Source organism: Mustela lutreola, chromosome 3 (genome assembly GCF_030435805.1).
Source record: "Mustela lutreola isolate mMusLut2 chromosome 3, mMusLut2.pri, whole genome shotgun sequence".
NCBI lineage: Eukaryota > Metazoa > Chordata > Mammalia > Carnivora > Mustelidae > Mustela > Mustela lutreola.
In genome coordinates, this window is record NC_081292.1 from 44565330 (window position 1) to 44853687 (window position 288358).

The 288358-nt window shown below is 37.6% G+C and overlaps 2 protein-coding genes and 1 pseudogene across 2 annotated transcripts in view; 1 reads left to right on the forward strand and 2 right to left on the reverse strand.

Annotated features, from left to right (window-relative positions):
* The first annotated feature begins 25438 nt into the window (after positions 1-25438).
* On the forward strand, positions 25439-25778 carry LOC131828031 (elongin-C-like; annotated as a pseudogene).
* A 19230-nt stretch (positions 25779-45008) lies between these two features.
* SLC26A7 (solute carrier family 26 member 7) lies at positions 45009-166086 on the reverse strand. The gene is made up of 19 exons (XM_059166053.1): positions 165956-166086; positions 165513-165819; positions 138427-138537; positions 136395-136567; positions 118446-118610; positions 106199-106351; positions 102236-102318; positions 99907-100054; positions 97788-97901; positions 77735-77812; positions 76631-76726; positions 72177-72283; positions 71030-71096; positions 67127-67264; positions 62866-62914; positions 53665-53765; positions 49162-49216; positions 48976-49079; positions 45009-48062 (listed from the first exon to the last, which is right to left on the reverse strand). The coding sequence occupies exons 2-19, from the start codon at positions 165703-165705 to the stop codon at positions 48027-48029; spliced, it is 1971 nt and encodes a 656-aa protein (XP_059022036.1). The 5' UTR covers positions 165706-165819; positions 165956-166086; the 3' UTR covers positions 45009-48026.
* A 26556-nt stretch (positions 166087-192642) lies between these two features.
* The window catches only part of LRRC69 (leucine rich repeat containing 69), a 111619-nt gene continuing 15903 nt past the window's right edge, over positions 192643-288358 (reverse strand). Inside the window, exons 2-8 of the mRNA XM_059166054.1 lie at positions 264887-265013; positions 261313-261385; positions 254491-254686; positions 251490-251561; positions 217253-217354; positions 208524-208703; positions 192643-192780 (exon numbers count right to left, since the gene is read on the reverse strand). Of these exons, the coding sequence (XP_059022037.1) occupies positions 192670-192780; positions 208524-208703; positions 217253-217354; positions 251490-251561; positions 254491-254686; positions 261313-261385; positions 264887-265013 (861 nt within the window). The 3' untranslated portion in view covers positions 192643-192669. The remainder of the gene's footprint in view (positions 192781-208523; positions 208704-217252; positions 217355-251489; positions 251562-254490; positions 254687-261312; positions 261386-264886; positions 265014-288358) is intronic.

A 288358-nucleotide genomic window follows, 5' to 3' on the forward strand; every position in this document is an offset into this window, starting at 1 on the left:
TACTTAGCACTACTAATCAAAACATTAGCCCTCCTTTCAGATAATTCAAAGTCCTGAGAATATTTTAGCTCCCCTTCAGTCTTCTTGACTGCTATTTTATAGTCTTCCACATATTTAATCACAATAAATTTTAACTCAGACATTATTCCAATTATTCTATACAATAAATATTCATTTTCGTTTAAACACATATTTGACTTGTTCTCCCTTTTTTCACTTATGCATCCTACCCCCTCAATCTGGGATCACTTTTATTCTTCCTTAAGCATCTTTCGGCTATCCTATTGAGATACTGCTATTAGTAAGTTCTTTCAGATTTATTTTTTTAAGATATTTTATTTTTATCATTAAAAATATTTTTTAATGGGGGTCACTGGGTTGCTTAGGTTTGGTTGAGTGTCTGCCTTTGGCTCAGGTCATGATCCCAGGGTCCTGGAATCAAGTGTGACATCGGCTTCCTGCTCCATGAGAAGCCTGCGTCTATCTGCTGCTCCCCGTGCTTGTGCACACTCTCCCTCTCTCTATTTCTATGTCAAATAAAAAAATAATATTTTTTAAAAAATATTTTCTATGGGTGTGAAATTTTAAGTGGGGACAGGTTTTCCCTAACAAATTAAAAATATGATTTTACTATGTAGGTTGGGTCATTTTTCTGATCAATTTTTCAGTTCACACATCCTATTTTCTTTGTACTGTCTGCTGCTAAATACTTCCATTGAGTTATCTTTGTTAATTTTAACTATTTATATAGAAATAGATACAGTAATACCATAAATTTAATGTTCACACAGCTTCAATATTACCAGCTCACTGCCAGTCTTCCTTCATTTATATCTTCCCTTGTTTATCTCATACCTGTAACATTTTGAAGCAATTCTTAGAGAATATTTCACTTCATTTGTGAGTACTTTAGTGTGTTTTTTCCTAAAAGAAAGAATGTTTCAAAAATAATTGCAATAATATTATCACAGATTAAACTTTGAAAGTCTTTACTATGATCATATACCCAGAGTTAAATTTCCAATTATCTTGTAAGTACCCTTTATTTTGGTACTTTTTTGTTGTTTTCTTTTAAATCATTGCAGTTACTGAGCTTATTTATAGGAAGTCTTTTAAATCCTTGTCTGCTAATTTCATCATCTCTGTCATTTCTAGGTATATTTCTATTGACTGTTTTTGCTCCTAGTTATGGGCCTTTTATTTTCTTCCTGCTTCCTCACATGTCTAGTAACTTTTATTAGATCCAAGTCATCCTAAATCTTATTCTCCAATACTGGATTTTGTTGTATTCCTTTCAAATTATCTTTGTTTTGGTAAGGAGTTATGGTACTTGTGAACTAGCTTGATCTTTGTAGAATCAAGTTAGAGTAGCTTTACTCTAGCCTTTCTTTAGTCCAACTGTTAATGTTTGACCTTTTTCCATCTCTAATTAGAGGCTAATATATTCTACAAGTTCTCTTCACTATAACTAGTGGAAACTCAAATGACTCAGAGTCTTTGTGGACTTCTAACACTATTCAGTTTACTATCCCCTCGTAATCGTTCCTTTTTTTTTTTTTTAAGATTTTATTTATTTGAGAGAGTTCACAAGTAGGCAGAGAGGCAGGCAGAGAGGGAGGAGAGAGAGACCCAGCAGAGAGCCTGATGCGGGGTCTCGATCCCACTACTCTGGGACCATGACCTGAGCTGAAGGCAGAGGCTTTAACCCACTGAGCCACCCAGGCACCCCGTAATTGTTCCTTTTATACCTTTTGTTTTTTGTATAATCTTTGGAGTTTCACCCTACATATGCACAGATGGGTATTAAGACAAAGTCTGTAAGAAATCTTTATGCAGATTTCTACAGCTCTTTCTCTGCATGGCTCCCTCCTTCATGATCCTTTCTACTTGCGAGTTCTCCATCTCAACTAAGTAAATTTGTTGAACTTCCATTTGGGTTTGCTACCTTTGTATCAATTTGGAAATTGCTATCAGACATAGCTCTTGTGATTCTGGGGCTCACTACCTTTGTTTCCCTCTTGCAGAGCACATTCTGAATTATTGTTCTGAATTATTGTTCAATGTCTGAAAACAATTGTTTCATGTATTTTTCCAGTTCTCTAGTAGTTTACAATGGTGAAGTTAGTCTTACAGAAGTTAAACTGTCATAATTAGAAATTCTTTTCTTTGTTTTTTTTAACATAGAAAATATAGATGTTTTATAATTTTTGGATAAGTTTAATATGTGAAATCTCTTTCTCTGCTGGTTCTCACTAGGGTGCTTTGTTTCCTTTTAATTGTCTTTAGCAGGATGATAGTAAATGCTTTTGTTTGTTTATTTTCCTTACCTGGAGATCTCCTAAGTCCTAGGATGCATGTTTCATCTACTAGAAATATCTGGCAGTATCATCCATTAGGAATCACCTAAAACCTGGGGCTAATAAAATAATAATAGTGGGGAAGTTTCACTTAAGTTCTTAAATATTTTTCCCCTTCTTTTCATTTTCTCCTACTTCACTGCTCCCTAAAGCAGATTTTCCTGTGTTTGGAAAGAAAGACAAAGATAGTTTCAATTTATGGATTGCCTTTATTTGCTCAGAGTGAGACCTTTTTAGGTCTTAGCCTAATGTTAGAAAGAAAGTAAAAAATCATAGAAGAGGATCTTTTATAAAAAGCAAAAACAAAAACTTGATTTTAATTTCTGTTTTCTTTGCCCCAAAAAGAACAAAAATGTGTCACTCTCACAAATCTTCACAACACAAAACAAATAAGCAAACAGCTTTAGTGCTCTAATATTCTGTTTATCTGTTTGCTTTTCTAGGTTTAGACTTTCCCAAAATATTTCATGTGTGATGTGCAGTTTCCCACTAGTACATATTACATATAAGTTAATAATTATAAAAATATATAAACAATGTGATCTATAGAATACATATTATATGTATAATATATATGGAATGAGCCTATCATTCAACTATATCTTGCTGTTTTCAGCAAGAGGAGGTAATCCAAATAATCAAATTCACTATTCCCAGAAATAGAATTCTGTCAACTAATTTCTTTAAAAAACTGAAATCAGGGGCACCTGGGTGGCTCAGTGGGTTAAACATCTGTCTTCAGGTCAGGTCATAATCTAAGGATCTGGTAACTGAGTCCTGCATCTGCCTTCCTGCTCAACAGGGAGTCTGCTTCTCTCTTTCCCTCTGCCTCTGCCCCCAACTCGTGCCCACTCTCTCTCTCTTTCTCAAATAAGTAAATAAAATACTTAAAATAAACAAACAAACAAAAACAACAACAAAAAACCTGAAATCGTAAAGGGTGAGAGGATTGTTCTCATCTTCCTTCTCAGTCCTAGTCCAATAAGAAACTGATTTAGGTATGCATGGTTGCTCTAAAGACCAGACTCTCCCTCATATGAGCAGCTCTAAGTCCAGGCTTAGGGGAAGAAATAGTATTAGCAGGTTGATTTAATTGCAAATCTATAGCAATACTCTTCACTCTGGCTTCTCAGTAATGAAGTTTATATTTGACCTCTAATTCTCTGTTTCATAGGTCTTATTTCTCAATTGCTCCCCAAACTTGGAAAACAAGACTAGTCACCCATCCTACCCACCCTGACCCCCACCCTGGCCCCAAAGAAAAAAGAAAAATACAACAGTATGTATGAAAAAGTAGTTTTCCATTTAGTTCTTGGTGAACTTTATATGAGGAGTTATGAAAAGATAGATAAGAAAGAAGCAACTGAGGAAATGTAAAACAAATGCTGCTTGCTACTTACGGTAATTAAGATGGGAAAGAGGACAAGGTAGTTCTTCCTATTCCTCTGCTGCCCAGAGAATAACTTGACAGTCCCTACTACCATGTCAGTTGGCACCCAAAAGTGCCCATGCAGTTTGTGGTCTTACAGCTTGTGGGTCCACCAGATAAATGCATTACATTGTTTTATTTCCAAGGACAACTAGGTCATTATACACAGCATGTCTCCTAGGACTTTTATTCTTTCAATGATTGCTCCAAACCTCACCAATGAAGTACTCATTTGAGATACCTTTGCATTTCTTTAACTTCTCCAGCCAGATTATTAAAAACACTTAAGAAATAACTAAAGACATCTCAATGAGGTAAGAATTCAAGAAAATTGTGTAGCCCTTCAATACATCTAAAATTATTTAGCTGCAAAATCTCTGCTCTCTGTGCCCACTTTTTAATCATTGTGGTTTCTAGTCCCTGGGACAGGCTGAGAGCAGCTCATTCTGTGGATAGGTTATCAGCCCGCTAGCATCAGTTACGCACTAGGAGACAACATCGTATTGGGTGACTAAAGAGTCTGTGTTGGAGTGTAAGAGTTAAAAGGTCAGAATGGTAAACAGAATCAGGGCTATTGAGAGCTTTATAGGTCATTAAAAGGATTTTAAAAACCATATGCTGTCTAGGAGGCAGCCAAGATAGAGACTGTAAGATGGAAGAAATATGATCTGTAGATCAAGTCCTCGTAACAACGCTGGCAGCAGCAGCATTCAAAACCATCTGCAGCCAGTTTAGCAAACAATCTGGAATGCCACCAGGAACAAATTAAAATAGTCAATCCTGGAAGAAATGAAAGCTTAGCATGGATGAGTGAAACGTTGCTTGCTGGAGAATGCAGGGCCTGTAATCTTACAATATTCTAGAAACCATAAAAAGAATTTTTCCCTACCAAAGTAATATGGAGATTGAAAGTTAAATTGAGGACCATAAAAAGAAATATGCATGGCAGAACTGCCACTCCAAGGCATTGAACATGAATCCCAATCCCAATGGTCCTGCTAGCATAAGGACAGACCAGGAAGGGATGAGTTTAGTTTTGTTGCAATCTGTAAGGGATATTGCTCACCTGGCCAGCTCTAGAAGTGCAATCATATTGAGGATGGTCATTGCTTTAGAGCCAGCAATTAGAATAATAACCCTTGATGATACCTGAAGTGGACTCTTGGATCAGAACTACATAATGATCACAACATGATTTGTTAACATTTATTGAGAATGAACTCATGTCATTCAATAAAATAAATATAATAAATGAAACAAGATGGGATTGGGAGGGAGACAAACCATAAGTGACTCTTAATCTCATAAAACAAACTGAGGGTTGCTGGGGGGAGGGGGTTTGGGAGAAGGGGGTGGGATTATGGACATTGGGGAGGGTATGTGCTTTGGTGAGTGCTGTGAAGTGTGTAAACCTGGTGATTCACAGACCTGTACCCCTGGGGATAAAAATATATGTTTATAAAAAATAAAAAATTAATTAAAAAATAATAAATAAATAAATAAATAAATAAATAAATATAATCACTAACATTTATTAAATGTTATTAATGCCAACACAATGGTGTGTGCTTTGTATGAAGTCTAAGGCAATTCTTTTTTTTTTAATTTTTTAGTTTTTTAAAAATTATCTATTTATTTATGAATTACTATGTTCAATTAGCCGGCATATAGTACTTCATTAGTTTTTGAGGTAATCTTCAATAATTCATTAGTTGTTTATTAACACTCAGTGTTCATCACCATGTATTACCTCCTTAATTCCCATCACGTGGTTACCCAGTCCCCTTACCCCTCTTCCTTCTATAACCCTCAGTTTCATTCCCAGAGTCCAGAGGTAATTCTAACACCATGAATTACTGTCATGTTTTATATTGTTCCATTTAAGCTGAGTGCCAAGATGTCCTATAACTCTTCTTCCTAACTCCTTAATGATGTTACCGAGAAAGAAATTTCATGCCCTGCTTATTGCAATCATTGGAGCAGGCAATTTTTAAGATTGAAAATGAGAATTCAAGCATTGCAGGTATATGTGTGAAAACTGGTGGGAGCAAATATTCCAAATGACCTAACAATTGGTCAAGCAGTGTTATCATCCCCATTTTACAGATAAGAAATCCATGGCACCATAAAATGTAGTTGCTTGCACTTTAGTATGTACAAGAGTCAGAATTTGAACTCTGCGCTCTGAAATGTTATCAAACAAATCTAACCACACAGTGGTTCCAGATTTAATCTCAAAATCTAGTCTCACATCACTCCAACAATGATGAAACCATGAGAAGAAACAGCTGAAAGATGTCATCCATCCTGGGCCTTGCCTAGATCTCCTCCCGAGTTCATCAAATTCTGTAGTCACTGAATACCTCTTGACCCAACTCTATTCTCAGCCTCTCTTTCTCTTTTTCTGTCCTTCACTACTTACTGTTACCAGGATAAATGTAGAAACTGAGGTACAATCCAGAACTTTTAAAGACAAGGTTTTCCACAGGAAGATTAAAACATCTCCACTTCTTTGTCCCATCGTTTTCTGCAATGTCAGAACCCCCCATATTCAAGTGGAAAAGTTGTCTGCTCCAGTTGCCTGCAAAGGGCCAAGTATAGCCTCTTTTCTCTCTAGGTAGTGTGACTGGGGCATTAAGCAGAGAAGTTACAGAATAAACTTGGCAGTAATAACTTTCGATTTGAGCTCGGCCTCCAAAAGTTATAGAAGTTATATGAAAGAAATTTCATGCTCTGCTTATTGCAGTCATTGGAGCAGGCAATTTTTAAGAATGAACATGGGAATCCTAGCATTGCAGGTATATGTGTGAAAACTGGTAGTAGCAAATATCCCAAATGACATAACAATTGGTCAAGTAATGTTATCATCCCCATTTTACAGATAAGAAAGCCTTATCATTGTGTGATTTTTCAAAGCTTATTCCCCTTTATTGCAGGAAAGAGTTACAAGTGTTGACCTGCAGTACCATCCTGCTATTTAAGATTTCATACTCACTCTGTTGGTTTTACTTGCAGGCCCCAAAAGAATATCAACTGCAAATGATTTGAGATTTGGAAGTGGGCTTAAACATCTTCAGAAATAACACCCACCCAAGCATGAAGGGGCAGAAATACATATTACGAAATGGTAATATTTGGTTAAACCACACAACAACCATGAAAATTTAGTTGAATGTTTTAAGGTTTTTATTTGTTTTGTCATGATTCTCAAAAGGGGAACAATAACAGAAATAACCCATTTGCAAGGAAGCCAAATCTAATATGTAAATTTTGAGAATGATTCAAAAGTCAGTTCAGTATTACATATGATTTTGATATTTTAAGTAGGTGCTTTATAATTTTGCTCTAAAATATAATATAAAAGATTATTTTAATTTTGAAGAGTACTATTAGAACTGCATTTGGAGCCAAATTTATGAACATGGAAAGACATTTTGATTTCTCAAAAATGTAGAGTACCAAATTTACATATAGAGACATCCTTAGTGACATTGATAGCAATTGATTTGGGGAATAAAATTTATAAGAGTTATGAAGTTATTTTTGTCTTTATTGTCTCTGTACATATGAGACATATTAAGGATTAGAATTAAGTGTTTTAATAGCTGATTCAATAGAATGCCTTTGATGATTATTCCATTAAAACTAAATACCAACTGTTGGTTCCATAATTTATCAGAATTTCATAGCAAAGAAAGAAACTCAGACATGAAACTGAAAGATACTGAAGAAAAAAAGTAGATGTCATTTAGTCAAGGCTTAAAACTTGTTAAGCACAGGGACGCCTGGGTGGCTCAGTTGGTTAAGCAGCTGCCTTTGGCTCAGGTCATGATCCCAGCATCCTGGGATCGAGTCCCACATCGGGCTCCTTGCTCGGCAGGGAGCCTGCTTCTCCCTCTGCCTCTGCCTGCCATTCTGTCTTCCTGTGCTCGCTCTCTCCCTCTCTCTCTCTGATAAATAAATAAAATCTTAAAAAAAACAAAAAAAAACTTGGGACGCCTGGGTGGCTCAGTTGGTTGGACAACTGCCTTCGGCTTAGGTCATGATCTCGGAGTCCTGGGATCGAGTCCCGCATCGGGCTCCCAGCTCCACGGGGAGTCTGCTTCTCTCTCTGCCCTTCTCCTTACTCATGCTCTCTCTCCCTGTCTCTCTCTCAAATAAATAAATAAATAAATAAATAACTTGTTAAGCACATACTAAATTCTTTATATTCAGTGTCCATTCAATCAATCCTGTTCTATAAAAAAATGTTTTAGAGAAAAGAACTCCAACTGTAGAAGCCAATGGGCAACAAAAAGTTATCATTTAAAAGTATAAAAATAGGGGCTCCTACGTGGCTCAGTGGGTTAAAGCCTCTGCCTTCAGCTCAAGTCATAATCCTAGGATCCCAGAATCGAGCCCCACATTGGGCTCTCTGCTCAACAGCCAACCTGCTTCCCCCCTCTCTCTCTGCCTGCCTCTCTGCCTACTTGTGATCTCTCTCTGTCAAATAAATAAATAAAATTAAAAAAAAAAATAGATGCTCCTGGGTAGCACAGTCATTAAGCATCTGCCTTCAGCTCAGGTCATGATCCCAGGGTCCAGGGATCAAGCCCCACATTGGACTCCCTGCTTGGTGCGGAGCCTGCCTCTCCCTCTCCCACTCCCCCTGCTTGTGCTCACTCTCTCGCTGTGTCTCTGTCAAATAAATAAAATCTTTAAAAAATAAAAATACAAAAGTATAAAATAGATGAGCACTATAAATGTCTCAGTCAATGTTTCATGATCAAGGATTTTGGCATATTCTGTAGATGGCATTGTTATCCTGATACAATATCTAAATATTTATTTTAGTATTTTTTTGAAGAACTGTCTTCACACTCTTCAAAGCTGGAGATTCCATTATAAAAGCACGTTTGTGTATATACACATACACACACATACAAATAAACATATACTACACTCTGATAATAACTGACATTAATCATGCAGAAATTTGGGCAAATTTGGAAAAAAAATGTCCTTTTCCATGATCCAATGAATCCACTCCTGGCTACAGACTCAAAAGAAACAAAAACACAGATCCAATGAAACTTGTGCATACATGTTCATATCAGTATTAATCATAGTAGGAAAAAATGGAAATAACCCAAGTGTCTATCAACTGATGAATAGATAAACAAAATTTAGCATGCTTGTGCAACAGAATGTTATTCAACAATAAAAAATGATGAAGTATTGATATATGCTACAGATAAATGATCCTTGAAAACATCAAGATAAGTGAAAGAAGCCAGTCACAAAGGACATGCTGTGTATTTTCATTTATATGAAATGTAGAAATCCATGGAGACACAAGTAGCTTAGTGAGTCTAGAAACTAGGAAATAGGGAGTGACCACTAAGGAGTAATGAGGTGATCAAATGTTCTAATCTTAGATAGTGGTCATTGTTGCATATCTCTGTAAATATACTAAAAACCTCTGAAGTGAATATTATTTTTAAAAATTTATGGTAAAAGAATTCTATCTCAGTAAAGTTATAAAAATATATAACAGTGAACCACATTTAGAATAATATAAATTTGTAAATTTATGAAAACAGCATACATCAAGAGGAAAATATTGGGTAGAGGTGTGTGACAAATAAAATTAGACAAATCTGATGCAATTCCAGTCTAGAGGTTATTAACTTTTAAGAGTAGCTAACTAATTACCAAAGAAGAGAATATGTGATGATATTAGTTTTCATAGGCAAATGATTACAAATCTAGCTTGATATTTGAAGGTCACTTCAGCAAGCAATTTTTAAATATTATGCATTATCATTAGTAAACATGACCAGTATGAAGTGGTAAATAAAAGGAAATCAACTCAAACCAAAAATTAAGCTAATATATATTCTACCTTTTATGAGAAGATGTCATTATTTTGACTCTCACATTTAAGACTATTTAAAATAGGGTGCCTGGGTGGCTCAGTGGGTTAAGCCGCTGCCTTCGGCTCAGGTCATGATCTCAGGGTCCTGGGATCGAGTCCCGCATCGGGCTCTCTGCTCAGCGGGGAGCCTGCTTCCTCCTCTCTCTCTCTGCCTGCCTCTCTGCCTACTTGTGATCTCCCTCTGTCAAATAAATAAATAAAATCTTTAAAAAAAAAAAAAAAAAAAAAAAAAAAAAAAGACTATTTAAAATAGGTCCATGTAGTGCTTGCTTCGGCAGCACATATACTAAAATAGGTCCATGTAGTATTATGTGTGACCCTTTAGGATATGTTACATAAGAAGAAGACTGATATTCATCTGGACCACTGGTATGACAATACCAGTTGTTAAAATGAAATAGTCCATACTGGCTGGTAAACAGCCTCTGCCTCTAATTTATTAGTGCCTCCCTGCCTTCTAGTTGACCTAAACTCTACCCTAGGCCCCGCCCTCAGACCTTTATATAAAAAGCAGCTATAGGGTTGAAAAAGTGGCATGGTTCATGCCAAGTTCCCAAGCAATCTTCCTCCTAAGACCATTGGATACAGAAACCACGTGATGTTGTAAAACTCAAGGATTTAAATTTATTGAAAAGTAGATAAATGAAAGTGTGAGGGAAAATCTTGGAAGGAAATTACCTCAACATTTTAAAGGCCATATATGAAAAACCCACAGCTAACATCATACTCAACAATGAGACTAAAAGCTTTTCCTTTAAAAACAGGATGCCCACATTTGCCACTTCTACTTAACATAGTCTTAGAAGTCCTAGCCAGAGCAAATAGGTTAGAAAAGTAAAAGGAACCCAAATTGAAAGAAAAAGGTAAAATCATCTCCATTTATAGATGGTATTACCTTATATACAGAAACTCCACAGATTTCACCAAAAAAGTATTAGAAATAATAAAGGAATTCAGCATTTATTTATAAACATACAAAAATCAAAATCAGTACACAAAAATCAGTTGTGTTTCTATATGGTAACATTAAACAATCTGAAAAGAAAATTAAGGGGCGCCTGGGTGGCTCAACGGGTTAAAGCCTCTGCCTTCGGCCCAGGTCATGATCCCAGGACCCTGGGATCGAGCCCCGCATCGGGCTCTCTGCTCAGTGCAGAGCCTGCTTCTCTCTCTCTCTCTCTCTGCCTGCCTCTCTGCCTACTTGTGTTCTCTGTCAAATAAATAAATAAAATCTTTAAAAAAAAAAAAAAGAAAGAAAATTAAGAAAACAATTGCATTTACAGCAACATCAAAAAGAATAAAATGTTTGGAAATTAACAAAGAGACAGAATACTTTTACACTAAAAACAGTAAAGCATTTCTGAAGGAAATTAAGGAATACAGAAAAAGAAAAGATATCTTGTGTTTATGGATTGGAAAACTTAATATTGTTAAGATGTCAATACTACCCAATGTTATCTACAAAATTCAATGTAACCCTTATCAAAATCCCAATTACTTTTTTTTTTGCAGAACTTGAAAAATTCATTCTAAAATTTATATTGAATATTATAGGACACTTACTAGCCAAAACAACCTTGAAAAAAAGCAAAGCTGGAGGCTTCACACTCCTGATTTTAAAAATTACTACAAATCTAAAGTAATCAAAAGACTGGTACTGGCATAGAAACAGACATATGGACCAATGGAATAGAATAGAGATCCCAGAAATAAACCCTCACTCATGGTTAAAAGATTTTCAATGAGAGTGCCAAACCCCTCAAATGAGGAAAGGACCAGTCTGAAACAAATGGTATTGAGAAAGCTGGATATCCACATGCAAAAGAATAAAATTGGACCATACACAAATATTAACTCAAAATGGGTCAAAAACCAAAAAGTAAGGCCTGCAATTATAAAACTCTTCAAAGAAAACATAAGGGAAAACCTTTATGACTTTGGATTTGGTGATGATTTATCAGTCATGAAACCAAAAGCATAAGCAACAATGAAAAATAAATTAGACTACATCAAAGTTAAATTTTTTTGTACAACGAAAGACATTATAAACAGAGTAAAAGTACAACCCACATAATAGAAGCAAGTTTTGCAAACCATGTATCTGATAAAGCATTGATATCCATAATGTATAGACAACTCCTATAACTCAACAATAAGAAAGCAACCCAATTGAAAAAAACTGGGCAAAGGACTTGAATAAACGTTTCTCCAAAGAAGATATACAAATCCTCACCCAGTGTATGAAAAGATGCTCAATATAACTAATAATTAAGAAAATGCAAATAAAAACCACAGTGAGATACTACTTTATACACACTGGGATAGATATTATGAAAAAAAAATAAGAAAACAACAAAGTGGTGAGGATATGGAGAAATTTGATTCCTTGTGCATTATTGGTGGGAATGTAAAATTGTACAGCCACTGTAGAAAGCAGTATGATGGCTTCTCAAAAAAATTAAAATATAATTACTGTATGATCCAGCAATTCTACCTCTGAATATGTATGCAAAAGAACTGAAAGCAGGAAGTTGAACAGATATGTGTTCATTATTCATAGCAGTATTCATAGCAGTATTATTCACAATTGCCAAAAGATGGAAGCAACCTAGTATCTGTGGAAGAATGAATGGTTAAACATAATGTGATAATATAATTATATCATATATATAGACATATATTGATATATTGATGTATAGATATATATTGATATATATAGATATATATTGATATTGATATAGATTGATATATTGATATAGATTGATATATATATGCACACACACACACACACACACACACACACACAATGTATTTTATTATCCAGTCCTAAAACGGAGGAATCTGATACATGCTACAACATAGATGGGCCTTAAAGATATCATGTTAAGTGAAATAAGCCAGTAATAAAAAGATAAATATTTTATGATTCCACTTATATGAGTTACCTGGAATAGTCAAATCCATAAAGACAGAAAGAAGAATGATGTTTTCTAGGAGGTGAGGGGACAGAGAACATGCAGTTAGTGTCTTATAGTACAGAATTTCAGTTGGAGAAGATGAAAAAGTTCTGGAGATGGATGGTAGTATGGTGGGGATGGTTCTTTAAGTGATGGTTATACAACAATGTGGATATATTCAAAGCCATAAAACTGTACACTTAGAAATAGCTGAAATAGTCATATTTACATTATGTAATAAAAGTTTATTTTTATGTTTATTGTGGTAGTAAGCATGGAATTCACTAAGTCAAAGATGGTGCCACTAGAAAACGAGAGCTCAAGAAGCTCAAGAAGCTTCTCCTTGTAAGTCCAGAACTCGGTACTTAGGGAAACCAAGAAGAGTTGAAGCTGTAGGCCACACTCTGAAGTTGATATCCCATAAGACCCCATGTGGTAGTTTGCAAAGGCTACCATAACAGAATACAATAGACTTGGTGACTTAAACAAGAGAAATTTATTTTCTCACAGTTTGGAGGCTGAAAGTCCAAGATCAAGTTGTCAGCAGGGTTGGTTTCTGGTGAGACCTCTCTTCCATGTTTGCAGATGGTTGCCTTCTCACTCCTGGTTGCACTCCTGGTGTCTTTTTTCCTTCTTTTATGAATGCAGTTCTATTGGATTAATTACTTTTTAATTGCTCCTTAAAGGACCTATCTCCAAACACAGTCATATTGGGGGTTAGGGCTTCAAAATATAAATTTAGGAGGACACAGTTCAGTAGATAACATTCCCTACGTACTCTCACATGGCATCATCATCATAGACAAACTGCTGACCAAGTTCTATCTAACAATTATTATGCTAGTGAGCATACAAAATTATTTGCTATTTGATAATAAAGTAACCATGATTATGTTGCCAACTGCATAGAAATTTTCAAGATAGTAAATTAGTTGAAAATGCAGTGTCTAGTTATTCTCCAGGGGAAAATTCAAGTTCAATTATTCAATAAAAAAGCTCAGAGCATTGCACCTTTGCATAGTACCACATCCATCAGACCAGATAACTGCATCTTCATCCATCATTTGATACAGTCAAAATAAAATTGTTATAACAGAACATCAATGTAGACGGCTTTGAAACTAAATACTTCATTTCAATAAACGTCTTGGCTGCTCCTATGATTCCATCTTACAGCGCGTTCACGTTATCTGTGGCCCACAACCCACTCCTCTCAAATTCTCTGTTAATTAAAGTTTAAGAAAATTTGATTAGATAGATAAAACAGAAGCTTCTACAAACCCAGAGGCTGTATACTAAAAGCATATTTTCTGTCTTGGCCAGTTTTTTAGTGTCCAGCTTTCAAAAAGTGGTAGGTCATGAATCCACACTACATACTCTGCCCCATCTTACCCACATTAACCTGAGGTCCAAAAACACTAATTCACTCTTGTCACTTATGACCTATCCAGTTTTTTGTTTGTTTGTTTGTTTGTTTATTTTTAATATTTTATTTATTTATTTGACAAACAGATCACAAGCAGGCAGAGAGAGAGGAAGGGAAGCAGGCTCCCCGCCAAGCAGAGAGCCTGATGCGGGGCTCGATCCCAGGACCCTGAGATCATGACCCGAGTCAAAGGCAGAAGCTTAACCCACTGAGCCACCTAGGTGCCCCCCTATCCAGTTTTTCAGTGTACCGAAATGTTTAAAGATCCTAAAGCTATTCTCCATCACATCCATCATTATATTATTTTTAAAATCAGGATTTGCCAGTTGAGGGTAAACAATTATTTATATTAATAAAGCAATTTTTAAAAATTTACTTACAGGAAGAAATGAAATATAGGAAATACTCCATTTCACAACTGACTTCTCACTACTGCAGCAAACTTAAACTATGTCTTTCTGGATAGTCTGGTTTTTTAGGGAAAACTTTCAAATGCTTTTTCTGTTGTTATCTTATTTAAAATCAGTTTATTTTGTAAACAAAACTAACATTACCACTAATAGGACATCATTATGTTATTAAATTTTAGAGTATTGATAACAGATGCTTGTTGATCACTCACTTCGTTCCTAAGAAATTAACTGAGATTTTTGGAAAGCCCTATTATCATGGAGAAATACCCCATAATACATGCACATTACAATGTACATTACAATCACAAATTAAAGGTACTTGATAGATAATAATTATAATAAAGTAATAATTATTATAGTTATCTTTCTGTTCTGCAACTAAGATTCAAGTAAAACATTATTTTAACATAAAAATAGATACAGTTTCTGCCTTCAATAAGAAATCATTCAACATATAGTTATTGAGCAGACACTATGAACAAGTCTTAGCAATGACCTCTGAAAAAAAATAGGTACATATACCAACAGCTTTGGAAATGGCTAACAAAACAAAACAAAACAAAAAAACAAGATTCATTTTTCTAATTACAGATCCTTTGGAACCCCCTCTGCCCTCATAGAACTTAAAGCCAATTTGCATGACTCACAGCATAATATTTTGAGTGAGATTTACCTTCAGTATTCCATCACCATCACTAGTATAAAATTACTACCAGTACCTATTTCTTTATCATGTGGTTCTATCATTGCTGGAAAATATTAAAGACATGAAGAGATCTGGTCTCGGTTTCTTCCTGAGGGCTCTTAAATTTGACTCACTCTTCATCAACTCCTCCAGCACTTCCTGAAAGAGAAAAATAGAAGTGGTTGGCCAAAGGCAAGAATATCAAATGAAGAAGAAGTTGTGCTCACTCAACTCTTTTTAGCTCACTGACATTTCACATACATTAAAAAATAAATAAATAAAGAGGAGAAAAGAAAAGGATAAGCGAGAAAGAGAAAAACCACCTCTTCTGAGCTACAGTAGCCCAGTAAAAAATATAAGAACAGTCAGCTCTGTTATAGTTCTCTTTTGAGAATTTGTAGTTGGAGAAAAGGAAGATCAAAAAGGAAAAAGTCCTCCTTCAATATTATGTTTTGTAAACAATTTCGCAAAGACTTCCAGATTTCCTATAGAAAAAAATCAGGGTTCATTGATTCAAGTGGCCATTTCTGCCTTTGGGATTAAAATCCGAGGAACCTAGATCTTTATTTTAGCTATAGACCTTAAAAGGTGGTGGTTGACTACAGATGAGAGAAGATATTGGTTTGATTCAGGGTTTTTCTGCAGTTCAATGGAAAAAGTTCTCTATTATAATTCCATTGAACTCAGCATTGTATTATATTACCGGGCCAAAAATATCTTCAGACATGCTTTAAAGTGTAAGAATGTTGTTATTAGAGTTAAAATATACAGTTTACAAGTATTTAATCTCAATCTAGTTGACTAAAATTATACACATTTATCAATTTAGATATTAATCTCAAGTACAATAAAATAGCATTAAATCACCAAAATTATTTTTTTTGATCTATTGCAGTGAACAGTACAACAGAATTTGAAAATAAAATACAGAGGCTGTCTGATGCAATTTCACTTAGACTAACTCGAGTTTTATTTTGAATATCAAGAAACTGACCGAAATTGGGATGCTACAGAGCTTTCTTCAGACAATTACACATTGGTACGCTTATATATCATGGTTAATATTTTAAAAAATGAAGAGGAAGCTTAACTCTAAGGCATTTATACATACCAAATTTGAAGCTGATAGTCACAAAGGTATTTATTCTGAAAATTTTGCCTCAGGGCTTGGCTGAGTCTCCACTGGATTGCGGCATGTTAATATCAACCTTCCTTCACAGTGCCCAGAAATCCAAGTCCTAAAGGAGATCTCCTTTCAGTTTTACTCTCATTCCTTTTGTTAAATTATATTTTTGAAAATACTATGAACTAACTTATTTATACACTTTATAAAATAGAAACAATAGCATTTGGTCCTTTCCTTGTTTGGATAGAGCATAAATACATGAAATGGTAAAATAGAGAGTTTCAGCAAATACTATCCCAAAATCAGTAAGAATTTTCTCTGAGCACAAAAGTGATCTTCAAAGCAGCATAGATCACAAAATCATCCACCATTTAACAAATATGAATTGAACACTTTCTCTATTTCAGACATTTTGATTGATGACATACAAAATGAAGCATTGGTGGTATAGTGGTGAGCATGGCTGCCTTCCAAAATGAATAAAGCAGGATCCCTTCCCTAAAAATGTCACCATCTAATAAGGGAAGTACATAAATAAATACAGGAAGATAAATTCTATAGGATATTTAGGTCCTCAGAGCTTAATGGTAAGCTTAATCTGAAGGTACCAAGAGAGAAATTGATAAGAAGTGATGTTCAGAGTCTTGAAGGATAATCCTCCAGCTCATACACAAAATAGGAGAAGGAATGTTGTGTTCAAAGACCCAGAGACATGGGGGTTATGAATGTAGGGTGGTATGACTAAACATTAAGTGTATGTGTGGGGATTGTATAAATCGGTGCTCCTTTTTTGCAAGAGATAGAAATATAGCTCAAATGACCTTAAACATAAAAAAGGAAACCTGTTGATTTAAAACAAAGATAGCCTTTGGAACAATGGGATCCATGAACAGAACTTCTATTAGGACTCTGTTTCTCCATCTTTCTTTCTTTGGGTCTCAAATCTCGGCTTTGTTTTGCATTTTTTTTAGTCTTTTTCACTATACATGGAGTTTTCCAAAGGGTAGAGAATGCAACCACAGGGAGTTAAGGACTCACATTCTACCCATTCTACCAACAGAAAAGAAAGCCAGATCCAGAATAAGAATTTCCGTAGAAGGACTAACAAAATAGTCCTAGTTTGAGTCTTATAAAAGGGAACAAATATGAGAGCTACAACAGGATAATAGAAAACATAATTACAAAGGTAAGCCATGATCAGATCTTTAAGAATCTTTTATGTTGCACAAATTTGGGTTCCATCCAATAGGTTAAAAGGAACAAGTGAAGGATTTTAAACAGGGGAGTAATAGGATCAGATTTCCATACTTAGAACATGGAAGTTAATTGGGTAAGGAGAGAGAGGGTTGGGTTGATGGGAGATGGTTGCAACGATTTATTTGTGAGATGATAATGGTTTGAACTGAGAAATAGCAGTGGTAATGTAGAATAAATAGAACACATAGAAATTAGTATTTACTAATCATAGCTATCTAAGAGGGAAAGCTATATAGAATGACTAAAAGATTTTTTCTTTGGATCCTAGGTAAATAATGGTACCCATAGTCAGAATGAGAACTATACAAAGAGGAGAGATATGAATTCATTTTGAACAACTTGAGGGTCAGGGGAAATATCAAGTTGATGTCCATGGGGCATCTTGGATGTCTAAGTGTATAGCTCAGAAGACAAGTCAGCTAAGTTGGGGAATATTCACTTAGAAGCCATGGAGAGGGATGAGGTAGCATCCTCCTCATCCCTCATCCCCCAGAATGTAAGTTGAGAAAAGAAGAGAACAAGCTACATACCTTTTTATCTTAAAAGATGAGTGTAATGAGCCCAGTTGACTATACTGAAATTTATTTTCCAAAATTCCTTTCTCTTGTATATTTTCAATTGTGGTGGACTGGAGATTCTTCTGCTGGAGCTGGGTGGCAGAAAGGAGATGGTAGTTATTTTGTTTTTGTGGCCAAATGTGTGATCTATCATGAACATATTCTATGTGTTCTTGAGAAGAATGTTCTGCTCTTGTTAGGTGGAATGCATTGTGTATGTCAATTAGGACCAATTTGTCTATAGTGTTTTTCAAGTCCTCTGTTTCCTTATTGATCTGTCTGACAGAGCTACCCATTATTAAAAGTAGAGTATTGAAGTCTCCTACTGTTATTTGTTTCTGTCTATATATCCCCTCTTCAATTCTGTCAATATTTGCTTCATTCATTTGAGTGCTCTGTTGCAAGGTACAAATATATTTATATGTGTTATTTCTTCCTTGTGAGTTGATTATATACAATTATATAAGGTCCTTCTTTATCTCTTATAACAACCTTTGATTGATTTTGTCCAATATAAGTATATCTACCCCTACTCTGTTTCAGTTACTATTTACATGAAATATCTTTTTCTGTTCTTTCACTCTTGGCCTGTAAATGTCAGTATATCTAAAGTGGGTCTCTTAGACTGCATGTGGTGGCAAATTTTTTTCATTCATTCACCTATTCTGTGTCTTTTGTCTGCAGAGTTTAAACCATTTATATCTGAAGTAGTTCGTATCAGGAAAGGACCTTATATTGCTATTCTGTTCTTTGGCTTCTGTATCTCCTATAATTATTTTTTTCCTTTTCCTCTCTCTTGTTGCTTCCCTTTGTGTTTTATTGGGTTTTTTTGTAATGACATATTTTGATTTCTTTTTCATTTTCTTTTGCACAACTTCTATAGGTGTTTCCTTGGTGGCTACCATGAAAATTATGCAAAATGTCTTCTAGCTATAACAATCTATTTTAAAATGATAACAACTTAACTTTAAACTAATAACTTAAACCTCTACTCCTTTACATCCCCCTTAACCATTGTATATTATCGATGTTACAAATTATAGCCATTTGGGGCCCCTGGGGTGGCTCAGTGGGTTAAAGCCTCTGCTTTCAGCTCAGGTCATGATCCCAGGGTCCTGGGATCGAGCCCCACGTCGGGCTCTCTCCTCAGCAGGGAGCCTGCTTCCTCCTCTCTCTCTGCTTCTCTGCCTATTTGTGATCTCTGTCTGTCAAGTAAATAAATAAAACCTTTAAAAAAAATTATAGCCATTTAATGTTTTGTATCTATTAACATAGTTTTATAGTTACATATTTGTGTATCTATCCTTTAAATTCTAAATCTAAATTGAAAATGATTATGCAGCACCATTCCAGTGTCATAGGATTCTGTATTTATCTATATATTTACCTTTACTAGAGAGCTTTATATTTTTATGTACTTTCATGTTGCTGCCTAATATTCTTCCATTTCAATCTCAAGGAATTCCTTTAGCAATTCTTGTAAGGGATGTCTAGTGGGATGATGAACTCACTCAGCTGTTTGTTTGTTTGTTTAATCTGAGAAGTTCTTTAATTCTCCTTCATTTTTTGAAGGCGAGTTTTGCTCAATGGAGCATTCTTGGTTGGCTGGTTTGTTGTTATTGTTGGTTTTGGTTTTTTTTTTCTTTTATCACTTTGAATATATCATCCCACTCCCTTCTGGCTTGAAATGTTTCTGCTGAGAAGTGTTCTGAGAATCTTATGGGAGCTCCCTTTTATGTGAGGAATCACTTTTCTTTTGCAGCTCTCAAGATTCTTTGTTTGTTTGTTTTTTATTATAATATGCCTCATGCATTTGTCCTCCTGACTCAAATTACCCATGAATACACTGAAAAATAGAATTCCTGGACTTACAAACCCAAGAGCCATACCTCCATTCCTCATCAGTTTACTTTCCTGTGAGGCCCTTTTCAAACAGCAACCTGTGAGCTGCTTGAGTGTCTTCTGTCCTTTTAGCTGAATTCTTTACTTCTCAGTCAATGTTTGTTAAATAAGTGAATGAAGGAATGGCCAGAGAGCATCTTTAAATGACTGTTCTGTAGTCCAGTTCAACAATATGGACTAAATTTGTAGGATCTTGAGCTTCTTTGAAAAAAGAGTCATTTGAAACCAAGGGAGTGTAATGAAGCAGGGCATAAATAATATTGTCCCAGAAACATTTTTCTAACATCTTGCTTTCTTTATGAAGACTTCTCACAAAAATTTTTCAAGCATTAACAATACTGTTGCTCTGCTACACTGTTCTCAGAAAGGCACTGAACCAGAAGATGGTTTTAGTGCTTATATGGCATGATGGTACCCTCTCTAAGTTCTATGGACTCATCTACTGAAGCATCATGGACTTAACAGATTGGCCCCATCTAGGTATAGATGTCCTCCTAAGCTTTCTTTTTTAAGGAGGTTGATCGATTTCTAAAAAATAAAATGAAATAAAATAAAATAAAATATTCTATTCATTTTCATCATATACAAATAATACGGTTTGCCAAGTACTTGTTCAAAATATGTCTTCCAAAATATCCTAGCTCTACAGTTCATTTCAGAGTAGTATCAGATTATATCTTTGAGAAGATAAAGTGATCCACCTAGTAATTTTCCTTAAGTATCATGACCATAGAGAAGAAAATCTATTATTTAATTTTAAAAATAGCAACAGAAAACAGTGGTTTCTTGGTGATACAATCTACTTAATATCCTCGATCTTCAATACAAAACCAGTATTGACCAGGATTATGTATAAATTTTCTATTTAGAAGTAAGTCTAGTGCACATATTTCAAAAATCTCAATTTGTGTTAAATGAAATAAATATACATATCAGGCTATGTAAACTTCTCTGGTTTAGTTAGTGTATGCAAAGTAAGTTTATGCAGCTGAATTAATCACAACTCAAGCTAATTCTTTCTGCATCCCTATTAATCAAGTTAGGGTTTCTGTTCTATGAATGTAAACACAGAAAGGTCAATAATTTTTCAAGGGCATGTTCCAGGGCATGGGAATTAAGTGAAAAGTCATCTTTCATTCCCTTGCTGGACTAAAAACAGCCTCCAACCTCAAAACTGAATTTTAGATAATATGGAATGTGCTGTATTCACAGAACATATAAGTTTCTGAGCAACAGTGAAGATAATTTATTAGAGGATTGTCAGCCAAGTCTGCAATGATTCTTTGATTAGTGAAAAGTGGTTTTGCATGTTATGCCCTGGGATATTTCTTTAAATTTTTTTTTTCCTCCAAGAGGATTTTGTGGATTGTACTAATGCTCCACAGGCTGATATTTTAGTATAAGATTTGTTACATGATGTGCCAAAGGTTATGAACAATAAACCAGATAGCTTAAATTAATTTAGAAAGTTTGTGTTTTTCTCCAAGGAAGAAAATATTATTTTAGAAGCCTTCATAAAGAACGGCAATAGGGAAATTGTCTAAAGCAGAGCTCTTTTTAACTCTTAAAGTTTTAGAATGTGACCATTTTGAAAAAAATATAGTTTTAGAATGTGACCATTCATTCTAAAAAAAATATAAGATGGGGTGATTTTTGCATCTTAAACCTGCTACATAAAACTTTATATACCACAAACCCATCTTGTTCTCTTAGATACATCAAATAATAGCTATTGATTCTTCATTGTGGGAAATACAAGGCTTCATCAGATCAGCCAAAAGAATTTCAAGTGAAAACACTCCTCAGCTCCAAATGTGTGCATTAGACAACCTATTTCTTTGAATCAAATAAATATGGCAACTAAGAAATATTGTCTGCCTTTTGAGTCAGGTTACAATTCCCCTCTAATTTCTACAAAATTATGGTTTTGTCCAATTTTCTGATACTCTAGTTATTTAATAGATCCCTGAATGGATAACCTGCAGTTAAAGTTACCCAGGGCATTTGAAAACCAATGTAATAGGAGTGCATGAGTGGCTCAGTTCGTTAAGCATCCAACTGTAGGTTAAGGCTCAGGTCATGATCCCAGGGTCATGAGATAGAACCCCACATCGGGCTCCATGCTCAGCATGGAGTCTGCTTAAGATTCCCTCTGTCTCTCTCCCTTTGCCCCGCCCTTTGCTCACATGCACACTCTAAATAAATAAATAAAATCTTTAAAAAATAGTAATGCTTGAAAATTAATATATTCCTTTGTTCATTAATTTATTTATTCAACCATTGGACAAATGTATGTTGGACCCTTCATCAAGCTAATCATCATACTAGATATTTGAGTTATGGCTGTGGATGTAGAGAACAAATGAGGCATTATCCCTATTTTCTATAAGTCTATAAATTAGCAGGTTTACTAGTGAACTTATTTTTTTTCCAAAGACCTTTGGAATGCTCTTCTGTGGGAGATCTCAGTTCTATCTGACCCAAGTGGTTCCCTCAGTTTTGCCAAACATGTGCTTCTCTGGAATTCTCAACACTGGTAAACACAGTCCAATAAGGATAATTGCTGCTGTGCACTAAAAATAAGCTGCCTTATCACTATTGATCTATTTCTCACCCCATCTCCCTTCCTGATCCAAAATAGTTCCCACAACAGAACCAAAGGACAGTACCCTTATCTAAACAAATCTGTGGAGCCCTGTGTCTTTATTGTGCTCAATTATCCCATGAAGCCAACCGTCTGTCCAGTGAAACTTAGATCCCTTTCCTTCCCCAGCTCCTAAAAGACACTTGCTAGCTGAGCCTCTACCAGCAGCAGTACCAGCAAGGAACTATTGTCATCTTGGGATAGAACTGCTACTGTTGAGATAGATATCACAACTTCTGTCTTAGAGGGACTTATAGCTTAATTCCAGACTTCAACGTCACTATGACTGCCCCTGTTTTAGGACTTTCTCACATATCTATGTCTAGAGCTTCCTGATACCCTGATTGGCACTCCCACTTGGGTCTCACAGCCCAACTGGTCACTGGAATATGGGCACTTCATCCCAAGGTTCTGCTTTGGGACCCGATCTAATCTCAGACACTTTGACATCCAGATTGGCAATACGAAATAGATAGACCTATGTGCCAAAAAGTTCCTTGCAGGCCTTGCGGTAAGGCATTGAGTAACTGGCTCACTTGTCACTTGTCACATGACCCATCAGCTTTTCTAGGCTGATGGCAGTTCATCTGTATCATCCTTTAACCTAAAGCAAGTGTAGAGAGCTCACTTATTCAATGCCTAGCAGGAGACAGGCTCTGTGCTAGGAATTCTGCGTTCATTAGTAGTAATCTTCATTTTAAAATTTTTCAACAGGATACATACAGATTAGGGTTTTTCACCCAAGGACACAAAGTCAAACTTCAAACTGGCTCAGCTTTCTGGTTGTGGTTCTAATGCCTTGGTGGAACCAAGGTGCTACCATGAAACCAGCCTATTTGCTCAGACATGTTTAACTTTCCTGGTTCTTGCCAGTTCCTTTCCCTAAGACTAAAACCTGTTCTCTAGTACCCCCAAGACATTCTCAAAGATCGTGCATTTATCTGGAAAGACTTAATTGAGTCCTGATTCTGCAATTTACCTGGCTGAAAATATCACCATCAGCTGATGAGTGAGTTCAAACTGCTTCTGAGTCCACCCCCACAACAGATCTAAGTCTTTGGATGATGATAATGTGAGTGATATTGATGAAAGTGGCTGGTTTTGAAACTATCAGACTCTATGCTAGGATCTTTACATTTATTAGGTCATTTATTCCTCATAAAAGTTCTAAATTATATCACTGTTATCTCTGGTTTATGAATGAGGCCCAGAAATGTTAATCCATTTGCCCAAGACCTATGACTAGAAACTGGATTCAAACTCAGTTTAGCTTTTGCCACAATCCATGTTCTGACCCTTAGGGATTATTGTGATACAGACTCCATGTAGGATTTAGGGTGGCAAACATCCTTATTCTCCTGACACTCTACTGATTCTAACTGAGACCTACATCTCGGGACACACCTCAATCTCAGAAAAGCCAGGCCTGTTGACAACCCTGGCCTGTGTTAGAAGACTTAACTCTGGCCCATTCTCTTTTCACAGTGGTACAACAGGGCCAGGCCTGCGGTAAGCCCAATGCAGCAGTGGACATTTGAGGGTAGAAGTTACTCCTACTGGGGGTAACTGAAGGAAGCTTAGAGATGTCTACACCTCTGGCTTTGAGAGTTACCAAATTTTCAGTAGTAATTTTCAGATTGCTGTCGCAAGGAACTCAGGGAGCACTGAGAAGAAATGTCCCTTCACTCATATATTTGTTCTTTGTACTATTGGTTTATATCTTCAGTAGTGAACAGAAGGTACAACAGTCTTCAGTTGAGTCCAAGTTGTCGCTCGTGACAGTCTTCAGATCTGAACCAGTCCTTAGTGAAATGACCTAACTTAACTTTCTCTTACTCCTTTCTCTGTCCCATCCAAGGCATAGGTTCTGGAATATATTATCATGGAAGCCATCTACAACTTCAGAACCTATAAGCTCTTTGGATTGCTCATGGCTAGATCCATGATCAGGTGGGCAACAGAGGACCATTTACCATGAAGCTATTAAAGCTTAACCCTCAGAGCCCTGCACCTGGAAGGGTCCTTTCTAAGTCCCCAAGAAAAGACTTCAGCAATGTGTTGACATGATGGAAGTTTTGGGTTCAACACTTACAAAACTAGGACATATTAACTTCAGCTGATGAAGAGTGGTTTCTCTTTCCATCTATGCCTTCATCACACTTCACCTGTAGCAGCTCACTTCCACATGGCTGTGACTATCTTTGGGGATCTGGCTACAGAGAAATTAAGCTGGAAATATTCCATATTAAATAAAATATGGAAGGATTTTTTGGAGGTTTCAAGAAAACAAATGGAAATTTCAGATAATTTGGCTTTATTTTATTTTCTGTTTTAAAATTTACTTATAAAATAAATTTAAAAACTCGGATAAAAATCAGTGGTGCAGAACAGAGAATCAAAAATATGTGCAAGGAAATTAAGAACAAGATCCTACAATGAAAACTGAGTTGCAGCACAACAAAAATTCACATAATATCAAAAGCAGTAATTTTTTTGTAAGAGAAGATAATTTCCAAATAAAAATAATAAGTAGGCACTTGGTTTGTTTGAGAATCCATCCAATTAATGAAAAGAAGTAAATCATAAGAAAACATTTTTTAAAAGTGTAAGTTACCTGCTGATATAACCAATATGAACACAGTGACAAAGATAATAAAGTACTCAGACATTCTGTAGATGGAAGTGGGTGATAGACTCATTGTGTCCCTACCTCACTCAGAAACTACTAAAGTTCCTGTGGAAGGGAAGTGGAATTTCTTAAGAACATAATGGGTGGAGAAGAGAAAACCTATCATGGCTATGAAGACTATGAGGCCATGTATGTCATATCAATACCTTCGGATGGTCGTGAATTTACTGTAAAAAGACAACATGCACTAACATCCGGAACAACAAAAGCCATGTTGAATGGCCCATGTCAGTTTGCTGAGAATGAAGTTACTGAATTCAGTTTTAGAGACATCCCTTCACATGCACTATGGAAAGTTTGCATGTATTTTACCCATGAGGGTCACTAAACTAACAGCTCCATGGAGATTCCTGAATTCCCAACAGCACCTGAAGTTTCCCAGGAACTACGTGATGGCTGCCAACTTCCGAAACTGTTAAATAAGGTCAATTATAATAAGCTGTTATCTTTTTTCAGTATTTAATACCTATAATTCAGTTAGTAATTTTTTCATATATAGCATGCTGCCTGTGTACAGTTGAACTTTAAAGTTCATGGTAAAGCAGATTATCTTCTGTACTTCTGTGTAGCAATCAAGTTGAAATTTATCTGTTACATCAAATTAAGTCCATTTTTGTAAATTGAGAAATAAACAAATATTCCAATTTGTTTAAAAAAAGTAATAAAACACTGAGAATATGATACTACAATAAGAACACCAATCACATAATAGTTAATCCCAATTATCAATTTGAAGACCACTTAAAAGTCATCATTGCACAAGAAAACTGGAAATGCCCTGAAATAGTACAGCTGACACATCAAAGAAATTTTGATTAGACATCTTCACAACTTTGACAACCATCCTAAATGTCCACATGACATTTCTAATATCAAATCGAAGTACTTTAAATACTATCAACACAAATATATGAACTTTAGTCAACCATGCTGAAGGAAATCATGAATTTTCCTTTCTCTTTAAAACATGTTACATGACTGGACTTCTGTTGTATGAAAAGACAAAGAGTTCACAACAAGAAAAACAAAAAACAAGGGTTTTTAAAAATATTATGGAAGTAAATCCAGAAGTGAATTAATTAAAAATAATATTATTTTTCTGACTTTGAGGGTATCTATGGTATTTGTCAGTTTTGTCATATTTTCAAAATGTGATTTAATTTTTTTCCTCATTCTAAATATCTCTTTTCACACCAATTTTGTGATCTTTCTCTGATTTAAAGAGAACAGTTCCAATAGTGTAGGCTTCGGATCCGTTGGAGCCTAGACCTCCCTTCTCCCCGTTTGCAATGCCTGAGGGCAGAAGATTCAAGCAACCAGGCAGGCTGGGGCTATTTCTGTATGTGGAGTCAGAATCCATCTTATGTAACTGGAACTCCCACGTCTCTTTTTTTCAGGCACTAGCTTGAGAATTGCAAGTGCTCAAAACTTTCCAATTTTAAGACAGTGATTCTCCAAAGCCACAGTTTGGAAGTATCCTTATTTGTTCGCAGGAGTCCACTGCCACTGCTGTGCCCCGCAGTCCATTTGAGAGTCTGTTTTTATTTCATAAAGTTTTGGCCTAAAATGCTACAGAACCACAATAGATATTCAATCATGTATTAATTACTTGCATGCACTTAGAAAATTTGACAGCAAGTAACGTTTTTTAAATGTAATCAGATTGACTTAGTGGAATCAGCTGGTTTTGCTTTATTTATTGTAACTATGTTATTGTAGCAGTTTCAGCCAGGGGCATTAGAAATGGAAAAAAAAAAAAAAGGTACAAAACTCTAAACATAAGATATCAAATATGCCCAACAGGACTATTCCTTCCCATCCACCTCAGGCCATCTGGTCCTTTGCTTGGCCTAGGTTCTACACATTTATCTATAGTGCCAAGGAGTCTGGCCAAACGAGGTACTATCGTATGAAAAAATGAAGCCAATTATATATACCATGATTCAGTTTATTTAAAATAATTTGAACATTTTGGGCCTATCTAGTTATTTACCAGTATGAACAATCAAGTTTATCTGAAACATCTTATTTATTAGAAACAGCCCAGGTCTCATGATACTCAAACAAGACTCAAATTATGACATAAAAATCCTGATTTTAGGGGCGCCTGGGTGGCTCAGTGGGTTAATCCGCTGCCTTCGGCTCAGGTCATGATCTCAAGGTCAGGGTCCTGGGATCGAGTCCTGCATCAGGCTCTCTGCTCAGCAGGGAGCCTGCTTCCCTCTCTCTCTCTCTCTGCCTGCCTCTCTGTCTACTGTGACCTCTCTCTGTCAAATAAATAAATAAAATCTTTAAAAAAAAAAAAAAAAGAAAAGCCCATGTTTAAAAAAAAAAAAATCCTGATTTTATTCTAAGTGTATGACTTAAGATTTCAGAACAACAGTGCAATGAGTGAAAAGTGTAGAAGAGCCACACCTGGAGCTTGAAGGCTATACTTCTAAGAACAATGTTTTAGTACATACAATTCATATCAGGAAATAAAACTAATCCTAAAATACCTAGAGCAGTCATTGGTCTTCAGGTAGCTGAATTTAGATGCTGAATTTAGAGCCAAGCACACCTGGGTTCAAAAGCCATCCAGCAGAGGCAGGCTATTTCACGAGTTACGCCTAATTTCCCTGGTGTGCAAAAACAGCATAATAATCCAGACCTTATAAGGCTGTTGAGACAATAAATGAGACAAATGTGCATAATAGATGCCAGTAAATGGGAGTTATTTTTAACTCTGCTCTAACAAGTTGATAATAATTTCTCATAATAAGGGCAGTATCTGTACTACTTATTTAAAATACGTTCCATTGTTTATTATACTTTGCCGATAAACAATTTTTAAATGATTAGAATCAAAACCATTTTTTGGAGGATCTTCCAAAACAGATTTGTCAGGGAAGAATCCCAACCTTATGGGAGAAGGGAGGCAATCAATCCGAGACGTTTCCTTAGATGCCAAATGTAGACAAGACAGTGTCTTACTCACAGCACAGCACACAGCAGGAGCAGCAGCACTGAGATGCCAGACCCTGGGTCCCCAAGTCCCATGGGTGACACCATGGGACAAGACGGATGTCACACATGAAGTGGGTTGTACCATGGCTGAGGAACCCAGAGCCAAGGGACCAGCAATTCCTGAGCAAGCAGCCTCAACCTGTCCCCCGCAGGAGTGTTCACTTACTTGTGGGGCATAAGGACTAACACGGAGGACACTGGGAGATGGAGGGGAAAAGTGAGTTGAGGGAAATCAGAGGGGGAGACAAACCATGAGAGACTGCGGACTCTGAGAAACAAACTGAGGGTTTTGGAGGGGAGGGGTTGGGGGTTGGGGGAGCCTGGTGGTGGGTATTAAGGAGGGCATGTATTGCATGGAGTACTGGGTGTGGTGCATAAACAACGAATTTTGGAACACTGAAAAGAAATAAAATAATTTTAGTATATGTGCTGCCGAAGCGAGCACGAAAAGAAATAAAATAAAATAACAAAAAAAAAAAAGAGGGACGGGATAGCATTTACATGAAGGCCAGGCTGCGGTCATCTGTGCCTGCTTCGTGGCCCTAGTGGCTAACTATGAGGACTGCTTGGTCTCGGGGGACCATTACAACTTGCAGTTTATATGATGAACTACTTCCCCTTACAAGGCTATTTTCAAGAAACCACAATATTCCTTTGAAATTAAACAGTAAGTGGACATGCTATTGTTTATATAATCTGATTCCGATTCCATGATCTTAACTGTCTTGAAACCCTTTCGCCTTTGTACAAATTAAAGTTGGTGAAATAATGAAAAGCCTCCTTCCATCCCCACCTACCCAGAATTATCTGGCTGTTTAGCCCTTACAATGAGGTGTCTTGTCTCTTTTTTTAAAAAGATTATTTATTTATTTATTTATTTGCCACAGAGAGAAAGAGATCACAAGTAGGCAGAGAGGCAGACAGAGAGAGAGGGGGAAGCAGGCTCCCCGCCAAGCAGAGAACCCGATGTGGGGCTTGATCCCAGGACTCTGGGATGATGACCTGAGCCGAAGGCAGAGGCTTTAACCCACTGAGCCACCCAGGCACCCAATGGTATCTTATTTCAAACCAGTACGGAATCATATAAAATGCTATTTGTAATACAAACTAACCATTTCACTTTGGCTATTGTGTTACTCTGTAACATGGACGCGGGTTTTTTCCAGATCCCATTTCTGCCTCCATCCTCTACTCAGCCAGAAGGGCATCATACCAGATGATACCAAAACACAAAAATCCAGTAACAGTCTACAAAACATCAACAGCCCCAAAACAAGCAGGTTGATTTTAGGTTTTCTCATTGTTCCTATCCATACGTTAATAACCTGTTGACAACCAGAAAACACATTTTTTTTCCCTGCAAAGTTACTGTAAGACTCAGCACTACTTGTAACTTTTACCAAGCAAAAGATGGAAAGACGATGTAAGATTATGCTAAATATCATTTAACACCATAGATTTTCAAAAGATCAACCGCCTGATATGATGTTAAATATAGTTGAATGTGGTCCCACATCTCTGTGCCACTTTGCCAAGTTTCCGTCGGATGCAATTTGCAACAAGCAACATATTAAACCCCCATAAATAGTCATTATAATGTAAACACTGAACACTCCTTATTGTAGCAGTGAAAGCAGCCTCTCCAAAATATAAAAAAACAGAAAACAAATCCTTGAATTTCATCTCAGGGCAGAAGGTGGATTTGAATTTGAAGACATGCCAAATGGTAATTTTGGGCACAAATATTTCAGACAAAGCTGATCTATTATGAGTAATAACAGCATATGTTAGTTTCTAAGTCAGTTTGCATATGTCACAGGAAGCACACCCAATTAGCATGTGAGGCCATTTACACTTCAGCAAAGTTATTAACAGTAAATCATAACAAAGTAGGTATGATCAAATTATACATTCTATTTCAAATATGCATAAGAATCTGACACAAAAAACAGCAAAATAGAGAAAGGTAGAATCTTTAATGTATTAAATCAGCGTACTAGCTTTTTTCATATTATTAGCAGTAGCAATAATAATCATTATTATTATTCTTTTCTTTTCACATAGCTAGTTGCTATGGCTCTTGACAGTTTCCTTTTAGCTGGCTAAGCCTTGGAGGATTAAAGAAGACATTTGGCCTTTATGGTTTTCTGTGTCTGAATGTGTATGTCCTGAGGAGAAAAAGAGCTGTGCAAAAAGCCATTAAGCACCAATGAGCGAGCACGGATGTGGAATGCCTGAGTTATGTTCACTGAAACAGATGTCGCGTCCCACAATTCCCCGAGCTGCCTCGGGCTTTTGCTGGTGTCAACCCTGTGGTAAATGGGTTTTCATAATGAATTTACTGTGAATTCTCACACACACACAAACCATTAGAATCACATTAAAGGGCTGACTAAATGCCACCAAGACTCAGAGCAGGACTGTCTTTTGTTCATTTGAAAGAAGCTCTGAAGAATCCAGAATCTCAAATCAATCATTCGTGATACTTTGGAGAGAGTAATAGGCCTCTCTGTGGCTGGAGAGGGACGAACACATGTTTTGGGAGGAGGAGGTTCTTGAGTCCCACGCGGAGCGGGACTCCCATTTTTTTCTTCCCAGATTGTCACAGGAATGGCTACTACTCTCAATCCCAAAGGAGAGGCACTTGATCAAACCAGCCTGAGTTTTGAATTATTTTCTTTGGTCCCTTCTCTTTAAAAAAAAAAAAAAAGTTTTAATTAATAGGCAAGACAAAAAACTTCGCAGTACATGATGCAAATATATTGAAATCTTCCAAAGGGGCTACCAACAATGTGTGGAGTATCTAGAGGGTATGACAGCTGAACCGTGGTGCTCAGAAGGTATGGATAAAAAGCCCCAGGAAGAGTCAGAGATTTACTCTTCCATCAGAGATTGACAGAAACAAAGACACGTGAGAGCATAATCAAAAGGAGACACTTGAAGTGCATCTATCTTTCAGAAAATAACAACACTACGTGTACTGCTAAAGATAACAACCCAAGCAACAATGTACTCTATTGGTTGAGCAGAAGGCAAGTACTTGAAGTTTTTAATACATTGTCTCATTTTCTCCTCATAAAAAAAGTCAAGAATAAAAAAAGCATTTGAAGATGCTTCCTTCCTGCCAGACTTTGTTCTGGGCGCCCCCCCCATCACCCCAGTGGGTCCACTGTTGCTCTCTCCTCCTGCTGATATTTAGTGCCTGAGTTTTCTTTTAGAATCCTCTCGGGTATGCTTCCCTCACCCTAACCTTGCTTTAAGTTTGGGTGTCATCCTTTCCTCCATAATGTCCCACTTAAAAATTGTCTCCTCCAAGAAGCCTTCCAGGAATGCCTTAGCAGGAGTAGGTTCCCAGCTGACTCACTTAATCCCTCCTTAACCTTCTTCCTTCCTGGCTGTGTTATTTTCTACCTTGGCGGTGGCTGTGCCTTGTTTAGCTCTTCAGGGCATTCTTTCAATTTACAAGTATTTATTTGCCTGCTGATTAACCTTATTTTTGTCTCTTCCTTCCTGGGGTAAAGCACCACAAAGTCAAGTTCCAGGTCCTTTTTATTCACTGATCTGTCTACACCTAGCACATAAACAAGAATTTGGCATATGACGTGTACTCAATAAACATTCATTAGATGAAAAAAAAAATGTGCTAAATGCCTTGAATTAATTCTTTCACTTAATGACTGATCCCCCTGGGAGCTTACTGAGGACAATGCACCTCTCATTTACAGACAGTGAGGCCCAAAACCAGTTTTGTAGGACTTCAGGCCATGATTTTAACCATTGTATGCCCATCTGACAGGTCTCACAGACTTGTAGCATCAGTGTGATATAGACCTTTAGAATTGGGGTGTGTGTGTGTCTGTGTGTATGTGTGTGTTTTAAGTCTCTTTCACCATCACAATCTTGGGCCAATACACAATCCTTTCCATGTAGCTTGAGTGCCACTGCTCCTAACATCCTTCGGCTACACTCACCTCTTCAGCAACTGGTCATCAAGCAGATCAAGCAAGGAAAAGGTAAAACCTTTCCACAATAACCATAGCTCTAGCTGAACACAAGCCTAGGGAACAAAAACTAACACCTTGGGTTGGGTTAGAGCCACAGGAGTGGTAAGGGGGACTTTATTTGGTGGGGTCTTGGTTGGAACCTAAAAGGAATCATCCTTCTATTTTGCTGGGGCTTCTAACTAACTTTCAGCTACTATGATATATGGAGAAAGAAAGGAAAGAAGGAAAGCAGGAACACGAGGAAGGAAGGGAGAGAAAAAAGGAAAGAGAGAGAGAGAGACAAAGAAAGAAAGCAGGAAGGAAGTTAGTTAGTTAGTTTCTGCTATGGATTGCGTTGTCTTGCCTGAACTCCTGTGTTGAAGGCCCTAAACTCCAATGTGGTGATATCTGAAAGAAGAGCCTTCAGAGGTAATTAGGTTTAGATGAGGTCATTAGGGTGTGGCCTCAAGATGGGATTAGTGCCACAAGAAGACCCAGCAGAGAGCTCTCTCTCACCACCTTCATGCACTAAGGAAAGGCCATGTGGGGGCATAAGAAAGCAGTCAAGGAGAGAGCTCTCAGTAGCTCAAGGAGAGAGCTCTTACAAGATACAGACCCTGCTGGCACACTGATCTAGGACTTTAGTCTCCAGAACTCTAAGAAATAAATTCCTGTTGTTTAAGCCACACAAACAGTGGTTTGTGTTATGGTACCACAAGTTGACTAAGACAGGTTCCTCTACCAAAGTAAAACCCATTAAGTGTGATTACCGGCTTTTGTTTCCAATTGCATCATTTCATTATGACTTTGGGTCAGGTCCTCATGGTACATTTTCCTTCTAGTCATTGACGTTTGGGATATTGGATATCGCCCTCGCCCCGCAAGGACGACAAGACACCCTGGTTCGGATGCATCTTCTCTCTCTTTATTTCCGCAAGTCTACACACTTATATACGTTTACATGACCAATCAGCGAGCAGGGTACAGGAGGGAGCGAATCAGGCTGTGCACCTAAACGAACAACTGCGCTAGCAACCAATACTGTTTACTTCCTCTTTGGGTGATCCGCTTAGTCTCACAAGGCAATCCTAACCTGGCAACTAGCCAGGCGCCATCTTTTAATGGCGGAGGCATGCCCTGGCCAGGGGCCTGCCTCCGATAAATTTAAAGAAACCCACAGTCTACTCGTACACTGGCTTCTAAATATTTGTTTGGTGACATAGCATTATCCATGTCAATGGACCCAAGCATATTTCTATGCTAGGAAATACCACATACAACGTTTCCACAGAAAAGTTGATATACCACAATATTACAATGTTCCTTTTTCTTTTTCCTTATACCACCTTTATTTCACCACTATGGGAGAAATAAGCAGAAGGAAAGATTCTAAATACATTCTTATCTCCCCTAATAGTCCCAAGATTTTTATCTCTGAATTTGTACATTATGCTTTGAAAACTAATGGTTTCAAGCTTTGTAAATCCATAACTTTTAGAAACTGGCCTCAGGTATAAACCAATTATATAGAAAGAGAAAAAGCACAAACTAAAGCAAAATCATGTACAAAGCCCAACTAATTTTGCCCTGGGAGTAAATAGATACACACAGACATAAATACAGAGAAGAAAATGTGGATCTTTTTGAAATGTTTAAAAATGAATGTTCAGATTTTTGGACATCTTAACCAATGTTTAAAAAGATAAACTCCAAATAAGATTTCTACCTCATAGAGGGATTTACACATTCAATTATATAATACTCGTGAAGTATTTAAAACAATGCTGCCACAGCAAGTCATCAATAAGTGATCATTTATATTTCACTTTTAACCATTTTAGACACTTTCCTATAAAATGAACTACTTAGGTTTACCTTATAACCTAGGAATATATCCAACTCTCTGTATCTTCAATCAGTTTGGGCATTTTCAACGTCTATTTTGCCTCTTCTTGGAGATTGAGGTGAAGGAGAGAATAATCTCTGCACAAGTTTTATTCCCTTTAACAGTGGCTTAAGTTAGGATTATTGTTATTATTATTATTATTATTAATTTTCCTTTGATGTGCCTTCCTTTGTCAAGGAAGGAAGTGGGATATAATGTGGATATTCTGGCCAAAGAATATTGCTAAGAAATTCACAAGATGGGGCAGGGGCAAATAAATGTTTAGGTCACAGATTAGGGAGTGGGAGTTAGCAGGTGGAGAGGACGAAGGGGAAAAGGGGAACCAGAAGGTGGCTTATTAGTGGAAACTGGAAGAGCAGTGAGGAACATGGCTACAGACTGGTAAAAAGGCAACTCCGTTTTTGGGAGGCAGAACAACTGAGACAATATTGCCTATAGGAACTTGGAATATAGAAAATGAAATTATGAGTCTGTCTAAGGAGGGGTGGCAGGCATTACTAAAAGTGCCCTTTGGTTTTTTGTTTTTGTCTTTGTTTTAGCTGCATCGAATAAGGTGAGGCAAGAGAGATGAACTAAGAGAAAATTTCTCAGAAAGAAATTCACGAAAATTTCTCAGAAAGCAAAACTTAAAGGAAATATGGAAGAGTTAGGAATTGCTGGGTTGTAAGAGAACACTGACATTTCCATCCCATAGAAGATTCTTAGTAAGAAATGCTCTGTGCATTAAGACCTATTTAAGTCTAGGGTTATAAAACCCCTTGTTAAGATTTCAGAAAGACTTCAGCTGGTGGCTAGTAGACTTCTAATCAGTCAAAAAGATTTCTAAAATTTGAAAATAGGTTGTCCCACAGCACTTTTATATGCCCAAAGTTGATAGATTTCTGTCCCCAAAAGAACCATGGATGTCACCTTTGGGGCATGGCATCAACTCTAGTAAGATTGATGAAAATTTTAAGAAAATGGTACTTATACAAACTCTGCCTCCTTGGACCAAAAGGAACAAAAATGGCCAAGAAAATTTAAATAATAATAATAAAAAAAAATTCCTGGATCTTCTAAAAAAAAAAAAAAAAAAAGCAGGCTGAGACAGCTACCTAGCTGCAAACACCAATGACTTCTGATCAAAAAGAGAAGGCATCTTAGAGAACAGAACCAAAAGGCCAGAGTGTGGAGCCAAGATCTGAGAAAAGGAGATTGATTCATGAGTCACTCGCACGCTGCAGCACTGGACCCTGATCAAGGAAGCAGCCTTGCCCACACAGGAGGGAAAACTGCTGATGTGTACCCAATGGCTTTTCAGAATTACTGCAAAATCCTGACTACTAGATGTTTCCCATTCTTCACTTTCATTTATTTATTTGCTTTAGGATTTTATTTATTTATTTGAGAGAGAGAGAGAGAGACAGTGACCATGGTTGGGGGGGGGGGTGTTGGTTTGAGGGCCAGAGGGAGAGGGAGAAGCAGGTTCCCCACTGAACAAAGGAGTCCAATGCCAGGCTTGATTCCAGTACTCCGGGATCATGACCTGAGCTGAAAGCAGAGGATGCCCCTCCCATTCTTTACTTTTTACCTACTTTTTAAAAATTTTAGAGGTATTTTTGTATTTCCTGGGAAACAGTGTTCCCATGTACTCTCATCCATTTTCCCAAACTGTTAACATTTTACAAAACCATAAAACATTTGTCTCAACAAAGGAACCACTGTTGGTACATTACCATTAATTAAACTCTACAGTATACTCAAGTTCCACTACTTTTTCCCTCGTGTCCTAATTTCCCTACTGTCTTAAGGCTCTGTTTCAAGATACTCTGCAGGGTCCCACAATGCATTTCAATGACGTGTCTCCTTAGCTTTCTCCACTGTGACAGTATCTTTTTTATTTTTTTAAAGATTTTATTTGTTTATTTGATAGAGAGAGAGATCACAAGTAGGCAGAGAGGCAGGCAGAGAGAGAGGAGGAAGCAGGCTCCCTGCTGAGCAGAGAGCCCCATGTGGGGCTACATCCCAGGACCCTGAGATCATGACCTGAGCCGAAGGCAGAGACTTAACCAACCAACGGAGCCACCCAAGTGTCCCATGGGACAGTATCTTAATCTTTCTTTGCATTGGATAATCTTGATGGTTTTGACATTTGTTTTGAAGGTCTTTTGAAGACAAATTATAGGACTTTGACCCTCAACTTGGGTTTTATGGTTTTGGTTTTTTTTTTTTTTTTTTTCTTTTTTTATGGTTCAACTGCTCTAGTTCTAACCAGATTCTCTAATGGAAAATCAGCCATTTCTCCAAGGAGCACTTGTTCCCTCTCCTGGATGGTGGTATTTAAAACCAAAACCTGGGTACTGAGTGTTCTCCATGCACCATGCTTACTACTGCTTTTGAGCACATGTGTCTATCGAGGTTACTCTGGCCCTGTCTTACCATTTTATGTTGAGTGTGTAGCTGGAAGATCACTTGTGTTTCTAGCTTGCCCCTCTCAGCATCAAAAGCAGCTGCCTCTGAGGAGCTTCCCCTGTACTGAACTAGACATGGGTCATGAGTTCCTGGACTTCAAGCCTGGCGTAATCATTGGTGTGAACCTTTGGAGTCCCTGGATGAGAGTGAGTGTATTTTTCATGTTGAAGGAATGTGAATAATTTGCATCAACAGAAGTGGATTCTGAAATTAGTTTAGTTATAGGAAATAAATTAAAAAGAAAATAAACACTAAAAGTAGCCGTATTGTTTCATGGCTACAACATTATCCCATCCCTCTCTGCAAAGTGGTTTTGCTGCTCCTCCCACCCAGAGATGGTCTATTTCTCCTTTTGGTTGGAACTGGGCTAGATTTGTGGTGGAAGTGACATTTTTTGGCTCTTGAGCCAAAGCCTCAAGAGGGCTTGCAGCTGCTGCCTTCCTTCTCATAGAATCATGAGACCAGCAGGCTGATGAGGAAGCCCACGTGCAGACTACATGGGTCTACTACTCCTCAGGTGTCCCAGGTCCACCTACTCCTCAGGTACCAGGTGAGCCCAGCTGAGTGCAGCAACCTGGGTGAGCTCAGAGGAGACCAGCTGAGTCCAGCCACTTGCACAGTCCATGAGAAATGATAACTCACCGTGTTTTGGAGTAATTTGTTAAAAAGAAATGGATAATTAATACAATAAAATTGACTGCTAAAAAGTTTATCTTTCTATGGATCCCGGATCTACCGCCCTATTAGTTCCACTGACCCAGGTCAGGATTTTCAGTAGGTAATGAAATATATCAATTGTAAGGTTGAGTTAATATCTTGATTTTCTCTTTTTATATGACTGTAGTCTCCCTTTATTGGTAGTTTTGCTTTCCCTAGTTTCAGTTGCCACTGGTCGAAGTCAAACGCTATCCAGAAGCAGATGTTCCTTCTTCAGAAAGTCAATAGTAGCCAAACACTATGTCCCAATGTCTGGCTCATTCACTTCTCTTCATCTTATCATGGAAGCATTTTACTATCTCGTGTCATCTCAAGAAGGATGTGACTAGAGGACAATGAGGTATTTTGAGAGAGTAACCATATTCCTATAACTTTTATATAGTACATTGTTAAAATTATTCTATTTTATTATTAGTGGTGTTAATCTCTTACTGTGCCTACTTCTTAAACTTTATTATATTTTTTAAATTATTAAACTTTATTATAAATGTATTAAATTTTATTATAAACTTATTAAACTTTATTATAGGTATTATGTACAGAAACAAACAAACAACCAAGGTATAGGATGTGGTGTTATCTGTGGTTCTAACAGAACCACTGGGGGTGTTAGAACAGATCCCTGGTGGATTGGGGGGTTTGGCTACTGTATAGCATTTGTACAGAAGACCTACGGAATTAGCACTTTACTAGAAAAGAGAGATTTATCAGTAGACATGTTGAGAACTGTCACAAATTGGCAAGGTATCTGGAGAATTGAAGTTTCTGATTCCCCTTAGATGGTACCTTACCTACTGACTGAACTTGAAAGTAGAGATTAGTTCTCTAGGAGTTGAGGTTAGAAAACCACAATGTAATTATGATTAAAAACTGGCCAGTGTAAATTGCTCAACAGAGACAGCAACTTTCTCATGAGGAAAGTTCTATTTAAATCTCCAGATTTACCTCAAGCCACTGACCTTGTTCAGCCTGTCCTACACACACTGACCTTGAGTCTTCTAAAGATAGTTGCCAACCTCTTTCCTTTAGTTGGTTCCTAGGTTTTTAGTATCTTCATATAGTTTCAGTTTTGATAGATTACCATTTTATTCATCCCTTCAACAAACACATATTATCCATAACATTTACTGGGCCAGGAATACAATAATAATTCCTACATAGCTGATGCCTTTGAAAGTATATAAATGAACAATTCAGTAAAATATTGTCTGTGTAACATTAGAGGAAAGAACAGATGGGCATCTAATGTAAATTGGGTGAATTGTGATAAAGAAACTAAATCCATTTTTGATGTCTGACTAGACTACTGCGGACGGCTTTTAAGCCTCTACCTCACTCTTTCCCTTCTGCCCCACATCTGGGCAAGCTGATAAGAAAGCCTGGTGCTTCCTCCTTTGTTGTGGGAAGTTCAGCCTTTTCCTCAGCCACACCCCTCTAACCACCATAAAAATCTCAGGCTAGTCTTCTTCCCTTGATCTCTGAAATCATTTTTGACCAGCTTGGGTGGCCCGCCCTGCTCTCTTCAGGAAGCTGATTATGCAGGTAATAAACCTTTTCAAACCCTACTGGTGCCTGTGTGGCATCATCAGTTTTGAATCAAATTTTGGATAAGGGTAGCCATCTTGTCTCCAGAGAATGACAACAAATGCTCATAAAGGGTAGGCTTATAATTAGGATTTTCAGAAGGTGACAGTGGTTGAGTAGGAGGAGCAGAGAAAGGCAGTAAGAGGAGGATTGAAAAGTAGCCCCTGAGTTTGGAAATTTGGAATGAATGATCATTTTTTCCAGAATCCTTTAAAAGTGTGATGGGGAACACAATCAGATTGCAAAGGCCAGGGATGAGCGAGTCGAGGCAGCAAATGTTGATTACTGTTTCAACAAATTGGAGTGGAAATTATTCAACAGAGGCTGAAGATAAGTGGAGAGAAAAGGCAGAAAAGGAGGCAGGGCCAGATGAGGACTTCTTTTTCTTTAAAAGGGAATAAGACAACAAAGATTTCTTTATAGACCAAGGTTACAGTCAACCAAGTAAAAGAGATTGAAGACACTGGGAAGAGCGATTGATCGATAGAACAAGATGGAAAAGCAAGGGGAAAGTTTCGATTTAACAAAACAACAAAATAAACTAACAAAGCAGGGTGAGGAGGAGAAAAACCCTATGTGGCAGATTTAATCTTGATTAGAGAAAGAAAGCTCATCCAGTGATGCTCAAGCAATACAAGTGTCTAAGGGCTTGGATGTACATACCTTTGGGTGGCCCGGATCAGTAGGAAACTGATGGAAAAAAAGCAGAACAGCTTCCTAAAGGTAGAGGTATGGTTACCTCTGGAAGTACCTAAGGAATGGAATTTAGAAGGGGTTAAGGACGTAGTGAGTGTTGGAAATACTGGCAAATAGGGGTGGCATTATCTCTGAGGACACAGAAGGGAAAGCATTGACAGACAGCTCTAAGACCCACCTCAGGCTAGAGACTTGGAATTGTCAGACATCAATCTGCAGAAATGGGATCATTTAACTATAGGGAACAAACTGAGGTTGCTGGCAGGGAGGTGGGCAGGGGATGGGGGGGTAAATGGGTTGCTGGCTATTAAGGAGGACACTTGCTAGGATGAGCACTGGGTGTTATATGCAACCGATGAGTTACTAAATTCTACCTCTGAAACTAATAGTACATCATGTGTTAATTAACTGGAATTTACATTTTTTAAAAAAAGATAAAAACAGAATTAAAAAAAAAAAAAAGAAATGTGACCATCTTCCATCTACCTCATTTGGATTCCAAACTATCTGGTGGTCTGTGATTACCCCAGGGTTGGGATCCAGAATGTCAGGACCACACAGATTAAATACCCCTTCAGGTCTAATCCAACTGCAAGCCATTTTTCTAACAATTACTATGTCCTGTTTTATTTTATCCTTTCTCTCCCTCACTCTGACATCCACCTGGATGGTTGGCCTGGGGCAAGAGAGGCATCGGAAATTGTGCTGTGGCGTCCTCCTCACGGCTCCTTGGGGATATGGATTGCAGAACATTATTACGTAACATTTACTTTAGAACAATTTCTGACTTCCTTTTTTTTTATTGTGAGATGGAGTCCAAATACATATCTTATTAATTTTTGATCTTCGGCATATGTAGGGCAATTAAATCTATTACCCACAGAAAGAGAATCACTTAAAAAGTAGATAAGGAATATCCTACAGTAAGCGGATTCCAGAAAAACGAAACCCGAAGACATACATTCACACATCTGGCAGTGATTCATAATTGAATATTATTTTCTCTCTAGTTATGATGGTTTGCATCAGCCTCAATCCCCAAACTGAAAGTAGCTGAGTAATATTGCTGGCACCGTCTCTCTATCCCTGTTCCATATGTGCAGAATGAAAGGTTTAACTATAATTCACTCTGGTAGCATTATACAGGGAATTTCAATGAAGGTGTTGAAAGAAAATAATTACCCATGGAGCCTGAGGCTAGAAGGGAAATCTCTCTCACTCTCTTTTACAATATGTTTCTAATGGCTAATGTGAGAGCGGCAACCTGGAGGAAGGGACCATTTTCTTACGTGACTGAATCAGTACCTGTCAGAAACAGTATAAATTTGTGAAATGAGAAGGACACTAAAGTTTTCCATGATGAAAGGTATTAAATGCAAACTTCCAGTCCTAGGAAACTCACCCAGGAATATATGAATAGGGAGAGTACGCCTCAGATACTTTCTGACTCTCACAAACTCATAATGACCCAAGGCTACGGTGAATTTGACGTGGTCCTCTGCCATGTGACACAACTATAGACCCCATTCTGCTTCCTTAAGAATAGCACTACAGACCCGCCATATATCTAGAATACATAGTGACCAGGGCACAATCCCAAATAGAGCCTAATAGAGTACGCGGTTGTTTTCAAATACTAGACCAAATAGCTTTTGTGACTAGGATTCCAAACTGTAGGATGTGAAACTAAAGCAGATGATTGTTAAAAATCCTTACTCCCAGGGCACCTGGGTGGCTCAGTGGGTTAAAGCCTCTGCCTTCAGCTCAGGTCATGATCCCAGGGTCCTGGGATCAAACCCCGCATTGGGCTCTCTGCTCAGCAGCGAGCCTGCTTCCCACCTCTCTCTCTGCCTGCCTCTCTGTCTGTTCATGATCTCTGTCAAATAAATAAATAAATAAATCTTAAAAAAAAAAAAAATCCTTACTCTCAAGTCCAGCTGAAAGAAATTCTGATTCACTAGATCTAGGGTAGTGGGCTTGACTCTGCATAGTTAAAATACCCATGGTGATTCTGGTGCAGATATCATCAGGATTACATTTCAAGTAATTTTAGGAGATATCTGGCACCGTTATTGGACTGTTTTTAATTGATTAAAACCTCTTCTCTGTTGAGTGAGACCCTTACTACTTCAATATTTTCATTGGCAGTATGAAGAGAGGCAACTGAAAAAAAAAAAAAAAAGAAAGAAAGAAAGAAAAGGTTTACATGAGACAAGAATGGTATGTCAATCCTGTTTTTGGCAGTCACACTGCTATTCTCAAATTTTAATTCCAGAGCCAGAGCCAAAGCAAAAGGCATAGGTCCAAGCCCCAGGAAAAGCTGCTATGTGGGAAGAATTGTTTGGCTTCATGAACTCTGCTTCCACTGTGTCTGTGTCTTTGGGGTAAGGGACAAGGAGGGCCCTGATCATCCAAGAATGCCAGGGGCATAAGGCTCAGCGTGCCTCCCCAACATCACCGTCTGGCCCCCCCTTGCCACTCCAGCCTCCACCACTCCTAATCCCACTCTCAGCAGCACCCTAAGCTCCAAGGAGTCTCAAACCAGCCTTTCTCATCAAAATTATGACAAAATCTTATAAACTGATTTGATAAAATAGTCCTTCCTAAGGTTCACACAATGCATGGCAATGGCTTACATGTGTTTTTCCTTTCTTATAATATTTCCTTCAGTTTAAATAAATGACTCATGATGAGAACTTCAGACCCCTGGTCTGAAGACTGGTAAAGCAAATCTCTGGACTCAAGAGACATCGAGATACTGCTGAAATCATACCGCCATAGAGTCAGTCATATCAGGCAACTTCCTCCTCATACACGCACTACCTTCTGCAAACCTGCCTTACCCTCTATCTTTCTCTCTCCTCCAAACCCGTCCCATGCCCAGGCACTGTGTTCCCTGCCCTCCCTGCCCTGCATGCTCTCAGGCACTGTTAGCCCAAGTTAAGGCACCTTTTTAGAACAGTAATACCCTTACGACAAATTTAAGAAAAGCGGGAAGCTCGGGAACCTTATTAGGATATAAAGCAAAGTGTAAAGAAGTATAGGAACAGGAGACTTAACCATGCAAGTTGACCTGGAAAACACATTATAGTCTAAAAGAGGCTTTCTCTCTTTCCTCACTTTTCTATCCTTACAACAGCAGAACTTACTTCAAAACCAAGAAGCGTTTTGGAAAAAGTCAAGCAAAGGAAAGGAAATAAAGATAGAACCCCTTTTTGTTTTCACTTATTTTATTATTGAAACATTTTTTTACTGTAGCAATTAATAAGTATATATTCTTAATGGGTTTGTTAATTAGCCAATTTCTAAATGTGACCATAAGAACCAGAGGTTTCAATTAAGAAAAAAGAATACTACAAACCTTCCTATACTTAATAGAGAGAGTGCTTCTTTATATTTTAGGACAAAAAGGAGATATAGTTGAACAAAATGACCTTCCAGTTGCTAAATCAATAGAAAATGAGTAAGGACTGGTACATAATGCCCACTCTGAAGGAGAGCATTTCATAGCACTTAGCTAGTTCATAATAACCTAGCATCCTTTCCTTCTTAAAAAAAAAAAAAGAAAGAAAGAAAAAGAAAAACCTCAAAGCAAAGAAACAACAACAACAACAAAAAAGTGGAGCCTCTCACTGCAGTTAGCATCCAGAATGTTCTGTGCCAGTCTCTGTGTCAATAGGCAGCATTAAGCATGTCTCTGTTGGTATTTTCTTCAAAATAATATGATAGCTAAAAGAAAATTAACTAATTCAATTCTCTATTCTTTGTTAATTGTTAATCATTAGAGACCATCACTAAAGCATACAGCTCAATTTCTGAATAGTCGTTGGTATATTGCCAACCCACTTCTGACCACTTCAACTCAGAACCTTCTCTTAAGCAGCAGATATAGCCTGCAATGTCTATGCTAACCTGCTGTTTCTAGTATGAGAATGCTTTAACCGCATCATTTGTAATTATCATGTTTTGGTGCAAAAACCTTACATTTTATTAAACATAAAATTCTAGTAAGCCTGTTTTTCAGACACAAAAAGAAAAAAATTTTTTAAAGATTTATTTATTTATTTGACAGAGAGAGATATCACAAGTAGTCAGAAAGGCAGGCAGAGAGGCAGACAGAGAGAGGGGGAAGCAGGCTCCCTGCCGAGCAGAGAGCCTGATGTGGGGCTTGATCCCAGGACCCTGAGACCATGACCTGAGTCAAAGGCAGAGGCTTAACCCACTGAGCCACCCAGGCACCCCCAAAAGAAAAATTTTTCCTTTTTTTTCTTTTTTCTTTAAGAAATTTATAACTCCTTGCTGTGGACTGAATCGTTCCCCCCACCTCCAAATTTCCTATGTTGAAGCCCTAACCCCCAATGTGGGCTATGGGTATTTGGAGACAAGGCCTATAATGAGGTAATAATGGTTAAATGAGGTCATGAAGGTGAAGTCCTAAGCTGATAGGATTCGTGTCCTTATAAAAAGATGTAAGGAGCAATCTCTCTCCCTCTTCACGATGCGAGGACACAGCAAGAAGGTGGTCATTTGCAAACCAGTAAAAGATCTCTCATGAAAAAACTGGCACCTTCATCTTTATCTTCTCTATACAACTCGAAGAAGACATGTCTCTAGTGGAAGTCCTGCAGTCTGTGCTGTTTTGTTATAGCAGCCTAAACAGACTAAGACCTCCCCCGAGCCACTGTTCCTGCCACCTTGTCTAGGAAATCCAGTTTCCGCCATACTTCCCATCCTCTTTTCTTGCATTATTCTTATTATTAGCACATACTATCATCTAACTTACAATAAGTATATTTTACATTTATCCATTGATGTCCAGTTTTCCCTTGTTAGAATGTAAGCTCCACGAGGAGAGGGATTTTTGTTGTTCTTTATTCATTGCTATATCTCTAAAACCTAGAAGCATGTGTTAGCTTCTGATCTTTGGAGTGTCAACTTTTAAAATGCTGAAGAATACGGACCCTGGCCTAGACACTAAGAAAAGATTAACAACAACACATAAATGAAGAACCCAAACAAATAGAAAATGAGCATGGACCCATTAATGCAATCAGAACGTAACAGATGCAAGCCTGTAGAAAGGCTTGTATAGATGTTGTCTCGCAGCAGAAAGTGCCCTTATTAGTGGTCCATAAATGAAGGGATAATACCTTACCACTGATATTTTGTAAGAACAAATTACCAAGTGTAATGGATGCTTCCAAGAATTTTCAACACACCCTGGTCAGTGTAAGAAAGCAATATGTATTATTTGCTTTGCAGGAGAGTAAATACTTGGAAATAATGGATACAAATCTATTCAAGCATAATAGTTATTATATTTCAATTTATTTCCATGTAAATTGCTTATTACATGCTGAGTTAGTACAAAGAATTACAAAAGAGATAATTGAATGCATTGAAAAATATAAAAAAATAAATGTGACATATTAGACTACATGATTTTTAACTAAAAATCTTTGGATTGTGAAGGCATCACTTAACTCCCTATTTGAAATCTGGCAACAAACTCACTGCCAAAAAGCATATGCTATATCAAATTAGATCATCATCCCACAGAATACAGAACATGCATTTTTAAGGCATATGTATGTCCAACAACATACCAATATATTTTGGTAACCACTAAATGTCAAACGTTATCCATACAAGGTATTAACACATTAATGTTTTCATTAAAAAAGAAAGATCTCTTTCCTCATTACATTACGCATTTATAGAATAGAGAACTGTCAAATAAATTACCACAAAGTAGTTCAAGCTAGACCTTATAACACTTGAATCATATAATCGGGGGCAAATAACCTTTAAAATGAAAGACAAATGGTAAAATTTAAGGGCATTTAATTTGCATAAACGTAATGTTAACGGTCTTTTCCTGGTTTCATATTTTATGCTTAATTTATATATGTCACTCTATTAGGTCCTTAACACTCTTATAGGTCAGTTTTAATTTTTTCTAATTTTATTTTACCATAATAAGTACTATGGAAGTAGTTTATCATATATAAAAATAAGGTGAACTCATAAAAATAATTTAGCATGACTAGAAACATTCTAGCATCAAGACCATATTATAGTTCCTTTGTTAATGCTTGCTTTGAAATAAATATGTGTATTTTAGATTCTTGGGTGTTGAAAACTTATATTCAACTTTGGATTCTCAGAACTGAGTTCCAAGGAATTCTTCCAGATTAACAGCCATTATGATTTTGTATGCAGAAAAAGACAGAACAAAGAGCTTTACATGGTGCGTGGTTTGGTCTTCCTTTACTTTGAAAATATTAACATTTGACACTCAAGGTCGTGACCTCAAAGTTTTATCCATTAAACTTCTACATAAACACTGGAATGCATTCAAATACACCTGCTCAGACAATACTGTGTCACCTTTAACAATAAAATAGAACAAAGCATCCACTGATTAACTGTTGTGATTTCAAGGTCATCCATGGCCTATAATCCCTAACAAATTATAAAATGCCAGCAGCGCATGATTTTAGCTAGGTCCAAGTTGGACAGCAAAATATCAGTTTATAAACAACAAAATATATTTTCTTTTCTTAACTTTCTTTGACATATCTTTATGTGCCAACATCAATGGATTCTGGATGGTAAATTTTGCAATCATCCACCGCTGGGATAATTTAAATGGATAAAACAGAGTGAAATTCCTTTCTCTAAAGAAATTTTACCTCCAACTATTACTTTCACTTATTCTTGGAACAATAAGCGATGAGAATGAAAGTTGTCCTCACTCATTTCAATCCAAATCAGTGATGAGAGGATTGAGGCTTCCTTTAGGACAAAGACATTTCTTTTTCTTTTTCTTTATGTCAACCAAAATTGAAATGGAAGGGGTAAGTTATGAGATTCAAAACATCTATTATTCCCCATCGTTTTATTACATTGTCCTCCTATGACTTCACGTGAAAATTAAGGGTCATGTGAATGTTCACCACACATTTGCTTGAGACCTTTATATCACTTGGCAGGCATATTCTCATACAGATGACCATAAAAATACCCAAATGACCAGTCTTTAAGTTTTGTTTTCAACCTACATTTCAAATTCAAGTATTTTAAAAGTACTTGGTTTTTTGTTACACTGGTAATTTCAAGAATAGTTCTAATACCTTCAAACTGAAGCAGACCTACCTTTGAAAATGAGATTTCTTCATAAATGTATCCAATTGCCTGATAAAAATATGAAACTGTGTAATTGTACATGATTGAAAATATATGTACAAGCATGAAAACAATAACTTATACAGGTCATCCTGGCCTATGGTGCTTTTCAGTTATCCTATTGATTTGGTATTTTTACAGATAATCGCATATCTAAGTTCTACTCTGGCAAAAGAAAAAGAAAAACATACAATGGAGACCTAAGTGGATAGAGAGATAAATGTATTATATTATATTGGCTGTTTCTCTGAAATAGGAAAGTCCCAAACTACTACAATTAATTGTATACTAGAATAGCACAAAGCTATTTTCATTCTACTGCTGGTATTTATTTTCTCATCTAAAAATCACATTTGTGACAAAATATAAAATGTGCAACTTCCATATGCTCTGGCTCTAGTGAAACCTAAGGTAAAAACAGAGACTTTTGGGGTTTGGAATGCAGAATTTAGAACTAAGCATTTCCAATATTCAGAGTAACACAGATTACTATAAAGAACTTGGTTTCACTGGGACACTGGTTATCTTGAAAATAGTCTTGAAAACTTCCTTGCATGGAAAGACATGAAGAACAATGGTTTCTAGTTTGTCATTTGTTTTTGTTGGAGTTAATTTCTGTGAATTTTGTATCATATTGTAAAGAAACATTTAATCTTATTGATGTTTACTGGCTTGTTTTTTGGAGAGGAACATGGCACATTTGCTAAGTTGTTTTTATGTATTAGTTACAGATGATCCTGGATTTTTACAAATGTCTTGCAAATGTTCTAAATCTCTTATGCAAAGTGTTTCTCAGTTTTGCAAGTTTACTTACAACGAAACAGAAATAAAACACAAAATACTGTGGCAAAGGAAGTAAATTCATGTTTACCTTTTAGTACACTAAAACTAAATGCATACCAATTTTTATAAAATAACTCTACAATAACCTACTAAGTAAATATGCTTACTAGCAAAGATTAGGAAAAATTGCTGGTGAATCTCGACCAGTGGCTACGTGGTCATTAAGTCACATCCTTCTTACAGTTGAGGTCATCTGCAGGATCTCAACAACAGAAAAGGTTGTGCAAAACGCCAGAGTACGGCCTCTTCAGGGCAGTTGCTAAAGGCAAGAGCTGAACTGCAGCAAAAGGGTCTCAGACTTCACTGTGATCACTGAGTTTGCTCAAATTCTAAAATAGAAGAGGAAGAAATAAGCACATGTTCGACTCTTAAATTGGTACCATAATCAAAGAACAGTAGCAACAGATGCAAGCTGTCCAGCCAAGTTAAGCAGACAGACATTCTGTGAGGCATGAGAGTTTGGTGAGTATCTACCTCATAAGGTTGTAGCAAGTCTAATGAATTAATATAGGTAAAGCTCTTAGGATATCTCTGCAATATAAGGAATACTCAATAAATGTCAAGTATATCATAATAATAATAATTGTTCTGTCATTGTTATCATTTTGTAAATATGTACTATTCTGACTGAATGTGATAGGGATGACTCTGGGAAGTGCCAAATGCTGTTCTAGGGATGGGAAAAGCAAAACGATTCAAAGTCAAAGAAAAATTGCAGGAAATCAAAGCCCTAGGAACTGCTTTTTAACTATAAAGCCCAGTATTTGGAGGATAAGTGTGATGCTTCACATCATGGGAATGCTGAGCTCTGCAAATAATATTCCCAAGGATGCCAATATGAACTTAGAGGTAAGAGTACTGGAGCAGAAAAAGGCTATATAAGACTAAATCTAAAGTTTTAGCATTTGACAGAGGTGGATTCAAATTTCCAGGATAGTAGATCCTAGAAGAAGCATTTATTTTTACAAGCAAGCACTTTGCACTTAATGGGTGATCTCCAAATCCTCTAAGCCATGATATGTTGGAGACCCAAATTATTAAATAATGTTCATAACTGATCCAAGTTGGGAATGGAAACATTCCTTTACTGCAGCAGAGGACTCTGAGAGGGGAAAAATTGTCATAAATTTTAAATATCAGAGAGGTAACAGGCTAATACAAAAAAAAAAAAAAAAAGCAAAGCCCTGGATTCTACATTCTAATTTTTCTTATAACTCCTGCATGCCAACTTGCATGGCTCACCTTATTTGAGTAGATGTTACTTAGTGCAGCAGATACTGAATCAAAATAAATTGGTTTCTCTGAGTCTGGGTTTCCACAGTACTTCATTGCTTTTACCAAGGAAGCTACAAGAAAACACAAGTAATTTAAGGCCAGCTGGAGCAGCAGAAGGATCCTGTTCAATGTTAGTAAAGAATCCTCCCTTACCTGTGCAATGGGCTAACGAGACATCCACACTTCTGCTCTTACAGTCATTATAAACCTGGGGGAATGAAGATAGTATCCCATAATTAATACAGGAGAACAGGCAGGGAAGATGGGTTTAAGAAGAAAGAATTCCTGGTTAAAAACAAAAAAGCCAATGTGTCTGGTGTCACACCACCAGAGGGAGACATTGCTACACAGTTGGGCACACCGGGGCAAACCTCTAAAAGACAGCCTTCGCCAACACCATTAAGGCGGCAGGATATTCACCTTTCCAGCAACTAAATACAGCTACTTAATAAATGAAAATTCATGTCATAAAAACTAAAACACCACATTCCCTTCCCTGTAAGAATGCTAGAAAGTTGTTCTCAACCTTCTTTTCCTGGAAGTCAAGGACCCACTTAAAAAAGTGATGAAAACTGCTGACCTCTTGCTCAGTTTAGTATTTTACAACAATTTGTGCATATTCGTGGACTCTCAAATCCCATCCATGGACGGTAAGCTGAGAACTAACAGAATCAAAGCCGAGTTTGATTGTCCAACCTCCCATTTTTTAAAGGTCCATCAAGATGAGAGATGCTAACTAATGTGCTTGGTGTATTTTGGAGGCTTGCCTCATTCAGGTCCTAGAAAACACCATGAAGGAACAACTTATTGAATGCCCAGATTTTAAATTCACCCAGACAGAAGTCAATCCATGAAACTCGATGAAAATAAAATGAGAAGTTTTAGCAACAATAGGATGGATTTGGTTGTGTAATAAAGATGTATCTTACATACAAAATAGAGAAAGCATTTACAACACATTCTAAGAGTTTGCATGATACATTAAAAAATTTTCCCTTTTATTTTTCCGGCAGTAAATAGTTATATGGTAGAAGAATTGCAGAATAATAAGAGATGTGTCACTCTGAGCATGAATAAATAAGCAAACAAACAAACAATACATGGACTGAAACTTGGACAGAATAAATGACACCTATTTTTATAAAGTTAAAAGGACTAATTCAAGGTGACCGGTCAGTGTTTGACTTTTTCCTCAAGCTCAGAAAGCTCAAACACATTGCTACAGGTGGTTTATTGATGTTGATAAATATAATCTCCAGTTCACTGACCTTCCCAGTGTCCTAAGTAGAAGAATAAACAGAAGTCATTCCATTTCCTCCAACCTAGAACTCACAGGGGCATGTTCCTAGTACTACAGTGACTAAGGAAATATATGAGGAACTTTAGGAAGCAGGAAGACAGGCATAGCTCAAGAAACCCTGGGGTTCTTTACTCTAGACCCTCTTTCAGTGGCTGAAACTAAAACAATAGTATTATTTGCATTTTAAGAAATGACTTTTGCAAAATGAAAACAAATAATAAAAGCTAAAATTACTGAGCACTTATTAACTTCTAAAAACTTTGCTGTGTGCTTTCTTTGCAATGTATCACTGTAAAGCTGTAAAGCTTCACAATTTGATGAAGCAGGTATGTCTACTTTCACTTACAGAAAAGTAAATACGTTAGCCCAGATCATAAAACTCATTATATGGCTAATACTCGGAGCCAGGGTTTATCTATCTTTAAAGCCAATGTTCTTAATACACATCATAATTTACTGTAATCATAATAAAATAAACCAAACAGAAATAAAGAAATTAAAAAGGGCAAACTGACACAAAGCCGCTGGTGTACTATATACAGACAGGAAACACTAGGCCAAGAGCAAATGTTATTTTTTGCTAATCTAAAAATAAAATGCATTGGCTGATTTATCTCATAATTCCATTGTGCAGTATTTTAAAACCATGAAGATGAATGGAAAAAACAAAAACCAAAGGATCCTGGGTGGCTCAGTGGGTTAAGCCACCGCCTTCAACTCAGGTCATAATCTCAGGGTCCTGGGATGGAGCCCTGCATCAGACTCTTTGCTCAGCGGGGAGCCTGTTTCCTTCTCTCTCTCTCTCTCTGCCTACCTCTCTGCCTGCTTGTGATCTTTCTCTGTCAAATAAATAAATAAAATCTTAAAAAAAAAAAAAAAAAACTCTTTCTCAACATGCCTAGTACCTGAGTTGTTTGGATTCCTCTGAATTTTCAACTTTAGATCTTAACCTTAGTGGGCATAGGTAACCGTTTCCTTCTGTTTACTAACTCTAATACTGATTTGTAATCTCTAGAGAGGGGTGCTGATAAACATTTGAGCATATTCAAAATAAATTTAAAATACAATTAAACCAAAACTGTACATCCTGGTCTTTCCCAGTAGAGGGACAATCCTAATCTAGTGTTTCCCAGAATATGATCTTAGACCACTTGCCTCAGAATCACCTGTGGTTGTTTAAATAAAGTTTCCTGGACCAAAACTAGCACCCAACCATGTGGCTGAAAAGCAACCCAGGTGAGCCCTTCTGCACACCCACTGGAGAGCACTCTTCTAGACCCTGGTGACGCAAAGGAAACAGAAAGACCCACCAGCCAAGAACCATCTGTCTCCAGTCCAGATTTGGATGCAAGAAAACATGACGTATTCAGGTTGAACTATGCCAAATTGTGCAGTTTTTATAGTGAAAGAAACAAGAAAATGAAAGCATATTATATGGGGGGAAAAGGGGTGACATACCAAAAACTGCCACTAGATTTAAGTCTAGAATATTTAAAACGCAACCATTTTTACATGATTTTCTTTCTAAATATCTGCTCATACTGAGACAAAATCCTCCCCTCATTTTTACAAGGGGCATAAACAGCGACCCAGGGGGCCTAGTGCTATCCCTCATGCCTCACAGCTAGTGGGATAGTATATTCTCACCCTTTGTTCATAGGAAAGAGATATAGAAGTTGACCTTTGCACTGTGTTTCTTGTCTTTGTTTTTGGTGTGTGTGTTTTGTTTTTGTTTTTTTTTTTTGACTTTACACTTTCTTAAATCTGGAGGTTTGTGGACATTTCGATTTTATATTTATAAATGGATAGAGGCACAGTTACGCAACACCACAGAAAACAACCAACACCCATAATGTGAAACTGTCCAAAAACTACTGATCTTAACTCTTTAAAGCTCTATTTCCAATTTCTACATCTTGCCCTGATGAGTAACTAACAAGACTATCCCAAACTCCATAAAAGTAGACAACCAAACAAAAACATACGAACAACTGTTTTCAGACAGTGGGAACAGGGAGCACAGGACTGAGTGCCCTGAGGGAAAGAAGACAGTTGAGAGAAGCTCCCTAGGAGCTCAGCTTTGTGCACAAAGCAGCTTCTGGGCCAGAGAATGATGGATGCCTGAGTAAAATACAAGAGCTTCACTGAGCTGAGCAGACGGAAGTGGAGTTCAGGAAGGATTAGGTGGGCGGAATCAGTGGGAGAGAGTAATGGAAATGAGGGAGATAAGCAGAGAAAGAGCTCCAGAAATGTTCATATGATTTTGATTAAGTTTTTGGCAGAATACAAAATTACCCATGACTATGAGGCAGGGTAGAGAGCCCGTGGGGAGCAGATACCCAGAGACAGGTTAGTCGAGCTCCACGCAGCAGAAGCTGGTAGAGGACTGAGGACAGTTGAGGAACAGATGTTGCTCCATCCTCAAGACACCCCCCCCAACGAATTCAAGACACTGAGGGAGAGAACAATGGAGAAAGGAGGTAATTTCCCCTGTTGACATACTATTTAGTTTAAAAAAAAAGGTGGGGGGGTGCTGTCTAGGAGGCTTAGTAGGTTAAGCATCTGCCTTCAGCTGAGGTCATGTTCTAGGGTCCTAGGATCGAGTCCTGCATGGGGCTCCTTGCTCAGCTGGAAGCCTGCTTCTCCCTCTGCCTGCCACTCCCCGTGCTTGTGGGTGCTCTCTCCCTGACGCATAATCAAATAAAATCTTTTTTTAAAAAAGCAGAGGAAAAAATTCCAGAAGTGTCTGAGTTTTCCTTGAATTGGAAAAATTAGGTGTTGTTCTTCCTGTGGAAATGTCCTGTGACCCATGTTCATTTTAAGGAAATAAGCAGTTTTATATTTTGCACACCAGGGCCATGGAGACACCATGAAGATCACCGGGTAGAGAAGTAAACACTAGCATCTGACAGAATGGAGAAAAGCTCCTGCACTGGGGACTGTGTGAGAGATCAGATAAGGTATCTGGTGAAACTCCACCCATCCATGAGGGTGAGAGAAAAGATCCTGCCATGACCAGGGCCACTTTCTCATGGAGGGGACTTTTCTTTTCAGAAGCTTGTAAGCTGACTGCCCAGCAGGCACTATGCCCACTACATCTCAAGCCTATGTTCTGTTCTCTCTGATCACCCCATGTGATTACCCCCACCACTGCCCCCCACACATACACACACTGGAAGCTTGATGGGATCTCCTGAAGACAAGCTATGGCAGTGCTAGGCGTCAAGTTCTGCCTTTGGGGACAATGGGTAAGATGAGCCCTGAAACAAGTGGAGTCAAAACCCTGGGGCTGCGAGAGTAGCCCTGTTACTACAGAAAAGGGAAAGAATCAGTCCAAACACAAGCTATGTAAATACCTCCACAAGCATGGAGACTCCAGAATAGTCGAAAAAAGTCACTCCACTGCAATCCAGGATTAAAAAGCACTTCTCACTTGGACTGGGCTGGGACGCTTCCTCTGCAGGAGAAACAGAGACTCGAGTTAGGGAGAATTCTCAGAGATGTCTGCTGCAGGCTGTGCTGAATGTGGATGTGTAACAGCCACCACATGTTTAACAAGACTGATTCCAAACACTCTTCAGATTTTATGTTTTTCACTTAATTACGGATTACTTCTGAACTCTTTAACATTTAATTACTCAAATGTGACTTCAGGTACTTAATACGTAACTCAGAGAGGAAGATGGGATGGGTTAATTACCTCTCATTTCACAGAGAGACAAGCTGAAACTCAGCCATCATTTTAAACGGTTTGAAAGAACACTGGCAAGTCCTCTCCAAAGACAGACTGGAATCGAGGCCTCAAGGCACCCTGAATAGTAGTACTCCTTCCACACTCTCATACCATTTCCTTCATGGGCATGCCCAGAGGTAAAGCCCTGCTTTGTGGTGTCCAAAGCTAATATAGTTTGGGGGTCACATCTTAAGGAAAAGATTCATTGTTGGGGCTTATCTCTTGGCATGGAAGGGATTTGTAAGAGAGACCCGAAAAAACAAAGCTTTCTTTGTTCACAGTAAATCGGCCTCTGAATGTACCTGAGGGAGAAAAATTTACTCAGGACATCATGGATCCTGACCTCTCATTTGCTGATATCTTCACCACCATGGTTTCCTCGCATGACATGGTTTCAGACAGGCCATGTCTAAAGTCCCTCTAAGGAGTGTATGGCTCTCAGAACAGACCATGTAAAGTAAGATAACTCTGCTGTTGATAGGCAAAATCTATCAAATAAATTCCAGGTCATTAATGATTATGAAATTCTCTGAAGAAATAAATTCTTAATTGGACTAGTTTTGCTATTTAAAATACCCATGATTTTCATCTATAGTGGCTACAAAACCATGGGAATATTATTGTTTCTCAGTTAGCATTGGAGGGAAGTATAAGGGAAATTATCTATTTTTTTAATACTGCTGCTTAAAGGTAAAAAGAGGTGGGTGGAAAATATAGAACAAACACTGAACATTTACTTTTCGCAGTAACTGCTAGCAAAAAGAGAACTGCCACAAAGTGATTTTAATGTATTTGAAAAATAGTATTCAGGTATAGGATTTGTTTCCAAGTTTCACCTTTAGATCTATACTTATATTTATTACTTGAAATAATAAGTATCGAGCAGGTACTCCATTCAGGGAAACTTTTTGAATATAGTTGTTCAAATGTAGTTCAAACTACAAGGTTTCAACATGGTAGAGGGTAATATAAGTCAAATACTATCCCTTTCTTCTAGAAGCTCATCCTTGAGTGCCAAGGATAAGATTGGTATATAAATGACATGATAAATGAAGACGAATGGAGATTTACAAGAAGGATAAGTCTGGGGAGTGATCACTCAGGACTTTGGGCAAAGTAGACTTCTAGGATGTGTATGATTCTAAAAAGGAGAAATGATGCATTGTGAGTATTCCATATGGACAGCTGTAACTGAACACTAATGATATTTTGAGATTTCAAATTCCTCTTCACTCAACCATTTCTATGCAGATACTTTCAAATATATCAGTCTTAGAAATAAAATTTATGTGATTTCTTTAAAGGCAGTACTGAGTTGGAGCCAGCTCATACCAGCTCTCCTGACATCTCTTCAGTATGTCAATTGTGTTCATATCTTCTCAACTCCAAGATTAAGGACAGCATGTTGGTAGTTTGGAATCAGTCATGGTAGAAATATTTACACCATGGAAATGGGCAAATACTACACATCAGTTCTACTCCACCAACTTACTTCGTGCCCCCTGTTCCAAGAGTTTCTTGTTATTTACCAGCACTTCACTCTTTAAAGGTGGAGATGCTTATTAAATATAAGGAATGCAATCAGTAATTTTTAAAAATCCAGTGGCTTTAACTAAATACCTTTTAAAAAATATTTTATTTATTTGATAGAGAGAGAGATCACGAGTAGGCAGAGAGGCAGGCAGAGAGAGAGGGGGAAGCAGGCTCCCCACTGAGCAGAGGGCCTGATGTGGGGCTCGATCCCATCCCAGAACCCTGAGATCATGTCCTGAGCCAAAGGCAGAAGAGTTTTAACCCACTGAGCCACCCAGGTGCCCCGCTAATACATTTCTTAAACCACTTCCATCTTTAGCAAGAAATCTTAAAATGACAATGATGACAAAATTTGATATCAGAATCTCTATAGCCCATTTTCCATCCATTTATGGCACCATTGTTAACAAATGACATATGTCTTTTACAAAACAGTTTATATTTCAAAATAAGCTACAATTTAAATTCTTAGTTCAAAAAATTCTATGAAAAAAATTATCATTAGTATTTAATCCCAAAAATTAAAAATTAAAAATATGAATTTTTCTGAGAACTTTTTCATTATTATTTACTTACTAAAAACACAACTGTCATTGGTACTATCTACAAGAGAAGCTTGGAAAAAAAGTAACTATAATCTAAAAAAATACCAGAATTGTTTTATTGAGAAATGTCAAAAGAATGTCAAAGCATTGCTTCTTCTGAAAGAATCCACATAAATTATTATCTATAACTATTACACTATGGCATGAGTTCTGTCATACCCATTCCTCAGCCAGACAGAAATGGCTGATTAATCACAGTGCTTTTTCCACCAACGTCAAAGACCTTAGAATTTTTATCAACTCCCTGCTTCAGGAAGCCACTAGTAATTCACAAGAAATGTACCTGTCAATCTGAACTCAATACTACCGTGAAAAAAAAAACAATCTATTTAGATATTATTTAGAGGGATTGATCACTGGATCTAAATGACCAGAAAATGGTGGTAAAACAAACAGAAAATTCTTTAAGAAACAATTTTTTCTTCTTCCCTAACCCATCACACTTACTTCACTTATAAACTGCACTTGTCATTATCTATATTTTCTCATGGTTATTTCATAATTTAAGTGGTGATAGGCTGTTAAGTATAAAAATGTTTGGGTCTTATCACTAACAGTACAAAAATTTCCCTTCTATCGTCCCAGTGGGCTTGCTTTGTCTTTCATCCAGTTTCATCTTTCTTGTTCCCCTCATCAAAATAGGGCATTTTTTCAGGCCATTCACAATTAAGGAAAATAAAGTAAAACAAAAGAATTGTGCCATGTAGTTGTAGGTTATTATTTAAGTAAGCTATTTAAAGAGAAGCAATTCATGATGCCTTTTCCAAATAAAAAAGACATCCTTAGTGATAAAGTTACCAATTCACTCAAATGAAAATTTAAAGACAATGGACACTTCTGAAATCTTTCCACAAATAAGTGAAGTTTTCTTTTACACACGACCCTCTCAGTTCTGCCATTGTACTAATTTTATGGCTATAACCTTGTGTTTTAAGCTTCTAAGTAAATCAACCAGTGCAATAAAAATCACATCATCATAGAAAAAAGGAAAGTGAATTCACAGCTAATATCCTGCCTTAAGCAAAATGAAGTAAGCTTGGAGCATGTGGAAAGGAGACAACTAATCTATACCCATGTGGAATGTGGTAAATGATGGGCTTTATCTACAAAAACCAACATTTCAGAAAGAAATTAACCATCAGGTGTGGGTGGGCAATTAACTCCAGACTGTGGAAGCTAGCTCTTTCCTGTAGAATATTCATTAACTCCTTTAATTAAAAAGTATTCATAGCTGCATAATTTAGGAGTGCTTTTCATATACTTCAAAAGGTTCTTGACAGTCTGTGAGTCACTCATAATTTTTTAAGAGAAGGAATTTTCTGTTAATATCAATTAACTATTGAGAAGCAGATTTACATCTCTAATTTCTCAAGAAAACAGGGAACTATGAAATATTTAGGACAAACCACAACATTCTCTTTGGAAAACATGTGCACATATTATCAAGCATCTCATTTGTTCATTCATTCATTCAAGCAGTCAGTCAATATGGGCATATTCAGGGCTCTGAATGCTGTCCTAAGTAAGGCAAGTAGAATGGTGAACAAGAGAGATGATGTTCTCTGCCCTCAATAGGCTCACAACAAAGCCAGCAAACCAGTTGACTGAACTAGTAATCTGAAATATTCTGAAGGCTGGAAAAAAATATGCACAAAGAGCTAAGAGGAGTGACCTATATCTATATCATTCTTGCATCCATTGTTTCCTGTCCTGTTTCCTCAGCAAACTGAATTTGAGTTTGTATTCACTGAACATCTACTAGGTTCTGGGCACCATGGTAGGTGCTGTAGGTTCAGCTGTAGGTGCTGATGAAAGTAGGCATGATTTATGCTATCACAGATCCTACAATTTGTCTAAAATTGTAGACATTATTCTATCCCCCCCCATTATTCTATCTTGGGGATAGAATAATGACCCCAAAGATGTCCACATCTTAAGGTGCTGATGAAAGTAGGCATGATTTCTGCTATCACGGATCCTACAATTTGTCTAAAATTGTAGACATTATTCTATCCCCCCCATTATTCTATCTTGGGGATAGAATAATGACCCCAAAGATGTAATTCCAAGACCTGTAAATAGGTTGTTATATGGCAAAAAGAATTCTGTGGATTTGATTAAGTTAAGCACCTTAAGATAGAGACATTATCTTAGATTATCCAGGAGGGGGTCCAATGTAATCACGGGGGTCCTTATAAGAGGAAGATGGGAGGGTGGGAATCAGAGAAGATGTGGAGGCAGAAGAGGTCAAAGAGAAATCTGATGATGTCACCATACTGCTGGTTTGAAGGAGGAGGAAGGGACCAGGAGTCACAGAATGCACATGACTTCTAGAATTTGGGAAAAGCGAGGAAATAAATGGATTTTCTTCTAGAGCCTCCAGGAAGAATAGAATCCTGCCAAAACTTTGATTTTTCTCCTGTGTGATTCATTTGAGCCTCTGCCCTCTAAAACCATAAGATAATATATGTGTGTTGTTTTAAGCCATTATGTCTGTAGTGATTTTTACAGAAGCAAGAGGAAACCAATACACCTGGGTTGCTGGTTGGGGGAGTAAGGAGTGGTGGTGAGGGCATGGAACGTGTTTTAGACAAATTGTAGGATCCATGATAGCAGAAATCATGCCTACTTTCATCAGCACCTACAGCTGAACCTACAGCACCTACCATGGTGCCCAGAACCTAGTAGATGTTCAGTGAATACAAACTCAAATTCAGTTTGCTGAGGAAACAGGACAGGAAACAATGGATGCAAGAATGAAGAGAACAGAACACGTGAGTGGAGATGTGAGGCATGAATAGAAGTTGAGTGGGTGAGAAGGGGGTGGAGGTACAGCTGGCCAACCAGAAGCCTAAGAGAGACGTGTGCAAGAGTGCCTCTTGGGAATGGCATAACGTGACTATAATGTATTGGGGACATAACCTCCCCAAATGGAATGATAATGGACTATTTCTTCACATTTGAACAATTTTTGCTTTTATTCAGACAAATATGATGACTGCCATCTTATCATTTATATAGCTTGTTTCAATATGTTTTGATTATTCAATCATGTGCTCAACTACAAATCTTCCCCTTCTATGAAAATTATTGTGGGGGGTGTGGACTTTTTTTTAATTCTCTTCTCTGTTTCCCACTCCCTTGCTCAGCTATGTCTCCCTTTAATTTAGCTACTTCCAGATCTATTTGGTGTTCCCCCAAAACCCGCTGCATTGGATGACTTCCCAGCATCTTTAATTCACCACCCTCTGAAGTAAATTAATCTTCCCTTTTTCTTCCTCAGGTTCCACATCATCCTAGTGTGAGAGGTTCAAAGCTTCAGAATCAAATCATTGTTTTGCCCTCTCCACCCCCCAACACCCAGACAGCGCCAGCTGTGTTCACAACATGCTGAAATCTCTTTCGAGGTCATCCTGTCCCTCCATTTTCATAGCCTTGTAACCAAAGCAGAGGTATTAACGGTGCTGGTTAATACCTGCACCCTGCAGGCTGCTTTCAGACCAGCTCTCCTGTCCCAGCTTTGAGCATCTCTTTCTGTATGCCTGTCCGACTGCAACAGGGACCTGTGTTCTGCCTCTATTCCTATCTAACTGCACGATTCAGAGCAAGTGAATCAGCCCCTGCGGCCCCAACTTCTTCATCAGTAAAAGAAGAGTATCCTATCACCTATTTGAAAATGGAAGTACAGTATTTACTTATTACCTATTTCAGAGTTATCAAGAATGTCTTCTGAAAACTTTCCAGTGCTGTACAAATATCATCTATCATTATAATTTTCATTCATTGACTAAGTAAGTGTTCATTGGACAATGAAAGATAATGCAGTGAGAATTCAAAATGCATTTCTTGCCTTAAAAATCTAGTTAGAAGGAAAATATGCAGAAAAAGAACAACCTATAACCATATAAGACATTATATAACTGTGTAAAGCATGTGGTATCTCTGTTTTTCTATTACTATGATCTCCATCTCACAGCTGAAGATACTGAACTCCACGCACGCTGGCAGTATGCTCCCCTGTATGGGTCTGGTTGACTTCTTTTTCTGCCTAATGGGACTGCCAAGTAGTGTGTCCTTCAATTTACTTTACTTCTCTATTAAATCTTGAAGACAGTATAAGGTTTCAATTAGCAGATGGAGGAGATGGTTCTATTCAGGAGAATCCAAACACAGGCTCAGAGCCAGGGATGACTGAATTAGATACAGGGACCATGAACTGATTTATCTGACATGAATGGAGGACTTGTGTACTATGGAATAAAAGGGAAAGCAGTTCAAGAAGAGAAGGAAGAGCTTTAGGTGCCGTGCTGAGGAGGAGAGGGCACTTGATCCTCAAAAGGGAAACTTTATGATGAATCATAAGACAAATTTTTTAAAAGATTTTTAAAAAATTTATTCATTTGAGAGAGATACAGAGACAGAGACAGAGAGAGCACAAGCAGGGGGAGAGGCAGAGGGAGAGGGAGAAGCAGACTCCCTGCTGACCTGGGAGCCCAACATGGGGCTGGATCCCAGGACCCCGGGATCATGATCTGAGTGGAAGGCAGACACTTCACAATCTGAGCCACCAAGGCGCCCCCTTAAGACAGATTTTAAAGTAGCGGTGATTTAAGATTAATCAGTCATTACATCAGAGAACAGAGTACGGGTAGGAAGGCAACTGCATCTCACCTTGCATGTCAACACCAACCATCTGCAGTAGCTTCCTACAGCCCTGGGTTGAGAAGACTCTTGGGCTCACCCACCAACCTCTACCCCCACCCCCTCCACCCACCCACCTCACCCCCCCACCCCCACTCATGGGAGAAAGTGTCTTGATCTACTAGTAATTCTAGTAGTTCTCTCTGGGGTGAGCATAGGACACTGGATATTTTCTATCCATGGATTAAAGCCAAGGATATCTCATAGCAGAAAAAAACAAAACAAAACAAAACAAAAAAACCTACTCATTCACTTTACACATGATTAAGGACAGAATCAGAGTCACAGAAGTGAATATGCAAAGTTAATAAAACCAAGAGTTATAGGTTTTAGTAATTAAATGGAAGAAAAAAATCAAGAACGTGTACAGTAGACGAATCATTAGCATTTAAGCACAGGGAGGGGAGAGTAGGTTGGTGTTTCTGAACAAGAAGGAGAGATGATAGGACCGGGGGAGGGAGAGGAGGTAGATACTGGAAGAAACATTCTTTCTATTAGTTCTAGTATCAACTAGTTCTGACTTCCACAGAAGGGACCCAGAAAAGGTAATGGCACCCATCAGCTAGTGCTCTGTGAAAAGTGGGCCTAGGCTAGTGAGACAGAGGGGAGGACACCCTTAAAAAGTTTCCAGATAAGCAGGAGACTAAGACATTCAAGAAGTGATCATTGAGTCAGTATTATACCAGTATTATGCAAACATTCTTTGAGAGCATAAAGCAGAAGAAAATCAATTTGCCACAAAAAGTCAGAAAAAAATAGAGAAGATGGCATCTGAGCTACACCCATGTTGACATGGGTCAATGCTGTTGATTCATTCATGTATTTATATAACATTTATTTTATTCTATTCTATATGCTATATATTCATTCAGAATATCTTTTATACAGTAATGTAAGTATTATAATATGTTATCCTCTTATATAAACATTCCATGTGTTCTTTATCTATTATACTATTAATTTATAAAGATTATTATAAAATCATACAAAATTATAAAGATATTTCAGTTGTCTCCAGATTTGGGGGAATCTAAATTTTTATTTTGTTTACCACTCTTAGGATTTTGATTCACCTGGTAGAGATCTGGTGGTATGGTGTGTGAATTACAATGAATAATTTCATTCATTGTAGACACATGTCTCATCATTATATATTAGCAAGACTGTCCTTTACTCACTTGGTGTCAGTTTGTCCCAAATTGAACACTAGTATGTGGGGGATCTTTCTCCCCTTCTGAGGCCCCTACTTTGTCCTACTGATCTGCTTATTTATCTTGGAACCAGTATCATAGTGCATTGATTATGAGAGCATTATAATATATCTTGACAGTTAAGAAAACATTCTCTCCCCGTTGTTCACATATTTCAAGAGCGTCTTGGTCTATTCTTGGTCTTTGGAATTTTTATACAAAATTTAGAATAAGCTTGTCAATTGCCATTAAAATGTCCCATTGGAATTTTAATAAGGATTAAATTTATATTTATAAATAAATTCAACATAAATAAAACTAACACCTTTTCAATATTGAGTATTCTAACCAATGGACATTGCAATTCCCTTCCATTTATTTCTAAATACCATTTACTTACGTGTTGCAAGTATTTTGTTGTTGTTGCAAGTATTTTTAACACCTTGTAATAAAGTTTTACAATTCATCCTGTGTAGGTCTACCCATCTTTACTTAAATTTAATTGTAAAAATGAGTAGGGGGTAAGATGGAGGAGAGGAAGGGAAGGAGAATGAGGGAAGGGAGAGAAGACAGAGAAGAAAGGAGGAAGAGAGAAGTAGAAGTAGGAGGAGGACTGGGGAGAAGAGCAGAACAAGGAAAGGAGAAGCAGATGGAGGGAGGGAGCGGAGGTGGAGCAGAGAGAGAAGGAAGAGGAGGGCAGTAGAGGGAGGCAGAATGGCAGGAGGAGGAAAGAGGACAGTGGTTTATACTCAAGACAGGACACTCACTTGGATTTTTTTTTTGAAGCTAACTCACCATTGCAGTTGCCGTTGGATAGAGAATTGAGCAATGTGTTTTGTTCACACTGAAATGAAAATGAATATAAATAACGTTATAAAAATTTACTTCTGTCCCTGAGAACAGCACATTTTTCTTTTCACCATAAATAATAAAAAATTGGGCTCTAAATATTATTTTTCACCAGTCCTTTTTTTTAGAGTGATAAATACAACACCTTGAAATAATGAAGTGACCATTGGCTGTAAGTATTTATTAGCTGAGGAATTAACATATATTACCAAGTTAGACTATCTTGTTTAGAATATTTTCTGCAAGATTGTTTGTTTTGACTTTTGATCAGGAATTAAAAATCTGCATCTCTTTTCACATAATGTATCCAATAAGAAATTAACCTCATTAACACAACATTCTCTACAGAGAACCACTGACCATATATTTCATATTACATGAAAGTGAACAGTTCACCTGCAGCTCCAAGAAAATGTCTGAGAAACAGTCCCAATTTATGGAAATGCTGAAAAATGAAAATAACTCTGCATCCTACAATTAAAGTTCTTTGAAAGTGACACTGATTGATGCCTCTAATGAAATCACATGCTATCTACTTCTCAAATGTTGTTGATGATGATGATAGTAATTGAAATTTTTGACTACTTGCTATATACCAAGGACTCTATATTAATTATTTAATCCTCAGAAAAATCCTATGAAGTTACTAATCTCATTTTCCATAAGAGGGAGCTAAAGATTGGAAAGGTTAAATAACTTGACCAAAGTCACAAAGCTGGTAAGAACCTTGGCTAAAACCAAAGCTCATGCTTTTCCATTCAGAACCTCACACTCTCCAGCACTACGTTATACCACTTCTCTGAGACATCCCATCAGTTTCATCTTAAAGGCTGAGTAGAGAACATCTATTTTCTCTTCCTGATACGCAATGCTACAGCTGATATACTTTAATTCTGGCTCTGACGGTTGTCGGCTGTATTTCTACCAGGTAATTTTACATTTCTAAGTCTCAATCTTTGTTTTTTTGTAGCATTCCAGTAATACTGCTTACATCGCGGGGCTGGTGGTGATTGTTAGCCTAGTTAAAAGTACCAGTTCTTGAGAGACTTTCAGTGAATGTGAGTTTCTTTTCCTTCCTCTTATTTTTAATCTTGTCTGAAATCTGTGCAAAAAAATTTCCAATAAGTTATGTAGATATTCCACCTTCCAGAAGGTGAAGCCCATCTCCACAATCTTCACGTTTGGGCTGCTACACCCTGATCTTATCATGATCAATTCTAATAGAAGGATATTCTACAAAATGCCTGACCAGTACTACTTAAAACTGTCAAGGTCAACAAAAAAGAAAAGTCTGGGACACTGTCACCGTGAAGCAGCATCTAAGGAGACAAGACAACTAAATAAAATGTAATATCCTAGATGGAATCCTGGAACAGAAAAAGGACAGTCTGTAAAACTAAAGAAATCTGAGTAAAACATGAACTTTAGTTAATGATAATGCATCATTGATTATGACAAGTATGTCATACTAACCCAAGATATTAATAACACCAAAAACTATATGGTGCAGGGTGTATAGGGACTCTCTATAATACGTTTCAATTTTTTTTTGTATCTCTAAAACTGTTACAAAAAATAAAGTCTATTTAAAAAAATACCTGGTCTGAGTAAAAGAAAATTTTGGATAAACAACAAATTGAAACTTCCTTTGCCAAGTGAGCTCACAAACTGGTGACTATTACATGAGTTTCTATATATAACCTATATAATAATGACCATGAATCCAATAAACACTAGGACCCTGAGATCCTCCTAAGCTTCTACATTCAGGAAGATATTTAATGATGACATATAGGAAATATATTGTCATAAAGTTTGACAAAACAGGAAATCCTTTATCAGTTTGTGTTTTGAATACAATATGATTCTTCTTGTCCTAGGGTGTTTTAAATGCCCTCCCATCACTGCCATCTGTTGAAAATGAGGCTGGGAGAGAAGACCAAGACCCCAGCAGAGCACCCCAGTTTAAGACAGAACTGTGGACCCCTGTATAGGGTGCAGCAAAAGGAGGCAAATCTGTAGTAGAAATTAACTGATACTGTCTTGTTACATTAAAACTGAAACTGGAACAAGCACAGGCCTTAAAACAAGAAGTAGATACTCCAGACAGTGTATGATAAGAATAATATGAGGTGTCCCAAAGAACATCTGTGCTACTCAAGACCATCCATTTAACCATTCTGAATAAAGGTTCATCCCTGATTCCTCAGACAGAAGAGATTCCAGATTACCATGTGCATCCTTAGCGTATCCTTTAAAACTCGCAGTCTGTTAATACAGAATATTTGCATTATTCTCACTACAGTGAAACATACTCTCAAGAAATCCTTTCTTACCACCACAGAGTTCTGAGTTAAAGAATCCCTTTGGATGTCATTATGTACCAATAACTTAGATTCCCTGAACTCTACTTGATTATTAGACTCAAATTTCGTAAGTCCCAAGTAGGTAAAATCATGTATGTGGAACCTCTTCCCAGAAAGCTGCATTAATGAGGTTTATTTCTGACTTCATATGCTACGAGATAAACCATATGCCAACTTTCAATTTCTGAAAACACATTGGAACAACCTTTGTCTTTCAGGAAAATATTCAAAGGAAAATACTATCAACTACCAATAAATAACTGGTTATAAAAATATTCATGTCTCTACTAGTCATGATAAATCCTACAAAGAAGCATATCATTTCAAGAAGTAAATTTACATTTTGGTAAAATAAGACTACATGTTTCATATGGGTTAATTAGGTTATTTGGAACTGTGGACAAATTTTCCCACAATATTATTGTGTATGGTGGTTGTGAACTTACATCAGCCACAAGAACCTGCCTATCTCATAATAGAGCTAAACATTGCTATGAAGTAAGCATGGCTTTATAAAAGAAAGAGGCCTTGTATCCAACTTGAACAACTAGGAATGATGTCCATCTTAGGCATGAGTGCAAGTTCTTCTCAACCCAAAATCACAGGTAGGGTTCCTAGTAATCTGATGAAAGTGACATACTGAAGAGTAGAGAGGAAAAGACAAAGCTGGAGATATGCAGGCTGAGCCAGTCTCACAGGCTTGCAACCTGTGTGGTCATACAGGGTCCCATTCTTAGAAGGGTCTCCTACTTGGTTTAATGCTCTGTGAATGTCATCTTGAAACTCAATAATTGTTGAACAAGGGACCTCACATTTTCACTTTGCACCATGCCCAGCATATAATATATTTGATCCTGTGTTTAGGACCTCTGTGGGGTAGATCAGAATGAGGCCCAGAAGCAGAAAGCTGCAAGGATCAGGAATATGTTACTAGACAGCTTCTGCAATTCTAGAAATGGGAGAGTCAATACTTCTAGGTACTGGAGTGACGGGATAATATACACTCAAGGACACAGGAGAAAGAGACTTGTGTAATCTGAAGTAGTCAAGGAAAAGCTTCATGGAGAGGGTACTACTTGCACTCAAACTAATAATATTAGTTAAGATTTTATAGCATTGAGTAGGCCAGACTTTATTCTGAGTGCCTTGTATATATTAACTCATTTAATCATCCTGATTATAGATCAGGAAACTGTATCACAGAACGTTTAATAACTTAGTTAATTTCCCACAGCTCATCAATGTTAAACCCAAACAGCTTCGCTCGAAAGTCCATGCTTAAGGGCTTAAGGATTCAAATAATCACAGATAGCTTATTTACATACAATCAACCTGATGCACATTTGATATCTCTGTTAATGAAGATAACTTGTGCAGATAAGGAATGCTAGTTTTTTATAATAATACAAAATTTAATAATATAATATTTAGTAATATAATATTTAGTAATATAATAATTACAAAATGATGGCAACAGTTAACACATCGCTGAAGTCATTTATCATATTCTATCTCTTGGATTTGGATATGGCTCTTCTTTCTCTTGGTAAAAAGGTCCTTTAGGGTAAGTGATTTGCTTATTTATTCTTCTCAGGGCTATAATACCTAGTACACATGTCCACTAGATATATGCTGAGGGAAGGAATGAGTGGATGAATGAGAGTAATTCCTAAAAACTAACTACAAGAACCAAATGAAAAGTTTAACATGACAGAAGGCTTTGCTGAGGGAGAGGTCTCCAAGCACTCTTTAATGTGTTATATTTCATGATTCATGTCTTAGTATCATGATATACGGTTATTTGTAGTACATTATTGTAATCATGAACTAGCTGACCCTACCTTGCTGACATCATCCAGTAGCTGGTTGCTCACATTTTCTTTTTGGATTATGGTCATTATATCAGTATGAAACTTCTTTGCATTCAGGAAAACAAGAGGGTTGTTTATTGAGACAATTTTCACCTGCTGCAGGGTTTCCTTTTGGAGGAAAATAGGAATAAATTCAGAATTCTGAATGAAATAAGAGGATAACTCTATCTAAAGAATCTAAATCTTATCAATCCAAATATCACTCAATGATGGAAGCAGTTTCTTAGCCAAGGTTGTCATTATTATAACTTATTTGGAGAACTTAGTATATTATCATGCTTCTTAGGAAAAACATGCACTTCCTCTTTACTAAAAAGCATTAATAACTATGAGGTGATCCTGCATCTTTTCAGAAAATGGCCCTTATTCCTATGGATTTGAGGAAAGCAGCACCCTAGGATATCCAAAGAGTACCAGAAAGCCCTGTTTTCCCAAAAGTACCTCTTCCGTACAATCTAGAAATCAAAATTTCATTCACCTGATCATCAGGGTTTTGTTTTGTTTTGTTTTTAATGAAAATCTGTCCTAAAGGATCAACTCTCAGTCATTTACCTCATAAAGACATAGCTTTCTTTTGGCTGGAATTATAACCTTACAAGCAATTATAGTCCTAACTAGGAGAAAGAAACCAAGAGGAGGTATGGGGAATTTGGCTTCACTTGGAGCAGGCCTGGGTTACACCAGACTGCCAGGACACAGTAGGAGATGCAGGAAGGGAGAAGAAAAAGCTTCCAAACAAAATGTGCCTGCTTTGGCCACTGCCCAGGTCTTCCTGGCACCAACTGGTTGTATGCACCTGAAATCCTGCTCTCCATGATCTTTGGGGCAGGGGTCTGACCTAGAAATCAAGAAGCTGGTTAAGTTCTGTGAAATAACTCCTTGCCAATTAAATAAAGAGATACTCCTTCAGGCTTTGGTACTTGCATAGAAGAGGAAACCCAGGGAATACAGAAGCATACAATCAGAGAAAGAAAGAAAATATTAGGTGTTACTCTTCAGCTTCCTCATCTTCTAAGTAGGTACATTTTTAAACTACATAGTCTTAAAACATATCTATGGCTACACAACTGATTAAACTCTAGAAAGTGAGATTTGCTACAAATAAACTATTCCAGAAAGCAAAAACCTTACGTTATCAGATTAACTTTCAATCAAGAGTAAATCTCTTACAGAGAAAGACAAATCAAGAAGCAGACTATTAATTATAGAGAAGAAACTGATAGCTACCAGAGGAGAGGAGGATAAGGAGTTGGGTGAAATAGGTGACTGGGATTAAGGAGGGCACTTGTGATGAGCACCAGATGATGTTGGAAGGGGTGAATCACTATATTGTAGACCTGAAACTAATATAACATTGTGCATTAACTCACTGGAATTTAAAAAAAAAAAAAAAAAAAAAAACTTTTTTAAAAAGAGTAACTCTCTTACAAACCAAAAATAAAAAAATTCCTGGGCCTGTAATACTTAGTGATCATGAAGTCCCCGTATCAGGAATACCTGGGTGGCTCAGTTGGCTAAGTGTCTGCCTTTGGCTCAGGTCATGATCCCAGGGGCCTAGGATCAAGACCAGCATTGGGCTCCCCATTCAACAGAGAGCCTGCTTTCCCCCTACCTCTGGTGCTCCCCCTGCTTATTCATTCCATCTCTTTCTCTCTGTCAAATAAATAAAATCTTTGGGGGTGGGGAAGAAAAAGTCCCACATTGAAGATCAACCCACCAATCATACCACATGATTGGGCCAATATGTTGCTTTAAGTTAACTTTTTTAAAAACAGGTATTTGTTTAGGAATAAAGATTCAAATTGTGTTATAAAAGAAATTCTCATCAGGGTTGAGTTCACTCCAAAAGAGGTCTCCCCCAAGTCAAGGACATTTGTTTCAAATGAAGAGGTGGGAGAGCATGAACAGAGGAAGGGAGTGGTGGACCATTGCCATGCTTGAAGTTGGCTAAAAACTCCACCTAAACAGCTCATGTTCAAAATCTCACTCTGAGAAAGTCGATTATCATATAGTTTCACTTACTTGTGCAACATAAAGAATAACATGGAGGACATTAGGAGAAGGAAAGGAAAAGTGAATTGGGGGAAATAGGAGGGGGAGATGAACCATGAAAGACTGTGGACTCTGAGAAACAAACTGAGTGTTTTGGGGGGGATCGGTGAGCCTGGTAGTGGGTATTAAGGAGGGCATGTATTACATGGAGCATTGGGTGTTGTACATAAACAATGAATCTTGGAACACTGCATCAAAAACTAATGATGTATTTTATGGTGACTAACATAACATAATTTTAAAAAAATTCGCTCTGAGCTTTCTTTCCCTCTTATTTTTAATACAAAATACTAAATAATTAGTGAAGATAATATTCCAAGAAAATTAACATTTCCATGTGACACAGTTATTATTCAGGTATGTGACTACACTGGAATCAATGTTTAAAGATGTGTGAATTTTGACATTTTTATCTTCCTAAAAATCCTCTCATTCACTTGCCCATATGTTTAACCTGGAAAGAAGGAACAGATGAGACAGAATTTATTCTTCTGCATAATCTTTAAGCTGAAAAATGGTCAAACTGGAATTCTATTTCCAAGCTACAAATGTCAAGGGTAATGTGCATAGTTGTATGTGTAGAGTGGATACACAGAGGCTTCTAGGGGCCCAAGAGCCAGTCTAGGACTTTGTGTGAGGACTAAATTCTCATGGAAAATTTAAAGAAAGAAAAGAAAGGCATCACTGGTGGAAAGCTTGAGCCTGGGACACTCTTAGGGCTCTGTACTCTAATATCTCTCTATGAAGCAAACTTTTTCACACTTATTAAAAACACAAGCCATAATGTATGTAAATACTGAATCACTATGTTATATACCTGAATCTAATACAATAATACTATATGCTAATTATTCAATTTACACACATACACACATGCATGTTCATGTGTAAACATGTGCGCCATTTCCCTACATGTCACAGGACTCCTGGCGCTACTTCCTACTTCCTGTCTACTCAGAAATACCCTGACAATAGGTCCTTCTGGTGGAATGCCAGTTCTCTTTGTTCTGAAGGCAATCATGAGGTACCGAAACAAATAAATAAGATAAATAGAAGGGAAAAAAAAAAAAACAACAACAACGGTTAGTCAAACATTTACAAAGTAGGTTCCAAGTGCAGACAATTTTTTTAAATTGGCAAAATATTTAAGTCAACATCTTTCCCCTCACCTTAAACTTGTTTTGGTCATCCTTCAGAATATATAAGTTATGTAAGAATAGAACTCAAACACAACTGGCCTGTTCAAACATGCACAGGCAAGACTATTTCCATAAGCTGTTTCCTTAAAAAAGATGTCCGCTGCTCAAGAAACCAATTCTATTAGCATTCCATAACCATTGGACTTAATTACTCTCTGCTAATAATGCAATCTAATTGTGTTTAAAAAAAAATAAAGCAATACCATGATCCAACCTTGCTTTATTCTCTTCTTTATTCCCTATCTTCTTCCATAATTTAATTCAGAATAGACTATTTGTCTAGTTTGACTATTTTATGCAACTTAGCGAATGGAAGAGGTTTCCAAATGTCTGAACTAATCTGGACAAAGATCCCATCGTGAACTGTAGTTCTATGACTATCATCTCAGTGGAATGTTAACACAAGATTTTTGCTGTTGTTCTGTTGATTTTTTGCATGTCAACTGCCACGTGTATGGTGGTCACAGATACCATGGAAAGTTCATGCCAATTAAAAATAAAATTATCACGAATTTAAAATCACCATCTACTTAAAATCCATTATCTACTTATGATACCTTAAAACTATCTGAACTACAGAAATTTTTAATAATTACACAAAGGAAAAGAAAAAGAAACTTACACCATCCATTTCAGTCTTCACTTTCAATTCCATTTCTTTCATGTTTTTTATACTCAGCGTCTTTGCCCTAGAATTCAGTCAGATAAAAATAAAATGGCATTTCTGAATCACTACATTAGCAATGAAAATGTAAAAAGGATGTCATTTTAACAAATAGAACTTATCTGTAATGGTTAAAATCCTACATCCCATTTGTTCATAAAACATTGTTAATTCTATATTTCTCTGGGATCCTCAGGAATAGAGAGTAACACTGGAGACATCTAGGTAGAGATTAACCATTATAATTTACCTCATCTGGGTTCCCATAACCCCATATGTCCAAGCCACAAGAGGTAGATTGACCAAAAGGGTAATAAGAGAGTGGACAGTGTTTGGGAAAATCTTGTTTTAAGGGAAAAAGAAGTAAAGAGGGAATCAGTGGCAAAATAGGACCAGATACTAATAAATTTACACAGATTTCTATAAAAATCTCTCTATAGAATCTATAGAGGTAAAACTTAAAATGTTTTTGAAGTATATTATTTCACAAAGAATTTCAAGGGAAGGAAGAGAAATGAGTAGAAGCATTATCAGGTGATGAACACTTGAAGTAGAAAAATAACTGGCCAAAATAGGGGAATGGTTTACAGATGTTCAGTAGAAATCTTCAATAAATTATCTAGAGCTCTTCAATAAATTATCTAACTTATCTTTAATAAATTATCTAGTTCTTCAATAAATGATTATGTATATTATATATATATATTTATGTATATTATATATATAAATTTGGCTTCTGAAAAATTTACTGAAGTTATTTAACTTTCTAAATGATTAACTTTTATATAGTCATTGCATAATATATCACCTTCACTTGATTAAAAAAAAAACAGCTCTGCAGCATAGTGTATGGGTATGAGTTCATTTATTTACTTTGATAGATTTTATATGTTTTACTTTATAGTGTGGACAAGATAAGTCTCTTCATTAAGACCAAAATTGTTATATATTGTATGTAGAGAAAATTTTTCCTTTCATCTCTAATTCTCTGATACCAACTAAAACATGAGCATAGCACTCAATATTCCACAGATATAAAAGTAACTGGCAATATCATTGACTTTGCTGCTGTGTCAAAATAGACAGCATTTAAGTAAGATCTTACCTTGGGAAGCGACCGATAACGATAGCTATGGTACAGACCACACCGAACAGCAGCCCCACATTGGCAGCAAAGCATATTGTAAATACATATGTACTGACCCAGATGCCCTGAAAGAGAAGGAGGAAATAAGAGATACGAGTCCTTTGGTAATTTCTCATCTTTCTCACGATTGCTAAATTCTTCACAATCTTATTCTACAACATTCCTGTGACCAAATCTCTCAGCAAGAATATATTATTTAAAAAGGGGTAAACAGAAGCCCGGGACAGAGAGACGAATCCTGGTCCCATCAGACTCCCAGCAGCAAAAGTGGGGAAAAGACACATTCTTTCATTTCTAGAAACTGCCAGCCCCTACTAGTGCAATCCCCAACAACACTTCCTTTCAGATCTGTAAATATTTGGTGGACGTGTATGGTTCAAAAGCATAATTTCCCACTGTTTTCTCATTTAATGTAATATTACAAGCAATTGTTAGCAGATTTTTGGTCATTCCCCACAATGCCTGTGTTCTAAGATTGTTATACAAAGAACTAATGTAGTTTATTACTACATAAGACCCTCAAAGCCTAACAGTTAAAATGACTAAATCTACATTTCCAATGACTCTTTTAGATCAGCCACTATAGAGATTGGTATAATTTTATTTGCAAGGGGCGACTTCTTATGACATTGTGAAAGCTGAACATTCTGGGCCAATTTAGGCCTCGGGAATATTTCAAAAGATAGCAAGAAAATTATTTTTCTCCAGTTGGGATTCCAACATTATTCAACATTATTACAGTTTTGTCCAACTACTGAAATGAAAATCTATCACAAAATATTGTATTATAGTTGACATTTCTAAGTTTATTGTTGGCAAAAAAAAAAAAATCTTTAAAAGCAAAATAATTTGTGAAATCCAGGAGGTTTTATTTCTTAAACACAATATCCTGCATTCATCAAATAGTAGACCAACAAAATGTTCAAGCTTTCTCTTTTCCCTAAATTATTTGCATCACTTTTACCTATGCATACAATTCTAAAATTAATTTCTTTCTGTCCAGATGGCTATATTAGAACTTTAAAACATCTTCAACAACCTAATTCAATTTCATATGCAAATGAAAAAGTTAGAAACTTCTCTATAATCTGAAGATAGCACAGATTTTTGTGGGGTGGGGTGAGACAAGTTTGAAGCAAATGTTTCTAAATAGCATTTTTTACATGCTTCTCCTTTGTATTATTTAACTAAATGGAGCTTGAGTGGTTCTTTGTGATGGGCTATTTAGAAAAGCCAAGCCCTTGAAAGTAAATGGAGAAATTTTTATCTATAAAATTCTTTTTGATATAGAAGAAACAAAAATCTGAAGTAAAAAGAGAAAATATATTTTGAGTTTTCTCATGTTCAGATCCATCACCAAGAAATGTAATGCTAAGTTAGGACTTACTATGACATCATCCTCAGCCTGTCATCTCATAGGTTAGACACTGGGATGTTTTTCCTCTATTCAGGCAAAAAGACAATCATTTGAGTCTTTTATATGTATACAGTGTAATTTTCCCCCCGAATGAGTTACATTATGCTTCATCACATACAAAATAAGGCTGTAAGTTTTTGATCATTACTTCAACTTGCCATGATTGCTTTGTTTCTTACTCATCCCTTAATGCTGACTGAACCCGCCTGGGTGTGGCAGAATAAGATTTTACCCAAAAGCTTTATAAGTCCAATTCCTCATGGCCAACCTCCATGATTCAATATAGCATAGGGAACTGAGGATCCTGGTTCCTGCCATTTAAAAAAACCACAGAGCCCAGAGGCCATGATTCATCAGAGCAACCAAAAATTTTGGTACCATCTGGTTCTATTTTTTAAAGCATATTTACTCTCCCACAATATCATCTATTGTAAGTTGAGTTCACAATGCTTAGTTATTTCCTGGGGCTACATTTATAGCTTTGAAAAAAATACCAAATGTAAATTAACAACATAGCCAGTATACAGTTCCTTGGTTAACGTAAGTCCCATAACTATTCTGTAATATCTATTAAAGATCCAAATGTTGTTGTCACAGCTATAAGGGATTAGTTAACTCCCAGCCTCCTATTTTTTTCATTATATGTTCCCACTTGATCCCTCCTCTATTAGCACTCACAACCCCTAAACACAAGCTAACTCCAAAGCTGACCTCAAGTAGGAAATACATAAACACATAAACACATACATTTGAGCAGCTACTCAATCACTTCACCTCTTCTTGATCTGTTCTGGTGATTGATATACATTATTATATTTCTGTAGATGTGAATTCTATTCCCACTGTTCAGTTACTCAAACTCAGCTCTGAGCCCATGGTCTCCATTTTGGATTCCTATTTCCTCATTACCTCAGAGAATGTTTTGATCTACAGCTCAAAGTGGAATCATTACTCTACTATAAACAATTTAAAGTAATAAAAATTTCTGACTTTTCATGTGAGGACTGCTTACATGATTTTCTTAAACTTTCAACCTTCAAATTATTTTACATATATAAACATCTTTGGTAACTTCACTTCCATGATATTTTAGGTATCTATTGAGTAATCTGGACATATTCTGTCTACTGGGTAATATAATCTATATACAAAAAAGTCTGTGCAAGATTCTCACTATAAATGCTATGCCCAGATTGTATCCCAATCATCAATGGCTTCTCACTGTTAAATTCCTTAGCAACTAAAAAATATCTGTCCACTTCAACCTTGTATATAATCCTTAATTCTGAGATAAAAAGGACACATCACTCTCATAGAAACTTGATGCTGGGTGTTCAACCACAAGAAATATTCTGATAATATTACCAAACATCATGTTAAGAAAGAACTTCACTGAACATCCATTCAGTAAAACTAATTCACATAAAATAACCAAAAAAAAAAAAAAAATCATGTTAACTTGTGATTTCTCTGTCTTATCCCTCAATACCTGCAGATAGCACCAGGTCTAAAAAGTCCTATGGGAAAGGATTTTAGACTCATCACCTTTTGATGATGTCTCACTGCCCTCAGAATAAAGTCTAGTCTTCTTCGCACAACATTAGCAGCCTTTCCAAGTCCAACTCATTCTTAAGTTTTGCAACCCCATCTGTCACTACTCCCACCCTCACACTAGATGTTCTACCCATCATTTCCTGGAAAAAAACCTTCCCTGACATCACTCCCCTTCCAATATGGTCGTGTGCTCCCTCTTATGTAATTAATGCATTCCTTAGAAATACCTTTATCATAGGGTTATCAAATAGCTTATTCAGTAAGTCTACATCCTCTAATTTCTCTATATCCATGTGCTACCTCACACATATCACCTTTAAAAAGCCATGATCTTCCATGAGTCTGGCTAATTTTAATCTTTTGGCCTGCCTATCAAATACTGTTCCTTCAAGTCTCAGTTCACATTTCAGCTGTCAGACTCTTTCATTTGGACCAGTCCAAATTAAATGCTCCAGCCTCCATTTTTTTCCCCCCAGAACTAAACTTGTACTTTTGCTTGAGGTCACATTGTATCATGCTTTGCATAATAAGTTGATGTTTCTATGTCTGCTTCTACACAAATATTCTGGAATATATATATAAGTGAATATAAGTGTCTGGAGGAGACAAATAGTTCTTTATTTATCTCTAAATTCCCCATGGCACCCAGCCTTGTACTTTGGTAGAGTAACACTTAGCCTTGGGAGATATATTATGAAAATAGGCACCAGCACAAATAACCCCCCCAAAGTCTCTCTGAGCAAAGAATCTAAAGGAGGGGAAATATATAGACAACTGCATTTCAATATGGTGAATGCCATGATAGAGCTAAATAAAGGGTACTTATGAAATACTTCACCTATATTGGAAATGTAAAGTATTTTGGATGCTCCTGCATAGATACATTTCTCTAGAATATGTATGTTAAACATCCTATTAACATAACGCTCCTCCCAATGTAACCCCTTTAAAACTAAGTTCGTGAGACTATATTTAGAATGAATATGGTCATTGTTAAGATGTTCAACCTATATTAATGCAACACATTTCTTAGCAATTAGTGATAGTTTTTCATATGTGTTCTATTAGTGTGTGCTTCCTTGATGAGCTTCATTTTCAGAATCAATTCAAAATGGAAACTGAGAATCCCTAATTCAAGTTAGTTAGCATTTCATTAAAAGTTCTCAAACAACACATCAATCAAAATTTGACAAAATTCCATTTCTGTTCTTATATACCTCAAATAAATGAGTTTTCTATTTTACAGTCTATATATTTACAAAAATAGTTTACTTTCTATATTTTAATGCCTTTATTAAGAACTTAGAAAATAAATGGTAGCTTATGAAGTATACAAGTTTCAAATGGCCAAAAGTATTTTCTGCAAATAAAAATATTACAGTTGATTTTGCAATGCATGTTAAAGCCAAAGAAGGAAATTTTAGGTCAAATTTCTACTTACCCAATCAATTTTATCCACATTCCAATATTTTTTTAAGTCTCGAAACTGTATTAGCATTCCCTTCAGTCCCACAACAATAATACTTGCAAGAACACACTACAAATAGAAAAAAGTTGATGAAGAAATAAGATAAAGATTTTAATCTGAATTTAAAAAGATTAAGGAATTTTTATGCCTTTGTTTTTAAAGTACTTACTAGAGAAAAGCAATCACCATTTAGAAGACTAAAGCAATATTCATTTTGTTTAGAACTAGCCTATTATTATACTTTAGGAATATAATATCAATTCTAGAAAATCACAGTATAAAATTTATGTCATTGTAAAACATAAGAAAGAAAGAAAAGAAAAGTAATGAATTATAAGGGTGCATGTTATAAAGCCAAATGTCCTCTTAACTTTAATTAGCCACTGCCATTTGAAGTTTGTTGCAAAAAAATTAAATATTTATATTATATATTTCTTTATAATTGCCTTCAGCACCAATGATCTGGTATCACATGTGGATATTTATAACTCTCTTGAAAAGTGAATTTGATTATTAGATCTGCTGTGGAAATGATTGATACTCACTATATTAATGAAGAATTAGAACAAGACAGGAATGAATGATCTCTGGCTCTCTGAAGACCGGGATCTTATTTGGGTCACTTCAGTGCCCCAGACTTATAAAAAGCACAGTGGTGTTCTGGGTCACTTTGTATAAAGATATCAAGGGTGGCAAGATGTATTTTGTTCCTTACTCCCTTGCTCTACACATATTTTTCTAACAGTCGATGAGTTCTGATAAAATTCTCCCAAAGTCTGTGCCTTATACACCAGAGATTGCCCAGTTCTGCCCTCCAAACAAGCACAGAATAAATCTAATTCCACAATGCCATTTTTACACATAAGTCTAAGAAACAGAAAACAGCCACGGACTCTTCCCTTTCTTCACCCATCAAATGTGGTCTCTGTCCAACCCCCTCCTCCATTCAATCATTACTTCTGTCACATGGTTTTCAGATGTAGGGCCATTGAGACTACTCTTCTAAGACATTTTAATATACAATGATTTCATTAAAAGTAAAGTTAAAAAGTAAATAATAAAAAAGTACTACCATACCATGGGCAGCCAGTAAAGCAAGGGTCCTACCGCGTAGATAACTATCAGGACAAGAATGCAAGATATTAAACAAGCCACCTGTAAAAAACAGGACAGATGAAAAAGAAAGCTTTGAACTTTATTATTCCAAAGTCATAGGGGAAAATAAAATTCTTAGTTCATCTTGGTTATAAGAGACCAAATGTTGGAACATGATTGCTAAATTGCATAGACTCCCATTATCTATAGTTTGCAGCTGAGGGAACCAAAACATGACAGCTGACAAACTGTTGCAATCAAATTAAGTCAGTGATGAGAGAAAAGCAATTCCACACAAAGAAATAGGACACCATCAACTTTTATCACACATCATAGCAATGGCTTTTTTTGTTTAATAGTGAAAGTGACATTTCAATTAAAAGTCCGTTAGCCTGTTGTTGTTCAGCTTGACTCTCCCCATTTCCTAGCGAGTTGTTTGAATCATAACTGAATATGCAGCTTAGGGTTTTTCTCCGCTGATGACAAATTTCCACTGAAGCATTTACTGTCTTTGGAGTTCTTTGTTAAGAAGGGTTCTAGTATGAAGCAGTTATATGGGATTATAGGAGCAGTCTCTGCAGTCAAGTAGACTTAACTTTATTAATCCTGAAGAGTCATTAGTATCAGGTTCCAACCAACTCAACCTGCTGACAAAAGGCAATTCAGAACCCCTGACTCCTAGCTATGCTCCACTTGATGGAGAACCTGATTCCACATAAACAAATGTGCATGACTTAGTAAAAACATTTAGCTAAATTGTCAGCCTAATGAGAGAAAAGAAGTTCACAGGGCCACAAAGATGCCCAGAATATCATTAAGGACATAGCAAGAGAATCAGGATCTAGTAGGATGGCTAAAGTAAAAAATAAAATTATAAACCAGCAATCAATATTAAAGATTGACATGGACTCAAAGCACCTAGAGCTGCCAGACTCTTTGCTGGTGGGGATGTAGTATAGTACAACCACTTTGAAAGGAGTTTGACAGTTTCTTATATAGTAATACATACAGAACTACCTAAGAGAAATGAAAACACATGCCCATGCAAATACCTATATGTAAATATTTATATCAGCTTTATTCATAAACTGAGAACTATAATGTAAATGTTGATCCCTTGGTGAACAGATAAGCAAATTGTGGTACATCCACACAACAGAATATTACTTAGTAATAAAATAAAAGAACAGACTACTAATATATGCAACAGTATGGATGAAACTCAAAACCATTAAGCTGAGTGAAAGTAGACACAGTTTCATTTCATATTTACTGGAACTCTTCTCCAGCACTCCCCAGCATATAAAGAGAAAAAATAATTCTTCTGTGGGAAACAAATCATTACGGAACCAAAATCACTCATAAAACAAGTCATAGTACACCTAACCATTACAGTGATCTTTTAGGAATAACTGGTTATTTTACAGAAGAATTTTTAAACAACAAAATGTGTCTGACATTCCAGTAGGCTAGAGAAAGGCCGGTGTCAGAGAGCAGCAGATCATAGGATTTATGTAGATGGCTCAGTAAGTGAAGTACGTTTATGGAAAGAAAAGGGTACCGAATGCAAAGGTTTATTTATTTCATGAAAAAAGATAATGGCAGTCCTGAGAGGAAAATATATAGCGGTACAAGCCTTTCTCAAGAAACAAGAAAGGTCTCAGGTACACAACCTAACCCTACACCTAAAGGAGCTGGAGAAAGAACAAGAAAGAAACCCTAAGCCCAGCAGGAGAAGAGAAATCATAAAGATCAGAGCAGAAATCAATGAAATAGAAACCAAAAAAACAATAGAACAAATCAACGAAACTAGGAGCTGGTTCTTTGAAAGAATTAATAAAATTGATAAACCCCTGGCCCGACTTATCAAAAAGAAAAGAGAAAGGACCCAAATAAATAAAATCATGAATGAAAGAGGAGAGATCACAACTAACACCAAAGAAATACAAACTATTATAAGAACATACTATGAGCAACTCTACGGCAATAAATTTGACAATCTGGAAGAAATGGATGCATTCCTAGAAACATATAAACTACCACAACTGAGCCAGGAAGAAATAGAAAGCCTGAACAGACCCATAACCAGTAAAGAGATTGAAACAGTCATTAAAAATCTCCAAACAAACAAAAGCCCAGGGCCAGACGGCTTCCCGGGGGAATTCTACCAAACATTTAAAGAAGAACTAATTCCTATTCTCCTGAAACTGTTCCAAAAAATAGAAATGGAAGGAAAACTTCCAAACTCATTTTATGAGGCCAGCATCACCTTGATCCCAAAACCAGACAAGGATCCCACCAAAAAAGAGAGCTATAGACCGATATCCTTGATGAACACAGATGCGAAAATACTCAACAAAATACTAGCCAATAGGATTCAACAGTACATTAAAAGGATTATTCACCACGACCAAGTGGGATTTATTCCAGGGCTGCAAGGTTGGTTCAACATCCGCAAATCAGTCAATGTGATACAACACATCAATAAAAGAAAGAACAAGAACCATATGATACTCTCAATAGATGCTGAAAAAGCATTTGACAAAGTACAACATCCCTTCCTGATCAGATAGAGGGCGCATACCTCAATATCATCAAAGCCATCTATGAAAAACCCACCGCAAATATCATTCTCAATGGAGAAAAATTGAAAGCTTTTCCACTAAGGTCAGGAACACGGCAGGGATGTCCATTATCACCACTGCTATTCAACATCGTACTAGAGGTCCTAGCCTCAGCAATCAGACAACAAAAGGAAATTAAAGGCATCCAAATCGGCAAAGAAGAAGTCAAATTATCACTCTTCGCAGATGATATGATACTATATGTGGAAAACCCAAAAGACTCCACTCCAAAACTGCTAGAACTTATACAGGAATTCAGTAAAGTGTCAGGATATAAAATCAATGCACAGAAATCAGTTGCATTTCTCTACACCAACAGCAAGACAGAAGAAAGAGATATTAAGGAGTCAATCCCATTTACAATTGCATCCAAAACCATAAGATACCTAGGAATAAACCTAACCAAAGAGACACAGAATCTATACTCAGAAAACTATAAAGTACTCATGAAAGAAATTGAGGAAGACACAAAGAAATGGAAAAATGTGCCATGCTCCTGGATTGGAAGAATAAATATTGTGAAAATGTCTATGCTACCTAAAGCAATTTACACATTTAATGCAATTCCTATCAAAGTACCATCCATCTTTTTCAAAGAAATGGAACAAATAATGCTAAAATTTATATGGAACCAGAAAAGACCTCGAATAGCCAAAGGGATATTGAAAAAGAAAGCCAACGTTGGTGGCATCACAATTCCGGACTTCAGGCTCTATTACAAAGCTGTCATCATCAAGACAGCATGGTACTGGCACAAAAACAGACACATAGATCAATGGAACAGAATAGAGAGCCCAGAAATAGACCCTCAAATCTATGGTCAACTAATCTTCGACAAAGCAGGAAAGAATGTCCAATGGAAAAAAGACAGCCTTTTCAATAAATGGTGCTGGGAAAATTGGACAGCCACATGCAGAAAAATGAAATTGGACCATTTCCTTACACCACACACAAAAATAGACTCAAAATGGATGAAGGACCTCAATGTACGAAAGGAATCCATCAAAATCCTTGAGGAGAACACGGGCAGCAACCTCTTCGACCTCTGCCGCAGCAACATCTTCCTAGGAACAACGCAAAAGGCAAGGGAAGCAAGGGAAAAAATGAACTACTGGGATTTCATCAAGATCAAAAGCTTTTGCACAGCAAAGGAAACAGTTAACAAAATCAAAAGACAACTGACAGAATGGGAGAAGATATTTGCAAACGACATATCAGATAAAGGACTAGTGTCCAGAATCTATAAAGAACTTAGCAAACTCAACACCCAAAGAACAAATAATCCAATCAAGAAATGGGCAGAGGACATGAACAGACATTTCTGCAAAGAAGACATCCAGATGGCCAACAGACACATGAAAAAGTGCTCCATATCACTCGGCATCAGGGAAATACAAATCAAAACCACAATGAGATATCACCTCACACCAGTCAGAATGGCTAAAATCAACAAGTCAGGAAATGACAGATGCTGGCGAGGATGCGGAGAAAGGGGAACCCTCCTACACTGTTGGTGGGAATGCAAGCTGGTGCAGCCACTCTGGAAAACAGCAAGGAGGTTCCTCAAAATGTTGAAAATAGAACTGCCCTATGACCCAGCAATTGCACTATTGGGTATTTACCCTAAAGATACAAATGTAGTGATCCAAAGGAGCACATGCACCCGAATGTTTATAGCAGCAATGTCCACAATAGCCAAACTATGGAAAGAACCTAGATGTCCATCAACAGATGAATGGATCAAGAAGATGTGGTATATATACACAATGGAATACTATGCAGCCATCAAAAGAAATGAAATCTTGCCATTTGCAACAACATGGATGGAACTAGAGCGTATCATGCTTAGCGAAATAAGTCAAGCAGAGAAAGACAACTATCATATGATCTCCCTGATATGAGGAAGTGGTGATGCAACATGGAGGCTTAAGTGGGTAGAAGAAGAATAAATGAAACAAGATGGGATTGGGAGGGAGACAAACCATAAGTGACTCTTAATCTCACAAAACAAACTGAGGGTTGCCGAGGGGAGGGGGTTTGGGGGAAGGGGTTGGGATTATGGACATTGGGGAGGGCATGTGATTTGGTGAGTGCTGTGAAGTGTGTAAACCTGGTGATTCACAGACCTGTACCCCTGGGGATAAAAATATATGTTTATAAAAAATAAAAAAAAGTATAAAAAAAAAAAATTATAACTATTTGGTTAAGAGCTTCACAAGAGTGGGGAAATTTGTTTTGTACAGGGATATATTCCCATCTCCTAGCATAAGGCCTGAGACATGGTACTCAGTAAACAAGTTAATAATGGAGTAAATAAATTGGCATATATTTTTCTCTATATATCCAAGGTCCTTATCAGAATTCAGTTACTCTGTTCCTTTGACGATTTGTCTAATTTTCCCAGCTAGACTGTCAGTTCCTCACCAGCACAAAACTCTTGGAAGGCCTTCTCTAGACACCTGACAATTGAATAATTGATCCAAGCTTGAAGTGCTAATTGAAACCTTTGTGGAAGGTCTGACCTGGCAGTGCCCATATCTAGGGATCACGAACTTGATGTACCTCTCTTGTTTGAGGGGCAGCAGAAATCAGGTGGGTTAATTCTGAGAATTACCCTGGGAAGTACAATAGTGAAGCCAACACAGCATCTGTAAGAAATGCAACTGGGGGGCGCCTGGGTGACTCAGTGGGTTAAGCCGCTGCCTTCGGCTCAGGTCATGATCTCAGGGTCCTGGGATCGAGTCCCGCATCGGGCTTTCTGCTTGGCAGGGAGCCTGCTTCCTCCTCTCTCTCTCTGCCTGCCTCTCTGCCTACTTGTAATCTCTCTCTTTCAAATAAATAAATAAATCTTTAAAAAAAAAAAAAAAAAAAAAAAAAAAAAGATTATTCACCACGACCAAGTGGGATTTATTCCAGGGCTGCAAGGTTGGTTCAACATCCGCAAATCAGTCAATGTGATACAACACATCAATAAAAGAAAGAACAAGAACCATATGATACTCTCAATAGATGCTGAAAAAGCATTTGACAAAGTACAACATCCCTTCCTGATCAAAACTCTTCAAAGTGTAGGGATAGAGGGCACATACCTCAATATCATCAAAGCCATCTATGAAAAACCCACCGCAAATATCATTCTCAATGGAGAAAAACTGAAAGCTTTTCCGCTAAGGTCAGGAACACGGCAGGGATGTCCATTATCACCACTGCTATTCAACATCGTACTAGAGGTCCTAGCCTCAGCAATCAGACAACAAAAGGAAATTAAAGGCATCCAAATCGGCAAAGAAGAAGTCAAATTATCACTCTTCGCAGATGATATGATACTATATGTGGAAAACCCAAAAGACTCCACTCCAAAACTGCTAGAACTTATACAGGAATTCAGTAAAGTGTCAGGATATAAAATCAATGCACAGAAATCAGTTGCATTTCTCTACACCAACAGCAAGACAGAAGAAAGAGATATTAAGGAGTCAATCCCATTTACAATTGCATCCAAAACCATAAGATACCTAGGAATAAACCTAACCAAAGAGACACAGAATCTATACTCAGAAAACTATAAAGTACTCATGAAAGAAATTGAGGAAGACACAAAGAAATGGAAAAATGTTCCATGCTCCTGGATTGGAAGAATAAATATTGTGAAAATGTCTATGCTACCTAAAGCAATCTACACATTTAATGCAATTCCTATCAAAGTACCATCCATCTTTTTCAAAGAAATGGAACAAATAATGCTAAAATTTATATGGAACCAGAAAAGACCTCGAATAGCCAAAGGGATATTGAAAAAGAAAGCCAACGTTGGTGGCATCACAATTCCGGACTTCAAGCTCTATTACAAAGCTGTCATCATCAAGACAGCATGGTACTGGCACAAAAACAGACACATAGATCAATGGAACAGAATAGAGAGCCCAGAAATAGACCCTCAAATCTATGGTCAACTAATCTTCGACAAAGCAGGAAAGAATGTCCAATGGAAAAAAGACAGCCTTTTCAATAAATGGTGCTGGGAAAATTGGACAGCCACATGCAGAAAAATGAAATTGGACCATTTCCTTACACCACACACAAAAATAGACTCAAAATGGATGAAGGATCTCAATGTACGAAAGGAATCCATCAAAATCCTTGAGGAGAACACGGGCAGCAACCTCTTCGACCTCTGCCGCAGCAACATCTTCCTAGGAACAACGCAAAAGGCAAGGGAAGCAAGGGAAAAAATGAACTACTGGGATTTCATCAAGATCAAAAGCTTTTGCACAGCAAAGGAAACAGTTAACAAAATCAAAAGACAACTGACAGAATGGGAGAAGATATTTGCAAACGACATATCAGATAAAGGACTAGTGTCCAGAATCTATAAAGAACTTAGCAAACTCAACACCCAAAGAACAAATAATCCAATCAAGAAATGGGCAGAAGACATGAACAGACATTTCTGCAAAGAAGACATCCAGATGGCGAACAGACACATGAAAAAGTGCTCCATATCACTTGGCATCAGGGAAATACAAATCAAAACCACAATGAGATATCACCTCACACCAGTCAGAATGGCTAAAATCAACAAATCAGGAAATGACAGATGCTGGCGAGGATGCGGAGAAAGGGGAACCCTCCTACACTGTTGGTGGGAATGCAAGCTGGTGCAGCCACTCTGGAAAACAGCATGGAGGTTCCTCAAAATGTTGAAAATAGAACTGCCCTATGACCCAGCAATTGCACTATTGGGTATTTACCCTAAAGATACAAATGTAGTGATCCAAAGGGGCACATGCACCCGAATGTTTATAGCAGCAATGTCCACAATAGCCAAACTATGGAAAGAACCTAGATGTCCATCAACAGATGAATGGATCAAGAAGATGTGGTATATATACACAATGGAATACTATGCAGCCATCAAAAGAAATGAAATCTTGCCATTTGCAACAACATGGATGGAACTAGAGCGTATCATGCTTAGCGAAATAAGTCAAGCAGAGAAAGACAACTATCATATGATCTCCCTGATATGAGGAAGTGGTGATACAACATGGAGGCTTAAGTGGGTAGAAGAAGAATAAATGAAACAAGATGGGATTGGGAGGGAGACAAACCATAAGTGACTCTTAATCTCACGAAACAAACTGAGGGTTGCCGGGGGGAGGGGGTTTGGGAGAAGGGGGTGGGATTATGGACATTGGGGAGGGTATGTGATTTGGTGAGTGCTGTGAAGTGTGTAAACCTGGTGATTCACAGACCTGTACCCCTGGGGATAAAAATATATGTTTATAAAAAAAAAAAAAAAAAAAAGAAAAAAGATAATGAATGGCTTGTGCCCCTGTTATGAGACTCTTCACTCAATACACTTACAGTGTACTTGAAAATAAAACTCTTAATCTTAGTCGTAGATATGAACTTTGGACAGCTATTGTGTAAACTCCTTTGGAAGGGTTTGAGGCATAAGGAGGCAAAGTGACTAGTCCAAGGTCTTAGAACCTGGGAGCCAGAATGCATATGGATTATAAGCCAAATTGGGATCCATAAAACTAAATGTATTTTAAGGTTCTTAAATATCTTATAATTCACTGAAGCTGTTATAGAAATTACTACCAAAGTAAATAATTTTATTTTAAAACACTAAATTACAGCTACCTTTGGCCTTTTCTCTAATATTTAACTGACCTTTTGTTTACCTGATGCTTTGTAGGTACGTCAACATTATGCACTTACTGAATTAAAATTTCAATCATTGTTGAATTAAGTCAAGAGCTAAATGGATGTTATTTCCAAAGGTGAAAAATATTATTTATGGTACCTTTGATGGTAAGTCATTTAATGAAATAGATCATATAAACAAATTGCTTAACTCCTTCAATGCACTTGCCTCATCCCTGTTGATGCCCTAGCTCAAAATATAAGTGTATGTAATTGCACAAGAAATTTTTATCAGTTCTGCCCAGTGTATCTACTCCTCAGGCATAGAAATCAATAATATAACAGTTTCTGCCCTCAAAGTTCTCAAAATACTGACATTCATTGTGTCTCCAATCAAGACCCCCAGATGCTGAAGTATAGAGTCATAAAAAATCTTTGAGGTCACGCAGTCCAAGTCATCATTCATAGATGGCTGACTCAGCAACTGTACAAGAGGTTGAACAGAGATCAATATTTGCAGTAGTATCACAGACTTCTCTAACTTAAGGTTTCTGGAATAACACAGTTGAGCTATATTTTCAAGTATTACCCAGTTTCTGAATATCTGTTACTCTGCATATGAAATGCTGCTTTTTAAATATCTCTGATCTACCAAGAGAAACATTTTAAAGGTAGGTTGCTACCAAAACCAAAGAGAATCTTGTTCCCTTTTTTTTTAAAGAGTTATTTATTTTATTTGAAAAGAGTGAGAGAGAAAGAGTGGTGGGGGATGAGGGGTGGTGCACAGGGAGAGAGAGAGAAAGAAAGAGAATCTCAAGCAGACTCTCTGCTAAGTGCAGACCATGATGCAGGGCTCCATCTCATGAACCTGAGATCAGGACCCAAGCCAAAACCAAGTTGGGCACTTAACCAACTGTACCACCCAGGCACACTCCACCCCCAACCCTGTTACTTTTTTTCAAAACTCAGAAAACAAATGCCACTGAAGTGCCTTCTCCTTAATAAGTTTCAGGCTGACCTCTGTTGTTAACCAGTAACGAAAAGTGTTCTCACCCCTAGTGATGCACAGAGCAAACAGTCTAGGTATTTTACTCTTCTTCAACTCTTTCCATGTCATACTTACTAAATGGCTAGAGACAAATTATTTTTTTTGCTCTAAAATCTAACTACTCACATTGAGTTAATTCTGCATAAAGGATAATGAAATCTATATTTTCTTCTTGTTACATTATTGTATGTATTGTATATGTTTTAGGTTGCTTAAAAAGATGACTACAGGGGGCACCTGGGTGGCTCAGTGGGTTAAAGCCTCTGCCTTCGGCTCGGGTCATGATCCCAGGGTTCTGGGATCGAGCTCCACATCGGGCTCTCTGCTCGGCAGGGAGCCTGCTTCCTCCTCTCTCTCTGCCTGCTTGTGATCGCTGTCAAATAAATAAATAAATAAATAATCTTAAAAAAAAAAAAAAAGATGACTACAGGCATTCATGTTACCCATACCTTTATAGATGGCTGAAGGAAGGGTAATATGCCAGCCATTTCCTTCCTAAATAGTTGTTAAAGAATGCAAAGTCAGTCAAGAGCTCACTGTATGCACAACAAAGTGGCAGAATGGCAAAAGTGATGGGAAAGGGCAGCAGGAGAGAGAAGATACTGGGTAACTAAGGCTAGATTTTAAAATCTTTAAAGAAGTTGGAAGCAATAAGCCAAATTTGAAAGAATAAAAGAATATAGCTTGGCAAATTGGAACCTAGAGGCAACATCAGTGTTGCAGAAAAACATGCCAGCTGTCGTTTCCGGCTGTGACCAAGCTTCGCCTACAGCAGATGCTGCCTCCCATCCTTCATGGTTCAGTTATGCCTCCTGAACTGCCTGCAGAGCACCAGTGTATCTAATCTGCTGGAAGCAAGGGGAAACACAGGGGAGAGAGCCAGGGCATATTGTGCTCCCTCCCATGATGACCAGTCCTCAGAGGGAAGGCTGGAAGGAGGATCTGTAACACTGCTTTGTGCTGTATGTCTAGGCAGCACCAAGACCTTCTTATTCCTACATATCCATGCTCAGCATGTCACAACTTAAGGGAATCAGTTTTAAAAGGGTTTCTATGTGTGGAGGACAGAAATGTATTAGCCTTTTGGGTGCCTGGTTGGTCAGTCGGTTAAGCTTCTGGACTCTTGATTTCCGCTCAGGTCATGGCCTCAGGGTCCTGGGATCAAGCCCCACTAGTGGGAATCCATGCTCAGCAGGGAGTCTGCTGGAGATTTTCTCTCCCTCTGTCCCTCTCAACCCCACTCTCTCTTGCTTGTTGGCTTGCTCTCTCTCTCAAATAAATAAATAAAATCTTAAAAAAAAAAAAAGTAGGAAGGGCAAGATGGCAGAGAAGTAGGAGACCCTGTTTCAACCAGTCCCCTGAAGTAAGCTAAATATCTACAAGAACACTCCGAACACCCATGAAATAAGCCTGAGATGTAAGATTAAACACTTCTGGATCTCTGTGGCGACAAGAGATCATCCGTGGAGACCTATACCTCCCTCAACCACCTCTCACCAAAATAACTAGGAGGAGAGCACCCAACAGAGGAAAAATTCAGAGACTGCAACCTCTGCCACAGAACTACTGGATATGGACATAAACAGTATGTTAGAAACGGAATTCAGGGTAAAAATTGTCCAGGCAATGGCTAGGTTGGAGAAGACCATTAGTGGCAGCATAGAATCTCTAAGGGAGGAAGTGAGGGCTGATCTGACATAAGTAAAAAATGCTATCAATGAAATCCAATCTAATATAAATACTCTAACATCTAGGGTAACTGAGGCAGAAGACCGAATTAGACAAGGAAGACAAACTGACAGAAAAGCAGGATCAGGAGGAGGCCTGTAACAACTTAGAAGCCATGAAAAGAGAATTAGGGAAATAAATGATGCCATGAAACATTACAATGTCAGAATTATTGGGATCCCTGAGGGGGGTGGAAAAAGAGAGAAGACTAGAAGATATAGTTGAACAAATACTGGAGGAAAATTTCCCTAATCTGGGGAATGGAATAAGCGTTTGTTACCTGGAGACAGAAAGGCACCCCCTCCCCAAGATCAATGAGTCTAGAAAGACATACAGACACTTCATTGTGAAATTCATGAATCATAATTTCAGACAAGATGTCTTAAGGGCAGGTAGGGGGAAGAGATTCCTTACATACAGAGGAAGGACCATCAGAATAATGTCAGATCTGTCCACAGAAACCTGGCAAGACAGAAGGGCTGGCAAGGCATACTCAGGGCACTGAATGAGAAGAACATGCAGCCAAGAATACTTTATCCAGCAAGGCTGACATTCAGGATGGATGGAGCAATAAGGAATTTCCAAGACTGGCAAGGTATAAAAGATTATGTGACCACAAAGCCAGCACTACAAGAAACACTAAGGGGGGTTCTATAAAAGAAGAAAGAACCCAAGAGTGACATAGAACAGAAATGTACAGAGACAATGTATAAAAACAAGAACTTCACAGGCAACATGATGTCAATAAAAACTTATCTTTCAATAATCACTCTCAACATGAATGGCCTAGATGCTTCCATAAAAAGGCACAGGGTTTCAGACTGGATAAAATGACAGGACCTGTCCATATGCTGTCTACAAGAGACATATTTTGAACCTAAAGATACATCCATACTGAAAGTAAAGGGATGGAGAATCATCTTTCAAGCAAATGGGCCTCAAAAGAAAGCTAGGGTAGTAATTCTTATCAGATAAATTAGATTTTAAGCTAAAGACTGTAGTCAGAAACACAGAAGGACACTACATCATCCTTAAAGGGTCTATCCACCAGGAAGATCTAATAATTGTAAATATTTATTCCCCCAACATGGGAATAGCCAACTACATAGGCCACTGTTAAACAAAATAGTCATATTGATATGAATACATTAATTGTAGGGGATCTGAACATGCCACTGTCAGCAACAGACAGATCATCTAAGCAGAAAATTAACAAAGAAACAAGAGCCTTGAAAGACACATTGGACCAGATGGACCTAATAAATACATACAGAACATTCCACCCTAAAACAACAGAATACTCATTCTTCTCGAAAGTACATGAACCTTTCTCCAAAACAGACCATATACTGGGTCACAAATCGGGGCTCAACCGATACCAAAAGCTTGAGATTATTCCCTGCATATTCTCAGACCACAGTGCTTTGAAACTGGAACTCAACCACAAGAAAAAGTTTGGAAGGAATTCAAATACTTGGAAGCTAAAGACCATCCTGCTCAAGAATATTTGGATCGGCCAGGAAATCAAAGAACTTAAAAAATTCATGGAAACCAATGAGAATGAAGACACATCAGTCCAAATCCTATGGGATATGACAAAGGTGGTCCTAAGGGGGAAATACAGAGCCATCCAAGCCTCACAAAAAAAAAAACAAAACAAAAAAAAAAAAAAAACAAAACTGAAAAATCCAGAATACACCAACTCTCTTTACACCTTAAATAACTGGAAAAATCAACAACAAATTAAGCCAACCCCACACACAAGAAGGGAAATAATTGATTAGAGCAGAAATCAATGAGTTAGAAACTAGAGATACAGTAGAACACATCAATAAAACTAGAAGATGGGTCTTTGAAAGAATCAATAAGATCAATAAACCACTGGCCAAACTAATTCAAAAGAAAAGAGGACCCGAGTTAATAAAATTATGAATGAAAGGGGGGAGATCATGATTAACACCAAGGAAATAGAAACAATCATCAGAAACTATTATCAACAGTTATATGCCAATAAGTAAAGCAACACAGAAGAAATAGATACATTCCTGGAAACCTATAAACTTCTAAAACTGAAATAGGAAGAAATTGACAACATGAATAGACCAATATCTAGTAACAAGATCGAAGCAGTGATCAAAAACTCCCCAAAAATAAAAGTCCAGGACCTAAAGGATTCCCTGGGGAATTCTACCAAACTTTCAAAGAAGAAATAATACCTGTTCTCCTGAAGTTATTTCAAAAAATAGAAACAGAGGGAAAACTTCCAGATTCTTTCTATGAAGCCAGCATTACCTTGATTGCCAAACCAGGCAAACACCCCATCAAAAAGGAGAATTCCAGACCAATATCCCTGATGAATATGGCTGCCAAGATTCTCAACAAGATCCTAGCTAATAGGATCCAATGATACATTAAAAAGATTATCCACATGACCAGGTGGGATTTATCCCTGGGATGCGAGGGTGGTTCCACATTCACAAATCAATCAATGTGGTAGAGCAAATCAATAAGAGAAGAAAGAAGAACCACATGGTCCTCTCAATTGATGCAAAAAAAGCATTTGACAAAATACAGCATCTGTTTCTGATTAAAACTCTTCAAAATATAGGGATAGAGAGAACAATCCTCAAACTCATAAAATCTATCTATGAAAAAACCCACAGTGAATATCATTCTCAGTGGAGAAAAACTCGGCAGCCTTCCCACTGAGATGAGGAACACGACTAAGATGCCCACTCTCGCCACTGTTGTTCAACATAGTACTAGAAGTCCTAACAACAGCAATAAGACAACAAAAAGAAATAAAATGTATTCAAATTGGCTAAGAAGAAGTCAGACTCTCTCTTTTTGCAGATGATATGATACTTTATATGGAAAACCCAAAAGACTCCACCCCCAAACTACTGGAACTCATACAGTAATTCAGTAATGTGGCAGGATACAAAATCAATGCACAGAAATCAGTTGCTTTCTTATACACTAGCAATGAAAATATAGAAAGGGAAATTAGAGAATCAGTTTCATTTATTATAGCACCAAGAACCATTAGATACCTTGGAATAAACCTAACCAAAGAGGTAAAGGAACTATCCTCAAGGAACTACAGAACACTCATAAAAGAAATTGAAGAAGACAAAAAGATGGAAAAACATGCCATGCTCATGGATGGGAAGAATAAAAATTGTTAAAAGAATAAACATTGTGGAGGTTCCTGGGTGGCTCAGTGGGCTAAAGCCTCTGCCTTTGGCTCAGGACATGATCCCAGGGTCCTGGGATTGAGCCCCACATCAGGCTCTCTGCTCCACAGGGAGCCTGCTTCCTCCTCTCTCTCTGCTTGCTTCTCTGCCTACTTGTGATCTCTGTCTGTCAAATAAATAAATAAAATCTTAAAAAAAAAAAGAATAAACATTGTAAGAAAATATAACATTGTTAAAAGAAACATTGTTAAAACAATGTGAAATATCTATACTGCCCAGAGCAATCTATACTTTCAATGCCATCCTGATCAAAATTCCAGTGCTGGAAGAAACAATACTAAGATTTGTACGGAACCAGAAAAGACCCCAAATCATTAAGGAAATGCTGAAAAAGAAAAACAAAGCTGGGGGCATCACGTTGCCTTATTTTAAGCTTTACTACAAAACTGTGATCACCAAGACAGCATGGTACTGGCACAAAAACAGACATATAGACCAAAAGAAAAGAATATGTCCAGAAATGGACCCTCAACTCTATGGTCAAATAATCTTCGACAAAGTAGGAAAAAATATCCAGTGGGAAAAAGAAGGCTGACAAAGTGCTGATATAAAGAACTCTTCAAACTCAACACTCAAAAAACAGATAATCATGTCAAAAAGAGGGCAGAAGAAATGAACAGACACTTCTCCAAAGAAGACATACACAAATGGCTTACAGACACATGAAAAAATGTTCATCATCACTATCTATCAGGGAAACTCAATTCAAAACCACATTGAGATACCACCTTACACCAGTTAGAATGGCCAAAATTAACAAAATAGTAAACAACAAGTGTTGGAGAGGATGTGGAGAAAGGGAAACCCTCTTACACTGTTGGTGGGAATAAAAGTTGGTGCAGCCACTTTGGAAAGCAGTGTGAAGATTCCTCAAAAAATTAAAAATAGAGCTACACTATGACCTTGCAATTGCACTACTGGTTATTTACCCCAAAGATACATAGTGAAAAGAAGGGCCATATGTACCCCAGTGTTCACAGCAGCAATGGCCACAGTCGCCAAACTGTGGAAAGAACCAAGATGCTCTTCAATGATGAATGGATGAAGAAGAAATGGTCCATATATACAATGGAGTATTATGCCTCCATCAGAAAGGATGAATACCCAACTTTCGTATCAACATGGACAGGACCGGAGGAGATTATGCTGAGTGAAATAAGTCAAGAAGGGAAAGTCAATTATCACATGGTTTCACTTATTGTGGAACATAAGGAATAATATGGAGGACATTAGGAGAAGGAAAGGAAAAGTGAACTGGGGGAAATCAGAGGGGGAGATGAAGCATGAGAGGCTGTGGACTCTGAGAAACAAAGTGAGGGTTTTAGATGGAGGGGGTAGGGGGATGGGTGAGCCTGGTGGTGGGTATCAAGGAGGGCATGTATTGCATGGAACACTGGGTGTGGTGCATAAACAATGAATCTTGGAACACTGAAAGAAATACAATTAAGATGTTAAAAAAGAAGAAATGTGTTGGGCTCTGACTATGGCACTTGGTATTAAATGATTAGTATCTTTTCTTATTTGAATTCAAACATTTTAATTCAATTTTTGAAAGCACTGAAACAATTTACTACCAACTCTCTCTCTCTTTTTTTTTAAAGATTTATTTATTTATTTATTTGAGAGAGAGACAGTGAGAGAGCATGAGCAAGGAGAAGGTCAGAGAGAGAAGCAGACTCCCCGTGGAGCTGGGAGCCCTATGTGGGACTCGATCCCGGGACTCCAGGATCATGACCTGAGCCGAAGGCAGTGGTCCAACCAACTGAGCCACCCAGGCTTCCCACTACCAACTCTCTTGTATGTAAAATGTTCCTAAATGCACTAATATGACCACATGTAGGTCTTGGGCATTTGAGACATGGATAGCCCATATTAAAATAGGCTGGAAATGTAAAATACACATCAGATTTTAAAGACTTAATACAATTAGAAAATAATGTAAAATATATCATTGACAATTCTTAGATTCTTTGTTGAAATAATATTCTATTAGATAAATCAAATGTGTTATTAAATTAATTTTAACAGGTTCTTCTGCTTTTTAAAAATGTGACAACTAAAAAAAATTAAACTACCTATGTGGCTCCTATTATGTTTCTACTGAATAGCAGTTTCTTTTTTTTTTTTTTTTTTTTTTAAAGATTGTATTTATTTATTTGACAGAGAGAGATCACAAGTAGGCAGAGAGGCAGGCAGAGAGAGAGAGAGAGAGAGGAGGAAGCAGGCTCCCCACTGAGCAGAGAGCCCGATGCGGGACTCGATCCCAGGACCCTGAGACCATGACCTGAGCCGAAGGCAGCGGCTTAACCCACTGAGCCACCCAGGCGCCCCTGAATAGCAGTTTCTTAAAGTCTGTGATTCTAAGACTGATTTCAAGTGGGATTTTCCCAACTTCAAATATTCTGTATTAAATCTCAATAAAAGCTACATGGCTTCACCTGTCCCTTTTCATGTCAGCAAAACCCACTAGTTTTATCATAATCAGATGCTTTCATTTTATTCATTCTTATCACACATAGTTACTGAACACCTACTATGTGCTGAGTCCTAGACTAGACACCGAGGATGTGGTGGACCAAAGCAGAAGGGATCCTGTTCTCTAAGAGCCTCAGTCAAGGGTAGAAGGCAGGCATCAATCATAAAATCACATTGATGAATGTTTAATGTGCAGTAGAGAACAGCTGTGCCAAAAGGAACAGTGATATCTGAGGGATGGGAGGAGTTATCTTAGAGGGGAAAGGGAGACAGCCACAGCAGAGGACACAGTCACTTGTGGCCCACCCGAAGGAAGAAGGATCCTGGGCCTAAGAGCTGGGAAAGAGGAAGAAAGGAGTCCAAGATGAGACTCTAGAAGGAAGCACTCAGAACCTGGTAGATACCATAAAGGTGTGAATTCCAAGACCCATGCAAAGCCTTTTAAGTGCTTTAGGAGGAAATAACAAGAACATATTTACATTTGAAAATGATAACTTTCTACAGAAATACCAATAATATTTCCAAATAAGAGTTTGTTGGTGAAATAATTAACAATGGAAAATGGTTCCCGCTGCTCCTTTAATTAGTTGTCATTAGCCTGAAAGTTAGAGTTCTTAGGTCTTCTAGACTAATTTACTGAGGATAACTCTAGTTCCTAAAAAAGGACAGAACCATTTAAGGGGTTGTTTTGTAAAGTCTTATCACACAGAAAACTGGTTTCACGGATAGCCTATTTAAAACAAAACTTTTCAGACTAGGCTTTCCCAAGTGCCTTCTTCAAGTCATGTCAGTTATCTGTTATACTCACGTGCTGAAGATCTAAAACAACTTCAGTGGGAAAGCATTCTCAATCTGGGTATGCCCATTAAATCAGATTCCCTCCCTGTGCAATTTAATGGGTATTGTTGAACAGATTAGTGCCCATCCCAACAAGCGAAGCATGAAAATACTCTCCTGCTGAGCTTTGTTTCTCTGAACTTGTGTTTTGTTAGATTTCTTTCATTTCTTCTGAAGTCTAGAATAAAATGCCATGCAGAAGATAACTCTGAAAAGTCGTTAGAGAAGTTCTGCTGCTGTTATTATCCAAACATATGGCCCACAGAACAGAGAAAGGTGCCCCTCCATCCCCACCCTCTTAGTCGAACAAATACACGTCCAACTAAAAGGAGAAAAAGCCCTCCAAGATTTAAAAATAACTGAGTTTTCTCAATATATTGTCCCCTTAGACATTCAATATTTAAAGTTACAAGGATTAATGAGACAGTTTTATTACTAAAAGAGTAATTGGAAAAGTAGTAAATGCCTAAGAAACTCCAAGCGTGATATACCCTGAGGTGGAAGACATCTCACAGATTCTATTCCAACCTCCTCTTGTCCATGTGATGGATGAGGAGGCTAACCTGTTCAACATCCCCAGCAAGTTGGAGGGGCAACTTGGAATTGAAACTGCCTTATTGCATTGCAGTCAAACCAGGATTGTCAAACAAAAGGTTCTGGAAAGATTTTATTATAATAAAAATATTGAACAATAATAATAATGCAATCAAAGATCATCATTAACATTGAAGGAGTATTTATTTAGTGTTCAGGCTTTGGGCAAACTAAGCACATATTAACTCGTATAATCCCCATAACAAATACATTACCAGCCAAGTCCAGTTAGGCTAGAAAGGTCAAGTTAGTTGTGTTAAGTCACTCAGTAACTAATGGTGGAGCTAGAACACAGCCCAGGCTCTGGAATCCATGCCCTCAGCCATTTACTTTATTTATCTAGTCTGAATACAAGGAGAGGAAATGGAATATATTTCTCCCTCGTGAGAAACCAGGCGGAAACTTCTATAAAATCCTAGAATTTTATAGATAGATGGGTCCTCAGAGTTGGGGATGATACTGAGTACACTACATATTAAACATTCGAATTTAACCCCCAAACACCTGAGAGTCCAGTTTGCAAGTGTTCATGCCGGAGCACATGATAAACCTAGGCTTGACATCACTAGCTGCGTAAAAGCCAATCAAACTGTCATGTAAAACAAGGTTGAATGATGACATCACCTCTCAGCTCATGAGTTGTGGCAATTATCTCTGAAATTATTATACATTCTGAATTTGTTGCTGCTTCCTTTCTGCTCCATGGTATATTCATCAGTAATTTTATTAGTTACTTTTGTGCTATGTTTTAATTTCCATTTACCCATCTTTCTCTTGCCACTTGCCCCCAAGGTCAAGAGCCATATCTTTTTCAAATTCATTCTTCTAACCCCCCCCCAAATGACTTAATATAAAGTAGAACCCTAATAAACGTTTGAGTCATCACATAAAATGTTTTCTAAATTCTCAGTTGCTTTAATGATGGTTAGTTGTTAATATTAATTTCTTATAGTAACATCTGCATAAATTTTTATATGTGAAACAGTACTTATAAATGCAAGGTTTGAGGTTGATCTATCTGGGTTCAAATCCCAGCTCTGCCATTCACGAGCTCTGTGACCCAGATAAGTTATTTTAACCCTCTTTTCCTCAACTCTCTCATATGGAAACTGAGGATAATAATTATACCTCCTTCACAGAATTGCCCAAAGTTTAAAAGAGTCCATTTATATAAAAAGCATGACATATACATATGACATACACATTTATATAAAAATTATGACATAGTATATGCTTTCACCAACACTCCCACCATCATCATCAATGAAGACAACATCTTCATTATCATCACTGTCTGCCTACCAGCATCCAGCATAATACCTGGTATAGACGAGGCTCTCAACAAATGTTGAATTAAGTTCCTAAAACATATGTAATTGTTTTTTAACCTAAAATATGCACACGTGACTTACCACTTGTCTATATACTTATACATCTCTATAGACATAAATTTCAGCATCAAGGACAGATTTTTCATATAATCAATTTCATTTTATTTAAAGGAAATGAACAAGAAGGAAAAATTTTCAAATTGAATGGCTAGATTAGCAAAACACAAAACCAGCAGCACCACTAGGGGGAGCTTTATTCAAAGGTTGCCAACAATAATGCTGCCACTAGTAGGATTTCTGTATGCTCCCTGAGTCACTGGGCTTCTGGAAGGATCATTCATAAGAGACAGACTTTCTCAAAACTAGTTAGAAAAAAAGTTGAAGGAGTGAAAATATTTTCAGGACTTTAGAGAGGAGCTCAATTTTCACCCTTTCCAAAAACGAGAGTAACCAGCAGTTTTTTGGGTCCGTTCTGAATGATGAACTTACCTGTGTCTTCGCGCCCGTGCTGTACAGGCCGGCAGTCCTTCCCATGGCGGCAGCACTTGGTATGCAGAAGAAAAATGAAGGAATCACATTGCTGAGGCCATGGGCCAAAAATTCCTACAGGATTGATAGGAAGAGAATATATTACTTAATCACTATTAACTTTTGGAGACCACAGGGACATCTTGTCAAAGGATGAAGCTTGTTTGTATTCAATTTCAGTTCTCCCTATTTGTTGTGACCTATTATTTAAAATATATACATATATATATATATGTATATATATATAAAAGTTATATATATATATCTTTTATTTATACATATAAATATATATATATATATATAACTTTTGTTGAGTGCTTACAATAAGCCAGAAACTGTTCTAAGCATTTAATGCTCATAACCACCTTCTAGGGAAGTAGGCCATCTACCAATGGCCCCCATAATGCTAACTCCAGTGGTTATTTCCTATCTACCTTGCCTAAAATTGGCTTTTGAGATAGTTTCTCGCTTCTCCCTCCTTAAAGGTTCCTTCTAGGTCCTGCTAGGACCTCACACCCTCCTGTTTTCCTCCCACCTCCCTGGCCACTACTTCTCCATTTCCTTTATGGTTCCTTCTCATCTAACCAATCACAAATTTGGACCACTTGTCTCCCTGATCTTAGCTACCCAAATACACATTGACAACTCTCAAATTTACATCTCTAGCCAGGGCCACTCCTCTGTAGTTCAGACTCATATGGCCAACCTGCTACCTAGCATCTCCATTTGGATTGGCAGGTATCCCAAACTTCACCAAATCAGGCTCTTGCTCTCCACCGTCCCCAACCGGGTCCTCCCACATTCTTCCCCACCTCAAGTTCCAATTACTTAAACCAAAAGCATTAGAGTTGTTTTTGGCTTCTTTCCCTTTTCCCAGATAGTATCCACATCCAATCCAGAATCTGTCTTCCTCTCATCTCCGGCACTGTTATATCCCAGTCCAAGTCATCAAATGTTACCTGGATGTTTTCTTGCTTCTGCTGTTGCCAGTAAACAAAACAAACATCCCTGCCCTCAGACAGCTACACTCTAGTGAGTGGATGCTGACAGTAAACAAGATTAATAATGAAAACCAAAGCAGAGTAGGGCGTGGAAAAATCTGGAGTTTAGGATTTTAGTTTACCAAGGAAGGCCTCCCTGAGAAGGGAAACTTTGAATAAAAGAGGCATGCAGATATCTGAAGGAACAGAGCTCCTGGCAAAGGGAGCAGCAAGTACAAATGTCCTAAGCCAGAAACATGGAAGTAAGTGTGGCAAAAACAGAGTGTAAAAGGGATACAAGATCAGAGAGGACAGAGATGGTGGCAGGTGGTGTAGGGCTCTATAAGGCATGGAAAAGAGGCATTTCATTTGCATACGATGGGAAGCCACTGTGAGGGTTTGAGATCAGGAACGACATGGTCTGTGTTGTATACCATTGCATCCCTTGTTCCTAGACCAGTGTCCAGCACATGGCACAGCTCAATACACATCTGTTAAATGAATAAATGTGGGGTTTTTTCATAGATAACAAAACGGGGCACACAGCCAACTAAGGATACATAGCATCAGAGTGAAATTTAGACACAGGTAATAGAACATTCATAACCACTGTCCCACAGCTGCCTCTGCAGACCTATGCAGGCATGTAGGGAGGGCCACAAGGATTGAAATAAGAAACTAGCAGAAGTCGTTTCAGAAGTAAATCAGTAAAATTTTCATTCTTTGATAGTCTTAAAATAAACCCTTGCGCTCTCTAGTTGTTTACTAACACAAATAATATTAGTGTTTTTTTTATTTTGAAATCTATGATTTTTTTAAAAGTCAGCATGCAATGATAAATATTTGTGGATTCTATCCTAACACCAGAAAGGACATCAAGATGTCCTTCTCCCTAGGGAGAAAAATGTTTATAGTTTAAACCAACCCGTGGAGGCCAGATTTTCAGCTTTCTATGAATGATTTAGAGATTTCTGTTTTGTTCTATCATTCTTGCTATACACTCAGGAAAGTTATATTTCTCGTAAGTTCAACATTGTCAGGGTCTGGAACCGGAGTACCATGACGCGACTACCATAGAGGGGGGCTGAGGCGTACTCCACCTGGTTGTCATCAACTGAATATTTGTATTTTTTAGCAGATCCTTGAGCCAGAGCCAGGGAGGCCACATAGCCGACAAGTGCCACTCCAAAAGCTTCAGTGATTACTGCAGAAAGGACATTCATGGGGGGAGCTCTAGGTGGAGGGATTCTGTGGAAAGAAAGATCATCAATTTTCATGTAATTTCTGAAGTCATCAATTTTCATGTAATTTCTGTAACAACTTACACTGAATTCAACTGTGGTAATGACTATGACGTTTACATGGAGAAAGTGAAACACCCATGTGAACAAGGAGCCTTGTGGTTGGAAGCCCTTTGTTTTCAATATTATTTAGCAGAAAAGCAAAATCACAAGGATCACCATGGAGATGGGCTCCATGCTTCCACCGGCATTTATGCCCAGGTTACACTACAGAAACTCTGACTCAACAAAAATGTCCTGTATCAGAACAAAAGCAGATCTGGAGTGTTCTTTCATTCGAACCTTTCCAAATATGTGATTGGCAGGGATTAAAGACTATACTTTCTGCCCTGAGTACTACAGTGTTTTATGCGAACAATGGTTTACTGTGAGCTACAATTCTTAAACTAGTCCCTTAATTTGCCATAATCTTAATTATAATCTTAATTCATAATCTTAATTATGTTTTTAACTCAATCCTTTTACAGTACAATTTATGCATCACATATGTTAAGAAAAATGTGTGTAAAGTTTCCATGTACCCTCCGTTGCAAAATATAGTTCCCCAGTTTTTTTTTCCCAGTTCCTCAGCTTTAAGGAAGTGTTTAAAATATTTCTTTCACCTAATACCCAGCCAATGTCTCCTTGTCTTTTGAAAACCACTTGAGCCAAGGGATCATTGTTTATTTATCCCTGATGATGCTTTGGAGGACTTACTTCTCCTCCAAAAACAAACAAAAAATCTCTCTGGGGAAAAAGTAGAAGAAAAAGGGAAGATAAATCATGTTGACTTAATATCTAGCAAGAAAGTGGAATGTTCAGCTCTCTCAATTAGCTGTTTCATTTAATCGTCCACACAACCCCACGTGAGTGCCACTCATGCACTCTATGGCAGAGAAAACATTTTAAGAAAGTTTAGGTAATGCACCTAAATCACAAAGCGAATGGTAATGTTGGGGTTCACTGTCTCTGCAATGCCACATTCCTTCCATAATTCCTTCAGAGAATGGGTGTGGAAAGGTCACTCAAAATAAAGGAGAATTAAAGCAGGTGGGGGAGAGGCATGATTTCTTTTATCCACTTCCTTAAGTTTACACCCAAGAGAAACTGATGTGTAACGTTATAGGCCCTAAGATATTTTAATATGATATATAAGAGATCTGCCATTTCAAACCATAAGAACTTCTGTTTCATAAAAATTGAGCTTCGCTATTTATTATTAATAATAAGCTGACCTAGAAACAATAAATTGACTTTTGAAGGTGGAAAAGTAGAGACCCCTTCCAGAAAACCCAAGTTGATTTAAATAACAACCATTAGCCTGCATCTAACATAAAGGTTAAAGACAGGATTTTTTTTTTAATTATCTTTTTAGCCCTTGACAATTTTTCTACTGTTCCTCCATTTTAATGTAATGAGAAGCCCAAATTTGGGACTGGAAGATAAAAATACAGAGGAAACAACTGTAACTCTGCCCCACATTTATAAGTACCAGTGTTTATACAGCCCATCAAGAGAGAATAACCCTATGACACCCCACTCTTCCCCAAGATGTCTTTGTGTTCCTCCAGGCTATATTTGGCTCAATGTTTTTGCCCTTTTAGGGTGAGCACTTCTTGTTAACCTTCCTCTTAGGGTCAAGAGGAAGGCTCTGGGAAACCATACCCTCTTCTCTATTTCTACCCTCTTTTACCATTATACACCACCTAGGCCTGTGGGATTGCTATTTCAATTGATGTTTATGTGCTTTTACTACATTTTAAGTGAAATAAAAATAGTCATAAGAATACATGTGTGGAATAGGGAACAATAAAATCCCAGAGCATGACTATAATTTAGAAATTCAATGCCCTCCTTTTGCCCCCAAATAATATCTTTGTAAATAATTTCCAAATCTTTAACCTGAAGCAATGCTGTATAAAATAGTTGTCAACTTCCTTAGTAATAGGTAAACAGTTTAAAAGGTTACTCTTTCTCCATATGTGTATTGTTTGTTTCTATCATTTTCAAATAGAAATTAATTAGAATTTGTCCTCTAGAGGGCCTTTGAAAGAAATGAAATCCATAGCCATCTACCTCAAGACTTTTCCTCCATCATAAACAAACAAACAAAAAAGAAAGAAAGAAAGAAAGAAAAAGACTACATTACCCTTTCGGAATATGACCAACTACTTCTAATCCATATGTGATTTCCATATTGGTACAATAACAAGCAAATGATGCAGCAATAATCTGTGTGGTTCCATTTGAAAAAAGAAAAAGAAAATTATTACTGGCCTCCCAAACACCTTGAAGCTATTTCTGAAAGTAAATATTACTTATCTGTCCCATGATTATCCAGAGTAATGTAGTAGTTGCACAGATTTTTAAAAACTAAGAAAATTTTAAAAAATCAAAAAAATGCCTTTGAAACTTGAAAGCACTTAATTTGCAGTCTCAAAAACCAAATGGCATCCCCACAATATGGCTTTTCTAACATCCTTTCCAACACGTCAATCCAAACATGACTGATTTTGAAGAGGCGCAGAATAGAATATGGGAGCGTATGTGTGTGTGTACAGATACCATAACCAACCTAAATACTTAGCTCCTGGAACATGAAGAAATACTTTATATCAGAGCACAATTCCCTATAGGACACCAACTTTCAAGAGTCTGAGATATTGCATAAACGACTACATAGGTCAGTAATCGATAATGATTTATAGTCTCCTTGAATAATTTTGAATTTTGAGTTTTTACTATTTCTTTTTTTTTTTTTAGATTTTATTTATTTATTTATTTATTTGACAGATAGAGATCACAAGTAGGCAGAGAGGCAGGCAGAAAGAGAGGAGGGGGGAAGCAGGCTCCCCGCTGAGCAGAGAGCCCGATGCGGGGCTCGATCTCAGGACCCCAAGATCATGACCTGAGCTGAAGGCAGAGGCTTTAACCCACTGAGCCACCCAGGCACCCCCAAGTTTTTACTATTTCTTGAAGTAAAATGTACTAGTTAATAACAAGCTGGAATCACTGTTCTTAAAATTACCTCTGTTGGAGTCTCAGGTTCCCTATGCTCTATTATCTGACCTTCAATAGGCAAGATCAGGTTCTCTGCCTGCATACCTTTAAATACCTTTAAATTACCTTTAAAAGGATGCTCAGAACCCAGTTCAGTCTCTGTTATTCTAGCCATGCCACCCCCATGTTTTCCACCCATTTTCACATTCTCTTTTCACTCTTCTCATAAATTTAGTAGGGACTGGGAATTTCACATGGTTATGGTATCAGTTTGGTATTAGCTTGGATCTACTTATGTACTATACTTTTTTGTTAAAAAGAGACATACCAATTATCTATTTAAAGTACAAATTTACCACACATATGGCCAGAAATAAGGTATAACAAAATCACACTAGCAAATTAAGACATATTTAACAATTAATGCCCCAAAATTTTATTTTGTAGGGATTTTTCCTATCTGTGTATTTCTCTTCTCTATAATAATATTTAACTTAATTTACAGAGGATTTTAAAACATCAAATAGACTTAAGAAGCAACACAGACTTGAGGATTTTTTAAAAAGGCAACAAAACTGTATAGGTTATACTGTTGAACAATAAATATTGTGATATTATAGTGTTTCCTGATGAAGATAGTAGTTAAAAGTTCATCTTATTAGCTTAGAATCAGAAGCATTAATATATTTAAAAGTTCCTAAGAAGATTAATAAATTTTAATTGTTAATAATTTCCATGAAATATTTATATCAGGTCAGAAAATACTATAAGCTGTAAAAGAAAATATACCATAGCCACAAAGTACTGGTTCCTTATTGAAAATGGAAGAACACATGACAGTCAATACCTATAGGCAATACTAAAATTAAGTAATTTAAGCCACTGAATTAGCTTTCAGACAATATCTTATTTCCTTACTCTTATCTCTTTGACAAAATTAAATTCCTCTATCAGATGAATCATTGGTTCCCTCTTCAATATTATTTTAATATTATATGTGTGTATAAGGCCATCATTGCCCTTAGACTTGGGGCAACAGAGGATCCTGGTCCAGTCAGGCCCAGTGAGTCAGGGCTTTCTAATCTGGTCCTTTCTAATCTGGCCCTCCCCATAAAATGAGAGCTTTGTAGGGGTGCCCAGCTCACCTGTACTTGTCTTTCTGGACCTCACTTTGGATACTCAGGAATCTACAGTTTCCTGCTCCAATGGCCCAAGGCTGCTCCCCTAGGTTCATCCTCCCAGTGTGACCCCCGAAGAGGTCAAGGGACAGTTTGGGTGATGAAAGAGTGAGTATGTGTTTGGGGCTTGGAGCAGGAAGAGCCACACATACACATACGAATCCCCTTGTGGGTCCCACAGAGCTGGAGTAGGAAGAGAAGGGGCAGGCCAAGGAGCTGGCTCACCCCATGCTGCCTCATTCTGACAGAACTCGAAGGATGGAGAATTCTCTATTCCGACCTTTCAAGGAAATCACTAAGGTGTTTTAGTCAAAATAGGAAAACAGAACTTGCTTTTTTTTTGGTTTTTGTTTTTTGGGGTATTTTTTAGAGAGAGAGAGCACATACAAGCAGGGTGGGAAAGAAGGGGGAGGGGAAGAGGGAGAAAGGGGATCTTAGGTAGGCTCCATGCCCAACATGGAGGCCTACATGGGGCTCGATCTCAGATCTCTGGGATTGTGACTTGAGCTGAAATCACGAGTCAGATGGTTCATCAGTTCAACCACCCAGGCACCGCAGAACATGTTTTATTTAACACTTTGATCTATAACTTTTAAGTATTGGGGCCTGCGTTAGTACTTTTACCATGGATCTTGCAATATTAGGGGCAAACTGTGTAAGAATTACCTCTCCTTTTCTTTTTTATAAGGATAAAGTATATCTTACTACTTTTGCATTGAATAAGTAATTTTTTTATTACTAGCTCAAGGGACATGTTACCTAAGGTTATTTTCAATTTTTGGTTCATGCAACATACATAATAAAGATTCCCAAGATATAATAAGATTTCTTAATACCTATAGGATTTTGGAATAAAATGGTATGTTTCACAGTTGTTGTGAGAACTATTAATAATCACAGTACCCTCCACTTTTATGGCTTATTTGAAATACAAACACACACACATTAAATAGATCACATATGTTACATGGATCTCCATAAATTAACAGGAGTATAGAATCATACAAGTTCTAGCTATGGAGGGAGGCCATCCACTTTAGCTCTACTGAAGTAATTCACGGTCCTCAGAGATAGTTTCCAATGTGCTAAGTTTATCTATTTATGTAAACCTACCATTTCAGCAATATAAATGACTATTTCAAGAGGTGAAATTATTTAGACACCACTTGTTCTGTACATGTGTAACCCAAAGACCATTAAAAAACTAAAGCCAATTAATGATTAAATTAGTAGACTATGGTTGTGTTAACATTACATTTTCAACTTAATGCTTTGTTTAATTAAGAGTTCCCATTAGAGGCTCTTAAAATTTCAAAATGTGTTTTTTAATGCATAACCCATAAACCTTAAACCATAAACCTTAATGCAAAGTATAATTCATTGTTTGGCCAGCTATAGCAACAAAAAACATCTTAGAGAACCAGCCCCGGCCAGTGAAAATCATGAGTGTCCTTTCAATAAAGCAAAATTAGGTTGGTAAAAAAAAAGTGTTAATAACTTTACCAATCATTGATGGACATTTGTCAACTAATAATACTTCTATACATATCATATAGATGCCACATCAATAGGATATGATATCCCTTTTTACTGCTTTAGAGAGAATCATTCCAGAAATCTTTTGAGTCTCACCCTCAGAAATGTCTCCTTATTTAAAACCTTAAGTTATATGTTCTATTATTTCTATTAAAAAATTACAAGCATATGAGAAATGCTGTGTAAATTGAAAACATGTGTGCCTCCTTTTTAAAATTATTGACTCAAAATGTTTCCTGTTCTTACATTAATGTATAGCCATGCAAAATTAGCCCTCCTTTAATGAGAGACAGGAATAGCTGTGGGTTACTGCAAACGATATAGGGAGCCTCTGCAGGTTACCCCAACAACAAGCAAGCACTGTAAGACAGAATGCTAAATGTTGATTTCATACTTACCAAAACTAAATCGACAGGAAGGACAACTTTAATTTTCCTTTTAAACTGTTCATTCAGCTCCTTAACCAGAACGAGAACCACGATACTCAGCAAGGATAACAGCAGTGCTTCCAGTCGGACAGACTTGATGTTCTCAAAGACATATGCGTAGATCTGCAGTGATGAGGGAACATGCAAACAAAACTCGGGGTCATCCACAACAGACCAACCCTGAAATCTGGCTCCAAATGAACTCATTGATGTTTTGCAAAAAATCATGTTAAGGGATGGGGTGTGGAAAGGTAGGCATAAAGTGTGGTCAGCACTAATGCAGAGCAACCTATAATTCATTTGCATGTATAAAACCGCTTTGTCCCTGACTCTTCCAATAAACTCAGTGGTCGCTCCTTCCTACATAAGGACACTGCTAGAGAGGATGACTCTTCTGGGGCCTTCATCAGGCAGAGATGCTAAAACTCACTGCCCACATGCAGATTCATCAGACTCTTCCTCAAACTGCAGGATAGAACAAGCACATGCACTTTAAATATCTATGGATGCATCTGGAAAGTTAAGAGCTCTGCATAAGGAAGTATTTGCATTTATCTGTATCTTCCAAATTCTCTCTTGCAAAGATATATCACTTGTATAATTTTAAAGGTTTTTAAATAAGCTTTAAATGCTTATCTTCAACATGTCCCTTAACTCCTCCTTCTGTTGGATCATGCTGACTCTGATTTTTATAAGCTCATTTTTATTTGTCCACAACAGATTCTTCAAGTCATTTCAGGTGATAAAAACTAGCTTTTGCTCTAGGACACAGGCTATTCTTACAGCAGTCCAACTTGTTGGCATTCTTTGGCCTCTCTTTTCAGTATCTCAAGTATGAGCTGACCATAACTAAAAATACTGGATCAAAATATTACGTACACAGTGGATCAAAAGAGCTCACATAGACCATGTTCTTCAGGATCTCCTAAAATTCTGCTCTACTAATTTGGTTTCCTAATCAAAGGACTTAACCCATCTGGTCTAGAGATCTGGTCCAGAGATGGTTTAAGGAGGTACATCAGGTTCAGGTTATCCGAACCTGAATTCTAGAGGTTAAACGTTATCATTCACACTGTAACTCTTGCAAACAAACAAATTAAATAAACTCAGTTAAACTGAAGCTTCACTGAGTGAAAGGGACCACAGAGGTAATCCAGAATCCTTTTTGCCCACAGTTGAAAAACAAAACAACAAAAACCAACAGAAACAAAACAAAAACAACCCAAAAAACCTCACTACTTGTGTATCAGATATATTAAGGAATAATGAGGGATCAGAATAGCTTTACCTGTTATCTTTTGCCCAGTATTCTATTTTATCCCACACTATCTGAAAAGAAAATTTGGTACTACAATATCATAGCTCTCTGAGACACAGACAACATTTTTTTCTGTCTCTCCATGCTGTGGACGATAATTGTTCACTGAATTCGTACAGCAAGTGAAGGAGCAAGTTCTATTTCTCATAGTCACCCCTTACTCAAAGCAGAGGACTAAAATTCAAAAGGCCTCTCAGTGAAATATATTCTATAGGGGATAGGGTTAGAGGAATGTCAAGAAAATTTTGTCCAGATACATTGCTTTCTGATGATTTAAGGACAAAAATGAGGATATCATTCAGATGATTTGGCAAGAAAAAACACAAGCATCCAAATGTTTTAAAGAGTTTAGAGGATTACTCCTTCTGTTTTATGGTATTAAAAGTATGCCACAAAAGTGCCTGTCTAAGAAAGGGGGGAAGGGCTATGTTCAACTGCCAAGCCATACCAAATCTGCTGTAATGTGCATTTTGAGAACATGTGTTTGCAATAATAAAAATGACCACCCCAGAATGAAAGGAATGAGAAAAGCCCCCCCCACCAGGGTTTTATTGTCTGTCTGGGTTAAACAACAACTTGTAGGGCAAAGCACTTCTCACAAGATGCTCCAGAAGAACGGTGGGGGAGGGCAAAGGCTTGTTACAACCAGCGCGAAGAACACAATAGAAAAGCAGGCTGAGGAGGAGTGTCATCCTAATGACTGTCACGTGGTCCCACAGGAAGAAGTCACAGCTAAAGTCAGCTTGAGGGCCACGAGTGACATATGGAGACAGAGGCAGGAACAGGGAGAGGGATACAAGCAGATATACAAACACATATGTAATTACATATGCTCGTTTAATGCAGGTCTAGGCATCCTAAGCACACATTAAAATTTCTCATTGCTGGGGCACCTGGGTGGCTCAGTGGGTTGGGCCGCTGCCTTCGGCTCGGGTCATGATCTCGGAGTGCTGGGATCGAGTCCCGCGTCGGGCTCTTTGCTCGGCAGGGAGCCTGCTTCCCTATCTCTCTCTCTCAGCCTGCCTCTCCATCTACTTGTAATTTCTCTCTGTCAAATTAATAAATAAAATCTTTAAAAAAAAAAATAAATAAAATAAAATAAAATAAAATAAAATTTCTCATTGCTTATCAATCCAGTCATCAGGGAATGCTGTCACACACTAAGCTCCAGTGGATAAAAACTCCCACTGAAGAGCATCTTTCCCTCAGAAGAGCAGAGGCAGTTTAATACGTGTATGGATAACTAAATACACGGTGTCACCAGAACAGACCACTTTAACAAAACAAGGAGTTCAGTTAATTTTGAAACTATAATGCTAATTCTTTAAATTGACCATTTACTACAACTTGACATTAAATGAAAACTGTTGGTATGTCCAAACAAATCCATTTTGAGATACTTCAAAAAATAAAAGTAGTCTACTCATGATACATATGTTGTTTCTTACTGTTTTCTTGACAGATGAGATTTTTCTGAAGTAGTTAATAGATGTTTGCACGCCCACGCACAAATTTTTTAAAGATTTTATTTACTTATTTATTTGAGAGAGAGAACATGAGCAAAAGAGCGCAAGCAGTGGGAAACAGTAGAGAGAGAGGAAGAAGCAGACTTTCCGCTGAGCAGGGAGTCCAATGTAGGGCCCGATCTCAGGACCCCAAGGTCATGACCTGAGCTGAAGGCAATCACTTAATTGACTGAACCACCCAGGTGCCCCAACAAATTTATTTATAGAATAGCCAATCTTGGCTTTTTTCTTTAACTGATGGATTTTCAATTTCTGGAATAGTGTCTGGCAGATGGACACTCAATAAATATTGCCGAATGAATAAATACTTTGGTCTAATGTAGTAAAAATAATAATAAATAGGAGACTTTAACTTGAATAAGCAGAATGATGAAGAGAGACAGGACCCAGAGTTTTCTTTTCTCATTATCAATACTTGAGCTATATCACATTATGGGGCTTTGTAGCTATCATTTATTAATCACTCATGTTTATTAAAGTTTTATTATAGGCAGGTCTTGAGCTAAATATTAAAGCTACCATTGCAGTAAATTTCAAGTAATCGATTTTTATATCTTCTATCTGATCTAAATAATCAGATTTTTAGTAACTCCATCTTTATAAGAATGAGGCAAAATCCAAAGCTGAAAAAACTCATATTTGGGATTTAGTTAAGGGGAAAAAAACCAAACGAACAGGCAAAGGAGGTTGTACCCATTCAATAGTTTCTCATTATGTAATTGAAAAAGCTAAATTATGTCCATTTTGTTAAACTTCATAAGGCAAAGGGAAAGATCTTAAATGTTTAGAAATGTTAGTAAGTATAAGCAAACTAATGGATTTTCTGTCCAATACTCAATTAACCAGAAATTTCTCTCAATCAAATATCCTTTCCACCAGCATTCTCCATGCTCTAGGTATTGCTATAATGAAATGTCCACAACAGAAAATAAATGTTTTTAATATTTTAAGTATATAATGTTATCATTGACAATTCTTCAGTAGCAGTGATAAGTATATTTCTGAACTATCTATAAAGGGACCACATGAAATATGCTAACATATATTTTATGCCAAAAAGAACACATAATCCCTTTAGTATAATTATTTATCATTCCTATGCTATTTTTGTATTAGGAATCTGTCATAAATCACTTTATGTTTCACTGGAAAAACAACAGAGTGATGGTACAATCAGCAAACCTTAATAAAGCTGTCAGCATTTTACTTTATAGTAGGTATAAAGTACTAATCTGTGATCCACAAGACTTGATTCCCAATATATGACTTTGAGTCTGTCATCAACCACAAAACCAGGAATATCTCTAGGAAAAAAAAAAAAAAAACTGTAACATTCATAAATGCTTCTACCATGTGTTCAGACTGTGGTCTGAAAACACTTGTGGCATCATCTGTGCACAGATATTTGTCTCAAATCCAACAAGTGCACTTACAAGAGACAGAAGAGGAGAAGACATGAACACAAAGCAGAAGGAGCTTTGGGGTAACCAAGGCACAGTTTGGTTGATGTAGCCACAAGCCAAGGTTGCCTGGAGCCACCAGAAGCTGGAAGACAAGGAAGGATTCCCCTAGAACCTTCAGATAGATCATGGCCCTGCTAATACCTTGATTTTTTGACTTCTGGATTCCAGAAATGTGAGAATAAAGTTCTCTGTGTTTAGTCCCCAGGTTTCTGGTAATTTGTAATAGTAGTCACAGGACACTAACATATACCAAGTCAAATGCTTCTCACTGTGTTCCCCTAAAGTTCATATGCTGAGGCCCTAACCCCCAGTACTTCATTAGATGACTATATTTGGAGAGAGGGCCTTTAAAGAGGTAATTAAATTAAAATGAGGCCATTAGAGTGGGCTCTAATCCAATCTGACTCCTGCAGTTATAAAAAGAGGAGATGCTGACCTACATAGAGACACCAGGGAAGTGCGTGGCCAGGGGGAAGACCATGTAAAGAGGCAGGAGGGGGGCCATCCGCAAGCCAAGGAGAGCAACCCCAGAGGAAACTACCATGCTGGCACCCGGATGATATCCAGCCTCCAGAACTGTGAGAAGAGCCATTTCTGCTGTTGGATCCACGTAGCCTGAGGCCATTTGTTACAACAGCCTTACCAAAATGAACACAGAGGATATTATGCCTTCGGGATTTCATGTATACCTAGGAAATTCCCCCCTCTTCAAGCTGACTGAGATAGAAGTCTTTCTAAAACACAAAGTGAAACTTAACAGGAAGGTTTTAGTAACTGTCACTCCTTGAATCCCTACAGTGCATTCACCTTAACCCTTTATTTCCACCTGAACAGAAGAATTTTTATATTTTCACCACCACACGCAGATGTGGAGAGGGCAGCTTGTGGTAGAAAGAACAGGAGAGCCTATTTCAATATCATGATTCTCTAGAAGAGCAGGAGAAGGAACATTTGTAGGCACTAGGCTATCTTACGTGCAGTGACTCATTTAATTTCCCAATTAATACAAGGTGAGTATTATCATTTCTTCTTTGCTCTATCCCATTACCCACCTTCAATTACAAGAGCTGGCCTCCTTCATTAACATTATCTGGGATGATCTTGTTCACCAATCTGTCTCCTCCTGCCCTATTTCATGCCCACCTCAGTATTTCAATAAAACTCTATGGGAACAGGGATATTAATTCTCAACTGCATCTTCAGTGCCTAAGAGGCAGTCAGCTAGTATTTGCAGAGGAAATCTATTCTAGTGGTTCTTAAATCAAGGATGCATACATACTAATCTCTTCCCATCCATGTGTAGTTCCTAAAATCTCCCCCACATTAATCTGTTGAAGATTTCTGGTTTTGAAGCCTCACACTTAGTCCAACTCTCTCACCTAGGAGGTGGAGAGACAAGTCCACTCTCAGCCCTGGGTTTTGTTCTTAAAGGCAGCTTTCACATCCTTGGGGCCTTTAAACATGAGCTACGGTTGCTCAGACATGTCCTCTCCCTGCCTCAACTCACTTTCAAATTCATTATATCCCATCTCTAAGCAGATATAGATTCTTCTTGGAGATCCTTAAAGCCATATCCAATCCCTCCAAAATTGATGTGAGTACTAGTTCTCTCTGTTCTTAAGAATTTGATGTCTCCTATAAACTCTGCCTACATATCATTGTATCATTAAACATTTTAGGGTCAGTATTGTTAAATCAAACTCCTCAAATCCCTCTACTTCTTAAAGTCACTCAAACAGAAAAACAAGAGAAATATATTAAGCTGAAAGCTTAACCCCAGGCTGTGTTTTCATGAATACAAACAAAACCTCCAAAGATAGGGGGGGAAAAAAAAACACATTCCATTTAATTTTTTACATAATTATATGCAAACTTCTGATCAACAAGTGCTTCTCACACTGGGAATAAATCCATTCACTATTGGGGTGCCTGGGTGGCTCAGTGGGTTAAGCCTCTGCCTCCTGCTCAGGTCATGATCTCAGGGTCCTGGGATTGAGCCCCACATCGGGCTCTCTGCTCAGCAGGGAGCCTGCTTCCCCCTTTCTCTCTGCCTGTTGCTCTGCCTAGTTGTGATCTCTCTCTCTCTGCATCAAATAAATAAAATCTTTTTAAAAAATTCATTCACTATTTCTTTAAGGGATAAATTAAGTCTGCAACCAAAATGTGAACTAGGGGAAGAATGGTGTGCTCAACACTAAAAACAACAGGGCACACAAAACTTACAACACATACAACCAAGCTCGCCACAGCCTTGGTGGCATCCGGCCATCCCTTGTTTAGAAGATGAAGTTTAACTTGAATTACTTGAGCGTGGATTTTGTAGTGCTTTGATTTTCAGTGAGTTGTGGGGCATAGCGAGAGCTCAACCCAAAATGGTTGAGTTGCAAAATTTAACTGCCCTCTGATTTAGAATTTTAAAGTAATCTTTGTTATAAATTCCCACATAATTGCTCCGTATCCAAATTAAACCTGCCACATTCTCTCTTCCCAACGTCACTGATTGAATCAAGCTGCAGATGAACATTCCTTTCCTCTCCCCTTCGATTTCTTCTGTCCATTTTTCAGGGTATATTGTACATCCCAGCAATTCACAATAGACATGTCATAGTAACTGAAGAGAAAACATAGGCTTTCCTAAACCACCAAAGCGTGTTCTTCATTCAGAATTCCCAGAGGGCCTAGGTCTTCAAAGTAGATTAATTCTCCACATATAAACCTCATTTGTACATATTTAATTGTGAGCTCATTCTCTATTAAAAAAAATGTTTTATTGGCTCTGATTTCCTTCTGATGTTTCTACCCCATTTTATTAACATTCTTGGTTCCTGCCTTGCAGCCTTCGGGGATGTCCAAACTAGAAAATGCTTGCTTGTACTTCAGGGATTGGGGTAGGAATGAAACTGTTTTTCAGTCCTGAAACTCCTCAGATTTAAGGAAGGAAATAAAAACTTCCAAGAAGGGTAATTGAATATGCTGCCAAGCTTGCCTTGTGCTCTTGGGTTTAATGTACAGAACTGTACATAATTATTTAGAACAGTACTCACATGAAGCCATGCCAATGAGACTAACTCAGCCAAATTTATCATATGTTGCTCCAGGCTGAGATACTGGCGCCATCTCAAAGAAACCCACATGTGCTAATAGGAACTAGGAATTTTTGTAATTTTTATTGTGCCTTTTGGGGAAACATCCTTTCTAACAAAAGATACATCATCATTTCTCAATAAAAAAAAAAAAAAACAATGAATTTTGGAACACTGAAAAAATAAGATTAAATTAAATTTAAAAAAATATTCTAGAGAAGAATTAAACTTTTCCCTCTTATGTATGTGGGGAACCAACTATCAGTCAAATATTCAAATTGTAAAAAAGACAGGAATAAAATAGTGTCACTGGTTTGCCAAAGTCCCAAGACAGAATGTTATTGCTTCTGCTTAGTGTAACATGTATTCCAGCACTGTTATAATTTATTAAGTGAATTTTTAACTATTGGGGTGGTGAGCTGAATAGATGGAAATATTTTTAAATAAAAATAAACTAAAAACATAGCATTTCTTGAATTCTGATGACTACCTCTTTTTATAAACAGCAGATACAGGGGTTTTTTTATAAATTTTGAAGTCATCTTTCTAAGTTGCAAGAAGAGATAGAACTTTGTTTTACTCTTTTGCTTTGGTTATCTGATCGAGTCCTCTACAGTTTACAGGAAAACCATTTATTACTATTCTATTATTATTAATAGACAGAAGTATCTCTTACATAAGAAGCTCTTTCAAAAATCTTAAATTTGTTACATCCAACGATGCATTACTAGTACAAAGATAATGACTTCTGTTTAATGAATATGTTCTAGGCGTTTCACTTAAAGAATGAATCCCAATAGGTATAATTATCATCAGTTTATGGAACAGGCAACCAGAAGTCAAAGATATTTGGTGATTTTGTCAAGACCAGAGTTATGATCTGAATATGGGCTTATAAAATTCTCAAGTTCTTTCTCCTGTTGCCTCTTTCTAAGGAAAAGAAAAGATGAATTATGGCCTACCTGAGTGTTTGGGCCCTAAATAAAATCAGCAGAGCTAAAAGTCAACTCAGAGAAAAAACCCGATTTTTACCCCATAAGTAACTAAAAAGGAATGTGCGATATTTCAAAGACCATTAAGAAATGGCCATAATTTAAAATTTATTATAGGTATATGAATTTAGAGATAAAACTCACATAACAAAGGGGAAAGTAAAACATGATACATGAAGGAATTTGGGGAGTTAAATAAGAAAGATGAATTTTGCCTAATTCTACCCACTTTTCTTGGGAATCAAGGAGATCATAAGGGTGTACATGGGGATCTATCTGAATATAAAGATCTTAGAAATTCTGAGAGAGGCACTCGAAGGATCAGGAGCTGAACGCTTTAGAAGGCTTTAACACTGATAGGAGAGCCCCTCCTCTGGTGAAGCTCCTTACCAGTTTTCAGATAGAAGAGAAGAAGTGGCCTCTCTGATCTTAGCTGGCATTGGTGGCATGTGATCTACATGGCAAATGTAGAAAGGGGAGAAGCATTAGGGCACATCTACTTCTTACGACCTATCAGACATCTGTTCTGCAATCTGACAGGGCAGAACCTGCCACCAGGTGTTTCTGACTCAAACTGCTCTTTAAAAAAATGTTTTGCTGAGGCAAGAACACCCACCAGTCCAGAGCAACCAAAGGGATGGAGATTTTAGATATTCAAACTAGAAAATCAGATTCTCTTAGTAGCACAGCCTCAGGCATCTCCCAGGTAGAAGACACTTAAGAAATCATCCCCATGGCAGAAAGGAGAGACCCCAACTCCAGTGACCTCAGAACAGGATGAAAGCAGAAGGTGACGTTGATAGCAAAGATCACAACTATCAAAATTAACCAACAGACATTTTCATTGGCCAAACTTGAATTCTTTTAAGAAAAATGAGTGTTCCGGCTGAGAAAATTAGGCGTGACCACTGACTTTTGTACAAGAGTCTCAAATACTCTAGATATTAATTTATGTTCCAAAGATAATCAGCTACATATTCTTTATCTCCCATCATTTGAAAGCCTGAGTAGCTTTCAAAAAGGATAGAAGTTGTGAAACCTCACAGGTAGGAAACATAGTCAAAAAGTGAACAATCCCCCAATGTGTTAATTCACCCTCCTCTGGGTTCTCTGGCCCTGATGATAAAGGCCTCCATTTTGTTTTCTGTTCTATACCTCAGACCTGAGTTCAGCTTTGGTCCTGCACACCCCACTCAAACGAGCTAGGGGCAAGTTCACACTTACATTATCATCATCAGTTTCCTCAGCCTAACTACACCAAAGCTCACTTTGCAAATGTCCCAGTAGAACCTATGCATGACACAAAATTTATTTCTTAATCTAAAGCTCAGATCACCACAATTTTTGAGGTTAAAATAACCACATTCATTTTTGAAACCCTGGCAAAGACTCAAAGCACCATTCCAACTCAGCAACTAAACAGTGTAGGACTCTGGGACACGGAAAAGCAATAGCAACTTTCTTCATTTTCTCTCAGCACACAGCTTAGCAATTCCCACCAACTGAATACAGTGACTGTAAAGCCAGCCATCTATAAATATTTTAAAATCTGATCCTGTTTCATTGTGAGAACTTAACCCCTTGCCTCCAAAAAGCCACACAGGATTTGACAGACAAGGCAAAGATTAAGTAGCTTACAGTTTTCCTCACAAGAAAATAAAATGGAAAAAAGAAAACATACACAAAACACTTTAACATGGCATTTTATATACTTGCCAGGAGAGAAACAAGCTGAAAGACTGAATGTCATTCCCCTATCAGGCTCTCCTGCCTCTTTTAACAGAATTAGAGAAAGGAGGGATGATTATTTGTGTGTGTGAATATGACTGAAGAGGCTAATTTGTAATTTGTTTACATTTCCTTACACTTCCCAGGCACAGATGAGCACACCATTCAGGAAGGTCAAGACAGAATCCAATGCTGATTTGGTTCTCTGGTGTAGACCTGGTGTCACCAGAAGTTGTAAGGGACCCGTCACCTGATGGCTTACAGCTACTTTGGTCTGCATTCCTTTGATCTGGGGCCTCCAGGCTCAGTTCCAGCGCTCTTGTTCTGGTTTTAAGCTCTCTTATAATGAATGAGTCATTGAGCAGGATATTACCTAAATAGCAAAAATTCAGAACCAGCTTCCAGCTCCATGTTGCCAACTATTATCTTTATGGACTGCTTTACCAGTCACTCAGAAAAACGCACACTTAAGCAGATAGATAATACTACTTTTCAGGTACCAGAGTGACCAATTTTAAAAATAGTAATAATTAGAGTTGACAATGATAAGGTGAGTGTGCAATATTAATGAGCACAACTTTCAGACTGAAATTTGGCAAACATCTTACATCCTTCTGACCCGGTAATTCCACTATTAGGAATTTATCCCAATGAAATAATCAGTGATGCAGATAATAACATACAAATAACAAAGATCCTCGTGAAGCCGTGTATAATAGTGAAACACCGCAAACTACCTTAACATCAGGCATTAGATGAAGAAATTATTGTACTTCTATGTTAAGCTACTATTTAGCCTTTAAGATCAAGAAAATTGAGGGTCAGAATTCTCTCACTATAAAACATTAATATTACTTAGTATGCAGCATTACATTGTGAGAGCTCAGGATGTGCTACCCCAAAATATGCCTGTTTGACGTAAGGATTATCTTCAGGTTGTTATTTTGAGAAACAGCAGACACAAGGAAGCTCTGGAAACAGAATATAAGTGACCCTTTTGTAAGAGAAATTTACATTCACAAAGGAACTCTCCACCTATAAGGTGTCTCCTTCTCCATAGAAGGAAAGGGTGACTCTAAATCACAAAGCACTCCCATCAAGAAGAAGGAACAAAATATATGTTTATAAAAAATAAAATATTAAAAAAAAAGAAGAAGAAGAAGAAGAAGAACAACTTAAATCTGCACAGCAAACCTTATCCTTGTTTACAGTACTTTCCCTGGTCACCTTCCCATAACTTGGCTCTGCACACTTTTTCCTCATTTGTTTTGGGTGAAGAAAGTATTTACACCCAAATTCTAGACTTTCTCAAGTTACTCATCTCTTGAGTTTCTCCCTTGCCTGTATGATACACATGTTAATAAACTTGTTGGTTTTCTCTGGTTAATCTGTTTTTTTGTTAAAGGATCCACAGCTCAGAACCTAGAAAGAAGGGAAATTTTTTTTTTTTCCTTCTCTACTACATAAAATTAAGAAATTAAGTAAAATGAAGTTTGGTTGCCCTCCAGTTTATTGATGAAACATTCATTTTCTTATAAAGCTCCATAGGACATGACTGTGCAGTCAGAGATTTTAGGTCAGCTTCAAAAGGGGACAAAAACAATGAAGTATTATTAGGGTAATATTTTGAAATTGGCCATAGGTTCCTCCCTCAGGTTTAAGTGACTTTTAGTAGCTCATAGTCGGCCACCGGGGCTCCGGCCACCAATTTTGCCCAGGCCTGTGATTTGAGCCAAACTGGAATTAACAATACTAAATGAAAGTGGTAGAGTGTCCTGTAGTCTAACTGGGCCCCAATCCCAGTAGATGACTTCCATGAGAAGTTGCAACAGAGCTGGCTCTTGAAAAAAATTCCAGTTATTTTTTTCTAATCATGACCCCAAATTATATCATACTCAATTTTTATGAAGAATTGCTTCCAAAATTAGTAGATAGAACATATTAAGTTAGCTTCATATCCTAAATTACATTAAAAGTATCCCAAAAATGATTGTATTTAAACCCACGTTCCATTCCTACCGAAAAATCTCAGTATTAGAATTCACCGAATTCTACTTTGTGAAACGCACTCCCAAAATACATGAACAAAGACATATGGAAAGCTCACGTAAAAGAATCCAAGTGGTCCAGATATATATGGCATTTTCATTCCCAGGAGATACTTGACTTGTGAAGTCACAACGTGCGTGGCAGCCCCGGTCGTCATCGCACTGATCACGGGCTCCGTAAGCAGGAAGGTGGCACTGCCCAGCTGCAGTGCAAACATGGCCACCTAAGAGGACAAAGGAGAGTGACATTTCCCAGACTTCCTAGAGGAATTAATGTCCAACACATTTTCATGTTCGTTCCACCCAGACCTGAAGAATTCACACGAAATGGGATTCTGAAATCTTATATATTCAATATCTGGAGTTTTTCTTGAAAATATAACTAGGTTCCAACACTTTCCAAATATTCTTAGGTATAGTGTAAGTGCTCCAATTAAAAGGAACACATCTTTCACCCCTGAAAATTCACTTCTTTTTTTCTCTTTTCGTCATCATAAAAAGGGGAAATATGCTCAGATCAGTTCATAGATGGGACTCTATGGAGAAAAATTAAATTTGCATTATCATTTAATTTAAGAAAAATTCAGAAGGACAGGATGCACTACTCCACACCCAAGAGGCTTAAAACCTCAAAAGCACTGAAGAAAAAAAGCCATTTCTTGAGTTTCTCCCTGGTTCTGAGAAATAGGAACACTTTCATGATTAGAATCTCTGTCAAGTGGTTCTAAATGGCCAATTCTAACAAGAAGATATGAGGACTTATTTGTATGTGGAAAAGAGCAAAAGACAGAGGTAGATTAAAGGGATAGGAATTCAGAAACCCAGGAATCAGTAGAAAAGTCATTTTCCTTAAACAGTCCTTATCTACTCATAGCATCGTGCTCCATGGAAAAACCACGTCATGACCAGGCATAATGATCAGGAGTGAGTAGAAGCTGTGCATTGAGTTCTGCTGGGCAAAAGATGACGGAAGAATCAAAACTCTCCTCTCTCACTATTAATACAGCAGCACTTAGTGTCCTTCCTTTGCCAGAGAGAGAGAGCTTTCAGAAGATGGCCCATCCTCTCTCACTGAATACAACTGTGTAAACTCCGTCAGGGAAACTGCAAAACACAAAATTCAGTCTTTTGAAAGTAACATTAAATTACATTCATGAATTTCCATACCGCAAAAGGGATCCTGAGTGGGTCATATTGATAGAACCTTTCAATGTGTTAATTATAATATTTAGGTCAGGTTTTAAAATTCCTGCTGGAAAATAAGATTAATTATTAAAAATCAGAGGAAAGAATAACAATGAGATCTCATTCTATGAAGAGCTCACAATGATGGGAAAGAGAAGTATAAAGTGCTATCGGATAACTCCAGAGCATAAGTTGCAAAATATGTCCTTGCTATCACCTTGCAAGGCCCTTTGACCAAAAGCAATCATGCTCTGAACTTGCACCAGAGTTTCCTCAAATCTGAAAACCTAGGTCCTAATCCTTCTCCTAGCCTGACGAATATAGAAAACCTACTGAAATTTTCTGAGCCTCCTCATCTAGAAATTATTACAGTGATGTCCGTGCTGTTTTGTAGAATCATTATAAAATGAAGATGAAATAATATAAAAAAGGGCTTTGAAACTTGTAAAATGTGCAACATACATGATGCACCAGGAACATGGGTGCCATGCATGCTTCCCCAGTACAAAACACAAGGCTCAGTTTTAAAAACGTACAAGAGGCCACCCCACCTTTTCCAACACTGGAAAATTTGAGAGAATTTATCAGTGCAGAAAGAAATGTATTCAGATTGTTTGCAGTTTAGCAGTCCCCTTTTATTCAATATGCAATAAAAAAAAATAATATGGATCGCCAACATAGAAATCAGGCAATCTCTTTCTGCCAACATAGGAGGCCAGAGCAGCAGCTTCTGCTACTAACATTTCTTTCTTTATTTTTTTTTTTTCCAGAAACTATGTGTGTGTTTGTTAAAGTAGAATTATCTGGAGGGAAGTATGCAATCAATGGTATAGGTACAAATGGAACGCACTGATCTTCTTGGCAACTCTTGATTCATAGTCTGTTGATTTTCATCTTGAAAACACAATCAGTTAAGAAAAACATTGAACCAATTTTCCCCAACCATCTATCTACTAGTAAGTAAATTCCGACTTATGACATTAACTCTTACAGGCCCTAAGGATAAAATTCACATATTATTGGGGTAAGATGAATACCAGAGAGACGGATTTTCAATTCAGCTAAATGTAGCCTACAAGCAATCCAGATCTTTGAAATTGTGAAACCTGTTTGCATATATGGAATTTTATGCACACATGGAATGTTGGAAAGTTCTCATCTGGATGCCAAGAAATATTATCTTCATTTATTGTGGAAGAAAACAGTTTTGGAAGCCCTTGTATAAACCATCATTTTACCTTCTGTTTATTATTTGTTTCAATTCTAGCACCTTTTTAGAAGAATTAATGATTTTTCATGGCTGAGAAACAAAGGTCACTTCACCTGAAGTCATTCACCAACCACTTCCTGCTAACCACTGCCTGTTATTAGCAGCTTCTTAGTCATTTCCACAGCTTGAATGTTACAAATGGAAGGGCTCAGGAAAGTTCAAGATAGACAGAATTCTGCCTTTTCACATATTGAAAATACAAACACCTGCCTTACAATAGAAACCAGAAAAGATGGAGTACCCTCCTTTAAAGCTTAGCCAAAAACTCAAAGTGCTTCTGTAATATTCTACTTCTACACATTTTTATGCTTAAAAAAAAAATCTTCCCAGCAAGAGATAAATCCCTAAAACGGAGAATTCTTGACTCTGAAAGGTCAACAAGCCCCTTAATTGCTCATTTCTGACACAAACCACTGGGTATTTGAAGGATGACTGCAAACATGTGAGATTTAACTGAAGAAAAATTACTCTTGTGGGTAACAAGAGTGACACCCAAGTGTGTATGCAGTAAATATTTATTGAGCAGACAAATAAATGACTTGGTACAATGTAAAAATCAGATGGCAAAAGAACTGACAAACTTGAAATGCATGCTATATTCCATCCGCTTGGGTAGGATATTTGTTTACTATGTACTCTTTTCTTTTTTTTCCACTGTGTGAAAACCACTTGCAAAAAAATGTGTAACACCCAAGACAATGGTGGCTATTTTAAGAAGGACAAAGAGGAAGAAGAGGAGGAAAAAGGAAAGAGAAGGATCAGAAAGAGGAGAAATTTTCCCACTACTCAAATTTGAACAGTTTTTCACATCAAAATTAGGGCTCTAGCATATAGAGGCTGATGTACATAGCTTGAAGACAGCAAGTACCCATCCAACGCAGGTTTTGTAAGAAGCACCCACAGATGGGTGCAACTTCCAAGATTATCTTAGAACTTAAGTATGTGAAATGAGGATCATTCTAGGCTATTCGTTCGGAGGCCCAGTATTTAAATTTTATATCAATGATAAGCATTTTTTTAAGTGAATGACTTAATAAACAGCCACCTCAGCTCCTTTTACTAAACATATAGATAAAAATAATTCTAAGCTGGTTAGCCAAGTCCCAAAATTTAGCCATGCAACATTTTATGAGAAAATAAATTTTATACCATCAATATATTTTAGCTGTTTGTAGTAAAGCTGATGATCCAGGCTAATGCTGAAACCTCTGACACACATTATCAAGGTTCACTAGCGTGATACTATTGAGTAATGCTTCTATAAACAGCATGTGTTCTATATAAATCGAATGCATCTCAGATTTCAGGCCATTTTTTGCAGGTGGTTTTCACACAGTGGAAAAAAAAAAGAAAAGAGTACATAGTAAACAAATATCCTACCCAAGCGGATGTAATATAGCATGCATTTCAAGTTTGTCAGTTCCTTTGCCATCTGATTTTTACATTGTACCAAGTCATTTATTTGTCTGCTCAATAAATATTTACTGCATACACACTAGGGGCTAGCTGTAGCATTGTTCCAGAATACAATGATAAAGATACAGTTCATGATTTAAAAAACCATACAAAGAGAGGTGAAACGAAGATGTTGGGAGGGGGAAATATTAATCAAAAACATAAAGAACTGTAAGGTAGATGTGTGACTTAGGAAAGTAAAGTCTGAGGAGCTCCTTGGGTGGGAGCTAAAATGCTTAAGAGCTGTGTTCTTTTCTGAGCAGCATATGCAAGTCTGGGGAAGAGAGCTAAATTGCTCATAACAATAAGAAAACTACTGAGTTCTGCACAGGGATATGGCAAAAAAGCTTGTGTGGCCAGAAAACTTGAGAATAAAAAAATGTCAAATGGATACCTACGCACTGTGGATTTGAGAACATAAAACCCTCTTCCATACCGTTTGGTGCTAAAAGGGAAGGAGCTATCAAACCATGCACACTTCAGTTCTGAAATATAAACTCAGTGTGGTAGACAGAATTTTTCCCCAAATTCCTATTCCCAGTTATTCAATAAAACACTAATTTATGGGGTCACTTGGGGGGCTTGGTCAGTTAAGCACTTGCCTTTGGCTCAGGTCATGATCCCAAGGTCTTGGGATTGAGCCCCACATCAGTCTCCTCGCTCAGAGGGGATCCTGTTTCTCCCCTCCCTCTACTGCTCCCCCTGCTTGTGCTCTTTCACTCTCTGTCAAATAAATAGATAAAATCTTAAAAAAGAACACACACACTAATTTATGAAGGAATTTTGCAGATGACATTAAGGTTATTGCCTTTATAACAGGGAGAGTATCTTAGGGAAAAAAATAGAAATAGATACAGGTAGATACATACAGAAATATATACAGGTATGTCTGCATACATATATATATTTCCTCACTCTCTCAGCTGAGAGCACTAGAAGGAACAACACCCAGTTGCAATGAGCATACCTAGCACCCAGATCTTGATCTTGGATGCTATTTCCCCAGTAACAAGAGCCAGGGCTCCTCAAAGAAATGGTTGACTCTAGGACTGGGGAAGGAAATATACATTTGGAGCCTGGCTTATCTTGTAGTGTCAGAAACAAAGGAAGTGCTCCAAAAATAAACAAACAAATAAATGGGGGGGGGGGTATGTCAAAGAGGGACATAGGAGCCAACTGAAAGCTCTCCCAATGCCCAAAGCTATAACAATTTGAGGAACAACATAAATAAAGTAACATTGGACTATAATCCAAAGGATGAAATAAATAACCTTAAGTCCATACTGATATAAATAATTGATTACATTTTTTAAATGGAGGAGCTGGGAAATCTCCTGTGTAAATTATTATTCCACCTCTTAACTCCCACCTCTTAAGTGTGCTTTGCATGTTGACTTCTTTCCAAAAAATACAATATGAAAAGGAAGGAATAGAGAAACTTCACATTGGAGCAACCTAACAAACACTAGTTCAGCCAAGTGATTAAGGTTAACACCAAGAATGATAAGTTATACTGATAGTCTAGATTTCCGATGTGATGTAATCAGAATGTCACTCTGTCTCCCTGGTCTTCCTCCTAAAAATCCATAAGCCCAGTCTAATTATGAGAAAAATATTAGACAGATCCCAACAGAGGGACATTCTACAGAACACTGACCAGAAGTTCTTAACCTGTTAAGGTAATTAAAAACAAGAAAAGTCTCAGACATTTTCAATTAAGAGAAGCCTAAAGAGAGATAGGACAATTAAACATAATGTGGTGTACTGGATAAGATCCTGGGAACAGAAAAATGGCATTAGGTAAAACTTAAGGAAAGCTGAATACTACATGTGGATTTCAGTCAATAGCAATGTATCCATCAGGCTTATTAATTGTGACTAATGTACCACACTAATGTAAGACGTTAATAATAGGGGAAACTGTAGGTGGATGGAGTAGGTGGCAGCTCTGCTCTTTTTGCAAATTTACTGAAATCTAAAATTATTCTAAAACAAAAAGTTAAAAAAGGGAAAGAAATCTCCTCCACATCTTCCACAGAATCTTCAGGTAAGTTGACATTTCTTCCCCATGTGTGTGACGCATTTGATGAGTTCCTGAGTTCTGCACATGTGGACAGGGGGTGGGGGGTGAGGGCGAGGAGGGCACTTCAGAGGAACCTGACACAGCTGGGCATCAAAGGTATGACTGTGCGTAAATAAGCACACCAAGACAACTGTGCACACATATAAAAGAGAGGAATAGAAAACATGCCATAGATTTCAGAGGGAGTGGGAATTATGCTGGATTGGGGTATACTCGTGCCTTGACACATAAGGAGGAATCCAAGCGGGAGAAGTTATTAGAAAGCATTCCAGAAGGAGGGGAGAATATGAAAATAAAGCAGGACAGCATGGGATATGTTCAGAAGACACAGAGCTGCTGGTTCCAAAGGAGCACAACTAGCCCGAAGGGAGTAATAGAAAATAAAGCAGGACATTTTGAGTCAGAATATGGAGCACCTTAAAAGTAGTGAAAACAGAGTTTTGCAGGAGTGAGTGACCTCACTCTTCTATACATTTATTAAACACCTAATTTTGCCAAGAAGTGTGTTGCACACTGGCTCGAAAAGAAGACCTGGGCTTTGCTAGAATTAATCTGATGATGAAATGTGGAACAATTCACCATTTAAAAGGTCAGCTTAAGAGGAGTAACTAAAGGAAAAAGGACAGAAAACACCTAAACTGGACACAGCAGGAATAGAGAACAGAAATGAGCCATGTGTTGGATAATCCAGAGGCAAATTGATTTTAGGCTTAGGAAACACATTTTATTTTTCCATTTGATTTTTTATTGTCGAATATATCAGAAATTCGCTGGTGTTAGGAATTATTTTTATTTGGAACTTCATGGTTGAAAGGGGCACCATAATCTTTTCAGTTCTCAGACTTTACTGGGAAAAAAAAAAAAGCCTCTAATGCAAAAGGCGATGAGAATCAGAAGTGCTATGAGTGTACAGTGAGCTGACTCTTCTCCCTCCCTTTCTGCCCCAGTTATAGAAAACAATGACATCATAGGATGGGATGACTGAGCACGATAGTATTAAAAGGCACAGGAGCAAGGGAGGAGGCTGTATTTTTATTGTTCCCTGGGTGCTGGCCAGGGAATAGCTGTGGGGAGAGGTGAGAGATTTCACTGACTAGGTCTTCACATTCCCACTGGATGGATCTGACAAAATTCATAACCAAATTAGAAGATTATAATACATTTTCTTATTCCTTTTTCATTAAGAACCATTTACAGTTTAAACAGATATAAACACATTCTTTATCTTCTGGTCAGGGATAGAGAGAGAAAAATGGTAAATTAATAAAAGTTTTTAAAAATCTCAATTTAATTTTGGTTACTTAACATAAGTGATACCATTAACATTTAATTGACCTTTTTCTTATTCAAATTATTAAACTTACATTTATTAAATACTAGCTACTGGAATTATAGGGATAAACAGTCTCTGCTCTAGAGACTCACAGTCCAGAAAGGCAGGTGTAAATATGTGGAAAATATTGCCTGGTAGAAAGAAAAATCCTGTTGTGTAAGTCACGAGCAATGTCTCACCGAAGGAAGTGGGAAAAATCACTTATAACCACATCAAGAGATATCAGGGAAGCCTTCTCTGAGAGGATTATATTTAAGTTGAGCCTTGAAGGACATGCAAGTGACATGGAAAAGGACCTTGAGTGCCTGGAGGATGGTAGGCACACAGCCATACAGCCAAGACCATTGCCGCAAAGCCTAGTGCATAGGCTGCTGCTACCACTGAGGAGATGAATTGTGGGAAAGAACACACCCAACACCTGACCTGAGAAGCTACTGGATGGAGTTTCCTTGGTTCCTATCTCAGTATGAGGAGAAAGCCAGGTAGCTAGCATAGCAGTTAGGGGGATGTATACCAGAGTCCAACTCCTATTTGGCTAGTTCCTAATTATGAGATTCTAAACAGAAGTCACTTTGCCTTTCCGTATCTTCATTTGTATAATGGGAAGAATAAAATGATTTATTTCATAAAATGGTGATGGGGATTGCATGTATGAATACCTGCACTAAGACGAGAACAGAACTTGGCATATAGTAGGAAACTAACTATTATTGTTATTTTCAATGTGAAGAATTGTTATTGTTATAATTTTGAGGATGTTATAATTCTACTTTTAAGTGTATTACTTCTGAGCTTCGCCAGGTACAAATACAGCTGAAAAGATTTAGATTAAACAGAATAATGACTTCCTGATGATAATGGTTGTGAAATAGTGAAACATCCTCAAAAGAAATTTTAGATTACCTTCCCCCTGCACTTTAGAAGAATGAAGGCAATGATTTTTCAGGAAGCAGAATATAGGATGTGCTGAATAGGCAGGTTAAACTAGTCTAGATCTTAAATCTTTCTATATTCATGATCTCATTATTTAATACACCTAAAAAATGTTCAGTACTAAACCAAAAGTAAATGAAAATCTCCTATTTGGGTCTGCAGTTGGTTTCCATCATTCTTGAAGATGTAAGCCTGTGTGTTTCCAGAATGCAGAAGTTCAATAATATAAGGCTTTGCGCCATTGAACACCCCCACCTGTGTCACCCCATGCTTGTGCAACTGTCAAACAAAGGAGCTGTATATCCCCATGTCCTCCAGGGCAGAAATCTTGTCCCATAGTCGCTTCAGAAAAGCAGAGCTCGGGAAAACTTCCAGAAGTAAATGTGCAGGGGGCAATCCTAGACCCCTCTCAGTTCTTGGAAAAAGGAATGGGCAAGATGCCCAACATGAGAATAATAAAAGCTACAGGCAGAAGAGAACAATGATTTTTAAAAGTGCCTTAACTTTTATGGAGTGTTTGTTTCCTCAACAGAAATGCTTACTGATACTGACATTTTAAAAGGTTCCACCTTGCCTTGAAATTAACGCCTCATTGCTGTGAGTGAGCAAGCAATTTCTCTGTTGGCTGCTACTGTTTTTTGGCTAGAAGTGTTTCTTTTTTATTTTTTTATTTTTGGAGAGTAACATGAATAGCACAAAATTGCATCAGTTACAACAGAAACACTTCCTCTGCAAAATGAGACACTTAATGTACCTTAGAAAGAGATGGTACAAGGGGAAACAAAAAGATTCCCCGACCAGAAAGTTCAGTTACAATCAGATACTGCATAAGTTCTAATCACAGAGGTCCTTGCTATGTTACAAAACCATTACCAAAAAACTACTAAAACAACAACAATGAAATTACACAGAGGGAAAGAAGCCAGACAAAAATAATACAGTGAATACGTTTTTATGAAACTCTAGAAAATGCAAACTAATCTACAGTGATTCCTGGCTGATGGGAGGTGGGGGCTCTAAAGCAGTGAGAAGGTCAAGTGTCAAGGAAAAATTTAGGGGAGTCGCAGATATTTTCACTCTCTTGATTGCGGTGCTGGCTTTGTACATATGTCAAAACATCAAATTATACACTCTAAATGTGTGGAATTTATGTGAAGCAATTACACCTCAATAAAGCAGTTTTTAAAGGGCCCATAATCTAATCAATAACATAGAAAGCATCATATTACATTATTGTGGTTGTAAAAGTGCAGTTCATACTAGCAATGTTAAAAAAAATGGTAAGAGAGTAGAGAAATGGTTAAAAAAAATGGTAAGGAAGAAGAGAAACAGGAATCACTTCTTTGCCTGAATGACAATGAATAAGAGATATTTGAAAGCATTTATGTTTAAGATGTACACATAAACAGTTTACCTAAAAGGTAATCAAACTGCTAAAAGGCAAGTCTGTTTATTGTAGTGAAAGCAGCCTACAGTAAGGAATGCATCATTCTCAGTGCAAGAAAGACCAAGTAGACAAAAAATGAGTAAGAATATTGAAAACTTGGTAACTTAAATCAAAAAGGCAGAGCTTATAGCTATACACTAAGAGACTATACCTTCTTCTCCCCAAGTGCTCATGAAACATTCACAAAAATTGATCATATATTAGTTACACGGAAAACATCAGTAAATTAGAAAGTGTAAAGTTATTACAAACAGCTCTCTCTGACCACAATGTAATAACACCAGAAAATTATTGGCAAAAACCAAAAAGGTCCATTTGTTTAGAAATCTAAAACCTCTCCCTAAATAATTGCTGGGTAAAAGGGAAATATAAACTGAATATACTGAATTTCTAAAAAAAACATTGACAGTTAAAAGCTATCAGAATGTACAGAAAACATTTCAAGCAAAGAGCATGAGAAAATTCACTAAATGCACTAAATGCATTTGTCAATAAAAATCTTAAAATTATGGAATTTCCAACTAAAAAACTAGAAAAAGAATAAATAAACTAAAAAAATAACAAAAGAAAGGAAACAAAATTAAAAGCAGAGGTAGCAACAGAAAAAAATAGACATACTGTTTCAAAATCCCAGTTTTTTTTAGAAAATTTTTTTTAAGATTTTATTTATTTATTTGACAGAGAGAGAGAGATCACAAGTAGGCAGAGAGGCAGGCAGAGAGAGAGGGAGGGGGAAGCAGGCTCCCTGCTGAGCAGAGAGCCAAATGTAAGGCTCAATCCAAGGACCCTGAGGCCATGACCTGAGCTAAAGGCAGAGGCTTAACCCACTGAGCCACCCAGGCGCTCCCAAAATCCTAGTTTTGTTTTGTTTTGTTTTTTTAAATAAAGAATTGAAGTAGACAAACCACTAGCTAATTTAATCAAGAAAAAAACAGAGTGAAGTATAAATACAAAACTAGAAAATGTCAAAGCAGAAAACATTGAAACAAGAAACTGTTTAAAAATCATAAGAAATCAAAGACCTACCTACCAGTAAATTTGAAAAACTAGATAAAAAGGACAATAATCTAGGGAAAAACACAGTATCAAATTTGACCATATTGGAGACAGAGTGCTACACATGACAACTTTATAGAAGAATACAGAACGTTATCAAGAAATTACCCCCAGGGATGCCTGGTGGCTCACTCAGTTAAGCATCTGCCTTTGGCTCAGGTCATGATCTTCAGAGTCATGGGACTGAGCCTCACGTCCAGCCTGCATCTGACTCTGCCCTCACTGGGGGTCTGCTTCTCCTTCTCCCTATGCCCTTCCCCCACTCATGTTCTCTCTCTGCCTCTCTCAAATAAATAAATAAAATCTTTAAAAAAAATTGATAAACAGAATCCATGACCACATTAAGACTAAAACACACCATGACCAAGTGGGAGTCATTTGAGCGATTTAAGGTTGGTTCAATGTTAGGAAATCCATTAATAGAGTATAACATATAATAGATTTCAGAAGGAGAAAAATCACATGATTATCCCTATAGATGCTGAAAAAGCCTACAGCAATATTTAGCCCTTTTTCTAATTTCTATTAAATACACAAAAAATATAAAACAATAGTAATTTCTTTTTTCTTTTTTTTTATGTTTTAATTTTATTTAAATGAAGTATCTGGAATAATTAAATTCTTACAAAATAGAGAGTATATTAGTAATGGTAGGGATAGGATAGAATGGGGAGGGATTGCATAATGGGCTCAGGAAACCCTGTGACTGTGACAAAAATATATTGGAAGGGGACATTGGTGATGGTTGCACAGACTTGAGAATGCATTGTGCCGCTAAATCATACACTTTAGAAATAGTTAATTTTAGGTGATGGAAATTTTACCACAATAGAAAAAGGAACAAAAAACAATAGTAATTTCTTAACATGGTAAATTTATATACTCTATTCTCAAGGTTAGCATCTTAAAGGAGATGCTAATGGCCTTTTGAGCAAGTTCAAGAAAAGAAAAGAAAAAAAAAAACCTTGTTGTTTCTACTATTATTTACCATAATAGCAGAGATACCATGTAATGCAATTGAACAAAAGAAATCATGAGTTATATTAATTTGTAAAAAAGTAAAAGTACCTCTAGGAAATACTAAAAAATCAATAATTAATAAAACATTTAAATAGTAAAAAAGCAAAAAAAAAACCAAAAAAATAACAATTCGATAAGGTTTTAGGATATATAATGAATAGACCTAAGCACTGCATATGTACATATACACAGTACTAGAATAACAGTATTTTTTTCTCGATTATGACTTGTTCGGTTACCCCTCTACCTACTAGACTATATCTTCTATGAAAAGTGACCTGAGCCTGTTCTCTCATTCCAGTTTTCCCTATGTCTAGCAGATAGCTGGCTAGTGTAGAGTTCCAGAAAATTCTTCCATGTCTGGCACTGATATTTAATCTTCTAGTAACTATCCCATTCTTTATCACTAGCAGAATCCCAATTTGTTCCCTTTTCTTTTTGTGAGGTATTCAAGGAAGGAGTTCCTTGAACTCCCAGAGTTCTACATCCCAGAGGTGAATTTTAATTAGTCTATGACAATTATGGTGATATTATCCCCCACCCCACTTGCAATTCACTTAAGAATGGGCATGTGATACTTTCAAGCAGGAGAAGTCCACCAGGGTCTTTCTGGGGTGAGCTTTTATTCCTGACAAAGAGATGCACAAGGAGAGACTGCCATTTTTCTGAGTCTTGATGAGATTGTATGAGGACGTGGTGCCTGCCACAACGGCAGCATTTTGAAACCATGCAGTCATGGACTGAGGGGTCACCCAGGAAGAAAAGCAACCAGCCAAGGATGGCATAGCAGGAAGCTATTAAAAAATATAGGCTAAAGACACAATTATAGTTACTGAATTAACCAACCAGGAACCCTGATACTACCAGAATTCTTGTCATATGAAACACTAAACTCCATCTTTTAAACCACTTTTGTGTATGAATTATATTTTCTGCAGCATCTTAACAGATACCTTTGTTAAATAAAGAAATGAGTGGGGAAAAATCAATAGCTTTTATAGACAGAAGCAATAGCCAGCTGGGAGACATAATGGTAAAGAAAGTTCCATGTATAACAGCAACAAAAATGATGAAATACTTAGGAATAAATGTGCAAAATGTGTAAGAGGAAACACTCCTAAAAGACTTGAAATTCTAACAAAAGTAGACTTGAACAAAACTCTATATTATTTGGGATAAGATAACACCATGGCATAAAGATGCCAATTAAACACAATCCCAATAAAATATCAGCAAGTTGGGTTTTTTTTTAATGGAGCTAGACAAGTTGATGCCAGAGTTCAGAAGAAAGAACAAACATGCAGGAATTAGCCGAAAACATGCTAAAATATAAAACCTACAAAGGTAGACCAGTCCTACCAGATTAAACCATACTATAAGACTCCATAATTAACACAGAGTGCTATTTACAGACCAGCAGAATAGAATGGAATAGAATAGAATAGATCAGATCTAAGTAAATGTGGAAACAGTAAAGGTGGCATTATAAATCACAGAAGCAAAGGTGAACTTTATAATCAATGTCGCTGGACCAACTGGGCAACCACTTAGAAAAAGAATACCATTATATTCTTTTTTTTTTTTAAGATTTTATTAATTTATTTGACAGAGAGAGAGAGATCACAAATAGGCAGAGAGACAGGCGGAGAGGGGGGGTGGGGGGAAGAAGGCTCCCTGCAGAGCAGAGAGGGACTCTGGGACCATGACCCAAGCTGAAGGCAGAAGCTTTAACCCACTGAGCCACCCAGGTGCCCCAAGAATACCATTATATTCTTATCTCCCACACACATAAGAATAAACTCCATACTGATCAGGAAAGTAAATATTTTTAAAAATGCATATAGAAAATAATTTCAAAAAATAAATTTTTAAAAATATGCTGAATGTCTCTATACACTTAGTGTAAAGGAAAGCTTTCTAATATTGGCAAAGTCCAGGGGCAATCAAAAAAATGATTAATAAATCTACATAAATTTCTTCAATTGCATGGTCAAATAACTTGCATGTCTAATTAGACTAAAACACTTGAAGCATATATCATAGATGAAAGGCTAATATCCATATTATATAAAGAGCTTTTAAAATTTGAGGGAAAAAGGACCAAAATCTTAACAGGAAAATTAGAAATATATATGAACAAAAAATATAATCCACAAAATGGATACAAAAGAGTCTAAACATATGCAAAGATGTCATCATTTGCCATCACTTACAATTTAAGAAATGCAAACTATTCTTGAATATGATTTCTTACTTACCTGATTGATTAAAACTTTAAAAGTCTGACAACACATTCTGTTGTGAAGCTGAGGGTGCTCCCATTTATTTCTGTGGGGAATGCAAATTGCAACAACTCTTTTGGAAGGGAATTTGAAAATACCAACAAAACTACCTATGCATTGACCTTTTGATCGAGTAATCCCATTTTAGGAATTCACCCTGACCAGACACCCCAACAATATGAAAATACATATGCACATACATAGTAGCATTGTTTACAAATGCAAAATGTTGGAATTAACTTAAATGCCCAAATATAAGAGATACGTTGAATAAACAATGACATATCCACATAACCCAGCACAATGCAGCAATAAAAAAGTATGAGGGGTGTTTCTAGGAGCTGACATAGAATGATTTCTGGGATATTTTACTGTTAAGCAAAGAAAGTCAGACACAAAAGAATGCCAACTTTCATGTCAGAAAGCAGGGTAAATAAGAAAACACTCATTCTGCAAAAGTATCAACCAGAAATGAATGAGACAGCTCACCCATAGGAGGTGGGTGAGAACAGAGCAGAAAGGAGAGAGAGACGGGGGGTGGGCTGGGGAGAATGACAGTTCTCTGATGTACCTTTTTTCAGTCTCCTCGTGTTATAATAATTAAGTCAACAAATGTCAGATTCAATTCCTTTAAAAATCACAAAATTATTACCTGGCATGATGTCTGCTGTTTCTTGATTTTTCAGATTCTGGATAGTTTATTTTTTAATTCACTAAATTTTCTGCGAATTTACCATGTGTGGAATGCTAGGCTACGTACTATGAAAACTGGAAAACAGATAAAGCTACTGTAACTGCAAAAACCTTGTGTTCCACATAATGTCTTATGTAGAAAACAAACCAAAATATTACAGATATACAGATAGCTGAAAGGCAAAAAAAGAAGCAATCTCAAAATCAGAAATCTTATGGTATAGAAACAGTTTGCTCTAAGTATATATCTTAATTCTAATCTCTTCATTATTTTATGCCATAGTTTCTTCTAAAAATTGAAGAGAAAGACATACTAAAATCATTAACACAATGTTAAAGAATGTAAGTCCAGTTATGAAGTAGAGAAACAGTTGCATGGGAAAGGAAGTTAGATAAATAAAAGCAACAATTTAGGGGAAAAAGTTATTGATGAATTACCAGAAGAGAAGTCAAAAAAGGAAAAAGCACTAAGTCACAGAGACCCTATTATCTAATGAAAAAGGCAGATCAGTTCATCAGTTGAATGCGTTGCCCAACACTGATGAACCTGAGGTCTGCCGTGACCTCTTGTAACACAAAATGCAATGCATGTCTGTATAAGTAAGCCTCCGGTCGTAAGGTTCTCCGTTACAGTGGAAAGCATTTCCAGCTAATCCACAATCTGTCGACCAGATTGGATGTGACTGTTTCAAACACCCTAATATATAATATTATTAACCTAAATAGTTCCAATCAGGGACGCCTGGGTGGCTCAGTGGGTTAAGCCTCTGCCTTCGGCTCAGGTCATGATCTCAGGGTCCTGGGATTGAGCCCCACAACAGGCTCTCTGCTCAACAGGGAGCCTGCTTCCCCCTCTCTCTCTGCCTGCCTCTCTGTCTACTTGTGATCTCTCTCTCTCTCTGTCAAATAAATAAATACTTCCGTCAGTCGGAATTAAAAATAAACAAAACAAGGTAAACAAACAAACACTGTGTTCATAGAAGCTGGAAACCCTGGGACTGCCCTCATATTCAGGAGGTTTCAGATCTGAAGGAGGAAAGGAAAAATGACCGAAAAGCTGGATCCAACAGATCCAGCAGACCATAGGGTTCTGGTTCACAATGGACAGATGAGTTTGGAGGTCAAATAGAGTCCAGCCATCTGTTCAAAAATTGGCTGAAACATAGGTCACATATCCAGGATCAGAGTGAAAAGACAAAAGAAAGCAGATGTTTGATGAATTTATAAGACATAACATGCGACTCTCTGGATCAGCTTTTACATGTAATAAAAGTCCATGAAAATCAAATTATTTTTATTCTCTTTAATAATATCCTGCTTTACTTTCATGATTCTCAGGACTTTCATTCTGAGAAATGAGACTTTCATTTTTTAAGTTGTTAGAATCCTGGCCTTTACTTTTATATTTTATTATCATTTAAATTCTTAATCTAAATATGGCAGATGATAACCAAATACCTGATGATTGTTTTAAATTATGGAAAAGGGCTAAAATGAGACAAAGCTGAAGGTTGTTGGGTCTTACTGTTAGTTATATACCCTCTTGGATTTTTCAAAATACTCATATCCACCTAAAACTAGTTGTTCCATGCTTAAAAGAATAAGAAAAAGTCCAGACCTAGTAAAATTCATAAATTCAAAGAGAGATGTGAATGGTAGTTAGTGGGACCAGAAGAAGTGATGTTACTTTTGCTGTGTTAATACAGAGATTTTTAGTTTATTTTAAATGAGCAGAGATTAAGGAAAACCTAGACCAAATCTATGGCAACATACCCTTTTTGAATCACCAGTTCACATGGCTGATTATTTCTGAAGTGGACACAGATCACAGGTCCATCAGAGGGTCTCACAGTGGCCAGTCAAGGAAGAAGAGCCCACTAAGCTTGCTTATGCAAGTCTCGGAATACACGCACATCATCCACATTTGAAAAAACAAAACGAAGTTTACAGGGCACTTGGGCAACCAGTCTGAAAGCACACCATCACTGCACACGACACCCACTGGCCTTCTAGTCCAGTAGTCTCCTAGGCAAAACTGCCCCTCACATGGTCTACTCTCTAAAGAACTGGGAAGAATTGAGTTAGTATTGGTCTTATATCCTAAATTCTCCCACCCTTTTTACCTCATTAGAAAGCAATACAATTTCTGTCTCCTTCCCTCTCGATCACATCTTTTCTTCTAACCTTCCAATTCCAGGCAATCATCAACTCTTTTTCTCCCTTCTTGGCCTTTACACTGTCTTTGACCTAGTAAATAACATTACACTGTAGAACAGAGGCTCTACCAACGCAGAAGATAGTTGCCTGGGAAGTTTATGTACATACAACTCATTATAACACAGAAGACTAAGCCAAAATGGCCGTCAGATAAATTCCGTGTCTAATAGCACTATCCTACATTTATTTTATAGTCACTTCTGAATTGTCTGATTCTGATGACCGATTATAAACAGCAAATTACATAGTCTGCTACTTTGAAGAAGCAGAAAGACTGGAGCAGACCAGGCAACAGAACAGCTGCCTGATGCTGAAAGGGGCAGAGTCGGGTGCAGACCTGAGACACAAGACCTCATGCTGGCCAGTCTTTGGCACAAAGGAAATACCAGTTGTTACTGCTGGAGGCAGTAACATCATAAACTCTGAAAATTGGGAAGGACCTGAGAAATCTAGTCACGACTCCCCATTGTAGGAACTTCTCCTACCCTATCCTACAGTGATGATCCAGTCACTGTATGAACGCAAGGACTGCCTCACTGCCGTAAAAGGAAGCCCATTCCATTTTATAAAATGTTTTTTAGGAAGCACATTCTTTTTTTTTTTTTCTTCCTTTTTTTTTTTTTTTTTTTTTTTTTTGACAGGCAGAAATCACAAGTAGGCAGAGAGGCAGACAGAGAGAGAAGGGGAGGCAGACTCCCTGCTGAGCAGAGCAGAGAGCCTGATGCGGAACTTGAGCCCAGGCCCCTGAGATCATGACCTGCGCCGGAGGCAGAGGCCTAACCCACTGAGTCACCCAGGTGCCCTCGGAAGCTCATTCCTGAAGACTCAAAAACTGCTTCTCTGTAACTCTGATTTCTTGATGCTGATTCATTTATTCAACTGGCACTTAGCAGTGTTTCCATAAAGATAAAACACATCGATAAAATCTTCATCCCTCTATAGAGACAAAGACACAAATAGGAATAAAAACAAAGCACCAACTGCCTTTCCTTCCAGTTTCCCTTTCTTCATTCCCAAGTCTCAGTACCACTTACCTGAATCACACCTCCCAAGAAGGAAACAGCTGCGGCAACACCAATCCTTCGCAGCTCGAATTCCGACAAACCCAGTGTGCTTGTGTTACTCTGTGTGGTCAAGTTCTGGCTGCTCAGAGGGACAAGCCGTTCCACTGCGTTGGCTGATATTAAGGATGTCAAGGCGAAGGTGCCTAAGAGGGGGTGGGGGTGGGGGCAATCTTCGGTTAGTCATGGACTCAACAATAATGGTTGGATTCCACCACTGAAGTTGAGCACATGATATAAAACTAAACAGATCTATTGGAAACACTCTTTTCAGCACCCTGACTCCTCCACCCTTCACTCCACTCCATGGAGGAAGCAGAAACTTTCCTACAGATACACACAGTCCTTCAACATATGACCACACCCAGCTCCTTGCTCTTCCCAGACCCTATGTACATTTTCCCACCACTCTGCAGACCTGCACAGAGTATCCTCAGGACAGGGATTAAGATCCCTGTCTTAGGCTTGCATGCAAATCCTCTATTTATCAATAATGTGACTTAAAGTGCATGACCCTGAGTCTCCATTATTCACCCGTAAACTGCAGATGATAATACCTACCTTTCAGGGCTTGGGGGAAACATAAATGAGATGATAATTGTGAAAACCTCACTAGGCTCAGTGGTTAACTGTGAACTCTTCCCCTTCAGTATTAGCTCCATGCAACTCATTTCAGACTTCTAACTTCCAAAACTATAGGATAATAAATTTATCGTGTTTCAAGCCACTAAACTCCTGGTAACTTATTATTTTGGAAATAGGAAACCAACGCAGTCAGTGACACAAACTGACCAGTGAAGAAATAGACACATACTTACAGGCTGAGATCTTAAGCACACAAAATAAATAGAAATGCCTCTATGAATATTTCTGGTTAAAAGTATTTTTATCATTATTACCTTAATATTTAAGATTAAGGTATCATTTCTATAATAATAATAACTTACTAACTCTTATGTAGCAAGTACTAAATTAGACACTATACATTAATTATCTCATCTAATTCTAATTATAGTCATATTAATTTTTTATTTCACTATCCAGAAAGCAGCAAATAAGCCTTTGAAATGATGTCCAAGGTCATGCAGATAGCAAACAACAAATAAGATATATACTCAGAACCATCTCACTCTACAAACAAGTTTTTAACCAGTTTGTTCTATTATCAGATTATTTGTGATAGTTCACATTTTATTTAGTAAGGCAGAAGATTGCCAAGGTAAGAGATATACTAATTAAAGGGCATTATATGTCTATTAGCCATTTGTATGTCTTCTTTGGAGAAGTGTCTATTCATGTCTTCCACCCATTCTCTGACACAGTGGCTAACTGAACATAATAAAAAAATTTTAAAAATAAAAATGAACAAAGGGCATTATGGAATCTAGCTTGGATGAAACCTATCAGATCATTGAGTCTAAGTATCAATTACATAAAAAATGTTTTTTAACATTGGAGTAAATAAATTCAATAGTTTTTCTTTCCTTAAAGAGCTTACCTTCTCTCATTTCACTGTAAATTCAGAATGTATGCCCTTCTCTTATGACCTTTTTGCAACTTAAAAATGCAAAGAATTTTTAAAATAACCTTGATTACATAATAATATAGCAATAAGTCACAGTACATATTGAGTGAGGCACAGAGAGTTAAATGTCATGTTCTAATATTTGCTGAGGTTTTCAGAAGTAAACTTAGAATTGCTTTGGAAATATAATCAGTAACTAACGAGCATTTAAAAAAATTATTTATTTGTCTTAGAACGCGAGATTGCGTGTATGCACTCGCACAAGCATGGAGGGCAGGGAGTAAGGGTCTTAGGCAGTCTCGGTGCTCAGTGTGGAGCCCCAGTGTGGGGCTTGATCTCATGACCTTGAATCACAGCCTGAGCTGAAACCAAGAGTTGCCAGCTTAACCAAATGTGCCACCCAGGCATCCTTCTAAGGAGCACTTCTGAGTCCTTTCCATTAATAGCATGAGGAGCATAAACAGAGAGAGAAATTATTACCTGTGGCAACATGACGTCCCATTCCAAATATGGCATAAATGATGGCAGGAAACAGAGACCCGTATAAACCAAACACAGGATGCACAGATGAAAGAATCGCAAAGGCCAACCCTGTCAAGCAGACCCAGGTAATTAGGACCTTCTGAAAACTCCAAGATACAGTCCACTACAAAGCAGAATGGATATTTATTTTAGTGACTAAAGGAACTACAACTTAATTGTTCCACTCGCTCAATGAGATTCTAGAGTTACCATCCTAAGTAACTAGAAATTCCCTCATTTAGTTCATATTTAAATTTCAGTTCTAAAAACCATTATTTTGGGACCACTACCTTTTCCCTGGATTACAGAGACGTCTATAAGAAAAGACTGGTCCAGAGAATCTTCCTGGTAAAAGTGATACCACCCTAAGGCAAAATATCTCCACACATACTTCGAGAAGCATTTCTACAGTTTTGGGGGGATCATTTTATTGGCACAGTAGCATCTGTGGGGTAGGCAGGACTAGCAGCATTACTGCTGACAAGGGTCAGGAAAGCTGGGGCAAGAAGGACACACACACTCAAGGCTGCCTGGCTGGCCGCTGGCCGGCGGATCTCAGACTGTGTCACAGGAGCAGGGTGACGTGTGAACTGAAGCACTTCCCATCCTGGATCCCAACCTATTTCAGCTCTAGTTTCTTAGAGTGAAAAAAAAAAAAAAAATCAACTTTGTTTATTCAAAGAGTAGGTAAGGAGTAACCCATAACTGTTCATTTTTATTCCTCATTGATACCACTGCCTATATAGTTTGTATGTTATATATACAAATAGATACTTTTCTTAGATGTGTCTAAATGAGCACTAGTGGTTTACATGTGACCAAAATACATGTGAGTACGAGCTCATTAAAGTGATCTTGCTAGTCATGGCTAGTTAAGCTAGGTTCTGACATAACCATCCAAGTCTATACAATTTATTGATAAGCATTTGATTGAACATAATTCATTTTAGAAGGCACAAAGGGACTTGAGGAAGGAGGTAGCATTAGAATCTAGATTACCTGCATATGAGGTTAATTCATTATTCACCCTATGGTTCTAGGATAAATACTTATTTACTGTTTAACTTTTAGTGTTTTAAAATTAAGTTTAAAAAAATTTTTTAAGAAATAAGCAGTAGTTATACATCAAATATTTTTTTCAAGCACTAGAAGACATTTCAGCTTTAATTAAAATATATAAAATGTTTACCAGTGACCATCCCTTCTTTATTTTTAAAAAACCCATCTGGGGGCACCTGGCTCATTCATTAAATGTCTGCCTTCAGCTCTGGTCATAATCCCAGGGTCCTGGGATCCAGCCCTACATCGTGCTCCCTGCTTGGCGGGAGGCCTGCTTCTCCTTCTCCCACTCCCCGTTTGTGTTCCCTCTCTCTCTCTGTCTCCCTCTGTCAAATGAATAAATAAATAATCTTTAAAAAATTTTTTTAACTTAAAAAAGTCTGTATTGCTATTTACTTACAATGTATTCCTAAATGTCTGGTAAAAATAAATAAAAAGTGATTCTAGATGGTTCAGTGGCAGACTCTGCTCTAGAATTTCATACATGCATGATAAGAGGCAGCATACTGGATTTAGGAAGGACTATTTTAAGTGTTACCCCACCCTCCCCCCCCAAAAAAAGCCCCTCCTGGCATTTATAGCTTATGCAACTTTGTACAAAAATTGTACATTGTATCAGTAGACTCTAAAAAAAACCTCAAAAAACAGAAATACTGTTGTAGCCATTTCCTTCCTCTCATCTGACACGGAAACTGAGCTTTCCCTTTGAGCAACAGTGTCCTTCCCCCTCAGCCAGAATCTGCTTTTTTGCTAAGATGGCAATGAGGAATGGGGGAACACAGATAAACGGTGCTTTAAAATACTCTTTCCACAAATCAGAACCATAAAACCCAAGCCATCCTCCCACACACACCTCCAAAATGTACAGGGGCCTGGGTAAAGTCTGATTCATTTATTATTCTGGGTCAGAAAATAAGCCACATACACATTTTCATACACGGGCATTCACCCAGCTAAAATAGGGAAAACACTTCAAAAATGATGAAAATATTAACTAGTTTGAGTCACTTACAAATTACCAGAATTATCTATACTCTTCTCCAAGTTTACGAAACAGGGTATTTAATAAATTAAGAACAGGATTACAACTCTCTAATTCTATTATTTGGGGAAGAAATACTGCAAATGCTAATAAATATTTGTATTACCTAATCTAACTTAGACTAGAAAAGAAGCAAGAGGACAAAAAGAAGGATCAAGAAATAAAAACAAAATAAATATCAGGCCAAAGGGTGCCAAAGGGGGATAGGAAAGAAACAGCAAAGGAAGGAGATACAGAAGGAAAGGAAACAGGAAAGAAACAGAAGCAAGGGGGAAAGGGAGGAAGAGAGAAAGAGAGATTGGAGGACAGAGCCCAGACCTTAAGGTCTTTAGAGGGGTGATTATTTTTAAAGATCAAAAATCATATATTGATAAGGCAAGTCTGATGTAACCACAAAAGAATGGTCACTTTCTGAAGGACTGAAAGATGGTTTTTAAGAAAACATGTTTTGTACAGAAACAGAATGGACTCTCTATTCCCACATCAACACCATCCCTAGCTTCAGGGTTTGTGAACACCACCAGACTTTGAGGGGCCCTGAGCACGATGTCACACATTTCCCGCCATTCCTCTTGCCCCTGAACTCCGGGCCAGCTGCAAGGCAAATGGCTTCCCTACCAGTGCCTGACCCATGAGGGAGAGGCTGGTTGGTCACTCTTGAGTCTCCGCCTCTGCTCCTGATCTAATCTCTTGGTTGAAATGGCTAGAAAGTCACACTGTCACTACTGGTGAGAAAGAGAACTGTTTATCACAGAGAAGACAATGTTCGATACTTGAAGATACAGATTTTTATTTCTCTGTCAGCCATTTTATCCGGATTTACATGGTAGCAATTATTCAGAAAGTTGGGGATCAGGTGCTGGGGTTAGACATAGAGAGCCACTCTGTTGGAGCCTCCATGTTCTGCTGGCTTAGGGACTCACCTGTTTATGCTAAGGTCAGGCAGCTATTCCCCCTAAAACCGTGGTCAGTCTTTAAAAACTCTGTGAATTGAGTTTCTATATGAAGTAATAACTGAACTGTCTCATTAATCTCTCCAATTTCTAGTACACAAGAAAGAAGATATTTACAAAAATATCAAGAAGGCTGAACACAGGCTGACCAGCTCATGGGAAGACCCCAGCCTTGGCGCCCAGCCTGCAGCTAACTGAAGCTGGTGCTAGATCGTTCCCCACTCTATGCAAATTAGAAAAAGGTGCCCCCTGCTGGATGATCAACACACCTTATTTGTGAGCTGTGACTGCCCCTTTAGAAAAGCATAGATAGCTTTCCCTTATCTTCTGCAAAAACAGGAAGCTTTTAGTTTGGTCAACCTCAAAAATATTCATTTCTCAAAATCACATTAAAGCACTGTATTCAATTTAAGTTGCTAAGCAGAAAACAAGCGTTCCTTTTCAGTTCTAGATGCTTGAGCCCACAGACGAATTGTTGCCTTTGGATAAGATAGAGGAACTCTAGGATTTGAGATAGACGCTAATAATCTATTCAGCTGGGAGTGTGGGGGGAAGGTGGTGTTTCTCACCTACCCCCCTGCCCCCTGGTTTTATTTTAAAACTAAAGCCGAGATTCTAATCCTGGTTAAGTCATGCCACTTGATAAATTGTAGCATTATCCAAATGACACCCCCACAGTAAAGATACTTCATAGGAGTAAAAGCCAATAACAAAAGCTTAATTATTTCTTATAAATGCCTAGGGGCTGGCAGTGGAAGTGGTGGCAGTGTGATGTCATGAATATTAAGGATCAAAAGTAATTTTGTGCGCATTTCAGAACTTATTCTAAGCCCAGAATTGCTAAAGATAGAAGCACTTAAAAGTTCTCATTCCAAAGAGTGAGGACTAAGCACCAGTAATCCCAGAAGGGTAAGAGAAAGTGTTTGGAATTTAGAGAAAGCACCAACAATAAAACTCAAAGAAAGGAAATGAAAGAGCCAATCCTGTGCTGCATTCCTTAATCACTGACTTAAGACTCTTATGACTAGCCTTTTTCATGAAAATGAAAGGGCCGCTTGTGTGGACAAAGGAAATGGAAGGCAAGGTGATCCTGCAGTACTTTTCCAGGTTAACAGTTACAAAGGAAAAAACGCTACGTAATGAAGAAAGGTTTTGTAGGGTTCTGCTCTTCCTCCCTGTCTTCTTCCCTCACTGTCTCTCTCCTCCTTTCTTTCCTCCCCACCTTCTCCTTTTCTCTTTCTCTATTTTTATAGCATTTTTAAAAGATTTTATTTATTTATTTGGGAGAGAAAGGCAGACCAGGAGTCAGGTGGAGGGGCAGAGGGAGAGCGAGAAGCAGGCTCCCCACTGAGCAGGGAGCCCTAAGCTGGGCTAGGTCATGAATTGAGCTGAAGGCAGATGCTTAACTGACTGAGCCCTCTCTCTTTCTCTGTTTTAAAATAATCTGATATTTTCTGACTCAGAGAAGGTGGTAGAAATATCTAGAATGAAGACATCAGGACAGTAGGAACATAAGAACATTGAATCCTGGCAATCAGCCTAGCAACTACACATCTTAATGGAAATGAACGGAATAGTCATCAATATGGAGACCATTAGATGAATTACGGTATAACAGAACTATGGAATATAATGTAGCTATGAATTAGACCCGTATCCATTAACCTGGAGACATGTCCATTATACATTGTTAGACATGACTAACAGGTTATAGGCATATATTTTTTATGTAATACTTTTAGGTAAAAATCCAAGAAAGAGGATTATACATCTTTTTGCACATCTTTGAAACTTTTTTCACATTTTACATTGTTTATAAAACTATACAACTTACGCATTTTTGATGGAGACTTTTGAAAGCAACCTTAATATTATCCTTAATATTAGAGAAGTCATTACATTTTTTTCTAATGGAAGCAAGGTGATGAGATTTGTTTTTTAAGCAATCACTCTGGGGGTTATGTGGAAGACACACAAGACTGGTGGAAAGAATAACAGTTAGGGAGCTCCTGCCAATATCCAGGTAGTTGCAGTAGAGAAAGAAAGTACAGTTCCATCACATATAAAGGCACATTACACACAGTCAAAAAACAAATCAGTTCCCTGACCTGTGGCTTTAGCACAGAGCACTTTCTTCCTAGAACATGTCACAGGGCCAAAGGTGACTGACTGGATGTAAGTGGATGTAACAGGAGCCCGCTAACATCCTGGTTTCTGCCCGAAGAGACCGGGCAGGTCAGCATAAGAAGGCTGAAGGCCTGGTTAACACCAAAATTCCAAGAGTGAAGAAACTGCCAGATGCACAGGAAGAGAATTAAGAGAAAAGGGCATAAAGAAGCCAAGGCCGAAGTCTGTGGCAATTCCATAGAAACAGTATGCATGACAAAGAACAGAAATGTCCTTTGAAATAAATAAAATCTTAAAAAATAAAATGAAAAGTTGTAGGAAACCTCCTACATTGCTGGTGGGAATGCAAACTGGTGCAGCCACTTTGGAAAACAGGATGGAGTTTCCTCAAAAAAGTTGAAAATAGAGCTACCCTACAACCCAGCAATAGCACTACTGGGTATTTATATTTACCCTAAAGAAACAAATGTAGTGATCCGAAGGGGATATGTGTACCCGAATGTCTATAGCAGCAATATCCACAATAGCCAAACTATGGAAAAAGCCTAGATGTCCATTAATAGATGAATGGATAGAGAAGATGTGAGATATATGTGTACACATACACACACACACACACACACACACACACACACACACACACACTATGCAGCCATCAAGAGAAATGAAATCTTGCCATTTGCAACCTGGATGGAACTAGAGGGTATTATGCTGAGCGAAATAAGTCGATCAGAGATATAAGGAATTTGAGAGGCAGAGTGAGGGGTTGGGGGTTAGGGAAGGAAAAAAATGAAACAAGATGGATCAGGAGGGAGGCAAACCATAAGAGACTCTTAATCTCCCAAAACAAACAGAGGGTTGCTGGGGGGAGGGGGGTGTGGAGAGGGTGGTTGGGTATTGGGGAGGTATGTGCTATGGTGAGTGCTGTGAAATGTGTAAGCCTGACGATTCACAGACCTGTACCGCTGAGGTAAATAATACATTATATGTTAATAAAAATAATTAATAAAAAATAAGACAAAAAACAAAAACAAAAAAGACAAACAAACACAAAAAGAAATGTCCTTTAAATTGGATAACAGAAGAGCCACTGAAGACCTATTCTCCAGCACTGCTGGGGAATAGGGGGCATAGGACCCCGGGGCAGGGGAGTGAAGTTTAAGGAATGGTCCTGAGGGAGGAGAGGCAGGAAACATGAACCAACGCCCAAAAAGCCTTATTAGTGAAGAGAAGAGAAAAAGGCTTGGGGCCAAATGGCGACAGGGATGAAGGAAAAAAGAGTGTGTTTATTTTCTTATTAGTTTTAAGATAGGATACACACGTCCCTTGGGCAGTCAGGGATTTTTGTTGTTGTTGTTTTTAGAGAGGGAGAGAGAAAGAGAGAAAAGAGGGGCGGAGGGAAGAGAGAGAGAATCCCAAGCAGCTTCCATGACCAGTGCAAAGCCCAGTGCAGGGCTTGATCCCACAACCCTGAGACTTTGACCCACGCCAGAATCAAAAATTGGATGCCTAACCAACTGAGCGATCCAGGCGCCCCTGGGCAGTCAGTTTTATGAGCCCAAAAAAGATAAATTTACAACATAAATTTAGTTACAAAGTTGAGTATTTATTTACACTGAGAAATCATGCTAAATTATAAATTCTAAAAAGCTGACAAACTCCACAACTAAATAGCCATAAAAAATAATACACTATTTGTATTAATTAACTGCCTGATATATCTCTATACTTCTTTTTCCCCCTTATAATTTTAGGCTAGGATGTTCTTTGAACACTTCTTCATCTGACGACTTTTAGCATCTGATAGTTGCTATCAAGAGGAGGAAGATAAATTTGGCTTTCCTCTTGCACATCAGACATTTCTAATATATCATTTCAAGTGTTCTCGGCCTCGCCCGTCTCTCAGAGCTCTGCGGGGGCTGTCTGACTTCATGTGGTGCAATTTGACAGCTTCTCTTTTTCTCACCCTGGTGTTTCTCTGTTGACACCTGCTCTGTGATTCTGTTAATGCCCAGACTCCCACATGTCAGCTCAGAGGAGAACCCAAAGGGTGTGTCTTTGACCTGTGACAGAAAAAACTAGTGCATGCAACTTTCCTCATTTCTCCCAACTGGAAAATGGTCTGCAGGTGCAGTCCATACCTTCTTGGGGAGCACGGCCCCCATGCCAGAGCCATGTGACACCCTTGGAGAGAGCCAGCCCCCTTATAGGCATCTCTTGCCCCCACTGTCTCTCCCTAACAGTCCCTCCCCCAGCTCTCTGGGCTTGCATTCCTTAATTACAAAGTTGCACAGAAGCTCTCTGACTCAGGCTCCAGCTGTGGGGAGAATCAGACTAAAGTCACCTTTGTGTATTTAAGTTTGTATTTTATTACTTGATAGATTAGAAATTTTTATTTTAGCTATGTAACTAGTTACTAAGATCACATGTAATTCAAACTGTCAAACTGAGAAAGCCTCTTTTGAGATTCTTGATAGCTGTAAGATTTCAGGGCATTTCAAGTTTTCTTGTGCAGAAAATTTAAATATGACTTGAGAACTGCTGACATTAATTACCTAGTTTCTTGATAACGCTCTTGTTACATTACTGTCCGATTAGTGTTATTTGATCTCTGTCAGTGTCAGCTGTTTGTGGCAACCTTATCTTAGCCAAATCCCCAAAATATCTGCAGTCATGCCAATGCCACCAGACAGAAGAGGAAGGGCCCGAGGGAAGCTGAGTTGGGAAAAGCCAGCGTTCTTAATTAACTTCTGTTAAAATATCTCACCTGGGAAATTCTGCAAAAATACATGACCATGTGAAGACAACTGACCCTGGAAGCAGCACAAGCAAAGGGAGAGGCAGTATTGAAGCAGACGGATGGTAAGCATGGCAATACAAGTATGATGTGTTTTGTATGTGAATTACCAAGGGCAAAGGGAGGACAATGAGCCTCCATGTGAGAGGAGTGGCGGGGGAGGGGGGGGCGGGTAATTCCCTTGCCTGAGAGAGCAAGCTTTTATTTTTTTAAAAGATTTTATTAATTTACTTGACAGAGTTCACAAGCAGGCAGAGAGGCAGGCAGAGAGAGAGAGAAGGAAGCAGGCCCTCCACCAAGCAGAGAGTAGGACGCGGGGCTCAATCCCAGGATCCTGGGATCACGACCTGAGCCTAAGGCAGAGGCTTTAACCCACTGAGCCACCCAGGCTCCCCAAGAGCACAAGCTTTTAAGAAAGACAAACGAGTTGCGAGAATATTTTGTGAACATTTTGGAAGTGTGGATTTTTATTCCCTAAGGAAGAGGGGTTCCTAAGGATGCACTGGTAAAGGCTGGTCATGAAGCTATCACTGGGAATAACAAGCCAGAGAGGACACACACTGTGTACTAGAGGAAGGGAAGGAGAAGGAGAAGTGATAAAGGAAGGGTCTGATTTTTGTGGCGATGAAGAATCACAGGAACCAGAGGCAAGTGTGCAAGTATAAACTCAAATATATGCAACATATGCCATTTCTTTGCTTCTTCTTACTGTAATTATGGGGACTCTGAGACCCACTAATTAGGAAGAGAAAGAGACTGCAACAGTGGTCTCTGGTTTCCCTGTCTTGAACTGGGTCAGTATGAAGGACTTTCTCTGGATCACTTCCATCCTTTAATATTTTTAATACTAGAGTTATTACCTAACTATATTCAAAACTATATTTTCAGGGTGGGGGAAGAAAAGAAGTAATCCTTGAACTTTAGTGACATAATTATATAAGTAAACGTCAGACCAGGCCTGTGAGATTATATCACTTTTCAGGCTGTAATGGTTTAAGTCATTTCAAAAATGGATCATGTACAGTCCCCATGCTCAGAAAGGGTTAATTTACTCCTTAAAGATAGCCCAGCTACTTCTGGGAGGGCTTCATTAGCTCACCAGTTTCAAGTGGCTAAGTGTGTTAAGAACAAACAGTAAGGCCCCATGAAAATGGGGATCTGTTTGAGCAGAGGAAAAGCACACTTCGCTAATCCCTGGCTCCAGACAAAACCAAGGAGCCCTTGTCTGTGCAGACCAGCGCAAACAGCCACAGTCCAGGGTTGGCACTCCCGCCTCACATAATGCAGCCTCAGAGATGGGAGTGGCTTGGCCACACAAATTGTACCAGAGCAATAATGAGCCTCCTGTCTGCCCAGTGCCATTCTCCAGAAATGCCCCCAGTTTACACACAACAAGCTACATGAGAATGATCATGAACCCACCGGATACAAACAGTCCTCAGAATGTTCTCTGACCCAGTCACGGATGTAAGTGCTGGCTCACAGGCCTCCAGAGCCAAACAGAACAATACAATGAGCTTAAAATGCTAATTCGCTTATTTGGCACCTCTTCCCATTCCCTTTCGGATTTGTTTTCATTTCTGTTTCTGTTTTTTAACTGGGTAGACAGGGAAGGAAAGAGAAGTGGGAGAGAGACAGAGGACGTGCACACTCATACACTGAGCACCTGCGGATGTTCAAGGACATCTGTCTAGCAACTGGTATCCGTGACAGCTGGAAGGAAGACTTGAAGTACCATCCTGGCGAATTGGGAGGGCACCCTTGTTCTGTAAGATGCCTAGAATTTCTCTAACTTAATTGTTTCAGAAGACTGTGGGCAACACTGATTATTTTCCATCTTCTTACCTTTCTTTTACCTCCAAGGAGCAGGACTCAAACCTAGGCGTAGGACTTAGGCATAGGAGGGCATCTACCTTGAATGAAACACATACAAGGGGCCATGTACTTGAGGTACAGTAACTAACAACCCAGATGAAAATCCCTGCTTTTCTGGAGTTTACGTTCTCCTGGGAAATAGACGACAGCAATCATAGCATCAAAATAACAGCATTTATTAAACACTTCTTTGGTACTAGATACTGTCCTGAGTACTTTATTGTCTCTCATTTAGTCCCCAAAGTAACTCTATGTACTAGGTGTTAGTATTCCCCTTGTACATACAGGAACAAGTAATCTTAGATCAGCTAAAGAACTTGACCAAGTGATGTAGAATTCAAAATTGAGGTCTTTCTGATAGTTATCCTGTGAGTACTTAAACCTTTTACTGTGTACCCAAATTCACCTTCAGTTTCATTAGAGATAGAAAGGACCATGGGATATGAACTATAAGGTTCTTGCCTGAGACAATTACATGTGCAGTTTATAGAATGATCAGTATGGTCAAAGTTCAGAGATGACAGAGAAATATGGGAGCCCTAGTCCCAGAAAGTTTTTTTGAAAGGTAAGAATTGAAGTGGGGGTTGAGAATAGAAAGAATTTTTTTCCACAAGTTGCCCTCATTCCTGAAAAGTTGTGAAGCATTTTGTTTTGGTACATCTGAGTTTATCAATAAAAATATTTTCCAGGGGCATGTGGATAGCTCAGTGGGTTAAGCCTCTGCCTTTGGCTCATGATCCCAGGGTCCTGGGATCAAGCCCCGCATGGGGCTCTCTGCTCAGCGGGGAGCCTGCTTCCTCCTCTCTCTTTCTCTGCCTGCCTCTCTGCCTACTTGTGATCTCCATCTGTCAAATAAACAAATAAAATCTTTAAAAATATATATATTTTCCAGGGTTCCCTCAAATTTCACATGATTGGTTTATTCTTTAAGTCCTGGGAACTCTACATTTCATAACTACATTTTACCATGTCAACCACACTCTTCCTGGTACTCTAGTACTCCCGGGGCACTATGATGCTCAGGGACCATGACTTCTCATTTCCCTTTGCTAGTTCTCAGCCACTGAAATGTCAGTGTTCCCCAAAGTTGCTTTCTTTCTGGTTTCTTTTTTTGTTCTATGAACTAATGATGAATGATCCCATCCAACCCTATGAATATAATCTTTCCTGAAGGGAATTTCTCCTCACTAGTCATTCCTAACTAGTCTCTTGCCTCTGCCAAACATGTAATAGAAGCTGCTGCCAGAGTGATTATTCAGTGACACAAACCTTTGTCACACGCTGGCATCCCTCAGGATCCATCAATGCTCTCCGTTGCCTTGGAAAATAAGCCCAAACACTTTATCCATGTTACTGAAGCCTTCTGTGGTGTGGGCCCTTCTATCCTCTCCAGCTACAACTCCCACTGAATGAGATTACTGATGACTGTTTAAATGAACTGTTCTTTTATTCTTCTTATCTTTTCATATGTTTTTTTTTTTAATTTTTTATTTTTTATAAACATATATTTTTTATAAACATATATTTTTATCCCCAGGTCTGTGAATCACCAGGTTTACACACTTCACAGCACTCACCAAATCACATACCCTCCCCAGTGTCCATAATCCCACCCCCTTCGACCCAACCCCCTCCCCCCGGCAACCCTCAGTTTGTTTTGTGAGATTAAGAGTCACTTATGGTTTGTCTCCCTCCCAATCCCATCTTGTTTCATATGTTTTTTTTCTCCTGTCTGTAGTGCCTTTCATCTATGGACTACCTGGGAAACTATTGTTTAGCCTTCAAGACCCAAAGTATAGTTTCCTCTTGAAAATTTCCTTAACTACAAACCTCAACCCTACTCCGGGCAAGACTTGATCATGCCATACAATGCAACTGTATATTCTTCAATTATATACTACCAAAATTATTACAATTATCTAGCTTTTGTGTCTAGAACGCCAATGAGATTGTGAGATCTATTGTTAAGGCAGAGAATAAAAACTATTTCCATTTATAAGTAAACTATTAGGTGTCAAGCAAGGTACTGGGATCTTTTTCATGGGGCTCTGATAAAGACAGGAAGGGTCCTAGAAATGAAGTGATACATTTACCCAGATTTACCAGATACCCATTTACCCACGATCTGAGAGGAGACAAACAAAGGATCAGAGACAAAGAAAGGTACTGGTTACAAGGCAGATGGAGACATAAGCAAGGTCAGGTAGTCAAGAAACTATAAACAGTCCAGGAAATGAGGTTAATAAGTGGTTCACTGAGGAGACCAGTACCAACCCAAAGGTGCCGAAGGCCAGTTTTCTAGGAGGTGCTAACCACATCGGGCAGAGTATGACTGCGAGTTTTGAGACTTCTCATACATCCTGATGCTCTTTCCCCTTGACCGTTCTACCTGAGTAAATCTGAACAGGAATTGTCCCCTGGCATCTTCCAGTGTTTTTTTCTGAGTACCACATTTCCTTAACACCCATGTAGAAAACACTAGACCACGGAGCAGCAGAGTGCAAGAAATTTCGTCCCACATTACATTAATTGCTGGCTCATGCTTCTACCTTCTCTTCTCCAGCCAGGTGTATTTTCTCACTGCCTTCACTAGGCTCAAGTCCACCCACCAAAATTTGAAGCCTGCTCATATACTGGGTAGAAAATTATAAAAGACACTGAGATCTGTCCATGCTGCTGGCTTCCTAGATTGTAACGCAGACCCTTTTTACCCGGAACCTTGGACCAAGGTCCTAATCTGGCATTGCTCCTGGGTTTCATCTTAGCTTCTAACACTTCATTCCCCAGTTTTACCTTTTATCCTGCTCTCACTGGTGGACATCCAGGTGCTAAACTTTCCACCCACCAGGATGAATTTGCATCTCCCAACTCACCTTCCTGAACTTGACTTCAGTCCCACCTTCTCAAATGGCTTGATTCTATCCCTCTCTCTCCTGTTACAGCTCCAACCTCAGTTCAAACAATGGAGCAGTTCTCAGACCTCTTCTCCCTACTACCCTCTACCTCCCAAGAGAAGGGCTACTAATTGGCGAGGTGAAAGTTGAACGCTCTGATGAGGACACATTTCTTTCTTTTTTTTTTTTTTTTTTTTTAATTCCAGTATATTTAACATAGAGCGTTCGTTATACAATACAGTGATTCAACAATTCTATATACTACTCAACATTCATTGTGATGTATACTCTTAATCCGAAAAGACAAATTTCTTGATGGGCAAAAGTATATCCACACATGTATGTTTTTCTCTCTTCTACTATATCTTCTTCTATGCTCCTAATATGATAAAAAGACCAGGGCCTGCCTCAAGGTAAGCAATGATACATCTTTCTCTCACTCTCTGGTCACAAGCACATCTAAACCTCAGTTCTAGGTTGATTTTTGACACAATCCAGCTTAGCTAGAGCTGCACTTTAAGCAGTAATGCAGCAGATAATGTGGGACACTGGTTGCCTTCCCCTAAATGTTACCTGTGTACATAGTTCCCTTGAGATCCTCTCCAGAGAAAGAATGATGAGCAGGACTTGATTTCTTAAAATGCCATTTCATATAATAATACCATATGTCTATACAAATCAAGTCTTGCCAGCTGTTTAAGACTGCCACTTGGATCTCTATATTTGCTCAGTTTTTACCACCAATTCATTTCATGTTATGTTATATAGATGGGCTTGTACTACTTCTCATGTTCCTAAATAAAAACACATTCTTTGGCAGCTGCCTAGCTTAAACAACCTACTCACAGCAGAAAGTGGCTGAAACCAATACTCTACAAACTTTCATTAAGAAAATGTTCCCACCCTTATGTACCCACACCAGATTGAGATCTTTAAGGCTGAATAACAAGATCATATTCTCATATACTTTGTACAAATTTCTGAAGAAGGGAAAATAACAAGGCCCTTGTGGGCTGGATTGTTGTCTTATACTTCTCTGTCTCTTTCCAAGAACATAGCAAAATACTGTGTATTCTTTCAAGTATGTTTTTTAATAGAAATGAATAAAGCACCCTAGGAAGACAGATTAGTATTCTTGAAAACAAAATAATTAGGTGGCAGTAGGTACTTCCAAGAACTACACATAAGAAATCAAACCCAAACTGTGTGGGTAATGATGAAAGTTTATTTCCCTCTGGTAACTGGTTTGTGGTGGTCTTAGAATTGTTATTAGAAAACCACAGTATAATCAACTGTCTGATTCACAGCATCAGTGGGCTCAGGGCTAAGCAATATCACAAGTGGGTCTCCCAGAGTAAATTTACATATATTCAAGAACCACAACTACAGGCAAACAAAATTCCTATAGACACACATTCTCTAGGTTCACAGAAAAGACTGTAAATCAAAGATCATTGGTTCTAATCACTAGAAAAGTTAAGGCAAATCATATCATTCTTTCACCCCATACATAGCTTGTTATACAGGTGAGAGCTCAATAAGAGTGAAAAATAAAGAAATTACCATGACCAAGAAGCTTCAGGATGAACAGACTAAAAGCTGATAAAGCAGAAGGAGTAAGAGACTGAAAGTTTCCATGGAGAGAGTAGTCAACAAAAGCAGAGTGAACATAAGAAAATTTGGTCCTGTCTTCTCAATTATGATTTTTTTCAATGTCAACAAACATTTGAGTACCTACTAGGCGATAGGAGCTGAAAGGGTTTCCCAGGACTCAGGACTTTCATTGCTGAAACCAGGATGGTTGATCACTCGAGACTATAAATAGCCCCTGTCCTCGAGAAACTTGAACTAAGGGGGGAAATCAATACAAATTGCAAACGAATGCAATAGTTTAGCGGATAAGTGAGAGTACTATGGGGGAACAAAATCTGTAATTCTCAACCCTAGCAACTCATTTTACTTCACTTTATTATCAGTTGAGGAAGCTAACTAAGGCCCAGGAAATTAAATGATTTTCCCTAAATGAAATTCCCCCAAATTCTAATTTAGTTGGTCTAGCAGTTGAGAATAGGTTTTAAATGCTAAAAGAGATTCTTCTTTTTTTTTTTTTTTTAATTATGTTATGTTAGTCACCATACAGTACATCATTAGTTTTTGGTATAGTGTTCCATGATTCACTGTTTGCATATAACTCCCAGTGTTCCATGCAATACATGCCCTCCTTAATATCCAACACAGGGCTACCTAATCTCCCTCATCACCCCCTACTCTGAAACCATCAGTTTGTTTCCTGGAGTCCATAGCTCCTCATGGTTCATCTCCTCCTCTGATTATCCCCCCTTTATTTTTCCTTTGCTTTTCCTCATGTCCACCATGCCATTCCTTATGTTCCACATATAAGTGAAACCATATGATAATTGTCTTTCTCTCCTTGACTTATTTCACTTAGCATAATCCACTCCAGTACCATCCATGTCAATGCAAATGGTGGGTATTCATCCTTTCTGGTGGCTGAGTAATATTCCATTTTATATAGGAACCACATCTTTATCCATCCATCTGTTGAAGGGCATCTTGGCTCCTTCCAGAATTTGACTATTGTGGTCTTGTTGCTATGAACACTGGGGTACATGTGTCCTTTCTTTTCACTACATCTGTATCTTTGGGGGTAAATACCCAGTACTGCAATTACTGGGTCATAGGATAACTCTATTTTTAACTTTTTGAGGAACCTCCATACTGTTTTCTAAAGTGGCTGCACCAACTTGCATTCGCACTAATAGTGTAGGAGAGTTCCCCTTTCTCCACATCCTCTCCAAAATTTGTTGTTTCCTGCCTTGTTAATTTTTGCCATTCTAACTGGTGTAAGTGGTATCTCAATGTGGTTTTGATTTGAATTTCCCTGATGGCTAATGGTGTTGAACATTTTTTCATGTTTTGTTAGCCATTCATATATCTTCTTTGGAGAAGTGTCTATTGATGTCTTCTGCCCATTTTTTGACTTGATTATTTGGTTTTGGAGTGTTGAGTTTGAGAAGTTCTTTATAGATCTTGGATACTGGCCCTTTATCTGTAATGTAATTTGCAAATATCTTCTGCCATTCCGTGGACTGCCTCTTGATTTTGTTAATTGTTTCCTTTGCTGTGAAAGAAGCTTTTTACCTTGATGAAGTCCCAAAAGTTTATTTTTGCTTTTGTTTCCCCTACCTTAGGAGATGTGTCCTAAAAGAAGTTGCTGTGGCCGATGTCAAAGAGGTTACGGCCTATATTCTTCTCTAGGATTTTGATGGATTCCTGTCTCACACTGAGGTCTTTCAGCCGTTTCAAGTTTATCTTTGCATATGGTGTAAGATAATGATCAAATTTCATTCTTCCATATATACTTGTCCAATTTTCCCAGAACCATTTATTGAACAGACTATCTTTTTTCCCTTGAGTATTTTTTTCCTGCTTTGTCAAAGATTAGTTGACCATAGATTTGAGGGTCCATATATAGGCTCTTAATTCTGTTCCGTTGATCTATATATCTGCTTTTGTGCCAGCATCATGTTGTCTTGGTGATCACAGCTTTGTAATATAGCTTGAAATTGGGCAACATGATGCCCCCAAATTTTGTTTTTCTTTTTCAACATTTCCTTGGCAATTCAGGGTCTTTTCTGGTTCCATACAAATTTTAAGATTGTTTGTTCCAGCTCTTCGAAAAATGCCATTGGTATTTTGATTGGGATGGCACTGAAAGTATAGATTGCTCTGGATAGCATAGACATTTTAACAATGTTTATTCTTCCAATTCATGAGCATGGAATGTTTTTCCATCTTCTTGGTCTTCTTCAACTTCTTTCATAAGTGTTCTGTAGTTTCTAGAGTAGAGATCCTTCTTTTAAAAGACTTTATTTATTTATTTATTTATTTATTTATTTATTTATTTGACAGAGAGAGAGGCAGCGAGAGAGGACCACAAGCAAGAGGAATGGGAGAAGAAGAAGCAAGCTTCCCGCTGAGCAGGGAGCCTGATGTGGGGCTCAATCCCAGGACGCTGGGATCGTGACCTGAGCAAAGGCAGACACTTAACTACTGAGCTACCCAGGCACCCCTAGAGTACAGATCCTTTACCTCTTTGGTTAGGTTTATCCCGATGCAGCTTATGGTTTTTGATGCTATTGTAAAGGGAATTGGTTTCCTAATTTCCCTAGTATATAGTATAATTCCCATTATACTATATAATGTATAGTTACATTATAGGAAAGCAACTGATTTCTGTGCATTGGTTCCACATTACTGAATTGCTGTTTGAGTTCTAATATGCAGCCAAGGTTAAGAACCACTGAGCTACAGGGTCATGATCTCAGGGTCCTAGGATCAAGTCTCGCATTGGGCTCACTGCTCAGCGGCAGGCCTCCTTCTCCCCCTCTCTCTCTGCCTGCTTCTCTGCTACTTGTGATCTCTGTCAAATAAATAAATAAAATCTTTAAAAAAACAAACAAAAACAAATAACACTGAGCTAAACCCAGCCCTTATAGATGCTAAGATACAATCAGGTGAAGATATAATCTATATAGAGTGAATCCAGGGGGAAAGGCTATCCATTTAAGAAGAAGCAGTATGTGCAAACGTCCTGAGGCAAAACAAGCATGATCCTTTAGAACACTAAGCAGTTCAGTGTAACCAGAACATAGGGTGAATAAGTAGTGATGTGGTTGGAAAAGTGAGATCCAGATATTCTGCGGCTTTCAAAAACATCTTCAGAAGTGCAGTGCTATCTAATGAGAGAAAAGCTGGCTATTTATAGCCATAACTACCTTCTAAATAGTGTATGCTTTTATATTAAATATGTTGTTCTTTGAATACTTGTGAATTTGGATAATCATGGTGCCATGAGCTGAGCCTGAGAACATCCTGCCCTAGTTCTGATGAGACTGAATAAGAGGAATGAAGTCGTACTAATGGAAAAGAATAGCAAGTGTTGGGGAATATGATAAATTGGAAAGTCCACGCCCATAGAAAGGGTACAAGCACCAATAAACTTCAGCCTACGGTGTTCATTTAGAGATATGAGTCACTTGTTTTTAAATGATTACATTTAAATAAAGGGGGAAACCCTCTCAGTTTTAAAATGAAGTCTTCTGATATTTGAATGTCAGCTCTCAACATGATACAAGTCAATAAACACACACCTGAGGGACACATGAGTGAAGTGATGAGAGGAAAGATGGCTGGGAAAGTGAGAGAGAGACCAATGAAACAAGGGTGTTCTATGGAGTCAAATCAAAAAAGGTCCAAAAGCCACTGGCACAGGTGTGGCTGAAGGAATTTAAGACAAACATCCCCATCTAACTCAAAAAATTTTTGTTGAAGTTTGAAATAAAGAATACAGAACAATACTATAAACAAGAAGACATTCTAACTGGCATGGAAGAAATGATGGTGGCTTTTAATTAAGATAAAAGCATGGGCTCAGGAGCCAGAAAGACAAATATTAGAACACTACCTCTATACAATTAATTAATTAATTAAATTTTAAAACTTAAATAGTAAATGCTCCAGATTTGAGCAAATATGCCTTTAAACTCCTTCTGAGAGAAAACTTACATTCTTTCTCTGTTTTTGGAGATGGAAATCTTATTATGTACTTAAAATGTAAATGTCCAAGAAGATAACTTCCAGCTAAAGCAACCCTGTACAACTGCCTAGGGCTGAAAAATCAAGTAAAACAAAAAAGAGGCTTTTTGGGAAAAAAAAAAAAAACAAAACCCTCTGCTTTATAGAAACTGTACTACTTGGCACTACAAACAAACTAATCCATTTTCTTTCATTAGTAAAATACAGATAATCATAGTATCAAACTCTTATTCTGAAGTTTAATTAATATAATACGCAATGCATGTTTAGGACCATTTGTGGCACATTTTAAGCACTCAGCAAATAAAACAGTACCGGTTAAGTACAATAGTACAATATTAATACCGAGGTCTAATATCTAATTAATATCTATTAATACTATTAATACCAATGGTCACAAGGGCAATGGACATCAGGTATATTTAAGAGATGTTAAGAGGAAATTCAGAGAACCTCCTCAGCTGAATACAGTTGTTAAGGGGGAAGGGCAGTAAGGATCATTCCCAGACTTCTGGTATAGACAACTGGGTAGATGGGGGTGACTCTCTGTATCATATAGAATAGAGGATAAGGACTGATTTTGAGAGGGGAAAGTCATGTGTCCAGCTGTAAATACATCCCTGGGAGATATTAAGATGATGTGTAATAGGTAGCTAGATATTTACATCTAGTACAAAAAAAGAGAATATTGTGCTAGAAATATATTTTTACAACTCACCAACAGAAAAGTGGGAACTGAAGCCACAGAAATGGATTAGCCCATGAGAAACAAAACGTATAGAGAAAAAGATGATTGAGAACAAAGACTAGACGAATAGGCTATTGTGTTTTTTATTTATAGAAATGGTGTGAAGCTGAGACAGACCTATGCTGCTGAGCTCATGGCTACGGAGGGACATAGAGTCATGCCTGGTGGGCAAACATCTCTAGTGGCAGAAAAGTTAGAAGAGCTCCTGGGAGGCTGCCTTCTCTTGGGCTTAGAATGGCAAAGGATAGATATGCACAGTGCTGCCCTGAGCAGGGGTGGTTAGGATTACAGATGGCATTTACTGTCATTGAGGACAGCAGAGCTGAGAATGAAGGGGAACAAACGGTATGAAGATGAGTAAGCCTGGTTACAGACCTGCGGCACTCCACTTTTCACTTTTATTGCCTCCTAGCCTCTAGTAAAGTCTCATCCAAACATCTGAAAACATCTGATCCGCGTGCTCCCTCTGCCACATGGTACAAGTGGTACAAGCTATTGTTCATTGATGCTCAGGGCCAGTGTTCAAACACATCTCCTCTCCCTCTTTCCTCTGAAGCAAGTCTAAGGGGGGCAGTGAGACGCTCTGGAGGAAAAGAACAGGAGCCCCACCTCCCAGGGGCAGAGCCCTCTTCCGCTCTCAACCGGAATCTCCCGGTTTTTATTTCATCAGCAAGGTGACATGTTGTCATAGGAAGGGGCACCTGAGGGGTGGCTGGGAAGGGAGGCTAGGGCATTCTGTTGCCCAGAGTCAGTCCCAGTCCTCCTCAGGTTATATCTGTTCTAGTCGAACAAAACTGAGGGATGGAGCCTGGCGTATGTAGATTTGAACCCCTCTTAAGCTGCCCATTATCTAGTGTTCTGAGCCTCAAACTCCTCTTCTCATAAAAATAAAAAGTATACTGATATATATCATGCTGGGTTCTGTAGAATTAGAAAAAAATTGTGTGATACATTTAAATTTAACAACACTCAAATGTGTAGTTAAGGTGATTAGAAGTAACCCAGCTTAAACCTAATTAAGCAATTAAAAATATGTGTTTGTACATGCAAGTAAAAATTTGAAGGTATACTAGCTGTCATGAGGACTGTTTCTCTCTGCTATGCTCTTTGCCGGGCTGGCTTCATTTTCCAGCTGTGGAGATCCTGGGAAGCTACAGAGGCACAAAGCCTCCCTGCCAGCAGTCCCAGGACAAACAAAGGTGTCTCTTCTTGAAAGGTCCACACATACGCTGGGATCCAGACTGATAGAACCATTCGGCCATCTATATTACCATTCTCATTTTAAAACAAAAAAATGACTGACTTACTGCATCGTAAATCCACGCCCTTGTGTGTAGGTGGCAGATCTCTTCCCTGAACCGTCGCGGGCCTGATGTATGGGATTGTACCAACTACCATGGCTTTAGCCGTAAGCCTTCCCCTGAACTAATCACTGTGTCTGCATCCAGTTCTCAACACTGATGCACAATAGAGTCTGGGACAACTTAAAGAAGAAAAAAACATAATGCCTCGATGTCTGGGAACCCTTCCCAGGAAGTCTGATAATAGCTTGATAATGGGACCCAGGTATCCACATTCTTTGAAGCTGCAAGGTTGAGAATCTGGTTGAGGGGGACCCAGCCTATAACTGGCCTTGACTCCAACATTAGAGTCAAAATTCCAACCTCATATACACATATACTGAACCACATATGCTAAAAATGGATATAATCACTAGCAAAAGTAAGAAAGAATGGATCCTAGCTGATAAAAATAGAAGTCTATTCATATATAGGCCACACAATTTATCCTCACACTCACTGCCGGTCTATTTCATTGTAAACCTTGCTAAGGTCTGACGCACTAAAAAGGAAGGTCATGATTCTTCCATGCGAACAATTCTAAATATTACCAAGAGCATTACTTTAGGGGCAGAAGTATGTAAATGGCCCTTTACTATACAGATCATCATCTTTTTTACATTTAAGAAAAATAATAAGAAAACCAGAAGTATCGAATGAAGTCTGGAGTTATACTGTGAGGATGGGTCATGGGATAAAAGGAAATGGAAGAGAAAAGCCAGCAAAGAGTTACTAGCTTGTGGGCATATTTGTATAAGGATCAGGACAAGTATACTTTAGACTTACATAGCAATATTTTGCTGCCCTTGTTTCTGAGAAGAAAAAAGTTACTAGCAGGAAGTAATAGTCTAGGGGGTTAGGTTAGAGAGACGTAGCTAATGCCAGGATTCTGAATCCTCAAGGCTAAGACCATGCAGCAAAAAATTCCCAGACAAGCCTTTCATCTTCCCAAGGCGGTATGCTTCAGGAATTTCCACTTATTGTTCCACATGTCCCTAAGCTGCCCTCAGGAGTGCAACGAAGCTCAGCTTCCACACATATGTTTCGGTGCCAGTAATGCCACACATTCTGCATAATTATAAGGAATATCCATCTTTTGTCTGTGGCCCAAAACACTGTGGTTTGAACATCAGGCAGCCCTATGGCAGCATAAAATTTTCATGGCTTGGGAACACGATTTCTAGGTGATCCCTTGGAATGCAAGGCAAAACATTCTCATATTCCTTCTCAGTGGATTAGCGTCTTACGCGGCAAGTCATGCAAGTTAGGGCTCTGCCCTGTCTCAGTGCTTGAGTTTTCAGGTTGGAAACAAAGAACCTACCTCCCCCCAAGTGCTTGCTTGGGCTAGAATGTGGTCCAAATACCCTAGAGACCACAGCCTTGTAGTGCTTAGCTCGCCCACCATGTCTGGGACATGTTTTAAATCAATGACTTTCTCTACAATGTTTGCTCATCTTCAGAACACATTCTGTAGTGAGGTCCCACAAACGATCTGTTAAAGGAGATTGTGGTAGATACAAACTCTAATGGTAATGATAAGAGCCTCCAGATTCGTTAAATAGTTTTAAAAGACAAATTGTTTCTAGAAATACTTGAAACGTGCCGAAAGAGGGTCTAAGGTTTCTCTTACTTTGCAACGAGGACACCCATACTTTCATTGATTTACTTTGAGGAGGTGCGAGCTCCCCTTTTAGCAGTCTGGCAGAGCCTGTGGACGCCTTCCCAGAAAACTCTTTTAAAAAATAATTAACAGAGAATACAAAGGATTATAAAGAAATAAAGTCTACTGGAATACATTAATCCAGGTACGTAGACCTAAGGGTTCTGTGGTTCTAAGTTAAGAACCTAATCTTACATAATCTCTCTGTAAAGGTTTTGTTTAGGGATGAGTTCAGACATTCATGGGCCTGGGCAGGTAACAGGAGCACTAGCAGGAAGGGTGGCTTGGCACAAGTGAGTATGAAGAGTGTGGCAAAATGCAAAGTGTGTGCCCTGTCTAAAAGGGGTCCCCTCTCTGAAGTCCAAAAGATTTTTGCCAAATGGGAATGTGGACCCTGTATGGTCATGTTTTCCCCTCCTTTTTAAAAAAGTCTTTTTAAAGAATTTTTTTAAAAAATTTATTTATTTGACAAGGAGAGAGATCACAGGCAGAGAGGCAGGCAGAGAGAAGGGGAAGCAGGCTCCCTACTGAGCAGAGAGCCCGATGCCGGGCTTGATCCCAGGACCCTGAAATCATGACCTGAGCCAAAAGCAGAGGCTGTAATGCACTGAGCTGCCCAGGCACCCCCATGCTTTCCCCCTTTTCAAGAGAAGCCAGGCATCTGGATTTATATATGAACTCTTCATATTTGTTGATGTTGACTGGAGAAAATATTAGCACTTTGGGGAAGTGCTAAGACAAAGGAAATCTATTTTTTACTATATTTGTCTGGAGGACTGCACATCTGTAACCTCAGCGAAGTAAGAGGAATTGGAAGAAATTAATTACTCATATTTGTAATGTGCTTTTTACTAGTAGTATTTCTGTTGCATATATTCTGAAAATCTAAGAACATTAATGTCCTCCCTCGAGTGGTAACGTGCTACTATGGGACGATCTGAGGCAGCAGGAGCTAAATTGGTTTGTATACTTCCAACAGATATTTATTGAAAACCTACTCTATGTAACAGGAAATATACAAGTTGGTAATAACAGGAAGATTAAAACATTATCTTTGTTTCCAGAGCCTACAGACCAGTGTGGAAAGGGCTGTATCGAAATATTATAATACAATCTGTTAAGGCCTATCATAGAGATACCTAAAAAGTACAGAGGGAGTAGGAGGGAAGAAAACAGGCATCTTCCCAGGAGACTGAGAGGGATTCTCAGAGGAGAGATCTCTTTGAGTAGACCTTAGTATCAAGGGGCCCAGATTATTAATGATCTAATAAATTGTTCAGAAGAACTGGACTTTTATTCTAGAAGAAAGAGAGGATTGAAGGTTTTTGAACAGAGAAGTGCTGCGTTCAGTCTTTTATGATCATTCTGACTGCAATACAGAATATGGCCTACAGGAGGAGACAAGGGAGAAGGAAGGCCCACAGAATGATGACTGCAATGGCTCAGACAGTGAACTAGGCCTCAGCAGGAGGCATGAAGAAGACTACCCCGTTGGAAAGATAATCGGGGACTGGAAATAACAGAACCTAGGGGCTGACTGTGTGCTGGTGGCTAAGTGGCAAAAGACAAGAAAGATTTGGAAATGGCTCTTGGGCCCTGCTGTGAGACACAGTCTAGTCTAAGATGAGAGCCTCATCCCTGGAGCCTGACTACTTGAGTGCAAATCCTAACTCTTTTGCTGTGTGACTTTAAGCAAGTGACTTATTCTCTCTGAACCTCAGCCTTGTACATAATGTCAAATATTCTTACAACAGTGTTTACATGCATGCCTAAAAATTACTGCTATTATTATTGATTATTATAATTCTGGTTAGGATGGTGGTGTGATTCAGTTTGTTTTCAAAGACTAAATGTTGCATTTGAAGCGCTTTTAGAAGGGCATGTGTTGTGTTATATGCAAATGAATCCTTGAACACTACTTCAAAAACTAATGATGTACTACTATATGTTGGCTAACTGGAAAAGAAGAAGACAACTCCAGGTTTGCACAACTGAATATGCAGATCTCGGGTTTATAAGAAAGTTTCTTCTGAAGGATGATGGTAGTTAAAACCTCTTGCGCTGATTATATAGCCTCCAGCATTCTTGGAGAAGAAGGCTAGAGGTTGAGTGTCCGCGACACAGACGCTTAATGGGTGGATAGGATAGGGTCAAAGTCTGCAGAGACTCACAGCAAGAGAGGGACAGAGGCGTAGGAGCAGAAAACTGAAAGAGCAATGTCTCAAAACCAAGACAAGAAAGTTTTAAAGAAAGAGTATAGTCAATACAGAAAATGCTTTACGTGAGTTAAATATGATGATAACTGACAATCATCTACATGGAACAATTGGGAAATCTTTAATAAAGTGATTTAAAATACATAATTTAAAATATCTGACCTATAGAATACATTCACAGGTTAGTTTCCATTATTCTTCTCAATTTTAAATGCATTTATAGAGAGGGAAGAATGAAAAACTACTGGATTGAACCATATAACTTTGCATATTTGTAGGTAAAAAGTGTTAAATTCAAAGCTTTCATTTAATTCAACTATGCTGAGTAACTGAAAAGCTGCTTCAAAGCTCAGTAGAGTGAAAACAGGTAGTTGTTTCTATTGTGTTATGACGCAAGAGCAAAAATTACCCCTTTCTTCTGATTTTCCCAAAGAAATGGGCGGATAATGATTGCGTATATTCACATAAATAGAAGCTAATGATATCTAAATGCCGTTCTTACTCTATATTCTATGGTAGTTATTTCCCTCATCACTCACCTTCAAGTCTAAAAACCTCAGGGATGAAACTTAAATGCAAAAGTAATTTGAAGGGAAGGATATTCATACTTATCCCAAGAAATAGCTTCTATTACTAATAACATTGGTATAATGAAAAAGTCTAGTTATCTTGGCAGTGTACTGCCTAAAGTATAAGATGTTGAAAGTGTTGGCTTTGGAATCAAGTCCTAACTCTACCACTTATCAGGTGTGAGGTCCAAAGAAAATTACTTGCTTTTCTAAGCCTCCATTTTCTCATGTGGAAAATAGAGAAGAGACTGCTGTCTCTTGGGATTTTATTAGGAAAGGGGAAGATAATGAATAGGGGAGTTTAGCACAGGGCCCCTGACAACAACAGTAATTTATTTATATTTCACTTTTTATCTCCCCATAGTGCATAAGCCTGAGAAAGTTTGAATTGTCTTTAAAAGAGTAGGTACTTTTAGGAGGATTAGTCTTTTCATATATCAAGAAAAACCCTAAAGAGCTTTCTAGCAGTGTAGCCTTGACCAGTCACTGGTAGCTTTCCAAGAGAACCAACAGCCAGATCCGTAACTTCAATGTACAGAGCTGAATAAGCTTTGTGCTTCTCCTCAGTCAGGGGCTGGCCAGTGTGCTTCTTTGTGACCAATGAAATATATGACTCATAAAACAAAATCCCCCCAAAATCTATATCCAAATGAAAGCCGTACAATTAATTGCCAAGGACTTATACATAAATACTACTGCTAAGGGTGTATCATAGGTATTTATCACATCCCCAAATTTCCCTATTAACTTGATATTTTACAGAGATGGAACTACAAATTGTTTTAAAAATACATTTCTCTTTCACTCTACATTAAATTAAAGCAAAATAAATGTATAACATATACTGACCTATCTGGTGAAAAAGTCCTTGGAAGTCAATCACCTAAGATTCAAAACACATAGTAGTGTCTCATTTTGAATTTAAACAAGGCTGAATAAAACAAGGCTGAAAATGTCCTAACCTATTATTTACTTTGCATTTTTATTAAAGATTACCATGCTTCACTCTTGGCAAAATGGTCATTAAAAATGTAATATAAGACTATTCAGGGAAATAGAATCCTATAAAGTATGATAGTATTATGGATCTTAAAGTAAAGCCACCAGTGCAGATGTTCCTAATCATACTAAAAATACAAATACACAAACCAGTTTGTTCCAGCTACAGAATAATTCAGTTAAAAGAGTGCTTATAATTTAACAGTATGAATAATAGTTGAAGCCAGGGATACAGTAAAACTACAAGGAAATATAAATCTACAGAGTCTATGCCAAGGAAAGTGTTCCAAATCCTCAAGGTTGAGAAATTGGTTTCTTTCCTTGCTACAGGTAGGAAATTATTACTTGAATTAGAAAAAAATCATAATAACACTAATAATAATACAACAAATGTACCTTTAAGGCAAACAACATGTGCACACACACAAGCTCACACACACATGTACACACCACTTAACTTACAGCTTTCACCAAGAGAAACACATATCTAAATCCAGAATATCACTTAGAATCTGCTTTGTGAAAGTTAAACTCAGACTACTCAACCGTTTAAATTTCTTATTGAGAAATAAATACAGGACGTAATGTAATACAGAATTAAATCAGCATGCACAGTAAAACATAAGCTCTAAGGACATACAGGATTCTCTTTGCAAATAATGATCTTGGCAAAGAGCCTCCTTTATGTACAGAAAGCTCTGTTCCTTGCTTACAGCAACTCAAAAGGCTACAACAGGTCATTGTGTGGTGCTAATTAGGTTTACAAACTTTACGTACAAGCCAGGAGATATTTTATAGCCTGATTCCGTGAAAGTAAGAAACTATTATCAGTAAGGTCAAACTATAAAATCTCACTTTCCTACAATTACTGATCTTTTCCTCTTACATAGTATGTTTTAACATTATAAATACATATTAATGCTATTCAAAAATTGGTTGTGCTTAAGAGCTTTCAAAAATAGAAAGAAAAAAAAAAGACCACTAGGAAAGCCTTCGTGTACAGGTATTCCGTGTGCTTATTTCCCCCAGAGTTAACAAACTATCCATTTCACTAGCAAATTATAGCTCTTGGGTCATATACTCTTCCAAGAAAGCGAAGTGACATCTATTCTGCATAAAACAGGAAAATCAAATGCAGTACATTACCTTGTGTCACCTGTTGAACTGCCAACATTATCCCAGACATGGTGTCTGGAAGCAAGTTTTCTTTTAGATTGTACTGTGGTGCCCATTCCAGAATAGGCAGACGCCTTCGACACCACTGTTTAAAGTCTTCGCAATGGGGGGTTTGCATCTTGCTCCACAGCATGCCTTTCTTTTTCCTCTTTGTCCCTGTCATTTTTCAGATTCCCTCTTGTAGAAATAAGCTTCTTTAGACAAGAAAAAAAAATTGTTGCAGAACACCTCCTTTCAATGCCAGGCTCCAATTCGTCTGTGGTTTTCAATGTCAAAGCTATCCAGAAAACAAATCAATAAAAGAGAGAGAGAGAGGAGAGAGATTAACAGAAACACTTAAATATATGCAGCCAGGCTGTATGCCTTATTGTGGTGAAGCTAATTATTCCAGATAAAAGGTATAGATTTAAAACCTTGAATCGTTATCTGAACAAGATGGGGAAATGGTTCCTGTTAGTGTATGGTTTTTCTGAGCTTGGAAAAGTAATGGGTTCAGTGTTAAGCTGGTCTAGAGCTCTTTTGCCAGTAATTCCCCTTATATTCTCTGTAGTCTTATGTTTTTGGCTCCAATCCCAATGGCTAATGAGGTAGTTCTGGGCGTGTGTTGGAAGTGGGCTGGGTTATGCTAATGCAACCAGGAAGCTAGTCCAGTCTCTGCCCTACAAGCTGTGCAAAAACATAAAACTGCCGGAGGGGTCTATCGTGCGCAATACATTCAGACAATCTAGGCTTACTTTTTGAGAAAGTATATATTTTCAATATATCAGACGACTGCCAGTTCTACAAAGTTTAGAAAAAGAAGAGGGTATTGCTAAATATCCTTATCTTTTTTATTCCTTGGGAGATGAGCTTTTCATTCATAAAGAAACATTCAGACAGACGCTGCCCAGTCAGAGAACGGAATAGCCAGTTCACACAAACAAACTGAAATTTCATCTCACGGGCTAAGAAAATAAGCATCACCATGAACAAATACTTGTGGCAACAGTGCTTCCTTGCCTATGACATTGTTCATTCAATTTTTCTCTAAATCATCTAATTCTCACACTCATGCTATTGTAACTAGAATTTCTTTTTTTTTTTAATATTTTATTTATTTATTTGACAGAGAGAAACAGAGATCACAAGTAGGCAGAGAGGCAGGCAGAGAGAGAGGGGGAAGCAGGTTCCCTGCTGAGCAGGGGTCCTGATATGGGGCTTGATCCCAGGACCCTGAAATCATGACCTGACCCGAAGGCAGAGGCTTAACCCACTGAGCCACCCAGTCGCCCCATAACTAGAATTTCTAAAGGAATAATGTATGGTTCAAACTATGGTTTAAAGTCTCCCCAAATTGTTTTGTGCTGCTGCCTTCTTTTCACATGACCTTTGGGGGGTTTCTCTTTTTTTAGGTAGTGTGTTACATTTTATAATAGGACAGGCTGTCAAAGGTTTTTATTTTATGATGATTTCCCCCTACCCCAGAAGAAAAACACTGCATTTATGAGCTGTGCCATTGGAATTAAACCAAAAAGCCAATATATTAACTAAAATCCTGAAGCCAAGAAAAAGAATATCATGTACAAGTTTGCACAGCCTCTTTAATACCTATTTATTGAGAAAGCAGAAATCTGATTTCTGAAAACCTTAAGAATAGCAGAGTACTTGGAGCCCTTGACTACATCCAAGCTCCTCTACTGTACCTTTTTCTATTGTTTTTAAATTAAGGTAGAGAACTATTATCTCTGCTTTCCAAATATGAATGGCTTTCTATCTGTGCAAAAACAACTTTCTTTATAAATACAATAAGTCCCAAATATGTAGGGATGCAGGTACACTTCATTCGTACATACAGGATAGAATTTGTTTTGCATTTTTCCAATTGTTTACATCATGTTAAATTTACAAATCCTCCCTTAGTTTAGATATTGAGTCCATTTAGAGACTGAGTCATAGCATTTTAACCCTACCTCTTGGTATGAAAGATAAAACCACCAGATAAGTAAATCCAGTCTCTTTCTGTTTTATTTATTTATTTATTTTTAAGATTTTACTTATTTATTTGACAGAGAGAGAGATCACAAGTAGGCAGAGAGGCAGGCAGAGAGAGAGAGCACACTCAGGAGCTGGGGGTGGGGGGGTAGAAACAGGCTCTCCACTGACCAGGGACCCAGGTGCAGGACTCAATCCCAGGACCCTGACATCATGACCTGAGCCAAAGGCAGACACCCAACAAACTGAGCCACCCAGGTGTACAGTAAATCCATTCTTAATAGAGATGCTCCATTGCTTTTCCTTCACAAACAGCAATCTTTAACTCTGTTTTATATATTACATTCAGTAACAAAGATATATATGCATGTGTGTATGCTTCTATAATCAAAATTAACACTAAAGATATTTTTTCAAAACAAATCTAAATCATAAATTCAAATCTATACTGATGAAAGTAAAAAAAAAAAAAAAACTTGACTGAAATCACCAAGCAACAGCTACGATTTGTGTAATTTCAATCATTTTTTAAAAACCCTTATGTTAAATATTTATCACAAAGAATTCACATGAATGGACTTTTAGAATTGAAGATGAATCTGTATGGAAGTATCTAAGTATATTAGTACCAGCAAATGTTCTAAAATATCCTAAGACCAGAAAAGAGGAGAAATTAGTTTGATAAAATAGTTCTGTTTTATTTCAATCAAAAAAACTCTTTTAAAATACAATAAATCTTTCAAAAATATTTTTAAGTATAAATCTAGAATTCCAAAATCCAGATTTTTTTTCAATTTGATATGCTATCACATTTTTAAAAACATGCCAAAATCTCACTCCAAAGCAGGGTATCACTCCTATTTATAACCAACAATACCAAAAAACCTTATGAAATTTATTCACACCCACAAGATTCTCAGAGTACTTTGATCCAGCCCATAAAATTCAAGAAGACTAAATATATTTGTTCAGAAGTTTCAATGACTAAAATTAGCTTCAAGTTCAGTACTGTGTATAATCTATATGAGACAGCTCTTCCCAAATGTCCATGTAACACTTATACAATAAAAAGATGACCTTATCTTCCACCTCTACCACTTAGGCAATGACAGAAAAATTCTTCTTCCTAAAATAATATTTTGATCACATTGGTGACATTTTTGAACTTCCAGTGATGTCCAGTATCAAACTTAAACTCATCAGCACAAGCATATGACTCTATTCCATTCCCCTAACCACCTCTGACTAGCTTCTCATCAAATCCATTGAATTATTTATTGAACACCTACTATTTGCTAGATTCTGTGTGAAGGGCTACAGAAATGGAGTAGAGTGGTGGGGGCAGGCAGATTGTCTTCATTTCTGAGAGTTAGCATTTAATGAACAAAATAGGAAATGTATAACTAACGGACTCAAAGCAGAATGGCATAAATTAATAAAAGGTCACACAAGAATGTGATGGTTGCCCAGAGAAGGGAGAGAATTGCATGGCCGCTGAGAAAAAAGGCTTCCCACCTTACTTAGACCCTCTGTTCCAGCAGATAAATATACTCATGGTTTACTCTTTAATAGATTTCTATGCTAATTTCTCTTGTTCCATGGTCTTTTTCCTCATCTAAACAGTTTACTCAGTTCTACCTCTTCCATGAAGCCTTCCCTGGCTTCCCCAGGTAGCCCTGAAGTTATTAATGGATCTACAGTTATAGTCATTTTCACTGTCTATTGGTTTTCTTCTTTGAAATCTATTTCATTTGATTTTATTCAATTTGGCTCATGAGATTGTAAATTCCTTGTGAGTAGGGATTATTCACATAGCATGTTTTGTCTCTTTTCCTTAGGAAAAGTCTGGGAAGTCTAAGAACAAGGCACCCAAAGAGTAGATGTTTGGTGAGGGCTCTCTTCCCTTTGTAGTTTGTAGACAGCCACCTTCTCATTGTATCTTATATGGCCAAGAGAAAGAATTCGTGTCTCTTTTCCTCCTTATAAAGGCCCTGATCCTATCACGGAGTCTCTACCCTCATGACATCATATAAATCTAATCATTTCCTAGAGTTCTCACCTACTAGTACTATTCCATTTACTGTTAAGGTTTCAACATAAGAATATTGGAGGATACTCCAGAACTGTGAGAAATAAATGTGTGTCATTTAAGCCACGCAGTCCATGGTTTTTCTGTTACAGCGTTCTGAGCAGAAAAGGAAAGAATTGAAGGATGTGGAAGGAAGGAAAGAAGGGAGAAAGGAAGGAAAAAGGAAGAAACAGTAAAAATATTAGTTCATTGAGAATTAGTAAAAGCCCTTTCTCATTTCTGACCACCAACTGATACACAATAAGTGAAATATACTATGGCTGGGGACATATCATGATTTAAGATTTGAAAATGCCAAAAGAGGGAATTACCCAGTACACTGCTAGAAATCCACCCTCTAAGAGCTCCATGATTGTGAATCTATAAATACTGCTTTAGCTTTCCTACTTCTAAAAGCATTAACATGAACATTACACATATTAAAGGAAATATGTGTAAATTGGAGGTTGTGATTGTGCTTCTCTTATGTAGCCTCATTTTCCAGCTACATGTCCTAAGTAACTTCAGTTATTGGCATAAATTGTAATTCTTTGAATTATTTAGACCATTTAAATTGATATGATTATTGATATGGTTGGGTTTAAATCTACCATTTTTGCTATAATTTTATACTTATTCCATCAGCTCTTTATTTTTCCTCTCCTATTACCATCTTTTGGATTATTTTCTATGATTATACTTTATTTCATTTGTAGTTTTTTTGCTATAACTCTTAATTTGTTGATCACTTTAGGGCTTACATTGCACATGTTTGACTTATCAAAGTCTATCTTCAAGTGATAGCATACCACTTCACATTTAGTATAAGGACCTTACAACTGTACACTTCCACTTTCCTTTGTGCTATTACTGTCATAGATTTATATCTACATTATTATTTTCCGTCTTAAAGTTGCTTACCTTTTAAAGACAGTTAAATAATTTTAAAATTCTATTATATTTACCCATTAAGTTACCATTCCGTTGGTCTTCATTTTTCCCTGGATAGTTCCAGATTTTCATCTGGTATTATTCTCCTGTCTGAAGTACTTCCTTTAATATACCTTCTTGCAAAGATTTGCTAAATAAATTCTTTCAGGTTGTATATATCTGAAAAAGGTTTTATTTTGACTTTTCAAAAATATTTTGTTTATTTATTTGAAGGAGGCAGAGAGAGAGAGAGAGAGCACAAGCACACAAGGGGGCTGCGGCAAAGGGACAAACTGACTCCCCACTGAGCAGGAAGCCTGACTCGGGGCTCCATCTCAGGACTCTGAGATCATGACCTAAGCCTAAGTCAGACTCTTAGTCAACTGAAACCCTCAGGCACACCTAATTTGCTTTGTTTTTGAAAGATATTTCCATTTGGGTATAGAATTCTAGGTTGACAGAGATTTTCTTTGTTTTTGTTGTCCCAGTTGTGTTCTTTTTCTTGTTTTAGTACTTTAAAGCCATTGTTCCACTGTCTAGCTTTTTCCAACAAGAAATTTTTTGTCACCATCTTTGTTCTTCTGTACGTTATGTCTTTCTTCTCTAGATCTTTTAAGACTCTGTCTTTATCATTGGTTTTTAAGTAATTTCATTGTACTGTATCTTAGTGTTTCTTCCTTGCAGCATATTTTGTTCCTTTTTTGATGTATGTACTTGGTGTTTGTCAAGCTTCTTATATCTGTGGGTTTACAGTTTGAACCATATTTGGAAAATGTCTGACAACTACTTATTCAAATATTTTTTTCTGCCCTACATCCTTTGGAGACTCCAAATAAATATACATTGGGCTACCTGATACTGTCCCACAGTTTGCAGGTGCTTCTATGCATATTTATGTCAGCTTTTTTTATGTTTCATTTTAGGTAGCTTCTATCATTGTCTTCAAGTTCAATAATATTTTATTCTGTAATTTCTAATCTATTGTACATTCTATCTGGTGTGGTTTTCATCTCAGAGATTAAAAGCAAGACCTGAAAGCATTTTACTGGTAGGTGGGACCAGAGGAACATTTATTCCCACTATTAAGATACAACCAAAGTCACTACCTGATGCTCTGTGGATCATGAGATTTTCGCTCAGTCTGATGGAAATGTGAACTATTCCTGACACTGTAGGAATCCCTAGGATTGTTCCTTCTAGCCATTTCCCTAATGTCTGTAGATTCCTCATACTCTTGCATTCATCTTTATTTAGCTGAACATTTTGCATGTGCTGATTTCTGACACTGTCTCTGTATCACTCTTTTCTCTTATACTCTGTGTGAAATCTCTCTACTTTGGCCTCCCAGACTCCAAGTTAAATAGACTACCAGTCTTCTGAGTTCTCATCTACCCCTAGGCTCTGCTATACCTTGGCTTGGAGATTTTCCTAGCAGTAAACTGGGACAATCAGTGCCTCATTTAGTTTGTTTCCAATCTTTTCAAGATTACTGTCCTTTGTTGCCTGATGTCCAAATTCTTGACAGTATTGTTTCACATGCTTGTCAGGTTTCTTTTTGTTTCAGACAGAAAGATAAGCTTAGTCTCTGTTACTCCATTCTGGATGGAAATTAAAGTTATTCATCATATAATATGGCTTTCAAACAGTCTACCATTGTGATCACTTCCTTAAAATTTGCTATACCTTGCCAATTTTCTTTTTAGAATATGGTACCAAAATTTAATAGTGATTAGCTGTGTTCTGACTTGAAAAGTGTAAACAGTACCATACAATTAAATTCTAGTTTTTTCCAAACCACTCTGTTAAATGATTTGTTCTCTATCCTTTTTATGTAGGAGATTTTATAAAAAATCTAAATACTAAATTTTATATTAAACCTTATCTGACATCTTGAATCTGGTTAATTAATTCATTGGGACAAAGTCTTTCTGAATCTGAGATAGCTGTTACTAATACTGGTAATTATATACTTCACTTCAACATATTAGTTATTCCTTCAAACACTGTGTTACCTGTATTAGTTAAGTTCGGTTGCCATACAAAATACCATAGATTCGGTAGTTTAAACCTCAGGAATTTATTTCTCACAGTTCTGGAGGCTGGGAAGTCCAAGATTAAGGTATGGTGATTGTTTTTGGTGAGGACCTCTTTCTACCTTGCAGACATCCACCTTCTCACTCTGTTCTCACTGTGTCTCACAGCAGGGTGAGAAAGAAGCAGCAAGCTCTGATAGCTCTTCTTATAACGGCACTAATTCCATCAGAAAGGCCCCATCCTCATGACCTAATCTAAGCTTAAAGATCTCCTGAAGACCTGTCTCCAAATATCATCATATTGGAGGTTAGGGTGTTATCATAAACTTAAGGATACAATTCAGTCCATAGAATTGGGAAAAAATGATGCATGTTTTATGTCCTTATTCAAATCAATAGATAAGAAAAACCAGACACATCTACTAGAATGTCCCTCATTTAAAATTTATTCTTTAGTAGGAATTATTTGAGAACAGTCAAATCTAGTTGTTCTCATTTTGTCTAAAAAGTTATCTTAAGAGTTTATATCAAACTTAATTCCTAAAATCAAATATACTGTGTCTTAAGCAGTCATGTAACTTTGTAACCTTTCAATCTCATACTTCTATTGAAAGACATAATGGAGTTTGTCTACTAGCTTCATTAGACTCTCCCTCTGGACACAGAGTCTTCATCTAGAAAGGATCATGGTATCAGAGAAAAATGGACTCTTTGGAACTGTTGTGTATGTTGCTCCATGAGGATCAACCTAAAAAAAATTTTCCCAACATTATCAATATTATTCTCCAATATTATCAATGCTTAATTTATTAAATTACTTTTAGTGAAAATTTTTTTTTAAGATCTTATTTATTTGTCAGAGAGAGAGAAAGAGCCAGTGGGCACAAGCAAGGGGAGCAGCAGAGGAATAAGCAGGCTCCCTGTGGGACTCGATCCCAGGACCCTGGGATCATGACCAGAGACAAAGGCGGACGTTTAACTGGCTGAGCCACACAGTGTTACCTGTAGTAGTTAACTTAGGTTGCCATACAAAATATTATCCCTCATTTTTAAGTCTTAAAGTACCTAGTACTAAGTAGTACCTAGAGATAATCACTAATGAAGAAGATCCAAGCAATGTGGAAATAATTTTTATAGCATTTATGAGATGGTCACTCAGCTTTTAATGCATGAAACGGGGCTATTCTAAGATGGGACTGATAACTACTTTAGGTTCTTTAGGTTCTTACTTGTAAGAAGAAGTGTTTTTCTTTTACTTGTTTTATTTTTAGTAATCTCTACATGCAACATGGAGATTGAACTCATGACCTGAGAGCAAAAGCCACATGCATATTCTGACTGGACCAGCCAGGCACCCCCAAGAAGTATTTTTATCAAGACAATTACTTTATACATGGAATATGAGTAAACTTACAAAACTGAAAATTAACCAAAGTACTCTCATAAACATATATGTATTAAAATATCAAAAATTAAAACTCAAGTTCCTACTCATTCAATTGCCTTTACTTTCCATGGTTAACCTCATGGCTTTGAGGTTAGAGATGAAGAGAGCAAAATGCAGAACATTTACACTTCAACAAGAATTCAGAAATTATTTATTTTTCTAAATATTTTTCTTCATTTCTCTGGTTATTAGATAATCAAATTACTATTATAAAATAGAAATTTTTGAAAAGTATAGAAACATTTAAAAAAATAGAAAAAGAAAAATATAATCCAGAATCATACTGATGATTGAAACTTCGGTACATTTGTCCTCCATTTTTTTTCCCCCATGAAAAGTTTTCCCCTAAGTAGTTGAGACATTACTGCACATATAATTTTTCATTTCACTGAGTAGTATATCATCAGCCTTTACCATTTCATAGAAAACTCTAAGGGAACACCATTTTTTTAAATGACTGCACAATATTCCTTCATAAAGATGGTTTGATTTACATATCCACTCCCCTAGGAGTAGATACTTTGGTTCTTCTAGTTTGGGGGGCTTTTTTTTAATTACACATAACACTGGAATATACATCTTTGGACATAAATCTTAAACCAGATCTTGGACTATTTCCTTACAAGTAGAATTATTAGGGTCTAACTGGCAAGGAATCATTACAAATGATGTCATTTTTTATTGGTGGATATTTTTCTCATGCTCCAAAGCATTTTTTTGGGGTTAACATCTTACACTAGCCCTAGATTTATAATAGATTCATCTTTTGAGTGGTCTCACTGGGACATTCTTTGACTTGTCACATGTTGACTTCTACAATACTTAATGATGTCTAGTTTTCTGGATCAATTGACTTTCCAATAAAAATTTAAAGCACCATCTTTAGAATTTCTTGGGACTTTGAAGCCACAGAACATATTTTTCTTTTGAGATAGTTTTTACTTTCTGATTTACATTCCATATCTGACAACATAATTCTAATGTGGGCTACCACTAATGTCTTGTTACCAGAAAGCACATAATAATATTCAGACAGCATAGGAAAGATAGTCAATAATACTATAATATACTTATTGTGGTGAAATTTAATAATGTATATAATTGTTAAGTTACTATATTGTACACCTGAAACTAATTTAGTATTATATATCAACTATACTTCAATTAAAAATTTAAAAATTTTAAAAATAACAGTATTCAGAAATTCTCAGTGTTCAAGTTTATTTGTCCTTAAGAATTCAAATTGGGTGACTATATATAACTCTAACAGTGAAGCCAAACAGAAAAAGAAATAATTAATAATTATAAATTTATCATTTATTGGAAGATGTAAACAAATACCCAAGCCATTTTAGTTTATTGAAAATTAATTCAAAATTTTAAGGGTCTTTTTATACCTTCCATAAAGCACTTCTCTTGCTTTAAGAAGTAGCATATAGGGGATAGTACCAGACTTCTCATTCTCTCAATTAATTATTGGCATTACTGAAAATTACACTAGAAGTTGCACGGTTTATACTGCACATAGATTACAATGATATTTTGTACCATATCCACTGTAATATTGGCAGTAAAAACTATATACACTAGAGCAGATAAACCAAACCCTAGAGAACATTACCTTTTATTCATGTCAAAAGGAAAACAACAAAAAAGAAATATTTGAAGTGTTATACTGCGGAGCCAGACAACCAGGCAGCACATTGGCAAGCTAAGCTGACACTCTATGCTAACTTTTCAAGGTCGTTGAGGGGAGGACTTAGATAAGTAGAGTACCAAGGACAATGCCTGGTGCATGGGAAAGGCATAGATAAATCTTACTTGTTAACTCCTATAAATTTCTTTCATTGGTTGCTAAGATGATTTGAAAGATGTGTGTGAGTATTTCAACAGTTTTGAACTGAGCTTTTAGAATGCCTTAATGCGTTAAAAGCATAGAAGAAGAACACCATATATGTCTTACTTCCCATCATTATTCAATTAGAATGGAATGTTTTCTTCTTCTGGAATGGATACTCCTATTCAGTTTATAATTTTTTGCAAACCAGTCTACTTAGCATCCACCCTGAGTTACAGCCCAAATCTATTGCCATCGACCTTGCTTGAATCTGAAATTCTGACTTAGGCTACAGCATTATTTATTTATCCTCAAAACACGGTCGTCTACTCCTGTCTGTCTAGTCTGCAGATCTGCATGTCAACTTCACTCTCTCTGCTCAGATCCTAATCATTGTCGTATCCTCAAAGTGGTCCTGAAATTCCTAAACTCTTGACTTTATCTTCTGGTATTCATCCTCTCTATTCTGAGTATAATTAACAAAAGGGCCACCCATATCCTATGTCAACAGAGATGAATTTTTTTCTTCAGTTGAATTACTGAAATTAGAAATTGACAGAATTATAAAGCAGTTCATCAGCAAGAAAGTTGGCATAGATATATTGGTGATGTCTTCCACAGGCATTGGCAGGAGTGACCACATATACAGCGTAAACTTACCATATTTGCTCTAAGAATTTTTAATCTAAGGCAATCCTTTAAGAGAGCTAGCAGAAACATTTTCTCATATTTTTGATCTATAAATTGCTTTTAACAAATTGACTATCTCAACCGAATCTATAAAAAAACAAGGTTTTATTGTACTTAGAAATTTAAAATTAGTGCAGAATAAAAAGCAATGAATATGTTTAGTAACACATAGTGTTGTGCCTATCAAGTCTTTTAGAGAAGAAGTTCTTTGGAGAAGAAATTATTTTTGATGGACAGTTGACTAACCTGTACTTAAAAGACAATCTCCACCTAATTAAATATATATTCCCAAAGTCTCCAATCCAATGAACATTCTTATTACTTGAAACCGCTGTTTTGATGGGTTGCTTAAAAAATTATGCAGGATGATCAGCATGTTTTCTGATGTATCTCCATGGACTGCCCATTCCCCAGGAAGTCTCAAGATGAGGAAGCATTATAGTTTAAGAGACCTAACATAATTAGGGTTGCAAAATCAAGGGCAAAAAATTTAAGAGTTCAAGATATAAACTGCCTTTCTGGAATGGTCCTTGAGACTAGAAATAAGGCAATGCATATATATGATCTTTCCCATATTCTAGACCACATCTTGAGTAGATAATGCTTAAAACAGTGAATGTAATGAAAGTACCTGTATCATGTTTATCAATAAAGCAATTTCTGAACCTGTGAACCTGTTGACCCACTTCAGGTACAAGATAAGAAAAGTAGTTCATCCCCCACCTCCATCTTCATGGGTCAGGAGATCACTCCCCAAAAGCATACAGCTGAAAGCAGAGAGCTCATCAACTTAACCACAAGTCCAGAAAAATAAAGAACGCCTTCACTAGAATATGCTTTTTATTCCTGTCATCCCAGGATAATCATCAGCTAAGCAGACTAAGGTGGAGAATAATAGAAGAAAATTCCTTTCCTATTAATCTTAATTTTTTAAAAAATCCCCTTCCTTTGTTTGATTAATGTGATCAAATTAAAAATCAAAAGGAATGGATAAATGCGAGGATGTAGTAGAAACAGAAGCTGCATAATAGAGCAAAAAAAGGGGGGGCACCAAAGAATGTCAAAGACAAATCTTTCTAGTATCTGGGTCTACAGTGATGCCATTATTACAATAGAACTAAAGATACTGAAAATCTCAGAGTACACAAGAAGGTGATGATGCAACCATGGGAAATAGCACTGAGAACTGAAATAGGGGATTAGAGATGGAAGACCATCAAACAGAAGGAAAAAAGAAAGATGAGGGCTTAGAAAAGGAAGGAATTTAGCAATTAGAAAGGTGGTAATCGCCCTTCAGATAGACATTTTATTATAGTAATAGGTAAGTTACCAAATTGCAGCTATCTGAAGAATGAATGGATGGTAAGAAAATATGGGCTATGCATTCAAGAAGTATAAGCAAATAGGATGCAGAGGAAGCCTGAGGTTTTTTGAGGTAGAAATCTCTAATCACTTTTATAAGTGAAAAAAAAAAAAAAAAGACAAAGTAGGGAGGTGAAAATGAGACCTGCATGACGGTACCAGATGGAGCAAATCTGGGGAAAGGCAGGAAGCAAAAGGATGAGGGACAGAGACCACAGGATCATCCTCTAAAAGAACAAATGTGTACTCCTCAGACAGGAATGGAAGGAGACATACAGAGCAAAGGGAGAAAGTCCAAGATACAGGGAAAGAAAATTCAGTGAGTTTTTGTTATCCTGCCTCAAATTAACTGGAGTAATAGGTAAGAAGATGTTGCCAGATCTAGCAAACTAAAATGGATACCTAGTTAAATTTAAATTTCAGATAAAGAATGATTTTTCTTTTTGTAAATATAGATATGCTCCATGCAATATTTGGAATAGATTTACACAAGGAATAAATGTATCTGTTGGTTGTCAGAAATTGAGATTTGTGCATGGGACATACACTAAAATGTCATTTATCTGAAATACAAATTTAAATGCAGATCCTATGTTTTATCCAGTAATCCTAAACTCAGGTTATCTTCTGTGAATAAAAATATTAATAGGTATATCAAATAGACACAGGTATTGTTTTTCCCACAAATATGAGTTCCCAAAAATACCTTTTAAAAGTAATGTAAAGGAAATCATATTATGCTTATGTTAAACCTGCTCTACTACTTTTTTCCCTAGACCCTGTTTTGTTTTTTTTGTGTGTGTTTTTTTTTTTAAGATTTTATTTATTTATTTGTCAGGGAGAGAGTGTGATCACGACTGGGGGAAGAGGCAGGCTCTTAGCTGAGCAAAGAGCCTAATGTAGGACCCGGTCCCAAGACTCTGGGATCATGACCTGAGCTGAAGGCAGATGCTTAACCGACTAAGCCACACAGGCACCCCTCAATCTTGTATTTTGATATAAAGAACTGGGTTGGAAATGCCATGACAGAGCTCAGGTAGTGTCCTGACCCCAGCCTACCAGGGGACTGATCACCACATTATCCATGAAGGGGCTGGAGTACCAGCTAAATGGGATCTGAATTCTTACTCTGCCACTTCTCAGCTATATTATCGTTAGCAGGCTTTACTGACAGGGATCCAGTAAAATAATTACCTAAAAGACTAAGCACAAAGGTCATCAGAGACCTAGCAGCTGATAAACACTAGCCATGTGTAGCAGCCGAAGTAGTAGTTCGCTTTATTCTCAGCACGTGTACATTGTATATAATAAATAGTATCGTCAGAGATATTTCTAATAATACTGACAATCAATATTAGGTCAACTTCAGGCCAGTAAACCAAATATGCTTATTTAAACATTAAAAATATGTTTATCACAAATATAAACAATAGCCCTGCTTCTATAACTTAAACGGTTAATGGAATGTCCCGCACTAACTCTATGAAGCAACAGCGTCACCTAGTGGTTGTCAAGTCAATAATGACCAACTAAGAACACCTAGAGATGAAGATTGTAAGGGCTTGTATCTGCACAGAACCCAACAAATTTATCTCAGTGATGACTGATCACTAGGCTGATGCTCGTTAATATTTTCTGTAATATGATACATCAGTTCTTCTCAGTTTGTTTGATTAAAATGATGTGTGCCCTCCCTCAAGAGGGTTTTGGCTATTTGCTGCTTTTACCTGCTTTCATCTGACAGTCTAACATACTTTGCTAAAGAATTTAACTGCCCAGGATGCTTGAATTATGCAATGATTCAAATGGATCTTGGACTTTTCACTGCTTCTTCTGACTCTTACTTCCTGAAACCTTGGCAGAAGAGGAAGGAAAAGTGGGGAGAGCTGGAAATTTGAAGCTTGAGGCTTACTCAATTACCAGCTTTAATTTTGTCCCCTTCTATTTAGGTTAGAGGTTTCTCTTTCCTTTCTCATGCAGTCAAGAGGATCTATGCTTTTCTTTGGGAAAAGAAATGATATGATTTTCCCAAAAGTCAAACAGATATAAATAAACTACTGCAAATCTTGTTTCTGTATTAATTGGGACTAATGTCTACTCCAGATATATTTTACCACTTCTGTCCTAAGGGCCTCTCAAAGAAATGACAGATTTATAGCTCACAGGGTTATGCATGTAAGTAAAATGTTCAAAAATTAATGAATAGTTCAGGGTTTTGTTTTGTTTTGTTTTGTTTTCACTTCCAGAAACGTCAAGAGAAATTAAGTTAAAAATTCTAAGTAGCTTGGGGGAGGGGGGATTTTACTCTGACTCTATTTAACCTATTTCTTCTATGAGAATATTACAGAAGTTCCAAACCAAAATTCTAGTGGTCAGGATATGGTTAATTTAAGTAAACTTGGCACTTAAACTGGTAATATATCAATTCAAATATGACTTGGGAGTTATTAGTCAATGGCTGTTAGAAATTTTTCCTGTGTTTGTGAGAAATATATATACTTGAAACATCCAATAGGAACCAGTCCTTTTAAAGAACCAATCTTTTCTTAGCTGTATTTTTTAAATCCCCAGACAATGATTCTCAATCATCAAAATATTTGTGTGTCTCAGACTTTTCAGTCCTTTCCTCCCTCAGACTCTGCTTCATCCAGAATCTCTCATAAATATTTCATGGCTGACATTGTTTCACAATGTTCCTAGACTGGTAGGAATTTTGATTTTCTCTTTTTTCTCCTGATAGGAATGGATAAGAATAGGCACATGGATAATTTATTAGAAAGTGCATGCCAGTGTCCCAAAAGTCAGCCCCATACATGAGAAAGAATATATCTCTTGCAGTATTTCCTTCCATCTCCTCTAGTTGCTCTTTCTTTTCTGGAGGCTTATTTTCAGAATGTAGGGACTAATCCCTCCATGTGCAGAGGTAGACAACTCAGACACAATTGCACGTTGCAGAAATCCAGGTACAGCAACAGAACCAGACCACTGAATCCTCCTAGGACCTCCAACTCCTGCACACCTCAGAAACCTGCTCAGTAATTCATGGCATGCCTATTTGTAAGGCATGAATGACTGTACTTAGAAGAAAAGGTAAACTTGAAGTAACAGGTAATACTGCACAGTCCCTTTGAACTCACCCATGTGAGTCAGGTGGAGAAAGAAATGACATATTCTTCCTTGAGCATACTGTTTGTCTGAATACGTCTAAGAAAACCAAGTAACAATACAATGATAGCTGGGTCATATGTCTATTCATTGAATGGGAAGATTGTTTTCAATCATGATCATTTGCAATCTAAAAAATACAGAGTTCTCATTCAGGTTTGGCTGTCTTATTTAAGAACATCGAACACTTCAAATTTGGTTTCTCAATTCCTTCATTAGAATTGAGAATAAGCCAGTATTTCATGCAAGTGAAAAATGGGCAAAGATACATGCCCTTTGCTGCCAAGTCTTTCTGCACCATTTTAATAAATAATAACAGAGGAGCCACCTAAATTTAATCCATGCAAGGGCAATTTACATATGTGTGTATATATGTATTATATATGAATATATATATATGTTTAGCAGATGTACATATCTGCTTTTCCTTAGTAATAACTTAGTGGTAAGCAACTACTGTACTTCCTATTCTACTTCTTAAGAAATGTAGAAGAATTTCCTAATACACAAACCAACTATAAAGGCTTTGGGAAGCCACTCTGAAAAATAATGGGTTTAACACGTTAAGCAAGCACTGAAAAGAAAAGTTTGTGCTATAACCAATAGACTTGATTAAAACCAATTAAGTTATAAAGCTAGTAATCTCCAAAATATATTCCTGACCAACACTCCACCCCTAGAGGTGGTCATGCTTTGAAGAGCAAGTAAAAAACAGAAACTGAGACTTTCAGAGAATTGAGAATTATACTTGTTGAAAAGAAATTAAACTAAGTTAAATATGAAAATTAACTCCATATTCATGGCAACAAATTAAATCCATTCTTCTTATTGCCCTGGTCTTCTACATCTGCCATCTGATCCATCTGGAATAAGCAAATGTTTCTGAGAACTCGAAGCTGGAATATCATCTTTAAGAGTGTTGGAGAAGAGGAGAGATAAAAGACAGAGATAGGTGCCATGGAAAGTCTACGAGTACTAAGCTAATGGGAATACCATTAGCACTGTTAAGGACCATAGTAGAGTGGAAAAGTACTTTTCTAACAATAAATTATTCCTTTCATGAAATGAGAAGTTCGGAATTAGCAGTAAAATACCTGGTGTCTATGACATGAAAGATTCTCTGAGTTTCTCTAAATAACTCTTTAAAAACATAATGTATCAGAATTCTTGTTCAAAATACAAAGACTTGCATGAACATAAATACAAATAACGTATTGTGAGTAGATTCACTTGGTTAGATAGATAACCCCTGGAAATGTTTAGATGGAAACAATTTTACTCCATGACTATTTCTATCAGGAAGACAGGACTTTATTTATGGCTTTTATTTATGTATTTCTAAAATACATCCAGAGAAAAAAATTTAAGTAAGATCAGTTTCTTTTTTCTTAATGAGTAATTCTGTCCTAAAAGGACTTTTCAGTTCAGAAATCTTGGGTGATTTTTGTTATAATACACTCTATAAAAACTATATAGAGTAATAGATAAAAATTGCATACGCCTAATTCTCTAAAAAGTGACACAAAGCCCCAGCATTACAACTAGGAAGTTTTTATTAGTTTTTATTTATTAAGGGATGGCCACAGTAGCAGTGCCAGATGCTGCTCTGATCTCCAGTTCCTGCCTAGCAGTGGAAAAGAATCAAAACAAGGAAGACAGACAACGCATGCACAAGCGTGTGTGCACGCACACACACACACATTCTCTCTCTCTCTCTCTCTCCCCTGTGTCATGTATTACTGGCCTCTTGCCTTGAGATCAGGAATCTAAAGGCTACCTACAGACTCCATCTTTTTCTTCTCAGTTTTTGGATTTAAAATAATCCGCCCTAAGCTGCAAATTGGAACACCATGATTCAAAGTACCAAAGTCTTAATCCTTGAGAAGAAAGAAAAAAAGAAGAAAGAAGCAAAGAATCACAGCCAGAGCCAGACCTTATTAAGTAGTTCCCTTCAAACACTGCTTCTTCTGACTTTTAAACAGGCTCCTCAGGTGAGCCCTTGGCCCTCTTCTACTAAAAGAGCCTTCTCCTGTACTTATTCCTGTATCTTTGTTACCTGAATGTGGAAGGAACAGAGTTGTCCACTTATTAGAATCTTATCCGGGATGAGTCTAAAAAAGGAATGAGATCTATAGAACAGCAATAGAAGCATCACCGCTTTATTTCCTGGAAGACAAAGTCCTCAGATGATACAAGGATATAATTCATTCCTGATCAAAATCCATGCTTTTGATTTTATTTTCTTTTCCAGTGTTCTGGTGGACAGTTCCACCTATGTCCAGTGAGCATCCTTAATTTATCTAAATAATCTAAAGTCAAACGTATTTTTCACCAAATCCAGTCCCTCTACCTGAGTCCCTTATCTTATTACTTTGCACCAAACTTGTTACAGATAACCAATACAGAAGGCTCAGAGGTATCTATGTCTCTACCTTGGACTTCACTCTTTGACATTCATTCAGTCAGTTCTGACTCCAAAATAAAGGTCTTCTGAATCTTTCACATTTTCAATTCCTACTGCCATTACCTCAATTCCCACTGAGTGTACTCACATAAACTATTACTCTCAGCTAGTCTTGCCCCTGTGTTGGCCTGCTGCTCCTAATTGCTCTTCCACTCTGCTGCCATCCCCTTCCATGATTCCCCATTCATTTGTATGCAGTAGACCTAAAGCATAAGCTTCTAAAAACTCAAGCTCTCCATAACATGGAGTACTAACATTGAACACTTACTGTGTTGCCTAGCTAAGTGCTTTCCATATGTTAGTTCAGTTAATCCACATAACAACCCCTTGAGAAAGGAATGGTTATTATTCCAGGACTCTGACAAAGGGTTAGGGATAGAGGCCCACAGAGATGAGGAAACTTGCCTATAGTCACCCTACAGTAAGTGGAGGAGCCTGAACAAAATGTGCCAGGCAGCCAGCAGTAGGATTCCAATGGGGGGGACTTCATATAAAAGGCCCAACGTGGAAGCAGCATAGAAACTTCGGGGCACTGAAAAGAAGATGACTGGAGAGGAGTGAACTTGAGAAAAGAACAGTGAGAGGTAAGACCAGGGAAGAGGTAAGAAAAGCTAACGTAGAAAGTGTCTGTGAGGCATAATAAGGAGTTTCTACTTCATCTAGAACTTGGTTGGCAGCCACTGGATGTTTCCAAGCACGGTCTGGTTCATAGCAGATTATTCATAATAGACAGAAACTGGAAAAAAAGCCCAAGGTGAAGAACAAGTGAACAAAAAGTATTAAACTTATATTATGGAATACTATTCAGTAATAAAAATGGGGAAATGCATGAAATACATAAACAATATGGATGGATCTCAAAACCATCACACTGAGTGAAGAAAGTCTTATAGAAAAGAATACATATTGTACACCTCCTTCAGTATACACAATCTATAGGGGAAAAAAATCAGAATGATGGTTCCTCTGGGGCTGAGACAAGAATTTACTTAAAAACTAGCATTGCTAGATAAATACAGGATTTCCAGTTAAATTTGAGTTTCAAATAAACAACAAAGTCTTTTTTTATTATAAGTATATTCTGTGCAATATTTGAGACATTATTATACTAAAAATGTGCTCGTTGTAATTAAAAAAAACAATAAAACAGTTGTAGCAAAAATAATAAAATACCTGGAAATAAACTTAGCCAAGGGAGCAAAAGACCTGGACTATAAAAACTATAAAACATTGATGAAATAAACTGAAGATAACACAAACAAATGGAAATAGAGTCCATGCTCCTGGGTTGGGAGAACAAGTATTGTTAAAATGGCCGTACTACTTAAAGGAACCTACAGATTTAATGCAATCTCTATCACAATACCAAAAGTGTCTTTCACAGAACTAGAACAAATAATCCTAAAATTTGTATGGAATCACAAAAGACCCCAAGTAGCCAAAGCAATCTTAAAAAAGAAGAACAAAACTGGAGGAATCTCAATTCCAGATCTCAAGGTAACACTAAAAAGCTGTAGCAATTAAACAGTATGGTTCCAGCACAAAAAACAGATACATATATCAATGGAACATAATAGAGAGCCCATAAATAAACCCCTGGTTATATGGTCAATTAAACTATGACAGGAAGCAAGAATGTATAATGGGAAAAAGATAATCTTTTTAATAAATGGTTTTGGGAAAACTGGACAGCTATTTGCTTAAAAAAATGAAACTGAACCACTTTCTTACATGATATATAAAAATAAACTCAAAAATGGATTGAAGACCCAAATGTGAGACCTGAAACTACAAAATTCCTAGAAGAAAACATAGGCAATAATCTCTTTGACATCAGTTACAGAAACACTCCCATTCCTTTGGTAAAGGAAACAAAAACAAAATTGAAATACTGGGATTATACCAAAATCAAAAGATTTTGCATAGTAAAGGAAACCATCAACAAAACAAAAAATAATACAGTGAATGAGAGAAGATATTTTTAAATGATATAGCCAATAAAGGATTAATATCTAAAATAAATGAAGAACTTATACAACTCAACACCAAAAAAAAAAAAAACCCCACAAATAACCCAATTAAAAATGATCGAAAGACATGAACAGATATTTTTCCAAAAAAGACACAAAGATGGCCCAGAGACACATGAAAAGACGCTCAGCATCATAATCATCAGGAAAATGTAAATCAACCATAATGAGATATCACCTCATACCTGCCAGAATGTCTAAAATTAAGAACACAACAAACATGTATTGGTGAGGATGTGGAAAAAAGGAACCCTCATGCACTATTGGTAGGAATGCAAACTGGTGCAGCCACTGTGGAAAACAGTATTAAAATTTTTTTTAATTTTTAATTACAAATTAAAAATAGAATTACCATATGATTTAAAAATTGAAATTAGAATTTCATTTAAAAAATTAAAAATAGAGGGGTGTCTGGGTGGCTCAGTGGGTTGAGCCTCTGCCTTCGGCTCAGGTCATGATCTCAGGGTCTTGGGATCAAGCCCCGCATCAGGCTCTCCGCTCAGTGGGGAGCCTTCTTCCCCCTCTCTCTGCCTGCCTCTCTACCTACTTGTGATCTCTCTCTCTCTGTCAAATAAATAAATAAAATCTTTAAAAAAATAAAAATAGAATTACCATATGATCTAGTAATAACACTACCTGGGTATTTACTCAAAGAAAATAAAAACAATAATTCAAAAAGGTATATGCACACCTATGTTCATGGCGGCATTATTTACAATAGCCAAAATACAGGAGCAACCCAAGTGTCCATAAATAGGTAAATGGATAAAGAAGATGTAGTGTACACACACACACACACATACACACACACCTGGAATATTACTCAGCCATAAAAAAGAATGAAATCTTGCCATTTGCAACAACTTGGATAGAGCTATAGTGTATAATGCTAAGTGAAATAAGTCAGTCAGAAAAAGACAAGTACCTTGTGATTTCAACCACAGGTGAAATTTAAGAAACAAAACAAACAAAACAAAACAAAAAAAAAGGACTCTTAAATATAGAGAACAAACAGCTGGTTGCCCGAGGAGAGGTGGATGGAGGCATGGGGGAAATAGGTGATGGGAATTAAAAGTACAGTTACCATGATGAGCACTGCAAAGTATATAATTGCTGAATCACTATATTGTACACCTGAAACTAATATAACACTGTATGTTAATTATACTGGAATTAAAGAGATCAATAAAAATTTATAATAAATCAAAATCTATTTATTGCTTTGCTGAAATTCAAATTAACTGGTTGTCCTGTATTTTTAGTTATGAAATCTGGCAACCCTACAGGGAAGGCACAGGGGAGAATTTTCTGATGGCAATACTGTGTATCTCAATAAAAGGTATATAAATGCACTTGTCAAAGTCATGTAACTTTGCACATGTAAGCAGATGCATGTAAATTTTACCTCAAGGGGAAAAAAAAGAAACAAGTATCGAACTCTAATTAGTTACATGCACTCTGAAATATTAGAAGAAAAATATTCTGTCATCTCCAACTTCAAATTATACCAAAAATGAAATGGTAACATGGATTCATGCCTGAATAGAGGGATGAATAGATATGTAATAAAAGCAAATATAGTAAAATGTAAATTGTAGAATCTAGGTAATGGGCATGTGAATGGTCACTGTAAAATTCTCCCAACTTTTCTGGGTGTTTGAGAATTTTTATAATAAATGTTAAGGGGAAAGGCTCTGCCCTGCTCTCATGGAGTTTACATTAGAGTGGAATGAGACAGACAACAAATAAAATTGGTAAGTCAATTATGAGTGAAAGAGAAAGTGACAGACGCATAGGAGAAGCAGAAGGTGAAGGGTTTAGTTATGCTGCATGGAACTCCCAATCAAATATGTGGCCAGGAAGTACTTTTCTTTCAAGCCAATCCTACTACTTGAGGAGACATTTAAAGTGGTAAGCTTTAAAACCTTTTAAATGCCCTTTTCTCTTCTATTTGAAAAGATAACATAAAATGACATGCCACCCCTGCTTTACATGAGCAAGAAATCAAAGTTTGTGGTTATAATTCGATTCATGGGAAGCTGTTTCTAATTTTACCAGGAGAGAGGTGGCTATTTATGATCTATTTCCCCTGCATCCAGCTACCGCATTCTCCAAAACACTCTCCTTTTTCCTCTCTCCAAATTGTTATCAACTATTTAAGGGAATAAAAGGCAGATTTCCCATAAAATGGCCTTGTGAACGTGCTGTGCCACACGGCCCCAGCTCCACACTGTCTGCCTGCTAGCTGCAGTCCAAGCTTGTCCTCATCTTGAGTCTGCAGTGATGCTAAGGAGCCCCGCCTCTCCTTGCAAGGCCCAGACACCAGCCCTTGGTTGCGTCTGATCTTTCAGCTGCCCTTTCAGCTGCCCTGACTCGACAACATCATAGATCTTTTATTTTCTCCGCCCACCTTCTAAAGCAGCTCTCCTAGCTCATTCACCCAACCGCAGCCCAGGTGCCTCCTGATGCTGTTGCCCTAGTAGCCCTCCTCACTCACACCAAACCTATGTAGAGACAGGGTGTGTATGCTACACTCCTCTCTACCTCAGGTGATGGCTCTGGCCCCTCAGGGTACCCACTCTAGCAGGATGAGGGTTATTTAAAAGTCCCCTCATCGGGTGCCTGGGTGGCTCAGTGGGTTAAGCCGCTGCCTTCGGCTCAGGTCATGATCTCAGAGTCCTGGGATCGAGTCCCGCATCGGGCTCTCTGCTCAGCAGGGAGCCTGCTTCCCTCTCTCTCTCTCTCTCTGGCTGCCTCTCTGTCTACTTGTGATTTCTCTCTGTCAAATTAATAAATAAAATCTTTAAAAAAAAAAAAAAAAAAAAAAAAAAAAAAAAAAGTCCCCTCATCAATCCTGCTGTGCCACAGCTGGACTAGGCATCTCAAAGTACCTTCTGAACTGCAGGTCAGGAAATTCCACGTGATTTGGAGTCCTGGGGCCTGCAGAAAGCTCCCCAAGTTCCAGCACTGGGTTTGCAGATTAAACTGCCGTGCCTGGGAACTTTCTTTGCACCAAGAAACAAAACCATTCTTTTTAGCAAGTGCAACTGACTTGCAGTTATTTATTTTCTCACAGCTGCAGTCTGGGAAATAACCGAGACAATAAGGAACATGCAAAGAGGTATTTCATGGAGAAATACCCATCAGAGTTCCAACGGTTATTTTCGAGTCTTTAGAAACTTTATCAGCCAAAAAAAATTAAATCTCCTTTCATCTAAAAGGGGTGCCTCCGTGAGGTGCCTGGGTGGCTCAACAGGTTAAGCATCTGCCTTCTGTTCATGTCAAGTACCACATCAGGCTCTCTGCTCACTGGGTAATCTGCTTGTACCTCTCCCTTGCACCTTACCCCTGTTCAAGCGTGCACACTCTCTCTCTCTTTCTCTCTCTCTCTGCTCTCTCTCAAATAAATAAAATCTTTAAAAAAAAAAAAAAAGAATATCCATCTTGAAAAAAAATTTAAAAATAAAAAATAAAACTTTCTCACTAATGGTCATTAATAAACATTAACATAAAGAAAACAATGTTATTTTAACCAAGAAAGTGAAAAAAAAGGCAGATATCACAAATATCATTAATGGCTTATTGCTTTGACTATACAAAAATAGTACCAGTACTTGGCTAGATTTATTGATTCTTTGCCCACAGAATTAAACAAGCACCATTCTGAACAGTTGTTGGAAATATTGGGTAATTAATACTGGGAAATATTGGGTATTTAATATTAATTAATAAATATTGGGTAATTAATACTTGGGTGGCTCAGTGGTTAAGCAGCTGCCTTTGGCTCAGGTCATGATCCCAGCATCCTGGGATCGAGTCCCACATCGGGCTCCTTGCTAGGCAGGGAGCCTGCTTCTCCCTCTGCCTCTGCCTGCCACTTTGCTTGTGTTTGCTCTCTCTCTGACAAATAAATAAATAAAATCTTAAAAAAAAAAAAAAAGTACTTTCTCCATATCTTAAAAGGATCTTTTAAAAAAAGAATTAATACTGGGAGAAAAATCCACATTGGATTGTGTACACAAAGCATATCCACAAATATATTTGTGAGATTATGCTTGGATTATTCATAGTAACTATAGACATATTAGAACAGAATAGGAATAGAGTGGGAAGAAACTAGTAACTAGGGACAAATAGAATTCATTAGTAACCCTAAAATAATAAATAATAAATAGTGTCTCGGATGGATACAGATTGGCAAGGAGAGACCACAAACTCACATGCACATACACACTCACATATATACGGAATAACATTAACTAAATTTCTGATTTAATTAACCAATGATTCAGAACATGGGGTGGCCCCAGAGGGTAGAAGCAGATGCACCCTTCCCCGGTCTGGTTGCCATGGTGACAATTGATACATGACCATGTATCCAGCCACACTAAATTTTCTGACATCAGAGTCACGATTTTTCTTCAGCACACCACTGGTTACCTGGCACTTTTAGCATCATCTTGAACTTTCTGCCTTTCAAATACTCAAATGATCCCAATTCATTGAATTCTATCTGTAGAGTGCATGCCCTCATTTGCTTCAGATCTCTGATCAAATATTACCTTATCAGGCCCAGACCACCCTCAATAAAAAGTATTCCCATCATTCTCTATCTCCCAAATCTTATTTTACTTCTCTTCAAAGTATGTATGTGTGTGTGTGTGTGTGTGTGTGCGCGCGCGCACGCGCATGCATCTCACCATATTATTTGTCTTTTTCCTCATTTGCCTCCCCTGCCTCATTTAGAATATAAGCTTCCTGAGAGCAGGCTCTGCCAGTTTGTTCTGCTATATTCCTAGAACAAAAACACAATGCCCAGCAGAGAGTAGTGCCTCAATAAGTATGTGTTTACTACAATGGAAGACAAAAATTTGTAAAGAAGAGAATCAGTCTTGGGGTGCCTGGGTGGCTCAGTCAGTTAAGCATCTGCCTTCAGCTCAGGTCATGACCTGGGATCCTGGAATCAAGCTCTGCCTTGGGCTCCCTGCTCAGTGAAGAGTCTGCTTCTTCCTCTGCCCCTCACCCTGCTTGTGTGCTCTCTCTCATATTCTCTCTCAAATAAATAAATAATCTTTTTTAAAAATCTTAAAAAGAAGAAGAAAAGAATCAGTCCTATTTTAGAGATGTTGAAGTGGAGGAGCTTGGAAACATGTGCTAAAATTAAAAAGACTAGGGAGCTACCCCCGGCCCTCCCACCCCAGGTGTGATAAATGAAGCTCAATGAAACTGGTGTGAGTAGATGACTTCTTTCAGGTAAAGAAAACATGCTAAGAGAAGAAAATGGTACTGAGGAGAGAGTCTCATAGAACTCTTGTTTTTGAAAGAAGGTATGGAAGAGAATTAAGTTAAAGGTATGGGGAAGAGGCCACCATAGAAATAAAGAATGAACTTAAGGCATTTAGTTCCAAGAGGCAAAAGATGGTCAACTGAGCTCAAACTTGAAGGGAAGACCAGCCAGATGACGAGCAGGTGGACTGGTAGAAAGTCACAGATGACCTCCAAAATATCAGTTTTGGGAAAGGGGGAGAAACTAGGTCTCAGGACCCAGAGACAGAAGAGAATGAGGGTGGAAAAGTAAAGAGTTAACATTCTTTTTTCATGTCACTTGAGGTTCAAGGGTACTTGAGATATTTTGTTGAACAAATGAGTGCATAGATGAATGAATGGATCCATTGTTCTCCCCAGAACCAGGATGGCACAGAAACTGTGGCTGAGGTCAAGAGATTAAAATGGTAAACAAAACACTCTTGAACAGCACATGTTGCATAAAAATATTTCCCTAATCAAAGTCAATTTTCCAAATGGTTTTCCCTCGATAAACATACACAGTTTATTCCTCTAACTCATTTTTAATGAGGTCCTATGACTTTCATTTGTACTTTGTTTTTTATTTTTGTTTAAAATGCACTCTTGATTAATGGAGCCTTCAGAAATTTACCTTGAGGCCCCATCTCTGTCTCAGTGGGGCCTGACTCTTGTATTCTTTGGGATTGAAGGCCTTTCAGCTGAGCTCCATTGAGTTACCTTCCCAGGCATGCTAGAGGCAACTTTGGTACATAGAGGAGTATATCCTGAAGTGAACTAAAAAAGGCCTCGCTGGGAAGGTAACATAAATAATAAAATAAATGAAAATGAGAATCCACTCAGCTTTCCACCAGAAGTACCACCAAATAGTTACGTGAAGAAACATAGTTCTAGTGGGATTTAAACATAAAATGATTAAATTTCTTGCTTTTCTGAATCTATAGCAAATTTCTCTTCGTCAGTACCTATGGCTCTCACATGACAGCATGGCTCAAAATCACCGGGATGATCTGTTAAAACACAGACTGCTGTCCTACTCCGCCAGTTTCTGATTTAGTAGGTCTGTACTTGTACTTTCAACAGTTCGCAAGTGATGCGGCTGCTGCCAGACCAAACCACACATACAAAGACCACTGCTTTATGGGACCTATGTCATGTATTTTCATAACTTCTTTCTCTACTTTTCTGTTGTCCTTCAGAGAAAATGAGTCAAATTCTCATTTCAGCGCCACTGCCCTGGCTTCTGTACGTTTCTTTTGTGAAAAACAAAAACAAAAAATTACAAAACTTTAAAAGTAGAAACAAAGTGACGTTAGGATCAACCAAGCCTCAGTTTCCAGGTTTCTACTCAGTTTTAAATGGAATAAAGTTTTTACCTTAGTCAATAAGACGTTAGTGCCTCTTAAAAATAAGAGCTCAGCTGAAATCATACAAATGTGATACAACTCACACTAAAAAGTAATCCTCTTTCAACTGCAAAACATGCATAAAATAAATACTTGTCCCCATCAAAGTCTCTTAACACTTATCTAGAAAAGGAGGGCGGTGGCCATCAAATGACAGGAAAACATAACACTCACTTGCCACACAGATCTTTATTTTTCCATTCTTTATTTTGTTTTTAAATCGAAGAAGAAACAGCACACCTAGATTCTAAACAAGTTAAAGGTAGAGTATAGCAGTTAAATTGGGATCTTTACAAGTAAATTATTTTTCTTCCTTTGTTTAATGTGCTGGCAAAAAGAAGAGACACAGTATGGTGTCCTAAGTAGGGTATAATCTGACTCCGTGTGCATGTGAGGCTCTAAATGAGCTGCTCACCGACTCTACACTTGAGCAATTCCAAAGAGGTTAGGGCCACGTTGATTAAAACATTTGTAAGAACAAATTAATATTCGAAGAGGTACCAGCTGTAGATTTCTGCTTATCTTCCAGTTCTAAAAGGTAAAGATTAAAAATAAAATTAAAGCAGTACTCAATAAATATTTTTGAATAAAATAAACATTAACTTTCTCTGAGATTTCATATCATTAACTTCTAAAGGGCACACTATTCTATTTATGCTTGATTTGCTCTTTTCCCACACACAAATAAATTAACGAGCTAAGAAAGGCATCTTCAAAACTAAACAAAGGGGTGCCTGGGTGCTTCAGTCAGTGGAGTGTCCGACTCTTGGTTTCAGTTCAGGTCATGATCTCCGGGTCCTGAGATCTAGCTCCATGCCGGGCTCAGTGAAGAGTCTGCTTGAGATTCCCTCTCTTCCTTCCCTCTGTCCCTCCTCCCATTCTCTCCCTCTCCAAAATAATTAAATCTTTTTAAAAAATTTAACAAAATTCAAATGATAAAGGTTTATCTATGCTTTTACCCAAATATATTATTACTCAGTCTAACCATAATGAGTTTCAGATGAAAGTAAAAAATGATACAGAATCCACACAAACCTGACTTCTTCCCTATAGGTATGTTAAATTGATCAATCAGCAGACATTTATTTAACTCCCTAACGGATATCTTGGTTTGGTTGTCCACCATCCATTTGCCCATGGAAATTAATCGTAATATTCTTTGCTCACTATGCATAAAATGTTCATTAAGATTGGCTAGATTTCAGACCATTTGCCCAATGCATGACTTAAATTTCTGTACTTCAAATCTGTTTTTCATTCTCAATGCACAAAATAGGCAATCAAAAACCTTGTTAGCCATCTCAGCATACATGTCTTCACCACTAATGCTGGAAATAATGGCAACTTCAAAAGCTTACCATCTGTATGCTTTATAAACAACCTCAGAAGTCAACATAGCTCTCAGTCAAAGAATCCAAAACAGTCACACAACTAATAGTGTAACTCGTTGACAGTGCCACTTGCTTTTATCGTGAACCCATTGGGCTGTCATCATCACAATCCACAGTGAGAGATTTCATTACTGTTCTGTTCACTCTTCCACAAAAGAACAGTGAGGGCCCATTTAAAGGCTCAAATACCTAAGCACAGTTATAAATCCACCCTTGAGAGAGTAATAGCCTTCCAACCTTGGTGGTAAATCAGTGGGGAAGTCAAAGTCATATGTGATATCACCTTTTCATCCCTCCAACCATGACTATGAAGTGCTCAGAGGATACATGGCACTTTCTAATGATAAAATATCTGGGATTAAGGTGGAAAATGGTACAGACTCTCAACAAATTTGACTTTATTCCCAAAAGGAAGTTTAGCTGATCAATCAGCAAGTATTTACTGAAATCTTGATTCAGTATCTTATTTTTGCTTATCCAGCATCTATTCCCCATTCTGCTGGCACAAAAGACCGTCTTTTCCTTTTGGGAACCGCCCCTTCACTGATTTCAGTGTTTATTTTATGGAAGAGAGAAGATAACTGATCCCACCCCCTGGCTCAAGACTTAGCCATGTAACTTAAGCCTGGCACTTAACCCAAGAGAGTCCAATAAAGTCAAAGAACATCAGCCCTAGGGCTTTCCCTGGATCTACTAAGAGAAAGAAGCTCTCCCTCTATTGCCAGAGGGCACAGTGTAGGGTACAATGAGTGCAAAACCAGGACAAAGGAAAGCAGAGACAATACACATAGAAGGACAGATTCCTGATGATAAATTTGGGTTACCTGACCCAGCATGACTAAATATTCAGACAGACCCATTCCTAGGCCTTGTTTATTACTCATTATTAGTTAGTTAGTTGGTTATTTAGTTAACTAGTGCATAAGTTGGGTTTCTTTAACTTGCAACCAAAAATTCTGACAAATTATAAGCAACCTAAAATCTGAACCACATTAAGCGAAGTTCCAAGAATACAAAGATATAAATAACAAATAATCTCTGCCTCAAAGAATCTTTTCAGTATCTAGTTGGAAATCTAATATGTAAACACAAAAAATAACTAGAAACATATGGTTCAACACCATGAGAGGTTCTATATTAATTCAGAGAAGGGAGACACCACCATAGGCTGCACATTAAGCAAAATTTTGCACTGTAAGAAAATAGTGAGCTGGGTTTTGAAGGATGACCAGGTTGTGCCTGCCTGAAAAGGACATGAAAGGACACTGAAAAAGAGTGAGAAATGAGAGCATAAGTTCAAGAATGTGCATACTGTATTGGGGAAACAATACAGTATAAACAATAAATAGACCATAAAATATTGAAGCATGGACTATCAACAATAAATGAATACATTAGTCTAGAAGTAAGAAGAATTCATAAAGTTTTCCAATGAGACACACATTATATACAGTATTTTAAATCTATATGAGATCATAGTGATCAACTGGATTGTAATGGCTAAGTGTTGAAATTGTACTCAAAAGCTAAATGTGTTTTTTTCTGCTTTGCATATGGGTCCAACCAGCTACCCCTGCTTACTACTGTAGCACATTTCATCTAGAACTAAGGGCTGCCAAAATAAATCACACTAAAACACTTCACTTAGCGGCTATTGAAGAAACTAGAACAAAAAGACTACAGACATGAACCAAGAGGAGTTTACAGAAAGAAAGACAAACATAAACCAAGGAAACAAGTGAAGCCATACAGTTAATCTGATTTGCTTTGTCCAGTTTCTCCATGAGGTAAGAAGTTTACAAGAGAAACGATTAAAGACATTTTCCATTTCCACTGTGGTTTCAGCCATTTCCCCTTGTGTCATTAAGAAACTGTATGGGCAGAGTTTGGATTGGCTCTTGTTGCAAGCAGAAATGCAAAGGTTCTGTATCCCTCCTTCCCCTTCTTGGGGTATCAAAGTTTAGTTAATTAGAATAAAATGTTTTGTTTCATTTTTTAGAAGTTTATGTTATCAAGGACCATTATCAATTTTGTACTGAATATGAAACTTTGCTTGTAATTATTGTATAACTTAATAATTACTATTTGTGATATGTCTCAGTACTGTGAATTGTTTGAAATTTTACTAAGAAAAATGAACTCAACATAATTCCTTGGGAACATACTTTTCCATCTAGAATCACTGGACACAGTAATGTTTTCATTAAAAAAAAAAAAGAAAGTCTCCAATGCCTGACGTGCTCCATTTAAATATCCATTTAAATTTCTATGCCCATTTGTGGCTTCATCACAATGGTTTCGACCAGTATGACACTCCATTTGACATGAGCACGTTACAAAAGAATAATGACACAACCTCTTATAGAGGACCTCTCTTCACAGGCCTCAATTAACATAACTTCAAGATTCTGTGGAAGATAATTACTGCTTTGGTTGTTGTTTAAAGAGAGAAACTGAAATATCTGAAATCTCCTTTCTGTCAAGCTGAAGGTAGAAAAGGAAAAGGAATTGTCTATGATTAGACATGCTTTTATTCTGAAGTATCTTTATAGCAAAAAGCTTTAAGATGTGAAAATATACTAATTTTTCACCCTTTACTAAGTATAGCGAAATGCGTTATTTCCTAAAGCAAATGAATATATGATTACATCCTCTCCCTATTTTAGGAAAAAGCAGTTTTATATTTTAAGTTTAAAAACATACATTTACTAAGTTTTGTATTTTTTGAATGGCGGAATTGAGTTTTTTAAAAAATTCAACACATGCTTTATCAGTGACAATTACTGTCATGTTTTAAACTGAGAAATAAAAAATTGTCAAAATATATATTAATATCACAGTATAAAGCAAAGCTTTGAATAAGGTTTCAGTATTACATGAACCAGAAAGCATAAGAAAAAAGAGTAAGATGGTTTCCTGTTCTCTTCAGAAAAGTATCATAGTAGGCAGAGTAATATCTGAACCCCCCTTGCAAAGAGGTTCATGTCCTAATGCCTGGAATCTGTGAATATGTATGTTAACCTTACATCGCAGAAGGAACTTTACAGATATGATTAATGCAAGGACCTCGAGAGGTACATATTTATTCTGTATTATCTAGGTGGGCCCAATTTCATGACACAGATTGTTAAAAGTGGAAGAGGGAGACAGAAGAGAAGATCCAAGTGATGTGATGTGAGAAGGACAGTCCTGCCAATGTTGGCTTTGAGCCACGGAATGTCAGTGACCTCCAAAAGCTGGAAAGAACAAGAAAATGGATCCTCCCCTAGAATCTCCAGAAAGCAATGCAGCCCTACTGACACCTTGTTTTTAGCTCAGTGAGACTCGTGTTGGACTTCAGACCTTCTACTGAACTGTGACATCATAAATTTCTGTTAGGAAACCAAGTTTATGGCAATTTGTTACAGCAGCAATGGGAAACTAATACCGGTCTCATAATCCAAATAGCAGGACCATGAAAAGCAGAACTATGACAGCCCCTCAGACACTCTGAAGCTAGGAGAGGCTTTGGTCTAATCCCTTCATTACCCAGATAAGGAAATTAGTCCAGATATAATGAGAAGAAAGGTGGTTTAGCTTAAGCTTCAGAATTCAAGCCAGAGAGAGAACTAATGAAGTTCACAAAACTCTTACTCAGTGTTAGTCAGAATATTCCTCCTAGCTTCTTTCACCAGGGTAGGATTTGGGTTATGGTTTAATAACAATATGCAGAATTCTCGGAAAGAATAAACAGTTGTTGGAAATTGCACACATTTTCAGATAACGCACAGAAGTACACTGCTTTGCTGTTCTGATCTATCTGCAACCGGCTAAATATACTCAAGTGAATTACCTGCACAACACTTGAAACTCAGTATATCTGTGATAAAACTTGGGGTCTTGCCTCCCAGATCAGCTCCCTCAGAAGTTTCCTGGTTTTTCTCCTTCACACCCTTCTGCAGTTTCCCTTATCCAATCAGTCAAGTTCCATCATCCATTCTCCTCCCATGGAGGCTCTTTCCCTGCATTTTCTAATGACATCTTACACCCACACTAGGCAACCACTAATTGGTCTCTTTTCTTCATCTTCCCTTCTCTTCAACCTCCAATTAATCCTGAACAGTACTGCCAAATGATTCCTTCTCAAATACATCTTTCTTTATATCATTGAGTTGTCCACATTTAGTAGGACTCCATTTCCAAATGGGATCAAGTTCAAACTCCTTATGCTATGCTTTGACAGGTTTATAGAATTTGACCTCATTTTTTTAATAATGTCTCCTCCCATCCCATGAACTTATTTAACTGATTTACTGTCCTATGAACAAGATCCATTCTCCTTCATATCATTCTCTTTTAAAATATCGCCTCTGCCTCCTTCTCCATGTATCTGAATTTTACCTATGTCAAGGCCTTGTAAAGTCACAGCATCTTTCTGGGTACCTTCCAGGCCAGACAACGTACAATGATCTTGTCTTCCACTTTGAAGCACTAAAGCTCTTACCACACAGTTAACATTTAGTTTGTATTGCTAGTGTCATTTTCATCTTTAGAGTTTAAGCTCTTAGAATTTAAACCATTTGGGACCAACTAGTTCCCCTACTTATCTGCCCTGTACTTGGAACCGGAGTTTCCTATTTAAAGCAGGACTTCAAATATTTACAGAGTGACTGAAAATAATTTTTAAAAATCTAAGAATGACAACTCTCCACACCAGCAGTGAGAAAAGCCAGCAATGAGCACTAAAGTTAACTGCTCCATTTAAGAAGGGGAGCCATACATTCAGATTTGCCCAGGACAGTCCTGATTTCTTGCTGGTTTTCCAGCTTATTAATAATGTTCACTTTTACTTGCAAAAACATCTTGGCTGAAGTAATACATGACATGCTCATTCTGCCTGTAGGGCACTTTGGACTGTGGAAAGAGCAGAAACCAGGAAGAAATCCCTGCTTATGTTCCAGCCACCCATCCAGCTAAGCAGCATTCTCTCCTCTACAGAGTGACCCTGCTCTCCAACACCATGTCTGCGTAATCAGTGTCTTTTGAATTTCACGTGAGAGGTTCAAACATTTTGGGGACACACAGGTCCAGATAAAGGTGCGAAAGTTGAATGCAATTAGGGATTCTTTAGAAGAAAAAATAATCATAGATATTGAATACAACTGTGACTCTACCCAGCAGTTTAAGAACAAAAGGGAGAGTTTTCTAAAAAGAAAAGAAAATTCAATGAGTTCCCATAGGAGTAGAAGTAATCAAGATGCAGTGTGTGAGTTCATTTATACTATAACTGTTTTGGCTATTTTCTGAATAAAATAATAAAGAACATTCACACCATTTCAATTTTTCTGAACAATAAATACATATTACTTTCACGACTGTTTAGAATTAGAAATGTGATGCCTTCTGATCCTCTTAGTGCCTAATGTACATTAAATTGACTAACCACTGCATAAATGTTTTAAAACCTACATTCATTTTCACAGTTGGCTGGCTGAAATGATCAGTTTCATAAATGAATGTCAGTGGTATCTAAACAGTAATAACTTTTTACTGCAAAGTAAGATTTTGCTCTATAAGTAATGAGTAAAATTATTAAATGTAATCTTATGTTTCATTACTGGCAGCTTGTCATAAAAAAGGAATTAAGGTCGCAAATTTTCATTTATTTTCATAGAGTAGATCAGCATTTTCACTCATTTGTAGTGAAACCTACTCAATCTAATCTCTTTTGAGGGTAGTTTTAATTACATTACATCATTCAACACAGGGTTGAGAGTTCATGTTCCAAATGGTTCCCTCCCTAAACTCTTCAACTTTAAAGGTATCTGGGGAAATGTTAAGTTCAACCAATGTAACTATACAAAATGAAAACTATCAAATGCATATCTTGGGCCCAGGATCATTTTTAAGTGTTTGGAAAAGATTTTATGAGACTATTTAGGTTACCTCTAAGTTACTAGTTCAAATATGGCCAAGCTGATACTAACTAAAAGGATTATCTTTTGTTGATATTTTAAAGATTTATATCATTAGCAGTTAATACTTAAATATCTACTACACTGAAATTATTGATAATTCTATCATTGCTAAGGACTTGTTTAACTTAGATGGCAAGAGCTGTAACATTTGGAAAAACACAATAGCATCTGGATGAATTATGGTAAAGGTTAATATTTGATATTGAGCAAAACTTTTTATCAGCTACTTTTCAGTCCTCATCTCACTACTTCATAAGTACCACATAATTTCACATTCATCTGAATACAAGCAATTACAATTCGATATTTGGTTGTTCCTAGTTGTTTTATGTCAAGAATAAAGACCCATTTGTCATCAAGTGTCTCCCCTCTTCAACTGTGCCTTCGGATGGCAAACTCCGGCAGAGACAGAACATTCTATAAAGCACAACAAAGCAACCAGACGTTGGCATTATCAAATGGGCTCTCTCTTCATGATAAAGTATTTACTTTAAAGGTCAGCATTCTCTAAATTTCATTCCTGAAAAGATAATTAAGATATTAAATTTTTTAATAGAAAGGAAGGCTTCTAGGCAAACTAGTTTTTGTATAATCTCTTCCTACTTAAGTGGAAAAGCAACACAAAATCCTAAAGACATATAAAAGCAACTGTTTACCAACATGGTTAACCTGATTATCATCCCATGTATTTTGTGCACATTTTCATTCTAGAAACAGGGAACTAAACAACTCCATTAAAATAAGATGCTTTAACTGTCAAGTACCAGGTAATGTATATCTCAATCTAAATTTTCGTTATCCAATTTTTAAATATCCTTAAATTTATTTGGCATAATTTATAAATTCATAGTATACAATTATTCTAATTCCATTGTTACATACTTTTTTCACTGTCACAAACTTACTAAATGTTACTTAATTTTTTCAATTATTTTAATAAAGTTAAGATCAGTGGCTATTTCAAAGCAAAATAATTTTCCTTTTCAAATTTTTTCTTCTCGTCTACGGCCATACCACCCTGAACGCGCCCGATCTCGTCAAATTTTTTCTTCTCACAGTTTCTTTTCTTTCCAATGTCTTTTGCCTATCAACTTATCTAGGCATATAATTCTAGATTTTGAGTTATTTTCTCTTAGTGCTTGAGGATATTATGCCATTTTTTCCTGGCATCTGCTTTCAGTCCATTGTCATTTCTTTGTAGGTGATCTATTATATTAAAAATTTATCTTCAGCTCTTAATAGCTCCTCTTTGGCATAATGCAGTTTTACCAAAATGGGTCCAGGGATGGATTTGTTCTTTTTATTCTCCTTAGCACCCAATGTGCTATTTCAATATGAGGAATCATGTATTTCTTCAATAACTGAATATTTTCTGCCATTTGAAAGTGTTCACACACACTTTTTCATGTCTCTGACTTGTTTTTTTAACCATTATGTTTTTAAACCATGCTATATTTTTATGCCATTCTGTTATGTTTATAATGCACTCAGACATACTTAATTGATAAAAAGGTATTCTTATCCCTCTTTTAATTTTTTTAAGGATTTTATTTACTTATTTGTGAGAGAGAGAATATGGCTTGGAGGGAGCAGCAGAGAGAGAAGCAGGCTCCCCACTGAGCAGGGAGCCTGATGTGGGGCTTGATTCCAGGACCCTGAGATCCTGACCTTGAGCCAAAAGCAGAGGCAGATGCTTAACAAACTGAGCCACCCAGGTGCCCTTTGCTTTTAATTTTTAAAATGAAATTATGTAGATACCAAACCTTGTTATTCTCCTATCCTTTCTTCCATCCTTATTGTCTCTTCAGTAATGACCAGTGTTAACACGCATGAGTGCATATGTGTGTGCATCTGTATGAAATCCCATAGGAAAAGTCTTCCCTTCATCTGGCCTGAATGCCAGTCATGCTAGGTTCCACTCCATAAGTCAACAGAGGAAAAGCCTCATCTCTCTTCCACCTGACAGTCTTTCAAATATAGGAAGGCAGCTGTTGTGGATAATTATATAACCATCAATCAATGAATTTATTTGCACTTTCTTTTATGGTTCAAAATAAAAAAGTGTGTATGCTATAGAAGTACAACAAAGAGAGACCTGAAGGGGCTATCAGGAGGCATTAACTCAAGTCCTAACCTCAAGGATTTGAAACTTAGGATGAACAAACTGCTTATCTTATTTAGTTGCTTCACCTCTAAATGGAGGCAATGAAAACCAAGTAATCAAGTTAATACGAACATTGGGACCTCATGTTATTCAAATATCACCTCCTCGGGAAAGTTTCCCCTAAGCCTCCTGCCATAAGATGAATGTTGGTGTCCTTCCAAAATTCATGTCTTAGTCCTCATGACTAATGTCGTGATTTTAGAAGAGGGGCCTTTGAGGGGTGATTAGATCAGGAAGACAGCCATTATGATGGAGCCTTAGAAGAGACCTCCTAGCATCTTCCAACATGTGAGAATACAACAAGAAATGTGTGACCCAAAAGAGGGTCCTCAACCAACCATGCTGGCACCTTGATCTCCAACTTTTAGCCTCCAGAACTGGAAGATATAAATTTCTGTCATTTATAAGCCACTCGGTCTTTCATTTCATTATAGTGACCTGAACAGACAGGGACACCTCCTAAGTAGCTGCTTACTTTGTCTGTGATGCCACAGTAGGAGTATATAACACCTCATTATAATGCTTATCACACTGTTTTTTAATAAATAGTCCATGATTTCCTCAATGGCATGGACTGTCCTATTCATCTTTGGATGCTTAGAGGCTAGCACAGTACCTTGCACAGAGTAAGCACCCATGAAGGAAAAAAATACATATAAATTGTACTCTAAGTGGGAAAGTGCCACCACTATCCATTTTCTAGTTATTTAAGAACTTTCAAATCTGTTCTTTTTAGCTTACTCAATCCCTTAAGGTGATGGAAAAGATGCGGCTTATCATGTGGTAACTAATTCTAGTCCTATCAATTCCTTAAAGTAGGCAGCACATAATCAAAACAATAAACCCTTCCTGAATTAGCACAAAACACAGACTAATTTTAAGTTTCATCTTCTATTATCTGTCCACAGCCTACAAATCATGTATTTCCTCATCCTCAAAATCTTTCCTCAAGGGGCGCCTGGGTGGCTCAGTGGTTTGGGCTGCTGCCTTCGGCTCGGGTCATGATCTCAGGGTCCTGGGATCGAGCCCCGCATCGGGCTCCCTGCTCCGCAGGAAGCCTGCTTTCCCCCCTCTCTCTCTCTCTCTGCCTGCCTCTCTGCCTACTTGTGATCTCTGTCTTTCAAATAAATAAATAAAATCTTTAAAAAAAAAAAAAAAATCTTTCCTCAAGCCTTCCTCACCCTCGAGGAAACATTCTATTATTCTCCTACCTTTATCCTATGCATTTCATGGAGATTAGTCAAGACTTGGTAGACTTTATTTCTGTGTTCTCATTTGGTTTCTGACCAATGGAACCTGCTTCCCATTTAATGACATTTAATGACACAAAGAATACCATCTTCCTCTCCCAATTTTCTAGCCCAGTTTTTTCTCCTCAGCTCTGAATCTCTCAGCTTGGCATCTTTAACCAACTCATGCTTGAGCCTATAGCAGAATAAGGGAACAGCCAAATTATCTCACCCAGAGAATACTGTGGTAGGAAAGGACAAGCAGGACAAAGGTATTCTAAGATCAGAACTAAAAAGGACAGGGCACAGAAGAGATAAGCAAAGGTCAATGGGAAGTGGGTCACTGAGCAGACACCATCAGGAAGATAGGACCACGTGTGAGGTCTTGACAGGATGACCATAAACTTCAGAGGATGCCCATCTGGGACACTACTCAACAGCTCCAAAAATTGGATAATACAGGAAGAAAAGGAGGAGAAGGAAATCCTGAATGATCAAGATTATATTTTAAATAACCCAAAACATCATAAAATTACCACATAAACTTGGAATTAACTAAAATAAGTTTTCCAGTAGAATGAGGGCCCAAATAGAAGATAAGTTCCGCAGAAGAAAAAGTGAGAAAATCCTGTTTCTCACATATTTGTGTTTTATAGCTAGAAAATCTGTGCTTGCACTACGTGATTTTGGTCCTCACCGATTCCCTGACTATATTTTCTCATTCTCCTTTGCTGACTCCTGCTTTTGTTCATCCCTCTGATATAATCATCCTCAAGGGTTCTGTCCTTCTGACCTTCTCACCTCACCAGGTAAGTCTCCTTGAGCAATCTTCATTCCCCTGGCTTCGGGTATCTCCTATAAACAATTCTTAAATTCCCATCGCTAGCTCCAACCTCTCTTTGTCAAAAAATTTAAAAACTTCATCTTACTACTCTGTTGTTTCAACAACGGTAAGTAGGTCTTATGGGCTGAAACATGCCCTCCACAAATTCAAATGTTGAAATCTTAACCCTCTGTACCTCCAAATGTGACTATATTAGGAACTAGGGTCCTTAAAATGGTAATTATGTTAAAATGAAGTCATTATGGTGGGCCATAATTCAATGCGACCATGTGCTTATAAGAAGAGGAAATTTGGACATGGATGGGCACAAAGGGAAGATTGTGTGAACACACAGAAATGATGGCCATCTATGAGACAAGGAGAGAAGTCACAAAAGAAACCAAGCCTTCTGACACCTTGGTGTCATATTTCTAGCCTCCAGAAACATGAGAAAATTAATTTCTGTTGTTTAAACCTCTCGGTCTGTGGCCCTTTGTGACAGCAGCTGTAACAAACTGTAACAAACCAATATAGTATCTTTCAAAATTAAGTTCAAACACAAGCGCCATCCTCATCTCACACCTACTTCTCTCTCTAATGTCATCTCCCATCTCTGCGAGTTTCCTGCACTCACTGTGTAATTTAGTTGAACAATGTTACCTTTGCACAGGCAGTTCCCTTACCAAAAATGCCTGTCTACTGGTTCTTTATTCTAATACTTCCCTATCACTCAAAGCACATTTACAAGCAATGCTTATTAAAATAATGTTAACATGTATTATGTGTTCAAGTACCAAGGACAATCACTGTTTTAGGCCCCAGGGATAGATGGAGAATGTTCCCAGTTAAATGAGATTACTTCTTCTCGGAGCACTCTGTGCATTCTTCCATCACTGTACTTACTCAAGAATGTAATAATTCTTTCTTGTCTGAAGGCCTTAATTTTTTATATCTATCCTGCTGGTATCTAATATGCACTAGTGTGCATGTACTGTGCTAAGCACCATCTGTACAGAACCTCATGTATCATTCATCTCAACCCTGTGAGATGTGCACTATTCTTATTATTGCAATTTTACAATGGAAGTTTAGCCTCAAAGAGGAAATTAAGATGACCCAGGTGGTTAAGTGGCAGGGCTGATCATCAAGCCTAATTTGTCAGATTCCAATCACCTTCTTATACCACTTTCCTTAGAACGTGTAAGTTCCTGAGAGACTGGAGCTCTATATTCCTAGCCCTTGGTAAAGTACCTGACACATAGTAGTAAAAAAAAATTCATGAGTTTGAGTCGATAAATAGATGATGATAGAATAAGTTCTTTAACATAAATGCCTTAAATTCATTTGAAGCAAATGAGATATAACTGGGTTGAAAAGCATAGGAAAAATGGTCTAACATGTCTGGTTAAGAGAAAGGAATAATGGGTTCCCTCCACAGAAACCCTACTCAGCAGCTTTGTGAACTGAGCCAAAGTACTTTGCTCCTCTACAACTTGGATTTAACACTGGTGTCATGAGGTTACTCTGTACGTTAATTGAGGTATACCATGCTTAGTATGATATGAGGTACAGGACCAAATAAATGTTGGAGGCAGTTACTATCATTAGGTGTGACTTCTCTACTTGAAATGAGACTAGCAGCTCATCAGATGATTTTAAGAAAAAAAAAAAAAAAATCGGGGCACCTGGATGGCTCAGTGGGTTAAGCCACTGCCTTCGGCTCGGGTCATGATCTCAGGGTCCTGGGATTGAGTCCCGCATCAGGCTCTCTGCTCGGCGGGGAGCCTGCTTCCTCCTCCCTCTCTCTGCCTGCCTCTCTGCCTACTTGTGATCTCTCTCTGTCAAATAAATAAATAAAATCTTTTAAAAAAAATCTATTTCAGAAAGAACATTTTCCTCAAGAAAGACTGAAAGATGTTCATTGGGGGAAAAAAAGAAAAATGGCAACTTCTGCAAGGTGTTCATGTCATGACCAGTGAAAAGCAGAGTTTTTGGACAACTTTTACCAAGTAATATGGCATACATTATACTCATTAAATGTCTCTTGAACGTAACTATCAATTCCAGATGGTAATGTGAACAATTCACAGATAGGTTACATAAGCAATAAGGACTACAGATTTACTCCCATCTTGAGAACCAACTTACATTTTTATTTTCAATTTTCCACTGATGAGTTCTCTCTTCTCTTGGATTTCATGTCCAACTGGTTTTCACTTTCAAATTTCTCTTCAGCCATTATTTTACCTTGACATTAGCCCTCACTGGCAGCAGTTCTGCCAGGTTTTTCTCTAAGTTACATTAGATATATTAATAACCTAATAGAATGGAAGAACTGGATTTTCAAATCCAGATCTTGTGATTCATCAGTCTATTTCAGAAATAAAATATGTACCAAGCTCTGTGCTCAGCTCCCTATAGTCTCACTCCTATTCAACAGAGTCCTGAAAATCCTGGCCAGCACAGTCAGGCTAGAAAATGAAATAAAAGGTGCCCTAATAGAAAAGAAAGCAGGATAACTGTCCTTGTTTGCAGATGCTATGATATTATGTAGAGGAAATCCTAAAGACTCCTCCAAAAACCTGCTAACACTAATTAATAAATTCAGTAAGTCAACATACAAAAAAATAAAAAGTCGTGTTTCTGTACACCAACAATAAAACATCCAAAAAAGAAATAAAGTAAGCGATTCCATTCACCAGCATAACAAAAACAATAAAGTTCCTGGGACTACATGTAGCCAATAAGGTGAAAGTACTCTACACTGAAAACTAAAAGACTTTGATGAAAGAAACTGAAGGTACAAACAAATGGGAAGATATCCTATGTTCATTGATCAGAAGAATTAATGTTGTCAAAATATCCATATTACCCAAAACCATCTATAAATTTAATGCAATCCCTATCAAAATTCCAATGACATTTTTCACAGAAATAGAAAAATAACAATCCTAAAATTTAGATGAAGCCACAAAAGATCCATAATGGCCAAATGAATCCCCCTTCCCAAAAATAGAACAAAGCTGGATACGTCACACTTTCTGATTTCAAACTGTATTATAAAGCCTATAGTAATCAAAACAGTACCTTACCAGAATAAAAACAGACACTTAGGCCAATGGAACAAAATCTAGATCCCAGAAACAAACCCTCACATATATGGTCAACTAATGTTGGAAAGCAAGCAAGAATACTCAAAGGAGAAGAGATAGTTCTACAATACTACTGGAAAAACTGGATAGTTACATGTAGAAGAATGAAATTGGACCCCTATCTTACACTAATCATAAAAATAAACTCAAAATGGACAAAGATTTAAATTTAAGAATTGAAACTATAAAACTCCAAGAAAAAAACATAAGGGAAAATCTCCTTTTTACCTTGGTCTTGGAAGTGATCTGGATATGACACCAAAAACACAATAAAAGGAAAAATAAATAAGTGGGTCTACACCAAAGTAAAAAGATTCTGCAGAGCAAAAGAAACTCAGTGAAATGAAAAGGCAACCTACAAAATCAGAGGAAATATTTATAGGATATATGTTAAAAAGGGTTAGTGTCCAAAATATATAAAGAACTCATTAACCCTACAGCAAAAAAAAACAATTACCTAATTACAAAATGGGCAGAGAAAATGAATAGACATTTTTTCAAAGATGACATACAAATGGACAACAGGTACAGGAAAAGGTGCTCACCATCACTATTCATTCAGGGAAATGCAAATCGGAACCGTAATGAGATACCGCTTCACAGTTACAATAGCTATCATTAAAATGGTAAGAGAAAAGTGTTGACAAGAATATGGGAAAAAAAGAACTCTAGTACACTGTTGTTGGGAGTGCAAATTAGTACAGCTGCTATGGAAAACAGTATGCATGTTCTTCAAAAAATTAAAAATAAAACTACCATATGATCTAGCAATCCCACTTCTGAGTATATATCTAAAGAAATTGAAATTAATTCTCTCATAAAGGTATCTGTACTCTCATATTCATTGCAGCACTACTCATGACAATGAGTAGTCAAGACATGGAAACAGTCTAAATATCTGTCAGTGGATGAATGGATAAAAAAAGATGTGAGATACACACACACACACACACACACAGAGGAATATTATTCAGCCACGAGAAAGGAAATCCTTCTATTTGCTACAAATTGGATGGATCTTGAGGGCATTGTGCTAAATGAAGTAAGTCAGAGAGAAAAATACTTTATAATAACACTTAAAATATAACGTATAATATCTAAAAACGACAAACTCAGAGATACAGTAAAGTAATAAAGTGGTGGTTGGTTGGAGTGGGAGAAATGGGGAGATATTGGTCAAACGGTACAAACTTCAAGTTACAAGACTAACAAGTCTAGGGATCTAGTGCACAGTCTGGTAAGTACAGTTAATAATACTGTTTCATATACTTGAATGTTGCCAGTTTAGTAGATTAGAGGTGTTCTTATCACAAAAAAGAAATAACTATGGTGGTAATCATTTTGCAAATTTATGAATGTACCAAAGCAACAGGACTTACATAAACCTTAAACTTACACAATGTTATGTGTCAATGTATCAATAAAGCTTAATAAAAAACATTATAATATCTAAGAAGTAAATTCTTAGATAAAAATCTAGTTAGTATTGGTTGACTTGGGTAAGGACAAAGAATAAGAGAAGGTCTTAGGCTCTATTCACACAAAAAGCACCATTTACCTTTGGTGGAGGAACAAATTCAACGCATTCCAGCCATATTGTTAAAAAGTAATTTCCACATATTGCACATTTTCTTCTCTGAGAGATTATGTTCCTGACCTGTGGGTGCTGTTCTATGACGTGCATTATGAAAGGTTTCTTTACTGCTAGTTCATTCATTATAAATCTTGATGTTATTTCCTAGATTAAAAAAATACAGTTCCTCAGATTATTTTTAAGATAACTATTTTATATTACAACTATTCTCATTTCACTAATTTACTTTTTTTGGCCTATTTCTCATAGTTTCTGTTAATTTTCCAGAATACATATATAATAAATTATATTGCTAGTGACTGATCTTATAAACTCATTTTCAATAATATAAGAAAAGCAGTTTGGGGCGCCTGGGTTGTTCAGTGGGTTAAAGACTCTGCCTTCGGCTCAGGTCATGATCTCAGGGTCTTGGGATCGAGTCCACATCAGGCTCTCTGCTCCGCAGGGAGCCTGCTTCCTCCTCACTCTCTGCCTGCCCCTCTCTGCCTACTTGTGATCTCTGTCTGTCAAATAAATAAATAAAATCTTAAAAAAAAAAAAAAAGAAAAGAAAAGCAAGTTACTTCCATTTCAATATTTGTACATCTCTTACATTCAGAAATCCAAATTATTAAAAATTTACATCATTAAAGTTTAGGTTCAATGTTATACCTCTCATTATAATAAGCAAAAAAAAAGAAACAAAAAAATAATAAAACACGGATTGTACAAATATTCAGACTGGACTAAAAAATTGAGTCTGTGATATTAACTAACATCTAAATCCTTATTACTTAAACTGTGACTCATGGGCCAATAGAACCTGTATCACCTCAAAACCTATTAGAAATGCAGACTTCCTGGGGCACCTGGGTGGCTCAGTCGGTTAAGCTTCCAGTGCCTGATTTTGGCTTAGCTCAGGATCTCAGAGTCCTGAGATTGAGCTCTGCACCAGGTTCCGTGCTCAGCGGGGAGTCCGCTTTTCTCCTCCTTCTCCCTCTGCTCCTCCCCCTGCTGTCTCTCTCCCACAAATAAATAAATAAACAAATCTTAAAAGAAGAAGGAAGAGGAGGAGGAGGAGAAAGAAATGCAGACTTTCAGTTGCACTTCAGACCTACTGAACCAGAATCTGCCATTTAAAAAGGTTCTCTGGGTAATCAGTGTGCCTGTTGAGCTTTGAGATGCACTGGTCTAAGTTACCTACTGCAGTGTGTACCTGAATAGAGTCATATTGGTAAAGAGCACTGATTCCTATTGCCCAAATCTCTGAATTCAATCTGTATTAAATCTATCTACCCAGCCATGTCCAGAAACTTCACTTCAGGTAATGACTTAAAATATTAAATAACAAAAAGGGTGGTGAGAATATATAAGCTGGCTTTTGCCATGACCACCAACAATATCATCACCCTAAAGTAAAATAGTATATAATACATAAAATTAAATCTTCGCTGATGAAGCAAACAAAATAAACATTTAATTTACTCTGCTAAAGGAACCTCATTGTTTGTGCCGGTAGCATGAAGTCCTGTATGAATGTTACACAAACATTGCATCAGTTGTAACAGTTTATGGGAATGGGTGTTTTTTGTTGTTGTTGCTTTTGTTTTCTGTTTTTTTGGTTTTTTGGGTTTTTTTTGGCCAAAGTGAAAGATTTCCCTCTGGCATTAAGATAGCCTATATCAGGCTCTTTCGGAATAGGGTCCTAACAAGAATCTTTGGGAATACATGCATACCTACCTACCTACATACATACACACACACACACACACACACACACACACACACACACATGTACATACATAATCTTCACTCATTTGCCCCAATTAAAATCTTAAAAAAATAAGAACAAAGTTCTATAGATTGTTGTCTTCTTATTACTCTTCTTATTGCTCTTTATTACTCTAACCCTTCCATTTACCAACTTCTGAGAAAGCAGCCTTCGTACAGCAAACAGCCATAAGATTGGGCTCCTTAAATGTCTGATCCTCAACAGCACAACCTCCTCCCTACTTCAGCTCTTTTTCCTGGATTGTTACATGATAAGGTCATCCTTTCTGGAATAATTACTCTTTCATACGAAAATTACCAGGACTCCTAAATTAGATGCCCATTATCAAATCCTCTTCTTTACTTACACAGAGAAGAGTTTGTGATTCGGAATGATATACTAATTTTAGAGGTCAATGTTTAGCTATCAAATCTCAATGGCTAGGTCTCACAATAAAGCAGAAAACGAATAAACAAGGATTCACTTCCCAAGCAGCAGATGGTAGGAAAATTTGCTGAAATACATGGGACCTATAAATAGGTCACAATTCATACAGTTCACTTTTTCAATTTACAGTTTCTGGAACCAAACATGTTTGTTGCACTTGATATGTCTCTTGACAACTCTTATATTACCCATTAATTATGTTCTTCTCCTACTTGCTGCCAATATGTTACCTTGGAAGAATAACACATACCGCTGAAACATAAGGTTATGACTTGGAACTGCTAGCATATATAAAGTAAGATATTATTGGCATGACCAATAGTAACTTTTAGGACACCTCTTAAAGGTACAGGCAATGCAGGGTGCCTGGGTGGCTCAGTGGGTTAAAGCCTCTGCCTTCAGCTCAGGTCATGATCTCAGGTTCCTGGGATCAAGTCGCACATCAGGCTCTCTGCTCAGCAGGGAGCCTGCTTCCTCCTCTCTCTCTCTGCCTGCCTCTCTGCCTACTTGTGATCTCTGTCTGTCAAATAAATAAAATCTTAAAAAAGATACAGGCAATGCAGTTTTTGAGAACATACAGCTTAATGATGGCTTAATTCTAGCGTTATTAAAAGTCAAGAAATCTTTTATGAACAAATAAATTGTTCCTTTTGAATAGCTTATGTGCTATTATGTTAGAATATTTTTTTATCTAACTATATGTACATCAGAGATGATTCCTATGCTTAAACCATCATATATTAAAATCAGTTTCAGCTAGATGTTTTTATTTTTCCTTACATATGATTATTTAATTTGAATTTTAAAATTATCCATACACAAATTATATTTTTATAAATATTAAAATTATACTCTTGGTTTCAGCTCAGGTCATGACCTCTTGGGTCACGAGATTGAAACCTGCTCAGGCTCCAATCTCTGTGGGGAATCAGCTCGAGGATTCTCTCCCTCTGCCCCTCCTGCCACTCACATCAGCCACATCTGCTCTCTAAACAAACAAACAAATAAATCTTTTTAAAAAATTGGTGTTCATCAACAGATGAATGGATCAAGAAGATGTGGTATATATACACAATGGAACACTATGCAGCCATCAAAAGAATTGAAATCTTGCTATTTGCAATGACGTGGATGGAACTAGAGGGTATCATGCTTAGCGAAATAAGTCAGAGAAAGACAACTATCATATGATCTCCCTGATATGAGGAAGTGGTGATGCAACATGGGGGCTTAAGGGGGTAGGAGAAGAATAAATGAAACAAGATGGCATTGGGAGGGAGACAAACTATAAGTGACCCTTAATCTCACAAAACAGACTGAGGGCTGCTGGGGGGAGGGTGGTTGAGAGAAGGGGGTGGGGTTATGGACATTGGGGAGGGTCTGTGCTATGGTGAGTGCTGTGAAGTGTGTAACCTGGCGATTCACAGACCTGTACCCCTGGGGATAAAAATATATGTTTATAAAAAATAAAAATATTTTTAAAAATATTAAAATTATAAAATGTAACAACAGTTATAAAGTCTTAGAAGGAATGATGAACTTTGAAACTGTTATATGACCAAATGTTACTGTGTGTATGACAGGCATTAAAACATCATCAAGAGGAAAGATTCTTAGAGACAGACAGATAAATAGTAGAGCCAGTAGAAATCCTGGCTCTACAACTTTTCAGCAGGGTGATACTATCTGGCAAAGTCCTTATTAACTTCTCTAATCTTGGATACCACACCTGTAAAATAGGGTTTTTTTTTTTTCTAATACTATCACACAGAATTCAGAGAATTAAATTAGATAACATAGATAAAACTTTTAGTCCAACATTTACTGGTGCAGTATGCTTTGGTTAATATTTTGTTATAATCTAGTCATAAACATTAAATTTTAGTTCATAAATCTTTGAGGTGAAGAAAAGTTTTTAAAAATCTTTTTTTTTAAGATTTTATTTATTTCTTTATTTGTCAGAGAGAGAGAGAGCACAGACAGGCAGAGTGGCAGCAGAGGCAGAGGGAGAAGCAGGCTCCCTGCTGAGCAAGGAGCCTGATGCGGGACTCCATCCCAGGACGCTGGGATCATGACCTGAGCCGAAGGCAGCCACTTAACTAACTGAGCCACCCAGGCATCCCAGAAGTTCTTAAAAATCTTAACCAAGGCATAGCCTAAATCAAAGCTCTACAATTCTTTGACAGATCAAGTAGTTTAAATCAGGGGTGCCTGGCTGGCCTAGTTGGTGGAACATGTGACTCCTGATCTCAAGGTTCAGAGTTTGAGCCCCATGATGGGTATAGAGATTACTTAAAAAAATCATTAAAAAAATTTTTTTTAATGTATTTATTTATTTATTTACTTTTAATTTTTTATTTTTTATAAACATATATTTTTTATATACATATATTTTTATCCCCAGGTCTGTGAATCACCAGGTTTACACACTTCACAGCACTCACCAATTTTTAATAGTTTATATCAGTAATGTCACTTTTTCTCCACATCCTCGCCAGCACTTGTTGCTTCTTGCATTTCTCATTTTAGACATTCTGACAGAGTGAGGGAATATCTCATTGTGGTTTTGGTTTATAATTCCCTGTTGATGAGTGATGTTAAGCAACTTTGTCTCTTGGCCATCTGTGTGTCTTCTTCAGAAAAATGTCTGTTCATATCTTCTGCCCATTTTTAACTGGAGTATTTGTTCTTTTGGTGTTGAGTTGTATAAGTTCTTTATATTTTTTGGATATTAAACCCTTATTTTTGTTTCATTTATTGTTTCTTTTGCTGTGCAGAAGCTTTTTATTTTGGTGTAGTCCCAATAGTTTATTTTTGCTTTTGTTTCCTTTGCCTTAGAGACATATCTAGAAAAAATGTCAAAGAAATTACTGCCTGTGCTCTCCTCTATGATTTTTATGACTACTGTCTCACATTTAGGTCTTTCATATATTTTCAGTTTATTTTTGTATGGCATAAGAAAGTGGTCCAGTTTCAATCTTGTGCATGTGGCAATCCAGTTTTCCCAACACCATTTTTTAAAAAGATGGTCTTTTCCCCATTATATTCTTGCCTCTTTTGTTGTAGACTGACCATAGAAGCATGGGTTTATATTTATATCTGGGATCTCCATTCCATTCTACTGATCTATGTGTCTATTTTTGTGCCAGTACCATACTGTTTTGATTACTACTGCTTTGTAGTATACCTTGAGATCTGGAATTGTGATTCCTCCAGTTTTGTTCTTTTTTAAAATTGCTTTGGCAATGTGGGTGGCTCAGTTGGTTAAGCATCTGCCTTCAGCTCAAGTCATGATGCCAGGGTCCTGGATTCAAGTCCCATATCAGACTTTTTGCCCAGAGGAGAGACTTCTTCCCCCTCTGCCTGCCACTCCCCCTGCTTGGGCTCTCTCTCACTCTGTAAAATTTTTTTAAATCCTTTAAAAAATTGCTTTGGCTGTTTGGGGCCTTTTGTGGTTTCATACAAATTTTAGGATCATTTGTTCTAGTTCTATGAAAGACACTATTGATATTTTGATAGGGATTGCTTTAAATCTGTAGAATGTTTTTGGTGGTAAGGCCATTTAAACAATATTTATTCTCCCAATCCATGAGTATGGATTCTCCTTCCATTGGTTTGTGTCATCTTCAATTTATCTCATTGATATTCTAAAGTTTTCAGAGTTCAGGTCTTCACTTTTTTGGTTAAGTTCAATCCTAGATATTTTATTATTTTGGGTGCAATAAAATAAATACCATTACTTAATTTCCCTTCCTACTCTTTTGTTATTAGTGTATAGAAATGCAACAGATTTCTATATATTGATTTTGTATCCTGTGAGCTTATTAAATTCATTTATCAGTTATAGTAGTTTTTTATGGTCTCCTGCTCTTATAGGTAGTGGCCTTATGAAGGAGAGGTCCTGTGGTATCCTGTAGTAAAATGTCCCCTGGTCATCAGAATCTAGAGTTTCAGGAGTGTCTCCTATGTGAGTTGTGTGTGCCCTACTGCTATGGCTGAGCTGTATTTGTTTCAGGCCAGTTGTCAGCAATGGCTCACTTTCCCTGTTGTTGGCAAGTTTGGTCCCTCTGTTGTTAATGGGCAAATGTGGGGCTGCCCTGAGCTTGAGTGGGGTCAGACCAGGCATTTGTCAGAGCTGCAGTAGCACCAAACTGCAAGGCACTCTCCCGGTGTTATACCAAGGCAGGGGGGTCGGGGGGGACTTTCACCGATGGGTAAAGTGTGTAGTTAGACCAGATGTTTGCCCTCAGCCCACTGCTGGGGCTGCAATTTAACTGGTATGTGTGGTTATCTTCAACTCTCGCCAGGACAGGAGTCATGTTGGAATGGTGCTGGCCCCTACTGGGACTGCTTACACAATGCCACGCTTGTGGCATAGATTTGGACTCTTGTGGGGGGCAGGTTAGAGGGTTCTGCTCAACAGGAGAATGCAAGGGCAGGGCACATAGTGTCAGCAAGCTTTGTACAGGTCTGCTGTGGGAGGAGACCTGTACCGATCTGGAAAACTCCTGGGGAAGCCAGGGTTGGAGGGAATGAGTCTGCAGAAGAGGTGGGTGTGGGGTACACTGTTAGCAAGCTCTGTGGAGTATTCACACTCTGCTGGTTCCTGCATGTGTTTGTGTATCTAGGCCGGGGGTGTGGGCCTTCCAGCTCTTGTTTTCAGAGAAGTCTCCCAAAGATCCCTGCCCCTCCTGCACAAGCTCTGAGATAATAAATAAATATCTCTCCCATCCCCCAAGTGTTGCTCAAACTGCTGCTTCTATGCTCTATCACTGGGGCTGTTTGTTAGGCTGTCTCTCTCTCTCTCGCTCTTTTTTTTTTTTTTTTAATTTCTTTTCAGTGTACCAGAATTCATCGTTTATGCACCACACCCAGTGCTCCATGCAATCCGTGCCCTCCCTAATACACACCACCAGGCTCCCCCAACCTCCCACACCCCGCCCCTCCAAAACCCTCAGGTTGTTTTTCAGAGTCCATAGTCTTTCATGGCTTGTCTCCCACTCCAATTTCCCCCAACTCTCTTCTCCTCTGTCTCTTCAAGGGTGGGGACTCAGTTTTTTATCGCCCTTTGGCTCTCCCAGACCTAAGCCGCTGATTTTTAAAGTTCCAGGTGTTAAGCCCCACTGATTATAAAAACTCGCAATGTGCCAAAACAAAACAAAACAAAAATGGTAAAAGCTCACAATGTTAAGCCCCTCTGGTTTTCAAAGTTAATGAATTTTTCAATACGGTGTAGTACAATATTTTCTCTTCTTTATGATTTTAACATTTTCTTTTCTCTAGCTTACTTTATTGTAGGACTACAGTATATAATACATATGTATATTAACTCTTATTTCTTATATGTTAATATGTTCATCAACTATTTATGTTACTGGCAAGGCTTCCAGCAACAGTAGGCTATTAGTAGTTAAGTTTTGGTGGAATCAAAAGTTACACATGGATTTTCAACTGCATGGGGCTGATGCTCCTAGTCCCTGTGTTGTTTAGAGGTCAACTGTGTGTGCGTGTGTGTGTGTGTGTGTGTGTGTGTGTGTGTGTGTGTAAATGCTTGTGCTCCTGGCATAAAAAAAAGAGAAAAGAAATACTGCTCTCTCACTCTGTGTCTTCATCCTAGTCACAGGGCAACATTCTTGACTACAAAGGCTCCCAATGAGACCACTGCCAGGTTGGGTTAACTGCTCATTCAGTCCCCTCGACAAATCAGAACCTCTTCCAGGAAGGGACTAACTCTATCCCCTTTTCCCTCACCTTCCAGCAGCATCTTTCTGAGACAATGGACCTTTCTGAGAATGGAATCTGAAGCCCAGCTGCTTAGGTGGGCATCATCGTCCCAACACCGGCTAGCTCTGTGAACTTGGACAAGTTATTTAATGTAGAAGGGGGATAATAATGGTGCTACTTTTTAAAGATTATTACAGAACTAAATAAGTTCATTCCTGTTAAGCACTTAGAACCTGAGAAGTTCAAAGTCAGGATGGAGACACATACTCAAATGTGGGAAGATTACAATCTTTAATTCATCTATCACCAAAAAACCACATAGAATCCTCTAATATGCTTTTCTCTTCCATCTTTTAATATCATCAATTTGTCTGACTAACATTAACATGATTTCTGAATCAGATTCATTCATCTACTAGAAATAGGGACAAGTGAAAATAGGATGGAAGAGGCAAAGATCCTGGTAAGAACAAATTAAACATATTCTTAGACAATACTGAAAAAATACTTGGAAGGTTAAAGTGAAAACAAATTCCTCTTTTCTTTTCATCCAACAAAATGTTTCCATTTCTCTAAATCTGGTCATTCTGGAAATTAGGATTACATTGGATTCTGTAAGCCAGTCAAAGAAGTTATTTCTAGGATCCACAGTGCCAATGGACTAAGGTTGCAACAATCATTGGCTGGCTTGCAAAACTGCTTTAAAGAAAACTCTTTAAAATTTAAATCAGGGCTTTCGCTTGAAGACCTGTGTAAATGATAGAAGGCTTCACCTGTAGACTCCAGGCGTCTTCCTGTTGTACAGCATTAACTGGCTGCCTCAGGAACAGTGGATTTCCTTCACAGTAGAATTCCTTTAGCTTCAGGTTCTGAAACTTTTGAAACAAAATAAAAACTTCATTGCCTGATAAAATAACAAACTTTACTTTTCAGGCTACATCTTACTTTATTTAGAACTTCTATTCCATGTTAGTATTTTGAGAGCAGGACATACTTTAGTTTTTAGAAGCTTAAGAGCCTTCATGCTGGCATGAATGGCAATGCAATGACCTTTCAGGTCCCTGGTGGCATCCTCTATACTAGACAATTGTGAAAACTTGTTCAGGATAATAGGATTGATTAGTAATAGAAGAGATACCAGTTAATTAATTAATCAATTATTAATTATTATAATTAATAATATTAATAATTATTATTAATCAATTATTTGATTATTCCCAATCAAAATGCTGAGAATATATTGCAAATAATGTATTTATTAAAAAACCAAGTATAATGAAAAATAACATTCTAATATACACAAATACTCAGGTCTCAAAGGCTGTGAACCAAGATCATTTATATTCAGTGAGAAAGGTAAGAGAAACAGAGGAAAATCAAAATGTTCTCATTATAACCTATTGTGCACAGTGAAAATAAAAAAGGAGAACAGATTTCACAAGGATATTTAATCTTCTATGAAGAAAACTTAAATTCAATTGTCTGCCATTGAGTCTACCATTATTAGGAGAAAAATAAAGGATTCTCTCATATTAATAGTGTGCCTTGCCCCCCAGGAAATCATGTGTTTTCCAAGTTAAATTCATTTAGAGAATTACTTTTCCAAGCCTTAGTTTCAGCTGTGAAATGGAAAAAAGAAGACCTATCTTCAGTGGTATGCTGGTAAAACAGTTCTCTGGAGATAAAAAATTTTTAAAAGCCCTGAATTGTAGCATGTTTTGATTAATTGGTGTAAATACTGCTACCATGGCTGATTCCATTCACCAAACACAGAGCCGGGAAGAGATGTGGAAAACTGGTTTCTATGAGCCACAATGAGCTGGCATCCTCACACTTACGGGAGAATTAAAGATATTTCCCTGATTTCAGCTTAGCGTTTGAAATTCAGCAAATTAAAATAATTGATTTAAAACATCTTTCGAGGGCACCATGTCACTAGGTCTCAAAAGTCTCAGGAAATTTCTACAACGTAGACAACATTTTGAAATAAAATACAGAACTCAAGGCCACATTGGAACCACCTTGTCTCCTAGTCCCAAAGCAGACATTCTGACTTTCCTAAGACAGTTTCCTATGTTGTCTACCATCAGGAAGCAACCTAGAGAGTTGAATCCAGTGGTAGCCCCAAGTCAGCGCTGGGTGTGCTGAAATGAAGAAAGCACTCTCCATGCTTAATAGAACCATCATTTTTCTCCTTTATGTCCTAAAGAACACTCCATAATTTATATCAAAATGCATAGCCCTTTTCCAAAACAGATACAAACTTGAATACCTTGCTATATGTAAATATCATTAACATATGAACCTCATTTCAAATTTGAGCATGGTTCAAAGGGCATACATTTCTCTTTAGGGGTCATGCTTCTCTTCCTTCAATTTCTGTCACTACACTTCCACCATACATGGCAATGAATCACTCTGTTTGCTACCTTGTTACACAAAATATTTCAGAAATAAGTTATCCTCCTGAAGGGGCATTAATTAATGAAATTCATTAGCATGTGTTTTGCAGGAGGCATTTCAGTAACCTGAAGTCACACCAATCTCTCAACGTCCATTCTGAATATTCCCCAGAATAACATTTTTTCATACCCTCTCTCTGGGCACTACTGGGTTTCTGGTCAGCCTTCCTTCTTAATAGGACAATATTTTTGGCCATTGTTGCCACTCCAGTAACATAATAAGTTACATTGTCTTCTATTTAATAAAATGTTGTTACAGCTTTTCAGAGTCTCTGCACCTGCCTACTCAACAACAGGAGCTATGAGTTTTATCTCAACTGGAACAATTTTGCCCCTCCCCCATAATAGAAATTTCTAGACATCTTTGGATGTCATAACTGGGAATGGGGGCATATTACTGGCCTCTAAGTAGTAAAGAGCAACGATGCCGCTAAACATTCTACCTTGCACAGGAGAGCCCCCACAGAGAATTATGAGGCCCAAAACTAGGTTGACTTTGGAAAACTCTTGATATAGAGGCAAAAAATTATAAATGCTCATTGATCTGTTCCCTGTGGAGAGGAGATTCTCAGCTGTAGGGAAATGAAGGTTCAAATGAGGGGTTTTATTTTTTTTTAAGATGAAGATCACTTGAGCACATAGAAGGCAAATGCCAACACAGAGATTAATGTGAAGGAGATACAAGAATAATTGAAATAGTAATGATCAGGTGAACACAGAATGACCTTTGACTTCTAACATCTTTGAATTATTTCCTCTTCTGTAACCAGAAGAAAGGAAGTGTAAATGCAGGCAGGGATATGTTTGAAGGTGTGGGCTTGGATCATTGAGGGAGTCAGACATGATCCCTTCAATTTTGCCTCTAAAATAGAGAGTAAGACCATCTGTCAACTGAGTTGTGAAGCAAGGTGTCACTGTGGAAGGAGGCAAGAAGAATGTGGTGAAAGTCTGGAATGTGCTACAGATTTTTGAAGAGAAACCTGGCCAGGGACAAGCAAAAATATTACAGAAGTGCTGAAGGACCTACTGGAATCCTCACATGTGGTGATTCCTGTCTACATATTGTGTGCTTCCATTTAGCACCCAGCAGCCCAGATCCAGCCTGGAGAGTCTGCAGAATGGATATGTCAGAAAGCAAAGGAATAGGTGCACTGTATATACTAAAAGTAAATGCTTTGAACTTTATGGTCTAGGACAGATAGAAAAAGAAATAATAGTACAAAATTTCAATGGACCAGAACTAAAAGGAGAAATAAAGGGATATGACATTGTCAGTGACCCAAAAGAAAAGATATAGCTGTAAACCAATAGGGAACTGGAGGAACCAGTGCTCAAACTGCCATACTAGACTTTCATTCTTCCAATTTAGAGCAGGTGAAAATAATGGTAAGATCCAGACATGAATGTGGAGGTGGTTTGCTGAAGTGAAAACTTGGAAAGCTCATTAAAATCAAGGACTAGGGGCACCTGGGTGGCTCAGTGGGTTAAGTCTCTGCCTTTCGTCATGATCTCAGGGTCCTGGGATCGAGCCCCACATCAGACTCTCTGCTCAGTGGGGAGCTTCCCCCTCTCTACCTGCCTCTCTGCCTACTTGTGATCTCTCTCTGTCAAATAAATAAATAAAATATTAAAAAATAAAATAAAATAAAATCAAGGATTAGAAGATCTTTGTGTGGAAGTCCAAACACCTTTACAAATGAACTTCCTGGGTAATGCTCTCAAATATCTGGCTATCTGTGGAACATCTCCAGCCAGATATCACACAATCAATAAACTGCAACATTTGAAACTAAACTCATGTTTCTTCCACATTTTCCTACATCAAATCTCCCTCCATGTTCTGTCAATTCTACCTTCTTAAAATTTCTGTAATATATCATTTTTTTTTGAAGATTTACTTATTTATTTAAGAGACAGAAAGAGCATGAGTTGGGCAGAGGGAGACGGAGAGAGAAACTTAAGCAGACTCCATGTTCAGTGCAGAGCCCAACATGAGGCTAAATCTCACCACCCTGAAATCAAGACCTGAGTCAAAACCCAGAATTAGACACTCAACTGACTGCGCCACCCAGACACCCCTGGAATCTATCCTTTATTTCCACCCACTCTCCCACCCACCTCCTCACTACCATTGCAGACTCTCCTCCTCCTTCCAACCCTAGCCACTAACCCTCTGCCTTGATTAAGGCCCTCACCTTATATGAATTACTACAACAGTACTCAAATTAGTGTCCATGCAAACTTCTGCTGCCAAAGTAGTCTCTTAAAATGAGATTCTGATCATAATACAATCCTGCTTAATACTTTTCAATGTTCTCTTTTGCCCGCAGAATAAATTCAAAAGCCCTAGTATGTCAAAATTGGCCTTTCTTGGCCAGTTTCTCCAAGCCCATATCCTGGTAAGCCCAACCTTCACCCTTATACGCCAGTCATCCTAAGGTACTCAGGGGTCTCACAAGAGGCCTGTGTCTTATCTTTCAGTTACTACTCATGCTGTGCCTTCTACTCATCCCACTCCTGGATCACATCTTCTTCAAGATGAAAATATTGAAGATAAAATATTACCCACCTAAGCTTCTTTGGCTTCTGCCAAATGTTTCCATGTCTACCCCTTGGGCCTTAAATATAAATCATACCACCTTCAATACTAGAAACAAACATTTTCGAAAATCCTATCTTCATCTATCAAGCTTTAGTCTCTTTAAGAACCACATCTTAAGTGCCTATGTAATGCAATCCCTAAATTCAGTACTTACAACACAGCTGATACCCAGTAAATAACTGGTAAGTTAACAAATGTCTTCTCCGAAACCCAGACACACACGGCTCTCCCTAAGAACTCAAATTTTTCAAAAACCTTCTTCTGCAGACGTGATCAATTGTTAACAGTTTCTCCAAAGCCCCAGGCCTCAGGAACAATGTATAAATTCAACAAGTCCTTCTGTTGCTTTAGACTAAAGTAATAAGGGAGACCAGAATGGTCTGGTTCATCAAGAAGGAAAAAGGAGGCTGAGATTTCATATTGACTAAAACAGAACTGATAAGTAAGCTAACAGCAAATTACCATGGGGTCTTCGGACCATCCCAAATCTCATGGGTTAGCAAGAATTAGAATTCCTAAATAAGCTAAAGAGGATAAGATTTTAAGTGTGGAGCTATGGCATTCAAAAAATATATGAACAATTCTAAAACGACAAACGTAAGATTTGTGACCAATGAGAAATTTATAAAAATACATGATAAACTTCATATCTAATCAGAATTGTAAAATGAGTAGGCTGATGATATCATCTGAACATGACAAAGCCAAAAACTCTATTCTGGGAACCCTTCTCTCACACACCCTAGATGAGTGGAGTGAAAATAGGCATAAAGTAACCTAAAGTAAGGATCCTTCAGTATCTGCTGGATACTTGTCCCTTGAGAAGACCCTTAAAAGGAGTTGAAGAAGGGAGGGCAAGAGAAAACTAGAGGGAAGGATATTACTGAACTCCTCAGCTCTAAATATGTACACACCTCTTCCTCAAATCTGGCCAGGAAGAAGTGGCCAAAGCCCCAAGCCCAGACCCATTCCTGCCTTCAATTCACTGGGCCTGAACCTGACGGGGCAGTGGCTCCAGCATCCTCTTCAGGATTCTTGATTTAAATATCACTGTAAAAAGAATAGCTGGTCTACAAAGGCTTATTTCTAACTTCTCACAATCCCCATCCCACCCCTGCTTTAGAGCCCACTTCTGTCCTCAAACCACCGAGAACCAGCAGGTGAAGAAGCCTTTGTTTACACAGGCCCTGAGTGCTCCATCCTCAACGGTGCGGTCTCCTCACAACATAAATTAGATCATATTACTCTTGATAAAAACCATGCAGTGGTTCTCATCTCACTCCAGATGAAATGTAAAATCCTCACACTGGCCTATAGGACTCTTATGATTGGATCCTGCACTATTTTCGACCCCATCTTTGACTCCTAGAACTCACTCTCTCACTTTCTCTATTCCTCTCTCCAGTCTGGAAATACTGGCTTTCTTTCTACACATTCTTCACCTCAGAAGTGCACTACCTGCTTCTTAGCACTCTGCTCTCAGATTTGCCCACACCATTAAAATTCAGAATAAAATGGAATCTTACATTTAACCATTTGAGAAGGGAAATGCTGATGACCCTTAGATTCGAAATCCAGACAAGTTTTCATTAATGTGCAAAAACAATGGAAAGGCATTCTCACATGTATGAGCCAATTACCTTAACCAAAGAAATTTCTCAAAAGATACAAAGCAGTGAAAGAGAGTAACAAAAATGAAAAATTTGGGGAATACATTTATTTTGCCTGCCAAAATGCAAAAAAAAAAAAATAAATAAATAAAAATAAGGAGATGGGTGAGGACTTGGGTGAAATAGACAAAAGGGATTAAGAGTACACTTACGATGATGAGCACTGAATCATGTATAGAAATGCTGAATCATTACATGGTACACTGGGAACTACGATTACATTGTATGTTAATCATACCTCAATATAAATAAATAAATAGCTTCTTAGAAACATCTAAAGAAAAAATGTTTAAATAAAAATAAACATTAGAACACACCCTGTCCAACATAAACAAGACTAGGGCAATCTGCTTATAAACAAATTTACAATGTCATCAAAATGCCTGAAAGTCATTCTTTCTCTTTGATAATTCTACTTGAAGGAATTCCCCCAAAATAAATATTTGAAGTAGAAACAAATATGTATGCACGAAATACTTTTCTCAGAATTACTTAAAATTTTAAAAGCTTCTCCTATATTTAAAAAAAAAAAAATGTCTGGTAAATTAGAGACATACCTGAATCCTCTAGCTCTCTCTCTCTCTTCACTCCCTGTGTTTAAGAAAACCTAACCCTGGGTCATCCCTGCCATCAGTTTTCCCTGTTTCTGCACTCAAGCAAATAAATCCCATTTGCAGAGTCACACTGCAGAATAGACAGGAATCAAGTCACCAGCTTCCAAAATGCCCTCAGTGGTTGCCAGAATTTCTTCTCTACTCAGCATGCTAGCCAACATTAACTCTGCTCTTCCTTTGTTGGCCTATCATTCTTTGCCCAACCATGAAATAGTTGTCCACAGAGACTACCACATTCTCTTTTCACTTTTTCTTTTCCCTAGGCAATTTACCCACATACACAATTTCAATTAAGTCTCTATGCCAATGACTCTGGCCCACACCCAATAGCCAACTGCTTACTCAAAATCTTCACTTTTGTGTCTTAAATACAAGTCAAACTCATCATGTCCAAGAGTGAATTCATGATCTGCTCTCCTAAGGTTGGTCTTTTTCCAGCATTTTCTACGCTAGACCACAGAAAGCTTACTAGCCCATCACCATTTCCAAATTTATCTTTTAAATGACTCTTAAATCTGTTCAAGTCTTTCCACTCCTACTGTTAACACCTGAGACCAATTTACCAAAATTTTTTACTTGGCTTCAGCAAGAGTCTACCTAAAGCGCACCCAACACTCCTTCTGGTCTCCTCCTCCAACATGTCCTTTACCCTTCCGACAAAACGATCTTTTCAAAATGTAAATCTGATTATGTCACCTGATTATGTCTCCTGCCTAAAATCCTTTGAAATTCATATTGCTTTTCAAATAAAGATCAAAATCCTTACCACATCCCCTATGTTCTTCATCCATGGCCTCCTCCCATCCAGACTCTGAGCTCCAGCCACACTAAATTATTTCCAGTTCCCTAAACATCCATGTTCCTTCCCAAGCCCTTTCCACATGCTTTTCACTCTGTATGAAATGTGTCTTTTCCTTTCACCTAATTGATTCCTACTTATTCTTCAGCTCTCAGCTCATGTTACTTCCTCCTTGCCTTCCCTAACCTACCTGTTGACTACTGGTCTCTCTCATCGACCAGTGGTTCTTTCTTTTATGTATGGATTTCAGTTTTTAATTAAATATTCATAATGTTAATCACTTGATTAATACATTTTCCCACTATACCACAGCTCTGAGAGAGCCGAGACCCCTGGTTCCTCACCATTATATCCCCAGTTCCTAGTGCCAGACTTAGTATATAATATGTATGGGTTTAGGAAGACAGACTAGGTAATCAAAATGCCTTGTTTAAATTTCAGCTCCATTAAACATATACCAGGACCACCAAACTTTTCCTGCTGATGCTGCTCCAACCCTCACCTTCCACCATTACCCAGGGACCCTGCCACCTAGATTTTACATGGTATGATTCTGGTACTTGGACATTTGAACAGGGGCTTGACTCCTGAGCCAAAGAAAGCTAATCATAGGCCTGATCAAATCATATGCACTCTACAGCCTTGCCTAATCATATACTCTTTTGGGAATTTAAACCAAGAAACATGGACATAATTTGCAACTGAGTTCTGGAAGCTGGAATAGAACAGCTATTATATCAAGTTGCTGGAAACTCCACAGTAGCTTATGTGTATGCTGATCTTATAGGAGACCAGAAACAAGGTATAAGCAGAGCAACATTCAGAATGTGGCTACATTATAACATACCAACATTACACCAAGTATGATAGCCTAACAGTTCATGTTCCTGCTGCTGAAGATCCCAGCAGCAACCTGAGCTGAGAACACACTCCAATACCTCTGAGCTCTGCCTAGTTTTAACAGTAGATCTTGCTCGAATCCCCATGGCACTCTCCTTATTTCTCCCTATGTAACTCTAGTTAAGTTTTATTTATGTTGCAACAAAGGGCCAAAAGAAAACACACACGCCAATTTCAATATGTAATAGAATTTTCTTGTCCCACCTTCAGCAGATAAACAATTCTCTCCACTGTCTCTGAATTACTCCAACTAACCTTCTTGGGGGGCTTTTCTGCGAATCCTTTGCAAAACAAAAAAACCTACTTCTCTCTTTTGTCAATCTAGCTAAGATTTTCAAACACTCTTTCGAAATAGTTTCAGGCTTCTGAAAGCAAATTATGTAATTATTACCTCTCCACTGGATAGGGAAGCCATATACCCAGCAATATTCTTTCATCCATATTTCTAAACCTCACAGACCTGGTTACAATAAAAAAGTAGTCATCAGCAGTAACCCAACTGTAAAAGGCACTTTCCTTGGGGAATAACAAAGAAATCAAAGTTTCCAACCTCTGCCCTGAGATAGTCTACAATTTAAACTGAAGAATTCCATCTTAAAATTTATTCAGACCAGGCAACAATTCAGATTAGTGAACCACAAGAAAAATATTCAAAGATTTTGTGAAAGCTGTTTATGGTTTGAAAACCAGTTGTGAGATCTTTGGTCTTCCATTTTTTTATTCTGACAGGAAATTAAAATTTTAGTGTTCAGATTCATGATGAGAACTGAAGAAAGAATGCCAGTTTGTAGCTTCTGCCTTGGTATCCAAGCAAACCCTAAAGTGGTCTTAAATAAAGCTTCTCAAAGGTAAAAACACCTTTAATTCCACTCTACATATCTTTGTTCTTCTTTATTCAAATTAGATATCAATGTTTCAAGAATTCTTGAATGCTTTTCTTTACCTTCCCTTAGTCACTGTTATTTTAACTAAAACACCTTTTCTTTTAAGCTTTTCATATAACTAAATCTATACTTAGTTATAGAACAGAAAAAGAATTGGTCTTAAAGGCTGGGGACTGGGACCAAATCCACTTCTTCCACACAATCTCTTTGTACAAGTCATTTAGAGTACCTGAGCCTGTTCTTCATGAATAAAAATAACAATATCTATTTCACTGCTTGTGAAAGTCAAATGAGGACGTATAATGTACGTGGTAAACTTAAACACATTCTAGAAAAACTAGGTACTACACCAACATGCAGTCCATTGTCTAAAATAGGCAAGTCACATTTACTGTTTTTCTGGCTTGTTAAGATCAGCCATTATGTTGTCTACCTTTTTCCCTCCCAAAGGCATTTTTGCATGCTGCAAATGTATTAGCAAGTTGATAGAAGTACTTCCAGTTGCAAGATGGAAACACTGAGTCCAATCAGCAATATCGCTCTCATATGACAAATCCTAAAATGATACAAAGATACCTTTTCAAATAAAAAATAAATAGCCATTTAAAAACAGGAAGAGAAATTCTCACTGGAGCAGAAACTATCTATAAAAGGTTATCATTTGAAGAAGGAAGTATTAACCCAGGATTCAATGGAAGCCCAGGGGGAAATTTCCACACACAAAAAAAATGGAACTGAGGGAACTCAGTACACAGAGGTAGGAAAGGCCTCCAGAAAAGAACAGGTAGTGAAACAACAGACAGAAGGATTACCCTACTAAGAAGCTGGCAGATTCCTATGGATTCAACCACCCATTCTTATCTCACAGCTACACTCCACCTCTCACCTTCATACCTCCTTTCCCTGACTTCCACACACCTATAGCCCAAGAGGCTCAGTGCTTTGAATAGAGAGCTGTGAGAGGGACCCTGAGTGGCTAGCAACAGGGAAAAATGAGCAGCTATCAGAATCCATTTTACCTTAGGAATATCTTCTCAACCATTTCTCTACTGTCACTGACCAATACAAACTACTGTAAGAACTTTATCTTCTCCCATAAAGTGAACTGCAAAGATAGCTGCCAGCTTTCAGGAAGTCTCAAGTGTGCCTAATTCAAAAATAAGATGAAAGTTTAAAATTAAAATTACCTGAAAATCATTGGGTGTCAATATCATTAGAAATAATAGAGGCAAGAACTTACATCAGAAGAAATAGAGCTGATAGGACAGGACTCTAAAGTAATTAGTATAATCAATATTTTTAAAGAGGTATGTGAAATATTACCTAGGTAAAGAAAGAATAAAAACCAATTTTAAAACTTGAAAATGTCGAGTTCTTTGAAGCAAAACTTGCAACATTTATTAAAGCAGTAAAAGCTTGCATAATTTGGATCTAGCAATTACATTTCAATGAATCTTTCCTAAGGGACTCACGAATGGTATGTACAAAGATTAGTTACAATGACATTCACTGAAGCACAGTAGCTGTGGCAAGAAGTTTGAAATCTCCTACCTGTCAAAACATAGGAGGCTGCTTAAATATAAACAACACCAATATGATGCACCTACCCATTAGATATAGAGAGAGAGAGTCAAGAGAGAGAGAGTCAAATCACTATGTCATACACATGGAATTAGTTTAACATTGTACACCTAAAAATAATGTCAGCTATAACTTTTTTAAAGTTAGTACAAAATAGGCCAAGATAAAAAATATTGAATAATTAAGTCAAAGTTCCACAATAAATCTAGATACCCAATGTGAAAAAAAAAGAAGAAAGAGAGAAAGAAATAGAAAGGGAGGAAAATACTTCAATGAATGGGGAAATGTTTACAACAGAAGTTGAAAAGGCATATTATAAAATAATTATAAAACAGGTATGTATGAATAATACACTAATATGTATGAGCAATACTAATATTAACACATTAGCATGTCTGACTATTCCAATTTTTTATAAAAATCTATATGTGCACATACACACATGCATTCACAGACCTTAAAAAAAAAAAAAAACTGGAAGAATAGGAAAAAAATAAACTAACATGTTAAGGTATAAGCATTCCTCCCTCCCCCAACCCCATCATGCTTAAATTGTGGGTAATCTCGCTTATCTTCTTTTTGTTTATCTCTATTTTCCAAATAATTCAGAGTGAAAAGAAATTCCCAAATTTTTTTCCCCAAACGATCAAACTTACAAAACCCCAATTCTGATTTCTGATCTGCAAACTTTCAGAAGACGTGTTTGGGAATGGCAGCAACAGAATACAAATTTTCTATACTGGTTTGAAAGACCAAAAACACAGCTTCCCAAAGTAGATAAAATTTTCCCAGGACTCAAAGTATTTCAAGGATTTCAAGAAAGCTATCTCAACATCTGTGCTGATTCTAATATTCTCTCAGAAGTTTGAAAACTCTCCCACATATCTGGACCATCAGGTATAAAAGTAAGAATGCAAAAAATATTTTTTTCTAGTTCTGTGCTGGTTCGGCTCATGAATTTCAATAGTGAGGGCTGAAATGGTCCCTAAGGAGATGAAATGTGTTATGGGGGAGGCAAAACAATCTTAGATATTATTAAAATGGCTCGTGGCCCTCTAAAACTCAATCCTACGTGACAATATAAACATATATACAGTTTTTCTCCTGTACTAAAATGTAATGGGGTGGGGGACAAGTTATTAAGGAAAAAACATCTAAAAAGCTACTGGAAGAAGGGGGAAAATAATAAAAAAAAAAGGGGGGGGGTTAGAAACACTGGTCAGCTATAGGAACATAAAACCCAAATTCTTTTTTTCAAATATCCTCTCTTGATTAGGTTGCTTAGAGCATTCACTACTTTTTTTTTTTTTAATTACACATTTTCATACATACATGTTCACATGTTCCTTTGTTATAGAAAACTCAATCAATTGACTCTTCAACAATTTGCTTGTATACTGAAGTTTGTAGACAAAAAGAATAATACTTGATAAAATGCCAGATTTTTTTTCTAAGCATTGTGTTGCTTTCTGTTTTCAAATATAAGTGAAGCTTTGAAGAAGTGTTCTACTGACAACTATTAACATTAGTTAATAATAAAATAAAAGTTTTTCCAGAAACTCCACCTAAAAGATTGCAATTTATTCTTCTCTGGCCAGAACTGTGACACATGGCCACTAGCCATAAAAGTAGTTGAAGAGAAGAGGGTTTGAGATGGAGCCTTCAACCAGCTTCTCAACAGCACCTGCCACATGAGTTCTTCCGTATCACTCTAGTCTCTCTGACTGCATGTCAGCCACACTTAGAGTAGCAGACCCTCCTTTATGCTGATTTGTTCTTGCAATGGTGTAAACACTGAGAATAGAGCAGTGCATGCGCGCACACACACACACACACACACACACCCACAAAATTTCCCCTTCTGGGCTTACAATGCCCTGTGTGCTTTCTTCACAAAATACCTAAAATTCTATTTTTTGTGTATTGGTTTATTATGTCTTCCCCTCTAGAATATAAGATTCAAGAGGCTACAGAGTTTATTTTACTAAGCTTTGTATCCAGAATGCCTAGAACAATAGTTCCTGGCAAACTAAAGATATGTAAATATATATTTAATAAATGAATTAATAGTAAGGATATAAGACTAAGGGAATTGAAGGATCTCTACCCAAGAATAAACAGCTTGTAAACAGCAAAGCTAATATATTAAGAATCTCTGACACAAAAAAAGGACATATAATCTCTTTAAATTCTTTACCAGTATGCTGAGGTTACTGCCATTGATTTGCTGACTGGTACCAGATCAGGAAAGTCAATTATAAGCACCAATGTTCAATTTGACTTCCAGTGATATCATATAGGTAACCCGATCCAGGCTATGGTGGGAGTATTTACCCCCACGGAACTTGGCAGAAGCCACAAAGAGAGCTAGTTGTCAAACATTTACCACCATGGATATCTCCTTCCCATCCGACTTCCTAGTCTATTCATGCTGAAAGCACTTACACGAGTGACCCAGACTTCGCTCCCTAGGAGTGGTCCTTATTTTGCTGCTTCTGTGGGACTCTGAGTTTTCAGCATGGTGCCCTCCTCTTGCATTCTCCACTTTGCAAATCTCTAAATCTTTGAACAAGGATCACACAGCAAGGGTGGGGCAAACCAGTAACTAAAAACTGTGACTATTCAGAAGCAAATCAGGCAAGATCACCAGGGTGTAGGTGGAGAAAGAGAACAGAATTTACAACCAGCTCTGTGTCTATGAAAATGGGCAGGAGCAGAGCTTTTATTGAAAGACAGCACTTGGTTGGCAATCTTGGTCTCACTCCAAAGACGCATAAATCCTCTAGTTCTTTTCATATGAGGACAGTTAGTGCTGGACTGACTCTACTTATTATTCCCCAGAGGACATTGAGTGGAACTTGTACTCCAAAACACTGAATACCTGAATAAAAATTACACGGGATTATTATAAAATAACTTCATAAAATGACCACTTCCATAGCAATATTAAATATAAACTACATGTTCATTTGCTTTATTTTGCTCTTACTTTAAAGAGGGTATATTTGATCCATGAGCATAAATTATAACTGTTCTTCCTACAATAAAGTTGAAAATAATGCTAGCATTAATTAGATTTCCAACAATACCACCTCAGGTATGCAAAGGTATTTATTTTTTCCATTTATTATCCCCTTATTCTCACTCCATTCATTTTCTCATTGTCTGGGTCAGATCACCCAGGGAATACCTAGATATGTAAGGGATAACCTAGGACAAAAGTGGAGGAGAAAGTAGTAATGACATCTAGCATCACATCTCTAAGGCCTTCACCTCATGGTGGTAACCCTACACCACTGTCATAGTGGGGGTGCACATGCTTGTGCTCTGCTGGTGATAAGCAAAGACAGGAGTCAGAACTAATGTAATAAAGCACTAATTGGGTTTCTGATGTCTTACACTTGCCAGCTCAGTCAATTATCACAGCAGCCAGCATTATTTGTATTATTAAAAGCAAAGTGTGTATACTCTGAAACAGAACTATAGGGGCACCTGGGTGGCTCAGTGGGTTAAGCCTCTGCCTTCAGCTCATATCAGAATCTCAGGGTCCTGGGATGGAGTCCTGCATCGGGCTGTCTGCTGAGCAGGGAGCCTGTTTCCCCCTTTCTCACTGCCTGCCTATCTGCCTACTTATGATCTCTCTCTCTGTCAAATAAGTAAATAAAATCTTAAAAAAACAAACAAACAAACAAACAAAGAACTACAATACCAAAAGTCTTCCCAAAGTGACACACTCAGACTTCCTCAACATCACCTACTACTGTCTCCCCACCTGTGAGTCGGTTCCCTGATAACCACTGCACGACTTAGCTGTCTTAAGCCTTCTACAAATCCAGTGTCTTCAGTTTGGAATTAGTTCCTTGACTTATAGTTCTGTTTTCTCTTTAGTCTACCCTTCTAGAAAGTCACACCTGCAGTTTCTTTGAAGTCCCCCCTTTAACCAAGAAATGACAGCATCAGATTCTCCCACACGTTATCTAAAAATATACTCCAACACCAGTATGTTTTCCTTCCCTCAATAGTAAGGTTAGTGGTCCCTTTTATAGAGGGACTTAGATGTTACCAATTGTTCCCCCTAATTACGTGGAATATAAAGCCCATTTCAGCAAGAGCTTGCAGAATCAACTGCTAATTTCCACTCCTCATATCTCAAGTGAAATTATGCTTTTAGTTCTCCTAAAGAATACATTTCCAGGGATCTTGACTTCAATTTCCTAAAGTTAGCCAGAGCCTACAGGAGCATAGGGGGCAACACAGCAGGGGTAGAGGGTTTAGAGATCAGTCCTTTCTCTGGCGAGTTCAACTCAGCCATGCCTTCCATAAAAATTAAAAGAAATATACAATCTTGACAAACATGAACAATCTATGATAATCAAGCATGGTATATTCATATAAATTACTACCAGTAATTAAGAATATTTGGATTTTGAAGTGGCCTAGGTTTGAATTTCAGCTCTGCTACAGGTACATTAATCACTTTACAAAGCCCCAGTTTTCTCATCTATAAAATGGGAATAGCATTAGAACCCAGCTCACAGAGCTATAATGAGGATTAAATAAGATGATGCTTCTAAAGTGCTTAACATAAAACCAAATACATAGTTTTCAAAGAATATTAGTTATCACTGTTTTTTTTACATAATAACTTTTATATATCTTCCTTAGCATAATAGTGTTTCCAGCAAGCATCTGTGACCCAGATAGATGAAACTCTTACTAACAATATAATAATACATCACAAACTAAGGAGCATCCCTCCCGCGATGGCCTTTGTCCAATCCTGACAGTTCTTCCTCCAATCCTCACATTCTATCTAGTCCAGGGGAGTTTCTTGCCAGGACTTCCCAAAGGGAAGCTGCTGTGGCACTAACAAAAGAACCACTTTCTGGGCCAAGTTCCCTGACACCTCTGGGTAGCTATCAACTTGATACACAGGTGATTTTTTTTCCTTCCATTATGTCCTAGAACCTTGAGTTTTTACTGTCACTAATCACAAAATATCTACCTCCCCACTATATCTTGTCTGCACACTAGTGTGATTTTTTGCATATGGGCACTTAGAGGGGAAAAAAGAGAGAGAAAGCTAACATTTATATAGCAAACAGTTTTCTATAAATTTATTTGGTCTTTGCCTCATAAAAGTCATATGAATAATAAGAAAAGTGACCTCCTTGCCTCCTGCCCTCACTGCTGATTATAAATAAAATGTTAAATGCTGTAACTTAATATAGGGAGCTCTGCAAGTCTCTTGGGATACCTATTCAGCTAGGGTATAGGTTTTTATTTTTGTTTGGGTTTGTATTTTAATATATTCTCAATTATCTTCCAAGAACTTCAGGAGGCTTATGACAGAAGACTTATAAATTGTGGCAAATAAAATTAGAGTTCAAAAATATGAAAATGATGAGGATTCTCAAACTGTAATATTTCAGGAGTGCCTGGCTGGCTGAGTTAGTAGAGGATCCAACTTCTGATCTCGGGATCATGAGATGAAAGCTTACATTGAATGGTTACCATCTGCCAAGCACTCCTCTGGGCAGTAAGAACATAATAATGGAGTTATCTGCTGGCTCACCTTCCAGATGTGTGGCAATGGCCAGGCCTGCTACACCTCCACCTTCCCAGGATCCTTCAGCTTCTCAGACTTCTGGGCCAGGGGTATGTGTTTGCTCCATGATGAGGGACCCTTGGTTTTATAGGACACCCACATCAACAAGAATTACAAGATGGAAAAACTCACCTCAAAAAAGAGAACAAGAGACAGCACTGACTGCCAGGCACCTAATCAGTATGGGTATAAGTAAAATGTCAGAACTAGAGTTCAGGATAACAATTATAAAGACACTAGCTCGGCTTGATAAAAGCATAGAAGACACTAGAGAATCCCTTTCTGGAGAAATAAAAGAATTAAAATCTAATCAAGTTGAAATTTAAAAGGCTATTAATGAGATGCAATAAAAAATGGAGGCTCTAACTGCTAGGATAAATGAGACAGAAGAGAGAATTAGTCATATAGAAGACCAAATGATGGAGAATAAAAAAGCTGAAAAAAAGATAAACAACTATGGGATCATGAGGGGAGAATTCAAGAGATAAGTGATATCATAAACTCAAACAATATTAGAATAACTGGAATCCCAGAAGAGGAAAGAGAGAGAGGAACAGAAGTTGTACTGGAACAAATTATAGTAGAGAACATCACTATTCTGGAGAAGGAAAGGAAACAGGCATTCAAGTGAAGCTTACAAATCTCAGTGACAAAGAGAAAATCCTGAAAGCAGCTCAAGACAAGAAATTCATGACCTAAAGGTCTAGAAACATTAGACCGGCAATAGACCTATCCACAGAGACCTGGAAGACCACAAAGGACTGGCATGATATATTCAGGGTGCTAAATGAGAACATAGTGATGAATAAACAGACAAGCATCCTGCTTTCATGGGAATTTATATTCCCTTGGACATAAAAGAATGGATTGTGGGTAAAGACAGATAATAAGCAGGTATTTGAATAAATAAATAAACATGCATTTATAATAGTGGTAAGTGACAAAGAAAATTTTAAGAACTGAGGTAACAGAGTAATGAGATGGCTACTCTGATTAGATTTCCAGGGAAAGTTTTCCTGGGAAGCTGATACCTGATCTGAGACCCGTAACAGTATAGGAGAACCAGGCATGCAGAGATGAGGGAAGACTATTTCCTCAGGAAGGTAGGAGAACATACATTCAACTTCACCAGAGAACCAGATCTAGTATCTATTTATCAGCAAGAGAATGGTTTGATTGAGTCAAAGTTAGATTACTTTGCTACTTCATATCCTGATACCTGCAGAAGAGTCCTAGAAAAAAGCAGAAATGATAATTAAAGATGGCTGTTGAAGAAAGTAAATGAGTTTTTCAGAATGAAGTCACTCGGGTTTTTTCACTGTCTTAATGAAATCTACCAAAAACTTCCAAATCCAGTAATAGAGAAAAAAAGTAATTCAGACAAAATATCTCAATAAAAATAAATACATATCAGAAATCTTCAAGGCATGAAAGAACTAAAAGACCAATAGAAAAACCAAGACAGGATTAAGGAGCACGTGGATAGCCAAAGAAATGAGTCTCACATTTAAAACCACTTTTTCCCCTGATACCAGAAAGAAATTTTCACCCTGGAATAAGGTTAAATAAAAAAATATCCAACCCACACAGATAGCAGCCCAACTTTGACTATCCTGGGTGACTCTTAGGTACTGAAAAAGAGGCACCATAGTTTTATTTCCATTGCACTAAAGGGTGCCATTACAACACTGTCAAAGTGACAAAGGAAAATGAAAATGTCTCTAGGAAGCTACATCATCTGTGGCCTCAAGGGCCTTTCAAAAATAATTTTTCAGATACAACGTCCTGGATATAATCAACCTAGCATCATAGCATTATACAGTTATAATATTGCTGTATTATACACCTAAAACTAATATAATATTGTATGTCAACTACACTTTAATAAATACATGTATTCAATATATATACATATATGTGTGTGAATATATATAGAGAGAGAAAGAAAATATTCACATATATATGTGTATACACACACACACACACACACACACATATAAATATCACTTAGCACATGAGAAGAAAAGATGGTGCACTGGGTTGAATAGCATTTCTCTGGAGAACTTTAACTGATACAGGTAGATTAAACAGCACAAACAACAGACAACAGAAATCAGCCCAAAAGTACTTCCCAATATTGAATTTCTCAGACTCTGACATTAAAATAGCTATACTTAACATGTCCCAGGAAATAAAAACCAAGTCTAAATTTTTCAGTAAATTACAGAAAAATACAAAAGTAACACAGTAGCACCACCAAGGTAGCTCAGTCAGTTGATCATCCAACTCTTTTTCTTTTTTAATTTTTTATTTTTTATAAACATATTTTTATGCCCAGGGGTACAGGTCTGTGAATCGCCAGGTTTACACACTTCACAGCACTCACCAAAGCACATACCCTCCCCAATGTCCATAACCCCACCCCCTTTCTCCCAACCCCCCTCCCCCCAGCAACCCTCAGTTTGTTTTGTGAGATTAAGAGTCACTTATGGTTTGTCTCCCTCCCAATCCCATCTTGTTTCATTTATTCTTCTCCTACCCACTTGAGCCCCCATGTTGCATCGCCACTTCTTCATATCAGGGAGATCATATGATAGTTGTCTTTCTCTGCTTGACTTATTTCATTAAGCATGATACGCTCTAGTTCCATCCATGTTGTCGCAAATGGCAAGATTTCATTTCTTTTGATGGCTGCATAGTATTCCATTGTGTATATATACCACATCTTCTTGATCCATTCATCTGTTGATGGACATCTAGGTTCTTTCCATAGTTTGGCTATTGTGGACCTTGCTGCTATAAACATTCGGGTGCATGTGCCCCTTCGGATCACTACGTTTGTATCTTTAGGGTAAATACCCAGTAGTGCCATTGCTGGGTCATAGGGCAGTTCTATTTTCAACATTTTGAGGAACCTCCATGCTGTTTTCCAGAGTGGTTGCACCAGCTTGCATTCCCACCAACAGTGTAGGAGGGTTCCCCTTTCTCCGCATCCTCGCCAGCATCTGTCATTTCCTGACTTGTTAATTTTAGCTATTCTGACTGGTGTGAGCTGATATCTCATTGTGGTTTTGATTTGTATTTCCCTGATGCCGAATGATATGGAGCACTTTTTCATGTGTCTGTTGGACATCTGGATGTCTTCTTTGCAGAAATGTCTGTTCATGTCCTCTGCCCATTTCTTGATTGGATTATTTGTTCTTTGGGTGTTGAGTTTGCTAAGTTCTTTATAGATTTTGGACACTAGTCCTTTATCTGATATGTCGTTTGCAAATATCTTCTCCCATTCTGTCAGTTGTCTTTTGATTTTGTTAACTGTTTCCTTTGCTGTGCAAAAGCTTTTGATCTTGATGAAATCCCAATAGTTCATTTTTTTGCCCTTGCTTCCCTTGCCTTTGGCAATGTTCCTAGGAAGATGTTGCTGGTGCTGAGGTCGAAGAGGTTGCTGCCTATGTTCTCCTCAAGGATTTTGATAGATTCCTTTCTCACATTGAGGTCCTTCATCCATTTTGAGTCTATTTTCGTGTGTGGTATAAGGAAATGGTCCAATTTCATTTTTCTGCATGTGGCTGTCCAATTTTCCCAACACCATTTATTGAAGAGGCTGTCTTTTTTCCATTGAATATTCTTTCCTGTCTTGTCGAAGATTAGTTGACCATAGAGTTGAGGGTCTATTTCTGGGCTCTCTATTCTGTTCCATTGATCTATGGGTCTGTTTTTGTGCCAGTACCATGCTGTCTTGATGATGACAGCTTTGTAATAGAGTTTGAAGTCCGGAATTGTGATGCCACCAACTTTGGCTTTCTTTTTCAATATCCCTTTGCCTATTTGAGGTCTTTTCTGGTTCCATATAAATTTTAGAATTATTTGTTCCATTTCTTTGAAAAAGATGGATGGTACTTTGATAGGAATTGCATTAAATGTGTAGATTGCTTTAGGTAGCATAGACATTTTCACAATATTTATTCTTCCAATCCAGGAGCATGGAACATTTTTCCATTTCTTTGTGTCTTCCTCAATTTCTTTCATGAGTACTTTATAGTTTTCTGAGTATAGATTCTTAGCCTCTTTGGTTAGGTTTATTCCTAGGTATCTTATGGTTTTGGGTGCAATTGTAAATGGGATTGACTCCTTAATTTCGCTTTCTTCTGTCTTGTTGTTGGTGTATAGAAATGCAACTGATTTCTCTGCATTGATTTTATATCCTGACACTTTACTGAATTCCTATACAAGTTCTAGCAGTTTTGGAGTGGAGTCCTTTGGGTTTTCCACATATAGTATCATATCATCTGCGAAGAGTGATAATTTGACTTCTTCTTTGCTGATTTGGATGCCTTTAATTTACTTTTGTTGTCTGATTGCTGAGGCTAGGACTTCTAGTACTATGTTGAATAGTAGTGGTGATAATGGACATCCCTGCTGTGTTCCTGACCTTAGCGGAAAAGCTTTCAGTTTTTCTCCATTGAGATTGATATTTGCAGTGGGTTTTTCATAGATGGCTTTAATGATATTGAGGTATGTGCCCTCCATCCCAACACTTTGAAGAGTTTTGATCAGGAAGGGATGCTGTACTTTGTCAAATGCTTTTTCAGCATCTATTGAGAGTATCATATGGTTCTTGTTCTTTCTTTTATTGATGTGTTGTATCACATTGACTGATTTGTGGATGTTGAACCAACCTTGCAGTTGGAATAAATCCCACTTGGTCGTGGTGAATAATCCTTTTAATGTACTGTTGAATCCTATTGGCTAGTATTTTGGTGAGAATTTTCGCATCTGTGTTCATCAAGGATATTGGTCTCTCTTTTTTTGATGGGATCCTTGTCTGGTTTTGGGATCAAGGTGATTCTGGCCTCATAAAATGAGTTTGGAAGTTTTCCTTCCATTTCTATTTTTTGGGAACAGTTTCAGGAGAATAGGGATTAGCTCTTCTTTAAATGTTTGGTAGAATTCCCCCGGGAAGCTGTTGGCCCTGGGCTTTTGTTTGTTTGGAGATTTTTAATGACTGTTTCAATCTCCTTACTGGTTATGGGTCTGTTCAGGCTTTCTATTTCTTCCTGGTTCAGTTGTGGCAGTTTATATGTTTCTAGGAATGCATCCATTTCTTCTAGATTGTCAAATTTGTTGGTGTAGAGTTGCTCATAGTATGTTCTTATAATAGTTTGTATTTCTTTGGTGTTAGTTGTGATCTCTCCTCTTTCATTCATGCTTTTATTTATTTGGGTCCTTTCTCTTTTCTTTTTGATAAGTCAGGCCAGCGGTTTATCAATTTTATTAATTCTTTCAAAGAACCAGCTCCTAGTTTCGTTGATTTGCTCTATTGTTTTTTTGGTTTCTATTTCATTGATTTCTGCTCTGATCTTTATGATTTCTCTTCTCCTGCTGGGCTTAGGGTTTCTTCCTTGTTCTTTCTCCAGCTCCTTTAGGTGTAGGATTAGGTTGTGTACCTGAGACGTTTCTTGTTCTTGAGAAAGGCTTGTACCTCTCTAGATTTTCCTCTCAGGACTGCCTTTGTTGTGTCCCACAGATTTATTTAGCCCACTAACATTCAGGGTAACTATTGAGAGATATGAATTTAGTGCCATTGATTGCCTGTAAGGTGACTGTTACTGTATATTGTCTCTGTTCCTTTCTGATCTACCACTTGTAGGCTCTCTCTTTGCTTAGAGGACCCCTTTCAATATTTCCTGTAGAGCTGGTTTGGTGTTTGCAAATTCTTTCAGTTTTTGTTTGTCCTGGAAGCTTTTAATCTCTCCTTCTATTTTCAATGATAGCCTAGCTGGGTATAGTATTCTTGGCTGCATGTTTTTCTCGTGTAGTGCTCTGAAAATATCATGCCAGCTCTTTCTGGCCTGCCAGGTCTCTGTGGATAAGTCTGCTGTCAATCTAATATTTTTACCATTGTATGTTACAGACTTTTTTTCCTGGGATGCTTTCAGGATTTTCTCTTTGTCACTAAGACTTGTAAATTTTACTATTAGGTGACGGGGTGAGGGCCTATTCTTATTGATTTTGAGGGACGTTCTCTGAACCTCCTGAATTTTGATGCTCGTTCCCTTGGCCATATTGGGGAAATTCTCCCCAATAATTCTCTCCAGTATACCTTCTGCTCCCCTCTCTCTTTCTTCTTCTTCTGGAATCCCAATTATTCTAATGTTGTTTCGTCTTATGGTGTCACTTATCTCTCAAATTCTCCCCTCGTGGTCCAGTAGCTGTTTGTCCCTCTTTTGCTCAGCTTCTTTATTCTCTGTCATTTGGTCTTCTATATCACTAATTCTTTCTTCTGCCTCATTTATCCTAGCAATGAGAGCCTCCATTTTTGATTGCACCTCATTAATAGCTTTTTTGATTTCAACTTGGTTAGATTTTAGTTCTTTTATTTCTCCAGAAAGGGCTTTTATATCTCCCGAGAGGGTTTCTCTAATATCTTCCATGCCTTTTTCTAGCCCGGCTAGAACCTTGAGAATTGTCATTCTGAACTCTAGATCTGACATATTACCAATGTCTGTATTGATTAGGACCCTAGCCTTCGGTACTGCCTCTTGTTCTTTTTTTTGTGGTGAATTTTTCCGTCTTGTCATTTTGTCCACATAAGAGTATATTAAGGAGCAATTAAAATACTAAAAGGGTGACAAAGACCCCAGGAAAATATGCTTTAACCAAATCAGAAGAGATCCCAAATCATGAGGGGGGAGAAAGGGGATAAAAAGAGGTTCAAAAAGAAAAAAAGAAAAAAGAAGAATTAAAAAAAGAAAACGAATAAAGAAAAGTATAAAAAAGAAAAAATATATATATTAGATAAACCAGTTTAAAAAAATTAGCAGAAGAGGAGAATAAAAATGAAAAAGAAAAAAATTAAATTAACTGCAAGACTGAAAAATCACAGGGAGAAAGCCATGAGTTCTGTGCTCTCCTTGGTATTGAAACCGTACTCCTTGGTAGGTGAACTTGGTCTTGGCTGGATTTCTTGTTGATCTTCTGGGGGAGGGACCTGGTGTAGTGATTCTCAAGTGTCTTTGCCCCAGGCGGAATTGCACCGCCCTTACCAGGGGGCGGGCTGAGTAATCCGCTCGGTTTTGCTTTCAGGAGCTTTTGTTCCCTGAGCGCTTTCCGTAGAGTTCTGGAGGACGGGAATACAAATGGCGGCCTTCTGGTCTCCGGCCTGGAGAAGCCTAGAGCCCGGGGCCCCTGTCCTCAGTGCGCCCTCAGAGAACAGTGCCCAGTTACTCCCGTCTGCCTGACCTCCGGCCGCGCTCAGAGCTCACCGAGCCTGCAACCGGTTCAAGGTAGCCCCGAGCTGTGAGCTTACTGTCGGCTCTGTCTCTGTAGCCGGCTTTCCCGTTCCAGTACCCGCAAGCTCTGCGACACTCAGACACCCCTGATCCTTCTGTGACCCCGCGGGACCTGAGGCCACCCTGACCCCGTGTGGGCTTCGCCCCGGTTTAGCCTCTGGAGCGATGTCCCTCAGCGGAACAGACTTTTAAAAGTCCTGATTTTTTGCTCCATTTCTCCGCCGCTTGCCGGGAGCCGTCCCCTCCCCCTGGGGTCTATCTTTCCGTCACTTTGGATTCACTTCTCCACCAGTCCTACCTTTCAGAAAGTGCTTGTTCTTCTGTTTCTAGAATTGCTGTTCTTCTTCTCTTCGATCAAATGAAAGGTTATAGGCAGGAATAAGTCTTCCCAGGATTTGGTAGGTGTCCCATTCCACATTCTCCCACACAAATGGAATGAACTCAAGCATCCAACTCTTGATCTCAGCTCTGGTCTTGATCTCAGGGTCGTGAATTCAAGCCCCCCTTTAAAAAATATGTGGGGCGCCTGGGTGGCTCAGTGGGTTAAGCCTCTGCCTTCGGCTCAGGTCATGATCTCAGTGTTGTGGGATCAAGCGCAGCATTGGGCTCTCTGCTCAGCAGGGAGCCTGCTTCTCCTCCCTCTCTCTGCCTGCCTCTCTGCCTACTTGTGATCTCTGTCAAATAAATAAATAAAATCTTTTTAAAAAAATAAAAATTAAAAAAAAATTTTTTAAGTAACATGATAGATTTGAAAAATAACCAACCAAAAATTGTACTGCTGAATAAAACTGAAAGAAATAACCTAATGGATGGGTTAAAAAATACATTAAACACAGTAAATTATTCCATTGTAAAATATCGGGAGGAAATATCTAGAATGAAGCACAGAGAGACAGAAAACAGTTTGGGGGAAAGGGTAAGATAAAAAAGAGATATAGTGAGAAGATGTAACATACAGGAAACTAGAGTTGCAAAAGAAGGGGGAGGCAGAAGTAACACTGAAAAAGACAATGATGAAGAATTTTTCAAAAAACAAGGAAAAACATTAATTGACATATCTAAGAAGTCCAAGAAATTCCAGGTATTATTCCAGGGATAAATAAAATGAAGTTTATATCTAGACACATCATATTTGAAATGCAGAACATGAAAGACAATGAGGAAATGTTTAAAGCTACCAGGAAAAGGAAAACAGGTTACCTAACGAGAAGCAAGAGCTACACTTCTCCCAGACCTCTCAACAGCAAAAATGGAAGCTAGAAGAAAATGGAACAGTATAGAAAGTAGTGAAATATAGTACTGTCACTTTAAAACTTTATACTCAGTAAAATTTATTCTTCAAGAATAAAGTTAAAAGAAAGATAGTTTAACTCAAACAAAAACTGTGAAACTGAACCACAGGTAGACTCATTTTTAAAGAAAACTAAAAAATGTGATTCGAGCTAGAAACAAATATAGAATCCCAAAAGGAAGAATGGAGAGATGGGAAGAACTGAATAACAAGAAGAATATGAACCCTGCAGATAAATCTAAATGAATACTATCTGTATAAAATAATAGTAAAATCTTTTAAAATAGAAAATTATATTTAAAATATAATTGTATTTAAAATACAAAATTATACAAATAAAATATCTAAGAATAGAGGTCGATAAATAAAGTGTTGTAAAGTTTTTACATTGTCTAAGAGGAGGATCTAAGTATTAATTAATAATACATTTTCATAAAGCAAGTAGGATTTTTTTAATTTTAAGGTAGTAAATTAAAAGAATAAAAACACTGTATAAAAATGCCTTACAAGGGTGCCTGGGTGGCTCAGTGGGTTAAAGCCTCTGCCTTTGGCTCAGGTCATGATCCCAGGGCCCTGGGATCGAGCCCCGCATCAGGCTCTCTGCTCAGTGGGGAGCCTGCTTCCTCCTCTCTCTCTCAGTGCCTGCCTCTCTGCCTGCTTGTGATCTCTGTCTGTCAAATGGATGAATGAAATCTTTAAAAAAAAAAAAAATTGGGGGTTCCTGGGTGGCTCAGTGGATTAAAGCCTCTGCCTTCAGCTCGGGTCATGATCCCAGGGTCCTGGGATTGAGCCCTGCATCGGGCTTTCTGCTCAGCGGGGAGCCTGCTTCCCTTCCTCTCTCTTCGCCTGCTTGTGATCTCTGTCTGTCAAATAAATAAATAAAATCTTTTTTTTAAATGCCTTACAAAGATTTTTTTAAGTGGAATCACAAAAATCTCTAATCATATCAAAGAAGAGAAAAGAGAAAGGGAACACAGAGTTAGCAAAACAAATTACAAATATACAAGAAGATACTGAGCTAGTCTGAAATAAATCAGTAACTACATTAAATTTAGATGAACTAAAAGCTGCAATATAAAGACAAAAGTTATCACACTGGACTTCTTAAAATGAAGAGTCATATGCTATTTATAAGAAATATATACCCAAAACCTAAGGCTATAGAAAGGCTGAAAGCAAGAATTAAAATAGATGTATCCTGCAAACATGAATCCAAATATATGTAGCTGATAAAGCCACATTAATATAAAACAATTCAACTTTAAAGCAAAAAGCATTATTTGCCATAATTCAGAATACATAAGCATGGAGCCAAGACATCAAAATCTTAACAAGCACCACTGCCGATTCTTAGGTACTCTCAAATCTATTTGATAAGGATCCCTATTTCATAGGGATTACAATCTGAAAAACATAGAGGAATAAATAGGAAATCCTTAAAACCAGGATTTCCAAACCAAAACACTGACATTTTAGACCAGATAATACTTTGTTACAGGGGACTGTCCCTCACAGGATAGAACATTTAGCAGGACCTCTACCTCCCCACTAGATGCTGACAGTACCACCGCATCTCCTCAGTTGTGACGACCAAAAATGTCTCCAGATACTCCCAAATGTCGCTGAAGGGCAAAATCTTCTCTGGTTGAAATTTACCGCCTTAGACCAACTTTTTTCTTACTCATTCTCACCAATCAGTTCTGATTTTTCCAGCAAGACAATGCCATTATGTTTGGTTGTTTGGTCAAGTCCATATCCAGCCAATGCGTCCATCCACCCACCGGTCCACCTATCAAGTATTTATTGGGTGTCTAGTTTGCAGGATGCACCATTCTAGGAGTTGGGAATACATCAGTGAAAAAAAGACAGAAATCCCTGCTTTCACAGAGTTCACATTTCAGGGTGGCTGTGTGGGGCAGAAAAAACTCACCATCTAAATCAAAATCAATGCATAAAGAGGCTGCCTAAGACCTGCATTACTGAATTTCAGCCCAAGTCCCTTTTTAAATTTTTTCTCATTTTTTATTAGGTTTACCCCTTGAAAAACACTGGCCCTCTTTCAGAAATCATTTAAACTCAGCTTCTATCACATGGCAGAAAAAAGCCAGCAGCCCTGACTCTGACTCCAAGAGCAAATAACCCTATGCTTCCTTTCTCTCAACAAGTGAGGTGAGTGTTACTTAAATTTTGGGATCTACGTTTTGAAGATAAAAAGCATTCCCTTTGTCACCTCAATCACTCTGAGCCATTTGTCTCGAACAAGAAACTTCCAAGAGTAATGAGTAAGAGGTAAACACTGTTCACCACCCCCCATACCATGTAGAATGGGGTACTCCGGAGCACTTAGAGTCGGTCATCCAGGACCAGTTCATCTCTAAAGCTGATAAGAGCACACAGAGAAGTAAAAAGGCAGAACTTGGAGTATTGACTTTAGCTAAGCAGGGAATATCAGTTTTACCTGCAACTTAATGAAGCCCTCAATTTTTGAGCCAGAATTTTAACAAAACCCTCACTGCATCCAGGGTAATATTTTATGAATTTTCTCTATGCTTTTCATTTCAAAAAGTCTTTCTCATGAAATTTTAGAATTTGAAGGGTGAAAGACGCAATCACATATAATTCGACACTCTCCTCCTTGCCTCCCTCCATATAAGAAACAGCAGAAAACATGATCTCATTCTCGTAAAACTAGTGACAGGCAAGGCATTTAGTCAAGTTTTGGAACTCACTAATTCTCTATTAGCTAAGCTTACATCACTTACATAAAACCACAGAGGCCACAAGGGGTTTTCATTAGGCAAGCATTGGCTTATATCCCATTTTTTTAAAGGTCACTGAATGTTGTTTTAAATGTATATCTCCTAATAAACTCTGCCACTGAAGGCAGCACCGACAACCAAAGAAAATATACTATTTTCAAATTAAGGTCAAATTTTAGAGAGGATTTAATGAGCTTCAGGGATAGGGTACAGTTTTCCTTAATATTCAACAGAGACAGAAAATAAACTATAGGCAGGAGAACAAGAACAAAGTCCATCTCTAATGTTGCTGTTCCAGAGGCAGAAAAGCGAAGGGAATGCGGCAGACAAATGGACTTTCTCATGGACTACTGAGCAAAGTAGATACCTCGAACTGAAACACTAGATGGTGGAGACCTTTGCAGATGTCCTTGAACACAGCTTCATGGACACTTCCCTGCACATCAGTTTTAAACTTTTAGGCTGCTTTCTAAACATCTTGCAACAGAGTTTCAAAAGTTTGGACAGAAATTTTGATACAAGACAAACCACAATTTCATTTTTCCCAGGCAGTTCCTTTGCCATGATTGCACTGAGCTTTTGACCACTCAAGCACATTTTTGATTGTGGACATTTTGAAATTTTATATAACCATTCTCCATGTGTTTGGTCAGTTCCATAGAACTATTTCTCTCCACCAAAAGCTAACTGCCCTCCCTAGATGTAGTGCACATGTTTGTATGCATCTGCTCATACATAGAAATCATTCTGTTGAAAGCAGGTGACCTCATCTGTCAATAAGAGTTATTCAAAAATATAATGCCTTTCTTCACTTGACTTTGAATTAAGCACACAAAAGTAAAACAGAAGACCCTGGCATAATTTGTGGAATATTTAGGCTTTATGGATTAGACAAATAGGAGGCTGAAGTGACACTAAGCCAGGGTCTGTGCCATGCTAGATGAAGGCAAGTGTCTAGAATCAAGGACACCATAACAAGATGAGCTTAGACTGGCATGGATCAAAATCAATCAGCATCAGCTACAAATAGAGAAACTTTTTTAAACTCTAAGTATTTGAGAGAAGAAAGGACATTAGGACAAGTAGCTGGCAACAATTTGAGTAAAGGGTCTAAGAAAAAGGGAGTTCAGTAATGAGGAGTCCTATTTTCAGAGGAATCTGGTGTGACAATCAGAAAGCAAGTGAGAAAAGAGGATGAAAGGAGACAGAAATAAACAGAATCCCTGGTGACAATCCAAGGAAAGGAGGATCCCCTTCAGGGAAACTGGGTTCTGTCTTATTGTTCAACCAAGGTAGGCCAGGAGACTGTAAATGGGTCTGCAGAGAAAAATAACTTGGAACAGCTATTGAAGCAAAAAACACATGGAGAACAGAAAGCAGAGTAAGGTGCTAATAAGACTGTACCCATCTGGTATACCTCTGCACATACAAATCGGTGGTTATTCTGCTATTGGCAAGTTAAAATCATTCAGGTGCTCTTATGGCTTTAAAAGCATGTGGAAGTGTCCCTGTATTTGGGATGGATTCAGTGGCAAGTAGCTCAGAACAAGCTTTGAAATAAAAAGAAAATAATATTTACCATCGACCATGGGCCAACCACAAGTAAAAGCTTTATATATATTATCTCATTTAATCATCTATTTATTCTGTATTCGCTGAACACAAACTGTTGTGACTAACCCTTTCCCAACAATGTTATGATAGAAGTGTTATTAATGTCCCCAATTTCCATAGGGGAAAAAAGAAAACACAAAGTGCTTGAGTTATGTGCTCAAGGTCACACAACTGGTAAATTGCTAACTTAGGCATATTTAATTTTTGTTTGGGAACAGTGGATTCAAATAGTCTCTTTGCCACTCAAATGATTTGTGTTTCTGGGAAAGTTACTTACATTTTTTTTTCTCCTATGTTTCTCATACTGTGAAAGAGAAAAGTGTTTGCCCTGTTCTCAAATCTGATTTATGATGACTCTGAAGAATTCTTGAAGGAAAAAAGGGGGGCACTGATAAAATGGAATAGGTGCTATAGCTATTATTCCTCCCATAAATAGTCCAAGCATATTTTTCTCATGACAACACCACTGCATGAGGCTTTTTCTCCTTGTATGTTTTCTTCTTATAAAAACACTATATGCCTACAGACCTCAGGGATACACAAATACTCAAGATTCTTAACTCCAACACAGAACCTGTTTATGGAGGCCACGGCTTCACATGAATGTTAATACCATGAATTTGAAACTGAAAGCAAACAGCAACTTTGGAAAATGAAGCATTGGCTATGCTTTACATCTTTTAAAGCCTATTTCCTCAATGCCTAGAAAAGCAAAGCACTTTCCCATGAGTTATCATATTGTAAGTTATCATATTACATGTCCTTATAACTATTTTACCTAGACCTGAGCCTCCCTTCCAAATACAACCATCTGATGTAAATGGAAAACTTTATAAAGACAAAAGTTAGAGACTACTACACATTGTATGATGATGGATTTGACCAAACTTTCTCCAAAATAAAACTCAGTGTTTAAAGCTACATGCTAAAAATCTCTTCAATGTTTAGATTGGCTGATAGATCAATGTTGAGGAAGATGTGTCAATGGTATACATGCACCAAGTGCATCCACAGAGTGGCTGAAAAAGAGTAACATATAAAACTCAGCTTCCAACTTAATAGGCATTTCTTGTGTTCACATACCAAAATCTTAGTTTCTGTGTAAAGTATCTTCCAGAGTAAGTAAGCACTGTATTGTTCAAGGAATGCCCCTTGAGTATCATTTTAGTTGAGGATACAGGGAAACTCTCGGAACCCAAACTCCCTGTGAGATGAAAGAACGGCTTCATTTATTTGTGTAGCACAACAGAGACTGCCCCGACCGCCGTTCGTGACACAAAAAATTTGTTCCTCAGTATTTCTTTTTTTCTCAGAGGAAAGTTCTAATATGTGAAGAGCCCTGGGCTTGCAGCCAAAAATCTTGAGCACAAGTCCTAACACTACCACTGCTCTATACTTCCGGACAGGGGTGCTCCAGGTGTGGTCCCCAGACTTGCAGCATCAGTATCACCTGAGAACTTCACAGGAACGCCAATTCTCGGGCAACCCAACCTACTGAATCAGAAACTGTACAGATGTGGGCCAGCCCTCTGCCTTTTCACAAGTCATCCAGGGACTCTGATGCCCTCTCAAGTCTAAGGGCCACTGCCATAGGTAAATTACTTCTCTGGAGCCTCAGTACTAAACAGGAATAATAATACCAGATTTTGGTCTTTTCCCATAAGCTATTCAAAATCTAATTGCTGTGAATATTTAATAACATGCAACATTGTTTTGCAATTTAATTACTAAATAATTGCAAAATAATGCTCTAGAAATATAACTTTTAGTGCCATTTCTCAATCTGAAAAGTACAGTTATGACCGTTCAGGTAGTTAGACTAATGGAGGATTCTGATCACAAGTGTTACAGAAACATGAAGCTTTCTGTTAGGTCTGCAAATGTTTTGTAGATCTTCTGTTATACACTTCACATCAAAGGCAAATGTCATGATGCCCCTGGTAATCATCATTAAAACTTTTTCTCACTTTAGTCAGGTCAACTCTTTCTTCCCAATGACTACAATTTGAAAAATAGCTGGGCTCTTGAGGGAAAGAGGAGCTGGAGAAAGATCTTTGCTTAAAAGATTTTTTAAAGATTTAAAAATGATTCTTTTGAGGGAACTAAAAAACTCAATAGTTTACTTAACTTACAGTCTATCTGCAAGACAGACTTGAAAAGAATTATTCTACTACGTGGAATAAATCAAACAGTACCACAGAAATGGTAGCACCAAAAGACTGTTTGGGAAAACCTGGAAGTCATCACAGGACAGAGAGAGGTGAACTAAGACTTGCACAATGGTAAGACTTGACAGCCTTCACAAATTCAATATTAACAACACGCAATCACTAAACATTCAAAACTATGTGTTTTTAGAAGATAGTTTGGTGATTTCTAAGGAGTCCATTTGTTGTGAGGCGCACTGGGTGTTGAACGGAGATGCTGAATCACTCTATTTGCACACCTGAGATTAATGTTATCTTATATGGTAATTAACTGGAATTTAAATAAAAATTTTTCAGAAGAAGTAACCATGCAATTACCACATGACTCAGCAATTCCACTTTTAGGTATATACCCCAAAGAAATGAAAACAGAAACTTAAACAGATACTTGTACAACTCATGTTCACAGCAGCATTATTCTTTTTTTTAAAAGAATTTATTTATTTATTTGACAGACAGAGACCCCAAGTAGGCAGAGAGGCAGGAAGAGAGAGAGGAGAAAGCAGGCTCCCTGCTGAGCAGAGAGCCCAATGCAGGGCTCGATCCCAGGACCCTGGGATCATGACCTGAGCCGAAGGAAGAGGCTTTAACCCACTGAGCCACCCAGGCACCCCACACAGCAGCATTATTCTATATAGCCAAAAGGTGGAAGGAGCCCAAATGTCCACAAACAAATGAGTGGAAAAACAGAGTGTGACAGATATGTACAATGAAATATGATTCAGCCTTTAGGAAGAAAGGAAATTCTAACCCAGCCTACAACATAGATGAACTGTGAAGACATTATGTTAAGTGAAACACAGTCACAAATGGACAAAGAAGATGTAAAACACACACACACACACACACACACACACACACACACACACACACACAGGAATATTATGCAGCCATCAAAAATGAAATCTTGCCATTGCAATGATGTGGATAGAACTAGAGAGTATTATGCTAAGCAAAATAAGTCAATCAGAGAAAGACAATTGACATATGATCTCACTGATATGAGGCATTTGAGAAACAAGAGAGAGGATCATAGGAAAAGGGAGGGAAAAATGAAATAAGAAACCAGAGAGGGAGACAAACCATAAGAGACTCTTAATCTCAGGAAACAACCTGAGGGTTGCTGGAGGGGAACAGGATAGGTGGGATGGAGTGGCTAGGTGATGGATACTGGGGAGGGTATGTGCTGATGAGTGCTGTGAATTGCATAAGACTAATGAATCACAGACCTGTATGTTAATAAAATAAATAAAATAAAATAAAATAAAATGTAATATGTGGGGGAAAACAAACAAACAAACAAGAAATACAGTCACAAAAGGACAAGTTATTGCATGTTTCTATGAGGTATATTGTACTTAAATAAGGTTCCCAAATGTCAAATTTTTTTTTTTAAAGATTTTATTTATTTATTTGACAGAGGGAGATCACAAGTAGGCAGAAAGGCAGGCAGAGAGAGAGAGGAGGAAGCAGGCTCCCCACTGAGCAGAGAGCCCGATGCGGGACTCGATCCCAGGACCCTGAGATCATGACCTGAGCCGAAGGCAGTGGCTTAACCCACTGAGCCACCCAGGCGCCCCCAAATGTCAAATTTATAGAGACAGAAAGAACAGTGGCTGCGAGGGGCTGGGTGAAGGGAGGGGAATGGGGAGAGAGTGTTTAAGGGGAACAAAGTTTTGGTTGGAGAAGGTGAAACACTTCTGGAAACAGCTGATGATGGCTGTGCAACATTGTGAATCTATATCTGGTGCCACAGAACTGGACACAAAAGTGTGTAAATGGTACATTTTATGTTACACATATTTTAACAAATAAACCACATTTTTTTCTAAAACAGACTTTACACTCATTTTTCATATTTGAGTTGCTTTCAGTGTAAATTTCTTTAAGGGTAAAAAGGACTGAAATCTCAGCTTGGAGCTGATCAATCAGCTAAAGTATTTAATAGATCAAAAATTATTTACTGGGCGCCTGGGTGGCTCAGTGGGTTAAGCCTCTGCCTTCAGCTTAGGTCATGATCCCAGGGTCCCGGGATCGAGCACCACATCAGGTTCTCTGCTCAGCAAGGAGCCTGCTTCTCCCTCTGTCTCTGCCTGCCTCTCTGCCTATTGGAGATCTCTTTCTTTCTGTCAAATAAAAAATATATATATTTATTGAAAACCTTCTGGATTGATGAGCTTCTAACTATTGCCCTGCATGTGGAACTAAGCTTGCTTGGGTATAAAAATGCAATAAGAAAAAAGGCCATTTCTTTTCCAAAAGTCAGACATCACCAAGACCAACTATTCCTCGGTTTTTTGAAATACAGTAAAGTCAAAATTCACTTCCAAATGAGATAACGTATATTTTTCATTGTTCATGGCTCAAAAATAACTAACAAAAGTGTCACCTTGGATTAATTACAAGGGATAAAAATGCATGCTCTGGAAAGTTATATTTTCAAAAAGTCTGAGGTAACCAAAGCAGTATAAAATAAAAAACATTTAAAATATTTATGATAGGAATCAGAGTTCACTTAGTTCAAACAATTTCAGCAGGCAGAGAACACATAGGAAGGAATGGGAGAGAACAGGTTTTGAAATTTGAGAACAAAGCAAATCTTTGAGTCATCTGTATAACCCAAGGTTCCAATTACTACAAAGTTTTACAACATTTACAATATTTTTCTAACTTCAGTAGCATAAACAAAGTTATATTTCACTTATAATAGAAGTAGACTCTACTTACTCCTGAAGGAAATGTCTGAATAAAATTTCCAGCTATGTCTAGGATTCTTAGGTTTATAAGATCGCAAAGTTCCTGTGTCAGAAAACAAAAGAGAGATTTTTAAGAATCTAATATGTAGAATCATAAATTTCTTCCAGCTTCAAACTTGATGGGATTGACCTTCTTTCCTAATTACCTGATCAATTCTTCAGCACCCCCTCCTGGAGCAGATCCATAGGTCCAGGGGTGTCTGTATGGTCTCCATTCCTTGGACTACTCCAGGGCAACATGGTGGCCAAGAGTTAGACTGTTTGTGGGTTCAAATCTGACCTCTGATGCTATGTAACTATGGACAAATTTCTTAATCTCTTCGTACTTCAGTTTCCCCATTTGTAAAATGAAAATGGTAATGGAAGCCCTTACTTTAATATGGTTATTGAATGGATTAAATAAGTTACTAATCAGAAAGTGCTTACTGAAAGGCCTTATAGTGAGAACTTGGTAGATATTACCAAAATCAAAATACAAAGCAGTTTTAAAAAACAGAAAACAGGTGTAAAAGGTCTATCAACAATTCCAAAGGCATTTATTTTATATCTACCTTTTGCTTAGCACTGTGCTGACACAATCCTTTCCTTATAAAAAAATAAAACCTGTTACTGTCTCTATCTACATGCCCAATGTGACTGAATGGGCATATACATTCACACCCGTGTGCAAACATACATGTAATTCATAATGTACCAGGGATGCCTGGGTGGCTCAGTCAGTTAAGCATCCAACTCTTGATTTCAGTTCAGGTCATGATCTCAGGGTCCTGGGATCAAGGCCCACATGGAACCCAGCATCAGGTTCTGAGTTCAGCGAGGAGTCGGCCTGAGATTTTCCTCCCTCTCCCTCTCCCTCTGCCTCTCCCCAACTCATGCTTATGCTCTCTCTTCTAAATAAATAAACAAAATCTTTTTAAAAATTAAAAATATAGAAATAAACTTTAAGATTTTTAAAAATATAATGTACCAGAAAATGATTCATAATTTGTTCATTAGCAAAAGAAATGAGTACTTCCTATAATGTCTTACTATTTATAATGTAGACCAAAAAGAACAATGATAGGCTGAATCATATTAAATGTACAAGGACATATAATCATAGGCATTCTTTACATAATACTTCAGGACAAGACCTACTAGCATTTAAATTTTTTAAAGTCCAAACTCCTCAGGATTTAAAAAAAAAAATGTAGTAAGAATATTGAGTTTAAGTACAGACTTTTAAGTCAGATGGACATGGATTTGAGTCCCTTCTCTGACCTTTGCAAACTGTGTTCAAGTCCTATAACCTCTCTGTTCCTTATTTTAAATGGGTAGGGGTGCTTGGGTGGCTCAGTTGGTTGAGCATCTGTCTCAAGTCATGATTTCAGGGTCTGGGTCTGAGTCCCACATCAGGCTCCCTGCTCAGCGGGGAGTCTGCTTTTCTCCCTCTCTCTCTATCCCTCCCCTACCCTTGTGTTCTCACTTGCTTTCCCTCTCTTGCAAGTAAATAAAACATTTTTTAAAAATGAAATAAAATGGTTTAATAAAAAGAACAACATCCCAGAGTTGTTATGAATACTAAATAATATAATGCTTCATGACAATGATCGTGGTATTACTGTTACTGTTTTTCCCTCACATAAAGGTATTACACTTTTAATAGATTTAGTTTGTAATTTTGAGAACTGTTCTTACTCATCTGCAGAAATTGGGATTTTTTTAAGGAATTGAAGAATAAAATTTTTGAAATATACTTTTTCACATATCAGATTACAGTTTGCACAGAATTTTTATTTATTTATTTTTATTTTATTTTTTAAGATTTTCTTTATTTATTCATGAGAGACAGAAAAAGAGGAGGCGGCAAAGGAATAAGCAGACTTCCCAATGAGCTGGGAGCCTGTTGTGGGACTCAATCCCAGGGCCCTGGGATCATGAACTGAGCTGAACCCAGATGCTTAACCAACTGAGCCACTTAGGCACCCAGAATTTTTAAATAGAATATCCTCTTGAGAGAAAAATAAAACAGCAGGAATTGATCTACTTTTTGTATTCCTCAACTTACTGCATGACATGCATCCCCTCCTATCAAATTAACTTTAATTTGCACAGGGAAGGAAGGTAAACTCAGTGACAAATTCCTAGCAGGAAACTGTACTCTTAAACTGGGAAATTTGAGGAGAGTTTAATAAAGCCATAATTTATAAACGTTTGGCAAGGTTCCCACAAAGTTCCCAAAAGCTGGCAACAGCAAGGAGTTCTTTCCAGCTATGGGCCTAAAAAGCCAAGGGAAAGTAGTAATTGTCCATATGAGGATCACCTAATATTCATTACGGTCTACTAGAGAAGTGTGCAAACAACTTACAACATTCTATCAGGAAGGGTACCATGGGTATACCATCTGGTACTCATTCTCCTCCTGCCCTTTCAACTCCTACTAGTGGCTCTCACTGGCCATATCCAAGAGGAAGCCAGAGGACAAAGGAGCTTACTGATGCCCATGCAGGTCAGTTTTCCAAGCACAAAACATGTTGGGAAAAGATGGAGAAAAGATTTGTAGGAAAAATGGAAGTATATAGCACATATTCCAAAACCAAAATGTACTTAACATTTATGCCATACATAAGGCTTCCAGATAAAATACAGGTTTGCTTAAATTTACATTTCAGACAACAATTTTTTTTAGTAGAAGTATGTCCCATGTTATATTTGGAACATATATGTACTAAAAAATTATTCGTTCCTTATCTGAGATTCAAGTTTAAATGAGCATCCTGTACCCTTATTTACTAAATTTGGCCTCCCCAGCTACGTAGAATATCCAAGTGATAACCCTCTTTCGTCATAGGGCTTTGGGAATGGACTATGCCTAATCGGAGGGAAAGCAAATGATGGCTTGTACTCAGATGTCCAAATCTATTCCATAACCACTCTCCACTGTGTCACAATGAGCTCTTCCCCGAGAAAATTTGGTTCCATGTTTAGCTTACCTCTGGCAAAACTTCAATGTTGTTTCCCACCAGAAGAAGCTTCTGGAGCTTCTTCAAGAACTTAATCTCTTCAGGTATGTAAATGAGCTGATTGTAGTTAAGTTGAAGTTCAGAAAGATTCTTAAGAAAACAAAGTTCTTTAGGAATGCTGGCTAGCTGGTTATGATTCATACTCAAATATATAAGGCTTTTTAATCTAAAAAATAAAGTATGTGAAAGAAATTCATGAGAATAAGAAAGCCCTTTTACTTATCAGAAGCATATGTCAATTCATTTTTTTTGTAGCTCATCTGAGCCTCACTTTCATCATGAGTTCACAACTACTACAAATACTTTGAGCATAAAAAATCTTTACTATAGGGGCACCTGGGTGGCTCAGTGGGTTAAGGCCTCTGCCTTCATCTCAGGTCATGATCTCAGGGTCCTGGGATCGAGCCCCACATCAGGCTCTCTGCTCAGCAGGGAGCCTGCTTCCTCCTCTCTCTGCCTGCCTCTTTGCCTACTTGTGATCTGTCTGTCAAATAAATAAATTAAATCTTAAAAAAAAATGCATCCTCTTTCTTAAAAAGTTTTTTAAAAATCTTTACTATAATTTAACTTTTAAAGATATTTTATAATCAGATAGCTTATGTTAAAAGAATGTTATGTAATCAAAACATTGATTTAAGAGAGAGAAAACTCTATTTTCATTTTTTGTTTGTATATATTGGCTATATTAAAGAAGAAGCCAGAGGACAAAGGAAGACACAGATATGCACAAATATACACATACATGTATACATGGATATAAATGAATAGAGGTATAGATATAAATATCCTGCACCAAATAGATGTGAGAACTACTTAGTTGCTGCAGAAGATACAAAGATGAATCAGCCACAAATTCTGCCATTATGGATATCATGGTCTAGAAGGAGATATTAGAGCCATAAAATGAAGTTAGGAAATGCCATCAGACAGGGAGAAAGGGATTCAAGAAATTCGAGTTTCCAGTTGCAGGTATGCTAGGGAGGCATATCATAAGCATTTGGGGAGAATAAACATTTGAACTTGGCTTTGAATAACAGAACATGTAAAATCAGGCCAACAAAGGGGGCAATAGAAGGTGAGAAAATATTAATATTTTGAATAAAGAAACGAAAGAAATTAGCAATGTTCAGCATCAACTATGTACCTGTGCATTGAACTACATCATCACCATAACCCAAAGGCTGGAGTTATTACCCTTAATTTAGAAATGAGGAAAATAAAGCATCAGAGGCAGTAAACAACCTACCCAAATCACCCATCTAGTAGATAACAGGGCCAAGACTCAAATGCAGATGTGTCTGTTTACAAAGCAAAGAATGAAAATATATGATAATCCCAAGGTCCAATGTGCTGAGATCAAAGTAATAACAGAATGAGGTGATACGTTTTAGACCATTAAAAAAGGGGGCCTGGCGGAAGGGAAGTGGTCAGGCCTGGTGAAGGGGTCTGGGGAAGACTACAAACCTGACAAGGAAAGCCATGTGAATAGATGAGATGAGAGGAAGAACAACAAAAAGGGCAGGAGAAGAGAGAGAAGCAGCAAGTGGTAAAGATTCTTGAAGAATGTGAACATCTGACAAATAACAGAAACAAAAACAAAACAAAAAGGCACCTAGAGAAGGCATGAGTAGAGAAACAGGAGATGAACCAGGTTGACAAAGAATCTTTAAAGGTACAGGGGAGAGTATTTCAAAATTAAAGAGATGGGTGACACTTTATAGGTTTTTTTTTTTAAAGATTTCATTTATTTATTTGACAGAGATCACAAGTAGGCAGAGAGGCAGGCAGAGAGAGAGAGAGGAGGAAGTAGAGCTTCTCTGCTGAGCAGAAAGCCCAATGCGGGGCTCTATTCAGGACCCTGGGATCATGACCTGAGCTGAAAGCAGAGGCTTTAACCCACTGAGCCACCCAGGCGCCCCCTGACACTTTAAATATTAAAGAGAGGTATTACAAGCTAACAAAACTACTAGAACCAGAAGCAGGATCATATACTATAAAGTCATTATTTTAAAAAATATATTGTACTTCTATATTGTAGCCACAAAAATTGGAAATGAAAGTTCTAAAAACTTCATTTACAGCAACATTTTTTAAAAAAACAACCATAAAATAGAAAAACATTTAACAAAAGATGTGAGAGACATCTATACTGAAAACTATCAATTATGATTAATAAAATTTAAAAGATCTCAAAATAAAAGTAGGGATACATCTTGCCCACATATAAAAAGAAACAATATTACTAAGATGCCAGTTCTCCCCAAAGTGATCTACAGTTCAACTTAGCCCAAATAAAAATTGTTTTTAAAGACTGATTTATTTATTTTAGAGAGTGTGCACAGAGGGGAGAGGGAGAGGGAGCCTGAAGCAGAATCTGTGTTAAGCACGGAGCCTCACGCGGGGCTCAATAACACGACCCTGAGATTACGACCTGAGCTGAAACCAGGAGTTGGATGCTCAACTGACTGCATCACTTAGGCTCTCTCCCAAATAAAAATCTTAACAGTTTCTTTGTGTAAAAACTGACAAATCAATTTTAAAATTTACATGGATAGTCAAAGTACCCAGGCCAAAACTATTATAAAAAACACAAAGTCAAAGGACTCACATTAACTGTTTTCAAAGCTACAATACAGCTACAATAATTAAAATAGTATTTAGAGAAATTATAGAAAAATAGATTGGTGCAATAGAAGGGAGAGTCAAAGAGACACATGAATGGTATTTTGACTTTGGGGATGTCAAAGCAATTCAATTAAAAAAAAAAAAACAGTCTTTCAACAATTGGTGCTAGAATAACTGGATAAACATTCGAGGGAAAAAAACCTTTAACCATTACCCACATCACACACAGATATTAATTTGTGGTGACTCATAGACCTATACATAAAAACTAAAACTATAGTTTATAGAAGAAAATATAGGATAATGTGGGGGGGGAAAACGAACTTTGACTATTACCCAACATTACGCACAAGCATTAATTTGAGATGAATTATAGACCTAAATTCAAAAACTAAAACTATAAACATTGTAGAAGAAAATATAGGATCATATCTTGATAAGTGAGATAAGCAAATATTTCCTTATGAAGTCCACAGAAAGCACTTATCTTAAAATAAAAGTATTTATAAATTGGCCTTCATCAAAGTTAAAAACTAACTTTCATCTAAAGGTACTGCAAAGAAAATAAAAGGCAAGCCACATTCCAGAAGAGATATCTGCAATACACGCACTTGTCAAAGCACTTGTATCCAGAATGCATAAGGAACTCTTACAACTCAATGTTAAGAAAGAAATAAACTGCAAATTTATTCCAATGGGAAAAATACCTGATACAAACACTTCACAAAAGAAGATATAAAAATGGGGAACGAGAACATGAAAAGGTGCTCAACTGTCATTAGACACTAGAGAAATGCAAATTAAAACTACCATGAGACATGACTCCATACCAACTATGATGGTAAACATTTTAAAATCTGCCAGAATGTAAAATGGCACAATCACTTTGCAAAACTACAGGCAGCTCTTAATAAATTGACATATACACTAATACTCCTACTTCATGACTCTACAACTCTACTCCTAGGAATTGAAATGAAAAATAAATTAAACATATGTCCACCAAAAGACTTCCACAAGAATAGTTATAATATCTTAATTCATAATAGCCCCAAATGGGAAATAATACAAATGTACTGAAACAGGCAAAAATAACTTGTGGCATAATTTACGCAATGAAATGCTACTGGGTATAAACAAAAAACAACAAATCCCCAACAAAGTCAACAATAAGGTGACTCTCAAAAAAAAAAATTATGCTTAGCAAAAGACAGACACAAAAGAATACAAACTGTATGATTCAATTTATTTAGTTCTAGAACAAGTAAAACTAATGTGTAGAGGTAGAAATCACAATAGTTGCTTATGAGAGGTAAGAATTCAGGAAGTGTGGATGAGGAAATTTGTGGGTTGAAGGAAACGTTCAAGACCTTATTGGTGTGTGTACATTGGTCAAAATTTATTGAATGGGAACACTTGTGATTTTTGTGGAATTTGTATTCAGCAGCAAGAAAATACCACTAGATTTGATTGCCCAAAGGACACTAATGGTCTTTAAAAATAATATTAAGTAGAATGAAGAGAAAAAAGAGAATTTTAAGGGAGAAAACAAAAGCAATAGATTGAGAGAAGTTTGACTATAAAGAAGAGAATGAGGGAGCCAGAGAAAAAAAGCAAGAGGTAGATTTTGTCTTAAGGTCTGCTTAAGGCCAGATAAAGAGGCTGGAAAGGCAAGATAAAGAGGAAGCCAAATTTCTTGGTAAAATACAGAGCAAAGTCATTTGCGAGAAGATATACAGTCAAAACTGGATGACCCAGTGTTAAAAGAAAGCAAAAATGTGTGGAGTAGGTCCTGTGGAGAAATTCCTGTGGTACAAGGAATTTTCTTCACTAATCACTGTTATAATCACAACTCTAATTGATTCTACTCAGAATTACTACCATGGCAGTTGGTTTTTCATTTTGTCAGTACTCCAAGGCATGAAGTTGAGCTCAGAGGCTACTGTAAAAAGCCATCATTCATTGGCTGAGCAAAGAGCAGAGGAAAAAAATAGTATGTGTCATTGTTTTCATCTCCAGGAGCAGGGAGAACTTCCATTCCTCCAAAAGAAAACTGTAAGAGGCACACTTGCAGCTTCTCCCTGCCCCCTTCCTCTCCAGTAGGCTGAAGAGAAACTGCACTGAGTGGTGAATTTGAAGAAAAAACTGAGTCCACTGGCTTTGTCCATTCTTTTTTCCCTTTCTTTCAGAGAGATTCTGTTGCCAAGATGCCCACCTTCTCCTTTTCCTTCTGTGGCTGCGCTGCCCTGCCGCAGACAGGGTTGTTTAGGGGCAAAACTCTGACCTGTCCAGGTTTGACTCCAAGTCCATTAACCAACACTTTGTAGTTTAGCCAACAAACAGATCACTCCCCCTCCCAGGTTCTAAACAAATAGAGAAATAAGACATGGGATTTTAAAAGAAGGGATTCACACATCAGCATAGAGCTGACACGAACAGTCTCCCCATCTCTCAGTCCTCCCCTGAATAAACATACCCACCCGGTCATGGCCTTTCCTGCTAAGGAAACTGCTTACTTGATGACAGACTAAAAGGAGGACACTGAGCCATGTACACTAAATGGTTTTCCCAAATTCACCAGTAAGTCCTTCTTTCCTCTCTAAAAAGGAATGAATGGGAGGAACAAAAAGAAGAATAAAAGTAAGAACCCATAATAAGAAAAGCTAACATCCACTGAGCACTTACTATGTCCCAGGCTCAATCTTAAATATTTTTGACAAATTTGCATATTTAACTGTCAAAACAACCCTATGAATAGGCACTATTATTGTCCTAATGCTGCAGCTGAAGACACTAAGGTATGGGAAGGTGAAGAAACTTTCCCAAAGTCAGAAAATGGAATCTTGCTTGAGGAGGTGACCAATTAGCCTACATATAGGACACAGTCTGAATACAGACAATCCAGAATTATCTATAAAATAGTGTAGACTTAACTATTTTGCAATCCTACATTTTTCAGCAAAAGCTTTCATCTTCTAAAATGTCACTATAGATTTATGCAGTTCTTTGACTATTATACTTAATACTCCAAACAGATCGAAGCTTAATAGATTATGAAATCATAGTGTTATAACTGTAAAGGTTTTAAAGTTCATCTACTCAAACTTCTTCCTTTGGACATAAGCAAGCTAAGGAGCAGTTAAATTACTTGCCCAAACTCATAAGGCCAGCGGCACAAAGATATGGCCCCGTTTGCCAGATCTTCCCTTTTCTTCATTATATCACTGATACGCAAATCCCATTGAGAAGCTGAATAAATGAAAGAGCAAGCAAACACCTACTGGCATCTTCACTGTTATAAATAGTCTTCTTCTTCAGAAATTAGATCACTTAAAATTTTTCCTAGTTATTCTGACTTAAAACATTACTTTCTCTGTGAAAATTTCCCTGGGAAGCAAAACATATTGGCTAGAAGTATAGACAAGTGAATTGGAATAGACTTTAGGTGCTGCACAAATCCCTTTGTTAAGGACTGTTCATAGTTTTGTATCCTTTAAAAATCTGGATGCTCTTATGTTGTAAAACATCTGTTTCCATTCAACAGGCAATAAAGAGAGTCTCCAAAGTCAAGTAAACCCAAGTAGGGTTTTCTCTCCATCTGTCAGGGGAAAAACCCAAGAGAGTGTTTTGCCTGCAGAAGGACGAGGCCCTCAGCTGGCTCCAGAAAGCCACTGTAACCGCAGCCCATCTGTGCAGATGTGCAGGATAAGGTGTGTAGCATTTTGTTGTTGTTGTTAATAAGAAAATGTGTGTGGGGGGGGGGGGTGGTTAATGAAAATGCTATCTCGATTTTCAAGACTTTGCTTTTACCTGACTTCTTCCATTAAGCTGAAAATGGTTTCCAGTACTTCACGAAATAAAATTTAATGTTCCCAATTCTATATCAGAGCAAACTGCAAGAACCCCAGAGTTAGGAAACCAATAATGCAATCAACTTTAGAACTTTTAGGTTTCAAACCCCCACTTTCACACTTAGACCGCCAAGTCATGCTATTTTTCATTGCCCTCAAGTGTTTAAAGAATCATTTGCTTAAAAATAGCGACTTGCCTCAGTCCTTCAGATGCCTCTTTGCCAGGTACAAACCCCACAGAGAGCTAGGCCAGACAATGAGGTTGAGGTTCAGAGGACCAGGGTGGGGCTGGAAGTCTAGCTATAAACAAAATTACCTGCTGACTTCTTGAGGAATCCATGTGAGCTGATTGTTGTTCAGATTAAGCAGAATCAAATTTTGTAAGCCATCTGTTGGGAAATAATTTTAGTCACGTTAGCTATCTCTTAGAGAATAACTTATAGCCACTTTTCTATATACCGTTGTTTTTCCTTCTGGTTTCTTGCCTTGGCCAAGGCTCGTGGGGTCGCTGGTGACAGATACCCTCTTAAACTAGCTTAAACAAAATAGAGGGAATTCGTCACCAAATTAAAAAGCTAAATCACAGCGCCCAAGAGCAGAGCACAGCCAGGCTCACCACACACTGGAACCAGAAACTAAGCGGCACCTAAACTCAGGGTTATTTTGTTTTAGTTTAACTGAAAAGGGCTGTTCCATAAATGTTGAGCGAATAAATGAAATCCAAAGGGCCCTCCTTACTGGCGGCATTCACCCACGCATCAGAAAAATCACGTAGCGAGAGCGGTCAAAGGCACCAGCCACCAGCACCTTAGCGGGCGCGCGGCTGGGCAGTGTGAGTGGGCCGACCTCCCGCGCGCGAGCCGGGCACGTGCACGCACTCTCACGCAGGCACGCGTACCACCGTCTCTCAGCACGTGCGCGTGCCTGTGTGACGGGCTCCGCGCCCCGTGCTCCTGCCGCCGCCCCACTGCTGCACAGCACCTCGGCACCTCGGGCAGGTGGCCCATGACTGCATTCTCTTTGTGGCCGCTCAGGTGGACCTCCCTTGGGAGGAGGACAAAGGGGACCCAAAGTGTGAACAAGTGTCCATGCAGCGCTGGAGTGACCTTGAAGAAGGACCAGTAGAAGTACTAGCACCTGGCACGGGAACTTGGGGATCTTCTTCACCTGAGGTGCAAAGGAGGTGAGGCATTCTTTGGCGCATTTCGTCGGGAATAGGTCCTCCTAGACCACCAGACTCTACGCAGAGCTCAAGGCAGAGCAGACGGATGGACTGGGGGCTTGTGTGCTTGTCCTTCTTCCCCGTTTGTCGGACTGGCACCAGTGTGTGTCACACACGGGGTGACCTGGAAAGCCTTTCCTGCACGTAATTCTGAGATGGTGCTCTACTGCAGGCCGGCCAAGGGGGAAAGGTCATGGTGTGGCTCGCCATCTGCTCTTAGAGGTCCATCTCCCAAGGCGTCACCAGCAACCTTTTGAACTCAAAATCGGTGACTCAAGGCAGCTCCAGGTACACCTCCATGGCAGGTTTCTCCCTGTTAGGCTTGGCAATGACTATGCCAGCCGCCCAACACACTGGGCCCTTAGCTCATGGGGGTAAGGGGATCTTATTAACATAAATATGTGTATATATACGTGTAATCGATATGTAATGCTACATGATTATAGGTTCATATATACATATTGGCTGTGTATGTATATACATAGGCCTTCGATTGCTCTTCATAGTTAAAGAAATGCTCATGCTGGGTCTCCTGGGCTTCTCATGTTTCTTGGACTGAACCACTAAAACAAGCTGTGTGTGATATGCAAGGACACCCACATTCTCAGGGCATCTCTGAAGAACACAGAGTTTTATTTCTCATTACAGCTTCTCTCAACTTCATATTTATATTCTGTCTCTCTTTCTCTTCCTACTCCTTTCTTTCCCCCACTCCCCAGGCTTTCTCTTTTGAGTAGGTTTTCTCTAATTTTCCATACATTCATAGCCATCCTACTATTGCTGCATTTAAATGTTCACGGACCGGGTAGACGAACTGAAATGCCTACAGGAACTGAGAAGATAACTCAGAACATCCTAGTGGCCCTGGTGGGAGTGTACCAGGCAGGAGTGTGCGGAATTGGTGAGCACCTGCCTTATCTAACAGGACAGCTGCCAAGCAGCCAGCCCCTGGCCATTGTTATCATGTAGGAATGTGATTCCAGTGTTGCCTAGTCTTTCTTTCTTAAAACAAAGAAGAGTGGGAGATCCATTTTGTTTGTTATTGTTGTTGTTTTTAATGAACTCTTCTGATTTGCAAATTTAGGTACCCTAACTCAAATGTTTTAAAAGGCCATCAAAAGAGAAACAACTTATTTGTGAGCCAGTTTCAGCTCAGAAACCAGTTGAACCAGTTTCAACTCACAGGACACCAGTTGCAACCACTATCTTAGTTCATATGATGAGCTCAGACCAGTTACACTGTTTTAGATTTCTACCATAATTCCCAAGAAAAAGACTAATATCAGCCTATCTTGGGACACATGTCTAGCCCCGGCCCAGTCTGGTCTGGTCAGAGTGACTGGGTCATGTAGTACAGGCTAGATAGCGTTCAACTCCCTGACACTAAACTACTTCTGCTCTTGGATAATAAGGACACAACATAAAACATATTCTAAAACATATTCTTTGTCATTCACATGGGCTTTTCAAAGTTCAACAGCCCAAAACCAAGAAATACAGCAACTACAGACATCCAGGGGCAGTGTACACAGGTTACATATATCTTATAAACCTCCTATTTAAGGGCACAGAAGAAAAAAATTTTCTTTATGGAAACCTAAATCAACGTTAACTAGGTTACATAATATTACTTATGTAAGTCGGGTTTTAAGTTTGTCTCCACAGTATAGTTTATAAAATTGTGGTTGTTTCACACCCTTAATTTTTTCCTTATGTAAACTGTTTTCTTCCCACGTAAAGTGTAATTGAACCCTGAATCTATGGGTTTGCATATATAACATGTATAAGCATCGGTAAGTGTTTACTACAGTTCTTATTTTGAAAAACTATTTCCCCAAGATACATGATTCAGGGTTTTAAAGTAAAGAGATCAAACGAAGTCTATTTGTGCTATTTGCCAAATATTCCCCTAATTTAGCGCCCCATGCAGTGATAGCCTCAATAAATGTTGCTTGATGATGACAGTGATTATATCTAGCACCCATGTCTTAAAAGTTCACAAAACATATCTTTAGTTTTATTAATAAGGACAAAGACATAGAATGATAAAGTACTGTACATGGGTCAATGAAGCTATAAAAATCATCCAGATCTCTTTGTCTTGTGTTTTATCCTTAAGCCCCTCTCCCTATATTAAATAAGAAAAGTGTTCTTTGAATAGAGAAGTTTTAAGTTGAAAGGAAACACCAAAAAAAAAAAAAAATGCCAATTATTGGATCTCATATATTTTCTTTCAAATTATCCTTTGATTTTAAACTTAGCATCTTGATCAAATATTGTAGCTTAACATTGAGACAATAAAAAGTATAAAGAACAAGAAGAGTTTTTCTTTATTTGATTTTCAGCCAGTTTCCTTGCAGGCACAGAGAAAGGGCCTCTAGATTCAAGGGTCAAAATGTACACTGATTCTAAAAAGGGAAGGTTTTCTTTTTTAGATTTTAGGTTTAGAAAAATTTAATACTAACTTATTTTCTTAGGTCCACATTAGAGAAATAGATAATATAATAGTTGAAAAAAATGTCCCCCAAGTTCCTTAATTTCAAGAATAGTGAGTAAATATCTGCAACAAAAAAAGATCCAAAGGTAAAATATCTTTTACTTTTTTACTTGTCCAATGTAAGAAGATTAGGTTTGATTCCATAATGATGCTCTTCTTTGACTAACTTACCATATGCTCCAGATGCAAATTTACAAATCTTATTTCCAAATAAATGAAGCTTCTTCAGGGATGTAAGGTATTTCACCTCTTCCGGAATTTCTTCCAAAAGGTTATTTCCCAGATTTAGTACTGTCAACTGTAAACATATAGAAATTTAATGAACTCATGCATTATTCACCTTCAAATGAGATGGAGAAATAATTAAGAACTTCTGTTGATAACTTTACACCTAGAGGATTTAAAAAAAGAACAAGTGAATCCTCAAGCCAGCAGCTGAAGAGAAATAATAAAGATTAGAGTAGAAATCAATGATACAGAAAAAACAACAACAACAAAAACGGTAGAACAGATCATGAAACAAGAGCTGGTTCTTTGAAAAAAATTAATAAAATTGATAAACCCCTAGCCAGTACTTACCAAAAAGAAAAGAGAAAGGACCCAAATAAATTAAATCATGAATGAGAGAGGGGAGATCACAACCAAGACCACAGAAAAATTATATGCCAACAAATTGGGCAATCTGGAAGAAATGGAAAAGTCCTAGAAATATGTAAACCACCAAAACTGAAAGCAGAAGAAATAGAAAACTTGAACAAACTGATAACCAGCAGCAAAATTGAATCAGCAATTGAAAATCTCCTGACAAAAGTCCAGGGCAGGATGGCTTCCCAGGGCAATTCTCCCAAACATTTGAAGAAGAGTTACTACCTATTCTTCTGAAACTGCTCCAAAAAATAGAAATGGAAAGAAAACTTCCAAATATATTCTATGAGGCCAACATTACCTTGATCTTAAAACCAAAGACTCCACTAAAAAAGAGAACTACAGGCCAATATGCGTGATGAACATGGATGCAAAAATCCTCAACAAAATACTAGCAATTGAATCCAACAGTAAATTAAAAGAATCAGTCATTCACCATGATCAAGTGGGATTTACTCCTGGGTTTCAAGGGTGGTTTAATATTTGCAAATCAATCATTGTGATATATCACATTAATAAAAGAATGGATAAGAACCATATGATCTTAATAGATACAGAAAAAGCATTTGACAAAGTACAGGATCCACTCTTTTTTTTAATTAAAGTTTTTTTTTTTAAGATTTTATTTATTTATTTGACAGACAGAGATCACAAGTAGGCAGCGAGGCGGGCAGAGAGAGGGGGAAGCAGGCTCCCTGCCAAGCAGAGAGTCCATTGTGGGGCTCGATCCCAGGACCCTGAGATCATGACCCGAGCCAAAGGCAGAGGCTTAACCCACTGAGCTACACAGGTGCCCCCAGGATCCACTCTTGATATAAACCTTCCACAAAGTAGGGATAGAGAGTACATACATCAACATCGTAAGGGCCATATGTAAAAGAACTATAGCTAATATCATCCTCAACAGGGAAAAACCGAGAGCTTTTCCCCTAAGGTCGGGAACATGATAGCGATGTCCATTCTTACCATTATTATTTAACATAGTACTAACCTCAGCAATCAAATAACAAAGAGAAATAAAGGGCATCCAAATCAGCAAAGAATTCAAAGAAGAAGTCACTATTTGCACAAGACATGACACTCTGTATAGAAAACCGGAAAGGCTCCACCAAAAAATTGCTAGAACTGATACATGAATTCAGTAAAGTCACAGGGTACAAATGGACATACAGAAATCTGCTGCATTTCTCTAAACCAATAATGAAGCAACAGAAAGAGAAATCAAGGAATCAGTCCCATTTACAATAGCATCAAAAACTCTAAGATAGCTGGGAATAAGCTAAACCAAAGAGGTTAAAGATCTATACTCCAAAACCTGTAAAACACTTCTGAAAGAAATTGAACATGAGACAAAGAAATGGGAAAGCATTCCTTGCTCATGCATTCGAAGAACAAATATTGTAAAAATGTCTATACTACCCAAAGCAACCTACACATTTAAGGCCATCCCCATCAAAATATGACCAGCATTTTTCACAGAGCTAGAACAAATAATCCAAAAATTTGTATGGAACCACAAAAGACCCTGAATAGCCAAAGCAATCTTGAAAAAGAAAAGCAAGGTAGGAGAAGAATAAATGAAACAAGATGGGATTGGGAGGGAGACAAACCATAAGTGACTCTTAATCTCACAAAACAAACTGAGGGTTGCTGGGGGGAGGGGGTTTGGGAGAAGGGGGTGGGATTATGGACATTGGGGAGGGTATGTGCTTTGGTGAGTGCTGTGAAGTGTGTAAACCAGGTGATTCACAGACCTGTACCCCTGGGGATAAAAATATATGTTTATAAAAAATAAAAAATTTTAAAAAAAGAAAAGAAAAGAAAAGCAAGGCTGGAGGCATAGCAATTCCAGACTTCAAGGTATATTACAAAGCTGTGATGACGAAGATAGTATGGTACTGGCACAAAAACATGTTTGTGAATGGAACAGAACAGAAAATGCAGAAGTGAACTGTAGATCACAACTCTATGATCTACTAATCTTTGACAAAGCAGGAAACAATATCCAGTGGGGGGAAAAAACAGTGTCTTCAACGAATGGTGTTGGGAAAACTGGACAGCCACATGAAAAAGAACATGAACTTTCTAAGAGCATACCCAAGAGAACACAAAAGAACACTACTTTCTTACAGCATACACAAGAACAAATTCAGAATGGGTGAAAGACCTAAATGTGAGACAGGAAACCATCAAAATCTTAGAGGAGAACACATAGAGGTAACCTCTTTGATGTTGGCCATAGCAACTGCTTACTAGATACATATCCTCAGGCAAGGGAAACAAAAGCATAAATAAACTATTGGGGATGTCTAGGTGGTGCAGTAGGTTGAGCATCCAATTTTTGGTTTCAGCTAAGGTCATGATCTCAGGGTTGTGCGATTGAGCCCCCTGTCGGGCTCCACACAGTGCAGAGTCTACTTGAGATTCTCTCTTCCTCTCCCTCAGCTGCTCCTCATGCACTCTCTCATACTCCCTCACTCACTCTCTCTCAAACAAATACGTAAATCTTTAAAAATAAATAAATAAATAAACTATTGGTAAGGCGCCTGGGTGGCTCAGTTGGTTAAGTAACTGCCTTTGGCTCAGGTCATGATCCTGGACTCCAGGATCACAGCAGGGAATCTGCTTCTTCTGTCCTTCCCCCTTCTCATGCTCTCTCTCTTTCATTCTCTCTTTTAAATAAATAAATAAAATCTTTTTAAAAATATATAAATAAACTATTGGGTCTTCATCAAGATAAAAAGTTTCTGGGGCACTGGGGTGGCTCAGTGGGTTAAAGCCTCTGCCTTCAGCTCAGGTCATGATCCCAGGGTCCTGGAATTGAACCCCGCATCCAGCTCTCTGCTCGGCAAGGAGCCTGCTTCCTCCTCTCTATCTCTCTCTCTCTCTGCTTGCCTCTCTGCCTACTTCTGATCTTTGTCTGTCAAATAAATAAATAAAATCTTTTTTTTTTTTTTTAAGTTTCTGCACAGTGAAGGAAGGAAATAACAAAAATAAAAGTCAGCCTATGGAATGGCAGAAGATATGTGCAAATGACATAGGTCATAAAGGGTTAGTATCCAAAATATATAAAGAACATCTAAAATTCAACCCCCCCAAAAAAGCCAGTTAAAAGATGAGCAGAATACATGAATAGACATTTTTCCAAAGAAGACATACAAATAGCTAACAGACACATGAAAATATGCTCAATATAACTTACCATCAAGGAAATACAAATCAAAACCACTATGAGATATTACTTCACACCTGTCAGAATGGCTAAAATTAGCAATACAGGAAACAACAGATGTTGGCAAGGGTGTGGAGAAAGGGGAACCCTCTTAAACTCTTAGTGGGAATGCAACTGGTACAGCCACTCTGGAACACAGTATGGAGGTTCCTCAAAAAGGTAAAAATAGTACTACCTTATGACCCAGCAATTGCACTACGAGGTATTTATACAAAGGGTACACAAGTACTGATTCAAAGAGATTCATGTACCCCAATGTTTATAGCAGTATTACCAACAATAGCCAAATTATAGAAAGAGCCCAAATGTCCACTGACTGATAAATGGTTAAAGATGTGACTATATGTACAACATAATATAGTCAGCCATAAAAAAGAATGAAATCTTGCTATTTGCAATGACATGGCTGGAGCTAGAGAGTACTATGCTAAGCAAAATAAGTCAGTCAAAAAAGACAAATGCCATATGATTTCACTTATATGTGGAATTTAAGAACCAAAGCAGATGAACATGTACAGGGGAAAAGAGAGAAGCAAACCATACAGTGAACTATTAACTATAGAAAACAAAAGAGTTGCTGGAGGGGAAATTGGGTGGGGGGATGGGTTAAATGGGTGATGGGTATTAAGGAGGGCACCTGTTGTGATGAACACTGGGTGTTGTATGTAACTGATGAATCACTAAATCCTACACATGAAACTAATATTACAAGGTATGTTAGCAAACTGGAATTTAAGCAAAAACTTGGTAGAAAAAAACAAACTAGAATAAAATAGTCTTAGTAGGTATGCTGCATGAAAAATTGATAAAATACAAGAAAAGTGTATGTCAGAATAAAAATACTGAATGGAAAAGAGGAAAGTTGGGTTGAATGTGCTAAAAATAATGCAATAATTCAAACCAGTGAAAGACCAACTAAAGTGACTGCTGTTAAAAATAGCATCATTATTTTTAGTTATTGTTCTATATAAAATTCTTTCTATTCAAAATTTATATCTTTGACAATTTCCCATACATATGTGATATTACCTAACAATTTCAACTTTAAAATGATTTTATAATATGAATTTAAAAAACTTTGTTGAGATCCATGTAACCTAAGAATATGTCAGCATAATCTTAAAAAATTATTTCACATGAAATAAATAATAATTTCACATGAAATCAATAATAATGAGCTTTAAAAATAAAATTTATTTGAGCTTTATGTTCAAACATCTTGTGTTAATTAAAGCATAATTTAATTTTTATTTAAAACACTGAACTTCATTAAAATTGTAATACAAACCATCATAAAGGCATTTAAAAACACAATAAATGATTCACTAATAATTCACTTGAGCATCTCAAAGAGTATCCAAACATTGTGACCCACACAATCAAAACCTTTAAGAAGTCAGCAAAGGGTTCATCAAGATAAGTGTACTCTTAATCCCCTTTATCTATTTCACCCATCCCCCCACTTATCTTGGACATTTATATTGATGAACACTGAGAAATATATAGAGCAGTTGAATTATTATACTGTATGTGTGAAACTAACGTAACATTATATGTTAATTATACTTGAATTAAAGAAGAAAGGGGGCACCTGGGTGGTTTAGTCAGTTAAGTGTCTGCCTTAGACTCAGGTCATGATCTCAGGTCCTGGGATTGACCCCTGAGTTGGACTTTCTTCTCAGTTTCTCTCTCTCCTTCAGACCCAACCTCATGCATGTACACTCTCACTCTCTCTCTCCTCTCAAATAAATAAAATCTTTTTTAAAAATTAAAGTTAAAAAAAAATCTTGGCAAAGGGACTCATTTCTTGAAAATAGAAATATAGCCCAAGATCTGAGGTCCTCCTATCATACTAATGTCTGATTGGTCAGACTTGGAAGAACCACACATAAGAGAGAAAGACCCTCCTTGATCTTCTAATCTAATAAATGGATGATACAGAATTGGTCCCTAAATATTTGCATTTTTCTTTAATTTGAAATCTAATCATAACTTTCAAAATACAAAAAGAATCTTTTCTTTTACTCCCAGACAGAATTTACCATTCATATTTCATTACCAACTTGAAGTTTCATAGATTTAATATTAAAGGGTATAAAAAAGGCATCGTAGGAGTCTTTCTTTATCCTTAAGGAAGCTCTATGCCCAAGGTGGGGCTTCAATTCATTGTTCCAATATTTAGAGTGTCATATTTTACCAACTGAGCCAAGCAGGTGCCCCAGAATCATAACAGTCTCAACAAATTAATGACTTTAACATAAGGCAAGAAAAATAAGAAATTTTAGGCAAGTTATGGCTTATATTTAAATATCATTTGGTATTAGGCATTTGGTGTGGATGTATGTTAATAAATTAATGTAAAGTAGATATAGTATATTTACTAAAAAATTCCATGTCCCTAGAATTCATGGAAAAGTTTTTGCTTTTATTAATGTTTTCCACTGAAAATGACCATTATGTACCTCATGTACCTTCTTAAAGGACTTATTCTTTTTTTTTTTTTTTTGAGGATTTTATTTATTTGAGAGAGAGAACAAGCAAGAGCACATGTGTGAGAGGGAGAGAATGAAAGAGAGAGAGCATGAGCAGGGAGATGGAGGGGCAAAGGGAGAGGGAGAAGCAGACTCCATGCCCTCCTCCACCATGACACTGAGCAGGGAGCCCAATGCAGGGCTCAATCCCAAGATCCCAGGATCATGACCTGAGCTGAAGGTAGATGCTTAACTGACTGAGCCACCCAGATGCCCCGGCCATATTCTTTCATACAGGTGAAGCTAAAACATATTCATGTAGCCTTTCTAATGGAAAGACTTAATCCAGACTCTGTGACTATATTAGTTTCCTATTGGACTATAACAAATTACCACAAATTCAGTAGCTTAAAACAAGGCAAATTTATTATCCCATAGTTGTGGAGGTCAGCTGAAATTAAATGGGATTCACGGACCTAAAATCAAAGTGTTGACAGGGCTGTGTTTCTTTCTGGAGAGTCTAGGGGTGAATCTGTGACTTCTGGCCTGCACTTTCATCTTCAAAACCAGCAATGACTAGTGAAGTCTCAAATCATATCACTTTGATTCTGTCTTCCATATTTAAAGAACCTTATACTCTGTTTTCTCTTTAGATTGTATAAATCTTTCACCCTTTCCTAAAGAACTTCACAATTACATGGGGCCTACCCATAATTACCAGTATAATCTCTTCATCTCAAGGTTAGCTATCAACCTTGATTCTATCTGTAACCTTGATTCCTCAGTGACATATAACCTAACATATTCACAGATTGTGGGGATTAGGATGTGGGCATCTTTGAGGAACCATTATATGTCTACAGCAGTGACTACTTGAAATCTCTTTTCCAAAAATCAAGTCAATTTCCTTCTTTTGCCTAAATTTAGTGAGAAATTCATAACAGTAAACCAGTGCTCAACAAAATCTGAGAACAGTAAGAAATACAAGAGTCAGGAACTGAAAGGGCTGTGAATTTATTCAATTTGCAAGCTAGTATTTCACCTGCCACCATTTCATACATGCTGGCATAAAGCAAGAGACCTCTGGGCAAGAGACAAATGTCATTTTATTACCTACAGCAACAATATCCAGAATATGGTTATTTTTGCACCAGCAATGCAAAAAGAACCAGATGATATCCGGATGTGCTGTGGACTGTGTTACAGAAGAGAAACCATGAATTTAGGGAACCTGGATCTTTTAGAATAAATCGTAACTGTGCTTGCCCTTTGCCCTAGAGGAAGACACAATTCCTAATTTCCAAGGCTACCTACTATATAAATGTTCCCCAAAACTTTGTTCAGAACAAAGATAAGCAGTGCCTCTGCCTGCAGAGAAGTACAAAAACATAACAGACTCATGGAAAGTTGTCTCCAATGAATATATGGCAACATATACTTTTAAAGTGAATAACAAAGAACCGAACTTGTGATTTCTCATACTATCAATGCTTTCCAGGTAGTTCTGAGGGCATAACCTCTATAGTGCTTATTTTGCATACTATGTCATAATTTTTCATCTATGAGTTATATATATTGTCATTGTGTTTTACAAAATCTAAGGGCATGGCCCAGATACTTGAAAGTAAACTTGATTTCATGGTATAGCAAAGGGAACTCACAGGATGTAATCAAGCTTGACTATAAAGTGGGTTAGGTTTTTTGATGCTTAGAAATATATCCACAAACGAATTATGAAAAATGCAATCTAAACTGTCCATATAATCATCTATAAGGAAGCAAGTGGGTCAGTATTCATTCGAAAATATGCACTGTATGCCTACTTTGAGCCACCAGTTCCAGATGCTAGATACATAGAGGCGAATAAGACTTGTAAGATCTTTACCCTCAAGACACTTACACAATTACAGTGAGGGAACAGCAGTCCAGTGAATGGAAAAATAAATGAATGATGATGTCTCATCCCTTGAATACAACTAGATAGTTATCAAATCATTCTGAACACCCAAGAAATCCATCAGAAGTCTGAGAAAACAAATACTGTAAGCCTACAAGTAGAAAAGCAACCACCTTTTGGGAGACAGGAGGTGCAGAGATTTGATTCATGGTTTTATATAGCTGAGTATATGGCAGCAAGGAGGAGGCCTGCTTAAGGAGGCTCCTACAAAGCATTATAAGCAATGGAGTGAAAAATGGGAACTTTTACAAGTCTGCTGCACCGGGAGACATGCCTGGCTTAAAGGTGCTCAGGTGGTGAAGTGGCACAGAATCCCAGGTGTGATGCCGTGATCTGAAGACCCCCTGGGTCACAAGAACAAGCAGTGCCTTAGTGAGGCACTGTTCCCAAGTGCAGGAGTGTGGAAGCCAGCTAAGAACAGCAAGTCTAGGTGCCAGCTTTCTGCTCTGTGTTGCCATAAACTGAGAACTGCTCTGCGGTTGTGTGACAACTTTCCTGGGATGGGTCCAGCAAAAGGCAGAAGCATTGGGAGACTCTCCCTGGGAGGAACAGTGAGAGGTCCCTAAAAATTGGAACTTTGAAACTCAGTCACATGCCTGAGATTTTAAAAAATAAAAATAAAAAGCTTGGACATAGGCAGGGTGAACACAGAGTTCTGACAGAAACTGGGGATATGAGTGATTGCTCTTCTGTGAGAGCACCGAAGAGTGGGGGAGCACAAATTTTCAGCTTCCAAGCTAGAGAGCTGGGCACCCCCATATTCATCCTGTCCATCAGTGCTGAAAGCCTTCAGGGAGCATAACAGCACCACCTAGTGGAGTCTGGAGCTGCTTACATCAAGCCCTGCCTCCCTTGGCACTACAGGTACACTTCCACTAGGACAAATCCACCTCAGACTCAGGGCAACAGGACCCACCACTAGAAGACCAGCACAAAAAACTTGCTCAAACCACGTTTACTGGTCATAGAGGGCTGCAAAGCTTCAGCTCTAGGGGACAATAGTATCTAGTATGCTTTGTACTTTTATTCTTTAGGAGTTTTGTTTTTCCAGTTCTTTCTTTCTTTTTTTTTTTTAATTCTTTTTTGTTCTTTTTAAAGTTTAGTTTATATATATTCTACTTTTTGTATCCTTTCATTGTATTTTTTATTATTTATTTATATATTTTGGAACCTGGTTTATTTAACCAGACTAAAACACACCCAGGATCTGTGATTCACTGCTGCTGCTGCTATTTTTGTTGTTGTTGTTTCTTTTTCTTTCTTCTTTTCTTTTATGGAAAAAATGATGAGATGGAGAAATTCACCCAAAAACAAAGAACAGGAGGTAGTACTCATGGGATTTAATCAATATGAATAGAAATAGATGTGTGAACTAGAATTTAAAACAACAATTATAGGGATACTAGCTGGTCTTGAAAAAAAGCATTGAAGACTCTAGAGAATCCCTTACTATAGAGATAAAAGAACTAAAATCTAATCAGACCAAAATTAAAAATGCTATCACCAAGATGCAATCCCAAACAGAGGCCATAAGAACAAGGATGAACGAATTAGAAGAGTGAATCAGTGATACAGTAGATAAAATTATGGAAAATAAGAAAGTTGAAAAGAAGGAAAAAAACTATTAGATCATAAAAGTAGATTTAGAGAACTCAGAGATTCCATAAAGCAAAATAATATCCATATTAAAGGAGTCCCAGATGAAGGAGAGCAAAAAAGGGGGGAAGGAGGTTTATGTAAACAAATTATAGCTAAGAAACCCCAGGTTAGGGAAACAGGTATTTCAATCCAGGTGGCACAGAGAACTCCCCTCAAAATCAACAAAAATAGGCCAACACCACAACATATTGTGAAATTTGCAAATTACAAAGATAAGGAAAAATTCCTAAAAGTTGCTTGGGACAAGAGGTTCTTAACCTACAAGGGTAGACACATAAGGCTGGCAGCAGATTGGTCAACAGAGATCTGCCAGGCCAGAAGGACTGGCATGATATATTCAACATGCTAAGTGGGGGGGAAAATGTGCTGTCAAGGATACTTTATCCAGCAGGGTTGCCTTTCAGAATAGAAGGAAAAATAAAGAGTTTCAAGACAAACGAAAACCAAAGGAACTTGTGAACACTAAGCTAGCATTGCAAAAAATATTAAAGGGGATGCTTTGGGTGGAAAGAGAGTCCAAAAGTAAAAGAGACTGGAAAGGAAAAGGGACAATTTATAGAGATAACAACTTTACAGGTAATACAATGGCACTAAATTAATATCTTTCAAAAATTACTCTGAATGTAAATGGACTAAATGATCCTCCAATCAAAAAGCAAAGGGTAGCAGAATGGATAAAAAAACAAAACCCAATGATATGCTGCTTATAAGAGATTCCTTTTAGACCCAAAGACACCTCCAGATTGAAAGTGAGGGGGTAGAAAACCATTTATCATGCTAATGGACATCAAAAGATTGTGTAGCCATCCTTATATCAGACAACCTAGATTTGAAACCAAAGACTGTAATAAGAAATGAAGAATGATATTATGATTTATTATATCATAATAAAGAGGTCTATCCCAACAAGAAAATCTAACAATTGTAAATATTTATCCTTTTAACTTGGGAGCAGCCAAATCTATAAATTAATTAATAACAAACTTAAACTCATTGATAATAATATAATAATAGTAAGGGACTTTAACACCTCACTTACTGCAATAGAGAGATCACCTAAGCAGAAGACCAATAAGGAAACAAGAACTCTGAATGATATACTAGACCAGATGGATTTCACAGATCTACCAGAACATTTCATCCTAAAGCAGCAGAATACACATTCTTTTCAAGTGCGCATGGGACATTCTCCATAATAGATCACATACTGAGTCACAAATCAGGTTTCAGCTGGTACAGAAATATTGGGATCATGCCATGCATATTTTCAGACCACAAAGCTATGAAACTTCAAGTCAACCGCAAGAAAAAAATTGGAAGAACCACAAATACACAGAGGCTAAAAAAAATCCTACTAAAGAATGAATGGGTCCATCAGGAAATTAAAGAAGGAATAAAAAAAAAAAATACATGGAAGCAAATGAAAATGAAAATGCAATAGTTCGGGGTGTCTGGATGGCTCAGTGGGTTTAGCCTCTGCCTTTGGTTCAGGTCATGATCCCAGGGTCGTGGGATCAGGCCCCTCATTGCGCTCCCTGCTCGGCAGGGAGCCTGCTTCCCCTCCAACCCCCTCCTGCCTCTCTGCCTACTTGTGATCCCTGTCAAATAAATAAATGGACACCATGACATGATGTCCATTCTCACCACTGAGATTCAACATAGTACTGGAAGTCATGACCTCAGCAATCAGACAACAAATAGAAATAAAAGGCACTCAAATTGGCAAAGAAAAATAATCTTTCAAAAAAAAAGAAAGAAAGAAAGAAAATACGACAGTTAAAAACCTTTAGGATACAGCAAAGATGGTTCTAAGAGGGAAGAATATAGCAATACAGGCCTTCCCTGAGGAGCAAGGAAAGTTCTCAAATACACAACCTAACCTTATACCCAAAGGAGCTGGAAAAAGAACAGCATATAAAGCCTAAACCCAGCAGGAGAAGAGAAATATTAAAGAGTAGAGCAAAAATCAATGATGTAGAGGGGGAAAAAAAGAAACAGAATAGATCAACAAAACTAGGAGCTGTTCTTTGAAAAAAATTAATAAGATTGATAAACTCCTATCCAGATTTACCAAAAAGAAAAGAGAAAGGACCTAAATATATAAAATCATGAATGAGAGATCACAACCAACACCACAGAAATAAAACTTTAAGAAAATATTTTGAAAAAGTATATGCCAACAAACTGGGCAATCTGGAAGAAATGGATAAATTCCTAGAAACATATAAAACTACCAAAACTGAAACAGGAAGAAATAGAACATCTGAACAGGTGCATAACCAGAAAAGAAATTAAATTAGTGATCAAAAATCTCCCAACAAATAAGAGTCCAGGGCCAAATGGCTTCCCAGGGTAATTCTACCAAACAGTTAAAGATTTAATACCTATTCTTCTGAAACTGTTCCTAAAAATGGGCCAAAATCTTCCAAACTCATTCTATAAGGCCAGTATTACCTTGCTCTTAAACCAGACAAAGACCCCACTAAAAAGAATTACAGACCAATATCTCTGATGAACATGGATGCAAAAATTCTAAACAGGATACTAGGATACTAGCTAAACAGACCCAACAGTACATTAAAAGGATTATTCACCACAACCAATTAGGATTTATTCCTGGAATGTGGGGTGCTTCAACATCCAAAAATCAATCAACTTGATACACTACATTAATGAAATGGAGAAGAACCATATGATCCTCTAAGTAGATGCAGAAAAAGTATTTGACAAAATACAGCATTCTTCTTTGATAAAAACTGTCCAAAATATAGGGATAGAGGGAATATGCCTCAACAGCATAAAGGTCATATATGAAAGACCCAAAGCGAGTATTTTCCTCAACAGGAAAAAACTGAGAGCCTTTTCCCTAAGGTCAGGAACATGACATGATGTCCATTCTCACCACTGTGATTCAACATAGTACTGGAAGTCATGACCTCAGCAATCAGACAACAAATAGAAATAAAAGGCACACAAATTGGCAAAGAAAAAGTGAAACGTTCACTCTTTTCAGACAACATGATACTCTATGTAGAAAACCCGAGGAGTGGAGACAAGATGGTGGAGAATTAGGAGGCACTGTTACAACCGGTCCCCTAAAGTAAGCTGATTATCTAACAAAGAACTCTGATTACCCATGAAATCAGACTGATATTAGAATTATACGCTTCTGGATCTCTACAGGGGCAGAAGACACCAGTGGACAGGTAAAGCAGGTAAAAAAACAGGTAAAGAGTAGGAACATCGGACTGATATCGGAAGATAAAAGGGGGAGGGAACAACCAGAGGCAACCTATTGGAAAGTAATACGCCAATACGAGAGTGCCCTGGGATTGGGGACCAGCATTAACTTGGATTCTGGCTGAAAGCTCTCAAAAAGAGCAAAATATCTTAAGGGGAAGTTGGTGGAATCGGGCGATTAGGGACAGGGGCTTAAGCCCACAGACCCAAGATGGCCACTGCTGGTATTGAGCCAGAGAGTGTGCAGCGAAGAAGCCAGGCTTTGGTTCCTGAGCCGCTGGCACGCGTGAGAGCGTCTGGGTGGTGGCACGCATGAGAGAGACTGGTGTGGATGCCAGCTGGTGCTCTCTAGAACCACAGCCTTTTGCACTCTGCACACACACTGGGCAACTGGGGTATGAGACGCGCTTCACATCCTACCTGGAGAGAGGTAGGTGCAGGGGCTAGCCCGTGCTCTCTAGGATCAGCGAGAGTCTGAACACTCCCAGCCCTGGCCAGCATGAAAACCTCAGTGTGCTATCTCTGGTTGGGCCCTCTCTGGTGGTCTGGACCTACCCAGACAGCTGTGGCAAAGGCAGCGGCTGGAAGCCATCCCTCTGGACTAGTACTTCTCCTGTTTTGGGGTAAAAGCGGGAGTTACCATGACCCCTGAGACGGTGACTGGGGATGTGCTCTGCTGGTGGCAGAGGGGTAATTTATGTGCTCTGGAGCACCCACAGGGGAGCAGACTAAAGCTTCTCTCTGAGACAGAGGTCTGGGTGCAGTTTGCTTTCCTCTAAAACTCCAAAGAACTGCCAAAAGCTGCCAAGGGGAAGGGAAAAAAAAAAAAAAAAAAAAAAAACCTCCAAAACCTCCAGAGAACAAAAGCCTGAAAAACCGGTTTCCTCAAAGCCAAGTCCCTTGATAGTGGGCAGGAGGACTCAACTCTAGCAAGATTGCCTGAAAAACTATGTGGCAGGCCCCTCCCCCAGAAAGTTAGCCAAAAACAACAACAACAACAACAAGAAAACCAAGAGGACAACCACTACTACTTCATAGATACAACTTTTATTTTTAATTCGTTCCCACTATTCTCACTCTTTTCAATTTTTTTGATAATTTTTTAACCTATTTTCCATCACAGTGAGATGTTTAGTACAGCAAATTCCATTATAACCTTTTAACTTGAACTATTTTGATACATATACTGTGTTTTTCTTTTGCTGTTCTATTTTTTTATTTTTTTTAACATTGACATTGATAAGCTTCAAGGTAATCCCCTTTCCCCAATCAATGCTACCCCTATATAAAACCAGTTTTAATCCCCCTTTATCTCAGGAAATTTGATTCCTTTAACAAAGATATCAAGATACATCCAGGGAGAATCAAAATAACCTTCCTCGCTCACGCTGAGAATCTATAACCACTTTCCCATCTTTTTCTTCTGTCAGTGTTTCTGTGTATTTGTTTTTGCTCTGGTAGTATATAAATCTTATATTTGGGGTTCATTTTGGCTGGGATTCTTTTTTTATTTTTCCTTGTTATTTACTTTTGTCAGTCTTTTTGTTTGTATACTTTATAAATCTTACCTTTAGGGCCCATTCGGGCTGGGTCTTCTCTTTTCTTTTTTCTTTTCTCTCTCTCTCTCTCTCTCTTTTTCTTTTTGGTAGGGACTCCTGATTGCTCAGAAGCATTCCAGAGTGCACCTTGCCTGCACCATGGTTGATATATTTAGCTACACATCCCTTCAGCAATCTCTCACCAAAATGACTAGGAGGAGGAATGCCCAACAGAGGAAGAATTCAGAGACTGTGCCCTCTCCATCACAGCTATTGGATATGGACATTAACATGTTGGAAAGGGAATTCAGGCTAACAATTATCCAAGCAATGGCTAGGTTGGAGAAAGCCTTTAATGACAAAATGGAATTGATTAGGGCAGAAGTGAAAGCTACCAGGGATGATGTTAACAATGCTCTCAGTGAGTTCCTATTGAATCTAAATTCTCTAAAAGCTAGAGTATCTGAGGCAGAAGATAGAATTAGTGAACTAGAGGACAAAATGATAGATAAAAAGGATCAGGAGGAAGTCTGGAACAAACAGCTTAGTAGCCATGAAAACAGGATTAGGGAAATAAATGATTCCATGAAATGCTCCAACGTCAGAATTATTGGAATCCCTGAGGGGGAGGAGAAAGAAAGAAGACTAGAGGATATAGCTGAACAAATTCTCCAGGAAAATTTTCCCAATCTGGCAAATGGAACCAGTGCTCGTGTTCTAGAGGCAAAAAGGTTTCCCCCAAGATCGTAGTATCTAGAAAGACCTCAAGACACCTGATGGGAAAATGATGAATCATAATTTTAGACAGGAGCTCTTGAAAGCAGCTAGGGGGGAGAGATTCCTTATGCACAGAGAAAAGCCCATGAGAATAACATCAGACCTGTCCACAGAAACCTGGCAAACCAGAAAGGGCTGGCAAGATATATTCAGGACACTAAATAAGAAGAACATGCAGCCAAGAATACTTATCCAGCAAGACTGACATTCAAAATGGATGGAGAGAGAAAGAGCTTCCAAGGGGCGCCTGGGTGGCTCAGTAGGTTAAAGCCTCTGTCTTCAGCTCAGGTCATGATCCCAGGGTCCTGGGATTGAGCCTCGCATCAGGTTCTCTGCTCAGCAGGGAGCCTGCTCCCTCCTCTCTCTGCCTGCCTTTCTGCCTACCTGTGATCTCTCTCTCTCAAATAAATAAATAAAATCTTAAAAAAAAAAAGAAAGAAAGAAAGAAATGAAAAAAGAAAGAGCTTCCAAGATCAGCAAGGTTTAAAAGAATATGTCACCACCAAGCCGGCACTACAAGAAATATTAAGGGGGGTTCTATAAAAGAGGAAAATCCCAAGAATATCATTGAACAGAAATTTATGGAGACAATCTATAGAAGCAAGGATTTCACAGGTAACACGATGTCAATAAAAATGTATCTCTCAATAATCACTTTCAACGTGAATGGCCTAAACGTGCCCATAAAATGGCACAGGGTTGCAGATTGGATAAAATGACAGGACCCATACCTATTTTGTCTAAAAGAGACCCATTTTGAACAAAGGATACCTCCAGACTGAAAGTGAAGGGATGGAGAAGCATCTTTCATTTGCTTCAATGGGCCTCAAAAGAAGGCTGGGGTGGCAATTCTTGTATCAGATAAATTAGATTTTAAGCTAAAGACTGTAGTCAGAGATACAGAAGGACACTACATCATTCTTAAAGGGTCTATCCACCAAGAAGATCGAACAATTGTAAATACTTATGCCCCCAATATGGGAGCAGCCAATTACATAAGAAAATTGTTAATCAAGATAAAGAGTCATATTGATATGAATACATTAATAGTAGGCGATCTTAATACACTCTCAGTAATAGACAAATCATCCAAGCAGAAAATCAATAAAGAAACAAGAGCATTGGATGACACATTGGACCAGGTGGACCTCATAGATACATACAGAACATTCCACCCTAAAACAACAGAATACTCATTCTTCTCAAATGCACATGGACCCTTCTCCAGAATAGACCACATACTGGGTTACAAATAAGGGCTCAACTGATAGTAAAAGATTGAGATTATTCCCTGCATATTCTCAGATTACAATACTTTGACACTGGAGCTCAACCACAAGAAAAAGTTCAAAAGGAATTAAAACACCTGGAAGCTAAAGACCACCTTGCTTAAGAATGCTTGGATCAAACAGGAAATCAAAGAAGAACTTAAACAATTCATGGAAACCAATGAGAATGAAGACACTTTGGTCCCAAACCTATGGGATACAGCAAAGTTGGTCCTAAGGGGGAAATACATAGCCATCCAAGCCTCCCCCAAAATATTGAAAAATCCAGAATACACCAGCTATCTTTACACCTTAAAGAACTAAAGAATCAACAACAAACTAAGCCAACCCCCCACACACACACACAAGAAGGGAAATAAGATTAGAGCAGAAATCAATGAAATAGAAACTAGAGTTACAGTAGAATGCATCAATGAAATAGAAACTAGAGATATAGTAGAATGCGTCAATGAAACTAGAAGATGGTTTTTTGAAAGAATAAGATCGATAAACCATTAGCCAAACTAATATAAAAGAGAGAAGACCCAAATTAATAAAATTATGAATGAAAAGGGGGAGATCTCACCTAACACCAAGGAAATAGAAACAATCATCAGAAATTATTATCAACAGTTATACACGGGTAAGTTAAGCAATCTAGATGAAATGGATGCATTCCTGGAAAACTATAAACTCCCAAGACTGAACAGGAAGAAATTGACAACATGAATAGACTGATAGCTAGTCAGGAGATTGAAGCAGTGATCAACAAACCAAGAGCCCAGGACCTGACGGATTCCCTGGGGAATTCTACCAAACTTTCAAAGAAGAAATAATACCTATTCTCCTGAAGCTGTTTCAAAAAATTGAAGCAGAAAGAAAACTTCCAGACTCTTTAATGAAGCCAGCATTACCCTGATCCCCAAACCAGGCAAAGACCCCATGAAAAAGGAGAATTTCAGGCCAATATCCATGATGAATATGGATGCTAAGATTCTCAACAAGGTCCTAGCTAATAGGATCCAAAAGTACATTAAAAAGATTATCCACCATGACCAGGTGGGATTTATCCCTGGGTTGCAAGGGTGGTTCAACATTCACATATCAATCAATGTGATAGAACAAGTCAATAAGGGAAGAGAGAAGAACCACATGGTCCTCTCCATTGATGCAGAAAAAGCATTTGACAAAATCCAGCATCCGTTCCTGCTTAAAACACTTCAAAGTATAGGAATAGAGGGAAAATTCCTCAAATGCATAAAATCTATCTATGAAAAACTCACAGTGACTATCATTCTCAATGGAGAAAAACTGCAGCCTTCCCATTGAGATGAGGAATATGACTAGGATACCCACTCTCAACACTGTTGTTCAACATAGTACTAGAAGTCCTAACAAAAGCAATAAAACAACAAAAAGAAACAAAAGGTATTCAAATTGGCAAAGAAGAAGTCAAACTCTCTTTTTGCAGATGACGTGATACTTTATGTGGAAAACCCAAAAGAGTCTACCCCCAAACTACTAGAACTCATACAGCAGTTCAGTAATGTGGCAGGATACAAAATCAATGTACAGAAATCAGTTGCTTTCTTATACACTAACAGTGAAAATACAGAAAGGGAAATTAGAGAATCAGTTCCATTTACTATAGCACCAAGAACCATAAGATACTTGGGAATAAACCTAACCAAAGAGATAACGGAACTATACTCAAGAAACTATAGAACACTCATGAAAGAAATTGAAGAAAACACAAAAAGATGGAAGACCATTCCATGCTCATGGATCGGAAAAATAAACATTGTTAAAATGTCTATACTGCCTAGAGCAATCTATACTTTCAATGCCATTCCGATCAAAATTCCACCAGCATTTTTCAAAGAGCTGGAGCAAATAATACTAAAATTTGTATGGAATCAGAAGAGACCCCGAATTGTTAAGGAAATGTAGAAAAAGAAAAACAAAACTGGGGGCATCATGTTGCCCAATTTCAAGCTTTACTACAAAGCTGTGATGACCAAGACAGCATGGTACTGGCATAAAAACGGACATATAGGTGTGCCTGGGTGGCTTAGTGGTTTAAAGCCTCTGCCTTCAACTCAGGTCATGATCCCAGGGTCCTGGAATCGAGCCCCACATCAGGCTCTCTGCTTTGCAGGGAGCCTGCTTCCTCCAACCTCTCTCTCTGCCTGTTTCTCTGCCTACTTATGATCTCTGTCTGTCAAATAAATAAATATAATCTTAAAAAAAAAAAAAAAAACCAGACACATAGACCAGTGGAACAGAGTAGAGAGCCCAGATATGGACCCTCAACTTTATGGTCAAATAATCTTTGACAAAGCAGGGGAAAATATACAGTGGGAAAATTGGACAGCTATGTGTAGAAGAATGAAACTTGACCATTCTCTTATACCATACACAAAGATAAACTTGAAATGAATAAAAGACCTCAACGTGAGGCAGGAATCCATCAGAATCCTAGAGAAGAACATGGGCAGTAATCTCTTTGACATCAGCCACAGCAACTTCTTTCAAGATATGTCTCCAAAAGCAAAAACAAAACAAAACAAACAAAAGCGAAAATGAACTTTTGGGACTTCATCAAGATCAAAAGCTTCTGCACAGCAAAGGAAACAGTCAACAAAACAAAGAGGCAACCCACGGAATGGGAGAAGATATTTGCAAATGACAATACAGACAAAGGGCTGGTAACCAGGATCTATAAAGAACTTCTCAAACTCAACACACACTAAACAGATAATCATGTCAAAAAATGGGCAGAAGACATGAACAGACACTTCTCCAATGAAGACATACAAATGGCTAACAGACACATGAAAAAATGTTCATCATCACTAGCCATCAGGGAGATTCAAATCAAAAACACATTGAGATAACACCTTACACCAATCAGAATGGCCAAAATTAACAAGACAGTAAACAACGTGTATTCAGGGGATGTGAAGAAAGGGGAACCCTCTTACACTGTTGGTGGGAATGCAATTGGAAAACAGTGTGGAGACTCCTTAAGAAATTAAAAATAGAGCTTCCCTATGCCCCTGCAATTATACTGCTGGGTATTTATCCCAAAGATACAGATGTAGTGAAAAGAAGGGCCATCTGTACCCCAATGTTCATAACAGCAATGGCCACAGTCACCAAACTATGGAAAGAAACAAGATGCCCTTCAACAGACGAATGGATAAGGAAGATGGGGTCCATATACACTATGGAGTATTATGCCTCCATCAGAAAGAATGAATACAAAAACTTTTATATCAACATGGACGGGACTCGAAGAGATAATTCTGAGTTAAGTCAAGCAGAGAGAGTCAATTATCATATGGTTTCGCTTATATGTGGAGCATAAGAAATAACACAGAGGACATGGGGAGATGGAGAGGAGAAGGGAGTTGGGGAAATTGGAGGGGGAGATGAACCATGAGAGACTGTGGACTCTGAGGAACAAACTGAGGATTTGGGAGGGGCAGAGGGTGGGAAGTTGGATGAGCCTGGTGGTGGGTATTATGGAGGGCACGTATTGCATGGAGCACTGGGTGTGTTGCATAAACAATGAATTCTGGAGAATTGAAAATAAATTTTTAAAAAAATTAAAATAAAAGACAATGAAGAGAAAAAAAAAGAAAAAGAAAAAGAAAACCCGAAAGACCCCAGCTAGAGCTGATACACAAATTCAGTGAAGTTCTAGGATATAAAAATCAATGTACAGAAATCTGTTGCATTTCTATACACTAACAATGAAGCAGCAGAAAGAGAAATCATGGACTCAATCCCATTTACAATTATACCAAAGACCCTAAGATACCTAGGAATAAACCTAACCAAAAAGGTAAAGTATCTATACTCTATAAACTACATAACACTTATGAAAGAAATTAAGGAAGACACAAAGAAATGGAAAAACATTCCATGCTCATGGATTGGAAGGACAGATATTGTTAAAATATCTGTGCTACCCAAAGTAATCTACACATTTCATGCATTCACTATCAAAATACCACCAGCATTTTACAGAGCTGTAACAAACAATTCTAAAATTTATATGGAACCAGAAAAGACCCCAAATAGCTAAAGTAATGTTGAAAAGAAAAACCAAAACTGGAGGCATCACAATTCAAGACTTCAAGGTTTACTACAAAGCTGTGATCATCAAGACAGTATGGTACTGGCACAAAAGCAGACACATAGATCAGCGGAACAGAACAGAGAACCCAGAAATGGACCCTCAACTCTATGGTCAACTAATCTTTGACAAAGCAGGAAAGAATATCCTGGAAATAAGAGTCTCTTCAACAAATGGTGTTGGGAAAATTGGACAGCCACATTCAGAAGAATGAGACTGAACCACTTTTTTACACCATACATAAAAATAAGCTCAAAATGGATGAAACAACTAAATGTGAGAGAGGAAACCATCAAAATCCTAGAGAACACAGGCAGCAACCTCTTTGACTCAGCTGTACCAACTTCTTGCTAGACACATCTCTACAGACAAGGGTAACAAAGGCAAAAATGAACTGTTGGGACTTCATCAGGATAAAATAGCACAGCAAAAGAAACAGCCAACAAAACTAAAAAGCAACTTACAGAATGGAGAAGAGTTTCATAAATGATGTATCAGATATAGGGCTAGTATCCAAAGTCTATAAAGAACTTATCAAAATCAACACCCAAAAAACCAAAAAGTCCAGTCAAGAAACAGGCAGATGACATGAATAGACATTTCTCCAAAGAAAACATATAAGTGGCTAGCAGACACATGAAAAAATGCTCAACATTACTCATCATTGGGGAAATATAAATCAAAACTGCAATGAGATATCACCTCACACCAGTCAGAATGGCTAAAATCAACAAGTCAGGAAATGAGAGATGCTGGCGAGGATGTGGAGAAAGGGGAACCCTCCTACACTGTTGGTGGGAATGCAAGCTGGTACAACCACTCTGGAAAGCAGCATGGAGGTTCCTCAAAATGTTGAAAATAGAACTGCCCTATGACCCAGCAATTGCACTACTGGGTATTTACCCTAAAGATACAAACGTAGTGATCCAAAGGGGCACGTGCACCCGAATGTTTATAGCAGCACTGTCCACAATAGCCAAACTATGGAAAGAACCTAGATGTCCATCAACAGATGAATGGATCAAGAAGATGTGGTATATATACACAATGGAATACTATGCAGCCATCAAAAGAAATGAAATCTTGCCATTTGCAACAACATGGATGGAACTAGAGCATATCATGCTTAGCGAAATAAGTCAAGCAGAGAAAGACAACTATCATATGATCTCCCTGATACGAGGAAGTGGAGATGCAACATGGGGGCTTAAGTGGGTAGGAGAAGAATAAATGAAACAAGATGGGATTGGGAGGGAGACAAACCATAAGTGACTCTTAATCTCACAAAACAAACTGAGGGTTGCTGGGGGGAGGGGGCTTTGGAGAAGGGGGGTGAGGTTATGGACATTGGGGAGGGTATGGGCTTTGGTGAGTGCTGTGAAGTGTGTAAACCTGGCGATTCACAGACCTGTACCCCTGGGGATAAAAATATATGTTTATAAAAAATTAAAAATTTAAAAAAAAACTGCAATGAGATACTACCTTGCACTGGTTAAAATGGCTAAAATTAACATCTTGGGAAACAACAGATGTTGGCAAGGATACAGAGAAAAGGGAACTGTCTTACACTGTTCGTAGGAATGCAAATGAGTGAAACCACTCTGGAAAACAGAATGGAGGTTCCTTAAAAAGTTAAAAATAAAACTACCCTACAATGCAGTAATTGCACTAGTAGGCCTGAACCTGTGGATGAACCAAAAAACACAAAATAAGTGATTCAAAGTGACACATGCACAGCAATGTTTATCACAGCAGTGTTAACACAACAACCAAAATACGTAAGGAGCCCGGATGTCCACTGACAGATGAATGGACAAACAAAATGTGGTAGATATAGAATGGAATATTACTCAGCCATCAAAAAAGAATGAAATCTTGCTGTTTGCAATGACATGGATAGAACTAGAGGGTATTATGCTAAGCAAAATATGTCAGTCAGAGAAAAATAAGTACCATATGATTTCACTCGTATGTGGAATTTTTTTAATATTTTATTTATTTGAGAGAGAGCGAAAGAGGGAGTGAGAGAGTTGAGTGGGGAGAGGGGCACAGAGAGAAGCAGATTCCCCACTGAGGGACTCTGGAATCATGTACTGAGCAGAAGGCAGATGCTTAACAGTCTGAGTCACCCAGATGCTCCCATATGTGGAATTAAGAAACAAAACAGATGAACATAGAAGAAGGGAAGGAAAAATAAAGTAAAAACAGAGAGGGAGGCAAACCACAAGAAAATCTTAACTCCAGGGAACAAACTGAGGTTACTGGGGGCAGGGAGTGGTGGGAAGATGGGGTAATTGGGTTGTTGGCATTAAGGAAGGCACTTGATATAATGAATACTAGGTGTAATATGCAACTGATGAATCACTAAAGTCTACCTCTGAAACAATTAATACATACTATACTAACTAAATTAAACTTAAATTTTAAAAAAAGAAAAAGAAATGAATGAAGGTCTAAAAAAATAAGAAAATAAGAAAAATATTACGTAGCATTAAGTGCTCTGTATATAATTAAAAGAATGAAGAGATAGTGATTGGCTGATCAGGAAGCTTGTCTTAGAAGCTGATATTTAAATTGAGATCTGAGCAATGATAATTTTTAAAATGGCCAAAATAAAAACCCCAAAACAGGAATATTCTTAGCATAGTTGAGGAACCAAGAGATTTGGCTGATGTGGCTGAGCATAAAGGGCAAACCCAGCGAAACATGACA

Excerpts from the sequence above, each read along its gene's own strand:
- SLC26A7 (XM_059166053.1), bottom strand. The coding sequence starts at position 165,705 with ATGACAGGGACAAAGAGGAAAAAGAAAGGCATGCTGTGGAGCAAGATG. Across the intron at positions 138,538-165,512 it reads AGTTCAACAGGTGACACAAG|GGTTGGCCTTTGCGATTCTT; the intron begins GTAATGTACTGC and ends TCTGCTTGACAG. Across the intron at positions 48,063-48,975 it reads GTAACATCTACTCAAATAAG|AATTTGAGCAAACTCAGTGA; the intron begins GTGAGCCATGCA and ends CTTCTATTTTAG.